Source organism: Camarhynchus parvulus, chromosome 1A (assembly GCF_901933205.1).
Source record: "Camarhynchus parvulus chromosome 1A, STF_HiC, whole genome shotgun sequence".
NCBI lineage: Eukaryota > Metazoa > Chordata > Aves > Passeriformes > Thraupidae > Camarhynchus > Camarhynchus parvulus.
In genome coordinates this window covers 59,776,118-60,064,475 of record NC_044586.1, presented here as the reverse complement: position 1 = coordinate 60,064,475, position 288,358 = coordinate 59,776,118, and the positions used below count along the sequence as shown (strand labels likewise).

Here is a 288,358-nt window from a genome sequence, read left to right as displayed (position 1 = left end):
ATAAGAAAAATGCAGACTCAAATATAGGTGTTAAGTAAAACAGGTTTGGGTTATTTTTTTTCTCATAAGAGAAACCTGGGCCCATTTCAGGTCCACGGTAATTTTCATTTTGACTTGACTTTACTGTAGCCAAGATTTTATCCAATACCTATAAAAGGAAACTGAAGAATGTAGCCTGGCTTTCAGCACTATGGATTGTCATCCAAGGATGGTGGCATGAGCAGCACCCATTTTGTTGAGGACTATTCTAAGGAATCCCAACATTCTAGACATGCACAAAATGTCACAGCTGTTGCATCTGTTTTATCCAAATATATTTTCACAATGCAGAATGCACACTGCATCGTGCAAATTGCCATCAAATTAGCAGTTGGAAAAGGCACTACAACTCATTCGTAACGCATTTCATTAAGTACAGATCTCACTAACACTTTTTTTTGTTTCTGTATCAAAATAGGGCATAGTTAGCTTCAGTAATACTGCAGATTAGAAAGCTGGAGCAAAGAACATTCACTTGGCTGGGATGTTTTCTTTGTATAGCAAATGCAGTAGAGGTTTTCCAAACACCAAATTGATTTGCTCCACTGTTTTAATGCATTTAATTACTGTAAAAATTTTTTTGTACTTGCTTCAAATTTTAAATAAGGTCCTGCAATGTGAAAATCAATTTTCTGAAAACACATTCTTAAAAGTTAGAACAGAAGGATCAAAAGCCATACTGATGTCTCAGAAGACAGTTTAACCTAAACTGATGAGATTTTTTCCTAATTATACAACCAGTGACTGAAATGCTGCTTTGTACTATGTATCATGGTTTTTCATTTGTCAGCTGGAAATCACTTTCGTGTTCCACACAATTCTGTCACTGGTTCTAAATTTGCAAATTGTCCAAACTTTGCTTCTGAAAAGAAATTACTTCCCTTGTTTGAATGTGAATAACAGCTATGCAGTATTTTCAGTTATGAAGAGCACTAACTTTTTCTTAGTGCAGAGCTTTTTCTTCACTTCACCTCTTACAAAGTCACTTTTCACAACATTTACAATTCAACACAGAGGTTGGGTGGCCTGATAAAAGGGATTTGTTGCCATTGAATACTGGAGAAAGGATAACAACCAGTAGTATTGGGGATTGGAATGTGTGATTTAATTCTCTCTTTTTATTTTTCCATTTTATTCAAGGATTATTGTCATGAGAAACCTCCTGATTACTGTGTTTTCTTATGAAAAATAAGTGATAGTAGGCATCTCTAACCTTCCTGTCACAGTCTGAGTTTGGAGATCCTGTTTCTATTTCTAGAGCATTCATTTGCCAAGGATAATCTCTCCTAGTCCAAACCTGCTTTGGTACAAGAAATTTTTCTTTTCTCTTATGTACAGAGCTGGTCTACATCATCTTTTTTATTTTGTTTCAGCAGTGAGATTACAAAAAATGTATTCAGTTTTTTTGGGAAAAAGCTATACTGTTTAGGAGAGCATGTGATTCAGCTCAAATTCATGCTGAAGGCCGTAATCATTGCAGCATTTTTATTTCTCTTTTATTTTCTTTAACAAAAATATCTTAATTTTCATTGCGAAATGTCATTTGAAGATCTCAGCATGCTAAGGAAGCATATAATCTCATTAAACTTTACAGATGAGACTGCCATTTCAAATATTTCTTTAGGACAGAAGTGGAGGAGGAGGAGGACAGTATGTCCCTGGGAGCCTATGAGGTGGAGAAGGCTTGAAACACATTGTTAACAGTGGTGCAGATGGCCATGCACTGCACGAGGTGTACCACTTCCACGAGGAAAATTCTTCTGAAACTCATTCTGAAGGAGCTCAGTGAGGCTCTGAGAGAGGCTGATGCAAAACAGGGTGAGACTGGGTCTGGGACATGAGGAAACCTGCAGATGCTGCAAAGAGAAGAAATAGAGATTAAGAACAAAACATGGGGTCCAGGGAGAAAAATTAATTGCCAAGTGGAAAACAGTGTTAGAGCGTGACCTGCCAAAGATTCAATGCAACACAGAATTTCTTCAACACCTTTCTTAATTTGCAGAAAGTTGGGTTCAGGTCATTGATCACATTGCCCTGTGGTTTCTTGTTTCAGCTTTGGCTGTCACACCAGCCAGTCAGATGTCTCCCACAAACTACATCACATGGGAGCCCAAAGCTCTCTCAGGTGCCTCAAGGAGCAGGAAGTATCAGTGTGTGGGCACCTGAGAAAGGTCTTCAAGGTCAGGTGCAAGGTCCAGGTCGAGACACATGAGGATGCCCTTATTACATGTGAGCTGGATGGGCGATGGTGGAGGTCAGAGCCCTGCTCTGCTCACAAACACTCTGGCACCTCACTGGCTGGAGGCTCCAGACCTGACTGACTGAACTGACAAAGGGTTTGGCTCTCCTGCCTGGGCCGGGGCAGGCAGTCACATTTTGCTCATTCTCACCACCCACACCAGCTGCACAGGAGGGACACACAGGAACTCTACAGCAGCAACGAGAGCAGGCACAGCCAGCCTGGCTTGGAGCATCTCTGCTGGCAGTAAACATCTGTGTGCTGGCAACTGAGTCATCCCATGGATATCCCCACTGTCTCTAATAAGAGAAGAGATGTCTAATTTCCATGCAAATATACATTGGCATTTAAATGTAGGCATTTTTCTTTGCATAGTGAATCCTGACCTTGGTGTTTGCTCTTCCTTATTTATTTGCACTGCAGTTGAAGCCACCACTGAGGTTGTTGTCATCCAAAGTGTAGCCACATCCCACCTCTCTTTATTCTCCTAAATGACTTTGTCAGGCTTGCATTGTGCTACCATCATTTCAGCTCCTCCTTAGAGGTAAAAACAAAGAGTTCCCCTCTTGCTGAGAACTGGATCTGACAGCAGCTCTGACACTGTGTACATTGGTGCCTGTTGGGTGTAGGAAGACAATGCAGCACATCACAGTGGTCATAACATCACAACAGGAAAAGCCAGCCCAGTGCTGATCCTGTGTGTTTGTTCTTTTGCATTGAGTACAGTGCTACGCTCCTTCAAAAACAATCAGTACCTTAATGTGAGCATCAATGGGCAAATGAATGCACAGAAATTTTTAAGAGCTTTACCTCCCATTTGATTCATTCTGCTCTGAACTCCCTACAGTTAGATTTGGATATGTAAGCTACAAAACAATCTTCAAAATCCTCAGATCTTCAGAAGTTGAACACTGTCATTGCTGCTTGGTTTTTTATATAATACTCATGAACATTTTCCATATAGAGCTTTTTCTACCTTTTGATATAAGAAAAATTGACTTGTGTTTTTTATAATGGAGTCATAATATTTGTGTGAAGAGGTAAATTGCTATGAAGAACTGACACTGATTATTTTGATTTAAATAGACTAAGTTAAAAGATTTTTAAATGTTTCTGTTTTGGTGAAGGGAGAACTAAAGTGACCGCTGACTTCTTTTTTTTTTTTCATAGCTATATCTTCTACTCACAACTGTTTGTTCAAAAAAAACCCAAAAAAGCACATCAAGGAGAATAAGCAATACCATGTGGCTTGGCTTGTCCTTTGCTGATGTCAAGCCAAATACTGAACTGTAGCAGTCTAAATAAATAGTTTGAAAACAACCATTCAGTTCTGAAGAACAAAACTCTTTGATATACTGTTAATTGTTTGAGGGTTGCATTTACAGTAAGAGTGAACATGCAGGAGTCTAGACTGGAACAGGGTACTGCATTCTGTGCCCTGTGGCACAGTTTTTGCTTGTTCCAGATTATCCTCTCAGATAGGACTTCTCCCAAAAGAAAGCGCACATGAGAGGGCTCTGTCTAGCAGAGGAAAAGAGTGCAGCAGTATGGACATGCTCTATGTAAATTTGGTGCCTGAGGGACAAATGACACCTAGGCTATTTAATGTTTAAATACAGATGAAGTTTAATGGGAAATCAAAGAGGATAGCTCAGACTGTAAGTAATAAAACTTTTACAAATAAACCCTCACATAATCAGTATTTGGGTCTTCGTGTCAACCGCAAGAATTGTTTGAGGGAAACTCATGCTCAGACTAAAAGCTGCATTTATCAGACAAAATGTTCTTCTTTGTAATTTAGCCAGTATTAAGTGTGGTTCTTAGCTTCATCAGGAATTAGGCTTGTTTATCTGAAGATAAAAATTTCTGAATGTTCCAAAGAACTTAGTGAGGGAGAATTATACTGCAGAAATGTTAAACGCAATATACTTCCATTATTATGACCAAAAAATGTTGTGTACAGTGGTAAAATTTACATTCAAAAAGGGATTCTAGGGCATAAAATTTATTTCCCCTATAAAACACAATATAAATTCATAAATTTTAATTACATTAAGTTCTAGATAATTTGAGTGTGATTTATTGGGCCATTTTCAAATATGCAAAATGCTTCAAGGACTAAAGGAAATAAGAAATGTGTTTAAAACCCAAAACTCTTCAGTGTAGTTAAAATATTCATGGGTGGCAGATTCACTTTGGGCTGTAATGATCCTAACAGCTGGTTACAGCAGCTTCCTCCAAAATAGAGCCCTTTTTTTTTTCAGTCAGATGAGTTTTCTTTCTCTTTCAGCTAAAGACAAAGTTTTTCCAGATTGGCACCTAAGTTTTAGATAAGTTGAGCCAGTGGAATTTAAAAACAAACAAAAAAGGTGTACATTTTATTCCTGCCTACTTCTGGACTGTTTAGCATGAAAGCTATGATTAATCTTCATTGAAAGACAACCATGTTTAAAAGGAAAGTCGAAGTTATGAATTTTTTTGAGTAGTTGCATGTTGACCCAGAAAAATTTTTTGCCCTTTTCCCAAAACCACGGTAGTGGGTGAAAAGAGTAAAATTATCAGCTGCCATAACATCTCTTTTAAAAGGCACTCTTAATAAGATAAGTAAATAAATCAATTAAATAATTGCTTTGGGATATCGTGAAGGTTAAAAGAATAGCAATCCCAGGAGGTATTAGACAGACTCATCCAGGAACAAGGGCTCTGGGGCTATAAAACATAAAAATTTCCTTTGAGGAAGTGACCAAACCAAGAGCTGCAAGAGGAAATGCCAGCCTGTGCTTTCACTGTGCTTTTATGCTTTCCATGAACATTGATAGCAGCACCATTAAACATAAGATACTGGAAGAGGTGGAATTTTCATTGAACAGAATAAAGTTGATTTATACCAGTGAGCATACTCATAATTTGCTCTTTTCCCACCATCTGTTATAGGTTAAAATGCATGTACAGATTCATTTTGAGCAGTGGGGAAATACATACAAAATATGGTACAGCAGACTCATAATTCCCCTTACTATGTCTCTGATTTTATACATAAAGGAATTTTGTAAATAAAAATTTAAAATTAAATTTTAAATTTATGTGAAAAAAACTTGTTTAGGAAAAGAATAACTGGTTAGAAAAAAGGAAAAAACTAAATAGGTCAAATATTTGTCTAATATAAAGATAATGTTGAAATTTACATCTGCCTGACCACCACTGGAAACTCCATAGCACAGGACAAATAAAAGATTGAAAGAAAAGTTGCAAAAATAAATAAACTTGAATACCATTAATAATTTACTTTTTCTATTTCCTCAAAATGAGGAAGCTAGCAATAGATTCTATGTAGCCAATCACATAAGGAAAGCAGCTGGGATCACAGTGGAGTGAATTAGTTAGAACAGAACATTTCATAGTAAGAGATCTCGCAGAGCATCTGCCTAAAATTTAACTGACCACAGAGTATGGGGTATATAAACAAAATCAAGGAGAAAATTCCAGACACAGAGCTTAGCAATTACCCAAGATTTCTATGGCCACCCTAAAGGATTAAATAGTTGAAATGTTAATAGTAGTGTGCAATCCCTTGTAAAAATTGCTGTGATATATGATGACAGGAAGTGGCAAAAACTTCCAGAAAGCCTTCAGGCAGTTCTGAAGGATACAGTCCTCCAAGTCTGATACTTTGTCCCAGCAAATTACTAGAAACTGTAATAAAGGAAATAATCTATGGGTACCTTTATATATAGCCTGTTTAAAAAGTGTCAGTAGTGCTTTTATAAAAAGATTTAATGTCTCTAAAACCCTACAGAATACTTTAAAATAACCAACAAAACGATGGGAACAAAGGTATGCTGCTGATAGAGTTTTGCTTGGATTTCCAGAGGCTCTTGGCAAAGCCTCTCAGCATTTGCATCTAAGGAGCAAAGCATAAAAAGAATGTCCTTGCTTAATAAATCATTTGCTAAAAGGATGGTAAACATAAGGCTGAAATATATGGCCAGACCTTGCAAGACAGGGACATTGGTACAGTTGTGCAGGGAGCTGTACTGAGATCTGCAGGTTTATCCTACAAATAACTGATCTGGGGGGCGTTCAGTAAGGTAAGAAAGTTTGCAAAGGTTGTTAAATTAATCACATGAATAGAGACGGGCAGTGGCTGTAAAGCCTTGCAAAAGAACTTTATGAGATTGAGCTGTAAAGTAATAAAATGGGAGAGGGAATTCAAAACAGATAAACATAAAAGAATGCGCTCAAAGAAAAAGAAATCCTGCGTCACATATAAGAGGATGGGCTCTGAGTTGATCATTACAACACCAGCTGTAAGAAGTTGTAGCGTCATAAAAATGGAAGTGCAAAGTTTAGTCAAAAGAAGAATCAAAATAACAAGCAATTAAGAATTACTGGGAAGGAAATAGAGAACGTAACAGAAAACACTGTACATTTATCTTGAAAACTGCATATCTAATCTACATATCTGCAAAATTATATCAATAAAACTGGAAAAACTGCACAAAAGTGCAACAAAGGTGTTTAGTGGACTGAAATGGTTACTAAGATCCTGTTTGTCTCAAAAAATTATTACTTGGATGTACAGAAGAAGTCATGGGTGTCAGAGAAAAGAAGATTAGGGACATTTGGTTCATTTTCTTCCAGGATAAAAATAAGACAATACAGGTGAAGTAAGGAGAGATCAAGTGTAAAACAAAAAAGGTAAAATTTCATGCAGAGAAGAGTGGATGTGTAGAACACCTCTCTAAAAGATGGTGTGCATGCCAAAAATTTACAGAATTACTTGGAAAATTCACAGGGAAAAAAAATATCACAGGGAACAACTAAACTTCATGTATCTTAGCAAAGTCACTGAGCTGAAATTAGCTAGGAGCTGGGAGAGAGTATGTGAAAGTTTCCTTTTTCTTACTGTTATCTTGGTTGGTTTCAGTTTGTGTCCCTTGCTGGAGACCAAATACTGGGTTAGGTGAATAGTCCTTCTAGGCTGATATTATAATTGTCATGTTTCTTTGTTCACACATATTTCAGAAGGGAATAATATGGACCAAAATCATGAAGATAATGAGATACTTTCATCAGCAGTGAGAATTCATATGGCAGCACTGAAAGATGTTCTTTTGGTAGGAGCTGCTTCATCTCCCACAGAATGGTCTGCAGATGAATGAACAGAAATTTGTGACTTCTGCAGTTTCCTGACATGTTTTTTTAACCATGTCTTCTTAGAAGCAAATTCTCCAACTGTCACTGTTGGTATGACAAATTTCACTGTAAGTCTCTTTAAAGTGTGTTTTGCATGCACTAATCAATGTAAAACAAAGGGTATCTTTCTTACTTCTTGTATACAGATCTTCATTGGCTTAATTGTATTATAATCCCAATCGCCACCATTATCACTTTTTGCTCTCTCATAAACAAACCATTTGATATCAGAGAACATAAAAAGAAAATTAATTGACTTGAACCTCAAAATGTTCCAAATGGTTTGTTCTCTTAATTTTTCTTTTCCTTCAGTTTAGGCAGTTCAGGCACACAAAATGCAGCGTAGCAAACAATGGATCAGACACAAAACACAGCTAGTGCTATGAGAAGTTCAGAAAGGTCAGGCATCTAAGGTCTTGAAAACTCCACTATTTAATAGTATTATTTAAATGTCTTTTGTTTCCATAGTTCTATTTTACAGAGTCATTTGGTTTTTGTCCCTTATAGTGGGGTAGGTAGTAAAAAAAAAAGGATTCAAAGGCAGGAAAATACATTTCTTATTTTTTCCACTATATATTTTAATAAAAGAACAGAAACATAAATTCTATTCTGGTCCTTGCTCATTCAGAATGCTACCATACTTATTTTTTAAAATGAGATGGTTATGTGCATGCACACACATAGGTGTCTGTTTCAAAAACTGTACGTGAGGCCATTTTCACCATTTTAATACCTCTGCAGAAGTAAATGGCAAATGTAGGAAAAGGTAGAATCAATAATTTGTTGTTAACAAGGCATACATTTGAGCTTTTCCTTTTTAACTTTACATCACCTTTCTGGATGCAAAGAACCCCAAGAGACAGTCTTACCAATACCTTTTCAGAGGCCATAAATATGTTTTTCATGGCAATTTTGATGTAAATGTGCTAGTAACATAAAGCTATACTTAGAACCAAAGTTAACTCTAAACATGATCCGAATTAACTATTTATTTATTCATTTTTAACTGTAGCAATTGTACCTCTTGTGTAAGAATCTCTGACTGTTTGATCCTTTTCTGGAGCACTTAGCACCTTCCCTGACCAAATGTTCAATGTCAGGAAGCAGCTATGAAAGCTGTGGACATAGATCTGTGTCTCTGCAGCATGAACCATCATGTCACATGAATGAGGAGAGAAAAATCAGCAACCTAGACATCTGCCTTGTTCCTTTCCTTGCCTCATCCATGAATTACAATCCAGACTGTAGCATCAACTCACTGAACAGCATTTTTAAACAGCACTGTGTAACTTATCCTACTTCCATGTGTGCAGCAAAAAAGTCTGGAGACATGTTTCTTTTTTTAATTTCATGATCCTTATGGGTCGCTTCCAGTTTGGGATATCCTATGATTCTATGACTCTACAGCAATATTTTTCATTTGAAAAAAAGTAATTTGAGACTGGATAGGTTTCAAAAAGATATAGAAAACACATATAAGTTTGACATAGAACTCACAGGGGAAGATTCTGCCGTCTGTAGCATGCAAGAGATGATATTGCAACTGTAAACACAGCACAAATAAAGCAGTCTCATTCTCCTGTCCTTGCTGCAATCACCTCTAGGCTCTAAGCTGCAGATAAATATATCAGGATTTGAAAATACTTCTTTTATGATGGTAACATATAATTATCTAATTTATGCTGTATCAGGTCCTCTTAGTAGGGCTGCCTTTAAAAAAAATCAGAATTAGATATAGCTGCCAGCAAGGTAGTCAATGTGCACAATTGTAAGGATCTACATGAATAGAACATTTCCAACAGTGTGCAAAGTAAACATAAGTTCTACACATGATAACCTTTTCTCCATTCTGCAGTCACACACATCTGAATGCAACGGGTTCAGGAAAATAATGACTAAACTCCCTTAAAAATTTCTTTATAAAAGGTAGGACATTTTTTCTATCAATTAACTCTTCTGTGGCAAATGAGTAGGGAGACAGCCCAGCTAATTGATAGAGACTAGAGGAAGAATACGCACAGAGAGCAGATGCATGCCAGAAAGGAAACCACCCTTCCTAAAGTAGGGAAATTGCCTTCTGGACACTCAGCTTTTGACTGAAGCAGGTGTACTTTGAAAATACTGAAATACATTGCTTTTTTTCCTTTTTAAATGTCTCACTGCTGCATTTTCCTGATTTTAATGATAATGCTGTGCACAAATTGCACCAATTAGTGTCCATTAATATCCACCTCTGCTGTCACTAGTATGTGCCTTATGCACAGCCTGTGTCAGTTCTCTGACTATTGATTGGCATAGGTTACCCTGAAAGACCCCACAAGCAGCTGAAATCAGAGTCTGTGTTCCTTCCCTGATTTTGAATCCTTTTACTAGCCACAGAGCATATGGCCACTTTTCCAACTTGCAGTTATGTAAATCTCAAGCATACACCAGTAATTTCTTTTGAATTTGTGTTCTCTGTTAAACAGATTAAGCTAATTCAGCAAACAGGGAGCAGTGAGTCTATAGTATAGAAACAGGCAGGTTTCTGGACCAAACTACCCATGCTTTGTGATTTTTTGTGATTGGAGCATGTCTTTCACTCTTGCTTAGCATGTTGGTTTATTTCCCTCCTTCAGCTCCCTCTCCCTGAAGCTGCTGCTTCCCATTCACCTTTTCAACAGTGACTCTTTTCGCCTCTTTTACCTGATCCACTTAATTCTTTAGACCTAGTGTGTGTTGTGCAGAACCATTGATAACTGCATCTTTACAAAGTGTTTATAATTGCATCTTTCCTTCTTTTGTACCATTTTTCTCTTTATATCTTAAAACATCTCAATGATTTAATAAAGGGGTTTTGGGTTGGCTTTTGGTTGTTTTTGTGTGTGTGTGTGTGTAATGATTATGTTTACTTTTTATTTACACTTGTGATCAATATAGAATATGAGATAAAGAAATAAAGGACGTATGTAATACTTGTATGCCCTCAGAGAGCTTTGCTTTCTCTCTTCTCCAGCGCCTTTACCAATCCCTTTCAAGTAGGCTTCCCTGAAGTGCCATAAAGAGAGTGGCTTTTTAAAGCTGGATAGATAAAACACATAAATCATAAATGCTTCTGAAACTTCCCTGCAGACATTCACCCAAGGAGCAAGGAGTTTTGCATGAGGAACTAATTGAAGTGGAGAGCTGGCCAGGTCAAGTAGAGAGATCCCTTCCCAGCCTCTGATGACATCATCACATTAATATAGGGGACCTTGGAGAGATCCTGGCTTGAGTCTAAAGTCTGGGGGTCTTGCAAGGTTTTGGGGCAGAAGACAATGATGAAGTCATCTGACAAGCTCTCATTTCAAAATTTTAGCTGGAAATCTGTTTTTAAGGGTCCAGCTTATTTCTCAAGATCTACCCCTGCTGTGCATGATGTTAGATCCCTCAAAACACAACAGCAACAAAAAAATTCACTTGAGAAATTATCCAGCCTTATTGGCAGGACAAGACATACCTATACCTTTGTCAGCTTTGAGCAAATTAGTTGGTTACCCAAGATTTCAGAAAAAGAGGAAAGGAAAACCTGTTCACAGCCCTCACTCTCTCCTGACACCATCTGACCCTTTCCAATCCCAAAGAAAGAGAAGAGATTTGCCTCTGTTGCTGAATGAGTTTCTAAGCATCCTTCTCTGTCCTCATCACCATCACAGTGTGTGCTGTGACCCTGCAGCTGGCCAGGCAGCTCTGATCTGGCTACAGCACATTTATGTCCTGCAGCTCCCTGAGAGAGGAGACTGATCCTAGCCTAGGGAGAAATGTAGGGTATAGGAACACACTTATATTTCCATATGTCTGCTGACAGCAAGAATTTTTGTTTCATTCTTGTGTGAAATCATCAAATTTATAAGCATGAAAATGAAATGCCAATATGTTTATAATTTTTAACTCTCTTCATGGTATTAGGCAATGTCTAGACACACAAAAAAACACAGCACAACCCCCCTCTTTTACAGTGGCTAGTTCTGAAAGTTTAGTAATAGCTTTAACAAAATATAAAATCTAATGGCTTTTTTGAGGGCAGCACTATTAAATTTCCACTAGCTGATGGTAAGTAAAGTTGTGCTACTGCAGCTTCTAGAGGCATTAATTTCTGAATCAATTTTAGTGATTTTCAGTCAGCAAGTTTAAAATTAGACACATAAATATATTGTTACAAATGCCATGTGTTTAGATCTGTAGGAGAGTTAAAAAAGAAGAGCAGCTGAGTGAAGCAATTACAAAGGATCTTCTAAATTGAGAGAGGGGGAATAGATGGGATAATAAAAAGGCATTTGAAATTTAATATTAGAGGGGAAATATATATATATATATGTGCATATATGTATAGATATAGATAGATATAGATGATATAGATATACACAGATATAGATGGCTCACATATTAATAATGCACACCTAACAGTGCTGGAAAAACAAAGCCTGAACTGAAAATGACTCTCTGATAAATAAGTACTCTCTGTTGCTGTTACGAGCTTGAGAAATTTGGGATTCAAAGATGATGTCAAATAAGGAAGCAAATCCAGTGCATACATCAACACATATTGGCTTAGAATTTACTAATATTTGACTAGTGATGAGTCCACTAAAAACAAATCTTGATTGCCAGATAACTCTTTGAGGAAAAGGAAAGTCTTTAACAGAACAAGAGCATTATTAAATTAGTCAGACTTCTTTTAATAGAAGGGTGCTTCCATCTGCAACCAGAACCTTTGTATCCATGTTATAGATCTCATGGTTTTACATTAAACCCAAAGTGATGTAACAGTTATTAAAAAAACAAGCAAACAAACAAACAAAAAAAAAAAAAAAAAAGGGAAATAAAGGAGGCATTTTTTGCTTTTCCTTCTGCAAAATTCAGTATCTGATGAAGCATCTGATGTATATACATGAGTGAAAGTATGTCAGAGAATGAACAAATGTTACATTCAAAATTTAAAATGTTTGCTCTTTTTTTCCCAAAAGCATCAAGATTTTTGAAAGAGTCTGGGATCAGGGGCTCCTTAAGGCCATCTGCTTTCCTGTAGCAGAGCCCAGAGGCTGCTGTAGTTCTACCCAGCCCTGTTCTCTGAGGGATCATGCATCAGCTGGGAGATGACAAACAGGCTCACGTACACTCTCATTTGTCTCAATATAAAGAATGAGGAACTGGCTGGCTGCCTAGAATATCTTCATAGAGAAAAGAACATGGAGAATTTTTGTTTGTAGATCTGACCATGGTGAATAAACACTCTGGAAGAAGACAGGAGCAGAAGACATCGTGTGACACTGAGGTTTAGACAAGACAGACTGCACAGTGTTCATCGGGATATCACAAGATAGCCATAAATATTGACTTTCAAAAACATATTAAATAATAAATAACAAACTAATTAATAAATAATAGAATAATGAAGCATTCATAGCCTACACCTTATTCAATATATCTCTTGCTTAGCATTTGCTGATATTTGCAAAGATTTAGAATAAAACTGGTAAAATGTAAAATCATCTACAAGTGGTTTTGAAAACACATTTGACTCATATACCAGTGACCACTGGAAAGTGTCATAGAGAGAGAAAATCTCATAGACTAGGGATGGCAGTGGTGTTCATCACTTCTTCAAACTAAAGATGATTCTGAAACATTTACTTCTACTCTTTAATTTTTCCCCAGAAATGGTCCCTTTGAGCAATGAGATTTCTTTAGCCTTTCCTGAGCACCATATTCTATATAGCCATGTATAATGCAGCACTGTTTGCCTAACCTCTCCTGGTCTGCTTCTGTTGCATTTTCATTGGAAATCTTCCAAAAATCTCTGTTAAAAACTGCCCAACGAGATCAAGAGAACACTTGAGCTTTGTTGGACTACTGGTTGGGAGGCATGCATGAATTGCATTCCCTGTATAAAAACATGTTAAATATGAAACTCAATAAAACAGAATTCATGATGACAGTACACAGTCACTCACCTGAAATCTCAAAGGTTACAAAATCACAGGAGCAGAGAAGCTGCCAATGCCCCAAGTACAAAAGAAAGCCCAGTGTGTTGTCGATGAGTAATTCTTGGTCCATGTTTATCTGAAGAACATTAAAGATTGATAGAAAGATAGAAAGTTAGAAAGATGAGAGAAAGATAGAAAGATAGAAATTGTGCATGGACAAACATAAAATAAATAAAAGTTAATGTTTTAGAAAAATAGGAAAAATTAAAATTGATTACTTAAATGTATGCTATAGATCCTGATGGATCATTCAATCAAATGCTAGAGAACAAGACATTAAAATAAACTTTGGGCTAGAATTATTGAATGTAATAATTTTCATCTTTCATCAAGCTCAATCTGTTATTAAAAATAAAAGATGATGGGTTATTAATCATTAATGAAATGTTCAGCGACTCTGAAAATATCCAAGTTTACCATTCCATGGACAGTCACCACAGTTCTTAGGCATCCTTGACAAATTACAAAGTATCCACCAGAAAAGGAGAGAGAGAGGATTCTTCTGATCTAATTCAGCTGTCTTAAAATTAAGCATCTATTCTAGTCTTGTTCAGGATCAGAGGTCCCTCAGTACACTGAAACAGGCTTCCTAAAAAGGCTGACAAGCATCTAGGATTATCCATATAAATAATTATCTGGAGCTACTCTTGGAGATGATATGGTTAATTTAGCTGGGACAGTTAACTTAAATACATCCAGAATAAAGGAATGAATGAAACCCAGCTGAATATTTGACCTCTCTGTCTCTATTGAGTCAGTGAATGCAGGGTGTCCTCATCTTTCATCAGAGTGCAATAAATAGGGTACTTCAGAGGCCAGTGCTGCAAGTTTGCCATTATCTATTGTAATCTTCAGCTTACAGAATCAGTCCCTGTTTTACCATATAATCACAATTCAAATATAAATACAGGATTGATTCCTCACCAGGGGTATAGTTTCCTAATATGATGAGGCAAGCAAACAAACCAATCATATTCTTGAGAGCTTAGAAAAGGAACAAACAAGCTATAGATTTTTTTACATTTCACTTTGAAACAACAATGGGTAAAAGTTGGAAATCTGTCCAAAAGACCAATATAGTAGTCTAGACAGGAAATATTTAGGGCATGAACCAATATTTTGGCCCTTGATAAAGTAAAAATCTGAATTGTTGCTTTACTAAGCTTATTTAATGTGAATGATTTGGCAACTGTACCAGTAAGGGTAGCAATATATAGCCTAATGTGAAATCACAGATTCTTAAAGATGAAACATGAATTAGGTGTGAAGAAATGAGGTTGAGAAACTGTCTTTGACATTGCTGGAGCCAGGATTTCCCCTGTGAGTGGAAGCAATACCACATTCTTACAGAAGCATTATACATCTGCTTACACTCATTTTACGCAGGTGTGAACTGATTAGAGCTGGATTCATAAGCATTTTGTAGGAAAAAATGTACACTCAGCATTGCAGAATTGCTTTGTAAATTTGGATTCATCTTGTTAAGAAATAAATTGTTGTTTCATTACTCTAAAATAAATCTCTTTGAAGCAGTTTTCTAACTGAGTTTCTTAGAAGTTTGAGATGCTTTTAAGAGCTAGAAGTTGAAACAAAACATTTGTTCTTCACAAAACAGAATGTCTTAACATATTTTAAACTAATCTTCCATTCTTCTGCTTTGTTAGAAATCTCAAACCACCTGGGTTTTTTTCCAGAAGAAGAAGTTTATAGAGTTTGAAATTGACTGTGAATCTCCTAAACAATTTTTTTTTCCCAAGAGTTATACCACTCATAAAGTATCAGAAATATCTGGCTTATAATAGAGACCTAAAATTTCCTCAACTTTATTTATTTATTTTTATTTTATGAACTGAATGAAGTTGCAGCTAGAAATATATAGATGTTTTTTTCTATCCATGGAACTGGAACAGAATGTGCAGAAAGTATTAAAAGAAACTTTTGAAAGTAGTTTAACTTAATATTATGAGTACCGTTATATATTACTCATTTAGCATTTAATGTATCCTACTTACATAGGACCAAAATACATTTTCTGAGGAAAGGTCACAGTGAAAGCAGTTTCTAAACAGAGGTTTTGTAGTTAAAGATTAATTGGATATTGGCCAGAAAGTTCTAAGAAAACCCTCCTGTGCATGTGCATACATCTGTGCAAATAACAGCCTTGCAACAGCTACTGACAGACCTTGCTTGACTAAAGGCCCAGAAGTGGGGTCTGCTCTCCAAGGGGGCAGATGTGTAACAGTGGCACAGATGAGCTGTCCCTGGGCTGAAGGACAGGATATCCCTGGTGACTGCTGAGGCAGCAACCCCCGTCACATCAGATAGGAGAGGAGGTCTCTCAGCATCTCCCACCCTTAAGCCCAATACTTTCTATTGATAGTGGAGTATTTCTCTTAAAAAACCAGGGCAGATAAGAGCAGCTCCATATTCACTGATACTCGATCTCACAGTAAAATGCAGCAGCAATTCGATCTCGCTGTGGTGCGAGCGTGTGGTCGAGCTTCAGCTGTGGCATGTGAGCTGTGCCAGGGCCCACCATATGGTGCTGGGGCTGCTTTTGTGGAGCTGCAGGAGAACAGATGATACTTGATCTGATCCTCTGTCTGCCAGGACAAAATTACCCTATCCAAATATTTTGAACAAATTTGAGGCAGCGCTAAGAACTTGTACGAGTTCTGCACTTGGTGTTGTGTGGTTTCAGCTCCTTCAGTTGATTACTGGAAGCAGCAAAACCATCTTAATATTCTTTGAGGGGATATTTAATTATTTGGAAAAGCTAACTCTCTGATGCTGAGTTTCATGTGTAAAAACACAGAATATGATGTTTTCATTGTAGAACTCTGAAATGAGAGAATACTCTTGATCTAAAATTTAGCTAAGCTAAATTTTGAAAAAAGAAAAAAATCAAATGAGGACTTCCCACTACTTATATATCCAAAGTGAGAAATTCAGATTTGAAACCTGGACCTAATTTCTTAAATTACATGACCTTCAAAACTGCATCAGTTCTCCCAGAGATTAAGGAGGAATTTACATTTGTTCTGAGGTTTATCTCCTTGTAGAGAGATTAGGAAATGAACTAAATTAATATTTTCTTTGCCTGCTGTTTCTTCTTTTCACTTTTATGCCTCAATAAGGACCACAGAATGAGAATGTGGAAGCATGGAACTATACCTGCGGCCCATGGATACAATCTCCTCCCTTGGGATTTCTAGACCAAAGAGAAATTTTGATTTCTTTTGTCTGACCCTCAAACCCATTGATCTTTGTTTAATTTCAAAACATTTCAATCAATGCTCAATGGAGAATGAGAAATCATGTTGGATTTCAGATCTGGCATTCCTAAGAAGCTCAGGGACAGATCACACCCAGGTAGAACAGGAAATTAGGGTAGGTGAAATATCTTCTTAACACACCTCTTTCAAAACAGCTCAAGTCATTAAAGGTTTTTTTATATTGTTTTCTAAACATACCTGCTAATTTCCTTCACTCAGTTCTTTTGCTGTTTGGCTGTTTTATAAGAAAGCCCTTTTTAAGAGTTGGAAATATCCATATAATCAATTTCTGAAAGGGACATAGCTGCCAAACCTGTTAGCTGCTGCTCATTTGTTTTCACTTCTTCCTCTTCTCCATTTTGTTTATTTAAATACTTAAATGAGCTTGATTTTAGCATCTACATATTTCCATGTGTGGCAGCAAGACAGAATTACTTCTCAGGTCATGCACTAAAGAGTCTGGTCCAGTGAGTATGGTAGTTAATGTCTCTGAAATCTAATCCCACTTTTGTTCTGTCAAGTCTTGCATGGCTGACAGCAACTCAGCAGTGACGAAAGGTCAACGTGGAAGTCAAAGACTTAAAAATCCTAAGTCTCATTTGTCTGGAAGCCATGGAAGTCTTATTCCTTTCCCAATATTTAAAAATGAGAAGGCCTACTAAAGAAACCTGCTTTACAAAAGATCCATATTCATTCCCCTGTAAAAATACAATTCTGGATTAAGATGGAAATAAATAAAAAGGCTCAAGAGATAAGTTAAAACTGACAGCCAAAAATTTTGTCACTGTGGGCAGACACGCTGCCTTCTAGGATAATGCTCAGTGGAATTCGGTCTGTGCTCAGCTGTCTATCCATGGTTTGAGGTAAAGTCCTTGGCTGTGGGTAATGTACACATTGTACTGCACTTCTGGTGGCCTCTGCATTTATTTTGCTCTAGAGAAATAAATGCGCTGTATCTTGCCTGTTCTGTACTGCACTGACAGGAAATTACAGCACTCTTAGTTGTTGGATCCACTTTGTCAGTGAGTGTCTTTTGCAGTGCAGTGGAAGCTTCTTTCATTCCCCTCTTTTTTGCCCTTTTGCTTGAGGAAAAATTGTGAGGTCAGAAAAATCTGAAAAAGAATATCCTGGGACAGCTATGTGCAAGAAACAGATGTAAGAGACCCATACCTGTGCACAGAATTCCCCTCCCTATGAAATTTAGGGCAATATTAGCTGTTTCAGGAGCAAACCTGAAACTAGACAATGTCCTAGTTTGCACCAGCAGGTATTCAGGGAATTTTGGTAGGGTTTGGACTTTGTTCTTTAATCCTGATGATTTGTGTAAGCTCTATGGAGATCCACAGAGTTGAGGAGATACAAAAAGGGATGCACATGTTCCATCTGCTGATTACCCTGGAAGCTGTGTACACACCCAAGGACAGGCACTGCACAGTGGTTGTTCCTGTAAGGTCTTTCATAACAGGTTTATTTTCTCTGCAGTATATGGAAGTTGGTTTGATTCCCAAGTTCTCTTACAAAAGGCTCTGTCTGTGTGCTCAGGCTTTTGGCAGAACGATACACTTCTAACTAACTGGAAATAAACAAATAGATGGCCTTGTATTTTCCTGCTACCCACAGAATAATTATTGCACAGAATACTCAGACAAAATACATCCTTTCCCATCTTATTTTCATTTCTATTTCTTTCACACTTTATTTTTGAACCATGATGAAGACAAATAATAGAATTTTGCGAAGTGTAACAGCTGCACAGGAATCAGGAGAATGTCACGGTGCATTTCAGTCACTTGTTCAGAAAAAATATTAATGTTTTTCCCTCCTTTTGTGGATGTTTAATTTGGAAGTTATTTAATTTAATTATTATAAATGATCCTGTTAAATAAAGAACATCACCATGGTCCAAACAAATCATGACAGTATTATAGCTTCTTAATTAGAACAAATCACTGGTCTCAATTCAAAATGAATGTGAGTATCAAGAATCACACAAGCTTTTATTCCTCACTCATCTTTACATTTTGGAACACATCTGGTCTAGTTTAAATGCATTTTCAGTGCTAAAAAGGGTGGAATCTTGTCAGTAAGGTCTTCACGTTCCCAGCCTGCCTTTTGCTATCAGGCTCTGAGCAAGCCATGATCCTGTAATGAACTTCATGTGAGAAAGGTCCTACAGAGGTACTGCTGAAGGAATCATCTGCAAGGGGCAGATATGCACAGGGGGGCACCAAGATATTGCCAAAACAAGAACATGCTGTGTCCACTGCTCTACTATGAGCTGCAATGAGACCCTGCAGCTCCGGCCCCTGTGCAGGGTCAAGAGTTGGACTCCATGATCCTGATGGAGTCTCAGGATTGGATTCCAACTCTGCATATTCCATGATTCTGACACTGATTCTCTTCCATAGCTTGCTAGATTGGGCCTCAGGTGCTACAAGACCACGTACAAAGCAATTTGCTTTCAAGCAGTTTAGTGGAGAGCCTTATGGACAGCCAGGAACACCCCTGAAGGAGATGGGATTTTAATTTCTTTTTTAATAGAGAACTGAGGCATGAGACTAGAAGGAAAATTAAGCCTCAGAAAGACTCTTTTAACGGGTAAGATTTTAAGGTGGTGAAGAGATGCAACACAATTGCATCAACAGAGATTTTCAGGCATCTGACAGGTGTGGAAAATTAAGTGTTTTCTGGAAAGGGCAAGACTAACGTGTAATGAAGAAAACATGAAAATGGCATAGAGTGAGATGTGTTTTCTAAGGAGAATAAGACAATTACTCTACAACTAAATACATAAAAAAGAAAGAATCAAAAGTGTCAAAAAACTGAGGTAAAAGAGGCAGTGGTGTTCTACCCGAGAACGAATAGCAACACAGGGTACATTTTCAGGAGAAACAAAACCTAGAAACAAAAAGAATAAACCAAAGTCAGATAGTGGAACCTGATTAAATGTAAAATAAAGACAAAAGAAATCAAAATCAAACCCGCCGCTTTTTTGGATGGGAAACTATCTGACACAAGGCTTGTGTGTAGGAACAGCAAGGCTTGAAAGTTTGAGGATAGAGAGATCAGTAGATAAATATGCTCTTACACAGACAGAGAGACAAGTAGGCAGATGGAAGGCCTCTATTCTTTTATTTTCAATCACTAGCAATACTGCTTCAATGGAGAGCTTGTGGAGTCACTTTTTCATGGGAAACTATATGCATGTGAAATGGAACAGATTAATTTAAATAAAAAGACATGCAAGATGTTTATTTAACTAAAATAGATGAAATGTGTCATTTTATTCCTTCTGCTGGTACTGAAACATATGGACTTTCCTGAATAAAATCTCCCTTGGGGTAATCAAGGTCAGCTATAAGTCCTCATATAAATACACAAATGTTTACCACAAATCATTTCCCTCAAATATTTCAAACTAAATGATTCTTCCACTAGAAACACCCATTCATCTATTCCTAGTTTGATCCTAAACTTCAGTAGTGAAGACTTTATGGATGAAAGCAAGGCTTGATTAGTTAAATAGGAAAGAGGTACTATATCTATATCATATTCAGAACAACCAGAAAAAAAATAATTCAGTAAAATATAAACAACAGGCAGGAAATATGCAAGACCACACGCATGAATAAAATTAACAGGATAATCCTTAATATTCTCCATGATACACTGTTGTTCTAGGCCACACAGCTTGATCACTTGACCTTTATAGGTGGTTCTGATCATCCAAAATAGCCAGCACTGACTACCTAGAGACCTTAGTGCAAGCAAGGAGGGGGGTGAAAACAAAACTACACAAAGAATGCTATCCTGCATTGCTGCATTACACATTTGGGGTTTGCATGTGCTCTTGCAGCCAAACCTAAATTGAGAGTCAAAGTTAAAAGCTCTACCCACTTCAGCATGTCTTTCAGTGTTTCATTACTTTCACAAACAAGTGAAAATTGGAAAATCATCAGACACTGAGGAGAAAAATTACCCAAAATCAAAATGAGAACTTAAAAAATTAAGGAAGGGTCTTACATTTTCCTGTATAGGAAATTCCAGTGAAAAATAGACTTTAAAAACTGTATTATAATTAACAAAAATTATATGCATCTATAATTGCTATTCTAATAATCAAAGTTTCTCTTTCGCAGAGGATAAGGAAGCTTTTAGGAAGCTTTGACAAGTACAGGACATTCAGTGGACCTCATTTGACTTAGCAAAGATTATGCATATATTTATAGCTCTATTTACATTTCATTGCAGAGCTCTACAGAGTCTATAAATTCCAAATACTCAGTAGCAAAGCAAAAAATTGTATGCACTACTTTCTTTATCCAGACAATTTCTATCAGTAGTTTTTAGGCAATTGAGGATAATATATATCAGATTTTATGACACTTTCTTTTCCTTGTGGACTGACATACACTGGAGGTTATAATTTGATCCAGAATAGGAAAATGCAAGCTCTAGTAGAATCTTTAATTAATTCTTTTCTTAATGGAATGCCTGGATCTTATTTTAAACAGTTTCCTTTCTGATCTAGTCTAACAAAAAAAAAAAAAGAAATTATCTCCTTTCAAATTACAGACTCAGTCTCTACCGTGAATAGGTTCATTTACCTTAAACACACAGTGAGCTCATGGCTGAGGAAGGAACCAATTACTTTCTGTGCTTTGCTTCTCCACTTGGAGTCTGGAAAGGCCACACTCTGATCTTTTACTAATTCTTAGTTAAAAATGGATGAGCCTTTGGCCAGAGCTTTCAGGTCCAAGGTCCTTGTAGCATGAAGGGCAGCTGAGTAGGCACTTGTACTTGGATGATGTAGTGTGTGCAGCCAAGCCTCCTCCATCTCCCCAGTCAGGCTCGGGAAACCTTTTGTAGCAGCTGGTCCTAATCTGAAACACTCTCATAGTCAGTGGCATTGCATGGGAATGTAATATTCAGAGATACTGAGCCCTACATTCACCTTTACAGCCTCTGCATGCTGCAACACAGAGATTATCCTGGCAAACACCTGAAGAACAGGTAAAAAACTGTAGGATAGGCATTCCTGAAGGCAGTACATCACATCCATTGGAGAAGTTAGACCAGGCTGCACTAAATAAGGAGAGATGGCAGAAAAGTCCATGCTCTGGTCTGAAAACTGCAGGAGTTTCTTTGCCCTTTGTTGACGCTCCACACTGTTCTTTGTCCTGGTAAGTAATGATACCTTATATGACAAATGCCACAGTCAATTGCCAAAACATCAAGCAGATCAATAGACTGTCACTCTCTGTATCTTGCACAGATATGCTCTCAACCATTTGCAGTACATTGCTTGAATTGCGTCACAGATAATAATCAGCTGTTAACTACTCATAAACAACATATGAAAATAATATAAAGCATGAGGGACTTTTAATAATAAACATAATACAAAACAGAACAAGCTCAAAATGCAACTGTAGAGACATGTTGGTTTTCCCATTCAGTGTACAGAGATATTTCTGAAGCTGTCACAATGCCAACCACCCTAAAATGAACCACCACCAGCAGCAATGTTTAAGCATCAATGGTTTTGAGGGTTGCTTTGATCCCATCAGTCTCTTATTTTGCTGTCCTAAAATTATCCCTCATCCTGAGCTTCATTTAAGTAGTTGGTTGAGTCTTATTGATTTCTTGATAGAAATGCTTTAACTTAGACACTGCTGATCCCAGCATATCACTTGTCAGACCCACTGAGATAAAACTCACACATCGTAGTGAGCTGTGGATTGAGTGCAGGCTGTGCTGTGGAGCAGAGGTTCAGAGTCAGTGCTGCCATGTACGTGGTGAACCACAAAGCTGAGCTGTGTTACTGTTCCCTTCTTTTCAGTGTGTGGTTCCACATGCAGGGCACATTGGGGCTGGTCTGTGTGAGGAAGATTGGCAATGTGGAAAGAATGAACAAACCCATCTTTACTCATGGTTTAGGATGCATTCTGAAACCATTCCTAGGCTTAACAGAGTCTAATCCAAAGGGGTATGGATATTATTGAGTTAAAAAGAAGGAGCATTTAAGAAGCAGTTAGAATCCTTAAATCCAGTGCTTTACATCCTCATCCCCAGTCATTTAGGTCGAGTTATGGGGACTTTTGCCCTTAGCCCAAGGGGTGAGGTTCCCAGAGCAGTGGCACAGCACAGAGTCCCTGCTGCCTCTGCAGCCCTGGAGCTCAGACTGCCTGCAAGGCAGCAGTTGAGTCTCATACAGTTCCAGCCTTTCCTCAGATTTCCTGGAGGTATAGCACTCCTTCATGGCAGGGTTAATCACTTCTCCATCACTCAAGTGTTAAATAAATTATTGGTCTAACAATCTCCCAGTCATTGGAAAAGAATCCCAGCATCACTGAGGTTGGAAAAGACCTATAAGATCAACAAGTCCACATTTAATCCAGCACTGACAAGTCCACCACTAGACTATATCTCTTAAGTACCACATCTAGAGGGTTTTTAAACATTTCAGAAAGAGTGAATCCCCTACTTCCCTTAGTTCCAGTGCCTGACCACCCTTCCAGCGAAGACATTTTTCCTGATATCCGATCTACATCACCTTGGAGCAACTTGAGGCCTTTTCCTCTTTTCTCATGATAAGATATGTGAGGTCAGGAGGTAAAACAGGGATGCAGCTTCCTCCAGCAAAGCCTGTGCCAAAGTCAGGCTCTGTATTCAGTTCCTGTGTGTGTACACCTCCCAGATGTATCCACCAAGAATCAAATCACAAGTGTTGCCCAAATTACGGCCTTTTGATCGGAAAGTAGATAACTGTGAAAGATACACGTTGTGCCTGAGCTGCTCCCAATTGCATCTGTCCTCTGGTGGCTGCACAGAGTAGGGGGGCACAGCTTAGGAGTGATGCCAGCGTGCCCCAGGACCAAATGCTCCCAAGCATCACGGGCAGCACTGCAGGGGAAGCTGTGCAGTTTGGAACAGCAGCCCGTGAAGGCATGCCCAGAGGCTGGCAGTGTTTGGAAGCACAGCTCTTAGGGAGAGCCCACAGTTTTGGGGCTGAAGTGTGGAACAAAAGTTTCCTTGAAGAAAAAGTTTCCTTGAAGCGAAATCTCATTCCGGTTCTGGAAAGCTGTGAATTCTCTTGGGGAGTTACAACTGTTTTGAGGAAGCAGGCAGAAAAAAAGACACTAACAATAAAAAATTATGAAGTAAGAAAAAAACAGATTATCAGTAGGGAAGAAATCCTTATGAAAGGTCATTTATTAGCAAGAGAGGAAAGAACTGAGATCAGAATCATGATCTTAACAAGATCCAGTCCAGGGTGGTACTTTTTAATGGAAAACTTCTGACAGATCACAAAGGGAAACAGCCTGAAAACTCAGCTTTCCAAAGGCCCTCATGTGATTTTGATTTTAGAGTATGAAAAGTGCTGAACCCAAATGGCAGGACATCTGCTCTGTAAAATCTATGTAAGTGTTTTCAATCTCCACTCATCTCTCATTTGCCATGAATTTCTTCATAGCTTGTAACATTTCTTCTAGTTTCTTCACCTCTATTCTCATATATTCATGTAAATGTAAAGTTCTAAAAAAAAATGCTTCTTTTACTAGTAGTGTTAATTATTTACTAGATAATTGCAAAGTCTCCACCATCTCATACCCAGGTCAGCAGTGTTCTGAAACAATGTCTACTGTTAACATAATTCACATTTCTGTGACAAAATTTGCTATGTCCTTAAATAACATACACATAACAATATCTGCTGACTGCTGACCAGGCAGTTAAATTTTCATTTTTTTATTGCAGATCCAAAAGTGATGAAATGAAGGAGGCTTTCACATTAATCTCAGCATCCATCTTGTGTCTGAGCCCAGTCATATGCATCTGCACTCGTTATATGCTGCTGGTTTTGATGCTGTAGATGAAATATGCATATGCCAAAATTTGTAACAAAATTGTAAAGCATGCTGCCCATATGTCCCAGCTGTATGTGGAAGTTACTAAATGCATTTTTTATCAGCAGCTTTCTGATGGGCTCAACAGTTTTTATTCCATTGCATGGTCGTAGTTGTGACTTTAATGAAAGAAACCCAGCATTAGCCTTCACATTTAGTATCTCCTGATGAGTTAACACTGAGTATTTGCAGCAGTCCCTGGGCAGATCTGAGACTTCTACCAACAGGTGGTTTTGCTCTGCAGACCCCTGGCACTGGTACAGACCCTCTCTTCTGTTCCTGTCCTCTTCCTCCCTGCTACTTACACCCCCTGCTTTAGTTACTTTGGGACCAGATACCTACAGAAATGACAATTAAAAAAGGTGTCACTTAACAGGACAAGCAACCAGTGTGTGCCTGTGAAGCCAACAGATATTATTTGACTATTTGCAGTGGTGTAAATCAGTGATATGCCACTGGGTGAGTGGAGAAAGTGGGAATATAGGAAGCAGGAGAAGAATCCAACCCAGTGCATCCGTGGCTGTGTTTGTGTAACAGCCAATGACTGCCAACTATAAGGGACTGTAAATTTTCTGAGACAATCTAATTAAGGCCAAGCCTGAATAAAGTCCATGAAAAAACAAAACAAAACAAAACAAAAAAAAAACCCACTCACTGCCTCTCAACCCTCCCCCAACTCCCCCAAACTGGGGGAGGGGAAAGGAGTGAAAAAGAACTGAGTGCTGCGACTGATTCTGAGCAATATCTTTCCAGAAGAGCAAAAGCAGCTTTTACAGCAGACATTGTGATTTTTTGGGGAAAAAATTGCAAGAGCATGTCTGCCTGGTAGTGAAATACACATAACACCTTGATAGGAAGGACTACGCCAGGACTTGCTTTGTACCTCAGGGAATTACTGTAAAATAAATGAAAAATGGCACTTTTGACACAGGGCTCTTGCAAACACCCATCAGAAATTGCACAGTAGCAATGATGGGATGGTGTAGTTCTGACAAATTTTTTGTGCAGTGCAGTTTAAGTTCATGGTTTTCATATGTTGTCAACTTACTTTTCCTATGTATAATAATATATTTTTGCTGCCTACAAATTTCAAGCAGAAAATTAAAGAAAACACAATGCTGTATTTATCAGATTTCTTGCATCAACCACAATCAAAGTTTTGGCCTAATTTATTCTAAACCATCAACATATAAGAAAGCATCTGTTTACCAGCTGGCTTGGTAGCTGCCCAAACTAATCAGAATGACCTCAGCTGGAACATGCTGACCTCCATCAGGTTGAAGAATCGATCTCTCCTGTGCATACATATTCTGCAGTGGTTTTGAACTATAGCCTAGAAACTGATCTTCTGCCTTCTGCATCTTATTAGTCCCATGCATTGTTTAGGAATGTTTTCTTTTTCTACTTTTCTTACTTTCTAAACCTACATTTTTAGGCATAAAATAAATGGTCAATTTTCTTATTAGGAAAGTAATGTTCCTATAATATGTTCTTCTGTGAAGAGGAAAAAAATAGCATCTAACTTGATCCTTTAGTTACTATTGCCACAGTATAGACATCTTTTGACTGTAGTAGTAAATGTGATTCTAGGCAAGGTAGAGAGAAGCTTTCACAGCATCTGACTTGGGATTTATAACAGTAGTGTTTTTTTCTGTCAAACTGTTCTTTCAGTAGGAGTAGAGGTTCACATTCCAGGTGTGTGTTATTTCCTCCTTGACACAGAAAAGAATGGAAATAAAAACAGGACAGTGCTCACCTTTGTACTAACATATAAATCCTTACTTACACAGCGATGATAAATGGGAAAACAGTGACTAGTAAATTTAGAGTTTTAAATATGTCTAAGACTCTAACATCAGCTCCTATTCAGGCACCTTTTGCATAGTGGCTGCTTCTAAATGCTGATCCAATTACTCATAGTTGTGAAAACTTTTAGTCTTAAGGACAAGTTAGCACAGGGTTCTTTATCCTGAAAACATTGACCAACTATATTATTAGGTTCTGGGGACTGATTCAGTTATGAGTAACCTCATACCTCCCCTCTCTCTCACCACTGCACATTTGATTGAGTGTTTTGCAATGGTAAATGACCTCAAAAGTTACAGTCACAATTTCCATCCATACATGTGAAACATACAGGGAGTTAGAAAATTTCAGATTTGCCTTTCAGTTCCTTTAAACACTCATCTCAGTGGAAAAAATTGCAAACCTGACTGCAAAAAAAAAAAAAAAAAGCTGAAATAGAATATTTTCAACCCAGTTTAGACAGGAAAGTCCTATTATACAAAGTGAAAAAGAGGGAAGAGGTCCAGATTGTGCTTGTTTCAGTAACCACCACCATGTGCTTATATTGCTGAAATAAGTAAGGCCATCATATACAAGCCACTTGGGTTTGGTTTGAGATATTGGTTTTGTTCTGTTGTTCTGGTTTGTTTTTTTTTTTTTTTAATTTTCATTTTGAATTTTGCAGTTTTGGTGGTTTTTTTCATGGAAGAGTTGAAAGAAAGAGGGGAGGAAAAGTACAGAGGAAGGAAGACGAGAGAATGAAGAGAAAATCAAGGGAAGGAGAAAGAGAAAAATATGGAAAGGGAAGACAAAACACTTTTAAAGGAATATGTCTTGTTTCAGGCAATGCCTACTTTTATTAACTGGAAAAACACTACAATAGTTAAAAGGATCCTGCAACAATGGAGATTCAAAAAAGATAACCAGCTCAAAATGCTGAAAATGAAAACCAGAAGAAAGTTCAGTATTAAAACCTTTGTTGGCTTTAGCTGGACATGAAGTGATCTCTTACATTTGTTCTTTCAGCTAATCCTGACTCCCTAAAGATTCCTTAGGCTTTGCTGGATAGAGGTTCAGCCACTCAGCGACTTAATGCTGAATCCTGCTCTATGTAGTCATGGTTAGAAAATCTCCACTGGTGGAAATTGCTTCTAAACAAGGGCAACTCCTTTTTTATTTATTGTTTAAATCTAATCATATGGTTTCCTGCCTTGCACATCTGGTCTTAGATAGATCTGGAAATGTTAGCTTTTTACATTGTTAACCCCACCCTGTAGTGCTGTAAGGACTTGATCCAAATCCCAGTCAGCATCTTTTCTCCTGACTGCAGTGGAACTGGATCAGTCCCCAACTGAATTGCTGCCTCCAGTGAATTGGAGGTTAAGAAAAAAAGATTTTAGGAAAAAAAATCTGTTTTCTTGTGCTGGTAAGAAACTAGGCATCCTAAATAAAAAAAATCTAGCATTACTTTTGTGTCACAGAAGTCTTCATTTATCCCTTGGTGTTCATTAACTTATCTCTGTCTCCTGAGGCTCTCAGTTGCTGCTAAAATATGATTAACTTAGGATATAAACAACAGACTTGATCCTTTTATTATGTGTCATTCTATGTTTGACTTGTTTGTCTCATACACAGATTTATCTTATCGATGTATTCCCCTTTATAAGACTCCTGAACTCCATCATAGTTGAGTAAAATGAGTTTATGAAAAGCAAAAAAAAAAGAATCATGTTTCCTGATGCTCTCAGTTGTATAACATGACCAAATTAATACATTATTAGTTCAGGATACATTTAGATTGAAAACCTAAGTCAGTTATGTTCACTCAGAAGAAGAGTGAGAGTTGTAGTGAGTGCCACAGTTATTTGTTCCCCTATCATGACACCACTTTTTAAAATTAGGGAGTAGACTGCTTTTAGGAACAAGCAGATCAGTATGAGCAGCATCCCATTGGATAAGGACCCAGGTTTGGTTGGTTTCTGGGTAGTTTCTGCTCCTAGGGCAAATATTCAAGGTTGAAAAAAGGAAGAGGGAGAGAAAGTGCTACATCCCTCTGGAATTTTTCCCATGAAAGAATGGATACATGCAACGTGCCTGAATGAATGAATATCAGCATAAAGTCAACAAGCATGAGATTAGCGCTGCTCCCAAGTCACCTGAATAGGAAAAATAAGGGAAAAAACCTGAAAAAACCAAATTTTTTTGGTGCAATAATTTGATCCTGTTCTAAAGTAAAATTCTATGTATTTACATTGAAGAGACCACATATGTCCCATTTGTAAGCCATTCAGCATGGTAGTATCTGGTACTATAGAACAAAAATTATTTTCATGTTTACCTGGGCTAGGGTTCAGAAAAACAAAAATTTTGTCTTTGAGGCTCTTTCTATCAGTTCCAAAACTCTGTGGTCACATGCCACAAAGAACTGATACAATCTAAACCCATTCTGCTGGTTCAGATTTGTTCAAAACATTTTGAAGGATTAACCAGGGAGCTGTCTGCTGGACCAGAGAGCATCTGCTCTCACACAGCCAGCAAAAATCTGCCACAGAAGTACAAAATGCTAGCTAATGCAGTTCTAGCTGGTTTGGTTTGCACATGTTCTGAGTTCCATTCCAGTGTGGAGTGCACTGGAATTGCCCCACAGTGCAATCAGGGATTGTGGGATTGCAGGGGTGAACAGGCTGTTCACTATCATGGCACAGCTATCTTTGAACAGTTTTGCTTCTCCAGCACCACCAGCAAGTTATTTCCTTTTTTTACTTGCCAGTAAACATTCCACACTGACAAAGTGTATCAGAAGTGTCACAGGCTGTTCACAAAGGCCTTTGACCAAAGAGATACAGTAAGGCCAATAACAGCCATTTCTGAGATATGTGACTTCATGAATTTGGTTATTTTCACTTTAAGACTGTCTGTACTTGACCTTGATAAAGGAACTGTACATATTTTACATAATTAATACAATTTTTGATCCCAGTCCATATTATAAAATATTTAGTTCATATCATTTGCCACATATTCATTCACCCTCATGTTATCTCTGGCTAGAACTAAGAGTTATGATTTTCTTCCACATAAAGAAGATCAGAAATATGGGATATTTTCCAAAACTCACTTAAATCATTGAACATCTTCCTACTGACATCAGTGAGCCTATAGACTCTGGGAACTAGAGAGCAGAGCAGAGGACACACCACCTTCCACACATAGATCTCAAATAGCAAGTGCAAGCTCAACCAGCTGTCTGTGAGGGTGAAATGAGTTTGGTTGCATGAGATTTATTTGTTTGTTTTCCTGAACTTTTTTCTTTTTTCTAAAAAATTTCAGCTTGAATCTCCTTCTCAGGTGCCAAGAAAGAACACTCAGCTGTTTTTATAATGGTACTCGAGACTTCACAGAAACTACTGACTCACATTCATACCAGTAAAATGTTTTTAAATATTGCACCAGGGACTAAGAAGGAAAAATGTGTTGTAGTTCTGGTGATTCAAGCAAAGATTTCATAGCTACACATCATTAACACTATAAAATGATCTGTTTCATTTCTTTTTTCATTTATATTTCTCTCATATCTCCTTTGTCAGATCTCTGGAGATTTTTCTTTCTATTCCCTGTACAGTTAAAGCTGGAAAAGAATAATTATGCAATCACTTATTCACCTGAATGCAAGCTTTAGCTCTTAAAGAAGTGAAAAAGCTTAAGTGAGATTTTTTTTTTTTTTGCTCAAGCTTATCTCAGTCTATCCTATGGCAAATTTTTCACAGACATTCCAAAAAAATGAATAAAAAATCCTGTGTTAAAATGATGACTACGTGAAGGAAATCTAAGCAATTTTGAAGAAACACAGTAATATTCTAAGAAATGTATAAAATATGTTGATTATTATATGGATTTTATTTCAGTTCTCAGGTCTTGGTGTTTTAGTGGATTTTCTTTATTCTTACTATCCATACATATATTTCTATCATGAAGTAATAGGGAAAAGTGTTACAGGGAAAGCAATGCAGAAATTATTACAGCAGCATTCAAATACAGAGTGATATACAGAAGACACTGTTTCTAAAATAATAATAGTCATCATTTGTTAATTCAGGAAGACCTTTGGTCTCATGTGATACTACTATTTTGGGACAAGCTGATACTGCTCTGGGATCCACAGTGTGGTGCCCTGTGGCTCCTGCCCTACTGACTGGATTTGCTTGGGCATCCACGGAACACTCTACATGTGTCCACAGCAGAAATTACAAGTTATATTTGCAGGCAACGTGAGGTTCTTCAATATGTTTTATCTAGGGAAAAAAAGCCAAAACCCACTTGTGGTACACAAAGCCCCATGTAAGAAATTGCCTTTATTCTCTATCAAGATAAAAAATTAGTTTTCCATGTTATTTTCAACGTTTAGGCCACACAGATTCTTATTTCCTTGACTGCTTTCATATTCTGTTACAGTTTTCTTTCTACCATTTCCTTTGTGTTCTTCTACAAGGAAATTCATGCAAACTGAATAATTCCGATTGATTTCTTTAGGTTCACAGCTGTACTGGTGATGTCTTAACCTGTACTCTGTTGTAGGCCTAAGACAATTTGTATTACACCACTGCCTTTGCAAAGCAAATTTTTTACCATTGGTATGTTAGCTACTATTTTATTCTCTTTGAATATTTGTCCATTTAAGCATTGATCTTAAGGCAGTAATCCCCTCTGTGTGTGGAAGGTGCACTGAACAGGAGTTACAGGATAATCCTTTAACAAATTCACCCAGTATGGTCACAGCAGATCAAGAGTAATTTTCAAAAGCCTGAGATATAATCCATTTTACAGTTTGGGAACTGAACACTTCCTTCCAAGAGACTATTGGAACTCTTGCTCACCTAGCTGGAATTTGCCTGTTTCTCTTGTTCATTTTAGGTAAGTAGAAATCCACTTAACAATCTCTGTTTATTGTTTTATGCTAGATTTGGAGGCTGAATCAATGCAAATCCCTTTCTTTCCTACCTCAAGATGCTTTTTCCAAATTTTATATCACACCCTTCCAGCTGATCCAACCAATGCAATTGTTTGTATGGCTGTGCTGGAAATTGGATTACTCAAATGATCCAGTTTAAAAACAACTTTAGCCTGAATTGTATAAAGATTTTTAGGTACTGAAGCCAAACTATTTTGAATAGAAGTCTTTTGTGAGCAATGGCTTGACCTTTGTGCTTTCCATGTGAAGTCCAGCATGTGTCTGAATGACTTTTCTGGTTAAAGAAATATATTAACAACTTACATTTTCAATACTCCAGACTTTAGTTTCTTCAGATGCTTGGAAAGAAGAACAAATACTTTGTGGAAGAATAATTTGGTTCATATTGCTCTCAATAATCACATCAAAGTCAGTAGAATCATGGTAAATAAATATCCGTCCATAGCCCTTCTTGAACGGGTTGTTCATTTTCTGCAAGCCCTCCATAAATCATAATCAGAAAAAGACCCATTAGTGAGTAGATTGCAAAACAAGTATGCAGGGTAGGATGCCTTTAAATGTATTGCCAGAGTGTTCATGTCCTTTGGGGAGCAAACAGTGCTGAAGCTTCAGTCACACGGGGCAGCGGGGCTGGTAGCCAGCCTGGCTGAGGCCGCACAGGCCAACCTAGGACATCAGAAGCATCATAATCATGGAGATGCTTTCAACCTGGCTTTTGAAAAGATTAAAGCTGAAAAATCAGAGCTAGAATTCTTTATGCCCTTCTCCCCTGGCTGACAAATGGAGAGCAACGGGTCCTGATTGCTGTGTTCCTCGAGTCTGCAATCTGCCGCCTGGCTCCTGCCATATGACTGATCTTGTGCATGTTACATGCAGCACCTGCTGCTCTCTGCAGTGCTTTGGGGAAAGCCAGGAAAACTGAACACACATTTTTTCCTCATGACTTCATATTAACTAAAAGCCTGTGACATACAAAACTTGATGTTGTTACAAGCTCTGCTTCTGAGTAATAACCTCTCCCTCTCTCAAGGGGAGATAAAAGTTTGAGCTCAAAACCAGGGCTCCAACTACATCCTAATCTGATTTTTTGTCACTGACCTATGCAAAAAATGATGCTTGTTTGCAATATAACATAATTGTCACATTAATGCATGGGCTTTTTTTTTTGTAACAGCAATTATAAGTTGCCCAACACTTATGTTAGGATCTAGAAATAGTGTCTGGAAATACTCCTTGGAAGAGCAAACATTTTGACAATCCTTAAGTGTCTTGCAGATAATAAGTATATTAAATTTTTATTTTGTTTATACTGACAAAAATTGATAGTAACAGGAAATAGATAATGTAATAAACTATGCCTTTGTTACATAGACAAGAAAGAATATTATAATTTTATTATCTGGCCTTTCAAAGACAAGACTAATACTGTTTGCAATCAGAAACGTGTCTCATCAGCATCTTTGTGGTCAAATTAGAAAAGCTGTGATGCCCAATTTGCAAGGCCACAAATCAGTATGGATAAGAGTTCTAGGGTAAAGAACAGCTACAGCAGTAAAGCCTAAGGGAAAAAGAAAAAAAAAACCAAAAAAACCCCATACTTTGGATTTACAGAGCTTGTGTGGTCTTTTATTTTTCTTCCTGTTTTTTCACACATACATAAAAAGCAGTTTTCATTAGCAGTGGTTAAACCAACAATCATCAGGATAAGCTGCTACGATCTCATGGATGAAGAGGCAGAAGATTTCATTCCACTTCTGTCCCTTGTTGGCCCAAGTTTATGCCTGATCCTGATATCTCTGCAGCTCTGTATGTAGAGTTTTGTATACATATTCCCAATCCTTGGAGTTATGAGATCCAAATGAGTGTATGAATATGATGGGGGAGAAATACAGATTTAATCATCACCTCTCTACAAGTTCAATGTGAGAACTGGATGTAAGATCGCACAATAAATCCACTAAGTTGGGAACTAGGAAAAAAATGGATTTGCCTTTTTGACAAAGATGCCACTCACCCAGCTATGGGTTGAGTTCATGAGAAGTTTCTGCTGTCAGTGAGGCCAAAGCATGGCTGGCTCAGGGGCACAATGGGGACCCTGTCTAGCTAACAGCAGCCTGTCCCCACCTCTCCTTTGGGCAGGAGCTGGAGCTCTTCCCCTCCAGAGTCTCAGTGATGCTGGAGCTGCTGGGTGTTTGCAGGGAGGCCACTTTGCTGCAGCAGGTAACCAGCACCACTGAAACGAGCCTCCACCCCTGGGGTCTGCACTGGTAAAAGTCTCCTCTTGCAGCAGAATTAGCAAAAAGTCTTGGAATTAACAGCATGGTCCACCTCATAAATTGCAGTCCTTGTAATTACACCGAAATGCATAAAAAATGCAAGAAAGGGGACAACAAATGTTCAGGCATAACTGTGCAGCTCCTCAGGGTAACAAATTCAGTGGCCAGGATATCCTGCCTATCAGCTTTTCCCCCTCTAACTCTGCAAAGCATTTCTAATTGTACTCTACTACATCTCTGTGTGCACCACAATCACCATTAAAAAGTCAGCATTTCTCAGCAATGCCACCCAAGAGTATCTGATGCATCATATTCCTTTCATAATTGCTGAATGGCTGCACTAAAGTTGTTTTGTTGAATTTTTTTATGGCAGCTACTATAATTTCTGTTCTACCCTTGATGTGTTTTAAAAGGCCTAGCAAAGACAGATATTTTGTGTGTTTAGCATATTTCTAATTTACCAAGCTAATATTAAATTTCATTTATATGAGAGATAAATGAATTATTGCATCCAAGAGACCAATAAAAATCTCTTCATTTGTTTTCTAAATTACAGCATTTGCTCCAAAATAAGTTTTGATGGAAACAGATGACGCCAGATTAAAACGTGTTTCTATGCATGCAGACACCCAGCACCTTCCTTTGGAGTGCTGCTCCTCACTGTGCTGGCCATGATGCAGATTCTCTGTGCCTTCCACAAAAATGCTTGTCTCTTGCAGAATTCGATGTGCAGTTTTATGCCCAGGCAGTTTCACTTTTGAAAAGACAGTTCTTCTAACACAGAGTTAATGATTTGGAGTGAATTATGACAATGAAAACTACATTCAAATATTATGTCCTCTGAAAGATATTGTCATCTGTTTCCATTAAAACTTATTTTGGAGCAAATTCTGGTAAGGAATTAAAGCACAAGCACAGTTTTCAATAAACTCTGTATTTTAACAATAAATTTGAACTTCAAAATGTTTAGGGAAACAAAGTCTGGTTAGAAAAAATTTTCTTTCTAGACTCTGCTGCCTTCATCTGGTTATACAGTTCATAGAATACATAACCAACCTTTTTTCAAAAAGTTTTTAAAATATAGGCTGTGGTTTTAGTTTGCAAGAATGAATTACTTTAAGGAAACAGAAGCTGAAATCTGCAAGACATTCTTTGTCCACCTCTGTGTATTATGAAAGACTTAGCCCTTAATGTGGTGTAAATACCAGGAGAAGAAAGAAACCCCATGAAAGGTCTGTGAAATCTACATAGAAATCCCTACACGTGCGTGAAAAGGCCTCACAAATTGATGCAGATGCCCCAGCACTAAATGATTAACTGCAGAATCACATTCAAAAATAAATTACAGGCAATAGATACAGGCCCAAAAAGGCCTGCTCCACAGGGAAATAATTTTCTCTGTTCATTGTCACTTCATATTACCCATCCATCACTTGGTCACCAGCTTCAGCTATTCACTTGCTGCCAAGTCTGTTTTCAAGTTTCCACATTCCTTCTGTGTCATTGCATCTTCCCTTTCTCCAGGAACGCTCTGGCGCTGCCTCTGCTGCCTCTCCTGCTCCAGGGTCAAATATAAAATGTGTCTCGGGTCTTGAGGGAGTGTGGTGCTTTCTTGGGGCTTTTTCAAGCCGTATTTTTTTGTCTTTTGTGCTTGCACAGCTGCCCTATTACTTCACTCAAGAAAAGCTGGTGTGCTGGAATCCTTGCCCTAAATCCCGGCCAGAAACGGGCAGCACACGTCCAGCAGTCCTGGGGGTGGCTAGCAGCAGCAGCAGGCGATAGCTCCGGCATGGAGTCGAGCCTGGCAGACCAGCCACCTGAGGTTGTGACCCCCCGCGTCAAGGCGGTAGGCTTCACACCTCGACCCTCGGACGAGGGATAAAGAAGGCCCCCAACGAAGCCAGCAAGTGGATAGAAAGAAGGCAGCAAGCCACCTCAGCAGAGCAGGGTTGGTTTATTGACCAACACAAGGGGGAACGAACTGGGGAGCGGCTGAGGAAGTTTGCCAACGAAGATACAGTGCAATGAGCTTAAATACAAAATAGGAGGACCCAGGCTAGGCAAAGGTGATTGGGCACACGAGGAGAGTGGCAGAGCATGGGGCAAATGGGACATGTCGAGAGGAGGTACAGAGGTGTGGCCGGGGATCAAGGACCAACCACGACCCAGCCAGAGAAGAACCCTCTGGAACATGGGCCGGGTTGGGGGGTGACAGACACATGTGGAGAAAGGTGGGCACACAAGATAGGCAAGGGAACTAAAGCGCAGATTGGAAGACATGGAGAGAGAGAGAGAGTGAGTGACAGGAGGCAGCTTGCTCAACCATGGGAGGGGCTGGCAGGGGATAGACCAACTTTGAAACAGTATAAAAAAGGGGGGGGGAGTGGGACAAACCATTAAACAGTACATGAAACAAAACCCGTACAATAATTAAAAACCAAGGAAAAACGCACGCACCGCAACACTGGTGTGTCAAACAAGAGTGTGAAGTATCTGTGCATCCCCTGTGGCCTTTGGAGGGGATGACACTAACTATTGTCACCTTCTTAGAGTGCTAATTAATCCCTTCATATTGGCTCAAAGTAGGATACAAGTGCTCTTTCTTTCATTCTTTTCTTTTTTTTTTTCTTTTTTTTTTTTTCCATAAGAAGGGAATATTTTCTGTCTTATGGCTTCTGAGAATTTCTGGCCAAAATGCTGTTCCAGCTTACTGTCATGTATCTGGAATTTTTCCACCATGTGGAAACAAAATGTAACTTTTTCCTCTGCTCTCTTCAGGAAGCTCCTTTGAAAAACCCTGTGCAATATTACTGTATTGGTTGGGACACCATTAAATGGTTGGGACAGCATTTTCTATGAGATTAATTTCTGTTGTGTTACCTGCAGTAGAAGCACAAAATAAAGGAAATATCAAGATATTTCCTATATCAAGATATCAATATTTTTAAAGGAAATGTCAAGAACTGAACTTACATCTACCACCCTGGCCATACCCACTTCACAAAGTTTTTCAAGATTTTTCTTCTTGTGAAATTTGAGAATAAACAGCACCCTTCCTTTTCACTGAGTGCTTCCTTGACTGTTCCTGTGCTCTTCATTCTGCTTTCTCACTATTTGGTATCCTCAGAAAATAGGTATAGCCCTGCTCCAAAATACTCCTTTTTCCATGCAGGGAAAAAAATTAATTTCAAACTTTTCCTTGTTTTCCAAGATACTCTTAGACAGATCTTCCAACACTTTTTTTTTCCTCTCTTCTGCAGCAGTTGGGTGGAGAGGGTTTTCTATTTTTTTTAATCACATTGCAATTTATTTCTGAGCCCACTTCCTGCTGCCTTTTTAAAAGATATATATTTTTCAATTTTGTTGTGACATTTTGCTATTATTAGCATTTGGGGGAAAAGAAACAAGATTCAGGTACATCCCTCAATGTACTTCAGCAATGATGGTGTTCCCATTAGTGTTTTTACTGACAGCAGTCACATAAATTTTTAACTGTAAGATGAAGTCCTGGCTGAGTGTTTCTCAGCAGCATCAGTAAAATGTACAACTGTCCCACAGGATTTTATTTTAATCCCTTTGATATTACCACTAACATTGTGGCTTGATGAAATTGATGCCTCAGGTTATAATTTTTATTTTTTTAGATTCTGCACTGCTTTAGTGTCTACACTGCTTTAGTCTGAGCTTTATATTAGAGGATGGTGAGTTCTCTTCACAGAGTAGGGAGACAAAACAATTCCTTCTCTAGCTGGGGATCAAGGACAAGTTGTCCAAATCTCAGGTCCAAGAGCATAAACAACAGTGGGCTGAAGAGAGAAAATTAAGAAGGATGGGACTTCATGGGCTAAAGCTGTAATTGCACAATTAACTCCAATATGCAAATGGATCAGAACTTATAAAAGTGAGAGCCCTCATGATTAGTTGTCCATTTTTCTGACCATTTTGGGTTCACCTGGGGTGAGGCACTGGCTGGGCTCTTGTGCTGCCCAAGGTGGATCCATTGAGGCCTCTTAATAAATCCCTACTTTATTCCTTAGCCCCATCTAGTCTCAGTTCTAGGTCAGCCTTCACAAGGCATCAAAATGACCCAGAGAAGGGGTTGGCTGCAGCAATAAACAGCCAAAGTGGAGTTCTTTGTGTGCCTGGCTAAGCTCAGTGCTTGCCTTTGCCTCTTCCCTTCCTGCCAGAGCTGAAGGGCCACAACCAAACCTCCTGTGATCACACAGCCATGGACAGACAACATCCCAGGTCAGCTGCAGTGCTCAGGACAAAGGTGCTGAAAGGAAAACAGCTTGCTTTGAAATTACCCCAAATTTTTCCTTATACCTGGGATATTCACAGACAGCCTCTTCACCCAGAAACCAGGGAAGCATAAAGCCTTGCTTTTCCCACCCCTACCTGCCTGAGTTCTCTCTGCTCTGCTTTCTGCCTGCCTGAAGGCTGGCTGGGAAATACACAGCTATTAGAACATGGATCCATAAAAACAAGCAAATAAAGAAAAGGCACACTTCTTCCTGTAACAGTGCTGTTGATTTTTTTTTTCCAGTGCCTATAAACAATTTGCCTTGATTTCCCTGTTACCAGCCCTCATACTTACCCTTTGGCTGTACAACTTGTCTCAATTTAGGCCACAGCTGTCCTAGTCTCTGGGCTAAACTCTAAACTAATGGATTTTAGTAAAAAACTCATTCTGTTTTCACCAGTAAATAATCAAAAGCAACAAAACAACAAATCTCATGGCTTGGCCTCATTCTCTCAGTTGTCCTTGCTACCATTGTCTGTCTGGTTCTTGGCTTCACTCTTCTGTCCTGTTTGTCTTTCTTCATGGACCACTTGTTTCCAGACTTTTTTTTTTTTTTTTTGGTCTTCCTCACTCATCACCTTTTCCCCACTACCTGCCACTACTTTTATGTTCAGAGCATTGCAACCATTTATTTCAATTTCTAACCATAATAAAACCTGTCAATTCAAATCAATCTGGATGCTTTTAAACACTTGCATCCCCACAGTGACAGATAACATTAATTAAGTCATTAAGCTATGCTAGAAATGTTATCCAAGGAAATTAAGCTTCTACCTCCCTAAATATCAAAGCTGCAATTCATTTTTTTTTGTTTTGGTTTTGGTTGTTTAAGTTGTTGGTCTTGTTATTGGTTTTTTGTTGGTTTTTTTTTTTTTTTTAATGGAGAGATTATTAAATATAAAGTACTCATTTATTTGTCATGCTCTGCTACTTGAGTCATTGCACAAAGGCACTTCAGCTGTTTGATATCTTCCATCCATCACTTGGACAGTGAGCAATAACCCCTCAACCCCTAAAGTGGTTGCTCCACGCAACTGGAATTCACAATGCAGGGAATGCTCATTGCATCAACTGGCCCTGATCTGGTTTACAATATGTCAACACTTTGTGCTGTGTTTATCAAGTGCATGTCAGAAGCAATTGAGGTTCAACAAAAGGGAAAAGGAATATGCAAGTTTTTACAGCTGATTTATTAAATCATACGATCCAGGAGGAAAAAAAATTAAAAAAATTAAAATCAGCCCAAACAGCTGAGTTTACATGAGCTGACTTCACCCTAACTGGCCTTAGAGGAGAGGAGAAAAAGTTTTATCTGTATGCCCTTCTCCCTAACTGCACTAAGTGTAACTATGTTCCTCAAGCACACTAATTGAGGTAAATGTGAAGCTTAATGTAGAGTTTTAGCAATCCTCTGTAGCTTGAATAAAAGTAATTTTTGTTCTGATTGGCAAATTAGGAAATTTCTGATTCAAGCAGTGAGTTCTCAAGGTCCATTCTTTCAAATGTAAAAAACCACTAATGTCAGGATAGGCTGAATTTGAAATTTGTGGCCTAAAAAAATTCAGACCTGATCTTACAGCACTTATTTTAATACCCAAATATAAGGGCAGTAATGAGAAAAGACATGATGAGTGTAAGCTTGAAAAAAATGGAGAAGTGACACAAAATTAATTTTAGAATTTACTTTCTAGCTTTAATTTTTGTCATAATTTTCTTTCTAAATTTCTTTGCATATGACCTGAATACCTCTATTATCCTGCTTTGATATCTATTTCTCTGTACAGATGAAGGAGCCACATAGAGTGATTTAAATGTGTCCTTTTCTTATTTTTGCCATGCTGGTTCAAAATTCATGATGCAACACAGGAATTCATGTTGAAATTTCACAATTATTCTTTATTGGTTTTTAACAAACTGTGAAAACAGTTTTTTTCTCTGTATTTCTGGTATAAATCCTGGAAATTATGTATGCAAATATGATTTTGCAAGACAATTTGTATTAGAACTATTTTTGAGGCATTCTGTAGAAAAATAACAGAGCAGAGGAGAGTATTTTTTTTGAAACATGGACCACTGAAATAGCACAGAGAAGGAAGAGTAAGGCAACAGTGAAAGCAGATAGAATGCAGTCTGCAGGCCAAGATCATGATTTGTTAGCCTATAACTCAGGAAGAAGACAAAGAAAGGAACTCTGGTTTATGACTAGCCATCAAGAGGTAACTGAGTATGTGCTTATGCAATAAATTCTGTATTAATTCTCTGTAGGTAGAAGACTTTTTTTTCTCCTTTATTTTCCCCTCCATCAGGAAAACTGGATAAGCACAAGCATATTAATATTGGTGAGCCTATTACTTCTTCTGTGTGTATATAAAGCTGCTGTTCTGATCCTCACAGTTGTATTTATTGTTTAATAGAAGAGGATCCATATGCAGAGAAATAACACTTTCTCATATGTCCATCACTGGCAAACCTCATCCACCTAAAGCTGTTTCCAATGTAAATAAGTAAAATATATTAGAGATACATTTGAGTTTAGTTTCTTTAAAAAGCACCTGAAGATTAACCTTCAAACCATGGTGTTTGATTTCTATGTGTTAGTTTATTACAAACAATATTTTCAAATACTTTTGCTATGCAAAAAAACACCCTGGAGATGAGAGGTCCTATAGGATCTGCCACAGCAGAAAGGATAATGAAATTAATCTCACCTGCAGGCTAAGGAGTGGAAAGTTAAAAGACAACATTTTTTTGAAAAGTGGGTTAAGATATCAAAATTAGATTGTAACAGTACACAAGTGTATCATATGAATTAGTTCCACTACCTGGGAAAATGTCCAAAGGCTTCTTATCAGGAAAGCAAATACTTTCCTGAACCAACCCACACTTCAGGGAAAATGTTACTCAAACAGAGATTATCTGCCTGAACACCATCCCTAGAGCTCCTTGAATCCTCTCTGTAAAAAGGTTTTTTTTTCCCCGTGGCATTTGTCCATCTCTGAAAAATCAATATTGCAACCTGATCATATACTAAAAAGAGTAAAAATAATGGCTTTTACCTAATTCCATGCCAGCCAAAAGGAGCATAAACTATTTTCTGATTAAATCAGAGAAACTTAGGCAGCTGGGGAGCAAGAATCAATAATCACCTTAACCACACCTCCCTGAAATGAGGCATTAAAAAAAGCACCAAAAAGAAGCTCCATGAAAAATATCTTTTTATCTGCAAAAAGAAATATATAATAAAATAACAATGAAGTAATTGCATTTTCACTGGAGACAGAGCAAAAATGTCAATGCCTTAATGTTAATAATTTACTATTTGAATGCTTACATTATAGCAATGACAACAGCCATTCTACGTTTAAGATAATTCAAGATATTTTTCTTGTATCTAAACTTTTTGAAACCACCCATTACATCAGAATGACATCTTCAGTTCCACTTCTTAGAAAAGTCTTCCTATTTTTCCTCACTGCAAAAAACAGAGAAATATAAAAATAAAGCTTAAAACTTATAAACCAATGGAAGCATTTCAGAAGGGTATTTTGGGCTTTTTGTTGTCTGGTTGGGATTTTTTTGTTGTTGTTGCTGTTGCTTTTAGCATGCATTTATTGATTAATGGGCCAATTTTATGATTTTAGAAGAGGAATATTTTTTCCATCAGCATGGAATTGGGTCAGTCTGTCTGAATCTCACTGCAGGATTATGGTCTAGGGTTTGTCTATGGAGAGAAGGCACAGCAGAGAGAGGCAGAGTAAAACTCCTACTCCTCATTAACCCCCTACTTAGGCACTTCCTGAATCTGGGATAAAGCTGTCATATTTTGGAGTAATTTACTACACTCAGATGACCATTACAAGGAAACCTTTTAACAGAGCTCTTTTCCAGGACTAGGAGATGGAGCCTTCTTGAATCTCTTGCCCTCACTCACAACCCAGTTTTCTGGGCATGATAATAAGCTAATAGAATTAATTTAGATTATCATCAGTTGTTTGAATAAGTTTTTTTTCTGGCCAGTAAGCAACCAAAAGAATTAACAATCATATTTTTCATTATTTTTACTCTTCACTACAGTCATATTTTATATGAAATCTTTTTATAATTCATGCTTAGGGATCTGGGAGACATACTGAATGGTGTTAAAGAAAATTATTTTTAAATAAAAATTTTCATTCTTTCAGGAAAATTCATTGTGATCATAGAAAAACAAACAAACCAATGCAGCAGGCAACCAAAATACTGCTGCTGAAGCTGTTTTCTTTGTTTTCAATTTGGGCTTTGTTGCCTTGAGAATTCTTTTTACAATATTATTGACTACATTTTCAATATTGTAAAAGAATAATATTAAATATTTGGATTTTAAATGCCTATATGGATATTGTACAGGCTTTTTTCACAGAAGGAAGCACATATCCACGGGCCAGGAGCATTACAGCAGAATCATTAAGGTGCCACAGAACCAAAACGTGTGAGTCACTCCAAATACTCTCCCAGCATTGCCCCTAAATATTAATGGGTCCCTGCCTGAGGAGTCAGAGGCAGCCAGACATGATGCCCTCCTCATCTTAGGAAATACCCCAACGCTGAAATTCAGTTTGAGCAGCTCCTGGCCCCTGCTTGGATGGGCTTGGATCAGAACAGAGATCAAACTGCTGCCATCCCATGGCTGCCTCACATCTTTCCACTCACAGAGCAAATTTAAGCGCCTTTTCCCAGGTCACAAGCAGAAATCCAGACTTGCTCTTGAAGAGAGTGTCAGTCAACCTGCTGCAAAATCAAGGAAGAGGGGTTTGACCTTAGTTCATTTAGGTGCTCCATGCTGAACTGTATCAGGCTGTGCTCCCTGTCCAGTGCTCATTTCAAGTGCATATTTTGCTTTCTGCAGGGTGTATTACGTTCTAGCTATTACAGCTGTTCAATATTTTCTTACTGGTTACTATAATGGAAGAAAATATTTTCATTAAAAATACATCTTTGCCTTTTAAAAACATTTTGGGCAAGCACAACAATGTGGTAGTTGAAGGATAAAAATACTTTTAATTTATGCTTCAGTTTCCTTCCTTCCTTCCTTCCTTCCTTCCTTCCTTCCTTCCTTCCTTCCTTCCTTCCTTCCTTCCTTCCTTCCTTCCTTCCTTCCTTCCTTCCTTCCTTCCTTCCTTCCTTCCTTCCTTCCCTTTAATAAGAATTTATTTTTATTTTGTTAAAACCTAACTATGATTACAGTCTGTGTAATTTTTGCTTTCCCTAATCAATTAACCTTTGAAGTCCCAATGGAGAGGCTATTACTGGTCCTTTCCCTACTGAACTGCCTACTTGCCTCTGCCTCCTGTGCACCTGCGATGCCATAAATTAGTCCCAGATGGCCTGCTAGGATATAATCACTGCCATTTGTCATGAAGTTGATAGCTGGATCACTTTCTCTTGCTCTGCAGAATCCACTTCTTGACAGGTCAAAACTTCTACCTCTGTGAGTTTGATTAGGAAAAGAAAGAGAAAGGTTCAAAGGCCAAGCCCTGCCAGGACTCCAACCTCTTGAAAAGGAGTAACAAATCTCATATTAAGATGCCCAGAATCTAATGTGTGCTGGGTGTGGACACTTTGATGCCATAACAGTGAACCCTGTGAGATTTCCAGCCTACCTCTGTTCTCTAGTTCCCAGGGCAAGGTAAATCACAAAAATGAATATATTTTAAATGCCATAGCCATAATGAGGAGTCTATTGCTACATTCCCCCTTCTGGTAGGTTTGATTTTTTTTTTATTTTCTCTGAAATACTGGCCTAGGACCACGTCAAGAGAAAAGGATTTCCTTGTCTTTGTAATAACGTATTACTTGTGATGTTTCCCCAAGAAGTCAGTAAGATAGGTGGTGTGTTCTCTTTTTTCTTCTCTTACAAACACACAGGAACCTCTTAGCTCTTCCAGGAACACTTATTTAATTTTCCAGGGAAGGGCTACAAGCAGCCACAACCCCTTATGGTGCTGATGGGTGCTGCCATGTGGGAAACAGCTCAAGACAAAGTGGTGAAGAGGCAGCGGGCATGTGACCCTGGCAGATCCAGCCCTTGGCATCCTTTTCTTTCCCTGCATTATCCCTCTGCTTTTAATGGCCTGGGGAGCAGGAAAGGAAGGAACTGAAACCTGAGAGTAGATCCTAAAAAGTCTTAGAGTGAAACAAGCTTTGTCTGTCTGTCCTGAGACACTGTAGGTTCTGTACAGACTTTCAAACAAGCTTCCTGGCTACAGCAATTCTTTGTTCTTAGACCTACTTGTTGTTTCTTTTCCACAGTAAGCTTATTTTTTATATCAGCCTAATTGCAATCAGGCTGCGCTCCATTTTAAAACTAGATAAATTCTTTATCTAGTTGTTGTAGTTTGCTTTTACATAAAATTTCTTACTAAAACAAACACTTTGTAAATAGCAATTATCTAAGGGTGTTCTGCCCAATTCAATAATTTTCATTGAAGAAGTAGCAAATGATCAGGTTTTCACAGTATGCTTTAATAGCACTCAGATGAAGCTTGGAACCCAAAACCAGAGACAAGTTTTTCAGGACTGTGACAATAAACATTTGGATGCTCCCCTTTAGAATATTTCCTAGGGAAGAATGTCTGAAAATCACAAAACCTTAAAATCTGAGCCTGTATTCTCTTTAACTGTTATATTGTGCTTCTGGTATCACTTTTGCCTCTCAATCTTGAATTTCAAACATTTTAGAAAAAAAGAGTAAGTTTCATTTTATGAGATCAGTCAAATATGCTGCACCCAAATAAACCAGTACTTAACCTAGAACTGGCACAAAACTGACATAAAAAGATTTTGGGACTTGATGATATCACACTTTGTGTTTTCAAAGTTTATAATAATGTAAAACAATAGATAGCAGCTGGTGCTTGTTTATAGGGCAGCCTGTCCTTGGGTGGTTCTGTGTGTTGTGTAGCTGAAGAACAGTCACTTCATTATTCTCCTACAGCAACCTCTACTGAAATATTTTTTGGGTTTTTTTCAGATAAACTTTCATTGATTGTAAATGTTTTACTTTGCTACAGTTATACTTTGTACAAATAAACCATTTCCCTAAACTAAAGGAAGGAAGCCAGATTCCTACACACTGCATGTGTCCAAACCACCAAAATCATTATGTTTCATATTTCTGTGTCCTACTGAGCATCTGAGTGCTCAATTAAAAAAAAAAAAAAAAAAGAACAAGAAAAGAAAAACAACAGAAACCAAAAAAAAAACCCCAAAACAAAACAAAAGACCCAAAAAGCCCCAAAATAAACACCCACCCCCAAACCTAATAAAAACCACCCCAAACAAACAAACAAACAAAAAAAAAACTCTGTCAGCTCCACTGCTATACACACTGTAACATGGTAAATAGAGACCTTCCTGAGAAAATAGAAGATATCCATGGAAGTATTTTCAGACAAATTTGTGACTATTGTGAATAGTCACAAATAATGTGACTATTTTGAAGTTTGACTTACGTAATAAAGAGGATTTTCATCTTTTCTTAGCCCTTTCCATTTCCTTCTTCTCTCCATCTTTTACTATACAAAGATATTTGAAAATGATGAAAATGTTAGATTGCGAATAGAAGTGAAAGAATTTTAATCATATTTTACAGCAATTAAGGTCAGGGTAACCAAATTCACACAGTTTAAAAATAGTCTTATTGCAATTCACATGGAATTATTAAGCTTAGAAAAGACATTTAAGATCATTTAGTCCAGCAGTTAATCCAGTACTACCAAGTCACCACTTAATCCTATCTCCTGAAGTGCCACATCTTCACATCTTTTAAATATCTCCAGGGCAGGTGACTCAACCACTATCCTGGGCAAGTTCCTATGCTTGACGAACCTTTTGGTGAAGAATTTTTTCCTAATATCCAATCTAAACCTCCCCTGGTGCAACTTGAAGCCATTTCCCCTTGTTGATTTCTTGTTACTTGGGAGACAGACCCCTACCTCACTGCAACTTCCTGTCGGGTACTTGTAGAGAGCCACAGTCTGTTGGTAATAAATAAAAATTCTGTTGCAGCACAGTGACACAGTATCAGCCCAGTCTTGTACTCCTCTTTAATTCTACCTTCTTTTTGCAGGTAGAAAAATTGTTGCCTATTACTTATGGTAGAGTTTTTTTCCTTAGGAGTTTACTGGCTTGTTCTGAGAGCCACAGCCTTAAAAAAATAGAGATGATTTATTTTGGTGAGGCTCCAAGTAGGTGAATTTAGTTGTCATATTTTTGGTCAACATAAACCAAAGCAGAACAGAGAGATATCTGAGTGTATTTAATCACAGAGTGCTGTCGTGCTGCTGAGGAAAGTCATAAACAGTTGACTCCAAGCTGGGAACATCATGCCAAACATTTGGATCTGGAACAGGACTGTACGTTCCACCAGTGTGCCGCAATAGGGAGAGCGTTAACACAGGGAGTTCAGTACATGTAAAAAATGTTTCAAAAATGAAAGAGGTCAGGACAGGGGGGATGGAATGGGCCTGGAGGGTGTTGTGCATCCAGAAGAGAAGAAAATATTATGTTTCCTAATGCAGGACAAAACTGAGTAAAATTATTTGCTATATAGTCAAAGAATTCCCAAGGGACATTTTTTTTTCCCCAGTCATACTGAAAATAAGTAATTTTGAGTGACAGACAACTGAATCCACTACAATTAGCATATTTCTTCCTTGCTGGCAACAAGATCAAACTGAGGACTGCACAAGCACTGTATGCCCATCAGGTTACTAAAACTTTTGCTAAGCACAGGAAGGAAACGATACTGCTTCAATGTTACTTTTGGCTTCCAGTCTCAGGATTTGGACAAAAAAAGACTGAAATAATATTTTAACCTGCTTATAGGGATTCAAACCCATCTCTCTCAGCAGAGTGCCCTAATCACTCTGTGGTTTAGGGAAGGAAGCACACTCCACATGCCTACTGCTGAAATTGCTCCAGGATTCACTGGTGGAGGCAGAAGAACTAGGAGAGGCAGATGGAAAACAGATTGTACTCCTGCGGTAAGGCATTAACCTTGGAGAAACACAGTCCCTCTGCTAATGTTTGTGCTATCAGGGTGTGGGTGGAATGCATGTCTCCTTCCAGGCTGCAGTCCCAACATCTGGGATCCCAGCCCAGGTCAGCTCAGAACCATAACTAGGAGAGTTTTGTGCGGAGTTAAACTACCAAGTTCCGCACCTTAAACACTGAGTCTCGCTTTCTCTCAAGCACTCTGGCTTTGGCTATGTTTTGACCTTTCACTTTCAGCAGGTAAGATGAAGTCTGTTCTAAACATCACCTTTCCCATATGAGCTGTCAGAGGATTTGTGCTGAGCAGACAGACAAGCCTGGATCTGGGTCTTCTGGGGATGAAGCGGGAGTGCAGCTGGAGTCCTGCACTAAATAATTTCTGTTTAAGAGCAAGTTCTGGGTCATCATCCTGATACCTCCAACTCTCCCTGTGCTGTGACTGGAGGGTCAGTGAGTTTAACTCAGGATTTTGGCTTGTTTGGGGGCCAGGCTGATACTCTTCAGGGCACCATGCTACCTTCCCCAGAGATGCCTGTATCTGCCCCATAAGCCTTGTGCTTTAATCCATCACTTATGCAGCACTTATGCATAATTCCTGATTAAACAGTTCCTGTGCCATGAATTTAATTTTTCTTAGCTTTAAGATCTTCATGAATTCATTTGTACTGCTAAATTTCACCTTATTTCTAGCTCTAAAACATGACTTTCCTTCTCTTTTGCTGCTTCTGCAGCTATTCTGGTCGTTGGCCAATTCTTAGTCAAATATGTTCAAATTAATGCAGGTGGCTTTAAATCTATTTAAATTAGTAAATGAATGAAATGTAAATCAAAATCAACAGACACTTCCCCTTAGCATACTGTGTGTTTTCTGTTATCAGACTGTTTAAATTATAGAATGTCTGGTCTATGTCTTCTTCTATTTCTTCAGCAGCACTTAGTACAAGTAAACAAGGGCATTCAGCAAAATCTAATCCAAACAGAGCACTCCTTGATTTACTCCAAAACTACATATTAGAATAAAGACAAGTCTATATTTTCTTAAATCTCTGTTTTGACTAGTAAGCAATGACTCTACAGGCCAAATTCCCCTTCCTTCCATTAGAGTTGCATATTGCTTTTTCATTCAAACGACCACACACAAATTGCTCTGGTCTAGTGCCTAGATAGTACACAGATTTCTTGTAGCAATTCATTTAAGAAAGCTGATTTCCGTGTTTTATATCTTGCTTGTTATTTGAGAAATTAGCTGTGCCTTTTTTCTATGCAAAATGGTTTTTTCCCAAGGGTATAATGTTGTTCTAAACTTTTACATTTAAAAAAATTAAAATTTCTTTTGCTTTTGTTCCCCCTAAGTGCTATTTCATATAATCTTATCCTTTCAACAATTTAGATTAAGTTTTTTGATTGTTTGATTATTTTTTCATCAATCTCTGTCCTCTTCTGAGACCAAACCTCTGGATAGATGAAAATCATCATTTATCAGCTTTAGCAGAAACAAAATCCATAAAATTAATGTCAAATCAGGTATATTCTGTGATCATTTCAAATGTGCTCAGTCAGAAAACTGCCTGTTGAATACCCGACAGTAGATGCAAAATCTCATTTATTTTAACTTCAGCCAGTCTGTTCTGTTTGAATTGAAAAGTCAAATAGTTTTACTTTGGAAAAATGGCACCACTTCATAGGAAATATATAGGTTGATGTACATTAGTGTAGTGTAGTTGATGTACATTAGTGTAGTCCTACAAACTGAAAGAAAACATAAAAGAAACTCAAAGAAAATTAGTTTCTTTCTTTGTTAACATCTGCATATGTTCTAGGACACAACACATTTAATCCCCAGCACTATTTCTGTTTTACCCCTACTCATGTGCATGATGCTGACTGACACCTCACAACTTTTAGCCACACTATTTCCATTCCCTCCTTAATTTGATTACTCCATAGTTAACCATAGCTAGTTCAGCAGACAACACAGAATCTCTATCCTACTTTAGTGCAAATGGTAATTTATCCATCCAAATAAATGACAGAAATAATCCTCACAATTTAGAAGTATGTGTTAGTATTACATGTCTTCCTGCTATTATTTGATTTACATCTTGTTTGTTCAGAGAAATCCTGTATCTCTCACATATAACTCTAAAAACTGGGGATGTTGCCTGGGGTTTGCAGAGTAAACAATTCTTAATCTAGACTGTTTTTCCCTGATGTACACACCCTGTAACTTAACTATATCCCAAACATGCTGCAATCATTTAAAGAATATGTGTCTCGGCTTTCATTCAAAAACTTTTTTGAGCTTGAAAACCATACATCTGTAAATCTGAGTCAGAACCATTGCAACCTATTTTACTGAGGCCAAAGGGAAGACAGAAAAGTCACAATTATCTAATGTTACCTTTCTTGACCCCAGCAGTTTGTGGGAGTTTTCCCACTGAGTTCATGGAGTCAAAATTTTGACCTGGTTAGTTCCAACCTTTGAGGAGCAGAGGGTGACCAGCACCTGCAATCTCCTTTATATGATTATTAGGACATGGGGAAAACAAGTATTCCTTCCCAAAATAAAAGCCCATCTCTGGCATCTTTTTCAGTCAGCCTTGTGACTCAGACGAAAAAAGAAATCTCCAAAGAGAATGAAAGGAATTGGATTCTGAAAAGGTGATGTAAGTCTAGTGTGTTTTACTTCATTTCATCTCATGTAAAACTCAACCACAGTGAGAAAGGTCTGTCAGCATCCCGCAAATTATGACTGCCCAAAACAAAGTGAGGCAGAGTACTTTTTCTCCAAGATTTTCTGTATCTTTCTTCTTCATTAAAAATTTGCCCTGATGTAGGCAACACAACGATGTAATTGTGCCAGTAAAGCCCATTGAAATTCATAGCTGTGGTATCAGTTCATGCCCACAGCATGAGAACATACTGCTATGAGCAAGAGAAAATTTTAGAGGATCAATTGCAAAATAAAATTCCACTGAATTTCTAAAAATACTTACTCCTCCCTTGCTCTTTCTCTCTTTCTGTACTACAAGGCAAATGTAATGGCTTTCTTATCTTTCCCTTCTGCTCCATAGGTACCAGCTGCCTTTATATCCCACTGGATGAAATAATTAAATAAATCTCAGAACAGTCATTCTGAACCTTTTTTCCTGCCAGTAACGAAATCTTCTCTCATAAAAAACCACCTCTGGCTGAACACCTTGCTGTGATTTGTAGCATGATTTCCATGTATTCAAAGGAAACATTTTGCACAAGTATTAGCACTTGACTTTGCGTTTGTAAATTAGGTAGGTGTTAAGTCTGCAAATATTTCTCCTGGTGTAAGTATTTTATTGCTGCTCTCTTTTCTTCTCTCCAATAAAACTCCAATAAAAATTATCTTATATCATTGCTGTATTCCAGCTACTGGAATTGTTTTCACCTTTTTTTACTGTGATATTGACCTTCACCCAAATATTCGCATAGCGGCAATGTAGTAAGTAAATCTATTTTAAAAAGTGAGAAATCTGTTTTCATTCCAACCTGAGGGAATTCAGAACCATCGTTATATTTTCTGAAAAGTGTTCTAGCAGACATACTGTTAAGAACATTTGAGCTTTGGTGCTAATAGAAAATGAAGATATGTAGAAATTTTGAGAATAAAACTTCTGACTCATTCAAGCTGGGGCTCTACACAACCAGTGATGCAGAACCTAGGGATCCAGAAGAATGACAGCATCCTGGCAATTGCCCTGCAGGGAAATAGATATGTGGACCCTTACCTGGTCATCAAACTATTTCTTTTCTTTTTCTCATAGCTTTTTAAAGAAAAATGCACTTAACATGTAAGACCTGATGTTTGAGCTAAAAAGGGAAGGGGAAATTAAAAAAAAATAAAAATCTGTTCTTAGTTTATCATGTTGGGTACATGAGGATAATGCCTTCAGAGATTCCTTAGTCTCAGCCACATTGAATATTCTTAATTTCCTTACTGGTTTATGACCTAGGTGCCTAGTTTCAAGAATTGTAGCTATTAGTTGTGTTATTTGAGTAATTACTCTAGACTATGATCTCAATGTTTACTGAAATTATTTTAAAAGCAGATCTTTCAAGATTGTGTGATATTTTATATTTACAGCTGTGGTAAATAGCAAGTGATTTCTATTGCCTGGCACTACTTTTAAAATAAAACAGCCTTTTCATTTTGCAGGAGATGAAGACAGATTGCCCCTCTCTAGTTCTTTTAAATGATGCATACGCCTCATTTTAATAATATGTTTATATCTCAGTGACTTTTAATAAATGATGGCATTGAAACCTTTGTGGACTGAGTTTTTCTGGGCCAGAGGTGGAAGATGGACAATAAGGATTTGCTGTTTTGAAGCTGTTGTGTATGGGACAGTCTCTAGATTTGCCAAGCTGCATATATTTAATAAAAATGCTACATATATTAGTTAATGTGACATGTGCTAGGTACCAGACTTATAAGGCATTAGGTCAGATATAAACACAGGAGTCAAACAGCAAGGCTTTGTTCAGAAATAAATTGAGCTGTCTGGCCCTCTTTGGGACAGAACACATTCCCTTAATAAAATACTCAGTACATTTTACAATTACTCCACAAGAAAATGAACAGCAAGAGAAGTAAGCCTTCTGCAAAAAGTTATCCTTCTGATGCAAACAGGAGTTTAACTAGCAATTCATGTGGACATGCACCACACATAATAATTAATACACAAATTAATAGAATTTCTGAAAAACTTCTTTGGAAAAAGACATTATCACTGAGAGTTAAGTTCAAAGGAATCTAATAGAACTGACTATGCACAAGGACCAAATTTTGGCAGCAATTATGTTTACTTGCCAATTTCTACAAATATTCTCCAGTTTAATTACAGCAGGAATAATGCTAATATAAGTAATAATGATAACATCACCAACAGAACAACAACAATAACATTAATTATAATAACAGTTACAATATTAATTTTCATGATGATAATAGTAATACAATTACTGTCTCAAATTCATAACATAAATATCAGCTGCCTAAAATGACAACTTAATTTCTATAAAAGTCTCTAACCTTTTATAATTTGCTACCTTTGGTCTGTATTATCCACTACAGGAAGAAAATATTGTCAAATAATGAAAATAAGGCTATTTTTTAATAATTTCCATGCTGGATTGAGGAACAGTCTTGAAAACCTTAAGAAAGCTTATTCTCACTGTATTTGCAGTTCAGATTTTTAATGAAAGCGATCTAAAAAATCATCAACACAAGCCACCAAAACCTTTGATTTCGTGACATCTCAGGTTGAGAATCACAGTGAAATCATAAATGTGTTAGCATTGGAATGTTATTATCAAAAGTATACTGGTGCTGGAAAAAATAAAAGCATTGGGGGCTGTCCAAATCAGTATAGTTATAATGCTTGAACTAAAAAGTCATAATTCTGAAGCCAAAATATAACAATCAAAACAATGTGTTTTCATTCTAATGCACTCTGGCAAATGTTGAACACATAAGAATTTAGCATCATCAATTTAGCACTAGCAAGTTCAGGCTCTAAATAGTTCAAATCAGTGGAATATACTATCTGTATGTAATTCTGAAGTCAACTGTGCTGATGAACAGTGTTCAGTTTTTAATAATGTGGGTGGATCTGTTTAGAAATTAAGTAAAGCCAAATAATCAAAAATTTATATTATACATCAGCTTATTTCAAAAAGGCAGTTTGTTCTGCTATATACAAGAACAAATCTGAAGAATATGCACCACAATAACAATAATTTACTGGATCATTTCTCTTTTATTGATTTTGACTGCTTTATTCTAACTAGAATATCTGTTTAGAACAGCTGTTCTTGCCTTCCATCTCAGTCTGAAGGCAGAAGTTTAAAGTATTCAACCAGTCCATTCTTTGTGATGCTCCAAAATTGGAGCTCACTGCAACTTTTCAAGACTTGAAACATTTGCATCTCTTTAAGTTTTAAAACATAGCCAACTGTTACAGTTAAACTGTGAGAAACAGACCAAGGACACCAAATCCAATCTACAATTTCCACTTAAAACCAAACCATATAATATCTTTAAAAATTTCACCCATCATGGTACTAAAATGCTTCAAGTACTAATTTTCCTAAAAATGCTTCAAGTACTAATTTTATGCTGGATGCACAAAACATCTTTACATGAATAGAAACACATTGCTTTTTAAATATTCATTTACAGTTTACAGACATTTATTTTTGCATCAAGTTTCTCCCTGTATTAGAGTAACTTTTATTTACTTAGAGCAGTCCAGTTGGTTTGGATTTATACATGTATAAAAATAAATATGTATAAATATGTGTGTGTGTGTGTATCCTCACACAGATATCCATGCATGTGTGTGTGTACACATCCACACCCACCATTCACACACACCCATCCAGGCTGGATGGGGCTCTGAGCCACCTGGTGTGGGGAATGGTGCCTCTGTCCATGGCATGGGGTTGGAACAAGATAATCTTCAAGGTCCCTTCCAACACAAACCATTCTGTGAATCTATGATATACATACATGCACATATATACATATGTCTATATATGCACATATAAATTTTAAACTATTTTTACATATATAGTGACTGTGTAGAATGGCTTAGGTTGGAAAAGTCCTCTAAGATCATTGAGTCCAAGATATTGTTTTATACAACAGTATTGGCACTTTGTGCACAAGCATGTGTATATGGTTTATCTTGATGGCCTTAGAGGTTTTTTCCAACCTAAATATTTCTGTGACTCTGTAATATATAAATACTGTGCTGTTGATCAAGAAAATGTGTTTTCTGTGAAGGAGAAAACAAAAGACATACATAGATTTGCTTTCTTCCATTAGCACACATTACAAACAAGCAAATCTTTTCACAAATACAAACTCTGGCTTGAGCTCTGAATGTCACTGAAGTTTTTAGGATGGAGATGGAGCACTGTTTTCTAAGAATACTTTAAAAAAACGAATACTTTAATTTTCCAATTTATTTAAATTCCCCTTTGCAGTGTTTATTCTTGTTAAATACCTGTACTCTGACCTAGGAAAATGTACCTTCTAGATGTGCAGTTTGAATGAAACAGAGAAGCTCCAGCAACAAACTTGAAATTTCAAATTCAAACACTCCAGGGTACAAAAAAGCTTCTTCCAAGAATATTGGCAAGAGTTTAGCTCTCCCTTACATTGCCAAAGACATGGTGTGCATGTCCATTCCCTAACACCTTTAAAAGGGGTCTGTACCAACTTGGTCCATATTCCAGCCACAGGAACCAACCACCTTTCTACACCTTGAACTTTAACAGCTCAAAAGCTGCAGAGAGTGTTTTGCCTTCATCTCTTCTCATTTGGAGTGTCCATCCCTGCTATTTTCCCACTTCTAAGCAAAAAAACCCCACAATATGTACTGTTTTTATTGGTACTCCAGAGTTGTTTCTCAAGCTGGCAATGAAACTCTGCTCCAAAGGTAGGGTTTACAATAATCCAGTAGGGATGTGAATGACAGAATTCTACCAATAAGAATTCTCACTGTGAAGCTGCAGTGTCCTTACACAGGAAGGCTGGAAGAGAGCTGCTGTTACACTAAAACATCCCATAAAATCTTGAAAACATTGAACCCTTGAAGTCTGTTCCAGTGAGGAAGTTCTCCAGCCTGAGGTCATGACTGAGAGTTTCAAATAAGTTTTCCATATCATATTGGTATGGATGAAAATATCGTTACTCTTTTTTGCATTGCAGAAAATATTTATTACTTCACATCCTGGCACTCATTTGGAGGAATTTGTCTTTCTAATGGTTTTATTGTTTCCTCTGCTCTGAGCATAACACAGGACTGGCATTGGTCTCCTCCTTCACTGCCAAGTCTATAGGCAGCTCCTACAATATTGCACAGATCAGTGTACAAAGTATTTGTACTGTAAAATGACCCTTTTCTTCCTGAAACAAATGAAATTTTTTTACTCCTCTCACCTTCTTAATCCCTGGTACATAGATACACATTTGAGGTCTGGAAATACCATATCTGTCTCAAACTCTAATAGCTCAGACAGAATTTGGAAGATCTTTCAGCTGGCATTCAGACTGTAGGTTTCCCAAATGCTTTCACATTCAGCTCAGCATGAATACACTTCTTCTTTAACATATTTTCATATGTCTTTCATTAGTTTTATTGGAAGACAAAAATCTAAGAATTTGGAATTGAGACTCAGTAAAAAAAAAAAATGGAGTCTGTATTACATTGGTTTCATATCCAGAATTCTCTGTATTTGAATCTAAACTGAAAATTATGATCTACCAATAACAGAAAAATTAGTTTCTCCATTCAAAAAAACTCCTATACTTAAGGGTAAAAAGAAAAATTAGGTTCTGTCTCTTGAACTTTTTGTGTAAATCAGATATTTTTTAATTCTAGTCAGATCAAGGAAACTGAAAAGCTGGAACTCAGACTTCAAGCTTATATTATTTATTCCAGTACTAAAAAAACTCTTGTAGTCCAGGAGATTATGGAGAGTGAGGCCACAAATTGTATTTCTAATTTTTAACTGTTTGAGAGATTTAAGAAGCCCCAGAAGGAAAATATTTTATAGTAGACTCTTTAAGATGAGTATGACACATGGCTTAGTTCAGATTTAATATCACAGTCCTGGGATACTGCTCATCACACTCCAGGGTTTTCAGGAGACAACCGCACGTTTCGATTCTTGATATTTTTGTACCAAGCAAAAATATTTTAGACTACTCTGATGTAGGACATCCAAGGTATGGATTAAAATTTGGAACTGAATTTGAAATATATGGAAATCATTGATATAAAGGAGTCCTCACATAGTCACTGGAAATCTCTCAGCATAATTAACAGATTAATGAGAATTTAATAATTTAAATTGACATTCATCTTCTTACTAGGCTAATCTAAACCAAAATGAAATAGTTAAAAATTAAATATTTTAAAAATCCCGTTTTCTTAGTGTATTTTTCATTGCTAGAAAAATAAATGAGTATATTTACCTCTTCTAAATCTTGGAAAGGACATGATATAGTCCTCTCTTGGGAAATTGCTAAGAGGTTTTTGCAGGCACAAAAGGCCCAGTGAGTCCTTAAAGTACTAAAAGCCATCCTAGCTTTGAGATAAAAATCCTAGCTTTTCTGAAAAATTAAAACACTTTGAAGTTTTTACTCCTATTAATCATACAGAAAACAACCTGTACCAACTACAAGGAAACACTGTTAACATTTCTTTTCTTTCAAAGAAGGAAAACACATCCAGAAATTAAATCCTTTCCATTTTGGTGTTGTGCTTCCTTTCTTGCATTCTCCCTTTTATTAAAATTAACGAAGGTTTGCAGTCTTGTGATTTCTAATAACATTTGTTGAGATGTGTATTGTGTCAGTCCTGAAATGACTCCCTGTCTGCACTCCAGCTCCTTCAGATTGGTGAAGCATCCAGGGAAAAAAATACGGGTCCATTTACCAACTATTCCCCTTCCTTGCCTATTTCCAAACCAAACCCACAACATTTTATAAGACCTTGGAATGTTTTTCATTTCATTTAAAACATGTGTAATTTTTCTTACTTTTTCCTCTGAAAGACCCATAAGAAAACAATTGGAAAAAGAGCCTGAAGAGAGATATGGTATTTCTTTGGCTCAGCTGTAAGCAGCAAAGAGCTAAAAATCTCCCAGATGCATTGGAAGGCAAGGTCAGGGACAAGGACAGTGACATGCATCTCACATATCTATGCAGGAATGACATAGTTTTCTAGAGAGAGTCACACTTTCTATACAGTCAATACCAATAAACAAGGTGGGTGCAGCCCAGATGAGCTTTCTCCTTTATGAAGATATTAAGTGTTCCCTAAGTTTCTACTCTTCAAAGACTACAAACAGACCTTGGTTAACTATCTCAGGTGTCAGTTAGGAGGCCACAGCTGTTAAGATAAATCCCATTCAGGCTATCTTCATTTCTTTGAACGTATGTATTGGTTTCTGTGGCCCTACAGCGAGGCTGAACTTATTAATGACAGCTTCAAAATCCCCACATTGCTCTGCAATGTGTAATATGTATAAACAATTTCCAGTAAAGCTGTATAGTTTAAATCAGCTTCAGTTTGGGTATTCTGTCTTTAAAGGATGGAACTGATTCACAATGATATATTTTCATTGACCTTAGTGAGGTGGGGATGCCACCCACAGCTCTCCTGAGTGATTTTTTAATATATTCCAATTGAGCAACATCTTGCAAGTGAAATAAAGAAAACTTTTCAGTAAGTTGCAGCTAACTGTGAGCAAGCAACAAAGTCAAACATTCCAGTTTTTAGGGGGGTTAAATCTAAAGAGGTCAATGTTTTTACTTCTACTCTCCCTCAACAAGGGCTTTCCTTTCAGATGGATTATGCAATTGTTGCTTTTTTTCTGTCAACTGACAAGTCAATCCTCTCCCTCCTTTAAAATTAAGTCTGAAACAGGATTACTTTTGTTTGTTTAAAGAGGGTGGGGATAGGGGTGGGGTGGGGGTGTGGGCATGGCAGAGTTTGGGCTGAAATAAATATTTCCCTTGGATCTCTGTTGCATTTACCAGGGTGTCTCAGACTCATTTTTTCTTCTGAGTGTTGAGCTACATTTCCTGCCTTCCAGAAAAGCGCCACAAATGCTAGATCATGGGTATTCTGTCACTCAGTATCATGAAATGTCTTCTCTGACACATTTTGTCTTGAAAAAATTATGAAATATTTAGAAAGAGAAACCATTCTGAGGGAATACAGTAACACTTTAGCTAACAACCAATTCCCCTTGGTTTTGCATTCTGTTCAAAACAGTTTAAACATGAGAGTCAGGGGAAGAATCAGCTCAAGCAAGCAAAAAGCATAAAGGATAAGGGATTATACTGAAAGGCTGCAAATCCCTGTTCAAATATCTGTAGGATACTGGAAATACCTGGGAGTCATGAATGAATGGCTTGTATAAAAGACAAAGCATGAAATGCACTGCCTTCAGCACCCCACTTCCAAATCTGGCCCTGATTTTATCCAGAAGAAAAATATTTGATAAACTCAGGGTCTGAATAGCTTTGGGACTAATGGCATTACATTTTTCAAGAAATAAAGTATTTACAGATGCACAGATGCATGTTCACACTTCTACATACTGTTTCCAGCTTTCGTTTGACATTCTGCTGCTGAAATGTGCTACTTAGGCAGATGCTTGACATCCAAAGCTTCCCTTGAGACCTCTATTTCATAGTACATCAGATTTTGGCTGGGCCAAATGAGATTTCTGCGATCCAGTACTTGTGAAGTTTAGAGTTCTCTTTCTAAATACAGGTAGCCAGAATGGAGTGACCTGAATTAAAGGTCTTTTCTACAACCCCATCTTAAATATGTTACTGCTGTGCTTAACTGTTCTGGAAGCTTCTGCCAGGCAGTGTTCTTTGGTTCCCCTAGCCAAGTAATGCAGTGTGGCTTGTGAGCAGGCTAATGCTTTCCCAAAGCACACTGGTGAAACCACACTGCAGAGCACTTGAGGGACATTCCTTTTTCTGACTCTGTTCTCTCTGTTCTCCCAACACACATTTACACTACGTGTGGGTTTTCCAGTGTAGAGTGTGTGAAATAATATTAGAGCTGTGTTGCTGAAAATGTGCAGGGTTGGAGGCTTGGTGGGGTAGTATGAAAAGACAGTGTGGCATAAAGGGAGTTGAATCTGGTGCAGCTTCATCTCTGTGGTTTATTGGAGCAGTCCTGGAGCATTTCTCTTCATAATAAAGCAGAAAAATTGACAGCCTTACAGACTTTCCTAACTTTTTTGTTCCAAATAATAAATTTGATGAAATTACTTTGGATTTGTCTGGTACTGCGGATCAAGTTAGCTCTTTCTTAACTTTATTTAGGGTAATAGATGGATGACACACAATCTTGGAGTTTTTCAAAGCAACTATATGACTTCACAAATCTTATACAAATTCACATTCTTCCCTATATATTACCCCTACACATCTTTGAAGACGATATCATCTGGCTGTTATCTGGCACTCTTAGGTGCTCTTGGTATCATTACAGTACAATTAGTTCCCCTTTCTAACAGTATGGTTTTGTCTGACATCTATTTCTTATAGGATTATAAACATCAGAAGGAGGTGAGCTTGATTACAGCATCAGGTACCACAGTGTAGTCCACAGCCCAGCACAGCTGGTGACACCTGTACCAAATACCTAAACTCCTGCACATAGCCAGGAGAGGCATCCTGAACAATCTAAAGGACCTTGAGTAAATTTGTCCATTGCAAATAATTACCAGTTAAAGACAAAATCAATGTCAAATGAAATCAAACACAGACAATTCTTGCACTGAGTGAATAAGTAGAAATAGTCCTTAACTTCTCTTACAGCTATTTTAGAATAGCTAAACCACTGCTGCTTGAAGTTAAAATAGCAAGTGTGCAAAAAGGCTTCCCTTCATTTCCATTTTTGCCTCCACCCTGCCCCCATCTTGTGCAAGAGTGGAATAAAGATGTAGACCCAGATTGGAAGAATATCCATACACACCCTGTGGAGATTTTGATCCGGCCAGACCTAACCCTTTCCCAATCTCTTGAACTACGAAGATGCAGGAGTTTGCCACTGCAGCTCAGTGATAACTGAGCAGAGAGGCTGAGCAGGTTTGGTGCAGAGCTGTGCTAGCACAGCTCTCTGACAGATTGGAGCTGGCTCCCATCCACCTACCCTGGAGTACAGACAAAACAAGTTCACATCTATCTGCACGTGTTCATAAAGCCAACGCACAGCTGCACAGCCCAAAAGAGGAAGGGAGTGGCTCAGGCTGGAGGCTCACCCTGCTTCCTACACATTCACTGCCTAAAAAAGGAAAGGCAGCTCAATATTCCGGAGGAAAAAAAAAAAGCTCTGGCTTGACTTGTTTGATGACACAACAGACAGAAAGTTGTGCAAGAAGTTTGCCTTTCAGAGGGGTATGGAGCTGCACTTCCCTGCGCAGAGAGCCAGGGCTAAACGGCACGGCTTATCCCTCAGGGTATGATTCCTACATCAGGCTTTGAGCCTCCATTAGGTCAGCCAGCTGTGAAAAGAAGGAGAAAATGCTTGGTGGGAAGGGAAAAGAAACGCAAAGCACTGTGCACATGTATTTGTCTCCATATTTCTCCCAAATGAACACTACAATTTTATTTCTTTCAGGTAGGAAGGAAAATCTGTTAACAATTTAGTTTTGTGTCTCTTGTCTTTGTGAATTCTATTTCATTCCCTGTAATGGTAGAATTTACAATAAACAGATCTTATATATAATTTTAATGAATTTCAGGTCACCTTCTTGGTCTCAGCTTTAAATTTTCCAGCCAATTTGAACTAAATTCAAAGGAAAACAATATTATTGCTATTAGTAAAAGGAACACAAACAAAATTGCACCTGTGGAACAAATATATACAAATTTATTCCTTCTTGGCTTGTTTAAAAGCTATTTGAGCTTTAAAAAGTGTGAATGGAGTGAAGTTTTTATTAACATCAGCTGCAGAAAGAGAGAAAATGACTGAAAGAGCCTAGTGTTCATGAGACTACAATTCTATGAAAGACTGGATCAGGGGACAAGGGAAGAGCTAATGATGGGCTCTACTTAGACTTTTGTTAGGCCTTTGATAAGGTCCCTCACAGTATTCTTACTCCCACATTGATTAATGGAATATCAGATTGATCAGGAATTGGGTGCAGGGGCAAATTCAAAGAGCTGCAGTCAATGGCTCCATGTCCAAATGGAGATCAGTGGTGTTCCTTACGGGTCAGTACTGTGTCCAGAATTGTTTAGTATGTTAATCAATGATCTACAGAGTGGGAAGAAGTGCACCCTCGGCAAGTTTGCAGATGACAGCAGGTTGAGTGGTGCAGTGGATACTCTGTCATCTGAAACCTCAACAGGCTCAAAAAGGGAGCCCGTGCAAACCTCATGAACTTCAACAAAGCCATGTACAAGGTGCTGCACCTGGTTCAGGGCAATCCCCAGTGACAACATTGCTGGGAGATGGATTTGAGGGTATTGATGGGTGAAAAAACTGGACGTGAGTCAGCAATGGGCACTTGCAGCCCAGAAAGCCAACCACATCCTGGTCTGCATTACAAAAAGATGCCCAGCAGGTCACAGGAGGTGATTCCTCTTCTCTATTCTGTTCTTCTGAGGTCCCATCTGAAGTAGTGTTCAGTTCTGGGGTCCCCAGTACAAGCAACACATGGATCTGTTAGAGCAGATCCAGATGAGAGCCATAAAAGTATCAGAGGACTGAAGCACCTCTGTGTTAAAGACAGGTTGAGAGAGTTGGGGTTGTTCAGACTGGAGAGTAGAAGGCTCTGGGGAGACCTTAGAGCAGCCTTTAGTATTATGAGGGCTCATAAGAAAGATGAAGAAAGACTTTTAACCAAGGTCTCTAGAGGCAGAATGAGGCAAAAAGGTATTTAATCTAAGGAGGGTATGTTGAGGCTGAGCATAAAGAAGAAATGCTTTACTGTGAGGGTGGTCAGATACAGGAATAGGTTGCCCAGAGAAGTTGTTTAAGGGCAAGTGTTAAGAACCCATCCCTGGAAGTGTTTAAGGGCAGGTTGGGTGGGGTTTTGAGCAGCCTGATCTAGTGAAAAGTGTCCCTGCCCATGGCAGGGGAGTTGGAACAAGGTTACCTGTAAGTCTCTTCCTACCCAAACTAGCCTGTGATTCTGGTAAAAATGCAGCTCATTAACTTAAGAAGGCAGCTTTTGTTCATCAGTGAAGATTTTGCTCAAGGAACAGGCAATTAAAGTCAGTGCAATATCTGAGTACAAAAAATTTACTGCAAGAATTGGTCATTTTTGTCTCTGAGTCCTTGAATCAATTAAAAAGGTTGTTGCAGGTTCAAAAGTTAGTCACTTGATTTCTTCACAAGATGATAAATCTGTTTAATATTGTGACTTGATGTCAAATAACAAGGGTTATATATTCTCATCAAGTTGAAGAGGTTTGAAGTTGTAATAATTTACAAATAACCTTTCCAAATTTTCTAGAAATTATATCAAGATTTATCACTTATAGTTCCAAGCAAAATGGAATTCCTTCCACTGCTGGACATAATTTATTATCCACAGAGGTCTGCAAATACTGAGGAAAAATCTTAAAAATAAAAAATGTGCTTGTACTTCTTGAGGTTTAAAACCTCAAGAATTACCAGAAGTAGGGTAAAAAGCAAAAATAACCAATGGAATTTAGAATGTTTGACTTTCTTTACCCATACTTTCTTAGATTTTTCCCTCCTAGTTTGTGTGAATGATTATTTTTAATTTCTTTATTTTATTTTGTCTTTAAATAAAAAAATATTTTGGATTCTTTTTTTATAAGTGTGTTGTCTTACTGATCTCACCAGCTTTGCAAGAATGCATCATTGGAACCATATATACTACTCATTGTATAAAGGAACGTTTATAAAAGAGAAATCAAAACTATTTCTCTTTTGCCACTCCTGGAGAAAAAAAGCTTAAATATCCACCAATGGCATAGCACATACCTGAAAGACTTCTTTGTCAGAACACTGACTCTTTCTAAAGGCAAGTTCTTAAGAAAAAGAAATTTGCAACTTAACATTGTTCAGAAGGGAAAAACAGACGCAGAAAAAAAATGTAAAAAGTAATTTTGAAAGGGACAGATTACACAAAGAGCTGTCTGTTATTTCTTGCTGTGTCTGTGATCATTGAGGCAGTTTTTGCTTCTTGTTTTTGGTCAAGATTTCAATCAGCTATTTTTTATTTTATATATCATACACCAATTATAATAAGCTCCAGATCTCTGACTTGGCAATAGTTTTCTAAAAAAAACCAACATAAACAAAAGACAATACCATTGCAAGATACTCAGTAAGTCTGGTGTGATTTAGATCCAGCTACTCTACTGTTGTCTGGAGAACAACCACTATGTTTTCTATTCTGAATTCTTTGTAATCAGGAAACCTTGCCTGAACACTTCTTTAAAATGTACTTTAACATTTACTTTAACATGCAGTTTTACATTAGCTGTTCTCTGCAACAGATTCTAACAATTCTCCATGATGATGGTCAAAGGCTTTGACTGAGGCCAACCTGTATTTAGCTTTAATTATATAGAAAATTAGCATATTGTTGATTAATCCCTGTTATGCTAATACTGAGAACAGAAGAGTGTTGGAGTGTGTTTACACTACTGCTAAAAGGTAAAAAACCAGCCAGGATTGAAATGAATCATCAGTCAAAAAGAAAAGACCTGGTCTTTTGTTTTTATGTTCAACCATAGGGTTTTTTCTTTCTGCCAGGGTGCATTACAGTTTACAGACATCTCAGTGCTGGTTTTTTTTTTACTCTTGTTGTAGCTCTCTTGACTTGAGTAATAACACACAAAGAAAACCAGACTGGTTTATGGATTAATCTTATGAGACACTGAGCTTGCTACAGAAGATGTTGGGAAGAGGACACAGCTTTTCTAGTGTTTATCAACATGAGCTGAGGGAGAACATTAGATATTAAAATACCTGTGAAAAAATGAGGGTTCTGGGCGCATCAGTAAAGATATGGAGAATAGTCAGTATTTGATCCTAAAATTGTATTATGAAAGGTCTTGTAACAAAAAATCAGTTGTAGTATAGGGCTTGTTTTTCCTTGCCTTTTTTTAGTTTCCTCTTCTATAGTGCATCAGTGCCACTAGGAAGCTCAAAGCAGCCTAGCAACAGTTAGTACACAATGTATGTGTGGCAGAAGCAACACATTCCAGTTGTTATGATTTCTGGGATGAGGCCATAAGAAAGAAAATATGCCCAGATCACTGCTGAGTGAGTATGAAGTGGCTATTCACAGCTTGGAATGTCAAAAGAGCCAGAATAACCTCTGCAGTCTTGTCAGCTGCTTTATAATAAGGTAAAAAATTCCATATCAGCACCTTTTCCTTGCCCTTAATCACCCTACCATTATCTCCTACTAAAGAAGCAGAACAGTAATTCAAGCAAACTTTTAGACTTTAGTATATATTTGCATATGATGAATTAGAAATTGTAAATATTAAGGATTAGCTTTGACTGAATCTATGGAAGCTATGAATCTGCAGATACTGTGAAGCACAGCATTCCTCCACAGGAGAAGAAGCCCTTGGACAGGCTTTGGAAGTGCAGTGATATTTGGAGTTTCTGAGCATAATTCTAACTAGCAGAACTGTAAAGAAGAGAGAGGAGAAAGTCGCTGCCTCTCTTTCAAAGAAGATTTTCTGTTTGGCAACCTGCTCAGAGGCAGACACAGCAGTGTGAAGTAGCTGGAGGGGGATGTGAGCAGAGAGGAAGGAAGACCCAACCTTTCAGTCACCTACACAACACAGGATCACCAGGTGTAGGTGCAATTCCCCAGATGCCTGAGAACTTCTTCACCTGGTCCTCTGAAAAATGCCCAGATGTGCTCTTCTGCTTACACCTTGATGAGGTTAAGGTGACTTAACAAGTCAGCTTTTGGTCTTGCCCTGCTGGAAGAATCATCAGGGGAATCATTCTCATCACCCCACCTTAATATGTACCTGGAAAGGGTGAGGCAAAAAGGCAATTAGAGTCAGAGAGAGAAAGAAGGTACTTTCATTGCATTGCCCTAGACCTGTTAGCAGGATTAGTAGTTAGTAATAATCCAAGAAAAGCACATGGAAGAAGAATACAGACATATGAAAAATAAATTAAAGAATAGCCTCCCAAGAGATATTAGATTCAAATTCCCTGTGCAATAGAATATAAATATACTGAGATTAAATACTTACAGTAGTAAGGATCAAACACCAACGTTTATAACACACTTTTGGCAGAGGAATGTGAAAACAAATCAATGCCTGGTAGCCTGCAGATGCCTAGCAGGATGGTCCTATCTTCCAATGAAATCAGGATAAGTCAAAAACCTCTGAAAATCCCATTAAGTGCTTTGGTAGTAACTCTGTGTGTATACATAGCATCTGAAAATCTCTCAGCTAAATCATCAATCAAAAACCACAAGATAGCAGACTAAAAATTATTACAGTTCTCACACAGTTTCTATTTCATCCAGGAAAAAGAAAAAAATCAGAAATATGAAAAATAAAACATTACCATTTTAAGAGTTTGTAATGACACAAAGAATTTCACATCTGTGTTTTAGGAAAAAAGGTGTACTGTATCCCCAAAAGCAAATACAATACAAAATATACAGAAACATTGAAGCATTTTCAATATTTTTACAAATCTGCTTAGGGTTCATTTAACTTAGCTAACATGGCAAAGTTCAACAGATCTTATTGTGACCCTAATTATTATTAGAGAAAGAGCATGGCCTTTTTTTCTGTTATGAGTGGCAAATATCAACACAGATGTCACTGGTCTTTCCTATCTGTGTCATAGCCAGCCTCCCCACACAGTTACTGGATACACTGTTTGATGCTGGGCTCAGCCATTTACCCTTCAAAATTCCCAGCCCCAAATAAAAGCACACCACTTGCATCATAGGATCAGTGACTCATGCCATAAAATCAGCTTCCTCTTTATTTGGACATTGAACAACTGGTTTGACCCAAGATGTAACAACTGTTGCAAAAGAAAAAAAAAAAAAAAAACAACCAGCCTTTCCCATCTTTCCCATTAAGCAAAAAGAGAGCTGATAATAACAGATGTCAGCTTAGGTGGGTTAACAGGGTCACAGAACCATTTACATTTTGTTTGGTGTGTGAGTTTTTGAAGTTCTGTGTAGCTTTTAAAGAAATGCAATTATTGTACTAGACAGGAGGACACACAATCCCATCAACATTCACACAAACAATGGGTCTGTTAGCTAAGAGAGTTCAAAAACCTCACTCCTTTATGTTGGAAACTGAATTCCTGACTACAAATAAATTTGCTGTCAAAAGCTCAGGAAGCAGCAATTTAGAATATGTCGCAGATGTAACAATCAATACTCATTTTAACCTGACTAGACACCAATGCTTCAGATATTCCAACAGATTTTGAATTACGTTTTGAATTACTTATTTTTAAATTCAATTTTATTTTAACTTGTGAAGGTTGTCATTGATGCCAAATCAAATATCCCAGCTATTTCTCCCACTCCTCTCCCCAGACTTAGGTAATGCCCTGCATGTTTTATCTCTGCTCTTCAGCATATCCATAAATATTCAGGAGACAAATTTCTCTTTTTCAGTTACCATTATGATTTTCCTTTGCTTACACCTTTACAATCCCATTACCTCCACACACATCCTCAAACACAGCTGTGCACTGTCACTGAGGATAATGACCATGACATGCCAACTTATATAAAAAAGCGTCTTATTTATGAAAAGGCAGAAATGTAAATCACACTCCTTTGGAAAACAAAAAGAAACCCAAAAAACCCTGAATTTATCATCTCAAAGAGGTAAGGATACACAAATCTAATCCCAATGAAAGATAATTATAGGGCTGGACCACCACTTCCACGAAGACAGGCTGAGAGTGTTGAGCTCATTCAGCCAGGAGAAGGCTCCAGGGAGACCTTGGAGCATCTTCCAGTATCTAAAGGGGGCCACAAGAGAGCTGAGGAGGGACTTTTCACAAGGGCATGTGGTGACAGGACAAGGGGGAAAGGCTTCAAACTGCAAGAGAACAGGTTCAGACTAAAACTAAGGAAGAAATTCTTCACTGTGAGAGTGGGAAGACAATTGAACAGGTTGCCCAGAGAAGTTGTGGATGCCCCATAGGCCAGGTTGGACAGGACTTTAAACAGACTGGTCTAGTTGCAGCTGTCCCTGCTCATTGCAGAGGTTTGGAACTAGGTCTTTAAGGTCCTTTCTAACCCAACCATTTTATGAATACATGATTCTAGGAATGTCAAGTATTATATAATTTATTCATATCAAGCCAATGCATTCAAACTATGCTCAGAAGCATACAATGCTGCAGAAGGATAGTATCAGGAGACAAAGTTTTGTTCTCTGTAAAAAGGAAATAAGCACAGTTACAGGTTTAGCAGAATTAATAACTATTTCTGGAAAAGAAGGGGGACTCAGTAAAAATTAAATCCTTTGCAAAATAAAACAGGAACTACTAATAACCTTTAAGCTTTAAGTTATTGTTGTAATTTTTCACAGTGAATCAAACAGAATCTCCAAGCAGAAATGGACTTTTAGCAATTGACAGACACCTTGCTGCCAAACATTTCAAAGAATGCACATGGTTGGGCATAGACGTGTATGATAAAACATCTTGAAATATTTTTACATCTCTACCAGACAGATAGGAATTGAGTGTGTAGAACTATAATTTTTCCACCCAAGGGCTGCCTGGTACAGAGAACTGTCTTTGTCAACAGAAAAATTCCAACTTGAAAGTTCAAACCCGTATCAGTGCTTGCTGCCAGCACTCAAAAGTGAGAAATGCAAGAGTTAGACAGAGCAGTGGAGTAAGGGGGTGTTGTCAAACTACTCCTTTTTGTTCACCCCCAGCATTCCCAGCATTGGAGCCCAGACTGCCATGGAAACCTGTGCTGAGTCAGGCACAGGTTCGCTCTGCTGCTCTGCTGGTCTGCTCTCACAGCCAGGGGACAGATCCCCTTTCCCCTGCACCATCAGAAATCTACATAATCCCTCTGTGATACAATTCTAAGGCCTGTACCTGGGCTTGCTGAGAAATTTTGGCCTGCAAGATCTTAGATGCTATTTTGGTAGTCACAAGGTTGCAGAGGTGGCTTGTACAAAAGGATACAATTTTTTAAAAAACTGTGGCCATCTTCTAATATTTTATTATATCATGGCAGTGTTTTACCCAGAAGATATATTTTAAATATTCAGATGTTATGCGAAATATGTCTGTTTCCACAGTCCCAACAGATCTCAAAGGCTCCAAAAATCATACCCAGACTTCATTAGGAGTAAACTGACATCATCCCACTGAACTTGCTGACTGTAATATCCACAGTCAAGATATTTAGAGCTGCCAATATGGGAGACACAACCCATAATCTGCAAATCTTAGACATCCTCTCACGAGCATAGAAAAAATCAGCCACTACATGGCAGTGGAAGTGATTTAATTCTTTTCCCCATACAATTATGGAAGAATTCCATAAATGACCTTCATTGTGATGTGAAGATTCCTACTTCTTTATAATAGATCTTTGTTCTGACATTCTCCTGCCAAAAGCTCATACAGTTTATAAGCTGTATGAAAAAAGTCCTTATTCTTTCATACTCAAAATACACAATGTCTGTTGTCACAGCCTATGATTCTAAGCCATTCAGTGGAACCTGTTTATCTGTCTGTATATCAGATATATGAGAAAAAAATCCCTGTATGTTTTGATTCCTTACACAAAGTCATGCATTACACTTAATAGTTATATAGCTCTCAGTTCTGTAGTTGTGCTTTCATTCTCAGGATTTCTGTTGTGATGGAATACAGCCACATACATGGCAGGAAACATAAATTTTTCTAACTAACTTAGCACACTATTTTTCTGGGAGGAGATTTGAAAAATATTGTATCCATACCAGACCAGAGGGAAAATGTAGGCACCACTATACACAGTACTTTCAATTAGTTGGAATTTGCCCAGGACCATAGGGCTAATTTCTCTGTTCTTGCTAATCACCAATTTGGCTAAGTGCTAAGCCCTGCAATTTTGCAAGTCTTCAGATGTTGCAGAAGTGTTTTCACTTCTCAAGATCAGACCTTAAATAAATTATATGGTACTTAATAATAGCACATGATCAACTTTATGTCTCATCCAGCTTTATGGATCATCACAAAACTACCAGAAGAGAGTATGATCAATTTAATTACTAAGTTTGAAGAAGGCTTACTTATTAATTCTCATTTTCAGAGCTCCCATATGTCTGCTTGCTCTGTGAGTTAATATCCCCAGGCATGTCATGCTAGCTTCTATAACTAAATCAGTCCTCTTAAGACAACAAAATTAAATTCTAGAAAAGTGATCCCTTTCCAAATGAAAAACTTTCTGGTCACACAAGTCAAGACACAAGATCTTATCCCCACTTTACACCTCTTATTTTTCTCTAAATTCCAGATAATTAGGAAATCCATATTCTTTCATGGCAGCATCATTGCAGGGATATACTTCCAGGACATATCATTTTCATCACATGTAAAATCAGCCACACTGCTCTGAGAGTCCATCTGCCCAATAATGTCTCCAGAAATGTCCACCTGTGCAAATAGCAGGAAAAAGACAATCAGACCAAGCTGCTGTGATATTTCACCCATAATATTCTGTTTGCCTCAATCTACTTTCAGATTTATTTATAAGTGCTCCTTCAATCTGTCTGTTAATCCATATAAATGTTTTGCAAACAAAGCATCTTTTGGCAAAGAACTACACAGCCATAAAACCTGCTGCCTGAAGAATTGCTGCTTTCTGTTTGTTTTGAAACTCTCTACTCTGAGATGGTACTAGACAGGGACCATCTGATGAAGCTGGTACTGGAAAAAACACGGATAGATCCCTATCTGCCTTCTCTATGGTGCTAATTATTTTGCTGATCTTTACTGTGGTCATAAACTTTCTCTTCTGTAGGCTGAGGAGGTCCAACCTGCTCAGCTGCTGCTTTTGTGAAAGTTACTTGACATCTTCATTCAACCTTATTGCCTTGCCTTGTTCCTTTTTTTTGGGGGATACCAAGGTAAACACATTATGAAACAAGGAATTATGCACTAGCTTAATCATGATTTTTTAGTTTATTTATTTTCCTAAAAACTCCTCATATTTTATTTACCTTCTTGACCACTGACAGACTGTGAGCTCTCGTTTCCCCAGAACTTTTGTATCAGTGAGGTTAAAAGAACTATAGAAGTACTTCAGTGTATTTTAAACCTGTGAGACTACTAGAAATCACAATATGCTAAGCCATCCTAAGAATAACTGTATGACTTTATAACAGAGATTTCATTGCTGAATTTATCTGTTGTGCTTCAGAGATGGGCGAGAGACATTCAGCTGACAAAGGAGTTATCACCTACAGCAGCTCAGGTACTGGAGTACTCATATCTGGCTCTATTCAAGTGTGGCCCTATGAAGAAGATAAGGTAGCATTAGACTTCCCTATAAATACTGTCTGGTAAAAGATATTTTTCTATTACATATTTGTACAGTTATATGGAATCCCCATTTACAACTGCCCTCGCTATTTTCTAAGAAAAGTACCAAGAGCTGGCTTCTAGCTCTTTGCCTCAAGACATCTGAGGAAAACAACAATGCTCTCAGCAGTTTGAAATTCTGGAATGTTCATTGTCTGTTGAAGCAAAAGCTCAGGCAAAAACTGGGAGAGAGGCTTAGGAACTCAATTGAAAATCTTCCACATTAACAAGACAAGGGATGTCTTGATGTGACTAATTTCATCAGTGCTGCAGGACTGTGCTGGTAGTTCCTATGTGCTACAAATACTGTTTTCTTTTTTAGCAGAAAAAGTTTTTACAGAAACTTTTTATACCTGAATTCAGAACTCCATTGAACCAAACTGTAGCCACAGTGCCAGAGTCTCCCATTCTATACTCCTATATCTTTTTCCTAGACAATGAAGGCATACATTTATGTCATTTCTCAGAGATGTTGGTCTTTTCCTTTCTTATATGAATTAGAATTGAGGAGAAAGAGTAGACACTTGCTCTTGCTGTAAGGGAGAATGGAGATGACTCCTGCACTATTTGAATATCTCATTACCCTGCTTTTAGTTCTTATAGATATAGCCCCTCCAAAGCTCCAAAAAGAGCTTTTGGCAGGAATTACTGTTCTTCCCATGCACAGGGTGTGCAATGTTATCACTCCTCGTTACGTTCTATTGATTCACTTTGGTTTAAAAGGAACTGAGGATAGATACTGATAACTTAAAAAGAGATCAGTGACATACTTTCTACTTTCATAGCTAATAGTGTAACTATTATAGTCAATAGTGTAAAGATTTTTATTCGGGGGCTGGGAATATAGTCCTGAGAAAATGAAATATGAACAGACAAAAATGTAGACTTTTTTTCCAAAGGAGGAAGAAGTTCTGAGTACTGTAAAAATAAAATAGCTGCATAGAGCAATTTACATTGGCTTAATAAAGCCAGCATTTAAATTGAGGGTGAATGCTTTTGAAGTACTGTAAGAAAGAGCAAGAATGCCAGTTGGATAACTAATTTTAGCTGGAAAACAGAATAAGGTGTAGTTTGAAGAGAAGATCAAAGAGAGAGACTTATAGAAATTGTATGGTGTACTGGCTACCAGCACAGGATGTTGCCATCAAGGCAACCAAAGCCAAAGACACAGTGCAATTACTTAAAAACACAAATGGATCCAGCATGTTCCTTCTTGGCATTCAGAGCTGTCTCTAACCCTGTAACTCAGGCTGGAAGTGAACTCCTATTAGCAGGAAAAGTAGAGAGAGAAAAACCATAGCAAGTTTTGCAGATCTGAATGTCTTTATCTTCATTAGTAAAACTTGTCAGCCTAGGAAATTTATTCCAGTGCATAAATGATTGAGCAAACCTTACAGTAAACAAAGTGGGAAGAGAAGCACACAATATTGCAGAAAGAGTGGTTGACTGCTTAAGAGAGATGGCTTTGTTCCCCTGTCACATAAAATGTCAGTGGAAAGGTCTCTTGCATTGAGGAATAATTATTTTTTCCACAATAACTTTTAGATCAGCATGATCATAGAACAAAAGGCCTGGAGGACTCACCCTGCCAAGCTACTCTAATGTCCTGTGTCTTCTATAGGACACAGGTCTTGGGATATTTATTTAATAACTATGTGCAGAGCCCTAACACCAGGACTACAATTTTAATCTCACAACATATTGAAACAAAACCAGATTCTGATTCTTTATAAGGTTTACGATTGATTTGATTGCATTTAGAGATAAACAAACATCAGAGAATGAGTCATACAATCTACAAGCAATGATACTATAATGATCAGCATATACATGATAATAAGAATAGAGGCTGCATCTTTACCTACTTTTTTCTGAAATTACAATAAGCCTTGGGATCCTGGTCCAGCAGTCATTCAAGCTGGCACACGTAGCACCAGCAAGTTTTGTCTGTGATAGTTTGTACCAAAAGACATTTGCCTGGTTAGATTGCTGTCAGCATTATCATTCATTTGCTGTTTATCCCAGATCTGTTTGCAAACACTGCTGAAAAAGTCAACCAGGTTTGAAACAACATGTATTCTTGTAATAAAATAAAATAAATCATCATGGTAAATATTTTTTTCATGTCTAATTGGCATGCCCTCAAGGACTTTAAGATCTTGCTAGTGCAGTTAAATAACTGAAGGTTTGGTCTTTAACAACTCTTTTTCTGCTCTGGGAAGCACTTAAATGTTGTGGGCCCTCCACTGATTTCAGGAAGATTGCTGGAGTTATTAACCACAAGTCAAATTTTTATTATGGCATCTGTCATTAGATAATGACAGTATCTGCAGGAAGGACCAAATTTTCTGCAATGGTTGTAAATAAATTGAACACAGACTTGAAGAAAAGTCAACTGGCCCTTGGTAAACTGGAGCATCCTCAGGATGCCAGTGCTGTAGGTGATGCAGTTACTCATGAGTATTTTGGCCGAAGGGAAGCATGCAATTTGTGAAGTTTCAGGTACACATATTATCCTGCCATATTCCCTTGTTTCAGGTTCTCCTTAGCCTCCCTTTCATTTCCTTTTTTTTTCTGCCTTGGAAGAGTTCTCGTACAGTAGGACATATGAACATTTGTTTTTTTCCAAAGGCTCAAAAAATGCCACATTCACTTCCAAACCTATGTCTCTTCTCAGACAGCAGAGCAGTGCAGTGCAGCCAAATCCAAACTTGTGGGCTGGTTTCCTTGTTTAACAAAGGTAACCTGAAACTCTGTAAATCTTGTATAAAGCTAACATCTGCATTTATTCAGCTGAAAATTATATGCACAAGGTTAGCTCCTAGCTGGTGTAAACAAGGACAGCTTCTCTGAAGTTGCTGAGGATTGCATCCACTTACACAATCTAAACATATGGTATATATTCATCAGTTCACCTCCCTAACATAAAGTTGGCCAGATTGCCAGTGAGGTATTCATTCATGGAGTACTCATACATACTCTTGTGCTATGAACAGCAGCCCTCAATCTTAAATTCAAAGACATATTTAAAAATTACTCAGAAAATTTAACTATCTGCTGCAGCTGCTTTTTTGTGTAGATTGTGCAACTCTGTTGGCTTTTTCTCTCCTGCTTCATGCCCACTTAGTCTTGGATTCAGAAATCCCCCATTGCTGTTTGTATATGAAAGAGAAAATCTTGTTTTCCCCTGCCCTGCACACTGTCCTAAGCTTTGCTTCACAGACAGTAGCCATGACCAGAATTGATCAAAGTTTGACACCTAGATCCTGACTTAAAGGCAAGGAAGAGCAAACAGGACTAGAAAATAGGACAGATAAAGGGGATTAAATGGCAGACTTGACTACATAAAAGGGAGTTGCAAAACCAGGGGCAGATAATTCTTTCAGAACACAGTGGAAGGACAAGGGGTGATCACAGAAAGGATGGACCAAAACTGCAATAAGGAAACTCCAGCTTAGACAAGAGGAAAAATCTTTGCTACAAGGGTGCCCATGAGCACCTCTCTGAGCAGGCTGCCAGGTGACTGAACATCACTCCTTGGAGATTTTCAAGAGCTGATGGGATAAGGTGCAAAGTGATCCTACCTTGAGGCTGGATTTAACTCTGGTGTTAGCTCCATGTTTAATGGGGATTGAATGAGATTAAATCGTTGCAAACCTAAATCACACCACAACTCTGCACTTTAGTTAAATTCACTTTTTATGTGACAAAAGTTGTCAACAAGATAATTCCAGTGACTGCAGGTGAGTAGTATTATACTAACATGAATAAAACTTACAAAGCAACCCATGCACTTCTTTATGACAGATTATATTATGCATGATATATTATAATTTAGTATGATACAATGATATAATATATAGTATAATTTTTTAATTTAAGCAATCCCCAGCAGATACAAATATTTACATGATGCTCTGATAAAACCTACAACTTAGGCAGACACGAAGAAAGAAAAAACACTTTCAGCTGTTTCCTTTAGAGTACAAGTTTACTAATGTAGAGCAACAGCTTTGATAGCTTTGGAGATTTTGTTTCACCCTCAGAGAGAAATTTCTAAAGAAAATGTTGACCTTAAAGAAAAGGGGCATGAAACAGTATTGAAAGAATTGAACATTTTAGTGTCTGGGATTCTCTGTATATTTTAAATACCAAAGGATTTGAAATTCTTTTGATTACAGATTAAAAAATGAAAGTTTTATTGGTCATTTGATCTTGATGTGCTTCTTAGATCTGCAAATGCTAATAAAACATACTTTAATTCTCTGGACCTTGTGATGATAACTAGATATTATGTTTGTGATTTTTTTCAGAAAGTGAACTTTAACTCTGAAATCCCTTTGATGCTGTTATTTACAGTGTATTTTTTACTAATAACAGCTAAGATGATATACCCTCTAAAGGGAATCTAAGTGATAAAAAAAAAACCCAAACCCAAATTTGTTTGATTCCCTCCTACTAAAACATCCCATATGAAAATGGCTTTTGTTTAGACTGTGTGCGGGTGGGGGGAGCTGCTCACTGAAAGCATCTGTATACAAATTCTCTGTTTCTGTGCCATAAAAATTACTAACTCCATTTGTGGAAATCACATGTATCTCATGTATTACAGTTGTATAAAGGGAACATAAAAACCCCCTTAAAAGTTAAATCACCCTCTTTTGATTGCGACTTACATCACCCTGCACCTGTGTAAACCACCAAACAAGGTGTGAAATAGCAGAGATTTCAAAATACCTCCTCATTAACAAAGATGCTTTAAAAGATTGTTGCCCAAAAGTAGTTTCTATGATAAGAATATAAAATTAGCATCTTTAAATATTTACAAAGTGACATGTATTTTAAAACCACCTAGGAAATCAACATCCTCCCTAAGATGCAAATAGCCTGACAAACTATTCAGAATGAAAAATGTATTCAACAACTTGAGCATAATTTTCTTTTCAAGCACCTTTTGTGAATAGACTTGATTTTTGACAATGGCTTCATTAGTCAAAAATATTTTAACCAGTCATCACCCAAAGATGAAGATAAGCATGAATGAGGCTGTTTGAGATGGCTCACAAATATCTATTTGCACTTTAAAAGATTTGGGGATTTTTGCATATCAGAATTGTTCTTTGAATGCTTGCAGACAGAGTTTGAAATACGATAGAAAATACTCTCGATAAATACTCTTTTTTTCCCTGCAGTGACCCCTTCCAAGTTTAGCCAGGTTGCTAACTTCATGCCTTCTCTGGATTTGAAAAGATGTCTCACACAAATACAGCAAATGTAGGACACTGACAAAGTAGATTTGTATGACATCAAAATCACAGGTATGCTCTGGTGGATGTTGCTGATGGCTTCTTAAAAGCTTTTCAGTTTTCCTTGAGTCATAATGGATTAGCTTTCAAAAAACACCTAAAGGCAATGTAGCATTAGGTAAAAAAGGCATTGAGAGACAGATCCTTTCTGTAAAGATTCCCATCTTTACAGAATAGAAAAGCTGGAGAAAACATGTAGTAAACATGTAGTGAGGGAGTCTCCATGTCTCCTTTTCTGTGGGAGGTAAACCCAAGGCACATGGGAAGGGAGGTGAAGTTGCAACGTGCAGGAATTAACCATCAGGATCACAGAAGAAACTTAAGAGTTGTAAATTTGTATCAGGTCTTTGCAGGGGTGTGGGCTGGGGAAAAGTTTGTTCATTTGTTTGTTTGCTTGCTTTTAGTCCAGAACCACAACAGTGAATAGAAGATATAGAAGATACTTCTTTATAGTTTGTTGTTTTTTTTTTCCCATCAGACCCAGACTGAATAAAACTAGTTCCATCAACCAGTTAGAAACTGGAGAATGGGGACACCTGAGTACCAGTCTGAAGCCTGTAAAAGGCTGCACCTTGCCTTTAGATCAATGGCACAGAAGAGACTGAAGGAAAGTGTATCTGTTGGCCTGTGGAAGCCAGCCACTCTGGAAGTGATGAAAAATATTTTCTTCTAAGAAAGTAGTTACAGCTCTTTCATACATGGAAGTTTCATACATGAAACTGCCAGTTTCCAAGACAATTTTAATAAAATGCCTAAAAGAACACTTCACAAAGCAGTTGAGGGTTTAAAGGTAGTAGGAAAAAACCTTGAAATGTGTACTGGAAAAACACTGAATCCTGTAGATAATTTGTGTTCCCAGGATGCACAATGTTTCTGATAGAGAAATTAAAACTACAGAATACATTTTATTGCAATTATTACCATTAAAAGATAATGTAAACCTGCTAGCAGTATAAAGGAGATTACCTGGCAGAAGGCTCCCTGCTCCCAAGCAGGTACAAACAATAGCGGACACCCATCTCCAGCTGAGTTCCATTTGCCATTTATTGCTTTTGATCTTCAGGTATGTAGGTAAAAATGAGAATTTCAGCAGTATCAACAAAGCTCAGAAAAAAAAAAATACAGGAAGAATTTTGGAGGAGCAGCTGCTGGTATGTATGACAAATAAAAATCATACAGTTTTGTTCAGGCATGTATGTAAATCCACACAAGCAGCTCCACTAGTCATTCCACATGTGGAGGAAGGACAGCACTCCCAAAATCAGCCAGTCATGGAGCTGTATGATTTCAACCTGTTCCAAATAAAGACACCAGCTCAAATGCTGGAATTTATCTGGGCTCTAGTCCATCATTCCAAGTATTTGTTATCTGATGATATTTACAAAACTTCTGTCATTTTCCCTAAAGCAGAAGGGAGAAAGAAGCTTAAAAATCTGAGGTTGCAGATGCAGAATTTAATTGATATGATTTTCATCTCTAACAGCAGGGATTCCATTATTGACACTGAGATATTACTGCCTTTGGGAGTATATTGAGTTCTCAAAAAAATATACAGGTGTTAACACAAATTATTTGTAAGTTCATAACTCAGTGAATTTACTGGCTTGATCAGAATAATATTTTTCAAGCCAGCTGCAGTTCTGGCTTTTCAACTCTTAATGTAATATCCATGCAGTGATGAAGTGGATTGAAATTCAAAGCACATAAATCTTTCCCTTACAGGATTTTTTTGATAGTAATTAATAGGTCTTCATAAAACTGCACAGATGACAAAATGACCAAATTCAGTTCTACATTTCAACTACCAGTTTCTGCAAATAACAGATTACTGCTGGATCTCTGCACATTTCTGGTATAAACCAATGGAAAAAAAAAGCATTGACAAGCTGGAGATTACCCAAAACATATCTGAAAGCAATTTGTATTCTGCTTGTTACATTGTTTTTCCTTATAGCTGTCAGTAAAAGGGATTTAAAGGTAGTGATCATGTGATATAGTACATTATTCCAGGAAACAGGACAATGAAACACATCCTTTGTGATGCTAAACAATATTAAATCAGAAAATTCTGTTCTGAGAGACTCAGAATTGAAAGGATGCATTGGTGATTGGGTGGATGAGGATGATACAAGAAAATCCTGGTCTAGAGACACTTTTAACACCTGACAGAAGACACACAGGGTGAGATGTTGACAATCCCTGCACAGGACACCCAGTGTGTGCAGTCCTGAGTCCATCTCTGTTCAAGAGCACAAATGCATCTTGCATGGTAACACTCTTAGAGGGTTCTGAAAACTCCACTTAGTGTGTATTTTTTGTTTGTCTCTTGTTACAGAATGAAGATTTTCTATTTTTCTGGGAAACAATCCAACACTCATCAACATTAGCAGAAGCCATTACATTATATTTTAGGATCTAACTTCTACTCTGAATTTTTTGGTGGGGAGTGGAGAAAAGACAATTCTTTTCCATGCCAAAGGTTTCTCAGACCCATTATTTGATAGGGCACGTCTCTGTATTCCTCCCATTCTCACAACTTACATCACTCATAAAAAATGTTAGAGGCTCAGGATTAAGTACTTTACCTTTTTTTTTTTTTTACTCACAGCAGGAACTTAGGGATTTGTGTCCTCAGTCTTACACATGTTCTAACTCTTTAACTTCCATTTTCCTGGAGGGCATGAACAAGTGCTTATTGCTAACCCTGCCTTGGCACACTTCCTGAACTGTGTCCATCGGTAGAAACACAGACTTTTGGCTTTCTTGTCTTAGGTGGTAATTTCCAAACTGCAAAAGCAGTACTTTGCCTCTTCTTTGGTCTCCTCTTGCATCTTCAGACTATCTAGGAAAAAGAGCACAGGACAGTGAACTATCCCTGTCCCAGTAACTTCTTTAAAGTATTCCTAAATAAAGAAGTGTTCATATTTTTTTTACTTCATTGGTTCATGAGTGTGGATAATTATTATTTCCTATAATGTATGTGTGTATATTGAGATGCATTTTCTAGTCTAAGTGCATGAATAATGCCCTCTTATGGCAAAATTTAGAGATTTACAAAAATTTATTTAGTCTAAGATCATTTACAGGCTAAATTGATGTCCAGGAAAAAAAAAAAGAAAAAACAAACAAAAAACCAACCAACCAACAAAAAAAACCCAAAACAACACTTATCCTGGAAAGAAAAAAATTATAACAAAAATTATGCTGCGCATAATACTACAGTCATAATGTGTTACACTAACTTTTCTATCTTTATGCTTCCTCCCATTCTCTAATATTTGAGAGGACAAGCCTGTCTTAAAAGCAGTTTTTAAACAATTAGGATAAGGAACCCATTTTTGGAACATTTTAATGAGTGGTATTTGGCAGCTGCTAAATTACATTGAATATACATAAAGCAAAGAGCAAGCATGTATTAAACATATATTTATTGATACTGGCAACAAAGGGTTTAACTGATTTCTGGAAGTGTTTTTAATATAAGTAAAGTGCAAGGAATAAATAGGCAAGAGTGCATTGAAGTATTACTGAAAATGTTTATCTCCAATTACACAATACTTTGGAAATACATTAAGATAAATTTGAAGTAGTACAAGTAAGTGTTTTAAATGTTAGCAATGGCAAAATGCCATATAATAAAGTTTTTAATAAATATTTTGTATCAATACAGTGTTTGTCTTTTGACTTTTTTTTACTCCTAATTGAATAATGGGCAATAAATAAATTGAATTTAAGCTAAAAAGGTGCTACTTTGGAGAAGATATTGTGTACTGGCTGCCATCTAGACTATATATTTTAATTTTTTTTAGTCTTTTTGGCTTAAAACAAACTACTGCTAATAGATTCAAATAAAGATTCAATTAACAGATGTTCTGGAGACATTCATATAAAAAAGATAAATATTTATTGGAATGTTTATGTGCTCAAGAAAAAAAAATATAAGCACAGACTCACTTTAAATTGTAGTTCTCTCAATAAAAAGCCAAGAACCAATTTAAAGCAATGGAAACTTTTCAGTATGATAGAAAATTCTGAGGCTTGGTTCATAATGTGAGATGTGATACTGTATTTTGGGTGCATTGAGTGCTTCTATCAATCCTGTGCTAACTTTGAGTAGGCAACTAATAAAACAATAGCAATAAAGTGTATTTCCAATCCATAACAGCCAATAAATACACAGGTCAGAGTCTATGACTGCTTTTAAGTACTTTTTTAACTAATAAAATTTGATTCTAAGCAGATGATTTAATGTTATTTTAAATTAACCCATATCCTGGTTGTCCTGAGGCCCAAAAGCCATACAAAGAATGGAACATACTCAGCAGACTCCCTTAAACCCCACTGAACACACATTTCCTGCAAGATTGATCAGGGTTGCCTTCATCATCTTATACCATCCAGCCAAGTGTTTGCTCAGACTTTTTAAGCAATACATTCTAATGAACAGTGTTCATACCATGGGGTAGCTTCAAGAAAGGTTTTGGTGACTGAAGTATGACAACTCAATATACTGCAAAGAGCGTTTTTTAGAGCCTCTCAAAACATCCATTGCACTGACAGTGAAAAAAGGAAAACAGAGCTCCTGTCCCCATGGAATCAGGAGCATCTGGAGGCACCTGTGACAAAGGTTTCTACCTTAGCACAGGCCATACTTCCTGAGACTTCACACAGTCAAGAACACAGCACAGAACACAATCAAAAGCACAGCTTCAATGTTATCTTTAGGAGCTTAGCAGTGCAGTGGTATCTGTGTAACAAAGGACAAAAATGTCAGCATTGCACCTAAAACATCAGCACAACCCCAGCTGTACCACGCTGATTCCAGAGCCAAACCTTGCCTTACAGCAGCCAATATGACAGTCTGTTTGAGAAATGGGGATCAGTCTGCTGGAAGCAAAAATACATTCCTTAGTGCTGTGGTAAAGAATTACAGCTTGAATTCTATAGCATCTCAATGCTTTCCACTTTGGGGAAGTTAGTGTATATTGGATTTACACTAAAACAGCCAATGCTTCTTTGGTTTCCTCAAGAAAATGGAAGACTGGTCACACTGGGTTACTTGAGAGATCTGGTTTAAAATCCCACCTCCACTGAGAGCTAGGGCATAAGGCAAAAGGATCAGGCTTGATCTGTAGAAGAGGCTGCTCTGAGGCTGCTTCCATCCCTCAGCATTCTCTGGTCCCATATGCACAGACCTTTGACATCTCCAGGGGACAGGAAGCATTATTCAGATTGCTTCAGTCAATGCTCTGCTTGGCATGTATGCTTCACATTACAAACTTTTAAAGTAGTTTTCCTCTTCTTTCATCTGGAGACACAAGCTCTTTTATGTCTTCTGCATGGCAAAACCTTCCTTAGGGAGAGTAAATGGGACAAGTGGCCAAGAGGACATGCTTAGGGAAAGACTAGGCATACACAGAATAGTCCTTCTGCTCCTCTTCAAATGAACAGCCTGCAGAATGCAAACAATATGTAGTCAGCAATTAGATGGTGAATACCATCAGTAAAGCTTAGTCTGTGCTTACAAGGAAAAAAACAAATTGATGACTGTAAGGTATGCAGTCATTATTCTTGATCTGAAGATGAAGGATGGTGGGAAATAGGACTGTGCTGGTATATTATCTGGGACCAGACTGATTTTCTATAATCAGGCTTGTAGAAGTGTAAAAATCATAAGCTTTCTTTTATTTTTTAATTTATTAAAAAAATAAAAAATCAGTAATTCATACAAGGCTCTACAAACACTGAAGTAGCTGAATCAATGACAAGACGATACCTTACCAAAACTTCCTTCCAATAGAGTGAGAGGACTCCCTTGAGTGCTTTGAGCCCTGTAGATGCAGCAATAGATCAAGTAGCAGGCTGTAGAGTGGCATGTGCTGGAAATGGCCATGACACTCAGGGCTATGTCACTGCCTCTTCTATCCTGCAGTAATCCCTTGCCTTCCCTCCCCTCCTATTTCTCTTTATCTGTTTGGATAAAAAGCTCCATAGCTGCTGCTGCTTTAGTTCCCTGTGTGTTTATAGAACTCCTTGCACCATATGACCTTTATTCCAAGTACTTCCAATGCACATATTGCAAACTGTTGCCTCCTCTATGCATTTGTGCTTTCTTCTGTTTGCAGCTTGCTTGGCCTGAAACAATCCTTGGTGCATCAACAATTCTTTCCTTTCTTTCATTCAAGTCTTCATTATAAATATTCTTACTCGTCTACTTGCAAAATAATGATTGCTTGTTTGATTTCTTAAAAACTCAAATGCAGCTTTGTGCAAGAGCAGTGACTGGTTCTATTACTGACCTCACTTAGTCATAGTGGCTAAAAAGTGGAAAATCTGACTACAACACAGTCTTTCTCCTACAAACAGCAATAATGTTGTTGCCATACTAAAAAGAGGAAGCATGAAAGCCTGGTAGCATACCAGGAACATGCTCACATCTTTTGTACAGGCACAGAAGGACTTATTTGATTATGACCTTGCCCAAATCTCAGTCTCTTAAAAGGCAGAGTTACTATCTGTGAAGTGTTGGCTCACTGACTCCCAGGGAAGTCACTCAGAGAAGGGTTTATTAAATGAGAAAACTGGACTTTTATCAAACTAAGAGCATAATGCTTTCCTCTGTTCCCATCCAGGTAGTAGTACTTCATTACATGGTTACACCAATCCTGAACCTAAGCACCTAATTTTTCTTAAGCTCTGAAAAGACAAATTATCTCCTTTAAATGGACTTTCACTGAACCTTAAGCATTAAGAAGCAAACTGATCAATTCAGTTTGACAGCTCATTGTTAGTTACATGCCAGCAGTTTTACAGGGCTGTGACCTTGGTGAAGAAGCTTCATTCTTCATGACCAGTCTGACACTGACCCACCTGCACAAGGCCAATGACAAGCTGGGGCACACTGTGTCCAAGGACCTTATGCCACCTCTGATCACACAGTGGTATCACCAGGAGCTTTATCCTTATTACCTCATGAATCCTTGAACTATTGGTTATGAAAAAGAATGTAAATTGCTGCTTGTATGAGCACACCATCAAAACAAACACCTAATAGATTTCCCACAACAAAGTGCTGATATATTTCACACTTTCCCTACTTCTTGTAACTGCAAGAAAGAAAATAAACAAGGATGAATTAATTGGATTACCTAATGACCCTGCATTTCTCTAAGGTGATTTGACACTCATAAATGAGGGCAGAGAAAATAGATGTTGATAGCATTTTCTCTCATCACTTGGAATCTGACATTTACTGTACACAGCATTCCTTTGATTTTTAAGGAAGGAAGGAATTAATTCCATTTGATGGTCACTTTATTATGCCTTTACTACGTTTTTCTTTATAATAGCTGGCACTTGATCTTGTCTTGATCTGTGCTTGTGCTCAAAGCAGAATCGACTTATTAAGCCTATTGATCTTCATATTGGCTAGTTGTTGCCAATCCAGTGGAATGATCTGATTCTATTCCACTATGCTGCCTTTAAACATCCAACTGCTTCTCAGAATGTTCCTTTCTTTCTCTTCTTTATACTTATTTTACTGCCTTCTTTTAAACCTGTGTTCCCTCCTGTCCTAATGTCTCCTACAATATGTTCACTTCTTCAGGAGCTTAAAATCTAAGGGAGGGGAAACAAACCAAACCAAACCAAATAAAAACAAAACAAAAAGGCCAGCCCCCAAGCCCACATGTTAATAAAAATCCAAATCCACTTTTGTCCTTTTTTATTACTGGCTACAGTTCATGTTTAGGTCTAAAGCTAGGCCTGGGTCCATTAAGAGGACTTTTTTGGGTAAGAAGCAAACACCATGCACAGATACAACAAAATCAGCTCTATTTGTTTTGGCCAGGGGGATTTGCTTGCTCAGATCACATTGCAAGCGCCAGAACTGCTCCAACTCCGAAGCCGACCGAGGGCCTGACTGTCCTCACATGTGTGATGTGACCCAGAATAACTGCCCTTGGTTATAAATCTCACATGCAAGAAATCAGAACCAGAAGCAAATTGTACAACAGATCATACTCTTTGTGTAATAGAGGAATGATTAAAAATCAGTTGCAAAGTACAGTCCAACTTGTCCTCGTCCCCGTGTTAGGCTGTAAAATACACAGCCTGGAAAGCAAGTGTCTTGCATACTTTTCATTGAACTCACAGGGCTGATTCATGCCAGTTAATGCTGAAACCCCACCTCATAACTGGGAGAAGTAATTTCCATTCCATGAGTTTTGCTTGAAGCTAATGCATGCTATTACAAAACACCCAAAGTAAAACTTTAACCATTTCTCTTAGCCCAGCTGTGAAGTTCAAACTGCTTTTTAAAGTTAATTATCATGCTCTGACCTGCACATATGCACATATTAAATACAAATAAATCAATATGGCAAGCTTGTTCTTGTTTCAATTTGCTTTTTAAAATTAGCATTCCCTGGCTTCGCCTATCAGATATGAGTGTGATGGTATCTCACAGATTAAAGTTTTGCATTTGTCTCTTTGTAGTTCATTTGCTATTTTATAAGCCCAAAGTCCATGAGGGAGTGTCGGAAAGCCCCATAATTTTCCTCAGTGTTCCATTTTACCTTTTCATCTCCAATGTAGCTAGCACACGTGAAGAAGCGCAGCTAGCCAGATGGCCCTGCAGTGTCCATACATACACAAAACCCCTGACAAACACAAGTGACTTGAACTAATACTCATGTTGATTCGTGCTCGAGCACATTTTGTTCTCTTTTTTCTTTATTTTGAGGAGTTTGTGTTTGTGCTCTTACCTAGAAAATCAGTACTATAAAAGAAAAAAAGTAGACTTTTTCTATTAAAGGAAGGACAGAATCATCATAAATTCTAATGTTGGTATTTCATGGTAACATTCTTTTTTTCCTCTGACTGGTATCACCACCTATTACACATCTCCCCAAAATCTCCTAAAAGAGAAAGATTTTCGTATTTGTTCTGTGGTTTTCTGTGTATTTTCCTTTGAATCACCCTGTGTAGATCACAGCAAGAAGGAGAACACTGGGTTGACTGATTCACTTCTGCTGCTTGGCATGACAACCTCTAATTGCACTTAGTTGTGGGGATTTTCCAAAGCACAAAAGTGACTTTCCTTTTGCCAGGGTGCTGCTGTCAGACTGAGGCATTTGAACATCACCACAATTCAAGGATGAGCAGCATCATGTTCACAACCACACTGCCTGCCCATGGACAGAACTGAGGGCTTAGTTTAAACCACTCTCTGGGACAGCAAGTGTTCACACATTTCTGTGGAGTTCATTTGTGTTAAGGAGGAGAATTGGAAGAGCACCAATGTTTTTAAGGACTAGTCATCTCAAGAGTTTTGTTCAACTAAAAGCATCAGTGAATTAATCTTCAAGGCGTGATCTGAAGTGGATGAAGCTTTCAAAAATTCTGGATCCATTAATTTTCTGGCATCAGCTGCAAATCTGACTTTTCCTTTCAGAGGACAGACCATCCCATACTCTTGTATCCTCTGGGATGGTAAGTGTCATACAACATTGAAATTTCTTGCTTGAAGAGAGCACTAACTTTGCTAGCCTGGCACTGAAGCCTGGGGGATACACCATCTTTGAAATACCTTTGACCCTCACTCATGCAAAAGAGCCTTTACATAAAGCAACCAACAGACACAGGCCATAAAGATATCCACATGTGTAGACAAAATTTGTTTAGTCAGGGTGCTGTATTCAGGCTGCTCCCTGATCTCTGGCTATAATACCACCACTATTAATGACTGCTTTGGTTAGTATGGCCAGAATGTGTAACAGCTGGAAACAAAACCCTAACTTGAGCATGTGCACATTCATTGTGGGTACTTGTTTACTGGTTAACATATTTCTGGCTGTAGGAGACGTCTCCCAGTGCACCACGAGATGTGCTCCCTCAAAGTCCCGCTATGACAGCACACCGTTGAGCGACCCACACTGCCTCGACTGGATCAGAGACCATTTCTCTCTGCAAAATTGAAAATCTTGATCCAAAAGAAGTTTGCACCCAGCAGGTCAGAGCAGCACAGAATATGCTTGCAAGACAGTTTAGGAAAACCTAAGCCAAGCCCCAAATGATGTTGCTTGGAAAATCTTCGGCTTTAACAGAGTCGACACCTTGGATAAAATTTTCAGTGCTGGCCCGCTGTTGTAGGAGCACAAATCTCACCAAACGGGAAAGACTGCTCAGGGTTATCTTGGGGAAAACTGAGCTTGAGCAAATACAGCTCCCAATCTCCGTAAAAAAAGCTTCTGAAAGCTGGGGTAAAATACCTGGATAAATCAGAGGGCTGAATCTAACCACGGTTCTAACGCTTCTCTTACTCTTCTTCGCTTTTAAAGTTTTCAATATAGGAAATAGTTCGAGGGGAGTGTAAGAGCCCCATCCGAGGGGTCCGTCTGTTACCCGGTTCCCCGTCACGGCCGCCCGCCCTCATTCCCTCTGCACAGCGACCCCTACCGGCCTCCGGCCTCTCCCGCATCCCTCCGCCCGCGGCCGCACCGGGGCCCGGCTCCGCTCCCGGCCCGGGGCCCCTCTGCCCTGGGCCCTCTGCCCTGGCCCCGCCGCCTCCCCCCGGCCCTGCCCCGGCCCCAGCGGCGCTCCGGCAACCCCGGCACGGCCCGCCCGGCGGGGCAGAAACTTTCCCGGAGAGTTTCGCTCCCCGCTCCGGGCGCGATGGGCCGGGGGCTGCAGCGGCCGAGCCCCGCGGGGGCCATGCGCGGGCGCTGCGCCCCTCAGGCCGCCCTGCGCGCCTCTTGCGCCCCTCAGGCCGCCCTGCGCGCCCCTCAGGCCACCCTGCGCGCTCCTTGCGCTCCCTGCGCGCCCCTCTGCCCACCCGGCGCCCCTCTGCCCGCGGCGCTGCCTGGGGCGGGCGGACGGGCCGGGCGGCAGCCGGTGGCGCGCAGGGCGGGGTGTGGCCTCGCCATTATTTATGAGCTCCAGCCCCTATTTGCTCAGCTAATGATGCACCGGCGGCCGCGGAGCCTCGCCTCGCCGGAGCGGCGGCCAGGGCAGGGCAGCGCCTGTAACTGGAAACCAGCGCCGGCACCGCGCCGCTGCTCCATTCACTCCTAGGTGCGTGGTTGCGCGCAGGGGAGAAGCGCTCCCTGAGCCTCAGGAGTCCACAGCCAGGATTATTGTGCAGAGGAGCCCGGAGTATCTTTGCAACCAAAGAGACTTTTCTCCTTTTTCCCCTTTTTTTTTTTTTTTTTTTTTTTTTTTATTTTATTTATTTTTTCTCTCTGCCGTGAGCCAGGTTTGGAATTAAAATGTTCTGGTAGCAGGAGTGGAGTCTATAAACTCATAGAAACCAGATAGAAATCGGTATTACTGCCGCTTCCAATAGCCGGGTAAGAATAACCTAAAGTTCTCTTTCTTTTCTGTAATAGATGTGAAATGTCTGTGATGGTTGGAATTTGCTGCTGTTCACAGATAGTTAAACCAATGTTTTCCAAATTGGCATAGTCCGTGTTTGGCAGGGTTTTTTGGTCTTTTTTTTTTTTTTTTTCTCCTTCATTTCTTTTCTTTCCTCTGCCAAATGATTTTCTTTACAGGATTTAGGGGTAGGACCCAGGCTGTAGCAGATGACACCTGCACAGCACTTCCTAGCAAAGCGATACTTTCCAGAAGCCATGCAACATGCTGCCAGCGACCTCCGTGGCAGGGAAACTTCACTACTTCACTTTCGTAGCGGTTTCTCTGTTTGTTTACAGTTAAGACTAGGATGTAAGAACAGAAATGCAATTAGACACTGCTTTTTGTCTGTCCTGTAGGATTCTTTTCAAGTACTTGCAAGGCTTTAGGTCTGTGTGTTGTCAGCAGAGATCATGTGCACTGGACGTGCTGAATATAGTATCATGACTTAGTGAGATAAATTCAGAGCTGGGATATAAGCCCAAAGCAAGAGTCAAACCTGCAATGAGCTGTCAGTTACCAGCTCTGTAAATCTCTGAAATTAAACCTATTTCCATTAGGTAACTCACATGTCAGACACCCTGAGGTACCTTTTTGTCCCTATATGCATTTATGATTTATGTGCTTAGCAGCTGGGTAGGAACCATGCTGCTCAGCACTTGAATCTTATATTTGCCTGTCACTTCTGTGTTAACGGTGAAGATATGCAATTTGAGCAATGAGATGTAGCAATGTTTCACTCCTCTAACTGATTACACTAGAATTGGCAGGAGGCACGAGAGTGGGAGGGAAAAGAGAGCTGAAAGGGTTTTTTTTTCTATTATTGTTTCCTACAGTATTATTTAAAGGAGGAAGGAAAGGCACGCACTTGTTCCTCTTTGACTTTTTATCTATATTGCAAAGAAAGCATAGTGTTACTACTGTAAAATACTTATCCCATTGCGTCTGTTAAATTACATGTTCTGTATGATTGGCTATTTATTTTGGCCTGACAAAGAAATTTTATTGAGATTTAATGCCATTTCTCTCTTAGAAGAGGAGTAAGTTAAAGGATATCCCATGGGCAAGTCACAAGGTTTTAAATTTAAAGCCCACAAAGCAACATTAGTACTAGAGTTCGTGCAGCCTGTTTAAAAATTATTCTTGGCAAAAACTCTGCAACTATCATTTTATTAGTTAACAGACCCTTAGAGATAATTTGGAACTGGGCCAGAATGGATATGTTTTTTCCTATAGACCCGATCTGTAGCTGGCAAATTTCTGACAAGGTTGTTTTTGTCAATTAGCAGAGTTGTAGAATTACTTGATCTCCGTGCATTTCTCAGTACTCAGAGCAGATAATGAAGGAGAGTTTAGAGTGTGGGCTGCAGAGCTCTGCGCTTTCATGCACGCTCTCCTTCCCACCCCCAGCCCGGTGTGAAGTCCTCATGCAAAGAGAAGCCTTTCCAAGCGATTTACAGTGAGTGGATGGGGAATGACAGGGGTGGTAACGAGATACGGGGCTTTTACCGCTAAATCAGTGGTGCAGATCCAGGCCAAGTTAGTGCTGACCTAAAGTCATCCCTGCCTGACAGCTCATTCCTGCCGTGCTGGGGTGGTTACAGCCGGTCCTTTAAGGACAGGTGTGAACCTCAGAGGGACAGCATGAACGAGGCTGTAGAAATATTGGCTGTAGAAATACTGGCTTCCACTGGAGGGACTGTAGTGCTGGAGCAGAGCTGAGCTGAAGATTGGCAAGCTGACTGCACAGGTAACAAGTCTCTTAATAAAAATAAATTTACAGTCTTTAAGGATATCTTCTAGCTGTAGGGGTTGTGGCTTTCAAAGTGCTTCCTGTTGCCATAAAATCAAATATATCACCTGAGTGATTAACTAATAAGTGGTGTCTAGTAGAAGGGCTATTTACATCAAAAAAGAAATATATGTATATATATAAGCAGTGAAGTAAAATGGGTCTAAAATGATGGTGTTATGTATTCTCACTTTTGCAACTGAGCTGACAAAGTTGTTACAATAGGCGAAATGAAGTTTGCACTTCACAGTTTTTGGAGAGATGCAGTTTAGTAGCAGATGTGATACAAATATGCACTGTTCAGCTTCTAATGGTGGCTGGGTTTTTTTGGATCTGGTCTAAAGTCCATTAGAAAAGCCACTTTCCTCCAGTGATTCCAGTAATCTCAAGTCCTTCTTGAACTAAGAAAAGATACAGAGTTCTGGAGGGTTTTCTGATTCTCTGAGATGCTCAAGCTTCTCAGCAGCTAACTGCTATAAATGAAGGTTCAGCAGATGTGCAGAAGTAGCAGATATATCGTGTGGTATCATTGTCCAACTCTGCCCTGTAAAAGTCAATGAGAGCAGGTGTGTATCCTGAAAGCAGCTAGCCCAAAAAGCAAACGTTGACTAACAGTTTCAAGTGTGTTGAAATACTTTTGGTTTCACAGTTTTGAAATTAATGACATACACAGTCAGAATTTTTTTAAAGAAAAACTTGAGGGTGATTAGAGAACTTGCTAAAACTTAAATCTTATTTCCAAGCACCTTTGATTTCAGATGTTTAAAGGAAAAAAAAACACCCCAAACAACCAATAACCCAAACCTCTCCTGCCCCCCTCCCTTAACATGAGAGAGAGATGTCTAAAAATATCAGCCAGATTTTTATTCGTGAAACTTTATCTCCTGTCCTTGCTTTGCTCTGCCTTGACATTTAGTATAATTATATTTCCAGCAGGTGGAATTGTCTTCATTTTAAATGAACTGAGTCTAGTGCTGTAGTCTGCCCTAGCCAAAAGCTGGGCTCTCTTGGTTCCTACTAACAGGCAGAGAGTTCCTCTTGTGCCAGCACAGAAGACTTGCTGGGGAAAACCACTTTCAGATGCACAAAGGAAAAACAGGAGTGCTGTACCTCCTTCACATCAGTAATTATGGCTTCAGCTGGAAGAGGCCTCCAACACAATCTTTCCATACTTTTGTTTTTGCTCCACAAGATTGTATGAGAAGAGTAATGTGATATATCTCTCTTTCAGGTTTCATTTCTTGGATATTAAGTTGCAAATCTGAAGAGATGGCACTTCTTGCAGTGAACGTGTTGATTGGGATATTTATTTACTTTAGCGGTGTAAAAGGATCTTCCCAGCCTCAAGCAAGGGTGTTCCTAACATTCAATGGTAAGAAAGAAGATAAACATTCTTAAGCAAATATTATGATTGAACATTTTCTTCTTAAATTCAATAACTGAGTAGAAACTGGCATTTTGATCTGTGTCCACAATTACAATTTTTGGTTTGTTGCTGAGGCACCTGTCAGCCTAAATTTGATTTTCTTACCAGAGTCTACATATTGCAGTAGATGCATATTTAATATATAATTAATAATTAGTAGACTTTTCTCTTTATTTTGGATTATTATGACTTACTAACAACTAAAGGCTTGTTTCCTATCTGTAATTTTGCTTGGAAAAAATATATCACATTACATGTGGTCGAGATTATTAATGATTTGAGTTGCTTTCCTTTTCAGTCAGCTGAAACACTTCATATTCTGAAAATGAGGCTGCCTGAAGTTTTACCAAAATAGTTAGCCAGGCACAGAGTCCTTTGGAAAAATTCCATTCCTTGTGCATTTTGTTCTCTGTGTAGGATGTACATAGCCTGTAGCAATCACTGATGCCTTTATACTGTAACCCAGCAATGGAAATTATAATTTTCAAAAGAAAGTTTCTTTTACTTCTGCAGTGCTGAGCAGTACCTCATTGCTGCAATTACACCAGTATTGGTTTTAATAGTAAACTAACTAATTCTTCTGGTCTTAAATGCTGATTTTAGCCACCACTTCAGACTGTGTGTGTTCTTCAGCTTACAGTGCCTGTTAAATGTGAGCTGAAACTTTCTGTCACTGATTATACAGGCATTGAGTTTCTCCAGCCCTCTGCCTTTTCTGTGATTTTCTTTGAGGCATGAGGGCTCGCTACTTCCTGCACCAATACTGCTTGCATTAGGATGGCTTCTGTGGTTCATTAGTGCAGGGATGCCCTGCCACTGCCTTGGGAATACTCTGTGTGCTCTGAACCATCTCTAAGAATTGCTTTAAAAATAGGCAGAGCTAGTAAGTATCTCAAACTTCTACTTGCTACAATGATCAATAACTATGTAAACATGAGACTGAGAGACATTCAGAAGGAGACTGTCAGGTTAGACCTTCAGCAAATACCAACCAGAGTTTGAATCATTAAATTATAGAACAAGGGGCCCTAAACTGATGAATGCAGTACTTAATAGGTGTAGAATAGCATGGCTCCAGTAAAAGCAATAGTAGGAATTGAGTTCCAAGAGAGAATTCCAATGAAGAAGTAGGGATAAGAATTTCTTTTCCTTGTTTATAGTCTGCACTGGTTTTGGTGGAGATGGAGCTGTTTTGGCACAATTCAAAACAGAAGCAAGTTTGGCTGTGGTTGTGTGTTACGTTGCAGGTTTGCCACAGTTATGCACAGCAGGCTGTTTTAGATTGCCACATCATCTCCTTGGTGGCCTTGAAAGTAATCTAAGCTTCCCTTGATCTCTGTTATGGCCATGAAGTAGGAAGTGTTCATGTTTTGTGGTATTCAACCTTGTGAATGGGAAAGAATTATAATGAGAGGCAAATGGTTTTAACAGAAGCTCAAGAGCTTTTGTCTCATCACAGGTATCCTGCAAGGCTGAAACAGTGTAGCAGCCATAGGGCAATTCCCAAACTTAGGAATTAAAAAAAGATACTGAATTAAAACTTTAGTTTCTGTGTTCCTGAAAGGAGGTTGTCCCTCCTTCCTTTAGAAGGGGCTATGACAGCTTCATGCTGCAGTGACCCCTTTGTCTGGTCAGGTTCTTGGGCCCCAAGAGCTCTGTCCCCTGTGCCAGCCCTGGGGACACAGCCTTGCCTCACTAGTTCCTGCTGGAACCCTCCTTGGCTGCCGTGGTTAGAGAGACTTGCAATGCTATCTGATTTTCTTAAAACTGACTTTTTACTCTCCCTAATACTTAACAGCCAACCTTTAAAAAAGAAATTACATTTTTAGGTCCTAAATTTTTACTGGGTCTTTTGAAGTCATAAAAGTAAAAAAATGAATTATGTGATTTTACAATATGAGAAGTATGTCCGAAATAAAAAGCCAAGCTTTTTGTGTAATATATAAACAGAACTTTTATTTTTAAACCTGATTTCCAGATGGTAAGAAACAACTTTCATTATGTGAAAAGAGTTTGCAGGTTGTTGTGTATACCAAGATAATGGCCCCACCTGTAGTATGAACTTCTGTTCTAGAAATCATTGTTTACTTACATGAGTAGAGATGTAATAGAAAAAGGTGAAACTTCGTATTGTTCTCTAGCTATTGTTCTCTAGTGTCATAACACATTTTTTCTTCATAAGCTGCTTCATAACTTCTTGTTTTTAAATCATGTAGAAATACCAAGTTATTTGGCAGTCTCCTTGCCCTGAGAAGCTGTCAGTTTTTATGGAGAATTGTCACTCTTTTAAAGTGCATCATTTGAAAATAAAACCATAATTAGGACTCCTTATGTTTTAAATGACATTAGACAATGAAGACAAGTCATTCAAGCTTAGGATACTTATGTGATATTTTTCAGGTTCTGAATTGGATTTGGCTCAGTGTCTACAATTACATTGCATAAGTTTTGGGGGTAGAGTGTATACAGGAGGAGAAAATGAGTGATGCTTTTCAAAGCTAACCTGCTCCTTCAGGATCAAGTCAATTGAGCTTATTCACATTGCAGCATTTCTCATGGGAAAATCCAGCAAGTATCTTGACCTATTCTGTTTTTCATCAGGAAAGATAAAAATGCGAATCATTTGAATCATGGGCTGCTTTTCTCTTTGCCATCTACTTCATTAAGAATCAAATGTAATTAAAAAGTGCGCCTGGGTAATACCTCAAGAGCCTGATAATAGGGATTTTGCAATTAACTTCAATGGATGAAGGACTGCAACCCTAACTTCTGTTTCTGAAATCAAAAGCCTGGCCCCTTGTCTAATTAAAATGTAGTTCATGCCTTAGCTGAGGTTGTTAACTGTGGGTATGACGTGAGTGTGGAACTTAGTGCTGTCTGCACCCTGAGTGCCTTGGAAATTGCTGTGCTGTACAGAACCCTGAGGCCTGATTCCTACTGCTTGCACCTTGTATAGCCATTTACTCAGCTGAAAGGAAAGGTCAGGCTGGAGCTGAGCTGCTGCTTTGCTCAGGTGAATGTGGTAAAGCAGGGGACTGTGGAGAATCAGCCAAAAGGGCTCTGGGTGTGCCTGGGGTGATTTTGTGACCTAATTGTCCTGTTCAAGGATGATGGCTCAAGCCACTGGTACCTGTACAATGTCTGCACTTGAAGAGCTGCTGCAGCTGAAGAAAAAAGGATGGCCCCAGGCTTTTCCTATTCTGCAATTGCAAAGATGTGAAGCCTGTGGTGCAGCAGGTGCAGCGGTGTTGGGAATCATCTGCTGTGTTCCTGTTGAGCCTGCAGGAATGAGGGAATCTGGGATGGGGGAAGCAAAGGACTCAACATGTCTCCCTGCACTATTAGTGCACTATTCCCCCTCCTGCCTCTTCTGGCTCCTTGTCCCTGGAATAGGTATTTTTTAATCTACTTAAATCACCTATCTTGATTTAAAGCGCCATAGTTTATTTTCTCTTCATAGCAAAAGACTTACCTTATCTGTTTATGAACAATCAAGTGTGGTGCCTGCTGTTTCTCAAGCTCCACGCATTCCTTCTTGTCACTGCATGTTCCTGAACAGATAATTGGGAGCTGTATCCTTCAGTCTTCACAGGGAAAAAGCCTTTCTGAAATCAGTGGGAGTATACCAGAATAAGGAAGGACGGACTAGACTTCAGGTTGGTGTCAGACTTTGTTTCATTCCAATTCCAAGAGAGTTGGAATGAAACAAACATTTTGGGGTTTGTTGCAGACCTAAAATGCTGAGCCATACCATTTTAACATCAAATTCTGAATTGATTGAAGCAGATAGAGTTTTTTTTTTTAATATTAAAGCAGATAGTGTATTTTTTAAAGTACACTCAAACGAACCTTCTTTGGGATTTAAATTTATATGGTGATACACAACAAAGTGATAATTTCACAATTCACTGGGAACATTTAATACATTCCTGCCTTAAATGTCTGGTCTAGCAGATATTTCCCATGCAGATTCTTCTATTGTCTGCAGTGAAAATTCCATATGAGAAGTGGATCAAGGCTAATTTGCAGACAGTTTTGTTCTTCTCTTTGTTATAAAATTACTAGAACACGTAAAGGAATTTTGAGAAAGTATCAGTCAGATTCATTAATGACAATTAAAGTGCATAAAATGTCACCAGAGCAACAGCAGCACTTATTCAACTGTCAACATATTTTAAAAGATTTAATGCAACCCCTGTGGTTACCCTCCAGGAAAAATAAAGGAACTGAGAACCATTTTCCTTGAGCTCTTGAGCAACAGCAGTACAACTTGTTTTTAAACAATCCCTCATTGTAATGTTAATGTTACCACAGTTAATAAAAAGTTCATTTATTATTTGGGGGACTTTGTGCTGATGACAGTCTCATAGGCTAAGGTTTACACTCATATAGTTGATTGGATCTTTTTTGGTGTATGTGGAATGAAAGCTATTTACGAAATGAAGTAGAAGTAAAGCCTTAAAAGAGAAAAAAGGGAAAAAAAAAGAAGAGATCCATGGTTTAATTTTGTTTACATGCAGAACTTACCTTGAATGTTCATATGGTTGCTTGATTTTCAGCAAATTGTGGGTAATATTTTCTCAAAATTAACTGATTTGGGGCTCTCACAGCTTTGTGGATCTTAAGTAATGTTAATTTATATAGTGTTGAGCACCAACAGTGTGAAAATTTTTCCAATTTAATTGTCTCTCACTGGAGATCTAAAAAACTTCATTTGAACATACCCAACTAAAAATAAAATTATTTTTTATCTTTAGTAGTGAAGATTGGTTTTTTTACAGATCATTATAGAATCACAGAATGTTAAGGGATTGGAATGGATCTTAATGGACCTGGTCCCTGACATGAGCAGGGATTCCTCCCATTAGACCAGGTTGCTTAAGGCTTTATCCAAGCTGCCCTTGAACACTGCTGGGGTTGGTACATCCACAATCTCCCTGGCAACCTGTTTCAGTGTCTAACCACTCTCCAAGTACAAAAATTCTTCCTGATACCTAAATTTGCTAGCCTAAATTTGCTCTTCTTTCAGTTTATGCCCATTTTTCCTTGTCCCATCACTCCTGTCAAAGAGCCCTTCTCTGGCTTCTCTGTAGCCCCTTCAGATACTGGAAGGTCTCTGGTGGCTGTGAGGTCTCCAAGCCTCCTCTTCTCCAGGCAGAGCAGCCCCAACTTTCTCAGCCTATCCTTGTGTGGGAGGTGCTCCAGTCCCCTTATCAACTTTGTGGCCAGCTTTTGTTTTGCTCCAACAGTTTTAAGTTCTTATTTTGAGGACAGCAGAGCTGTGGTCAGTATTGCAGGTGGGGTGTTGAATTGACAGCTGTGATTGTTACAAATTATAGTCTTTGGGGGTGATTTTTACACTTCTGCCTTCTCTTTTTTTTTTTTTCTGTGCCTTTTTTGTTTGTTTCTTTATTCTCTGTTATATAAACAGAGGCTTATTGCTATAAATCTTGTAATGAAATTGAATTGCTTGGTTATGAGTTAAATGTACCAAAAAAAATCAAACATATTAAAGGAAGCATTACTTAAAAACTTCTGAATTCTTTCAAGAGTTCCATGGTTAAAGGTTCTACATGCCAAATGACATTGAATCAGCTTATTTTCACATTCCTGTTCAGTGCCAGTGTCTTTGAGTTGGCTTCATTGTCATTATTGTTGACATGAGTTTACAGGAGAGGATAATTTATTGTTTTTGTATTTAGTTAAATTGTGTCATGTGATTTGACTTCAGTTGTGAAAATGGTCTTGCAATAAAGCTGAAGTCACAGGTGGTGTTTGGTCCAGTTCTGTGTTTGTGCTCTAAAATTACTGTAAGTGGTACCCTCATGGGAAAGCACAAAGAAGTATGTCTTCAAGGTGTTTAATTATCAGGCAACAGAGGTGTCTGATGATTAACCAAAGGTAGTTAATTACCAGGCAACAAATTACCAGCCTACAAATTTGATCCTGCTCTTGGATGAAGAGCTCATCTGAATTTGACAAAATTTGTGAAGACTTGTTTTTTTTTCTTGCACACTAATAAGTAGATCTGTTATCTAAGAGATGACTTAATTCCTTTAATCTCTTTTTGTTCCTGAACACAGTCAATTTGACCTGTATCTGAACCAGCTGTGGTTTTGTTTGTTTTTTTTAAATTTTGGTATGGAAAAATCAAACTTTATCTTAGAACAATTTGACAGATTCTTCACATCTTGGCACTCTCTGCTTGTCATAGAAGAAAGCAGCTTATCTTGGCCAATTCCACTGCTCTGTAATTACAATTCTTTCTTGCATTGCCTGTCCAAGGCAAATGCTGAAGTCCCTACGTAGGCAGTTATATTGCCGTTATTCTACAACACATCCTCTTTTTATGTTTAAAAAAATGTGATGAGAGAGAAATGGCATAGACATTTCCAATACCCTGTTTCTTTCCAGTGTTTGGGTACCAGTAACAAGAGCTCCTCTGTGAGCTCACAGAGCTCCTACTGGATGAGCTCACAGTGCACTTTGAAATGTGGAGCTGCGCAAGCCTTTGTGTGTCTCAGATGTAATTAGTGACGTGACTCACAATAATTACTCATTTTATTGAAGTGCGTTGACTGAGGTCCTGCCATGAATAAATACATAGACCAAGAACTTCTGCTGTTATTTGAACTGGCCGTTCCCACAACATGTGTGTTTTGTTCTTTTTGGTGCTGACTTTTCAGAGTTCTCAGTAACACTCCTTAATAAAAAGACCAGGCAGTGCCTCAGGGGAAGGTCTGTGTCTTAGGGACATGGTTTACTGATCCACAGTGCAGCTCCTCAGCTCATCTTACCTCATCTTATATTCAGACATCCCTGGCTCAGCAGACACCAGGTTAAAAGAAGGCTGTATGTTTTTCCCTGTTCAGTTGATTACAGAGGTGGGGTCTCAGGGATACAACTGAGTAAAAGTTCACTCATAACTGAGTAAATCAGGGTGATGATGTATCTCTCTTACTGGGAATCAAGATAAATATGTATTTCCAGGAATGAAGAGAATGATTGTGATTAACAGAGGCTTTACCTTTTTCAGTGCAAACTTGATACAATTGCATTTGCATTGTTACTTCATCTGCCACTGATACAGCTTCTTCCAGGAAGCAGAAATCCTGGTAGTGATTTACTGGAGCTAAGAGTCAGGTGTAACAATTGAAGGAAGATAGGGAGTGATTGCTCTGCCTCTCCCATGAAACCATTCTGGAGCTGGGAGCTCTCATCCCTTAAGAGAGTTTAGCTCTTCATCTTATCTTTGTGAATGTAAGGCAGACTATTCCTCCTTGAGAAGTTTCTTGATTCTTTTGTGTGTAAGGTTGGTTGGGGTTTTATTTCCTGCTCCTTTGTACAGTATTTGGCATATTTCCACCTACTACTCTAACCCAACTAATAAGTTATACAAAAGTGAGTGCTACAAAAGTTCCTCAATTACCACAACTAATACCCCAGATTATGTGGAGACTTTTTTTTTCAGAAACACAATATGCATAGTTTAATTTATAATCTTAGAAGGCTTTTATTCCAAGGCAGCATTTTGAAGATGTGTCTTGCTGCCATCTTACATCTTACTTGCAAGAAATTAGGCCATGGTATTTCATCATTATCATGAAAGAAAAAGAAAAAAAATCTATCACCTTGATAGAAAAAGTCTCTGGAAAGCATTTCACCAGTAAAAAACTCCAGTGAGTGCTGTCAGGGAGTTGCAAGAAATGCAGGATTTATTGGGAGCTCCGTGTGTTGTTGGGAGAAGTGAATCTCAGATCTGGTGTGTGAAGGCCTTCAAATCACCATGAGCTTAGAGACTGGTCTGTGAGCAACTTTCAGGGCTGAGCTCTTAATTTGTGATTTAGCCACCATCTCCCAAGTGCTATATGTAATTTTTAATGACATTGATAATGTCATTGGTTTTGTTTGGGTTTTTAAAATTTTTATTTGGAGGCTGTAAATAAACACTTCATATGAAATACATCCTATTTTTGTGAGAATGTTTTATTTCCAGTAAAAATTTCAAATGCCAATATGATCTTGTGAAATGCAATTTTTAGTGATACAATGGGATGAATACTCAGACTTCTGAACTGTTCTGCCTAATCTTACACTCTGCTCTGGAATAAATTATTACCTCACCAAAATTATCTTCTAGAATGTGGATGAGGAGACATCACAATCAGCTGGGACTGCCAAATTTCTTCATGGAAAAAATATGTGTATTGGCAGTTGCTTCTATTTAAAAAAAACAAACCATGAATCCAAATTCTTTTAATTACAGGCACTGCTTTCAGCCGTGAAGAAGGCCAGAATGGCATTCCAAAATTAAAAAAAAAAAGGTTTTAAGAATTACACAGTAAATGTGTGATGTATTAAAATTCACTTTCAATTATCGTCTCAACTGTTTTCTCCTTTTAGAATTGCCTTTGCAATTTCACAGTTCTGATATTGCTTTGAAATGGAACTGAAAAACACAAGGTCTAATAAATCCCTCCCTGACAGTAATAGGCTTTCTCAGTTACATGTTCTCCTGATCATTGGTTGTTGTTTCTGTTGCTTAACAATTCTTTTCTGGTGTTTAATAACATTTCTCTTTGCCATTCTTAATGAAAATATATTTATTTTCAAAAGCTTTGAGTTGTGCAGAGTAAATCAATTTACTTCAGCTCAGAATCCATTAAATTGGACAAACATTTGTCTTCTTTTAACATCTGTGTAAATTGGGCTAGATCACTCAGTCTCCCAGCTCAAAGGAGCTGCAGAGTTAGATTTACAAGCATAAGAGAAATATGCAAGGCAAGTGTCTGTTCCCTTATTTAGCTCAATTGGCTGAAAATGATGAGCTTCATTTTCTTTCCTTCTCACGATGCAAGGTTTTGAACAGCAGAAGGAGAAGTACCATGGTTGATATGCACACTACAATTGATAGTGCAACAGGAAACTGAGGGGAAGACAGTAACAGTAGATGTATTCATTAATATTGAAATAATGAAATACTTTCATTATTTTTAATGAAAAAAGGCGTATTTTTTTAGAACAGTGTTATAGATACATCAGTTTGAAGCCTTCATTTTCTGTTTGTTGATCCCAAGCATTTTACTTGGTTTGAACCTAACACTGATACAGAAACTCCTTGAGAACAGCTACTGCTCTCAGGAGAGTGGATTTTCCTTATCCTCTGAGATATCCTCTGAGCTATAGCCATCCAGAGAATGAAACACTCTTTTCCTTGGGTCCAGCACTGTCACACACCTCTTTGGCCTTTCTGGTGCATTACAATGGCACAGGGTACATATCATGACCTGTACTTTCTATAGCCCTTAGGAGCTCCTCCTTGTCTGGAGCAAGCAGCGTGCATGCCTCTCATTGCAGTTTTCTGAGACAGTCTCTGTGTGAGTATGTTGAGTGCTCTTACAAGATAAATATCAAATTAGAACACAAAAATGTGAGCACTTGAATTTTCAGAATGGCACTTTCTGGGGTTTTTTAATATCAGTCAATTAAGATGTTATTTTCAAGGAGAGGCTTGGCATTTTTTCAAAAATTTACTTCTTGAGGCCTGAAAAGGCTTTAGTTGGCATGGAGAAGTGATCCCAGGCTTAGAGTTTGTGATGGCTTCAGCGTGAACACAGCTGGAATTTTTTAAGCTGATTTGACTAAAAACCCACTTCCTGCCACTGTTGAAAATAATGCACCATATATATATATATATATATTTTTTTTTACCTAAAGCAGACAAACCTACAGCAAAGACAAAAGAGTTTAAAGCCCCCATAAAGTGTTTTATTGTGGTTTGCATTAAGAAACTAAAACAGTGCATACACAACTTTTAAATATAAAAATGAATATGCCTGTAAAGCCATTACCTCTTCTTTAATAACTTACCATCTTTGTAGCTTTGGTAAATCCCTTTAAAATGAGAAGAGTGTCAGCCATTCATTTCTCCAGCAGTAACACTGTTTTGCTTTTGTATCCATATACTTGCAAATTTTAGACTTTTTAGACAAAATTTGGAAAAGTAAAGTAGGTAAAGAATCATTTGTCAGTATTTTTATTCCATGTTTTTTCAAGCTCCTTCTCTACTATTTCCTGATCTCAGGTGAATATGTTCTTAATTTCACAGTAATAGCTGAAAGGCTAAGCTGCATAAAATTGCAAAAATAATTTGAAGCTTTCAGGTGCAGTCAGGTGTACCACTGTGCAAGAGCAGTGCCCAGAAAGTGGAGCTAGGAGAAGACTTAGGAACTTGGCTGGCATAGTTTGGCCCACCAGTCAGGTCCAACAAACCACAGACTGTTTTTTATCTGATCACAGCCTTTCATTTGAGACATGGGAGAATCTGCTTGCACAGTGTGTGCTTCTGTAGCTGATGAATTCATCCTCCCCAGCAGCCAGAGGGTGAGCAGTGGGTTCATGAAGCACCAGCATGGTGCTTACTTACTGAAGAGAAAGAACATGAGTCTCACTGCATTTTTGGGTATATATGCCCCTGGACTAGTTAGAGCAGGCTCTGGGGAAGAAGGGCAAGCACAGGAATTCAGCATCTCCCCAGCAGCTGGGGAGAGCAGAACGACCACCCTGGTGCAGGGGCTCGGAGGAGGGTTTTATAGAGCAAGGCTGTGCCAGCTGAATCAATACAGGGGCAGGGTTCATACCTACTGTGGTAATTTACAGAGATGTGTTGGGTGGGGGAGACAATCTCATAGAATTAATTATGAAAACCCAACCAGCCAATCTTTCTTGAGTTGGATTTTTTTTTTTCAGATACAGGAATCTGCCTGAAATGATGACTTAATTTCAATTGTCTATTAAAAAAAATAAAAAGGTATGTTTTATTCCAGATTCTCAGTGTCATTGCCAAAGAACATTCCTTCATAAAAACATTCCAGTAATATGCAGCACTGCCATCCAGTGATGAGACCCCTCACTACTTATTATTATTTATTATTATTATTATTATTATTATTTGTGCTTATATCCAGTGCATTTTATGGGTACTGGGATTTTGGTATTGGTACTGGGGTCAAGCATTGAATGCTGGTTATGAAGCAGCCTGTCCTTCTCCTTGTACGCTCACTTCCTCTCTTACCTTGTTCTTAAAGAGGTGGAAGAATTCTGCCTGGATTTTTCCAAGAGGCCAGCAGCTGAGTTTATTCTATTCACCCTGTGTGGTGACTGTGACAGACAGTTATTTTCTTTTGCACAAGGGGACAGTGGCATGGGAAGGGGTTTATGGCTTGCTTATGGCTATTGAAAGCTTCCCTAGCCAGCTGGAGATCACTTTCACGTTGGGTTGGATGTGAGAGAAAACATGCAACGTCTAAGATCAACTAAACTTGAGATTGTGTGTAACATCAATAAACCACAGCACTCTGAATAAACTAGGTGGCCACTCACTGTTTACTGTTCCCTTTGCTTATTTTTCCAGCACTGTGTCTGTGACAGCCCCAACCTGTTTGCTGAGCAGCTTAAAGTGGGTTTTGCTCAAAATAGGTCTAATTCTTAGCTGATAGGTTTAAGTTCTATGTGGAAATGTGGGAGACTGTGGGACAATCTTTCACTAAAAGGCCCTTTAAAGAAAGCAAATATTTATCAGTGGAGAGTGAGGGGGTGACACAGGAAGCACCAGGAGGTGAAAGGGGCATGTAGAGATTACTGACAGGCACACAATACCGCACCCCAGCTCATGTAGTATAAGAACATTCAGCCTTAATGTCTGCTCCAGAGGTAGTTTCCAGTTCCTTTGAGGCTGACTTCAAATCTGATATCAGATCTTGTGTTGAAGAAAGTACACGTATGTTCTCTTAAGGTTCATTTAGGAGGCAAAATATTATTTTTCACATAAGAATGGAGCATAATTTTGGGCTACTGTGTCATTTAGGTGTTAAAGTTTGCTGAAGTCATGCCAATTAATTTGTTTTCATTTGTGGAGATGAAAGATTGGGGAAAGAGGTTGTTCAGTTTTAGACCCTGCCAGCATAAGAGATTCTGGTGCAATAGGGGCCACGAGGCTGCTGTGGGTGCTGGAACACGTGGTGAGCAGAGATTCTTGTGGTGGCTGTCTGATGGGGAGAGTCAGACTCTTCTCAGGAGTACACAGTCCCATCTGTTTAGATGATAGGACTTTTTTCCTTTTTTTTACTTTGTTTTTCCTTTCTTTCTTTTTTGTTTGTTTTGTTGTATATTGTTTTTACTATAAGCATACTGAGACATTGACACAGGTTATACAAGGAGGCAACAGACCAGGCACTGCTCCAGGTATTTGAGGCTCAGCTAGGTGAGGTCCTGTGCAAACCCACCTCACCTCAGCAGGTATTCCTGTTTTGAGTAGGATTTTGGCTGACACAACCTTCAGATGTCTTTTCCAACCTGCATGTTTTATGCTTCTGTGATTTTATCAGAGATCAGCAGGTGTGAGGGTTAAGACATTGGTATCTATTTTGGCAGAGTTTCCAGTACAGCTTATCTATTAAAGTAGTTCTGAAGAGGAAAGTTAGCTTCTCTGAAAAAGGTCAGAAATTTGACCCAGCTGACCTGGCACCTTGTGTGCCTTTGTCCACAATGAAAGCCATAAACACTCAGCATCAGGAATTTTTATTTAGGATTTTTTTCCCCTGCAAATTATTGTGCCTGAAGTGCGTGTTTTCAAGACTGAAACAATTTGCATGTTGTGTAAATTGTTTTCTTTCAGTAAAAAATAGAACAGATTTCCTTGGTGTGGAGGGTTGGTCCGAGTTGGTTGAATGGTGAAATAGAACAATTCCTCTTCTAAGGAATGGCAAAAATCCTAGATATGCAGCATTACATGGAATTATATGAGGACAATATCATATGATTCTATGTGTATTTTCTGTACATAATCTCCTTTTTTCTCTTGTTTAAGAAAAAGAGATTGCCTTCTTTTTAAACTGAGTTCTTTCATAACACAATGATTAAATCAGTATGTTACAGTGGAGCATGAAGTATGTAGCTAAATTTACAGGTTTAAATAAATTCTGTAATTTTTTTTCATTTATTTATTTATTAAATTCTATTGAATTCCTTTCTTACCAAATCAGAATAAAGGTTAAATTATATACGTAACATTTCTGACCATATTTCATGGTATAATTTTGGTCTCAGAACAGATACTAGATCTTGTTCTGGTTCTAGTTTATTCTCCAAGATTGTGTCTGTGTGTGTAATGCTACATAGAACAGATAAAGCAGATTCCTACAGTGCACGCTGTGTTTGGTGAGGTACACGTGTCTGCTTCTGGGCAAATTTTAAGTTATCTGATGTATTGCAGGTGTATAGCAAAAAATGTTTGCTAAAATATGATAAAATGCAAGTCCAGTTAAAAAATTCTGAATTACCTGGCCACATCCTGTTTTGAATGTGTAGCATCCTAAATTTGTCCAAGCTATTGTATTTTCTTTCATTTGAGTGGCTGAATTTGCGTATTCAAGCTCTGCTCTTTAGTGGTGTGTGCACATACATATATACCCAACACAGAAAAAATTAGTAACATGATACATACTTCTGAGCTTAAACTTTTTCTGTCTGCAGTTTATACTGTAATATTTTGAATATTTGGCAAATTCATTAGAACTGTATTGATTATTAGTCTGTACAGACTTAGGGAAGATTTCTTTACCCTCTTTGCAAGCCTGTACTGGTCTCTGACTGGCATTATTTATCAAAGTCCCTCTATTGTTGCTGTCTGCCATAGAATCATGGAATCTTGTGGCTTGGAAGGGGCCTCCAGCCAACATCATGCTCAGAGCAGGTCTGATTAGATTAGGTTGCTTTGAGACAAGTCCACTTAAGTTTTGAATAACTACAGTGGTGGAAATGCCACCCTTTAACATCAGTCTTCCAGTAGCATCCCAGCAGGTCATTTTACACATAAGTAAGAAGAGTAATTCTCTATCCCTGAAGGTGTTTCAGGGCAGGCTGGATGAGGCTTGGAATGACCTAGTTTAGTGGAAGGTGTCCCTGCCTGTGGCAAGGGAGTTGAAATTAGATGATCTTTAAGGTCCTTTGCAATCCAAGCCAGTCCATGATTGATTCTAGGATTTCCTCTTTTCATTTGCTTTTTAAAGCTGAAGAAACTCAGTTCTCTCATCTCTCCATGGAAGCCATGTGGTCCAGAGACTTTTATCTTCTCTTTGGCTTATTTTTAGTCTTGGAAAGTTACCCTGTCATTCTAATGGTGAGTTGCTCACTTCAGTATCTGCTCACCATCTCTTCACCCCTCTCCAAGTTCATCTCTGCATATAAAATGAGCAGAGTCTGACTCTGTGTCTGTTACAATAATTCATGATTCAGCCACTTTAAAATTGTACAAATCACAAATCTTTGTATGTACTTACTGGCTATTAAGTTGTTTTGGTGTCCATTTGGGGAAGAAAAAAGGAGGATTTTGTTTGCCTTGGTGTTGTTACAGTCAATGGTTGAGGTTTTTTTTTCCAGAGATTGTGAACAAATGTGAGTGTTTTGAGTGCCCATGGCAGTTGTTGAATGTTTCTTGAAGCTGAGTTTGATGATATTATGAGGAAATCACCTGCCAGCCATTTGTAGAGGAACTTCTCTATAATTTTCTGAGGATGCCCTTTGATTCCTTCCCATAAATCAATTTCTATATACAGTTTAAAAGGAAAAGCCTGTTTATTAGTTCCCTATTAATTTACATTTTTGGGCATTTATTCTTGTCACTGGGGGAAGCCAAAGCATTGTATCAGTTGGCAATACCAAAATATCTTGTATATGAAGAATAAAATAGAATAGATCTCAGTTCACTTCTTTAGATTCTCAACAGATAAATTCATTCTCTGTGTGGTAAAGGATAGGTGGATTTTGTCTGAAAAGAGATATTCATTTCCATTTGATCTGCCTTAATCCTGAGGATATAGGTTTGGATCCCAGAGCTATTGAAAATATTAACTTGATGCTTCCATCAGCTTTCAAAAGCTCTGTGATTGAAGGTCTCAGCAGCTGTTATCTACTATAATAAATGCCAATGATAAAAAAGACTAGATAAGCTGAGGATTTTTTATTTTTCTAAGAGCAAATAAAGGTATTTTTTTTCAAAATTAAGTTAGGAAAAAAACCCCCTTTGATCATTTCTTTATTGATAGAAAGTACCAACAAGATTGTTCTTTTCTACAAATACTGCTTAGGATTTGGGGGTCACAGTTCATTGCAAAATATTCTGCCTCTGTTTGCCCAGCTGCCACACCTCCTCTGCCTTGTCTCCTCCTGTATGTGAAGAAAGAGGCTGAAAGCAAGGTAAAGGGAATAACAGGTTTAGTGCTGCTCTGCTTGTAGGCCATAATCAATGTAAATGATGTTAACAGGATTAAGACTTTTTGCATCCATGTGCATATCCCACCCTAGAGGAATGGTACCCTAGTATTTAAGCACAGGCAACATAGAACAATCTCCTGGTGTGGTTTTAGCTATATAGTGACACGTACTGGTGACCCAAAATACAGGAATAAGTCGTGCAAGCTTTTTTATTTCAATTTTTTCTTTGTGGCGGGTGGGAGAGGTGGTGCTGCTGCTTTTTTGTTCTTTTTACTGTCAAGTCAAGGTTGAAACAACTGGGAACTGCTTCTCCAGCATAACCTGGGTAGTCAAGGCAGAATGGGCCCTCAGACAGAAGCAAGCCAAAATGTCAAAACCAAAGGCAACTCTTAGGGAGAAAAAGGATATGGGAAGGATGTTTCTTTAATCTTTCATTCCAACTTCAATTTTATGGATGTTACACACAAATTAAAGTAAGATTATATTACAGAACTGTGTGTTACAAAACCTTATGGCACAAAACTTAAAGAAAAAAAATTCATATTCATGTCAGATGCATTTTAATTTCAAAATGGTCCACAGAGTTTATGCCCAGCATATCATTTGTATTGCAGCAGTCTTTCTCTGTTTTACATGTTTCCATTTGGTTTTGGCAAAACAAAAGGAAACAGTTAAAAAGACATTTCTCTGTGGAGACATAAAAAAACCCTTCTGAAGTCCAGTGATGTTACCGAAGTTTGGATCATAGTCATATTTTTCAGTGGTTGCAGTATTTCAATTAGAAATATGCATTTAATCACTCTCCACCCTAAAAGAGGGTGTGCAGTTATGAACACAGCAATATCTGATAGTGTTCAATGATGTCTTCTGTTGTAAGAGAGTATTCAATTTCCTAATGAATGTTAGAATGAAAACAGAGTAGATTAAAATCAGTTTCTATGTTTTTATATTTTTTTATATGTCCAAACTGCAGCATGAAGCGTTCATCCAGCTCAGAGCTTTCAGGGCTATGGATGTGGTTTTGCGTTAACAAGGTGGCATTTACATGTCTTGGGACAGACCTTGCTACTCCTCTTGGCAGTGATTAAAAGGACACACGTGTGCTACTGTCCCTTCCTCACTGCCCATACCAGTAATTGCCACCTTGTATTATTTATAGAGACTGAGTTGGTTTACAGTTTTTTTTTTCCTGCTTTTCTCTTTAGCCACTATCCAACACAACTGCACCCAAGCTTTTTTTGAGGTTTGTCTGATGGAAGCAAAATTAAAGATTTTTGTGTACTTTGCTGTCTTATGACAACTGGCAGCAACTGAAATGAGGCATGTCAAGTGACTACCACAAAAAGAAGTCAGTAATTTACAAGTTCAGACAAAGGTTGAAGAAACAAACCTTCTCTGTAGTTGTTCTGTCTTGCACAGTCTGCTAATATTTTCACATTTGAGACTATCTAATTTTCCTAATTGAGAGAATGTTACACTACAGTTGAGAAGAAAAGGCAAAATCAAAAGCAGAATACTCTCATTTTCTGCAGAGCAGTGCTAATGCTTATGTTAGTCAGTGAGAAAAACATGGGGGTGGATGAGGAACAATAATTCATTACTGTCTCTCCTGCAGTCGATTAAATATGTCTCGTACATTGCTGATTAAAGCTGCCTTTTCTTCCATAATAATAAGAAGAAGATTAATTGGAATTGGGATGAGACTAGGACCATTTTTCCCAGCATATCAAACCTTTAGTGGAAGGGAAAAAGTAAAACCCAAATGCCTGCCTTGCCAGGTTTAGTTGGATCATGCAGTCAATATCCAGAGCTTGCAGTAGGTGCAAAGTTCTTTCTACTCTGATTTTGATGCCTGTTCATAGCTTGACCTGCTGAATCTTAACCAGTGCACCACATCTGAGAAATTTCCTCACATGACAAAAGCATGGGTGAGAAAGCTGCTGATGTGATGTCTTCACACACAAGCGTAACATAAAGGTCACATGTGAAGTCATAGATGGCTTCGTGTAACAAGGGACCCTCCCCATCCTCAATTTGTCTGCTTTTAAAATAGAGTATAGAAGGATTTTGAAAAACCAATCTCTATAATGTCCTTTTCCTTCTGTAAAACCTATTGTTATTTATTTCCAAGCTCCTTAAGATACTACATACTATTTTGCTAGGCTAAAATATGCATCGCTCTTACAATTTTTCACACTTGCTGTCTCCTCTGATTTGATTCACGTTTTCTGCCTTCTGTATCTAGTTCCCTGTCCAAGTTAAAATGTAAAATAAAGTATAAGAGATGCTTGGGCCTCTGAACACATTGCTGAAAGGTTCGTTTTTCTGCACACAAGTGTTCAGAGTATTTCTCACAGAAGAATTGCATAAATTATGGAGATTCCAGTCACAGAACAGTGAATGGTATTGTCAGTTTGCTTAGGAAAAACTAATGAGGTTGTAAAGAAATACTGTCTGCTTTATAAGAGTAAAATTTGACAGCTGGAAAAACAAGGGCAATAGGCTGGTTTCCATTTTCCATTGATTTTAGCCCCCAACATTCAGGAGACTTCCTTTTCTGCAAAACCACATTCACACTGCCTACACATGAGCACACAATGCTCTTTTGCTTCAAGCCAGAGGCAGATTAAACTTCATTAGGAGAGTAAGGCTTGAGGAAAGTTCAAACTGTAACAGATAGTAATTTGACAAATAAAGAATTAGGGTTTGTTTTACTAAGCCAAAAATAAAGGCCAGAGCAAGGTTCCCATGGCTCTTTTGTGCCTTTAACCACTGGGTAGGAATCCCATCCCTTTTCATAGTCTGGTTTACATACTGTATAAGCCTAGCAGACACATACCATGGCTGTTTTAGTGCATTTAAGCACTCGCTGGGAGCACACATAACTCTCATTAAATTAAAAAAAAAAAGCCCATAAAGTATTTCCCTTAGAGCAAGAAATAAGAACAGTAACTAAAATATGTGTTCAGAGTATTCTTAGGTAGATGCAATTGTAGGTCAGCTTAAAATCAACAAGAATGAATGCATTCTATGTCTGAATGAATTTCATTAGCTTTCTGTAGCAACATTAAATTCTCAGCCAAGCATCCTCATATTTACATATTTACACCTTCCCAGGCCTTGTTGTTCTAGGAGAAAAGGATGGATCATTGCAGGTGAGTGGCAGATACCCATGGTAACTGATAGGCTGTGATTTGAGAATTTAAGTTCTTCTCACTCAGCAGCAAACTGTGTAGTGGCTGATGTGCAGTGGCACAATCCCATACAAAGGTCTCTGACATCATTATCTGAAAACCTTTGGCAAATATATATTGGATGAACTTCAACAGATAATCTACCTGCTAAATTTTGTACACTGGAATGCAGAATGTACTAGATAGTGACTGCATGCAAACAATACTACAGGGTGAGGGCTAATACAGAGTGATGTGCTGAAATGCCTGGCAAAACCACTATGAGACTGTCTCCTGGTCTGGAATGCAAAGGCATTCTTTGTGTCTTTGTGTCTGTGCTTGTTCTTGAGAGTTGGGCACCTCAGACTGGGAGCTGCAGTAACCTTGTCAAATAGACAAATGCTCCAGAAATCATCAGGCTTCTTTTAAAATTACCTGGAAGTATCTAGGAGAGAATCTTTGAGGACAGGAATAGGACACAAACCTTGGTATTTAGTTGTCTTATTCAGGTCTGCAGGGAGGTACAGCTTTTAGCCTGGAATCTGCACAGAGGATCATTGCCTGAAGAGAAATACTTGCATAGTTTACATTCAAAGAACTGAGCAGACACTACTTTATTTTCTGCATATAATAAAGAGAGAGAAATTTCCATATTAATTTGGAAGTAAAGAGTTGGAAGTTCCAATTCCAGCCCATGTTTCTTAAGTAATGTTGTAGGTAGGAGACATAAGCAAAGTTAATCAAGTTTCACTTTTCACCCCTCTCTTTAGCCTCTGCTATGATACACAAAAATGAGCTGAATTTGACTGAGAAGCTTAAGACTCAGTTTAGATCTGAGTCATAAGTGCAATGGCTTGTTTTCATAATTACTACTTTATTTTATAGTAACTGTTAGCTCTGTAAAACAGAGAAATTGTCCTTTAGGGGCATCTTCTGGATGGTGGAAGACTGGAGGTGTGGCCAACCACTGTTCTGTTCTTCACATCCACCAAATGATTCCTACAGCCTGCTGAAGAAGCGTTAGCCACCTGCCCCCAGAATCTTCTCTTTGATTGTCTTCTGCACAGACTGGGTCTCATAGATCCATTGTTCTCCATCTCCAAAGCTGAATGTTGGGAAACATATACTTTGGAAAGGTTGGTAACACTTTGTCCTGGCTTTAGACTGGCTTACAGATGCCTTAACCAAGTTAATTTTGTGTGTGTTGCCAGAAGTGCATAGATTTTAAGTTCTTGCTATTGTGAGTGAACAAATCTGTCAGTTGTGTTGCTAGTAATCCCCAAAAGCTGCACACAGACATACAGAGATGCCTGTGTCCTGGAATGGGTTTCAGCCCTGGTGAATAACTCCTTTAAAACTTTATAAGGTTAATGAAATTCTCCTTTGGTACTTTGTAAGAACAATTTACTTTACAACTTGAAGGAAGGTACTGCACTGAAAGTGACTATAAAATGATGAAAACAGTGAATTAAGTTTTCTAAATTATTTTTATGAAAGTTAAGGGGAAAAAGCAATAAAATGAGTCATAGTGAAAATGGTACATTTCTTCAAAATAAGGCCTACATTGTAGTCAATATATGTATCAGAACAATCTTGGTGATACTCATTTAAAACCCATGAAATGCAGGGCAATATGTACTTAGAACCCAATGCTGAAGTGTGTAATGAATAGAAATTGCCTTGTGTTGCAATTAGAATTTGTGCTGACAGTGAAAAATACAGTTGGAAACCACACATTTGGGCTGACTCCCTTTTCTCTCTTCGTCATTCAAGGAGACTTCTCAGCTGTGTATGTGGGGGCAGCTGCATTTACCTTTAATGAAATTGCAGCAGCAGAGAATTTGGCTTTGCTTCATTAACTTCACTTGGTTCTTGGAGCTTTTATGTCTCATTCCCTCAAGCAACAGGATAGATATCTATTCAAGATATTTGTGAATTCAGAATACTTTGTATTTTCTGCCTCGGGTAAGGAAGGTATCTAAATCTCTCTTTTCCTAATATACACATGTACACACAATATTCTACATGTGTAAACATACAGGCACAAAAGGTCACTCTGGGACCCCTGACTTAAGAAATAGAACAAATAAATATTTAAATCCAGTTGTAATGGAAAGATGTGTTTTAAATGTAGGAAATGTGAAAACCGGAAAGATTTGAAATCTTAACCCTCTGATCCACCTCATTTTATTGAAAAAGTGTTTGCTCCAGCACATTTTTGTAGTGCTTTCTCTTGTTCAGTAATGAGTGCTTTAAGCACAGAAACTTTTTTCTGAGCTTTTATTTCAGGAGGAAGAATTATTTTCTAACTGTGAGCCTTTGTTTTCTATTTTGTAACAGTGAATTCTACTTTTGTGCGCCATACTAATCCTATCCAGTTTGAGCACAGAGTACTCACACAGAAACTGTGACTGTCTTGCTTTTTAATATTTTTTTTTTACCTTGATGCCCATGCTTGGTTTGTTTGTTTGCTTGTTCATGATTTCTTTATGTTCCTTCACAATTCAGTCTCTTTAGTCTCTTGAATACTTACACTGATCTGAACCTGTGCCAGTTGTCCTTCACATTAGTAATACTGAAAAACTTGGAAAGAAAGTTAATTATTCCATGGATAAACTCAGGGTGGTAAAGGGCTGTTTTGTGGTGAGATCCTTCCAGGTAGTGTTCAAAGTGATGCTAAATACAAGTCAGAGCATTTTTAATTTATTTCTTGCAGGTGCATATGCTTCCATTGTTGTAATGGTAATTTAATGTGTGCAAATCCAGACTACCTCCCTTGAAGTTGGTGAATATGCATCACCTTCCTAATTGTGTATTAAGGGATTAGATTGGAAATGGCAGAAGTTCAGTGAGCCAAGTCCATAGGCTCACTCACATAACAGCAGTGAAACAGAACTAGTGAAGTAGTGGAGCCAAGACTTTGGACAGCTCTATTTACATGCTTATGTGGATGCTGTTTCCTGAAACTTGTCATTTTGTTGTTGACTCACCAGCTGCTCAAATGCAAAGGGCTGCACTCTCAACTTTTTAATTTATTCAGGCACAAGTCTATTCTTGTCTTCTAAAGGACATGTGTGCAGTAGAGTGGCAGCATGAATTAGAGAGTGTGTTTTTCCAGAGGTTTTCAGACTAATTCATCCTAGATTTTGCCAGTCAGCTTGTCTGGAGATGGAAATCCCAAGTTTTACCTGTGAAGGTAAATGATACCTGAAGGTCACTCAATTTCCTAACTGCTACCTGAGATAGGTTTGCCCCATCAGATGTTGGGGGAGGCCCATGTGGCGTTGGATTGCTGGTAAGAGCAGGTGGGGATGCTTCATTAGGCTCCTTATCTCAGGAATTTGTCTCCCCACTTCCCCCTGCAGCACTTAGGTGTCAGAGCAGTCTGCTGCTTACAGAGACATCCAGACATAATGCAGCAGTACTGGAATAGAAGCTTCACGATGAAGAAACTAGACCTGTTAGTCTTACTGTGTGACTGATATTGTCAGTATTTTGCTGGTGTTGGAATATTGCAGTGTAAGCAGATTTCACCACATTTGTTCAGAGGAAGTCTGGCTGCCAATGCTGAACCCTCTCTTTGTACATTCTTCAGGTGAATAGGTGCATCTCTTCTGCTGAAGGCTTCATTTGAAAATAGGATTTTGACTTGCATATAAAGTTGTGCTCTGAACAGCTTCACACTTAACAAAGAAAGATGTTTAGGTCTGGAGTTTTGTGTGAGCCTCAGGCTTGGTGTAGCATTGTTTACTCAGACAATTGTCACCAGTGCCAGCAGTCCTTATTGCACAACTTTGCAGTTTGCTGCCTCCTCGGCCCTCTCTCAGCATCAAGGCATACTCTGCAGAAAGCAGCCTCAACATGCCCTGAAAGGAGATGGAAATGTAGTTCAGCAGTGGAGGCTTTGCTGCTCTTGTGCAATATGCACATAAAATCATCTCCTTATGCCTGTTGTTTACTGTGTAACAGAAATTGAGGAATTTTCAGTTTAAGAAGAAAAAGTTTAACTGACCCAATTTCTTGGGATGGAGTATAAAAGGGATGTAGAGAAACAAGTGCTTAGGGGGCATGAGTGGGCTTTTGTTAAAGAACAATGGAAAGCAAGAAAGACTCACATGATGCTCTGGAAAAGCTTGCAATTTCTAAGATATTATTTTTATTACAATTTTGTCTATACAAAATAGCACCCAGGTAAATATAGAAAACAAAATAAGTTAGACTTGTTTGGGTTGGGTGATTTGTTGTTGTTGTGGTTTTTGGTTTGTTGTCTTTTTTTTTTTTTCAGGTGCATAAGATACCCGAAGGCAGTTTTAACTTGCATAGGCTTCAAAGGATTGTAATATATGATATATGAAAAATAAGAAGAAATTCTTGTTTGTTCTCTTGCTTTCTTTATGGATAAATGTCAGTGTGCCAGGCAGCAGACAGATCTAAAGTGCAGAACTATTTAGGTATGCAAGAGGGAAGGGTGTTCAATTAATGGTGTTTAAATAATTTGATGTTACTGTTCTTTAATTAGAGTAAATTAATGTAATGAATGTAGGCAGTACCTTTTGAGCGCATTAGCTTTATCACTTCCTTGAAGGTATGAAAAAATTTGAAAGCAGCATCATAAAAAATATGAAATAAAATTCAAAATGCTTATATTTTCACTGGGATCATTAGAATTTGTCCTTGGATTTTAAAGCATTTTTTCATTGCCTACTGTGAACAGGTTTTTCATACAAGCCAAAAAACCTGGATGAGAATGTTGTGCAATATTAACCATTTCAGGAGGCTCTGTGTAGGAGAGCCACTGAGTAAACTACAGAAATAGCATCAAAATCTATAAGTCTGGTAGAAAGATGAGACTCTAATATCACTTTTCCACATGTATTAGGCATCAGAACTGAAAATCAGAGAAAGCAGTTCTAATTTGCAGTTGTATTTTATGTTATTTTCTCTCCTGCTCATCTCTGTTACTACTTCACACAGTTAAATGCAGAGTTTTGTGTAGCAATGCTACAGCAACTCTAGTGATCATTCTTCCTGAGCCTGGTGTGATCCTGTGCTTCTCACACTTTATGCCTCACCCATGTCTGAGCAGGGAATTGGATTTGCCTGGGCTGGTGAGTGTGTGGGTAAATCTGGCCATCCCTGTCCAACCTCCCCATCTCCATGAGATGCGATCTCCATGAGAGCAGCACGGCTTCCCCCCAGCTGCCACGGCCAGACAGGATTCCCAGCTCTGCTCTGCAGGGCTGCTGCCCATGCCAGGGTTGATCTCTCTTGACTTTTTGCCCAGATGACAGAGCTGCCCTGCGAGCCTGGCCAGGGTCGTGGCCGTCCCCCCGTGCAGGGAGCAGAGCTGCCTTCCCCGGCGGAGATGCCTCTGCCAGCGGGCAGCTGTGGCTCAGCAGGGTATTTTTGGAAGTCTCTGAACTTTACAGTTAAAGATGTGCCAGAAGTATTTAGGAAAAGTTCAGGAGACGTGGAGTGCTTGCTTACTAACCCTCTGGCCTGACAGTGTTAATAAAACTTAGTTTGACAGTCCTCAAGTCAATTTAAGAGGATAAAGCTTTCAGCTGCAGGTTAGTTTGTTTCAGTTTCCTCATGGGCTGCAACATGCTCCCTAGAAACTCTCTGCATTTTTAAAAAATTATTAAAATATGTTTTCAGCTTCCTAATAAAGAAAAGCTTTTAAGAATATAGTTATTCCAGGAATTGATCCTGGAATAATGTGATCTGAGCAAGCTTTAGCACCACCAGGGCTGCAGTGGCAAGCTCTGATCAGCAGGAGAGGGAGATGGAGGTCGGAGAAGAAGAGTGGGGAGTGATGGCAGGGGGAAAACAGAAATGGACTCTGCTTCAGAATGAGCAGACCAGTCAAGAAAATACTGAGCTGAATTAAAGTTGGAAAGAACTATTTTATTTTATTTCTGTCCCCTAGAAAAGAAATAATGAAAAGCTTTGGTTATTCTGTCATGGAGTCTAATTTAGTTAACCTCAGTAGTCCATTTACCAGCTTCCATGAAAGGAAGAACTGTTAAATCATGTTAAAAACAAGTAAAATCATGTTAAAAACAAACAAATAAATGCAACTCTGTTGGATCAAGGGTTTCACCTTTTCTTTCTGTAATGCTCCTAAGTATTTCCCACGAGGGACTCATTGGCTTGTCAGGGGATTTAGCATTCATGTAACAGTCCAGAAACATAATTGTCTCATGATTTGTAATTGCAGCAGTATTTTGAAGAGATTTGTGAGGTGGGCAGGAACTTGAGGAACAGCACAGTGCCTGCTGTCTTCTCACAACAGGGTTTTGCCTCCTCTCTGTGACCACCCTCCCTCCTCCTATGCACTTTCAGGGTTACCTGCAAAGGGCTTTGGGTATGCTGCTCTTCTACTGTGCCTCTTCCTGCTCTGCACTTCTTTTATGGGCGCCTCAGCTGGAATGTATTTGAAATACTGGACTTTGCCACTTAATATAATTTGTAAGTCCAAACCAAAAAGTTTCAATAAATATGACTTTTTATACTGCTAAACATTGAAGTTTAGTACACTAAGAACTCATCTAATTCACACATGGAAGAATTTTGTGCGAGGAAAAGACGGAATCTCATTTGAAAAATAATTTCCATTATATTGTACCCTTGTAGCTATTTTGGGGTAGACACAGCACAGACTTTTGGTGTGAGCTAAACCAGCTTTCTTTTTGTTCTAACATAAAGGCCATTAGGCATTTCATTTCTTCTAGATTGCACGGCTGTCCAGCTGTCTGGCCAGGCTCTGTACAACAGGTGTTTGGTTATGATCTCACTTACATACGTACCAATAGTGTCTGGTGCTGCCTTTCAATACTTTGTTTTACCTCAGAATCTAATAGTTTCAACTTGATATCACTATTGATTGTAAGTCCAATGATCATGAATGAATGCCTGTCCATAATAAACACAGTGGAAGACCCTATTCTGAAGTTCATTTGGATTTTAAAAAAGAGGCAGTTACTAAGACTGAATTATCATTCTTATTTTAAGAATTAAAATCAGTAATTTAAAAAATTGCAATGACTAACACCTACTTTTTTCCATCCTTTTCCTTCTAGCCACCAGCATGTTTTACCCAGCAGGTCTAACAAACAGCCATATGCTCTCTAGTCTCAAGGGAACTAGTTCCAGCTTGAAAATCAATATGTCACTGCCAGGCTGTGGTAATAGATGCTTACAGCAGCAGGTTTATGTAGGCTAATGGTACTCTGTGCAACAGCAGCTCATTTAGATGAAAGGGTTGCCTAGTCTCATTCAAATGTTTGGGGCAGCAAAAGATGAATGTCTGTAAAAGCTGATCAAAATGGTAATTTGTTCACTGATGAGCAGCCTGCCTGTAGTTGCTACACTGGAGATCCTACCAAGGAGTAGAGTGTAGTACACTAGTCTGTGAGGTTATTTCTGCACAATGTTTCAAATTTGTAAAGACTGTCACTACTCTATCAGCTGGAATGAATCAATATAGTTTAAATTTTTTGGGATTTTTTTCATGCATGAACATCGACCCCTCTGGATTTGGATAAACTGGAAAAAATCTACAGAAAACCAAAATTTTAAATGTATTTGTGAAATTCAGATAGATTTTTACAAAACCACCTAAAAATCATCAAGGCCTGGATTTCATGTGTATTTTGGAAAGAGAAAGGCCTAAAATTGGGGGTTTTATAAAAGAACCCTACCTTCATTTTTTTTGGTAGTTTGTTATGGAGAACAATGGTGACAGGTCACGTGGATCAAAGTTTGTTGAAGCAACTATTTTTTCTGTTGTGTGTCATTGCAAAGCCGTTCACGGTGCTGTTGGTGATGTCCAGCTTGCTTCCACAGAAGGGTTATTTGCACCACTGCTGCTGACACGTGCTGCCTAGAGTCTTTCAGAGCAGTTAAAATAATGTTCCAGTGCAGTGTATCACTGACTTTTTCAGAGCAGTTGCAGGCAGTCTTCAGTGCCAAATACAGAGGAAACTGCAGACATGTACATTGTTGTAGATGTGCACAAGCTCCTTTTTCATGTGCTGTAAGGTAATGCTCAGTCTCATTTCTTTCACTTGCTTGGGATGGCCACAGCGTGGTTTTCCACCTAAAGCATGTGAGTTATCACAGACAGGAGCAGGGTTTTGGCTAGAAAATACAAGTTCATCGAGTCAGCCAAGACTTCTGTCCTCTCATTTCGGATGGTGACCAGCAAGATATCCAGAATTCCAGACTTTATCTTCTAGTACATAGCCCATTTTATGAAACCTACTTCTCATTTCTATCAATACCTTTTCAAGATAAGCTGCCTCTCTAGATTTGCTTCCATCTAATGCAGGAAGTCTTGAGGCAGTCCTTTCCGCTCCTTTTCTATTATTTAGGATAAAATGACTTGTCTGAATAATTCACATCCACAGCATTGCTTGAGTTCACCTCTAGAACTGAGTGAAATTTTGTGTAGGGGAAAGAAAAGTAAGTCCTAATTGTGTTTAATTTTTACATGCATGGTTTGTGGGGGCTTATTTAAAAAGAGTTGCAGCACATAAGGCTGTGTATGTCTTAATCTCATGTTCAGACATGGTGTTCCTAGCTTAAACAAGTAGTTAAAAAGAACTATTTAGCAACCCTTTGTAACTTGTGGGAGCAAGAGCTTTTCTTATTGAGCCTTTAAAATCTAACTAAGCTGTATTTTTGTGATGTACGGTTAATTCTTTCTATTTATTTATTTCAAACTCTTCCAAACTCTTCCAGCAGCTTGTTTTACATATATTTATAAGCGAAGTTTCATCGAAAGGACATGTGGCCTCTTGTTTGCAAATTTACAGTGTGCATCAAAGGACATTATAAGTACACTGAAAATTTCCTCTAGCAAGAAACAAAACCACCAGATCATTTGCGCACTATGCATGTTTATAGCCTACTTCAAAGATTTTAGTTACCTTAGCTCTGAGCCGTGGAATCTCTCTTGCAATACATGAGGAGGTCAAGAACTCCTGCAGACATACAGACGTCAGCCTGGCAGACTAAACCCGATGCAACAATTCAGTGTACACATTAGCATGTTTCCTTTTGTCTGAACAGTGGTCTGAAGCCCTCGAAAATACAGAGAAAACCTCACTTTTGGCATATTTTTAAAAATCTGATTCACTGTCTCTTAAAGTCAGTTGAAAGATTCCCATGACCTAAACAGAACTGTGGAGTCTCTTTCCTCAGAGGGAGCTTGTCTGCATTCCCTGATAGGATCCCAGGTTGGATAAAAAGTGAAAAACTGACAAACTGCATTATCAAATATCAGAAAGCATAAGAGCTTGTGAAATGTGAAGCCTTTCCATTTATCAGGTCAGCTATTCACAGAGCTCCCCCTTCCCATCAGCCTGGAAATAGAACTCATGGGTGAGCATGGGTGAGAATCAGACTCATTACAGAAGTCTTCAAAAAACCCAGCCATGTGAAGAGAACATTACTGAAGGATCAAGTCAATCGCTAAGACTATAAAATAGCCAGGCTAAATTTAACTCAGCTGCTTTGTGACCATGTATTGTGAAATTACCATTCCAGTTTTTTGTAGGCCTTTATCTTTAGAATTTATGAAGGTCTGAGAAAGTGCAAAGTGGAAGAGAAACATTTCAATTCAGCGTTTCTGAGGATGTTGGCTCTTCTCCTTGCCTGTTCCACAGTTTTCATTGACAATTCTGGAACAGTCAATTAATTAGTGTTTTTAGATGGCCACAAGTGCTTTTAGCAGGGCTGAGATTTCTGTTTGATTGTGTAGTGTCAAACACTTAAACTTTCCATTTTCCATCTATAAGTTACTAGACATGCTATAGTAGTAATTTAGTTAAGATTTCTGAAGACACTCAGATGCTAATTTGAGCAGCATTGAAAAACTCCATCAGAATTAAGAATATTCTTTTCAAGAGAGGTCAAATGATTCCTAGAACTGAGGAATGAAGATGGAAAAAAAAGAAAGAAATCGCTTCAAGGTTATTCAATGCACTGAAAGAGCTAATTGGAGTACTAAGGAAAAATGTACTGATATAATTATAGAAACATGTTACAATTAATAGTATTATAAATCACAGTAACACAGGGGTCAAATTAGATTTTATTCAGGCAGTTTGCATCTCCTGAATGCTGAAATTTGCAGCATTAGTTTTGTTTCAAAGTAAAGCTGAATGAGTTAATAAAAAACTTAATGACAGTGTTTTGAGAGCATTCTGAGTGTTTCGTTCCTCTTCTGCTGAAATTCTGCAATCATACTCATATGCATAAAAATCATGAACCATATATGATTTTTGAGGTTGTTCAGTCCTCTGCCACTGAAGTGGCAGCGGCACTGAGATGACCCTTGTTGGTGAAACCCAGAGGAGAAATCAAGAAATCACATTTTATCCCTACTGCAGTCTCCCTCCTGGTGTTACACATTATATTTGGTGGGTTTTCCCTCCATATTCTGCCTGACCTCTTATTGGAAGGGGTAAGGTAAAAGGTGCAAGATAATTTACTCTAAGCCTGATTCTGAATTGTGCAAGTAATACACTTTTTTTTTTTAATCGCAGGTCTTGAAATGAGTAAGAAATTTAGATGAAAGGTACAATATATGTATACATTCTGTAGCTGACTGAAAAGGGAGTAAATAAACATATTGTGGTTATAAGTTTAAAGTTTAGTGTGGAGGAAGAGAAGAGCACTGTTTGTAATTTAAGAAGAGTGAGTTAAAGGATATTTCTCCAAGCTAGATGATTTCAAATGTGTGGCTGATTATCCTAGACAAATTTAAGGGAAGTGTAAGTTCCTCAGTTCCAAGGCTATGGTTGTAATAACAAATACAACTTTCTAGGAACTTTCCTGGGTACTGATGCCACGGGGCATGAAACAGCCCAGGTCTCCACTAAAAATTACCTTTGTCTTCAAAACAGGGAATCTGCATCCAAACAATTTACTAGTAATCATACATCCTGGAAATTTCCATCCTTAACCTGGCCTCAGTATTTGGTTGGGAAAGTGCTACCAAGTCCCTGTTATCACTGTTCAACACTACAGACTTGTGTCTTCAGTGTTACTCACATAATAGGGACTTTCTCTGACTTGCTAAGTGCAGCATTAGTGATTCTTTTCAAGAGCCCTTCAAGGATGATAAGGTCCAAGTGGGTCAGAGCATGGTGGATCAGCAAATATGAGGCTGCTCTTTGCAAAGAGGTAAACAGAGGTAAATACTTTTAAAAAGTACTTACAAATCAATAATATGGGAACTGAAAAGCTTCCAAATTGACTAAAATGCTGTAGAATTCAGTTTAAATACATTGGAAGGATAGAGGTGTGGACTGAATTAAACAAAGTTGATTTATAAGGACTAAAGTAGATTTTAGTCTGATCCAAATTCCTTCTTTGATAGAATATTTGCTTTTATGGATGTGAGAAAGTGCATCTGTTACAACTTGACTTGACATTTCAAATTCATTAAAGTAAACTATGGAATTAAGGTGTAGATTAATTTAATGTATTCTTAGTGGGTGGAAAATAATTTAGGAATACTGTTTTGCTGTCGAACTGGAAAGACTTCTCTAGTGTACTTACAAAGTGTCTGTCTGGAATCTATTTCTATTACACATTTTTCAGCAGTAGTTTGGATGATGGAATAGAATTTCAACATTTGAACATGAGAGTAAGCTGAGAGGAATTTCAAGATTTTGGAGGATGAGGTCAGAGCTGAAAATAATTTCACTTAATTGAAAAGTGGTCTGAAATCAATACATTTAAATTCAACAAGGAGGACTGCAAAGTCTGTGCATGCAGTTAAGGAGAGAAAATTTAAATGGTTAAATAACCAAAGCAAGAAAATTGTGCAGCAACATCAGAGACTGGAGTTTGACTGGATTTAGTCTACCTTGCAGACAAAGAAAGGAACAGCATAAGTGTTGCAGATAAATTTGTGGAAATGTCCATGTCAGGAGCGGGAGACAATTACTTCACACTGATGAGTGCAGTTTTGGTCACTGCATTTAGCAAAGATGCAGACAAAGTGAAGGGAGTCTGGAGGACAGCAGCAGGGCTGATAAGAGGTATAAAAGATATGACCTGCAAGGAAAGCTTGAAATAACTGGGTTTGTTTAGTCTGGAAAGAAGAAGACTCATGGTGTGGGAGAAGGGAAATTGATAAGAGTCTTCTGAACCTTTACATCCACAGGGGTTATCAGTTGTTCCCCAGATCCATGGAGGACAAGACAGGCAGCTACTGACTCAATTTGTAGTTGGGATTCTAAAGAGAAACTCCACTGGGCAGACTTAAACAGAAGTTGTATTGGAAGAGTGGGAGTGATGGTCTGCAGAGAATTGCACATTTGTCACAAAAAAAAAAACCCAGTGAACCTGTCTTCATGTATTGATCCTTCTTCAGTTTAGTAGGATGGTATGATAGCATTGTGATCCTTACCAACTCTGCTTCTCCATTTTGATTTGGTCCATTACTTTAGCTTTCATGTCTATGGTATAATAAATAAAACATGCAATTCTTGCCTCTTCTAAAACATAAATTAGTCAAGTAATTTGCAGTAATCCACAACCTTTAACATTTTTTTAAATGAAAACTTATTTCTCCAGTAGTTTTTTATAAGGAAAAGATGTTGGTCTTTGGTGGTAATGAATTACATATTTTCCATATATCAGCATTTAATAACCTAATATTTGACATTACTGGTTTATTTCACACATTTCTGTATATTTCATATATTCTGTATATTTCCCTGAGGGTTATCTCATTTTCATGGTCTTTCCATCACAGTCTAGGAATTATAGACTGCTTATTAAAAAATGAAATGGCTGGGGGTCAGCATCCACCCAAAATGACAAATAAACCCTTTCCTCCAAAATGGTAGTAGTGGTCATAAATTTTGGCTCCAGTACAGATTTCATTTTTCAAAACAAAAATGAGCAAATCTAAATGTACTGTCTGGGATCCATAAAATCATGCAATATTTTGCCACCAGCTACAGTGGAAATAAGACTTATTTTTAATAGGCTAAAGGTTGCTTCAAAATCCACTTTTCAGTTGCCTTTGCAAAATTGCGTATTTCCTGATTTAGCTCTGGGATGGCTGCCATCTCTTGAGTGATGCCATCATTTGGGTTGTGGTACATAGTGTTACAAACCTGGCATTTCCCACACTTTTCATTCATGTTTCCTCTTTCATAATTTTTCAAGCTTTTTTTTTTTCCCCTCCTATATCATACTTTGCTAAGTTGAGTCTTCTGTACTGAAATTGTCTATTAATATTTCTGAAATCCTTTGTAGGGATACCCCATGTTCCTACCCTATCTTTGACTGAGTAAGAAATTTAAACAGAATGGTGTGGTATGCTCAAAGAAAATACAGCCCAAGCCATTGGAATGAGCCATATATCCAGAAAGGAAAAATGTAAATCAAAATGTATGACTCCATTGTTACTGCCAATAGGTTTTGACATGACAATTCTCTTGGTTTTGTGGGGTTTTACCTTGCTTTTGTACATTAGATTGTTCTTTGTGATCTCAAGCGTGTGCTCACCTTTAGTTGCTGCTTGCTGCTTCTGGAGTAACTCTTGTCATCAATATTAAATGAACTTTACTATTGAACTACCAGAGATGCATTTGTAAAAATGTGCCTGTCCACCTTCAGCCCTGGAAATGAGGTAAAGTAACCTGGGAGCTCTCTGGGCACATTCAGCAAAGGCAGCAGACAGCAGCACCCTGAGGGAGAAGGAAGGAAGCAGAGGCTGGTGAGGATGGAGCCACAGGGCTTTGGGAGTGAATAAAAATGAAGTGACAAAGGGCAGGAGAGGAAGAGAGTGCAGCATATAAAGGAAGAAATAGAAATTTTGCACCCTGGCTTCTTCTGAGGTTCATTAATTCCCGTGGGTTCTGCAGTCCTTCCTAAAATGAGTAACATTATCAGATTTTGGATCCTAGAAGTATATATTAGTATTCTGCAAATGAATAAACAAGCAGCCTCATTTTGCTATGTAGTGAATATGGTCTTCTGTAAAGTTTGCCATGAATTAAGTGGATGGATCTCATTTTCCATCTGGAAAGTGAAAAGAAAAATAGCTTAATTTTGTGTTATTTATCCCTGTTCACCCTTTACTGGGATAAATGCAATAACTGGAGTGGCATTTTGGTAGTATTTCAAAGCATTTCACTTTCACAAAAAAAAGTCAGCAATAGTTATAAATACTTTTGTTATACAACAGTTTGTGAAACTATACTACAAATTTGTATCAAACATATTAACGTGCCACAAAAAAATAGTTTTTTGGTTTAGTGAAGTTGTCTTGAAAGGCCATAGAAGTGTGGCTGGTATCTAGCAACTGGTTCCATTTGACTTCTTTGCACATGCAAATAGTGCCCAAGTGACCTCCCCCGCCAAGAGCTGAACTAACCTAGCCTAGGTCTGCCAAGACTTGAAGAGAAATGCTACAATACAAGAGGCATTAAGCCAACCTAACTCACATATATACAGAGTATATTTGTGTGAAAGTGTTACTGCACCCCTATGTTAAACTGAAAAATTAGAACTTTTTAATACAAGATTGGTTTGAATTACTGATATCCACACAGGATGCAGAGGAGTGAATAAACAGCTGATGAAGCTGATTTTGAAAGAGTGAGCCGAGGTGAGCCCCCATTCCTCATTGAGCACCAGTAGAAAGGAAGGACAGGAAGGATTTGAGAGCTTTGGGCTGGGGTCAGAACTTGATCTTTTGACAGTTTGTAGTTAGGGTTTGTTTGCTTTTTATTTGAGGTTCAGCATGAATATTTTGCTTGGACTGAGCTGTCCCTGCTGCCACACCTGAGGTAAGCACAGCAGAACTGAAAGCTAGATGTGTTTATCGTGTTGAATTGATGTGATTCTCTGTGTTGATAAAGAAAAAGAAAGGGCACAGGGAACTAATAATAATTATGTGGCTTTAGCCAGTAGAGGTGTAAGGTAAGTGCTGCATGTGCTTAAAACATTAGTGAGTTTAAAGCAGTGCTGGACTGGGAGGTATCCCCAGTGTAAGCTCTAACTGCATTTTTTTGATCTATCACATTTGTGAAGGTCAGCTTTACACGTATGACAAATCCACTTGCCTGTTAGCATTTCTTATCAACTATTCCCACAAGGAAAGATGAATATTTGATATGTTGAATGTATGCAGTATCTGCTTTATGGTGGGATTCCAGCTGTAAAATAATATTTCCATGATTAAATATTAGGAACCTAGGAGGAATGCATTTATTAAGCTGTTTGAACAGAAGCCCTAGATCTGATAACATTATGATGGTCCGGGATGCATCCCTGGAACTGAGAATTGAGTGCACTGCTGAAAAGTACTGAAATGTAGGGAAGCTCTGAAGCCTTGCAATTATGAGTGTAGGTGCCAGAATGAAGTTACCCATTATGAGTAAACAGGAGACTGTTTTCCAGAGGCTTCTATATTGAGAGTGTTCAAGCTCTATAAACCACCATAATTTTTTTGGTATCTCAGTCCTCTGCTGTGCTCCAGAAAAACTCAAGTTTTTCACATCAGTAGTGAAAGATTTCTAGATTATGTCAGAAATGATTGTTGCCCCAGAAACGCAGCAGGTTAAAGGCCTTGTACTTCCAGGTGGGTTGATGCTTTTAAAAACAGCATAAACATCATAATGTAGTGATACACTGCATACTATACTCTTAGGGATAGGATGAGTGATGATTTCTGTCTTCCTGACTTATAAGCATAGAGGTATGTACAAAAAGCTATCAACATGGAATTTAAGGTATGGACATAATGTTTTGGAAAGGAAAATTATTTGGCAGTAATGCAGAGGGCGTAAGGAGGTGGTACAGCAGGCATGTAAGGACATAACACTGATCATGTGGTTGTGCGAGTATTTGAAACTGATTTACTGGAAGGCAGCAATGCCCTTTAGGATTCATGATTGTTTTCATTACAGCAGGGTTGAATCAAATATGTCTTCAACATTTGTGGGCCTAACTGTTCTGTTCTCTAGCTATAAGGTGAAATCTTTCTAAAATGTACCTGTGACTGCAGGTGTGCTTTCTGCTCTGCCACACCAGCTTCTCTGCTGTCTAAATGACTTGAAACAGCTTTGTAAGTGTTCACTTTTCATACCATTTAACAAAAAAAAAAATGTTCCTTTAAATGACAGTGCCTCATTTGACTTGTAACTGAAATTGTAGGTAACTATGAGGTTACCACCTGCTGAGACAATAAAATCTTTGATGGCACAGTGTCTCAGTAGAGTGGGGAGGTGGGGAGAAATGTTTGCTGCACTTCAGAGACTATGGTTTTGTTCACAGCCTGCTGGTTTGGATTAGAGTCAGAGATGAGTTTCCAAGTCAGCATGAACAGCACCCTGCCAGAAAGTTGTTCTTGGAGCTGCTGCTTCTTTGTAAAATGTGGGAAAAAAAAAAAAAAAGAAAAAGGAAGGAAAGGAAAGGAGGAATGGCTACTGGCAGCTTTTCACTCGTACATTTAAGGATCTTGTAGAGACAACAACCAACACTGTCTGGACTTTGATGCATTAGGTCCTGGGTGGGCAGTGCATTTCCTCACTTCTGATTGATTTTGTTGTTAGTGCAGCAGTGTAGAAAAGAAAGGAGAGTTTTCACTGAGACTAGCAGTACAAGCAGTATGTTTTTAATATGTGAATGAAGCAGTAGTTCTAGCTTTTATATAAAACATAGTGGAAAGATTATTTTATGTTTTATGATTTTATAATTACCTTCAAAAGAAAAAAAAACCACTGGTTTGGAAATTATAAAATTTACTTTCCTGCAAGCAGATGAACATTTTTCCATTTTCTATAGAGAAGACTGTACAAAACCATTACACATACACTTAAAGGGATTTAGTCAGCCTACACAACAAAAGTATGTGAAGAATTTCAGCACAGTGATTGTGTGTAAGATACTTAGACTTGTTCTACTAACTCAAAAACTTGTATGGTAGAAACAGTAATAGTATTTAGCTAATAATATTGCTAATGATATTTAGTAATAATATTTTAATAATGCTTTTCAAGAAGAAACCATCAAAAGCTTTGCAAAGCACATGATCCAATAGGTAAACTGAAGGATAGAGAAGTTGTCTTGATTGTCCAAGTCCAAGAGGTCTACATCACTACTTTAGACACTCCTTTAGGCATGAGCAGGATACAGCATCCCCACTGCTTTTTTGAAAATGTTACATACCCTGATCAAGATTTTAATACTCAACCAAGCAAAATCACATTTCTGCCAATTTTGCCTAGATCTGTTTTGGCCGAAGGCTGACCAAGCAGCTGAGGTGCCTCCTGCAGATGGAAGTTCACCTTCCTTCTGCCTAACAAGCTTTGAGCAAGTACCTTGTCTTCTGTCTGTGATTTCCCATCAGCAGGTCAGCATCGGTGCCATGTCACAGGTACATTATGAGAATAAAGACACATAGAAATTTGACTTGTATTATGGTAACCATAGGCATGTAAGGCACAACAGGAGTATCATTTATTATTGTGTATGCCTGGACTTAGAGTCATTTCAGCAGGGATTCAGTAGTGCAAAGTCTGGGTCGGTGCAGTCCACAGAGAGTGCATAATCAAGACTTCATTTCCATTATTTACTTTCATCCTAAGGATGATGTGCTTATGCTATATATAACCACCTAAAGGGAATTCAGTTCTAAATTTCAGTTTGCTGATCTCTTATAAAGTGGGTTCTTATATACTCATGCACAACTTATTTAGAGCAACATGACATATATTGGAAGAGAGGGAACAGTTTACTGTTTATTTACTTAGTATTTCATATAGTCCTACCATATTTTTTAGAGAAAGAATTCTAGAAAATTACCAGTTGTAAAGCAACCATTTTGATACTGTCCCTATATCCTTTGTCATTTAAAAACTCTTCCCTAAGAAATGAAAAAGCATGGAAAGATGATATTACTCATCCAGCTCTTTTACTATTGTGCTTCTTATGAGTTCTGCATCCTCAGTTTACAACCTTAAATGGAATTACTGCGTTTGCTAATTGTAAACTAAGTACATAGTTAATCCAAAGTTCCTTTTCTGCGTTTAGCATGACTTCTTATCTTTTTAATTTTGTAAATTTTGGCAGAGACTTCAGGACCATACATTTTTGTGAAATGTGTACAGTATCCCCATATTTTGAAATTACTTTTTTTTTTTCTAAAAGTACTAGAGGGTGGAGCACTCAGAAGCAATTATGGCCTGACAGGACATATCTTACTGAAAGTATGTGGATTGCTAAACCTTTTAGACAGAAAATTCCTTTCATACTTTTCACATTACAACAGTGAAATCTGTGTAATTATTCCAATCAGCAGATGTGCAATGTAAATCACAAAGAAAACAAGATCAGAGTAATATAAAGCTATAAACATATTCAAAGGAGAACTTCAGCATCTTTTTGCTTACAGCAAACATTTCTTTTTCTTGGAAGCCGCAGAAAGAAAAGCAGTGGGGCTTGTTGATGTCAGCAGGTATGCTCTTTGAAGACTTTGGATGTGCAAAGCAATGAAAAAAATTAATTCCAATTCAATAGTGAGAAAGAGAAAGGTAAAGTTCAGAAAACAAAACCCTTTCCTTTCTCACCTGGGTGACAAAGCTACCTATAAAAATGTTCTCTCATGCATTTTGGGTGAGATCTCTCATAGAATTCAGTTTGCACCATGGGCTGGTGCTGGAGGTGCCCTCTGGCCAGAGGAACCCTGGTGTCCCTGCTTGGAGCTCTGTGATAAGCCTCTGCATCACAGGGGAGCCTTGGAGGAGGATAAACTTAGTGCACAGCCATGGTTTGTTTATAAAAACAAGTTGTCCTGGCAGAGAGTGTTAGCAGCCTTAGAACAGATGCTGTCAGATCTTTTGGTATCTTACTAGCTTTTATCTTCTGTCTGGGGGTTGCAGTGCCTTCTGCTGAGTCCTGGTGTGCGCAACACTTACTTCAGGCATTGTCATGGCTAGTGAAAGGCTTTTGCTATTGTAACATTGGATTTCTTGACTTGGTTAACTAACCTGGTAATGAAGCCTTTCATGCCATCTGCATCATGTCAGCGAAGTAATCTTCAGCTGAGACAGCAGCTGGGCATGGCTTTTCCTGACAGATGGCATCCTGTCATCTCTTTAGCAGCTGTTTGGACGTGGCTGTGTGTCAACGCCACCATGATATAATCATTGTATCCTGTGAAGCAAGCCCAATGTGACCCTTAAGGCACTTGGCATCATGCTGTTGGTGGCATATTTTGCAAGAATATTTTGAAGAAAGGGTACGGAAACAAGAAATCCGAGCACGTGTCACATATGTCCTTCCTTTGCACACTTTTATGGGAAGCGACAAATGTGTTCCAGCGCTTTAACTGTAAGTCTTTGCTGGTTGCAAACCTAAGTTTTGGATTTAGAAAGCTATATAGAGTTACTATGGAACCATGCCAATTTTACAGTAATGTTACATTGTTCTGGCTTTATTCCACTGATATCGAAGAGAGTATTTTACATTTAGCATTTAATTGAAGTTTTAGATGGTATCAACCAGCAAATTTTAAAATCAGTGAGAGAATATTTATGCAAGTGGTGGAAAGCTGTTCTAAGAACATACTTTCTCTCCCTTGATGTATGTGGTCATGGCAATTCTGAGTCAAGGAGGGGAAACAAGAGTTAACAGAATCAATGCTCTAAAGAAAAATAGCAACAGGATAAATTTTCATGTTGGAATTCAAATGCTTAACCTGGTGGCTATAAGGAGATTCTTTACATTTTTAGACTCCTGTATTGTAAATTACGAGCCTTAGCCGTGTATTTTACATCTGAAAGCTCAGTTCTCTTCACTGTTTAATGTGCTCTCAATGATCACGTGCTCTTTTTTTTCCCTTTTTTGTTTCCACATACGCATCTTCCACTTAATCACGTTACATGCTTTCACTCTGCCTGTGGTTGAAGTCCCAAGTGCAGCACTAACAGCTGTGACACAGTTCCTCCTATGGCTTGGTGGCTCTCCCTGCAGAAGCCTGGGTTGGCAGCCCGAGTGAGTCGTGTGTCTCTGTGCACACATACATAGAGCTGCGTCCAAGCCACTTTGGCCACTATCTCAGAGTTCAAAGAATCTCCAGCATGAGTGTTAGTTTTGTCCAGATGTAAGTTCTTTTGGTCAAACTGAGTCATACGAAGGACCTCATCACAGGAATCTCATTTCTGATGCTTCCTTCTTTGACCTTTTCTGTGCAGTTAGTTAGCAAGTATTGTGATTTATCCGTGAGGAGTGGCAGGTAACAATTAGGTTTTCTATTTCTGCAGGCCAGTTATATGTCATTTTACTGCCAGGCAATACAGCTTTGGTCAGCTACATGGAAGTGGCAGAAGAAAAATTAATGTAGTCATTAAATCATTCAGTGTTCCTCAGTGTTGATGAAGTATTAAAGAAGCTCAACAAATGAATGTAGCACATTTTCAATGTAGTCAAGTGCACAACAATAGATTTCCTAGCTTCTTTGTGCAGTTTTCTCTTTGTTTGTTTGTCTTTTTTGCTTACACTGAGAAATAATATTCCCAAGATTATTGTGGGCTCTCTGTGCTCAGTAGCTGGGGAGATTTAAGTTGTTATTTTCGGTCTAATTCTTTTCAAAGGAGAATTGAATAACAAATAAGTTACTTCTCTGTCATCATTGTTTCCAATAAATTGTTTAAAAAGGTTTTCAAGGACATGGTATTTTTCAAGACTGATGAGTATGCTTTGTTTTACTGAACTACAGCTTTAAAGGACAAAAAAAAAAGTTTTCTAAACATTCAGGTTTCTGACTTTGTGAGGATTCATCTTTTGATTTGAGCACACCTTGACACATCACTGCACCTAGGTTTTGCAGCTGCTCTGGTTTGCCTGGGATCCTGCCAGCTGTTGAGGCTGTGAAGTTAATGGGAGCTGGATTGGTACCCAGGCACACCCAGCTGCAGTTTGGCTGGTGGTTCAGTGACTGGCCATCAGTCCAGCCAGATTATTGTTGGATTCTTTGTGCTGTTGGAGGGGCTGTCCCTTAGGTGAAATGTCAAACAGAAAACAAGTTACTAAAGTTTGAAGACTCAGACATAAAATGTGAGCCCATATATAGCTGTGTAAAGTCTAAGCCTCTGACTTTTGTGTTTGACCAACCATCTTTTTTGATTTCAGTATCACTTTTATTCTTATCCTCAAGCTTGAGTGTTGTTTGCTGTGTGGTGTGAAAGAGCTGTTCCCTTTAACCTGGAGCTGGTTGTTGAGAGATGTGTTCTCTATACTGTGTTCACTCTTCTCTGGGCTGTGTTTTAAGGGTTAGATAAAGTGGTTTGAGATCCTTGGGGCAGTGTTACTGCATTTTTAGTCTTTTTCTACCTGCTGATACCTACTATCTTTTAAATTGCTTTGTATGCATGACCTAAATTTGTAAATCTAATACTCAGAATGATGTGTTAGAAGAGCACAAACCTGTTTATTTGGAGACATGGTTTATTATGGTCCAGTTTCTGACCTTCCACCAGATTTCCTCATGGAACTATACTAAAAATAAATTAATAGTATACAAATAAATAGTTCACATCCTAGTCTCCTCCTGAGAGTCAAAAGAAAGGATACAAAGTTTCATGCCAAAGCAGCTGACCTAGTCACAGAAAGGTCCTTCTGTCTGGTCAAGTGGGCCACTCCTACTCAAGATGAAAACCTCCAAAAAGTAAGCAATTTCAGTGCTTTTTCCCTAGGTGTGTGTAGCAAGCAGGATTAGAGCTCTTTCTGGGCAAGGAGTGTGAGGCTGTGTGCTTCCCTTGAGGGAGAAGGAAATAATTTTTTGAGAAAAGAAGTTTGTTTACCAAATGCAATAATACATGTATTTTTTATTTTTATATGCTATATTCTATCGCCTTTTTTCACTATGAAAACTTGCTTTATTATTCTAAACATATTACCTAATTGCTATGTGTACATTTTACAATTTGAATGCTTGCATTGTCTCATAGCTAGATTTGCTGTTAGGCAATTATTGGTATCCAGTCAGACTGGATGAATGGAATTGTTGTACTTAGAAAGCTGAATACTTTATATGGCTTAAGAAATTAATTAAAACTGCTATTATTTAGCCTGCAGGTATAGCTTATACAACTTAATCCTACTTGTAACAGATACAAATATATTATGAGTCCATAAGCACTGGTGTATTACTAACTAGGATTTATTATTTCCCTGTGTAGTGTTAGGCAACAAATGAAGCTTCTGTGAAACATTTGTGCTGGGAAACTTTTATCACATGTGGCTTGTTTTTACAGTTCAGTCAGTTACAGGGATGAGAAAAGTCAAGATATAATTTGCCAGTGATAAACACAAGAAGTTTGAAGGCCAACTCTCATGTTGTCTGTGCTCAGTCCTTTCTGACTGATTCCTTCTTCCTGGAAGTGTGCATCAGTTCACTGTCTTTATGACCTATTGAAAACAAAGTCTTCTATTGAATTGCATTTTTTTCTACAAAGTTCTTCTATTGCCACTAATACTATACCTGATAAGGCAGATGCTTTATACAGATGATCCATCCATGTGGTAATCCCCACATCAATTCCTTGGATGTCACACTTTTCTGAAGCAGTGTGTGCCAGGACACCCTGGCTGGCTGCTGCACTGGGAAAATGGGCTCTCAGGGCAGAGATCAGGCTAGGAGGAGCTCAGGAGTGCATTCTGGAAATGCTCCCTTGCAGAAGTCCTTGGCTGCAGCCCCAGCCGGCATGTCCTGCCTGCCCTCTGCGAGTGCCCTGACGTGGGGGATGCGCCCATTCACACGACCCCGCCTGTGGAGCCTGCAGTGTCCAGGAACAGAAACTTGGGAGGTCTCTAATGGGCTTGGACCAAGCCCTGTGTCAGACTCTGTGTTGATAATTGACTCTCTCTCTGTCTGACATCATGCTTAAGTTCATGTCAAAGAGAGAATCTGAAACTCTGAAATTTACTGGGCTTCAGGAAGTATCAAACCACTTCCACATAAACTGGAGGTGCTGCCACATTTCCCATGAGACTTCAGCTCTTCTTCTAGTAGAACAGTGGGAATCAACATTCAGTAAGATTTCGAGGAAGAAATTCAGTTTTCTTGGAATGTTAGTAACTGGCCTTATTTTAGAGGAATAGCAAAATTTTTATTGTTTTATTTTGTACAGAGTGGTCTTCTGTTGTTACAAGACAGAAATAGTTTGCTAATTTTCATGATTGCTTTATGATCTTCATATTACCAGTGACTTTGTTTTCTTAAATCTTCAACTCCTGAGCTCCTTTTGCAGAAATTGTCTTGAACCAGGTTTAGTTATACTCCTGCTGTGTAGGCCAGTGTTTGTCAAAAATGTTTGTCTCACTATTCAGATTGCTTCAAGCACTTTTCTGCCAACTGTATTTGTTTGTTTGTTTGTTAAAAAAATAATTTGTCTGAGCTTTCAATTTGTGTTATATTCCTCAAGGCAGTGATATTTATAAGAGCAATGAAAATTTGCACCTTCCTTTGTTGGTGTGGAAGAGGATGGCAGGGTTAAGTGGAGACCAGCAGATCCTGCTGCTTCCTTCTGATCACATGGCAGCAAACATACATTCCTTTTCATGCTCTGAATTTGCTTTGAAGCACATCTCTGCAATTGGATGTGTCAGTGGCTGTTTCAAAAATTCTTCTACTTATTGGACCAAAGCCCTTACATTTGGGATATTGGCTGGCCAAGATACTTGTACATGGCCAAAATATATATTTTTTTGGGAACTTTAGAACTTTTTCCTCTCTGGTTGTGCATCTGGGTTTTCTTTTTTCTTCATATTCTCCCTGTTTTTTTTTTGTTTTCAGGGTGGTGATGAGTTTATTCATTGTAATAGCATTCTAATGCAGTGACATAAATCCCTTGCTAGTAGGAAACAGAAATAACAAATAGCTTCATATACCTTCAGTGCAAAGCACAGGAAGTATAGAGTAACAAATGTCAAATAAGACAAGTTGGAAGAGTTGTCAGTGCACTTGAATGTTGGTGAAAAGGTGTGGAAGTAAAAAGCCTTTGTTGTTTCATATGCCCTCCTTGGAGGCTGTTGTGTGCTGAAAAGTCCATTGCTAGATTGCATGCTTATTTATCTCCAGAATATCTCTGTTTGGGAATCTTCTTTTCCTTTAAGTTTACAGGAGAAAAGATACTTCTTTTTGCCTACATAAAACTTTCTGTTGTTCCTCAGAAATTATCATTAGTAACAGTTAACTAACTGAAATACATAGCATTAAAACCCAAGGGAGGCATGTTTAGGAGGTAGGAGAGGCAGATGGGCTGAATGATCTCTTAACTCGATTTTCTGTAACGTGGGAGGCTAGGAGTGAAGTTTATTAGCGTGGGCTTTATAATAAAAACTTCCTTCTGACAAGTTTTCCAGGGATGAACAACCAACCCATCCTCCCAGGCCAGTAAAATGTGAACCTCATGGGACTCAATCTCATTAAATGTCTTGGTCACTGCACAGCATAATTTGAGCCCGTAAAGAAAAAAACAAATTCAGATTGTATTTGCAGGCATTGTTATTTTTAGTTAAGCCACAAACCATTAATGGCTGTTTAAAGTAGGGGGTTCTGCATTTTTCTCCTCACGCATGTGCTGCTTACTTCCTACCCATGCAAATACACAGCCAGGACACTTGGTCCCTCCAAGGCCACTGGAAAGGCTTCTGAGTAGTCAAAAGAGCACTAAAGCTCCAAGAAGGGATCCTGTCTCTGCCTCAAACAACCTCCTTAGGGGTGACTGTTCCCAAATGATTTGTTCCTCTGTGTAATGAAAGGCCACGGTGCTATCTTGGATCTAGCAGGACATGAAAGTGGGCTTTGGCAGTAAGTGCCCCGCTCAGTTATGGTCTTGGATGACTTTTGGTGAGTTCCTATCACTCTTCACATTTCTGATTTCTCTTTGAGTTGTTTACAAAGGTGCAACTGTTTCTGACAGATGCTTGTGCTCAGCCCTATGTTTCTACTGTGCAGAGTAGCAATTTTGCTTTCGATCTGAAGTAAATTGATGCTGACAAATAAGTTATCAGGTAGATACATTAGCATCTTTGCTTTATGGTAAGTATCTTCCTGCAATTCCTCTTTGTATCCCTAACCTAGAGGGATTCTTGAGGTTGACTGCTTTTAAACATGTCCAAGCATAGACATGTATTGAGGTAGGAAGAAGAAAACTGTGTGCAAACCAATTTTCAGCTGTATTGACAATCTTATTTCTAGAAAGGTATTTTCTTCTGGTTTTGCTCTTTTTCTGATTTGGTGTTTTTTGGGGTTTTTTTTTTCCCATAACTCTCTTATTTCTTGTTGATTATTTCCTCTGCTGGGATAGCAGTACATTATTGTGGCAGCCCAGTGTTTCCATACAACCAGATAAGATTTAGCTTCCTGTCTTCCAGTAAGACACTGTTGTGTATTTTGAAACATTGAAATAACTATTTTCATTTGTAATAAATAACCCAATATTATCATTTCCTTGCTTTCTCTTTTCCCTCGAAAGTGATTGTCTTTCTTCACTTTCTTCTTTACCTGAAATTAAAAATTGATCCAACTGAGCATTTAAAGATGCTTAGTTTGCGTTCCTGAGAACTCCTAGTGGAAATTCTTGTATGTTTTCAGTTGAACTCAAAGTGCTTAATATTTTCCCAGAGGTGACCATATTACAACTGTATCAGATTAAAACTTGCCCCTATTTTGTTCTTGCAGCTTTTTAAATTTTTTAGAAGTTCCTGCTTTATTTCAATCTTCCAGCCTTGCCCTATGGATAATATGGCCACCAGTCTTTCAGTGGAATCTTGTGAATTCCATTGATTGCCAAAGATGTGAGTGCAAAGGGAAAGATCTAGAGAGGAGGGATCATCCCTCAAAGTGATTATCTCTTTGAAAGGGCATAAAAGGAAGTTGGAAGTTTTATTAACTGAAGTTACAGTTGGTTGCCTTTATATTGTCAATGATTCCTGTAAGAGACATGGATGACCCTGCAGAATTTTTAAATACTTGCAAGAAAACATACATAACCACTGACCTATGGGCCTGATGTTTTGTTCAAGGAGTTACAGTTTCCACTGTTCTGATATTTCATTAAAATTGTCTCCATTAGGTATGACCTTAGGCTGATCAAGCAAACTGACATCTGTAAAGTGGAGTTATCTCTTTGGGTTCTGCTTCACCTCAATAAATCATGGCAGTTTCACATGGAGCTTTAGAGAATCTAAGCTACTCCCCCTCTCTCTTTAACAGTCTGATTTTTCCTCTCAGTGGGAATATACAGAGCTTCTACAAACTGATCTCCTAAATTCAGTACCTTGGATGCCTGCAGCAGAGCTGACTCTGCCCAGCCTGCCCAATCAGCTCATGTACAAACTCACACCTCTTTGGAGTTCAGCTTTTATTAGTGCAAACAAGAGACTAGTGCAAGCCACACCCCTGCCTTCAGATAACCTGGAATTCTTAACATAGAGCTCCTGAGCCACTCGAAATTGCTTTTGTTTCCCTGAGTCAGAAAGGGTAATGGAGCCATTTGTTTCGGGAAGAATACCCTTGTTTTCCTCCTCCTAGAATGTTTGCAGGTCTGTGGTTACTTAGTGGCAATCCTGACTTTGGGCCTGTGGTTTGTGCTGCCATAGAAGACATTTTTGACTTTCTACTGACCTTCCTTGCTTAATATTCAAAGCCAGTTGTTAATATATCACTTTCCTGTGTTTTCCTTGCCTGCTGATTTGGTCCAGAAGATGATGCTTAGATTACTTGCAATCCTAACAGCCAGAGAGGATTTGGCATTGGTTTGGGTTGTTACTAGGGTTGAGTGACTCAATGGCAATGATAACATGCTTACCCTGGACTTCTCAGCAGATGAAGCAGACAGGAGGCAACCAAAGTTTCCAATAAGAACAATGCTCAGGCAGTTCAAAATGCAAACTGGGGACATAAAATCTTTCTGCCAGAAGCACTTTTTAAAAAAACTAATTAAGAAGGAAGGGGTGCTTATAATACTTTCCAAAGTATTTAAGCCACTATAAAACTTTTTTTTTAATTGATATTGCAATGAACTGAAATTACGTAATATGCCACCCTTGTCCTTCTTCACAGGAATGCAGAAGCTGCTGTCTGTGGCCCCATCTTGAGAAGTTTATAAACCAAATAAACAAGACAGACCAAAGCCAGAAGGAGAAGTAGACAGATCTAATGATGCACCTGTGGTTCTGCATCTGGCCAGTAGCAGAGCTCAAATTAATCTAAGAGGTGTTTGTTACAAGAAATATGTTGTTTCAATAAGAAGAACCTGGTTGATGCCAGCTACAAGCTGAATCGATTGACTTTTATAAACTACTCACTATCATTTCAGAGGCAAGACATAGGAAAAATGTATTGATTTAATGAATTCACAAGCTGAGACAAAAGAAGTAAGAGCATCATCATCCGTGTCATGAAATGGAATCAGAAATAACATGGCCCTTATCACAGTGGGATATGCTGAAATACACACCCACAATAATTAAGTTCTCTTACCTTGACATAGTGTTGCCTTTTGCCCAACCTGGAAATGAAACTCGAGATAATTTTAGTGAGGAGGTAATATAAAAGGGGCTCTTTATTTGAAGGCCTTCAGGAGCAGTTATGGAAAGATGTCCATAAAAGCCCACCCCTGACCAGGGGTGAGTACATTTTTTATAAGTTTTAGGTAATTAGCATAATTGATAAAAAGCACCTATTAGGAAGACAAGGGGTGATGCAATTTCCCCCCAGGTCAAGCCCCTTCTCCGGAGCCCCCCTTCAGCACTAATTGTACTTTGTCCATGAGGATGTATCTGGGAGAGTTGGTCTCAGCCTTGGTTCCCAGGAAGAATCAAGATAGCACAAAGCCTTGTACCTCCCAGAGCTTGGAGCTCTGGAATTTGTTTTGTCTTTCTGCTTAAGAAAATCTCATGGAAAAATAGTGGGAAAACTAGTTCACTAATACAATAGACTACAGACCTACAAATATATGTGTGAAGAACACAGAGAACATGTAAAAAAGACAAAACCTAAACAGCATCAATATAGCAAAAGAGATTAGATTCTGGGAATATTTCAATATTTCCTCTATTCCAGACTGGTAATGCATGTTTTTATGTCTTCATATCTAATCATCAACAGTTGTTTTATGCCTTTTATATTCTTAGTTTTTCTTCAGTACGGAGGCAAGCTTGTTTAACTACTTACTCATTTCTGATTAGAATTTTTCCCCAAGGCCATTGACATAGTTTTCTTTGTTCAATTAAATCTAGCTAAGTACTAATATTTCCTGAGTAACAGTATCATTGCAGCAGAGAAAACAGTTCAAACAAATTGCACTCTCTACTCACTTGCTAGGCAGACATCCACACACTAACGTTATTATTTAATGTAATTGATAGGTCTTACTTTAATTACAGTAATACAGTAGTTATTAATAACTCTGCAAGATATTTAAAATGCCCTATGTGAACAACTGAAGGGATTTTTGGTATCAGCTACTTGAAGCAGAATTTCTGCAGTGTATGAATAAGTTGGGGGCCAAGACATGGAACAAAAACTGTCATTTAGCAGCAGCATTTGATAATTTTGAAAAAGAAATGTTATCACTTGGACCTGGGCTCTACCATATCACTTGGTATGCATAAGTTCATACTAGCTGAGAGAATAGTCCTTTACCTTATTAGAGAGCAGGAGAAAGGGAAGCAAAACTGAAGGAGAAAACCAGTATTGATCACATGATCTGGACAGTGATCATTTATCTGTGAGCAGCATCTAAATATGTGCAGCCTGACAGAACCTGCAAACATTTACTTGCATGATTATTTTTTGGCATCTATGAAAAGTCCCCTTCTGATTGCTTCTGTGAATAGTGTTTTCAGGACAAATAATGCAGGTTTGCTTTGGCTTAGTGTGCATAGGGCAGGGGGATAGACTACCTAATGTTATCAGGAAATTAATGCAAATATATTCAAATTGCAGATATTTTATTGCCCTCCCTTCCTTCCTCTCCTCATATGTCACTTACTTTCTAAGATGATCAATCCAAGAAGTTAATTTGTCATACTCCTGTCTGTGTGATTTTTGTCCTGCTTGGAGGATTTTGATACAATTACATTTGAGTTCACTACAGTTAAAGAGAATTAGATCGTTTTTTATTTCAGTGGCCCGAAGTCAGTCATTGAAACAAAGAAACCCTTTAGTTAACTGTTTTCAGATTTTTTACTTTTAACTTTTACACTTGTCCCTTGAGGTACCAGGTGAGGCAAAGTTGTATTTTAATCATATTGAGGAAGTTCAAATTTATCACATTCAGGAAATTCTTACGTAATCATGCAAATATTTGATATCTAGTCTGAGTTAATCATTCAGACTTCTTTTGTAGTCATTAGAGAAAAACAAAACAAAACAGGAACCTACAGAAGAAGGTTGAAATCAATAAGAAAGGAGAAAATTATGTTGGTTTGGATGACTTATGTTGTTGTGTTACTGTTCTTTCTCCCTCATTCACCAGAATGTTTCTCCCCAGAGTAGTAATTGATTGTTAAGGTTTCCCTTTTCTCATGCCCAAGGCTGAAGTACACTGCCCTCATCATCTTGTTGTGTTCATGCCTCAGGTTTAGGTATTATATTTTTCAGATTCTGCACTGCTTTAGTGTGTAGTTCTGAGCTTCATATTAGGTTATGGTAAGCTCACTTCACAGAGTAGGGAGACAAAACAATTCCTTCTCTAGCTGGGCACCAAGGACAAATGATCCGAATCTCAGGCCCAGGAGCATACTGAAGAAAGAAGAACAAGAAGGATGGGACTTCATGGGCTGGAGCTGTAATTGGACAATTAACTCCAATATGTAAATGGACCAAAACTTTTAAAAGTGTGAGACCCTGTGACTGGTCCTGCATTTTTGTGACCATTTTGGTTCACCTTGGGTGTAGCCCTGGCTGAGCTCTTGTGCTGCCCAAGGTGGATCTATTGAGGCCTCCTAATAAATGCCTACTTTATTCTTTAGCTCCATCTAGTCTCTGTTCTAGGTCAGCCTTCACAAGGCAGTGAAGGCTGTTCAGTATTTTAAGCCTGAAGAAGTTGATGCATTTTCTGGCAGTGCAGGATTTTTGACCATTTCGTTTGGTACAAGGAGCACTGAAGGATGGACTTCTCTGCGTGTACTTTATCTCAGAAGCTGTAAATCATTAATCATTTGCTCTGCATTGTTTTATTTCTAGACAAGCATGCACTGATTTGTCATGATAAAGGCGCAGGCCTTTGATAGGCAGTGCCAAGTCTGGGACAGCCCACTTTGCCTCAAGTAGACTCAGGAGTTAGACCTCTGAGCATAGCACTCTCATATCTGCATCATCTCTTTCTTGTAGCACGTGGGAAACAGAATAAAGTACTAAAGGGACAACATAGTTCCCCAGATTCCAGCATGTTTCCTTTGTTATGAAATGTGTTGAGAATTCTTTTGGAGGACCTATTTTGGTACATAAAGTGTCATTGCTGTACAGAATTTAACTGTAGAAGAGATGAAAGTAGTTGTGACATGACTAAAGCTAGAGTAAAGGAAGTGCAGTATGGCAAGGAAGTATAACCATGAATTTAATATGCCAGTTAGGCAACTAAGCTGGCATCTAGGTGGGGATGAAGAGCCTAAATTCAGAATATTAATTCAGGAAAATTCAGCCAAGCTCATATTCAGATATTTTCACAGATGTAAAGTGTACTATGTGGAAAACCCTGCACAGTTCTCTTAGTTTCTCTTTGCATCGGGTTGGCTGACTAAGGTGTATAGGCATGCCGAACAAAATCATTTCTCTGCCTAAGTTCTTTGGTGAGCCTGATGTGCGCTGTCAGGCCTTACCAACCTGCACCAAATTGTCTGTGATAGCTGTAAAAAAAAGACAGAAGGATTTCTGAAATATCCTCAAAAGTATCTGGGTATTTGTGCTTTCCTCAGTTCTGCGTTAGGGTTCGGGTACCAGGAGAGTCTGACTGGTGTTGCCAAACTGAAGATGACATTTCTGAAGATGGTTGTCCATGCTCTAAGTTAGTTTATAATATCAGGACTAGAACCCAAGCATCTGAACTTCTAGATCATTTCTCACCCTGAGCTAATATTTTAACTTTTTTTTAGATTTTACCTGCAGCCAACTGGTAAATACAATAAATGTGGAGACTTTATTTCTGATAGTTGTTTGGAAAGTTGAGAATTGATTCTTAATGCTTTAATACTGTATTTTATGCCAGTGGTTTTCTGTTTGTTTTATTGGTGTTGAGACTTGGACATTCAGAGTGATGCAGTGAAAAATCAGGTTAACAGACACTGGTCAGTGACAATAAAATCCAGTGTTTTTTACAGTGTTTTAATTCTTAGGCTAATGATACTCACATAGCAAGAGTAGATTTGATAACTTTAGTAGCACAAATGGAAAAGATCAGTATCATTAGATTGTCGTATCTTCAGTGTTAATACTTAGGCATTATAATAAATTGTCATCAAAAATACATAAAAATAAGTTTAAATTATTTATTCTACACTAAATATGCATCTGATGAAAGAGACCCCTTCTTCTATGAACTTTCAGTGCCAGTAAACCGCCCAGTAACCCAGCATGGAATAGCAAACAGAGCAAGAGAAGCAGCTATGAGAGATCATTTAACAAAGCTAGAAGTTATTAGAATAAATGTTAGTTTTTATAACTGATAAACAGTTTGTAAAAATATAAATATGAAAATATACTGTGGAATGCTATGAAGGTGAAGCTATTTAAGGGAACTAGTCAAAATATGTCTTGTATAATAGTGAAAGCCCTATTTAATAAACACCAGCTAAAGGACTTAAACCTGTTGAAAATATTTTCCATTCAGTGTGAGTTCAAAAGGTCACTATTTGGCATTCCTTCTCACAGCCAAATCTACTGAAGTTAGCATGCCTTTAGTAAACAAATTCTGATTAAAAGCTATTCAGAACTGTCTCTATTTGCTTTGTCACAATCACATTGTAGATATTTTCTTTCTTCAGCAGTCAAATGCATGACATCTATTTAATGGAGCTAAAATGGATTGTGCATTAGGCAGAATTGCTTTATACAAAAGAGAAGCACTAAAGCTTGTGTACCTGTAAAATAGAGTGATTTAAATGTATTATGCAATATGCCTAAATGGTTAGCAGGAGCTTGAATTAGAATACTACCTTGAACATTAAAATGCCTTTAACTTGATTTTTTTTAACAAACATACATTAACTGAACTTGATAGTAATTCTGAAAGACAGGTAAGTGTTGTTACAAACATATAGCAGATGGTTAAACTGACATAAATGGAGGGTGAGAGATTTGTTCAAGGTCAGAGAGCAAGTGCCCAGGAGTTCTGACATATAGTTAGCTCCCTGTTCTGATCATGAAACAAATCTCCTTTGTTCTACATATTTGCGCATTACACTTCAAATGAATAGCCATATTATTTTGCTTGTGCTTCGAAAATACAAGTACAGGGCATACAGAAGAGACACAATCTATGATTTTTGCCTTTAAATTAATGCAATTTTTGTTTAAGGATTAAGGGCACAGAGTTCTGTGCTGAGGGCACTTGCATCATCCTCTGCTACAGGGAGTAGTTTGCTGTAGAGATAAGTGGATGACTGTTGCTGATTTCTATCCTGTTGCCACTTCCTATCCTGTACCTACAGTGTGCCAATTTTAATCTCTCAGGAATCTAAATACCCTTCAGGTTTTGTTTGCTGATTGAGTCCTTCCTTTCTAGGACCTCCAGTTTCTATACTGGACCTATAGGAGGCTGACATAGTATTTTATAGAGTATGTTACTCATCTTCACTCCTCTGCCTTTTTACCTGGAAGCAAAGATTTGTCTTCTTTTTTTCTCTTTGTTGTTGTTCAGCATATCCAAATACATTAATTGCTCAGTTCTGTTAGAGCCTCCCATTATCTGAAAGAGATAGTGTTTTAATCATGAGATGTTTCATAACTGAAGGTTGAATATAAACAAGAAGGTTTTATCTTTTTTTTTTCATATCTGTGTGAATGCAAACAAGAGAATTCTTATACTTTTCCCCCACTTTTGGCCAAGTTCTAAATGGTGATCTTGATGAATAAATATGGCAGGTCTAGTTTAAACATGGAGTGAGTGACTGCAGAAGGTTTATTTATTTTAATGGTTTTCCATTCAGATTAAATATAAACAGAAAAGTATAAAAATTATCTCTTAAATCCAAACCAGAGTTTTGGCTGAGCTTATTAAGTCTGAAGCATCTGGACTTGAAACAAACAAACAAACAAAAAACATATCTTTTTGCATATGAAATACATTTGAAATAACTTCCTCCAGCTATTTCATTTTCATTTCAAAGGCTTTTTTGTACATTACAAAGTGCAATCCAAAAAACAACCTGGTCAAATAAGTACCAAACTGTTACCTTCACTTTACATATGTAAGTCAGAGAGTTTATGTGACATGTCTTAAGTCAAAAAGCAAAATACCACAGAACAGGATTTAGAGCTGAGAGGACTCTAATCCACCAGGCTGTGCTCAGCCCACTGAACATGACTTTTATTGTGCACCCAAATACCAGCTGGTGACCACTTGAAGATTGATGGTAGCATGCAGCTCTGGAATGTGCTCCTAAATTCACTCTTTGTGTCAGTCTTCATGGTGCAAAAAAGAGTGAAAAACGTTTGTGTTCTGTGTGTTTAAACAGCAATTGTGCTGCTGCCCACTGAGCATGGCTGCCTGCAGGCTTGGAGCACTCCTGCTCCCAGCAGCCAGCAGTGGGGACAGCCACATCCTAAAAATGACACCTAGCAATGACAGAGCCAAATCCATACAGAAAAAAAGCTAAGTTTAAATAAAATAATTTTTACTGCGCACATGCTTGGAAATATTTTGTTTTTATTTAAAGTTGACATTTAAACAAACTCACCGCGTCTTAATGAATTTATTACTGAAAAAAATATTGTATTTAATATGAAACTCATAACAGTCCATGATGTTCAGCAACATAAGCAGAAAACAGTGATGATGAAATTAATAATTTCCAGTTGTGTCCAACCACTGAAGTCCTCTGGGGGATGTGGCCAAGCCCCATATTCAGTGAAGCAGATTGGGTCATAATAGTAATTTAAAGAAAAAAAAAATACCTTAGTATGCAATCTGACAATCTGAGGAAACCACATGGCTGTTCCTCCAATGGAATTGAATGCATTTAATATACCAGAAAAATCTATTTCAAGAGAAAAAAAGAACCAACTGCTCAGACATTTAAAGATAGGCTTGACCTTTGCTTTTCTCCCAAACCAAACTTTCCTTGGCTTCAGAAAGCATCCCAAACACCCACGTCCAGAAAGCAGCTAGCTTCCTGTCAATGGAAAAGGTTGGGTGGCCTTGCAGCTGCAAAATAAAATTAAATCCAAGAGCTCAAATTAAGCTACAAGGGGTAGTACACTGGGTACTCTACTAAAGCATACAGAATAACAAATAAATAGAAGAAAAGGGATTAAGAATATTGTGGAAAAGTATTCTATTATTCTAAAATTTCTGTAAATAGAAATAACAATAGAAGATTTGGAGAAATGCAGTTGTGACATGACTGTGGAATTGAGTGTGGCAGTTGCTTTTGGTGAAATTTGTTATCTCCAATATAATGACCCTTCTGGCATCGTGTTGAACTAGGGGTTCATGGAAGGTTCACTGAGCAGGGGATGCCATTTGTTGACCTCCAGCTGCTTTGTTTTCTCACATAGTCGGGTGAAAATAAGTGTTTCTTTTATCCTTCCCAGATGTAAAGCAGAGCTTGCTAACTATCTTGACTTGATATACAGAGATGATTATCTGATATATAGACAAGAGTATGTAGACACCAGGTATATGCATCCCTTTGACATACTGATACTGAGGAAACAAGAAAACACACCAAAAAAGAAGCAGTGTTTTACCTATTTGTGTGTGATACCCACCATGCTATAAACTTCTTTGCTTGCTTTGCTATGGGCAACTTGGCTGTTTTTATGAGTATCCCACTAAATTCAAATGTTTTTAATGTGTAAAAATACTACCCTTTAGTTCAGCAGTCAACTGAAATAAATTTATTTCTGTAATTCTTTTGAATGAGAAATACTGCCTTCCAAAAATTCTTCAGTTCATAACTGGGTAAATTTTACATTATTTTAATGAAGAATGAATGGAAGCTAAGCAGTGGGATTTAGCTTGATCTCTTTATGCCTGATGTTTGCCTGATAGCTAATCCTAATTTGATTAAATTGATAATAATAATAATGAAACTGTAACCAAGCTTGCATATACTAAATTGTCCTGTTTTGTACAGAGTAGTGGTGAGAAGTGACTGGTGAAGATAGGAACAATATGTTTTAAGGAGATCTGTGGATAAAGTAGTATGGCTAAAGTTGCAGTACAGTTGGTAACATCAATAAAAGCAAGGATTATTGCAGCAAGGGCAATAATGCCAATTGTAGACATAGAGAGATTTGCTGAAATCTCTGGGGGGGTTGCTCTTTGAGGGAGAGAAAGGAATGTAATGGAAAGGCTTCCTCTGCCTTGCCAGAGTGAGGTGGGTTCTTACTTTATTAGAGAAGCCATAATGAAACTTTTCAGTGGATGAGCTGTGTTTTCTCAATGAGTTTTTATTATCTCTGGTAACAAATGATTCAGCAGCTTAGTGAAAATATGCTCAGAGGGAAAAAGAACTGCATGTGAGCTGGTGTTAAGAGCTTTTTCAGTCAGAAAAGAAGAGACTGCTGGGAGACTGCTGTCATACTTTCATTATTTCAAGTGTTGATTATTCTGAAACATTTGATAGATCTTCACTACAATTCGGCATCACAGTTGTTGGTACATCGGCAAGGATGTATTAACATCTCAAAACTGCACACTGCTACTCCCCAGTGCCTGTCAGTTTTGCAAAAGCCAAATTCTGTCTTCACTGTCTACAGATTACCTTGATACCTCTGCAAAGTACTCACTTAGATTGAACAGAAAGATAAATTTGCAAAGACGGACAATTCTAGCAATAAAACAACTTACCCTTGACCCACCCTTACTTACACTTGCCCTGTTCCTCTCTTTCCCTTCCCAACATTTAAAGATATCTCAGCTGACATCATTTGACCCATCTGTTTGTGGGGAATAAACAGTCAGGTACTTAAACCTAAGCCTTAAAAGGTTTGCTTTTATCACAAAAGAAATAGCCGGGATGAGATTCAAAACTAAAAAGAAGTCCGCTCAGACCTTGTTCTCCCAGTGGCAAATGGGATGAAGATGTATGATTTGGAAAAACAGTTCCCAGATCTCATGTTGTTGCCCAGTTCTCACTTGGACACTATCACAAGCTTCAAGCTTAATTAATTTTTTGAGCAGACAGCTACAATAATTCACATTCTTCCATTTCTCATATCTCTCTGTAAATTTGTATCAAAGAGTTTCAGTGTCTGCATACAGTCAGGGGTTTAGCTGTCCAGTTAGTCTGATCACTGCCTGGAACATTTCTCTGTGTGCCTGAGCATCACAGGAAGGAGAGCACCCATTCTTCCAGTGGTGTGATTGGTGGCCCACTAGAGAAAAAAAAAGAAGAGCGAAAACACAAGACTTTACAATGAAGAGATATAGTTCTCCCAGAAGAAGTAAAACTATGTGGAATCTGTCTGACTTCTCCAGGGGTGCGGCTTTTTTTCCTCACTCTGTCTCAAGAATAATGTCATACTTGGCAACCAAAAGCTTCTCACTCCTGCATCTGGAAAACAAAAACATCCCTAGTGCCAATGGCAAAGCAACTATGTGCACCCAGGCTGAGCTTCTGCAGCCTTTGGGCAGTGTGGCAAGGGCCCTCTCTCTCCATGGGTTTTGGAAAGCAACCAAAGGGTAAATTCTGTGTAACTGTGCAGACTTTGAAGTATGCAGCTCTTGGAGAGCAGCTTTCATGCTGCAGAGCTGTTGTACACAGGCTTGTTACACACAGGACTTGGAGGAGACTGGCTCCCATCTGACATGGATAACTCAGCTGCAGTAATCTTAAACCCAGTTGGCCTGTCTTTAAGGCTCTCCATGCTTGCCAAAGTTGTCCCTTTTGTTTTGGGACCAAAAATGAGAAGAAGGCCTAGACAGGATAATAATAAGCAGAAAAGAACAAGGTAATATTTGAAAAAGAGGATATCTTCTGGAAAGTTCTGTAGAATGGCAGTATTTGTAGCATTTTCTGAAATAAAGTGTGCAAATTACATTTCTATAAAATCATAACTGCACACTACTTGCTAAAAAAAGGAAGCCTGCTTTTCAGTGTTTTTATTGAAATGCCTATACAGACTTCAGAGGAGTTCTTCGAGCTTTACAGTGAGGTAAATGGAGAAATAACCTGAAGTTACTATGCCCAGAAGTGTCTACAGCCTAGTGAGACTAGATGGCTGGAGGGTGTGGGTGGTCTTGCATAATGCTCAATGAAGGAATCTCAGTACTGGAATATTTGGCAAGACTTAGGATAGCTGTGTAACTGCAGTTTGGAAAACATTGACACATTTTTCCTCTTTGTTTTGGAGTGGGTTTTCTGTTGTGGAATGTGGTATGATTTCACATGACAACATCTGTGAAAATGAAATCATATCTCTTCTTCATAATTTGAAGCTTTGCTAAAGAGGCATGGAACGTTGTGGGGTGTCTTGGGTTGATAAGTGTGCCACAAAGCCACGTTAATACATTTTGCCACACACGAGTAAGTGGCTTTCTCTTCTCATGTGTTTGCTTTTGCTTTGAAAGCACATTCTTTCTGCACAAAACTGGCAGCTGCCCACACCTCAGAGGATCTGCCCCTCCTTTTTCCTTCAAAGTACTAAATAAAAGATGAAAAATTCTGTTACAGATTTCAGTAATTTTAATAAAACAGCACTCTGTCATGAATTATTTCCCTTTTGGTACAACTTGTTAAAAGGCAGTTAATACTTGATTGCGATTTTTTTAAAGTCTGTGAGTTACCAGGATTTCAGGAGCTTTTTCTGTCTTGCAAATTGGGAAACAAAAAAAAGATCCGTCTACTGACATATGTGAACGCTCTGCTTAAGGTCAACTGTTAACTGGTATGTCTTTTCCTATCAACACATGGTCCCCTTCACAAAGAGCTATTGAGTGTTTTACTGCTCCTAATGTATATGTTGAGCTGCTCAAGGTGACAAATTGTTCTTCAGACAAGCTAGAGCCACCTCTGGGCCTGATTCTCTGAAGACTTCACCTTGGTGTTCTGATTTCCCTTTGTAAAAGACTTCACTATCTCAGTCCAGTAATGTTTAAATTTTACTCTCAACTCACGTAGCAAGTACACCCACAAGTATTCAAGCTGTATATTTAAACCAGATCATATTTAGATATCATTGACATTTCCTTGTTATTTACTCTCATTCCAAATGCAGCAATTAAGTTTCCTTCTAGCAGATTATACATTTTAGCCCTGGGCAAAAAGAGGGTTCTGTTTCAGCCTGTACTGTCTGAACTCCATTCTTCTCTCTTGTTCAAATAATCTTGTTAATTAGTTAGCATGTGATTTTATGAGCACTTGTAAATCTATTTTCTCCCCTTTCACTTGCTCTTTTTTTTAATAAAAATACAATTAAACCCCTTTCAGATGGATTCAGAAGCAAGCAAGTGTTCACATCTCAGATTTCTAGTTCTTATGAAGCTATTACCTCCTATATAAAAAGCCAGATTTCGTTGTAACAGCAGTAAAGAAAAGATAAAAACTCTCATGCATGAAGAAGAGATAAAGAGAAGGTCAGAGGTCCATCTGAGCCTTTTTGGACCCTGTGTGGTTAAGGCACACAAGGGACTGACCAGTAGCACATGTGGCTACTTGATGGCTCTTTGGTGAGATGACTGTGTCCCCATTCACAGTGGGATTGAGAATGGCTGAGGGATGGGTTTTGGTTTGAACACTGCATGAGCAGTGGCAAAATGCTTCAGCAGCTCCCTTACCTCAGCCCCTTAAGCAGAAGGAATCTATACATATTCTTCAAAGAAAAGGAATATTGACGGTGCAAAGGTGACTCATTCTGAAGTTTTGAAAAGAAATATTCTGGTTTTACTTGTTCTCTTTCCGTACATCAAATTGAAACAGTAGTCACTGGTGTTCTCAGACTTGCAGTATTATAGTAGACTATTTCCACAAGTACTGTATAAACTATAAAAAGGATGCATTTATTTCCTCCATGTCTTTACACTAAAAAAATTAGAATAAAGGCAAGAAAACAGTAATTAAAATTGATTCCTATGAAATCTGATATTGTTTAACTAAATCTTTTCCAGTCATTTCTGCTAAAATGTTACAAAACATAGAGATTTGTAAATACAAAGTAGAAAGAAAAAGATTTAAAATACTTAAAGCAGACCTTTTCTTCTGGCTGAAGTTTTTTTGGTTTTGGGGTTTTTTAAATGATTTTGGTAACTTTGCAAATACCTCAGATATCACTCACATTCTTAAAATACATAACCATTCCATTCAATGATAGCAACATTATGCATAGTATCTATATGTCCGTACATCCAAATTACTTTTTCACCTTTTTAAACATGACCTGGCAGAAGGGGATCATTTCCATCTGATGCTATAAGCAAAAACATTGTTCTACTTAAATACTTACTTGTATTAAAAAAAAAAAAAAAAAAAAAAAAAAAAAAAAAAGAAATTTGGTTTCATTCCAGTTCCTAGAAGGTGAGATTTTACATTGCAGTCTCACATTTGGCATGGGCTGGCATATTTGTTGGCACAAACTCAAGGCTTAATGAGGCTAAAGAGAGTTTTACAGCCTCCATAATCAGAGGCTAACATTGAGCTTGCTGCTTGATGTACACAAGGCGTGTGATTTGTGCGCCCCACACCCCAGGAGAATGTAAAATAAAACAGCATTGTATTGCTGACTTCCACATCACTAGATGGGGCTACATAAAATCCATGCCAATCTGGGCAGCAGAGGTTCCCTGGGGAGATGCAGCCCATGTTCCTGGAAAGCTGAGTTTGTGCCCATCCTCGTGGTGCTGTGTGTGAATGGATTGCTGTGCTTTACTCCCTGCTTGTTTCTGAAGCATAGACACCAAATCTCTGCTTTTGCTCTCAACTTCCCCATAAACAGCCTTCTGAGACTGAATCCTTATGCCAGCAGGAAAGAGGAGGAAAGCACATTATTTCTTGCACTTTCCCACAGGGGATCCTAAATTAAAAGCTTGACAGACCATCCTGGTCTTGCTGAAAGAAGCCCTGCTCGGCTGGAAATGCAGGGATGGTAGAGTCCAGGGATGGTAGAGTGCAGGCATGACTGCATGCAGTTTCTCACGTGTCATGGTGTATCCACAGTTTATCAGTGGATTAATTCAGCGCTTTGAATTTAGACTAGGGATGTTTGCATGCCAGGGCTGCAGTTTACCAAACCCTGCAACATAAAGATAATTCTTGATTATATTGAAATCATTCTTGATTATGTTGAATGTTTGGCATGAGTGATTATGTGAGTCTGCAAAAAGGAATTTATATTTTGGGACGGTCCTAATAAAAATTGCATTAATTTCAGTAACAAATGAATCAAAGATCCTTATAAGATGTCAGCCAAGGAAGTTGCTTAGAGTGTTGCATCTAGATATTAGAGATTATATTCCTTAGTCTTGGAGAGCCAGGCTGTTTTCAACATTGTGCTTCCAGTGAATTTGAATTAAGGAGTGATGAAAGTTTGAGGTTGAGTGATTAAATAAGACATTCAGTAGACTACCTGATGGATCTAGCTCATTTATCCTTATGCAGGCTGGACAGTTTGGCTGTGTGAGATAACTACACCTCCCTGGATACCCTGTTTCTAATAGCTGAAATTGTTTTGTTTTGGTGAGAATATTTTGGTTTGTTACAAAGGCTTTTGTGATGTCAGCAATAGATATTCCACAAATATTTTGTTATTTCTTCTGTGAGAACATGACTTTTTTTTTTTAAATTTTTGTGGTGCATTAGAAAGATAATTAAAGAGTAGGACTTAAACTGTCTAATTGTCAGTAAGCTGTGTACAGAGGAAACTCCCAGTCATTGGGATCTCCAAAATGTGCAGTTCAATAATAAGCATAATCTGGAAAGAGAGTTCACTGAAGCTTTTGTTTCTTTGTTAAAGCAACCTGTCCTCTAAGATCAGATTTCTTACAGTAGGGCTCAGGCTGGTATTGGTTTTATCCCTAAGGAAAGGCAAAATTCAAAAGTGATGGAGAAAAACTACGAGCAAAGATTTTTTTTGCATCATTAAGGATGAAAGTTACTTGTATATTGTTTTATTGTCAATTTTTTTTAATATTTAGAGAGCTGCCTGTAGCATCATTCTCTATATAGATTTTTCTGCTTTCAATGTTTAGTTAAATTCTCAAAGCATGGAATAGATTTGCTCTGAATGTCAGTAAATGTCTGCTTCATTTTTTGCCAAAAACTTCTGTTTGAGAGAGATGGAAGGGGATGTGGAAGACCATACAGTATCTTTGCAGCCACTGCTTTCTCCAAGCAACAACAACTAAATATTAAATCTTTTTAAAAAATCGAATTTTCTTGCATGATTGTATGGTAAATTTTGTTAAATGAAAATAAAATTTGATTAGTTATAAATTCCCTCCCTACTTGCTTGAGTAGCTCACAGAGTGTAATGATCTGTAAGCTTCAGCACTGAAAGAAATAAAACTAATAAATCAGTGTGAGAGTATTTGTTTCACAGCTTTCCTTCCTCTTACGGATGGTGTTGAGTTTCCATAGTCCAGTAACCTGGCATAAGGTGTTCTTTGCATCAGCAACTTGATGGAGGCAGATCATTTTTCAGGAGCCTTGGAAAGAATAATACCATTTCAAAGAGGTTAAAATTCCAAGAAAATAATGGACTTTGATGAATGGAACTTGTGGAAATCTGTTGCTGTCTTTATCTCTTGTTTGAAAGCAATCATCATGATCATGATGACCTTTTACATCAGCCAAGGTGTTCTCATTGTCAACACTGTCAGTCAGTGGGGCAGCCAGGAGGGACATTCTGTTGTGCAATCACTGTGCTCACATTTACCCTGTGGTATATCAAATGTACAGTTAGGAGAAGGTTCAGTTTCACCTTACAGCTGCCAGGTGTTATGGTACAGTTAATAATGCCCCAGGAAAAGGGATGAGCATGACTGCCTGAGACTGGCTGTGAGAATTTCAGAGGCCACTTTTCAAATGGCACTGTGCTGGGGAGTCTCCCAGGGGCCTGGGACAATCCTAGCTAAAAACTTACTGGGAGGAGCTTTTTAAAGGGAAGAAAAACTCTTGATTTCGCAAGCACTAAAAAAAGCCTTCTGAAAGTACTGTGAACAATTTTCATATATACTTAACAAGTTCTTTTTCGGTTTTTTAGGCACAGATTGTAAATCTTGATTGTATTTGGTTTTTTTTTTATATGACCATAAATAAGTGCATGTGGGAAACTCATCTGAAAGCTGTCTCACATCTAAATTAATCAGAACACAATTATCTTTTAGTAACTGGAGATATTTTTCATCTTCCTATGAACTAGTTAACAATGATAAAAAATTAATTGGAGTTATGTATCATATTTATCAATGCAAATTATATTCTAATAAATGTTCTTTCAATCATTAGTTCTCTACTAGACAGGTATGAATCCTAGGACTTCAACTTTTGCCTGCTATTAAAAATGACTCTCCAAGTAATTTTTAAAAATTACTTTCAGCTAAATATGTGTTTTGGAGAAGGTTCATACTTCACACTTCTTTTGGTGCTTTTTTTTTTTTAATAGAGCACATATACAGAAATTTTTCTGTTTTGAGAGTTTTACTTTATAAAATATCAATAGCATCAGAAAACTAATTTTGTATAAGACATTTACTGTTTTCCATAGGGAATGAGTGAGCAAAAAACTTTGATTTTAAAAAACCTTTAGCAACAGTGACAAGCCATATTGTCCCAGACAAAGTTTGCAACTGAGAACTGCAGGCTCAGATCTTACATTTATGAATATACATTGTAGCAGAGCTCATTTTCATAAGTACTGTGTATTTTGAATATAAATGCACAGTACACAGGGAACACAATTCAGTCCTAATATTCATGAAGAAAGAAAGCATAATTATATGTTAAATATTTAACAAAAACAAATTGATCATTAAGGTTTTATTTTTCCACTCTCAGCTCTTGAGAAATCTCCCTTCTGTAATTACTGAAAAGTAAAACAATCTGACTGGGGGCCAAAATATATTGGCCAAGCAAAGATGGGAAGAATGAGCTTTCTTGAAGGCAGCAAGTAGTACTTATTGCAGTTGCTTATGATATTCCTGTAACAGGCCTGATCCTGCACTGCTGGGATCAAAGGGTGTTTTCACTTCACTTTATTGAAAAAAATTTTATGTAGAAAAATAAGAGCTCCTTCTACAGTTCTGTTAGTTTGGACCAAACCTGTAAACAAACAACTGAATGAACAGACACATTTAGGCTTGACTGAATATTTTTTTCTTTTAAGTAAGCCACACATGATGATGAAGAACAAAGTAAAACTTGACCTTGAAAAGTATAAAAACCTTTTCTTAGTGAAGCCTCCTGTTAGGAAAAGGAGGTAAAATGTTCTTATGTAGTTCTCATTGATCTTGTGGGTTTTCTGCAGTCATAAACTTCAGAATGTATTGAACATATTGATTAATTTAATAAATTATGTTCCTTAAGAGCCAAAGCTGTAAATAATAATATCCATTAAAATAAGAATTAATTAGATGAATGAATAACAGCACTGCCTGATTTTTATGAGCTATGTCTATCTGCTTAATGTACAAAATAATTGTATTCAAACTGGGAAAAGCAACTTTGTTTTACCTCAGCCATTGTATTATTATCTAGTGTTCAATGAGTCTTTTTCTTCCCTCTCTGGCCCCATTTGTGCCCAAAGATGTCTTTATTTAGAAAGAATTGCAGCTGAGAAGCAAGAAACGTGAGTGAACTGCTTTACTATGCTACTGTTTTTACTATTTCAGAGCTGCAAGAAACCAAGACCTCTGAGTATCACAGGATATCCCACAGCCCCCTGGATTACAGGATATTATTGATGGATGAAGATCAGGATCGGATCTATGTGGGGAGTAAAGATCATATTCTGTCTCTGAATATTAACAACATAAGCCAAGACCCCCTCAGTGTAAGTTCAAGTTTTATTCTGAGAATCTGAGGTTGCTTTACTCCATGCCTTTCTTTTTAAGACAAAAAAAATAGCATTTGATTATTTTACGCAGAAGTCCATGCCCAGACCTTACTAAGTTTTTAGTCCTTGCTTTATGCATTACATGTTTTATCTGCATTACAATGCAGATGAAGCTATACACTCTTCCTCAAACACTGTTTAAAACTGACCTTTTTACTCATTTTCAAGCAATATTCTTCTTGGCCTGGCCTCACAAGGAAAATCTGTGTGGTTTGACACTTTCCACTTCTCTCCAAGATAAGATGGTTCAGAGATGCACTTTGAGAAGAATCCTCAAGGAAGAATAAGATCCACACTATCATTCTCAGGCCATGTGGAAAAAAAACAAGGACAGAGTTGTCCTTAATCTTACACATTTTTTATGTTTTGTGCTCTGACCCTAATCATTGAACTATTTTCCAGTCTCCTGTTATGTCTGTGTCAGCCTTTGCACTTCAGTTGGGTAGGTGAGACATTATTTGGGTTTGGTTATTTTATTTGGGTTCTTGGGCACTGTGACACCCCCTGTTTTCTGGCTTCTCTCACTTACTGAGACGGTATTTTCCAAGGACTTTGTGTTCCCTCACCAAACAGTAATAGGCAACCTCTGTGTGAAAATAATAATGTTATCAAGTGCTTACAGATTCCTCTCTTGTCTCCAAAGCCGGTTGAAATTCAGCCTCTCTGCTTTTGAAATGGGTGACCTGCAGAAGTTCTGTGTGCCCAGAAGCTTGGCTGTTGAGCTATTACCTGTCTACAGACTTAGTCTTGCCTGGTTTTAGACTATAACAGCTACTACCCTGCCTGAAGGTGTACCATAAAGGCCATGTTCCACAAAATCCATCCAGTCCTTTAATCTGTGGGCTTTATTACTGTACCTCAGAAGGGCTGAGGGGCAGCGATGCCCAGCATGCAGCTGGGAAGATAAATGCCTTCCTTAAGAGACAAGGCTTTTAATGTGTCAGGGGAGAGAGAGGGGCCCTGCCAGAGAGTGATTGAGCACAGTTAAATTAGGCTTTGCTCTGAATCACCCTCTGGACATGCCTGTCCACCTGAATTGATTGTTCAGGGAGCCCAGGGAGGCTCATTCTAATGCACACATTTAAATTAAATGCTCCTGGTTCTATGGTGTGAATGCATCCTTCCCTGCTCCAAATGGTACCCAAATCTCGTTCTGAAATGGGGCTGCCTTCTTGGGTCTGAAATACCTTCTGTGACCTTTTTTGCTAATTTCCATCTCACAGTGAGCCAGCCACCCTGGTCTGGCAGGAGCTGTGCCCCAGCATGGCACTCCCCCTCCTGTCCTTGGCAGGTTGGCTTTAATCCTGTGTGCTGAGTTTGATTAGATAGGAGGGCCTCTGTAACATGAAATACTTTCTGCAGTATAAAGCTCTGAGGCATTTCAACAGCTTATGTAGGCCTGGAGAATAAAGAATAAAAAAAAATCAACAGAAAGGAAGAGTACACAAAGCTCTCTGACAGTGAATGTGATCACCCAGTACTGGGCTCAGAATGAATCTCTGCAATTCCACACAGTCTTTCCATTTGTTTATTTAACAACAGATTCATTTTGCTGATCTTATAGATCTATAGAAATCCCATATACATATACATTGAAATCCACAATTCTATACACACACACACACACACACATATATATACATGTGTGTGTACATATATACACAGAGATCTTTTAATGATATTGTTTATGTTATCTTGAGGCTAAATGTTATCAGTCTCTGTCACGTACTAGATTTCTGGGGATAAATTTGTAATGGATGTCTTTCCTATTTCAAAATCAAAATAAATAATGGAAGAAGCTCAAAATATTTACAGTTTGAGATAAACAGATAAGCATTCAGACATTGAAGTATTTATTGAAAATCCTTCTGAAAGAAATCAATGTGAAATCTTGAGATTTCAGGTCGGTTTTGTCATAATCTAGCCAAAACTTTGATGATAAAATTGAAAAATTGTTATGAGAACCCTTCTTTCAATATTTTAGTCTTCTGGTTTCTAGTCTGAATAATTTCTACAAGTTCAGTAAAAGTAAAAAAGTAAAGATGGGCAGTAATTTAGAAAATAGTGGTGAAAAAGCTCTCTTATTTAGAAAAAAAACAAATCTAAATCAATTAATTTGCCTTAAAATTTTTTAATAAACTTAATATATATCAGCCAAAGACCTGGCCCTTGATTTTGTTTAGTCCATGCTAAGACAAAGATAGTTTTATTTATCAACAAAAATCCTTTTTTTCTTTATAATCAAAGCAGAAATTATATCTAAATATTAATCTATTAATATATGTTAGGCAGTGAAATTTATTTTTTTAATTATGTAATAAATATATTGCTTGAACAATACTTCTTTCCTTACAGATTTTCTGGCCAGCATCAGCAAACAAGGTTGAAGAGTGCAAAATGGCTGGCAAGGATCCTACAGTAAGTTGCAATCCACATGCACTCACACACAAATTAGGTACTTGGCAATAAAGTAAGAGCACCTTGAGTGCAGCCAAAGCAAAATGAAAGAAGTGTTTGGTTTTCTTTTGAAATGCTTTGCAAGCTAATCTATAAAGTGAAATTCTGGAAAATCAGGCGATGTAAACAGAATGCACCCCCAGACTCTGACAGATGGTAGAAGATACAGAGTGTCCATTTCCTCCCTTTTTTGGTTGTTACTAATCAAACTAGGTAACAGTACTTTTCCAGGTATGTTCTGGGGTGTTGCTGCACTGCGTGTTGAGCTGCTGTTTGCAGTGTGGAAGTTCTGTGGCTGGCTGCACCCCATATCAGCACACTCTGAGGGTGGGCGGTACCCACTGCCTGCAGTCTGAAAACGCCAGTTGTGCACCAGTTTTCAGACTATATTGTATGGTGCTGGCTCCTGCTGAACCAAAAATGTGAATGCCTTTAAAAGTAAATAAACCAGTGCAGTCTGCTAAACAAGGATTAACTCTACTGATTTTCATTAAGATGACTGATGGGACAGTTTCCAACCCTGTGCTCATAAAACATATGCAGTTCACAGTTTCTTGGGTGAGGTTTGGATGGTTGAATATGAAAGCAGTTCTGGGATCTGGGTAAGAAAATGTATTCATAAAAAAAAAATCTATTTTCAACCTAAAGTGCATTAACACTTGATCACAGTAAAAAATGAAAGAGTTATAAAAAAAGGGAAGGGGAAAAAATGTAAATCCAATACTGTGAACTGTGTGGCCTTTAACATTCTGGTTTAATTTTCATGCTGATTTGAAGATGTCACTGTAGGTCTTCCATACAAAGCAACAATTGACTGCAAACCTCAGTTTAAAGTTCTGGATATAAATTGTTTATACAAATAGCAAAATCTGATATTTGGACTTGCTTTCTTTTTAATTATCTCCATTTATGTTGAACAAATCAGGGAGAAAAAGAGGCTGTTTCAGAGGTGTCCTTAAGGAAATGTACTAAGGTTACGCCTTGGTTTCCTGTAGAGGTCCTGCTTCTTCTCACACGGGAGAAATATGTGAATGAAAATTAGATTGCTGTGTGGAAGTAGGAGAGCTATGTGGACTCCTCTGTAACTCATTTGTGGTGTTCAATCAGAGACAGCCCAGTTCCCAGAGCAGGCAAAATGACATGAAAAGAAACAGCTGTCCAGATCTAGAGACCAACAAACTCAGTAGCTGTTTTCGTGATGCTATTAAAATTCTATGTCATGTTCTCTAGAGTTCCCAACATCTCCTAACACTTGCCCCTGTGGAGTGACTGTTCTCTGTGTTTCCTGCAGCACGGCTGTGGAAACTTTGTGCGGGTGATCCAGTCGTACAACCGCACCCACCTGTACGTCTGCGGCAGCGGCGCCTTCAGCCCCGTCTGCGTCTACGTCAACAGGGGACGCAGGTCTGAGGTAACTCTCCTTTCTTTCTGGCCACTCACTTTGTGGTCCACCCTGCTGGCATGAAGCAAAATCTCAAAGTTTTGAAAGTGCAAGAGTCAGTGGTCCCAGTGGGTTCCTTCACCAATGTTAAATAGTGAAAGAGCAAAGGTCCATAGTTTTCTGACCTGATAGCAGCTAGAAGCAAAGCCATGATCAAAATCCATGCCTCAAATATCATGGTTGTCCAAAAAATGATATATTTGTGCAATATATCGACAATATTTGTCCTATTTTTATATATATATGTATATATGTCCAATAAATGTTGGTTGCCCACAGTCATACCAAATGCTGGGATACATTTGGTAGTACTTTTTATTTGACATTGTCTGGTTAATTCACTCCTACCATTTGGTGGAAAAATACCCAAGAAATATTTGAAAGGAAATAGCCAGTTAGATGAAAAGTAAAATACAAATTTCACTTTTTATAACTTCCATGTGTTACTGGTTCCTTGGAGAAACCCTTAATTTGGCTAAGTATTCAGATTAGGTTTGCTGGAATTCAGTTTAACATCATCTAGATGCAATCCCAGTATAGGATCTTTATCTACTGCACAAGTTTTGCCCCACTAAATGGTACCCAGATGAAGTTGGTAAGTTTCTCTTCACTGTAAGATCTTACTTTTTCTAGATTGGTTTCCAATTTTTGTATACTCAGTTTCACTGAGTGTATTTTCAGTATAAGTACCAGATGTTTCAGAAGTATATGGTCCAAGTTTCCTGATTTGAAAGTGAAATGTTTGTTTATCTGCAAATGTAATAGGTAATAAATTAAGCAACCAGAAAGAAAGAGAAAGGCACTCAAGCAGGAGGCAGCACCTCAGTAGCTTTTGGGTCAGATTCATGTCTGGAGGCACAGGGGTGTGCAGTATATTTTCCAGAACAATGTGGAAGCAGATGTGTTGGGTAGGAAGATCAGAGTGTGCTGCCTGGAGCTTTGCCATGTGAGGGCAACTTTAAAAGCTGGGCTGGCTTCTTGGGAAGACACTGAGAAATTCATCACTGATTTAATTGGGAGTGGGATGGGAATTCTGGCCAAGACCCAGAACTGCTGCAGAGGGTGCCAGGGAGGTGGTTAGTCAATGTTCCTCCAGGTCAGTTTGCATGGTATGATCTCAGTGACTTTTGGTAGATCCCTACCTGGCTCCAGCTTCCTTAGCATGCACTCGGAATCACTGCACTTTCAGTCCAACTAAATTATCAAAAAGTAGAGATTATAGGCCTGGATTTAAAAGCAGAAGCAAGCAGAACTAAGTAAGTAAATCCATCCTTCTGGTTAAAAAATTCTGCATTGACTTATTTTGATGTATTATGAAACAGGGATCACCTTTCCCCAGCATTATTCTATTTCTTGAAAAATCATTTAAAACATGAATGGTGATCTCATTTGTCTTTAATCATTGTAATACTCTTTATCATCTTAAGTACTGGTATTGCAGGCCAGAGAAGTTTGAATCTCATTATTTTAGACTGTTTGTAAATGAGATTGGGACAGAGGGGAGGGCAGGAAATGACATCTCCAGATGATGCAAGATGTTAAATTTCTTAAATGAAAAGTAAAGATACATGGCTTGGAAAAGCAGAAGCAGCTTCACTTAGCCTGTCTGTATAGCTGCATGCCTATGATCAATTGATTAAATAAACTGCTGTTTCAGACGTCTGGAGTCTGTGAGACACTTGACTGTAGGCACTTCGTGCTCAAAGCCATTACTGTGCAGGCCAACAATAGCATAACAGTCTAAACCCAAGAATTTCCTTCTGAACTCATTGCATATATCTGTGCATGACTAATTGATAGAGCAGTATGAGGAACTATGTAATGCTGATGGGACTAGTGAAAATTCATTTTTTCCTCTGCTTGTATCATTTCACCTTCAATATGGTACAGTTTTCAATGCACAAAAGGTTGTTTTTGCACGTGCAAAATGAATATTTTAGAAAGCACATCTGTTTTTCTTTAGTAGCTAAAAAGTCTGACAGAGTCATATCCAACAAACATAAGAACTGGGCCTGTTTTGCTCTTCCATCTCCAGGATTCCACATAAGCTCACAAAAAATGGGGGTTTCATTGATGAGGCAAAATTTTGCCCTTTTCCCTGAAACCGAGGTTATAAAACAATTAATTTTCTTCTTTGGCACACTTAATACTTTGGTCTTTGGTAATTACTCCCTTAGTCACCCAAATATATTCTAATGTCAAAGTAAATGCAAACAGAAGGAAGTGTAATCCCTAAGTGAAATAATTATAGACTAAACAGTAGTTTAATATATATGAAAATCAAGTGTAATCCTGGAGCTAGTTTAGTAGAGGAGTAATGGGCATTTTGAATTGGTAAATAGTGGTTAATATAGTAAACATGGATTAGAATCAAGATGCATATAATCTAGAAGTGAAAAAAAAACAACAAAGAAACCACCCAAGATCACATTAGAAACTTCATACTTATATTTTAACAATGTTTAGAGAGCTTATTACTGAAACAATAGATAAGATCTCTGAGATTAAATTAGGCAAAACAGAAGAGGGGGGAAAGAGGGGGAGCAGTCATGAAAACTTCCTGCTGCAGCTGTGCACTTGAACTTGGTGTAATCTTCAGTTCACTGGTGCCAAACGGCTGCTGAGGGACTTGTGTGGCATCCCCACTCCCCACTCCACATTAATGTAATGTGATTTACATTAGCTGTTAAAGGGAATATCAGGAGTTGCTGGCCTTTCTCAAATAACTAATTGTTGGCATCTACGTCACATAAGCCTTTCTTTGGAATTTTTGTCAGCTACATTTTTCTTTTGAAATGTTTAAGTTTGGTTATTTGTTGTTGTTGGGTTTTTTTTCTTGCAGTTGTGTCTTTTGGCCTTTTATTGAAGATTGGAAGTTTGTTGTAGGAGCTTAAGAACAAACTGTTTGGTATACAGTGTGAAGGAGTCAGTGTGTATTGGGTCAGCTTATATCTGCCATTATTGACTGCAGTTTTTAAGGAATGAGCTTGGGCCTGAGTCATTTCTTGCTGAGCACACTGTGCTGGTATTACCGGGAACCAAGAAGTGAAGAGTTGCACCAAAATGGGTGGATTTTCTAAAGATATTCAGATTGTTTGTACTTTAAGCTGTAGTCCAAATTGCTTCTAATTTGCTAAATGTATTTCCTGTTCATAAAGTACATAACACATAAAAAAATCCCTGTACCATGATTTCTTAAAAAAAAATAAAATCAGGAGATTTCAGGCTTTGGTAAGTGGCATAGATAAATCATCTGTCACTGTGGATTTGGAGCTCTACACGTAATCCAAGAGATAGTATTGAGGAAAATAAGTGTCATTTGGGAGGTTTTTGAGGTCTGATAACTCAGTAAGGACCAAATGATTTATGCTATAATCTAATGACAGTTGTCATAAGAGATTTTTATTTTACATGTGTTATTGTTCTAGTAGCTTTATTACAATGTCCTAGACAGTTATAAGTACACCAATCTATTCAGAAAATAAATGATAAATAACTTCAAAACCACAGAAGCAATCTCCACTGACATTATTGCAGAGATCAGTCAACCTATCCTTAACAGATATCCTTAACAAAGACAGAGGGAACGTTTTTTTGATTCAGTGTCTTGAATTTATAACAAGAGTCTTGATAATAACCGTGCGTCAGTGTTATCTAACAAGATGACGAATTCTGAATAGAAGAGTTAAACTACCAATAGCACAGTGAAAGTGCCCAGTAGAGCACTGTTAATAGAGCATTGCTAATGCTGTGAACAGGCATAAAAACCAGCTTAGATCTAATGATTTCTGACATGGGAAGTGACACACAAATCTGCTTTGCAGGAACAAATCTTCAAGATTGACTCCAAGTGTGAATCAGGAAAGGGACGCTGCTCTTTCAACCCTAACGTGAACACGGTGTCTGTTATGATCAGTAAGTAAAGATACCCCAGGCTGCTGGGGTCTGAACCCATGTGGTCATGTGGAGGGTGGCTTGATGGAATGCCCCAAGGGAGCTGGACACAGAGTTCAGCCCCCCAGGAGCAGTGCCTTTTGTCTGGCTGATAGGCACAAGGGGTGGCTCCATCCATGTTTCAAGGCCTGTGTGAAGCTTAAGGTGGGTGAACAAATGAAATGCAAGAATAAGTTATTGAAAGGGGGAGAGGGACACAGAAAACAAAAGGTTCTCCCTTCTCCAGATTACACATTTTTCCCCAGGAGTAGTTTCAGCTTTGCATTACTGTCTAGCATTTATATTTGAATGGTGTCTGACCTTGTTCATCCTAGACAGCACTTGTGTCTTATTTAATTACTTTTAAAATCTCAGAGTAGCCAGGGAAAGAAAGCCTGAAGACTTCAGATGCTTCATTTTTGTTGTCATCGTTGCTGTAGAGCCGACCAACTATTGTAAAGCTCTTCATTCTTCAATTTGCTTTATAGCCACCCAAATTTTGCCATTATCTTCCATCTGAAAGGCCAGAAAGTGAAACAATATGCTGTGCTTGTTGCACACCTATGAGAAAACTCAAAGGGGGAGTACACTTTGTGCAGCATAGGTCATCTGTAAAAGATACTTATTTTTTTTTCATCCAGGAAGAGCTGGAAATATATACTCAGTGTAACCTGACCTTTCACATTTGCTGTGTGTTCACACACTTCTAGTGCCAAAGCCCTGATTTTTCAACATGTATCTGCTCCTTGCTGTATTTATGGCTGTGAAGGGAGCAGCAGTTGCACAGATTTTTGAGACTTTCTTAGTAAATAAAACTTATTGTACACAGGTACTGTGTATTTCACCCAAGGTTTACCAGGGAACAATGTGTCATGTTTCTGCCATTCAGCTTCCTCTGAAGTCAATTACATCAATTTCATATTGTGTGAGATATTTCCTTTAAAGTCTTGTAGATCTCAAGGAAAGTGTGATACAGTCTGTCCTACATGGCCTGTTCAAAATATAAATTGCCTTTTTTTTTTATTACTACATATCTATTTAGTACAAAGGATAAGTATACCTATTCACAGAGATGTGAACTGAACACCTTTAGAGAACAGGTGAATGCTACCTAGACATCTCTCTGAACCTTGGCTGCTCTTACACCTTTATCTCAACAGTGATTTAGGGACAGTGTTTACAGACACTCACTGTGTAAAGAAAATGTTTGTTCAAAGTCAGTGTTAGATGAGTCCACTGCTACTAATTGCCATTCTGGTATTATTAAGTGAGGTGACTGTTTCCTTTCCTTGTTCCTTCTGGATTTTATATAGCAACATTTAAGAATATTGTCTCTGAATTATTGTTTGTATAGTAAGCTGATTTTTTTCTACAGTAGGTCTATGGCAGCTTTGTTCATCTTAACAGACTTTTTGTTATCTTCCTTGATCTCTGTTATGTGACTAAGGAGACTTTCCCTCCAGTTTGACTTATCGTTCATGGCATAGTTCATCTACAAAGTTTAAATTATTCCACAAAGGTCAAATTCCTTTTAAAAAGAGTCCCCAGATTGAGTTTTATACTTTGTGTTGCAAAGTCCAGTCACTTCAAAAGCCTTAAGCTCTAGTGAATTTGGCCTCAGTATCCATGCCAGAAACATGAACATTTTCTGTTTCTGCCCATGTTGTAATGAGGGCACTGAACCAATGCACTGGAGTCACCTTTGAGCTTTCTGCAGGAGAAATTCCCTCCCATTGCTTCAGAACATAGTAAATACCACCAGGCCAACTAACTTTTCCACAACAAAATGACCCTTTTTAAATATAGATGCAATTTCTTGACCATTTTGGGCATCACCTGCGTAGAATACAGCAGGAAATCTGATTCACCCTTCAGAAGAAAGTGGTGCTATAAAAATAAATTTGAACTTTGTACAGTTTGCCACTGTACAGAGATGCATTTGCATCAAAGCAATGAAACAGGTGCTTTGAAGCAGCTTGGCAATACTAGTGTGCAGGATGCATATCTTTCTCCCCACCATGAGATATTTATAAAAGCACACATACCTCATCAATTCAGTAATTTCCCCCAGTAACAAAGTGGAGTGAATTCATTGTGCTTTACAGACCAAATACTGTGTGGAATTTCAGGATTTTACCAGAAGGAAGTGGAACTGATGGATCTCTCCTGACACATGATTAGCAAACAGACATTAGGAATGCTTAAGACATAAGTAATACTGTTGATATATAATAGGATTAAAATTACATAGTGTAGTACTGTTCTGAAGTGTTTATGTATGTGTATATGCACAGGACTGTACATAACATTTAGCGAGAACCATAAACCTGATCTCTTTCAGCCAATTTGTTTCATAATAAGAATAAAGTTCTGATGGATTGAGGCAAGGAGGCAAATATACAAAATCACTTATAAATTTGTCCAGATCTGACATCATTCTGTCAATACCACCTCCAGAAGTAAATGCTTCAGCAACATGCAGCAAGTGCATTGCTTAAATCCCCTGTGTAGGAATCTTGTCATCATGGGGAGAGGTGAGAGCAGAAGAGTGGCTGCTGGATGCCCTGCCAGGGTTCAGTTAGCAGCAGAAAAGCGAAGTCTCCAGAGTTTTGATCCTCTCATGAGATTCTCAGTAGTCTTCCATGCTGATTATGAACACACACACACACACACAGAGCATGAAAATAGCCTCAAGTGTTTCTGAGCCTGTGACTCTTGCCAGCCTGACCACACTCTCTGGGTAGTCCAGGAGTACAGACAAAAACATCAATCAAGGGACCCAGCTGTACTGGAATGTATTCAGCCACCACTCCCACTCTGAGAGTTAGAGTTTATTTTAGCTACTGTTTTCTACTCTGGGGTTTCATTGTCATTAGTCCGTGGAAATTGCTTGGTTATTCACAGAGTAGAAAATGATAGTATATGTAATTATAATTGTAATTATATATACATATGTTTATGCACACACACAGACTGAAACAAACACAGATAGAGACCCTGACGGATGGGCTGAGTTTTGAGCCCTGCACAGGGAGCAGAAGCTCATACTTAGTGTAAGAGTTGCATGTCTCATTCTGCTGTTGGGGGACAACTGTTGCTCCATATTACTCTGAGTAAAGTTCAGTGATATGATTGTCTGACTTCTGCGATACTGAAGGCAGCTTGAGGCTGCCTGGGGCAGCCATAACAATGCTGCTGGTAAAAACTGGCACTGATCCACTGACTGCAATAGATGTTGTGCCAGTTTACAGCAGCAATAAATTCAACCCAGTCACTTCAGCTGCTTTCGTAACAAAAAAAAAAAAAATTCTTTGAAGTGCATACTTAAGATATTGAATATGATACTTTTTGATAACACTAGCCTTATTCTCCAGTGGTCTTTAGCAGTGCAAATAGGGCAACTAAACTTTCTATCAAGAATGGTTTCCCATGTATGCAGCTCTGCTGTGGCATTTAATGGTACAGTTCCATAAAGTCTCTAAGAAAAATCTGATTACTCTCATGCATTCTAGTTTGAGTCTTTGTAAATCAGAGAAAACCTCATTCCCATGACCCACTATTTATCTGTATAGAATCCTGTGTAAATAAAGAGCTGATGAATTTAAAATAAACTTTTCTTTTTTCCCAAAAGCCATAACAATTCTCCCTCCATTTCAATTCTTTACAGATGAAGAGCTTTTTTCAGGAATGTATATTGATTTCATGGGGACAGATGCAGCCATTTTTCGCAGTCTGACCAGGAGGAATGCAGTGAGGACTGACCAGCACAACTCCAAGTGGCTGAGTGGTGAGATGCCTTTAATTTATCAGAGTTTTAGTGGGTGTCACAGAGATTCTGCTTTCCTTTGCTTAAAACAAAGACTTTCTATTTTAAAGAGTTTGTCTCTGAATTTAATTTATGAACCTGAACCATGAAGAAATGTGTGTACATACAAACTGTAGACAATGCACAGATGTAGAGGGATCTCTGCATGAGCCAAACTCTGAGGCTGCCCCACCTGAGGGCCTTTTTTTGCATTAAGGCTGAACCAAGCTCTTTGAGGGCAACTGTATGAAGACCTTTCCAATAGCAATTGAAGGCAGTCTGATTTCTAGAAAAGTGCCTTCACCTCTTATGAATCAGATACTGCCTTAAATCAGTGTTTGTTTCTAAGCCACCAGCTTCAGTTAATTCAAGGTGATCCATCTGCACAGAAGATTCATTACCACTTGCATTCAAAATGCATGCAGAAGAGTGTCCCACTATCAGAGAAGTCAATGTGGATCATTACCACTTATTTCAGTGGTGATAAATTGGTTGATTAAACACAGTAGAAAAACTCATTTCTGAGTGGAATCAAATAACTCTTTGATTCACTGACATCACTGTGAAAATTCTCCCTGTCTTTACTGGTAAGAAGACTCCTTCCAATGAAACCAATTTAAATTAAAATGGTAGTCACCCCTCTGAGCAGAAGTAATTACATTTTTAAAAAGCCTTCAGGTATGTTGAAGTAAAGTTACTGTGGTTTTGTCTTGATTTTTTTTTTGGTGACTTACAACTCCTGTCTGGCTGTGACTACAATGAAATCACAAGATTTCATTCACAAAGTCATTTCATTATGAAAGGGAAACTACATCTGCTCTCTAATTTTTTTTTCTGTTTGTTACACATTCTTACCTGTGCACCCTAACATGTGCATCCTAAAATGACTTAGAGAAAAAGAAAATTTTAAAATGCCTAATTTCTGGAAAATCTATCTGTTCAAAACAGGTACTTGAAAGTACAATTTATCTCCATGTTCTTTTAGAGCCAGAGTCATGACATTTGTTATATTAATTGAGAATAGACTTATGTGAACAGAAAAATGGTGCAGTTCAAAATGAGTTTTATGTCAGACATTCAACCTTTGTATGAGATTGTTTTAAACTTTGTACTGCACTTCAATTGAACAAGAAATCTTGCATGATCATTGAAAAGACAAAGCCTTCATGCAGGGAGAAGGGTCCCTTCTTTCTTCAGTCAGAGGAGATATTCTGAGGGCTCCTGCACTGTCCATTATATGTTTGCTGTTAAGGTTATAAATTATTTTGTTCTCTCCCTAATTCTCTTTTGTAGTGTTTTACACATACATTTGATTATGTTTACCAGCCTCTGATACAAGGTCAAATGCTTCTCAAGCATTTGCCTCCCCTCCTTTCCTTTTCTGGGTTGCACAAATTGTTTTCCTCTCTTATTTGTGAGCCTTATTTGTTATATTCCTAAGCTCTTCCAGCTTACTTTTAAGTTTTGTCTCAATAAGACTTTCCTTAGGAGCCCCAGATAAAACACTGATTCTTCCTTCTTCCTCAAAGTCTTTGGGTCTCTGCAGTAATCCAATACCATTGCTTCTGGACTGCTCCTCCAAAAATTTGCTGTAAAATAAAGTCCGAGGATGCAAGCACATGTGGCTGCCAGCATGGAGCCATTTACCTGTTGATATTTGGTATATTCAGCACTTCCTTGAAGCAGTCAGTAAATGTCAAATCATTCGTTGCTTATACATCTTTTGGTTTCATCCTTTTGGTAAACTTTTTCATTTCAGAGCCTATTTTTGTGGATGCTCATGTTATCCCAGATGGCACTGACCCCAATGATGCCAAAATCTACTTCTTCTTCAAAGAAAGACTCACAGACAACAGCGGCAGCACAAAGCAAATTCATTCAATGATTGCAAGAGTGTGCCCAGTAAGAACTATTTTGTTTACCAGGTTTCTGGGATAAGCTGCTAGTGTGACATGATAATCTAAAAGACTAAATGTTTGAAAAGCTTTTAATTTGACAAAATTTCCCGTTTCTGTGTCCCCATTCATAATTAAGAAGAGCTGTTACTCACAGCTAGGGTCTGAACAGGTTATATATATCTAACAATACATGTAAGAATATGGAAACATAGAGGTTCAGGGATTTGTGTATTTTTCTGACTGAGTCAGAATAGTTACCAGTGTTAAGTTTTCAAACTTGCTGTCCTTAGCACAAAGAAGACACATTGTTTTCTTAATAAAAATGAACTTTAGGCAGTGAAGGCTTTCACACACACACACTCAAAATAGTTAAAGCACGTCAGAAATATCAAGCTTTTAAACTGGTGGATTTAACTTTCAAATGCTGTTTTCATTTTTATGACATCTGTTCTTTCATCTTGCTTGCATTGATGCATGTGTGGGCCTAACTTTAAAAATGTGCGCAGGAAATTTGAATTCAGGAGTTGTGGCTATTCCTGGACAATAATTAATTTTTTTTCACAGCATTCCTCATTGTCTCTATTTCATTTTTTTTTGTATCTCTAATCAACTGTAGATGAAAAATTATTGAAGCAGCTATTAATATCTCTGGTAAAATCATTTTTTTTTAATGAGAGAAAAATTATAAATGCACAGTTGCTGCTAGCCTATTCATTCCTTCTTTTGGAATGCTTCAGGAAGTTCATTGTGAGTGTTTATACATTCCCTGTCTTTAATTTGGCTTTTCTTTAGAATTTGATGCTTTGTGATTTTGTTGTACCTGGATGTGAAGGTGTTTGTTCTTCTCTGGCAATATGCTGAAGAATGTGATCTCTTTTATAATCTCCATTCTCTGTATTTTAAAGTGCCTAAAGGCCTTTTTGGGTGTTTTGCAAGAAGACATTTCACACAATTACAGCTGTATTAGGTTTTCTACTGTTATGATGAAGCCCAAATGATTTTTGAAAGGCCTGAGCCTTTTTAGACTTACACTGAAGCCAGTGGCAGAATCCCAAGGCAAATTAAAAGAAATCTGAGCCAGTCATATTTGTATACTTGTATACATGCAATATCACCGTATTCATGTGTTTACACCTTTAAGACTGGCAAAATATATTACCCAGTGAAAAGACTCTTTATGAGTCACCCAAAATGTTGGATTACAAACTCCAACAGCATCAGTGGAACATGTCCAGCACTTTATTGAAAGCCCATTTCAGTACTTCTACATTTTGGTTTTTTTCTTTCCTTGGGTGACATCATGTTATGCAGTTCAGAGGACACTGCTCTTACATAAGGCATTCCCCAGCACAGTTGGTCAGGATCTGTCACCTCAGGGCTGCATCACCTGGCTTGGCAGTTACAGTTCCCACCCTGAACCATGGAAAATTGGAAAGATCCGTGAGTGAGCTCTGAGCAAGCCATCTCTGGACCCAGCTAGCAGGACTTGCAACAGTGCATAACTAGCTTGACCCACACTAGCCATCATTTCTGATTACTGTTTAGAGCATCTACCTCATGTGCTAGTGTGTTTTACTAGGTCAGGTGCAGCTATGCTGCTGTCAGGACTAGAAGAAACATCCCTGCATAGAATCATGAGACCTTTTAGAGATAGCATGGACTTCATCCTGGGTTTCAATGAGTGATGCAGAGCTCCATAGTCACTTCCAGTCAACAGCATGGACAAAAATTTTTCGATTTTTTGATGCACAAAAATCTACTGCCCAACCCTCCAATCCTGCTAGCCCAGCAGAGAAAGTCCACTCAGAAAACTAGTTCTTGGTTTGTTCTGCATATAGAAAGCTTAGATGAGGGGATTTGGCTTAGTCCTATCTATTTTTAATATTAAATTTACCAGATAATTATCTAGATAATGGATTAACCTGGGAAAAATGTGGGAAAGCCCAGTAAAATGTTAGCTGTGTTTTATTTCTTCTTTTCTGAAAACAATATTTCTTTCCAGAATGACACAGGTGGTCAGCGCAGTCTCGTGAACAAGTGGACAACATTCTTGAAAGCAAGACTTGTGTGCTCAGTAATGGATGAAGATGGAACAGAAACATACTTTGATGAATTAGGTATCACAAAAAACATTCCTTAAAACTTCATCTAAATGCTGTGCCTTGTGCTTATTTAATGACTAATTTTCATTCAGTTTCTTAGTCAAATTGATAACAGTGAAATCATAGCACTTGAAGCCCATGACAAAATTCCCCTTGCAGTTTTATGACAGCAAAACCAAGAAATTCTTCATAAGTCTCTCTGTGTAATTATAAGGTAATTAAGGTAATTAATCTTGACTATGTAAAACAATGATATATGTAAAGAATTAATTCTTGTAAAGAAACATCTAAGTGATTCTCTTACTGTTTTGCTACTAGCTTGGATTACAATAGAGAGTTTTTAACATCCCCTTTGAAACTGTGTCTTATAGCACTGTGTGACATACAGCTTTTCCATAATGCATTTTTTCTATTTTTTGATCACACGGTAGAGTCCTCAGTTTGGTAATTCAAGATAATGCTAATAAATCCTGTTAGTGGCACCAGCAATAGCACTATCCATAAATACTATTTTTCAGGAATCATTTAGTCATACAAATGTTTGTTTCAACATATGAAATACTGTAAATATTCAATGCATACAGCAATCACAAGAGGTTTCTTTTCATGAAGGAATTAATAGATGCATAGCTTGATACCAACATGCCAAACAACAGTACCAGAAAGTTTCAAATTCTATGGTTTTTGTAGCTAAAATACACAAAATCATGGTTCTGAATTCATGTATTTGAAGATTTGGTATGTGCTTTACTATAAATATAAATATTATAAGCAGCTAATGTGCCCTGCACTGGGTCTGCATCTGGTTCTGATCTTCTCTCCATTGTATCCTCTATTCCTTTTCTTGGTTATTATTCCTGATTCCCACCATAGCAAATGGGGTTTGGAGTCTTTCTGAGTTTATATGTTTACAACTATTTGGTGTACTTGCTTTAGTTCAAGGTTTCAATGGAACCTGATTGGGCCTAGGAGCAGATCCTAACTTGCTCTAGCTCGGAATGTGCAAGGTGCTTGGAGGACTGATTTTGTGAGGTTTGCAGTGCCTCAGCACTGCCACAGCAGCTCATCTTTCAGAACTGTGATTTACCAACCCCCTCCTCTTCAACAAAGCAGTAGGATAACTGCTTTTAGTTTCTTGTATGACAATATGTAGGGCCATAGTGAATAGGAGACAATGCTCTCAGCATGGGCTCCCAGCACAATTCCCTAGCAAAGAGGAAGAATACAGTCACAGCTGGAAATTCAGAAAACGGGGAGAGAGCAAACACATGCTTCTGTGTTCATGTATAATTCACGAGAGTATAACACTTCCAGTTCTGCATGGTGAAATCTTTTGCTTTTGACACATTGAAAAGAATATTTAAAAAATTCAGCAGGTTAAATGAAAGAGCCACATGAATTAATGGAAAGCTAAAGAACATACTCTGTGATAAAAAGCTCACGCAGTTCAGTCTTTTTTGAGTTGTAAATTAAGTTTAAGAGGTAGCATGATTATAGTGATTAAAAACATTTGTAAGGAGAAACTGTCAGAGATTAAAGTAGTTTTCACTGAAGGGTAAAAAAAAATCAGCAGATCAAAGGTAATAGTGGGTAAATCCATTTCAGTGAGTAGGTACAGCATTGCACAGTGCAGTCAATAAATCCCTACACAACAGGAGGCAGGGAGTTTTACATCTCTCACAGTCTTTACTGCAAAGCTGTCTGACATTCATATCATGTTGAAAATGCTCTAGTGAGGGCACTCCAGTGCGTTCTGGACAATAAAACACCTAATTTCCCTGTTTTGGATTACATCCATCTACGGGAACTCTTTGTCTTAAACCTACTGCAACTTTAATGTTTTCCTACTGCTTAACAACCCGCTGAAACAAGATACAGCTGAGAAAAATGTGTGACATAGATCCTGAATGTATTTGAAAATCTTTGCCTTCTGTCTTCATAAGGCTAGAGGGCATGGAGTTAATTTCCAAATTTGTTTCTGAATGTTTAAATGCTAGATTTATGCATCTGTGATCTGTTCATGTGGTTAAGTCTCGTTTTTCCCATTCAAGTCTGAGATAAAACTACTGTTGAGTTTAGAAGGAATAAAATCATCAGTTAAACTGGAAAATATTCAAAATGTTTTTCTTTCTCTTTCTTACAGAGGATGTGTTTCTCCTAGAGACAGATAACCCCAGAACAACGCTTGTGTATGGAATTTTTACAACATCAAGGTAAACATGGAGATTTGAAAAAAATTAGCTGAACTGCCTGATTTTCTATATGAAAACTGAAACTGATGCTTTGTGGATGAGGCTGTGCTGGGCAATTTTGTGTGTCTGCTGTGGCTATGGTTTGCATGCAGATGTCTCAGTATCATTGCTGTTGGTATCTATGTCAGAGCTGTGCTTCTTGGAGCAAACTGCTTCCTGACATACTGTCAGCTGCCGCTGGCAAAACATTTCCATGGAGGGCCACTTGTCACTGCTCAGCAGTGGAAAGCTAGATGACTTCAATGCAGTGAACTCATGTGGCATCTGAGAGCACTTAACACCTCCTGAAGAACATCCAGCACCCTGAAGGATCAAACCAGGATATCTTACATGAATTCATGCAAATCATTTCCAGTCTCTCAGCTGGCTGATGATCACAGAGATGGCAAATAAACATATTGGCTTCAGCTGGCTACAAAAGGACAAGCTTACATGGCATTTGGTCACCTCCTTGCAGCTCCCTGTTTCCAGTCAGTTGTATTCACTTACTGTCTGGTTTAGAAAGCACTTACTGAGCTCCCAAGGGTGGTGGAAGCACCTAGATATGGCTCACTATGCTGAAACTCTCCACAAAGATAGACTGGCAGGTGGACCAACAGATTCTTCCACCTCTACCTTAATTTTTTTATTTTTCCTCTTGCCCTCACTGCATAGTGTTAACAAAGAGTAAAATTGGTTACTACCACCTGATTTCTGATATGCTACCCTTTATTATTTAGCTCTTATGTCTTACATTCAAAGAAGTCTTCTGGATTTTTTTTTAATTTTAAATTATTTTATCAAATTAGAAAATTATGTAATTTATTATTAATAATTCCTTTAATGGCAATTTTTAGAAAAAAATCCTTTCAGATTTTTTTTGCTCCAAGAGTTTTTTCACTGGGATATAGGGGTATACTTACTCAAATATATAGATATGATAAGAGAATATGATTCTATGATATTTAATTGGGGAAAAAACGCATTACATAAGTTGTAAACTTAGGTGCTATCTGTAATTCCTACATCACAAAAAGAGAAAAGGATGAGCTTATGTTTAGTAGTAAAACCACATGTTGGGGGTGCAACATGACTGAACTGGAAATACTTCTACCTGATTCTGGTATTTGTCAGTGGAAATAAGATTTGAATCACAGGAACATATAAGGTGACAAAAAAGAGAAACTTTCACTTTTTTCTCGTTCTCAAGCTATTTTCTCTCTGTACTGAATTTTTTATGTCTGCATTGGTGTATTCTTGCTTTATTTTTGTTCAACTATAGGTTGAATATCTTATCTAGTTAAATACAGAAACCATAAGGATTTTTACTCCCTAATAGTTCCTGTATCTTCATCTCTGTAAACTTTCAACTCATAACAGTAGCAAGAGAGAAACATCACAGGAAGTAATAACTACTAGTATTTTTATCTAAATCATACAGAAGGAAATAGATTAATAGTGAGCTAAATTTTTTTAGTGTCATAATATGCTGTAAATCTAATATGAAACATCTGGAAAGACTAAATGCATTTCTCAAAATCTATTAATACCTAGCAAAATTTCCACAAATACCATAATCCATCTGAAAGGCTCATTCTGCTAATCCATATATAGCTGAGAGCAATGTGGATTTCACTTCTATTGTTTAGACACCATGTGTAATGTTTTCAGGCTTTTTTCTGGAGTGTTTTTTCTTCTTCAGTTGAAAACAGTTACTTGGATTATCTTCATCCTACAGCTAACACTAGGCAGATTTTAGACTTGTCTGGAGTTTCCATTTTTTAAAAATAAATACCACAAACCTTGCATGCAGCAAGAGGAAAAATGAGGGAGTTTAATCACTGTAGTCAGCCTTAGTATCAATCTGGAAAATTTTCCCCTAGTGTCCTTCATCATCATGGGGTGATGGAGACCACTCAGGGCTTGTGCTACCTGGACCCATGGCTGAATCTAGAGCAGTGGGAAGAACATGCCCACTTTTTTCTTAGCTGAACCCCTGGGTTCCCCTCAAGAAGCTTCAACCTTGGATCTTCATAAGACCAGTTTTATGGGTGGATTTGAGGACTGTATGGGAGTAATTCCTTTACAGCCACATCTTGTCCCCATTTTTTTGCAAAAAAAAAGCTGGAAACTGATTATAATAATCCAAACAATTGTATTTGCTCTGGATGTTTTGATTAATATTTTAGCCATGTATTTTAAGAGGCTCATGGAGATCTTGTGGTTAATATACTGGTCGGAGTTCTGGAAACCTGTGCTAAGCTTGGCAGTACAAAGTTTATAAAACTCCTGCCTCACTGAAGTCAGCAATACTTTTGCCACTGATTTAAGTGGAGCCAGATTATATTTCTTCTATATTTACCATTAAGAAATCTTCCTTTTGTACCAGTAGGATAGTGCCTGCCTCTCTCTTTTTTTCAGTTCACTGTTCAGAAAGGTCCTAAGTCTTAAGAAGTAGTGGTGCATATTGGGCAGCTAGATGAGTTGATTTAAAATGTTTTAAATGCATATAAAAGTAATAAATTGTATACAATATTATATTAGAGGTATCTTTCATCATTGGACCGTGAAAAATTCTGGAAAAGCTGTAAAAAAGTTGGTAGATTGCAATGCTAACTTTCTCTTGTCTTCCAGCTCCATATTTAAAGGCTCAGCTGTGTGTGTGTATCATCTGTCGGACATCCAGACTGTGTTCAACGGACCATTTGCGCACAAGGAGGGCCCAAACCACCAGCTGATTCCATATCAGGGCAGAATTCCATACCCACGACCTGGCACCGTAAGTACAAAGATGTTTATTGAGTCTTGCCAATTGCTTGTCTTTGTTTAATGCATAAATAAATATTATTTACTCCAAGAGAAAAGTCTGTATCTGACTGTGGCAGTTACAATTCAGGACTATTTTATTTGCTTTTCAGTTGCCTGCAAATCCAACCGCAAATCATGTCGTGTCTGGAAGTCTTCTAGAAAGAATTAAAAGTCATGTAAAGTGTTAGTTGTTCTTTCTCTTTCTGCTTCATTAGGTGATAGTTCCCTTGTTTGAATGCACATTTCCATTTTGTGGGTTCATTTGTGCAAAACGTAGCTAAATAAAGAAGCATGCAAAGACAGCATTGTTAGTGTGTTCCACAGCCTGGATCCAAATGTCTGTAAGTCTGTTTTCTGTCTGTATGAATTTTCTTTAGTTCTCTAGAATCTTGCACCTCTACTCAGATGCTTAGGAGATATAGTAGAAAATTTAGAGAGCAAGGTTTCTGGGACTTGTCACTTGACTAAGTCATACCATGCCAGGTTCTGAATCTTGGAAGAGAGACCTAGAAATAAAAACATTTTCTTGCCATGCAGTTCACCATCATCTTCCTTGTTAGAATGCTTTTTGTTTGCCTTGCTTTCAGGACTTCCTTTCATTGTATCAGGGATATTTATAATCTTCCAAAAAATTCTGTACACAATTAGAGCTAGCTTTGTTTCCAAGTTGTGTAAAAGTATCTCATGAAATATTTAAACAAAACTATTGTTTCTTCTTACTTTTCAATTCATGACATATACAAATTGCTGTTAATGCACTTTTTTCTTCCTTTATTTACTTATATACAAATTGCTGTTAGTGCACTTTTTAAATTATTTACTTACATACAAGTTGCTGGTAATGCACTTTTTTCTTTATTTACTTACCTTTTTAACTATTCTTAATTTATATGTCGCAGAAATGTAACATCTGATACTTCAAGCTTTAATGAAGAATGTATGAACTTTCTCTAGAATCATGTCTGAATCCATATTTGCTAAATGAATTATGGTTGTGTGGGTGTGTGTTGACTCCTATGAAGTATTACAGTTTCTCAAGTATCAGAACAAAATAAATATGCAGAGAATCATCAATTATTTCTCAACAATACAGTTATATTTTTTTTAGATTAACACTTTGGTGCTTTTCCATTCATCACAGGAAATTAAATTTTACTTTAATTTTGCCAATCCCTGTGGGGACCTTTAACCATATCACTATTTCAGTCTGATTTGTCTTTATGCTGCAAAATCTTCTTCTTTTTCTATTTTTCTCTCTCATACATAGAATAGCTCAGATACATGGAATAGCTCTCCCTGTTCACACAATCCCTGTTCACAGCATTCTTCATGACATTTTTGTGCAGTTGCTGCTGGCTATAAGAGTTAGGACTTTACATTCCCAGATCTCTAGAATTAACTAATCAATACCTGACATTCCACTAAGGTCTAATGCTGGCATTAGTCTTTCCTTGCAATTAATTCATACAGTTCTAATCTCAAGAGTGCACTGAGGCTTTAGAAGAAAGACCCATTTAAACAGGAAGTTTTACACTCTTGTGGTTAGTCACATTTCAGTTTCTTCCTGCTTCAGAGTGTTTTGTTTGTATGTCTTTCCTCAACCACTGCCATGTTTTTTTTGGTTCACCTCATGGAGGCTTCTGAGGTATTCCAGATTGGCCTAAAGAAATTGGGCAACACAACAGAAAGGAGAAAAAAAATCAGATTTGGATTTAACATGGTGACAAAAATTATGTACACTTTCCAGATGTGCCGATGAGCTCTGAATTTGAAGATAAATTCTTAGATCATTGCTCATGGCTCACAGAGATTCCTTTAGATGACCATTGCTCATTTTTGGATCACTGGCTTTTGTGTTTCCTCATGATTCAGCCACAACAGAGTATCCCTAAGTCATATTTTCTAAGATGAAATTTCTTTGGCTTTGCTTTTATTTTACTGCCAAAAAATTTCCACTTTTCAATGTGTGCCACAAAGTTTATTTTTCACTTGTACCAAAGCATTTGTGAAAATTGGGACGTGGGGATTTTTCGCTGCTCAGAATTTGTGCTCAAAGAGTTAACAGGATTAGCCAAGTTTGCCGTCTGTGGGGCTTGATCTTCTTTTCTGTGGAATGTACTTTTTTTGTAACTTCTGGGATGCTGGACTAGACAGGGATGGCTTTTTATATGACATGGAAAATCCTACTTTGCAGTTGCCTAAAGAGATATTCATACTAAACCTCTGGGTAGAAGTGAAAGTTCATCATGTTGCAGTACACTGGATAAACAATGGAAAGGCTTCAGTGTAGCTTCAGTAGGATTAAATGAAGCAATACGTTCTTTTGGCCATGATCAACTCGGCAGTGTTTGGCTGGCCTTCACTAAATACCAGTGGTTTCTTATTTCTCCACAAGCAAAACTTACTTATGGAAAAAGAAATACATAATTGGCAGCTTGCTACTAAACTCAGTGATGTTTGAGGGTAGTTTCCATTCTTCAGAGTTTACAGAAATAGTTTTTGTACCTACAGCATATTGGAGAATATGTTGTAAATTAAAGAATTGTGATAATCAAGTGTGACAAGTTGTGTAGACAAGTTCTTGAATGAGCTGTGAAGGATGCCCATTCAATCCCTCCAGGAAAGGGAGAGCTTATGGGTTTCTTCAGTATCATCTTTTGCTTGTCACTGGTTTAGCAAAAGAATTAATTGATTAAACATGTTTGTTAAAGCTTTGCTTGGAACAATGATATAATGTAAGTTTTTAGGGTCATGCTGGTGTGAATCATAGCACAGACATTTTTGCAATAAGTCACAGACAAAAGTCTTATGACTCCAACTCAATAATGGAAGGGTTGAAAGTATCAGAGAAAGACTTCTAATTGAGCTATGTGAGACAGGAAAGTTTAAGTTGAGCTGTTTGTGAAACAGAATCCCTCTTGAAAGGAACTGAGGTCTGGCAGAACACTACCAAGTAGAATAATCTTGCTAATGATGAATGCAGTTCTTTTTTAAGCATTTATTGCTAATCTTAACAGATAGTTCCATACATTTTCTGGAATGTAGATGAATATGAAGAGGATAGAGCAAGCAAGATTATAAGAATTGAACTTTGTGAGCAGTCCTAGACCATTAACATAGAGCATGGTTTCTAATGAGAGCCAAAACAAAACCCTTAGGATAAATATGAGCCCAGAAAAACAAATCAACAAGGATGTCAGATGAGAGAAACAACCCATGTCTGATCTGAATTCTGGTTCTTCTTCCTGGAGGGTACTGATGCCAGAGCAATTTCTTTTGAAGAGCTCCTACCAGAGCTGTTCTACTTTGTATAAATAATTAACTTCTTATTGAGCCAGAAGATGACTCTAAAGCCTGTGATTAGGCTGAAGTCCCCTCTCTACTTGTTTCCTGGTATGCCCAATGAATAGTTTATTGGGTGCACAATATGGAACAGCCTTTAGAAGTGAGGGTAGAACAGGCACTCCTGCCTGTGGTTACGGGGATGCCCCGGGAGGTGAAAACCCAAATTCTGGCATTGCAGCTCATCAGGTAGGTTGGACACCTGACTCACATATCCCCAGAGAGAGTCCATGTCTCTCAGACTATGATTCATTTTGTGTAATTTTAGCCATCTAAAAGCAGGGTGTTCAGTCTGAATTACTGACTACAGAGGAAACCTAAGAATAAATGCCTGACTTTAAGAGAGTAGGAGTCAGGTGAGGTAAATCTCTCCCTAAGCTACTGGCTATTTTGTGTCTGTGGTTTTGACCAGAAATTCCATCCTAGATGTAAGAATGGCCCTCATCAAAATAAACAAATTTCCATCAAGTGCTTTTTATTGAACAAATCATTTTCCAATTGGAAAAATACTGTGTTGAAACACTTCTGAATATCTCCAGTACTCTGAGGAGAGTTTCACAGTTCAGAAATACAGTAAGGGGGAAAAAAGGAAAGCTCAGGAGCAGCAATAAGAAGTGAGGTACTGGTAGCTGAGAAAAAAACCCAAGTAAATTAACATAAGTACATGGAGAACTTTGTACCAATTACTGACATAGCTCTGATTTCTTCAGAGTTTCCTTTTAGTTTCAAACTCAGTAAAGAGTTGAGTTTTCTAAGATGGCTTTTATTTTCTCATGAGGCCCAGAATGCCTCAGGGATGATTATTTGGATGGTTCTTCTTGATGTTTAAAGAAACATCCAAAATATTCATGGACTTCAGTTACTTCTAAGGCATAGGGGAATGTACAGACAACCTTTTCAGATATAAAGAAGTTGTTATGGGACCCCCTCATTAACTCCATATTATTTCTCTTTCAAATGAAGATGAGTCGCGGGCCCTTTCATCATCTTGTAATCAAAAAAATGACAAGAGGAATATTGGCCAAATTGCAATTAAGTATCAGATTTTGTTTTCTGCCTTTGAACTAATTCTGTGAAAAAAAAACAGATGCAAAAGTCTGGTAACTTCCCGTACCAACCTCTTGGATTTTTTTTTTTTTGAACAGGCAGTTTAGAAGCATAAAACATGCAGAAGTAGGTTCAGCAGTGCAGATCTTTGTCATCAAGCTGGATTTTGAAAGTGTGAAAATACAGTTTGGTTTGTTTTGTCAGAAGTGATGAGAGTTCAAAGTGTAGCTATTCAACACTTCATTCCCTTTACTGGAATATAGTACGTTTTGGCCCAAGTCTGAAGTGCTTTTTTTGGGAATTTCCTTTGTGAGCTATCTGTCCATATTTGTAAATGATCTGGAGATGAAAACTCTCTGAAAGATGATAAGTACTGTTCATCATTACTGTGCCTGTTTCTTACAGTGCCCGGGAGGAGCCTTCACACCCAATGTGCGGACAACCAAAGAGTTTCCAGACGATGTTGTGACCTTCATTAGGAACCACCCTTTGATGTTTAATCCCATTTACCCCATACACAAGAGGCCATTAATCATCAGGATAGGAGCTGACTACAAGTACACAAAGATTGCTGTGGATCGAGTGAATGCTGCTGATGGGAGATACCACGTCTTGTTTCTTGGAACAGGTAAGACAAATTTGGCAGCATTCATTTTCCTCTGTTGCAGTGCTGCAATCAACTCTGATTTTTACAATTTATAGCTTTCAGAAATATTTGTTTAAATGTTTGCAATAGACAGAAATGTTATAGAAATCCATGAATTATGTTCTCTTTACTTTCTGTGTATTTTTCTTTTTACTATAGACATCATTATGTGCAAGAGGTACAATATATTGATCTTAATTTTGAGACAAAAAACAACATTGGTATATATTTTATTGGATCTCTCTTGAGTGTGGTTGTCTGCAATATGATTCAACATTAGATTTTGATAATCTGTAATACAAGAAAAATACCAAAATCTAGCTTTATCGTTTTTTATACTCTCATCATCATTTAATATATGCTGTGTAACCTACTTCTGAAAAAAAGCACAATCTGATCAAGTTGTTGCAAAGGCAGAAACAACTCCTCCAGAAAACAGTAGTAATATGGAAGTACTTAGCAGAGAAAAAGAAACAAATGGTTGGAGTCCTAGCAGTAGTGGACACAGAGAACTTGATCCAAATATTCTAAAATAATTTCTGTCTAATATAACCTATATTTTGCTTTTACTTACATCAAATTTGAATCTGGTGTTACGTGTCTGAAGTCTGCAGGGAACAGGTTAAGTGGTTCTTGTACTGATAAATTTAGATCTTTTAAAATATTCTGATATGAATCACACCCTTTAGATTGAAGCAGACAAGTAGAGTGGTACTCTGACTAGACCCTAGGACTCACTCACATCTGAAACTCCCACTGGTTTAGCAGGGCATTGGAGGTCAATAGGCACAAAGGCTAATCTTTTTTACTTTTTTTACTTTCAAGTAGAACAAAGGAAAGGAGCTCTAGGAGAACAAATATATGTCTGAACATCAGAAAATGATTACAGAGATGGCTTGCAATGCTTTTATGGTTCACATATTATTGGGGCCTTGATTGTTTTCTACTGGTAGAATGACTGTGTCTGCCAACAAACTCACATGGGGCTGGGAATAACCATATTATATTAGATTTAGGAAGCGGGTGTTAAAAAATCTCTTAAGAATTTCAGGCTTCTACAGGGAGAGGATTAAAAGTAACTCTCTTCACTCTACTTAAGAAAACCTCTTCAACTATCAAAATCAGCAGGGTGCCTATGTGCCAAAGGAGGCCAACTGCCCACTGTGCTCTGTGTGCAGAAGTGTATCCAGCAAACAGGTTGATGGAAAGGATTTTTTTCCTGTATTTGGCTCCTGTTTTAAATACTGTGCCCAGCTGAGGGCTCACCAGTACAAAGAAAACATTGACCTAATGGAGCAAGATCAGTTGAGGCATTGTATGATATGATGCATGAGAAAAATATAAGAAAATGGGTTTATTCAGGGAAAGCTAAGGAGAGACCTTAATGCTGTTGACAGCTATCAAATGGGTGGGTACAACTACCTAGTGGGAAAAAAACAGATGAGGACTCTTCTCAAGGTGCTCAGTGCCAAGGTGAGGGATTTCACACAAGTTGCAATGTGAAGCAATGCTAGTAGATATAAAGGGAAAAGTTTTTTGCCAATCACCATGATCAAACAGTGGAAAAAGGATCCAGAGAGATTATGAATTCTCCATCTTCAGAGACTCAAAAGGTTCAAAATCCAACAAACACAGCATTGAGCAGCCTGCTCTAATAGGATTTGCTTTGAGTGTGGGACTGCACCAGATGTCTTTTACAGGCTACAGGTTTCTGCAGTTCAGTGAAAGGAAAACAAAACCACTTAATTCATGTTTGGTTATGGATGGAGAAAATGAGAAAGGCTAAAGCCCAGCAAGAACTCAATCTGGTTACGGCTGTAAAAGGCAATAAAAATGTTTCTATAAATACATTAGCAGCAAAAAGTTAAGGAGAATTTCCATCCTTTACTGGAAACAGTGAAAAGGCTGAAGTACTTAATGCCTTCTTTGCCTCAGTCTTTAGCAGCAAGACCAGTTCTGCAGGCTCCCATCCCTTGAGGCAGGAATAAGAAGCAGAGTGAAGCTTCCATAATCCAAGGAGGACTGGTCAGTGACCTGCTACACCCCTTAGACACACACAAGTCCTTGGGGCTGGATGGGATCCCCCCAAGGATGCTAAGGGAGCTGGCAGAGTGCTCTCCAAGCCACTTTCCATCATTTAGCAGCAGTCCTGCCTAACTGGGGAGGAAGTTATGTGATGCCCATCCGCAAGGAGGGCCACAAGGAGGATGTGGGGAACTACAGACCTGTCATGCTGACCTCCTGGGAAGCTTATGGAGCAGATCATCTTGAGTGCCATCACATGGTGTGTGCAGGACAACCAGGGGGTCAGACCCAGCCAGCATGGGTTTGTGAAAGGCAGGTCCTGCCTGACCAGCCTCAGCTCCTTGTATGACCGAGTGACCCACACAGGGGGTGAGGGAAAGGCTCTGGGTGTTGTCTGCCTGGACTTTAGCAAAGCCTTTGACACCACTTCCCACAGCATTCTCCTGGAGAAACCAGCTGACCATGGCCTGGATGGGAGCACTGTTCACTGGGATAAAACTGGCTGGACAGCTGGGCCCAGAGAGTGGAGGAGAATGGAGTTACATCCAGCTGGTAGCTGGTCCCAAATGGTGTTCCTTCAGGTCTTTCCCAACCTAAAGAATTCTATGATTCCATATTTTTTCCCCAAACCTTTACCAAGTCTCCATCTGATGTAGAGAGAATGCTTAGTATATGATAAGGCATAGTCAGGGCAATTAATTATTCAGAGAATTTAGTAAGTTTTTGATCTGGGTATTTTTGTTTTCTTGACTGGAAATTGATAAATGGGTTTTAAGGTATTCTTGACTCTCTCCTATCTGCAGTTGTTGGAAAATATTAAATTAACCTAATTAGGACAGGGTTTTCTACAAGGTGGGTTCTTCCTCTCCTTTCCCTCTCCCCACCACTAACATAAACCCACATTTTCTCCTTAGTTTCATTAATGCAGATACAATCTTTGACTTAGTGAGCTGTTGGGATTTTTTTTTCCTTTCCTGCAGAAGTCTTCTTCTACTATAGAAATATCAGAAGTGTTGATAGAGAGCATCCTGCTCTTGTTACACAACTGCACAAGAAAACTTGATAAAAGAGAAGTTTTACTTTACTGTTAGTTTTCTTCCTTGACAAATCACTATATTTAGTCAAAGTAATAAATTGGTAGGCTAGTGCAGATCTTTCAAATTAACATTTTATTTCATTTTTTCCAATGTATTGTGGTGCCATTATTTTAAAATGCTCTGTAAGCACCTAATGTTATTTGGAGGCAAATTCTACTAAAACTTAGTGGAAAAGATTGAGACATAAGTTCCCAGACCATATAAATTGCTAATGTAGCAGTGATAGTTAAAGCTGGAAAACTACTGAAAAGCTGAAATGTCCTTGAAATCACAATTTGGTAGTAAGCATTTTAATAACTCTGCAAGAGGTAAACATAGGTAATTTCATTTTATCCTTTGATGACCATCTGACTGGTTTTAGGTGATCAATGTGGCCTCATACACTCACGTGAGCTGTTAAAAACTAAACATAACTCACGTTGTTCTTATGTTAATCTCCTCTGTGTAACAGTACAGGACCCATCATGGATCAGATACAGAAAGTGCAGCTTTTGATACTTTATATTCATTGCTTTATCTTCTTCATTACACTGGAGGCAAGGATCATTTTCTGCTTTCTAGTGAGATGGAGGGCAGGCATTATTCTTCCTGAGCAGGGCACAGGACATTAATACCTTCCAAGGTCTTCCTCCAAAGAAATCGTTGCAATGCAAGTTACTGCATTTCCCAGCCCTTTAAAATAAAAGTGATCAAGTTTCAGCCACTGAGAGGAGAAACTTGTTTTCTTTATTCTCTGCTTTCTGTGAGACTCAGGAGGATTTGATAGAGATATTAAGTGTCAAAAGGAATGCAGAGGGGATTTGCTTTGGTGTCAGTTCATCCCAGCAAATGCAAAAACCACATTGTATAGGAAAATTTCATGTGATAATTTCTTTGGGAGCCTGGAGCCCCACAGCCGGAGACAATGGGACTTGGCACCTGGTGACAATTACACTTGGTTCAAATGATGAGTTACTGCTGCTGAACTGAGATGTTTCCAGCCATGTCTGTCACTGTCAGTGACCTGTCTCATGCTTGAAATCAGAGTGTTTTATGTCTTGCCAGATGCAAAGCACACAAAATGTTTAGCTTTTCCTCTCTTCCTCCTCTATAGCCTTAGTAATAAATCAGTTCCTGAATGCAAGTGAAGAATAACAGAAGTACAGAGCTCCGACAACCCCAGTGGTTTTCATCATGTAGCCATGGCACAGGAGGGCATCGGCAGCTCTGTAATTTTTTCACCTTGGTGTGAACTAAATGTAATGTTCCCTTTGCTCCCCCAGACAGAAGTGCTGTGCTCACAGGGGCTGCTCCATACCCAGAGTTAATGCACTGTTTTTTATCCCTTGCTTACCTGCACAGCAAACAAAATAAATCCCAGGAGCAGACACTGTTCATGTGGCATTGCATGCTTTTCAAACGATTACAATCTCCCATTTTTCCTCTGCTTTTAAACACGAAGACTCACAAAGCACTGCCCAAAGCTTGCTAGATTTGTTTGGTCTCCCCTAAGGGATCTCTTCACCCCTGGCTGGCGTGAGCTGACTTGGAGTAAGGAGCAAGTCTGGACTGGTAGAGAGCAGTGCTGCAAGAGAAGAGTGTTGTCTACCTACCTTGTCTTCCCAAACAGAAACCCAAGAGATAATTTACTTGGAAAGAATATAATCACTCATTTGCATATTTGACTAGAGTAATTTTTATGGTATTTTTTTCCCTATTCAATGACAAATAACATATTCAATTCAAGAATTTGGGATTAGAGTTCTGTTTCAATTATTCCATTTCTGTGATGGGGCAGGACTCAGTCCTGAGTTTTTTTGATTCACCCTAGAGTTGTAATGTAATTTGTTTACTTATTGCAGTTATATCTAAAGAACCTGAGCTTTCAGTATTTTGTGTTCATCCTTTGGTAGATTGTTTTCTATCTGAGTTTTAAGACAGCAGTAAAACACCATGAGAACATATTTGTGAGATTAATATTCGTTTATTAAGCATGCCACCTACTGCTTGAGCATGAAAGCCTTTGGTCAAAGTACACACAGATTGCACAACCAAAAGATTATTCATGGGGTTTTTTTATTGCTTCTGGTGTTACAAAAATATTTAAATGTCTGGGTCAAACTTGGGTACATTAAACAGCTATGGACACCAATGAGATTTTTTTCAGCTTCTTGATATCAAGATATGATATGTTTTTCTGGAAAGAGATCTAAGTTACTGTCATAAAAAGACACTACAGACTTCAATGTGGCCTGTTGAGATGATTAATGTCAGCCACATGCATCTGATGTGGCATGAGGCTGATTGATGTTTCTCATTATCTTTTCTTCTCTGATGAAACATTTGTTTTCAAAGTCTAGATGCATTAAGTGTTTCCAGAGCATAAGTTTGTAATACTCATTTTCATGGTGTTGTATGATGGCTGTCTTTTTGGAAAACTAACACTTGCTGACAACAGTAGCCTCCAGTAATGCCATAGCCAAATGATCTACAGATTCTAACCAAGAGATAATCTGGCCAAAAGAGCAAGCTTGCTTCCCATGGTTTTCCTGGCTGCAGCTTTGTAACTGTGAGCTTGGGGAGGTGATGTTACACAACAGTGGCACAACAGACGTCAGACACAATTTCCTTCTTCCTCTTGGTCATAGTGCCTGAGTAATTCATAACCTCTTGTTGACCTGTTCATCCAAAGCTTTTTCACAGACTTTTAAGGTGATATGTAAGTTAAGAGGGCATGCCTCTACCTGATTCATTTCCCTTGTTCAGGTTTTATTCAAGCAAGCTCACACTGTGTCCCAAAAGAATGACTGAACTGGAGCTAAACTCCAAAAACTTCACTCTTGAGTGTGAGCATTTGTATCTGTCCTTTAGTTCTTTGATGCAGCTTGAATTTTATGAAGTTTCACAGAGATATTATGAGCTGGAAAAAAATTGCCCCCATTTGACAGATGAGTGAACTGAGCACAGAGAGGTTAGTGGCCGTGGTGGGAGCTCTGAGTGAGAGCAGACACAGCATGGGAACGTGGCTGTCAGCCCTGACTGCTAACCTGCCACCCTCTCAGGTGCTCTGCTGAGCCTCAAGGTTTTCTCAGACTGATTTCAAACATTCTATGAACTTTTTGCTTTCTTTTTTCTCTGTAAGGTTATTTGTATACATCAGGTTCAACTCAGATAAGAGACCAGAAATAATTAGCTGCCATTAGGCTGACAGGCAAAACATGGAGAAAAAGTTTTTAGAGGGTCTCCAGCAGTGTCATACACATCAGGGGTTGGGATTATTGAGGGAAGCCTCTCAAAACTCATATCAGAGTAGTAGGTGGTGCCTATTGCAGTCATTTTTTTATGATGTGGAAAATTTGGGAGTTTTATTTGTAGTTCAGTTTGTCCCTGTGATGTGGCCCAGGGGTAAATGGGTCCCAGCTCTCTTTGAGGCTCACATTACCGACAGCTGCAGTGTTCACTTAGAACTGGGGAAATACAAACTAGTCAAATTCAGAGAATGAGTTTTATACTCAGACCTTCTGATTCAGCCAAAAACCTCTGTATTTTTCGTGTATTTTCATTAAGCTTTGCTTTTTCCATTGCCCATGGTCAGACAGACCAGGAATTAATGTAATCAGGCACAGTCTAACTGGTATTGATGAAGCTTAGCTGATTAATACCAGTCCAGAATCATACCTTGCATTTCAATAAATAGTATTATAATTATGATGATGATGATTTCCCTCTTATGCTTTCATTCCATTTATGGGAATGCCTTCCTTCTTCATTTATTTCCCACTCTGAATACATTCTACACCTTTTTTTTTTTAGCCTGCACTTTCCTCCCTTGCCGTTCCCAGTTTCTCAGTCCTCTCAGAGGGAATGTGATCTCAGTACCATTGTCTTTAATGTCAAGCTGGGACACCTGCATTTGTGAAGCAGGTTTAAATGGAAAAGCATTTTAAGTCACTCTTGTCCTCTTGCTGTCAGCTTGAGGGAGATTCCCTTTTGTTTGTCCATCTCCCCTTGACTCACAGACTGCTGAGCTGATGCAAGGCTGCAAACAGCTCCCAGTGAAGAAAGTGGTGAGCAAAAATCAGCTCTTCATTTCTAGCGGCAGATTGATATTCTGAACACATAGTAGCTTTTTCATGACTGTCTAAAATCATAGCAATAGAGAACTGTTTTCAATTGGATTTCTGGAAGGAACATGTAAATGGCAAAGGAAACCATGTTGTTCAATTTTATGAATTTTAGAGCATTACCTTCTAATTTCATACAATGACCAAACTTGAAAAAATTTCACCTGCACTTATTTGATGATCTCTTATGCCTGATTTACAGCATAAAATATCATCTATTGTGAAATACACTCAGAAACACCTCAGGCACTGCTTTGCATAGATGTCCTGCAGTGCACAGTGCTTCATCCTTTCCTCTGACTCAGGGAATTTAGCTCACTTTTTTGCTATTAGCAGAAATAATCAAACATGATTTTTGACAAAACTCAAATATACCATAAGCTTTCTATGTGAACGCATGTAAGTGACTGGATTTGTCAGATACAAGTTTGTGTTTATAGTGGAGACTGGAGTGCTGCTGAGAAAGAAATAAAAATTCAGGTTTGGGGACAAATATTTGCTTTTCAATTATTAAGGAAAAGGCTGGACTACAGTAGCAAGACTATTTTAGAAGCAATGGGAGAACTATAGCCTATAAGCTGTGTATTTTTGGAAGTGTTTATATATAGGTGTATAGAGAGAGATATATATGTACAGACTAAGAGAATCCGTTGCTTTAAGAAATGTTATTTAATTAATAGCTTTCTATTGCCTACTTGAATATTTATTTTAAATGCTGTGTTAAGTCTCCTTCAAAACAATGGAACATTACCTTCTACAAGGATTTGTCCATCAGGGTACAATACTGAGTCAAAGCAAATGATAAAATCCCGAGTCAAATGGAATGAATAGGAAGGTAAACAGTCCTTCACTCTGTGTGTTCTTCTAGGGTGTGACAAAAAGGCAGATAGGAGCCTGCTCTACAAATAGGAGAGGTTATTAGGATGCAGGGACTTGGCGTCAGGCATTATCGGTATTTTCTGTGCCCATGCCCAGGATAAAATCTCCCTTCAAGTTCTGATTTCAGTTTGGGGCAATGTTTGAAGGACTCAAGACAATGTAGGAATTTTAAATGTGTGGCATGTGCTAATGGATCATTGACATAAACCGGTTCTTCAGTGGCTCAGCAGCCTTACATTCCTTTGCAGGTAAGGTCACTGTCAACATGCTTCGTGCCCTGTATGTCAGGGTCACAGGTACTTGACACTTTGCAGGCAGCTTCAAAAAAACACCACAAATAGCTGCCATTCCTTCCTGCACTTCTGATTATTTTATCAGGTAGAGTATAAGTTAGAGAGAGAGAATTGATAAAAGAATGCAAAGAAGCAGAGGTAGACTGGACTGAAGCCATATAGCTGTGTGAGTGGGTTATTCCCTTAAGTAGGAGAAGAAATACACACACGCCTTTCTCCTTTCCTCTGAGGGAGGCATCTGCAGCAGTTTAACACTTCTGTGGGTCCTGGCAGTTAGTAAATCTCTCTCAGGTTCTCATAGCTTAGCTAATACTGGCACCCAGGCTAGACCACAGCTGTGCTATCACAAGATTTGGTTTCAGTGAAGTTTCTTCAGAAGGAACTGTTTTATCATGCCATTGTGTAATGAGAATAAATGTCTCTGTGGAAAATTCTCATGAAAAATTCATACCTAACATGCCCTGAGCATGTACCATTGATAGCTCCAGATTTTTAAGTCTTGTCAGCTTTCAGTTTTTCTTTTCCTTCTTTTTTTTTTAAAGACAAAATACTGCAATGTTCTCTGTGTGTGGGCAAGTTATTAAATATCAATATTCTGGCTTTAAACCTTTTTTTGTAGTAATAATAATAGCAGCAACAACAACAAGTAGTAGTAGTAGTAGTAGTAGTGGTGGTGGTGGTGGTGGTGGTGGTGTCTGGCTTCCTTGAGTGAAATAAGGAGATGTAAATTACTTACAGTAATCATCTTACCCTGCAGCTCTAGCTATAGAATTTAGTCACTGAGCTTAAAGCAAAAATAAAATTGAACTTTTTCAGTTTACATTGTCTTCATTATAATTTGCCAAAGAGGAAACTAAAATTTCCGAATAAATGTAGATACTTGCCTGTTTTGTGCTGTGCTAATGTTCTATAAACTGTACAATTCTACATTGCTCTTAAAACTTTTGAAGGCTGAGCAGAACCTGTACCATGTGTTCTCATTCCTCAGATTCAGTATTGAGCAGATAGATTTATTCTACTCAGTCTAGTTTCTAGGTCTTTCAGGTGAGAGGAATTCTTTGTGCTTTTTCCAAGTTAAAATGCCCATTCTTATGATTATTCCACAGTCTGCCTTTTCTGCCATATCAGAAATACTTCAGTGGCTGTCTCAGCCTGTAAGAGCCTTCACAGATGGACCCCTTCATCACACATATTCTTTCCATAAAAGAAATTTGGAAAACTAATCACAAATTCCCCTTTGTTCTCACTCATCACATCTACCCTGCAAAAACACTGTCATTGCCACATATTTCTGCTTACTCCTTTGTTCTGAGTGGATTTGTGAGGCTTGGAGCTGTATTTTGAGAGGGAAACCATGATACAATAGCTAAAATATCTTCACCTTGCTTTTTCTTTTTATTTTACAGAGCAAAATATTAACTCCTACCAATAGATAATGTACTTGATTATTGGTTTAATTTCATTTTAAAAAGCTTTAATCTTAGTGTGTTTATGTCTAGATAGAGATATTCTTTGGAAGGTTTACCTTTCATGGCATCAGTTATCCTAGCATTTTATTATCAGATATGAATATATCACATCCTGCAGTAGCTCCCTTTTACCTGTTTAAATTGTGTTTTACTTTAAGATCATTAGGATAAAGTCTGCCTCTGTGTGTCTATACAGCAGCAGAATATACTGATTTTGATTATCTCTTTGTATAGAATGGTGACTGTAATGGTGATATTTTCAACCTTATCATGGCTTATGTTCATATATGAGAATAATACTGTGATAGTATTCCTGTATAAGAAATCATCTCATCATTCTTACTGACTCCAAACTGTAGAAATTACTGAACATTTCTTACCTTTCTCTGTGTCATAGTGCTTGCTTCGATGGTTTCCTTTTATAATTAATGAAAAAAAATTATATTTTTTTTTATTTCTGCCTCTCTGTGTTACATGGTCTCACTTGTTCTCACCTATTGCAGATCAAGGAACGGTACAAAAAGTTGTTGTTCTACCCACCAACTTCTCTGCAAGTGGAGAACTCATTTTGGAAGAGATGGAGGTTTTTCAGGTTTGGCTTTCTCCTTCTTTTGTTTTTCCAGTGTGTATGTTCACACAAACACTTTGTTCTAACAGACTTTGGCAAGGGCAACTGTGATTTGGTAAAAGATCAAGTAAATGTGCATGCTGTCAGTTTGATAACCACATAAAGATTACAAAATGTTGACTGTTATGAAGGTTAGAGCTAGCTGAAGGCCTTTTCTTCTCCTATATTTCAGTTGCCTATTTTTTATGTTGATATACTGGCTAGAAGGATTTTGATAATCAGTTTTTTAGGAGGTCATGTTCTAATGGCTTCCAGAAGGAGACTTCCATCATCGGCATCACTACAGAGGCTGTTGCTGTGTATGGTTGGAATTTCAGATTTCTGTACTTTGATTATCTGAAGATTGTCCTAGTTCTCAGTTGCAAAATGAAGTCAAATTAGTGTTGTTTTTGCTTAACTCCTGTTCTTCAAAGTCACATGCCTCTGGAGCCAAGAAAGCTACAAGTTTAAAAGAACATAAGCTGAAAAGAAACACAAAAATGACAGGGAGATAAAGGAATAGTCTCTGTCAATCACTCTGGCATGTAACAGTTGTAATAACTTAAAGAAAATGTTCACCCTCGTGTTGAAAAAGTCCTTCTCAAATATTTGGATGGGCTATTCATTAAACAGTAGTCTCAGGGCAAGTGGTATTATGTGTCTATAAACTTAGTTAAGGATTTTGTCATGGCCTTTTCTCTGTTTCATTGACAGAATACAAAAAGGAAAATTTAAGTTTCTTTATTGAGGCAGCATTAATGGTTTCCTTAAGAAAAGGAACACTCATAAAGGCATAGCTAGTCTTCCTAGGCTTTTGTTGAAGATCTCCTGCTAAAAAAGATATATATGAGTGATATTAATTAAAACACACTCTTCATTAAGATATTGCAGATTCCATTTACTGAAACATAAATTAATACAGCACAAAGATAGGTGGGCTGAGAGGAATCTCAGCCTAAACCTCGTTTCTGGGCCTCTGTGCACAGAGATCCTCTTCCAGAGTAAACAAGGAAAGGAAAATGTGGCATGAGGTCCAACGTTGCATTTGACCTGCAGACTCCAAACAGTTCATGAAGCAGCTTTAAACTTCTCCAAACCTTTGCCAATTCACATGACTCACAGCCAGATTTTCTGGTCCTGACCTCCCTGCTGTGTTGTGGTCATCTGCAATTAATCCTAGCCCACTGTTACAGCTTTCCTTTGTGACTGAGCAAATGCTGAGCCGTAAAATAATGCTGAACATTTTTATTACCATCAATTTTATCACTTGTTTGGATGAACATAATTACTTAAGGCAAGGAAAGTAACAATTCCTTTTCCAGCTCTTTAATATTTGATTTGGACACAGACATTAATAGACTGCTCTGATGACACACAGTAGTATACAGTACTGTCTCTGGGAAAGAAACATTCAAGAACGCTTATGCCATTTTAAAATAATCTGGTCATTGACAATCTGAATTTACATGCTGCATGGTAACCAAACTGTATGCACTGTAAATAATTTGTAAGAAAAGAACTTTGTATTCTTGTCTGGATCATGTGGTAAATATTAATGAGCTATTTTATGATTTTTCCTTATCATCATCATTAAAGAAAAAACATTTCCTATTACAAAGTTAAAGTAATGGCTCTTCTATTTCTGAGATAGTGCAGATGCAGGTTAATTATAAGTGTACAAAAACCTTTTAGATGCATGTAATAATAATGTGGTTGAGTTTCAGTGATATATTTTGTGAGACATTAATTGTTTATATGTCATTTGTTTAGTTCTGAAAATAGCAGTAGGAGTGAGTGCTCTCTTTTGAGGATATAAAAATGTATAGTTTTCTTAGATATGACTAAGGTTTTAGTGACTTTTAAATGTTAATTTTGGGACAGAGTTCTTGACAATGATTTGTAACTCTGTCTTTCAGAGTAATTCTCCTATAACATCAATGAAGATTTCATCTAAAAAGGTAAGGCAAAGTGGAATGCCTGCTTAGTGCTTATTAATTGAGAAGCAAATTGACTTAGATGTTAGAATATCAGTTCTTGTGGAGCACACTAAATATAGGAAAGTTTTCCATATTGAGTACAGAAACTTGACTGACGTTTGCACGAGCTGTTTACATGCCCTTGCACTAAGATAAAACAATTTCTATTCATTATGTATCATTTCTAATTAACTGAAAGTGTTAGATTTCTTGTTTTGATTCATAATTAAGGAATCAAAAAAAAAGTATTTGGAGAGGAAATTCATCCTCCCTGTTTTTTTCTCTAAAGTCTCAAATAGAAATTTTTCCTTGAAAGTCTGTCTGATCGGCGTAAAAAGGCAGTGTTGGGGCTGTTGGATCCATGGTGCTATTGCGCATGTTTGTTTAGCAGTAATAAAGAATGGCAGTAAGAATGGTGAAAACAGCTGAAAGGATTTCTGCTGAAATGCTTAACACAAAAGCTGAAAATGTGTATTCTATGATTTTGCAAGCAAGATGTTGCTCAATATTTTACAAAGCTACTACTAAGTAAATATTATTCACTAAGTTGAATTCAGTATGCTTTTTCATTTTTATGACAGGAAGATCAAAGGAATTTCAAGGGGTTTTTGTTCAATATTAATTTATATTTTTTAGAATGATTAATTGCTTTTTGAGTAAAACAGTCATTTTGGCGCGGGTTTTGGTAATGATCTATGCCCTTTGAACTTCTCTTGCAAAAGCTCTGATTTATTGTGAAAGTTCTCTTGGCTTATTTTTCCAGGTATATAAGGCTATCAGAATCTGGCCATAAGCCTCAACATAATCTCTAGGTTTTACATCTTGGAAATGTAGGCACTGGAAGATCCAGCTAGGAACTCTGCATAATATTTATTAAAGAGACTGTGTGCAGAGAAAATACTTAGTTCAAAGGCTTGAGCCAATAATCCTCACTGAATAAGAACCAAGTTCTCAAATCTGAGCAATATTAAGTCAGCCTGTCTGCCCCAGAACAGAACAATGACACTCAATGTCCAAAAAACCATTAACATTCCCCTGTGTTTCTAGGTGTTTTCTAGCAGGAAGGTGGAAATACTATTGGCCTGTTCACCTGGGAGATTTCTGTTGATCTTGACTTTAATGTATTTTGGCTCTGCTCTTGGCCTTGAGTTAATTCCAAAATTAATTGAAAGGTTTTTTGGGTGTGTTAGCCAGGTCTTGGGTGAAACTCCTCCACATCTGAACTAAATCCTCCCATTTCCTCCTGCAGCAACAGTTGTATGTGAGCTCAGATGAAGGGGTCACCCAGGTTTCCTTGCATCGCTGCCACATCTACGGGACCGCCTGTGCTGACTGCTGCCTAGCCCGAGATCCGTACTGCGCCTGGGATGGCAACTCCTGCTCCAGGTTTTATCCCACTGGAAAAAGGTGAGCAGTGTTCAGCAGCCCAGTGAAGTTTGCAAGGGAATATGTCTTTCATTCTGAGGGTTTTGATGTGATGGAGAAGTGGGATGTCATTCCTTTCATGAGCATGTACAAACAATACCCCCATAGCTGTTGTGCTTGGAGTTATTCATCACCTAGGACTGTATGCTGCAGGAGTGTATGGTAAAGAGCTTGGCTTTTCATATTTAAAGTAATGGGTGGAAAAAGAAAGAAAAGGAAAGAAATGATTCTTAATCATAAATATTAATCTTTCTGTCTCATGCACACAAAATCAGTGAGACATTTGTTCCCTTCATTTAAATTCAATTACTTACTATGGATGTAATTATGATAGCCCTAAATACAGCAAAAGATCTCTCAGGCTGTCTGAGGAATAAACTAATTTATATTTTTTTGTTCCTCATTTGCTCCTAAGTGAGAAGAATTATTTTCAGGAAAATTTTAGGCAAATGTGATTTCCATGTAATGCCTGTGGATTTGGGCTTTTTGACATGAGGTTTATTAAAGCAGACAGGGAAAGCAATTTTTGTTTAATTTGCAACAGAACTAATAGTCCATCTCATAATCTTATGCAAAACAGGAGTCTCTTTCCTCCTCCCAGGGGAAGTGTTTAATAGCAGAAGGCTGTAGTGAGCTCTTGTCTTAATAAGATTTCACTTCTTATACAAACAAAGCTACAGAATACACAATGAAGTGTTACTGCAGAGGGGACAAATCTTTCAGATGTATGCTCTCTACAACTACCTGGAAGGAGGTTGTAGCCTGCAGGGGTTGGACTCTTCTCCCAGGTGACAAGCAAAAGGACAAGAGGAAACAGGCTCAAGTTGTGCCAGAAGAGGTTTAGGTAGCATGTTCTAGAATCGTAGAATGATGAAATATGCTGAGATGGAAAGGACCATCAGGACCATTGAGTGCACCCCCTGCCCCTGCACAGGACCCTCCAGGAATCACACCATGTGCCTGAGTGGATTACCCAAACACTTTTTCAAGGCTTGTGCTGTGACCACTTCCCTGGGGAGCCTGTTCTAGTGCCCAGCCACCTTCTGGATGAAGAACTTTTCTTGATATTCAGCCTAAAGCTGTGACTGTGCTCAGTGTCTGTACCTGAGCTGCAGGTGCAGAGGACCACTTACAGTCACTGGGTTTTGTTCCTGTTCCTTCTTAGAGGGAGACAATTGACAGAAACAGGCAAAGTTTGGATCTGCTGATAATAATGTCATCCCCTAGACAATTGTTTTTGTTATTGCAAATTTTTCTTGACTCATTCCTTACCTGAGATTACAAGGTAAAGCCCAAACTGGCCACGTAGCAATTGGTAGAGTACATGGGGTTCTTAACTGCTTTCATTGAGAATATTCAGCCACCAGTCTGCAAACTCATTGTTTTCTTCCATGGAACAAAGGTCAGAATATGGGGGAAGAAAGAAAAGAAAAATCCCCAAGTCTCAGCCCACCTAACTTCTACAGTTACACAGCAGCCAAAAGGTACAAGGAGCAGTCAGGTACACCCAGCCTGTGCAGTTTCCAGTTTGCCATCCCCATTATATACACCCACCTAGGGTTATTTCCACTGGGGCTTGCTTTCATGCTGATATTTTGTTTGCAATTTGCCCTTTATGTCAAACCAAAATAAACACCTCTAACTGTATGGAAAAAAGTCTGGTTTTCATGTGTGAAGGAAATGAGTTGTCTCTTTATCTAACAAGGCAAATTATGAAGGAGAAAACATTAGTAACTAGAGCCAAATCCCATTGTCTAGACAGTAGTTTCTGCTGTATGAATTTGCTTATTTGCTTCTTTTGACACTTCTGTCTCCTGTGAATTACTGCAGTTCCTCATGCAATATCAATTTACCCCAAACCACCTTATGGATATTACCTTTATTTTCTAACTGCCACTTTTTTTTTTTAATTAATATCTAAGTGCTAAGTTCTCATTCACAGAACTGCTTAATGCAAGCAATGTGCCATCTCTGACAGTTTGGAGCAGCTCATGGTAGCACAAGAGCTCTGACATTCACTCAGAAATTCTTCATGACCTCCCTTGAACTATGTAAATAGTTCACAAGGGTTAAGACCCCAAGGCATAAAATGAAATCTTTTTGGTGGTAAACATAAAAACTTTACTTGGAATTTCAGTAATTACTCCTTTGAAACATCGCTGTTCAAATAGTTCCCTTTCAAACAATGCATGGGATCAGGTGACAGGGGATGATGAGCACTCTCTCTGTGTTTGTGCACTACCTGGTATAATGTGGCCATAGATGTGTCACCCTTCCCTCTGTAGTACTGGAGCTCCAGGGGCTTTTTATGGTTTCTGATCCTCAAGTCCTTAGCGCATGGCTCAGAATACAGTTATTTAATATCCCATTGCAACAACCAATATATTTTTTTCTTGAACTTGATAAATACTGTCCTACCTTACACAATATTTAGCAATGAAAATAATATATCTTAATAATAGTAAAAAAAAAATTGTGCACCAACTTTTCATGCACTGAATTCTATGAGCTATGACTTGCTAGCTGAGGAGGACTGAAATGCCAGTATTCCCAGTAAGCTCCCCAGAAAGTTTGCTACAGAATCGTGATTTTACATCTGTCATCCAGATTATATAAGAAATTCCCTATTTAGAAGTATCCTGATACTTGGTGAGTTTTATTATATTTTGGAAATAGTCACATCTCTTCAAGTAGAAATCAGAATAGAATCTTAGCTCTCCACCATTCTGGGTGAATACTTCAGTCACTCTGCTACAAAGGTGGCTACAGGCACCAAAAATAAAGTGCTTGGAGCTTCTGGTAAGCTTCACTTACCAGGTGAAATTGAGGTTGGGAACATGCCCTTTATCATAATTTTGTGCTGGTGTGCCAGATATGAGCAGTATGAATCTTGTGCATCTCATTGTTAGCTGCTTGCCTTTATGAAGAGTTTCAGCTGGAGGTTCTGGCTTTGAATGCTGGGTACTGTGAGTGAACAGAGGTCTCTTTCATTTATCACCTCTGATCCTTCCATCCCTAAACCTCCACTGCACAACTGCTGTACCTACAAAAACTGCACCTGTTTTATAAGCTTCAACAGATGCTGCTTCACCTAAACAGTATCTTCACACCAACAAGCCTGCCAAGAGTAAAGCATGCTCACAGTAGGTCATGAACTATCCCTAACACTTGATCTAGTAAAAAAAACAAAACACAGCAAATCCACAAATAAAAAGGTGGTTATTTTCAGTGTAGCTATCTTGGAATAATATTTTGTTTTTACAAAATATTGCAGGAGGAGCCGTAGACAAGACGTGAGACATGGAAACCCTCTGACTCAGTGCCGAGGTTTCAACCTGAAAGGTACTGTAATTTAGAGATCCTCGTGCTATATAAAGAACACATGGTTTTCCTTTATATGATTCATTGTAGCTGACATTATCAGTATGGTTTACTGGTAAAGCATAATTATTTTCCAAGTCTGAGTTTTGTTTTGATTTGGTTTTAGCACCTTTCCTTGCAAGTACATGAAACTTGAACATATATGATAAAATGATGAGATGTGCAATACATAGTTCAGCATACTTGAATTGAGAAGCTCTTGACTACAAAAAGGTGAAGTTAATTAGAGGACTTTTCTACCCCTGTTTCCCTCAGTCTTTATTAATGCCTTTTCATTCATTTAAGCTTTGGACCTCTGAATTTTTCTGAATGTTTGATCCCATACTGAGTTTTGGAGCACACCTTTGAGCAAACAGCAGGATCTAGGCTGGCCTGTCTTTTGATTTATGATTATTCCCTTATCCCTTTATATGGGGAAAAAAAACTATTCCAAATTTCTTTATGGAGTCTCTTATTTCCAGCTGTGCAACTGTTTAGTCAGCCTGACCAGGGGAGCCAAGATTTTGCCTTCCCAGCAAGCACTTTCTCTACTTTGATGGACACCAGTCAAATATGCCCAAAGTCATAGGAGTAAACACCTATATAAAGGCAATTCAATCCTCTTGAACCCCATGCATGTCTGAGCTAGGCAGTGGCAATGTGTGCCATCAGACCAAGGGCATGCAGAGAATTGTGCTCCTTTCACCTCTATTATGAGCCTGAATTTTGAAGTGTGTTCTCATCTGTACCACCTGGTGACCAAGTAATAGAGCTGATTGTAGATGTTTTTATTGATGTTTTTCTAATCAAAGAACAATGCTTTAAGAGTGACATGTGAAAGGTTCTGTTAATAATAATTCTACTGAAATAGTCTCCACTGGTTGTTGGAAGAATCTCCTGAATCAGAAAAGACCACTGCAGTCAGTTGGGTGTAGAACCCTCTGCTTAAATGAGTCAGTATTAGGTAATTTATATGAAGCTGAAGAGCTTGAGCAAGTAATTCCAAGAGATGTTAGAGTGTTGGAGAATACACCTGAACTCTGAGAGATCCATGTTGAAGCAACTTGAGCTGAGTTGCAGGCATGCTGAGTTCCCCTGCAGGCATGTGCTGAGACCTCCCGCCCATTGTCTGTCCCAAGGGTGGGTGTCTCCTCCTTCCATGTGGAAAATGTGAGAATGTCAACTGCCTGCATTCTAGCCTGAGGGGGGGATAATTGTTTCAACCTTGATAGTCTTGTGAAGCAAGTTTCTTGTTTTCCAGCCACTTTTGCAATGTCGATGTATTTATAGGTTTATGTATTTTAGCATCTTTGTAAAGGAAGTTTCAGTGGCAGCAGTGGGATATAGGGTAGGTAGATGGCAGTTGTTTCCCCAGGAAAAAAAAAAAAGATGAAAAGAAAGAGCAATTTAGACACTTGCAAAATATAATTTACAGCCATTTATAGCAAAATGACTGTGTTTGGGGAAAAAAGTGAAATCTACTTAAAGGACAAAAGAGCAGAGAGCCAAGCAAAGCCAAGGAATCTTCCATGCTCATAGAGAATCATAATGCTGAATCCAAGTCTTTAAACATGGAAGACCTCTAAGCACATATAAACTTAATATTTTTGGCACATTGTTATTTTTAAATAAATCATGAAGAACTAAACAATCTTGTATGTTTTTGTTTCATGTCTGTTGAATATTGTCATGTTTGTGCTAGCCCTTATAGCCATTACAGAAATGCATTTTGAATGTAAAGTATTTCCACATTATTCTCCTAAAAGTTAGAATTGGTTTTGGTACAGCTTCCTAAATGTGCTGAAGGACCAAAAACAGGCAAAGTCTTCTTCCTTCAGAAGAATGGATTTCAATTTCACATATCAGCTGATGAAAGAAACTGAAAAGAATGGGAGATAGAGTCTGAGAAAAGCCAGTCTTAGGACTGTGCAAGAACAGAATTTGATTTTAGACATGCAGACCTCTAGGTATTTGCAGTTCTCATATTATTTCAATAATTTCCATTGCTCCTTTCTCAAAAGTAAAAAGTTGTATTTCATATATGAGACAGGCTTTTAAATCTGGAGGTGCTTTGTTTTGAGGACCAAAGCAATAAGCATCCAGAAGTTCCTACTGGTGACTGCCAATTACTCATCTATGGAGACTATAAAGGGACACAAGAAGTCCAAGTGATGATATATGCACAGCACTTGCCCAGGTGTTGCTGGAGTGCTATAAATCTGTCTTTCTCTCTGTTGCTGGCCTGTCTACATATTCATCACATTTCAGGTTGAGAGCCAAGTCCCTTCCATGTGTTGGAAGAGAAGCAGAGGAGCAGGAGCCCAGCCTGCCCCCTCTCTCCTCCCTGGGATGCTGTATGCAGCTGGAGTAGATGGAGCCTTCTTTAGGGCATGATGCTTTATTTTGGTCATACAACCTTATTCTCCCAACTCATAAATGGTGAAGTGTGAAGAAATACATTAAATGCTTCATTCTCTTTTGGAGTAGTAGAGAATGAGATAATTTCACAGAAAAATATCCCTGAGCTCAGTTATCCCATCAGCAAAGTTTATCAGCCTATAGGTGTCCTAATTTCTCAGAACAGACCATGTCACTCTGAAAATTGATATTTGAAACTGAATGTGCTTCTTCACATTCCGTTTAATTTATTTGAAATTTTTTCCTAAAAAAAATTAATTTTTTGGCCACTATCAGAATCAGGCATACTTCATTTAATCTATATTGCAAAGAGTTATGTGTTTTCTTAATCAAATCACCATTCACAGTATCCTGACCTGTTTTCTTTTTCTTGCTTTCTTTTTTTTTTTTCTTTCTTTCTAGCATACAGAAACGCAGCAGAAATAGTGCAGTATGGAGTAAAAAACAACACCACCTTTCTGGAATGCACACCTAAATCTCCTCAGGCTTCTATTAAATGGCTGCTACAGAAAGACAATGACAGGAGGAAAGAGGTGAGTTATGTGAACAGGAGCTCTGGGAGGATCCTCAGTCAGCATGAGATTCCCTCCCCAGATAAAGGGAGGGAACAGTTTGTGTTTTTATCGGGCACTCTGGCTACAGTGAAGCTGGAGAATTTGTGTGGAGGCAGGACAGTGACCATCATTTATTCATATGAATAAGAGCAGACTCAGTACAGCTGAGACTTCATCCTCAGCCCCACAGATTTCTGTCAGATCAGAACAGCTACAGAAAATTAACGAATCTTTGCTTCACACTTTACTGATTGCAACCTGAAGGTTTGCAGCACTCAGAACTTCTTATTGATCTAAGGAAATAGGCATAAAAGCAAGAACTTGTATAAAGTTCAGGAAGAAGTCAGCATGCAGTAGGTCCTCTGTGCTATTGAAGAGATAAAAGGCAAAAGTGGGAGAAATGTGAAAGGTTTCTTTAGCAAGAAACTAGTCCAGGCTAAGAACACGTATTGACAAAAGCATTTCCTCACCATGGTGCAATCACATTTTCCATTACTGCACTCTCTAAGGCTCTCGAGTTTCAGCACTGTAATATACAGTATGATTGTTTATGAGGAATGTTCCTTCCTTAAGTAATATAAAAGGGGAAAAATCCATTGCAAATCCAAGTCACTTACTATATGAATAAAAAGAAACATCTTTCAAAAGGAACTTTTAAGTAATGTGGTGTCTGTTGATAGGTTATAAATACTGTAAAGTATTATTCTCCTATCAGACCATTTTGCAAAAACAGAGGGGAATTACAAATGTCTTGCTGAGTTTTCTAACTATTCAAAGCCATGTCCTGGCAATAGGTGCCATTCCTTAACCCATTGCTTCAGTAGAACATCTCCCTTTTTTTGTTCTTATGTTCAGTAAATATATTAGAATCAATGCAGTTTCATGGTACCACAGGCTGAATAAAGCAATCAAAGTGTTAATTAGTTTTCAAGCTCTCAGATGTCTGGAAATCTTCCACAATGTCTACAAAAGTTTACAATAGCAGAATACTATAATAAGTAAATTAGTTCCCAAGAGAACCAAGTATAATGCAAAGTACAGTAGCAAAATAGAAAAACCTTTCAGAAAAATACCAGCAGTGGTTTCCTTTCATAATGGATTGAACTAGCAATTTTTACTTCATACTGATATGCAAAGGGACATCTGCACATGCACTTATAATTGGATGATAACAAGCTCTGGTAACTTGCTTCTTTCAGATGATGTGACCATCTCCTGGGACAGTGCAGAGTCTAAGCCAGAAAGGAAATAGGAGAGTACCTGTGCTCTTAGTTAACATTGAGCCAAGTCCCACTTGAGACCACTGTGGTGATAATTTTTATAGGCTACAGACTCTGCAGAGCCGATAGAGTTCTTCAGCAGGAACCTGCTCAAAGTCAAGATATTTATTGAGAAGCCACCTTGCGTTCAATGCCAAATTAGCCTCTCTGGTCCTGCACCTTTTTTCCACTGAGTCTCAGCAGCATTCTCAGCATTCTCTTGATGCTGAAAGAGACATTCTCAGGAGTGCAACAGGGCAAATAAAAGTTCATTTCTTCAACTCTACTGTTCAAACATTATGAAAACTTCTATTTCATGTGGTTTCCAGATTTTCATCTTTGTCTACATCCTGATCAGATTTATTCTAACATAAGAAATAAAATTATTTAAGTAATTTTCTTTAGCAACACTTGCATTCTTTGAGGTATGCTCTCTTCTAAAGGTGGTCTCTTGAAGATAATTTTATAAAAATATAGTAACTTTAAGAAAGTGAAGTGAAGCTTACCAGAAACTCCAATACTCTGTTGTTCCATAACCTTCCCTTAAAGGCTCCTTCTGCCTTTTTGCCCTCCAGGTGAAGCTGAACGAGAGGATCATAGCTACTGAGCACGGGCTCCTGATTCGCTCTGTGCAGGACAGCGACCGCGGGCTCTACCACTGCATCGCAACAGAGAACAACTTCAAGCAGACCTTGGCAAAGATCAATTTCAAAGTGCTGGATTCAGAGATGGTGGCTGTCATGACTGACAAGTGGTCCCCTTGGACCTGGGCCAGCTCGGTGCGAGCGCTGCAGTTCCACCCCAAGGACTTTGTGGGGGCTTTCAGCCACTCCGAGATGCAGATGATCAACCAGTACTGCAAAGACAGCAGGCAGGCAGGGCAGCACAGGGAAGAATCCCAGAAGATGAGAGGGGACTACAGCAAACTAAAGGCCCTTATCAATAGCAGAAAAAGTAGAAACAGAAGGAATCAATTACCTGGATCCTAATTTTATTTTATAGTAATAGATATTTTTGTCCTCAATGTAGGGGGCTTATATTTGTCTATTGTGAACAAATTCGTGCAAATCTGATAAAAAATTAAATTAAAATCCAGCAAGACACGTAAAAGATCTGTCTCCCAATTAAATGCAGTGTAACGTAAGAAAATAACTCAGAGCATTTTCTTTCCTAGGTACTTAGTGATTCAAGCCTGGGCTTTGTCCTAGAGCAGCACTGGGTATTCATCTTAAACCAGATTCACCTTTAACATCTCAGTATTTAATTACAGCTGAATAGAATTTTTTACAAAATCAGTGCGTTGTCTTGCAACTGTGGACCTGCACCGAGACTGGTGGTGAAAGAATCTGGGTTAAGATGAATACTTAGAGTAGGATGGTACTAAGATTTCCTTGCACTGTGTTTAAGAACATGAGTTTCTTCTTGTTTACTGCTCAATATTGGGTTTACAGCTTTCACTCATCGATCAAATCATGTAAATGCATGCAGCTAGGAAGCAAGTAAAGTGTAGTAGAAATGTTTCATTTGCTCAGAGGTCAAATGAAGGAACAAACAGAAGAAAAACAAAGAATTTATACTTTATCAGAGTAAGCACTGATTATTGTGCATAGTATGAGTTGTAATAAATTAATGAGTTCTGGAATGTAACTTAAAATATCTCTGCTCATATTGATTTTTATTAAAATAGGGAGTCCTATAACGCTACATAGCTTTATAAGTGGCACAAAGGTAACATGAGAATGTTCATTATACATACAATTTTGAAAAACACCTAAGTGACTTAGGTATTTTAGCTACTTTTCAAAGGATTACACTCCAATTTCTTTTCAAAGGACAGAATGTAGATATACCACATAGTGCTTGTTCAGAAACAAAAAATACAGATTCTCTTTATTCTGTTCTATGATTAAATTGGAGCTGGTCTGCAATGTGGAAACAAGTCATAAGTGTCTTTAAAATTTTTAAAACACTATTTTTTCAACTGTTTTCTCAAAGTTGCAAGTATTTTAACTAGAATTTTCTAATTAAACCATTCCCATTTTCCAGTTTTTGTACCCTTATTCTCTTCCATGTTATTTTCCCAATTTGCTTCTATTTTCAGTTCTCTGCTAAAAAGCAGATCAGGAAAAGAGAAAAAAAAAGGAATGAGGGAAAAATAAAACTGAAAAATGGGTTTAGGTCAAAAACCAAAAACTATAACTTGAGAGGCATTTTCAAACAGAAGTCTTTTGTTTAAGAAGCAGCTGTCAGGTCTAATGAAGCAAGTTTTGTTGAAAATTGGGTGAGTGTACACCAAGTCATCCTAGGAAAAGCAATCACTTTTTTTTTTTGAGCAATTCAAATGCCATGAACAGGGACAGATCATCAATGCTTTTACTATGTAAGAGTGTTCTGGAAGCCACTGAGTCTGTTCAAAACAGTAACAGTGATTAAAAATGTATGGGTACCCTAGAAAAATCACAATTATTTACGTCATTATACAAAAATATAAACTGATGTTCAGCTCAAATCTGAGTTGTTAAGTTATAATTCTACTTCTATTAGGATACTCTGGGAGTAATTCTGCAGGGCATGGGGAAACACTTCTGGGTTTGTGCCTGTGTGAATTCAGTTTAATGCAATGGAGGTAATACTGCTGTTTATCTGCCATTAGCTGGATTGTCACTTTATCACCACCTCATGAAGGACAGCTGGGAAATGAGCCCTGATCACACCATTTAAACAGTCTCTAAATCCCTTTGATGCTGGTGGGATCTCTTTGAATTTAATTTGTGTGCTGACTGCTAGCATGGCAGTGCCAGCCTGCTCACATATTGCCATCTAGTTAAGTGCTCTCCTTACTCAAGGCCACAATGTGGATTTCTGCAATATTTAGACATTAATAACCAAGGTCCTTCTTATGGAAATCATCAGGAAACTTTCTCTGACCTCCATGAGATTGAATTTGGCCCCAAGAGCTAGCAAAGTAGGTTCTGGAAGAATCTGCGTTTTTTTGTTTTTTGGGGTTTTGTTTTTGGTAGGATGGTTTGTTTGTTTGGTTGGGGTTTTTTTTCTTTTTTTTTCCCTGAATATGACTGACTTCTGAGGTATGTAAGTGACAAACCAAAAATCAAGTGCCATGGTATAGAACTACCTCCTGGAATGACACTAGTGCCTATTCTCTGTGTGCTGCCATGCTCTTCCTATCTCCCCAGCACATTCACTGCAGAGTTAGTGTCATACTAATGTCTGTTGTGAGGATCAGAATTGCTTCCAGATGGAATACAGTGATTAATAGGTATTTCAGGGTATAAATTGCCCTTTAAGTGGTTAGGTACAGTGATATTTTAATAGGCTCCCATTAAATAGGCCCCCATTAGGCCTCAGAAATTACAGTTACACTGTTTTCTAATAGAATATTGGCAATGAGGGATTCCATTAACACAATCAGCATAGCTCAGAGTTTCATGTGATTCTAAAATAATATTTGTAAAGCTGCTTCATATACCATTATTATGGTATGACTGTTTAAGGGATTATACTTAAACTAACATTTTTCCTGCTGCATGAGAACTCCAGTATATAAATATAATAAGCTTCTGTCAGTGCATAACTGGTCCAAGCTTCCATGCTTTAGGAGCCTTCCTGCATGTATAGAGAAGTCAGGAACCAGATGCTCAGCTGCTGTAACTTCCCTGTTATCCTTACAGCTACTGGGGTTGATACCAGCTGAGTGTTTGGCCTTAAATGTACAGAATAGACAAACTGCAATTTTTGTTTAAAGTAGCCCCTCTACTGTAGGTAACACCAAAACTTAAGACTGTAATATTATTTGTGCTATTTAATACTTCCTATTTGGAGGATTTCTAAATAATGTATATAATTTTATTCCTTAAAAAAATGCAAAAGCAAAATGACTTCTAGGCATAACTTCACCAAATGTAAAGATATGTTCTCTGCCAAGAACTTCACTGTGTACTGGTATTTTTTTTGCCTTTTTATTTTGTGTAGTTTGTAAAGTTTGCTGAAATTTTGACCTAACAATGTGTTCTTTGCAATTGTTGTTACTGTAGATATGTGTGTTTTATTAAGAGAATCTTGGTTTTAAAATTGTAGGTATGTGTATAAGTTCCTAGCATGATGAAACTGTCATGACAGTGAATATGCATCATATAGTGTGTAAGAAAGAACAAAATGTAGTTTAACATAGTGCTATTTAATTGAATATCTAAAATGCCCAACAAAATAAAGTGTGTTGCAACATTTAAAAATTTGTTGGTTCCCCATTATGGATGTGGATTAAAAAAAGGAACTTCTTTTTTTATTATTATTAGGAACCTGAAAAGCAATTCCCTAGATTTTCCAAATAAGTTCAAGAAAATATTTGGAGCATCAGGTATTGTAGCTGATCAGTTCCCAGCCCTGCTCTGGACTGAAGCCCCAGTCGCAGAGATAACAAGGAATTCATGAGGAGTCAGAGTTTAATTATTTCAGAGATTATCCCATATAAGCACTTTGCATAAAAGCAGGTTACTTTTCTTTAATTCATTGTTTAAAAAGAGAAGAGAAAAAATTGTTTTCTCCTAGGACTATAAAGTAAATCAGAAATGTCTGACTAAAAGAGGGGAGTGAAGTGTAAATGTTTTTTCTTTTATTAAACTGAGGAGGGGAAAAAACCCATGCATTCTGTGAAATCCTGATTCTTTCAGCTGAGACTCCTGGCATTCTCCAGGCATCTCTGCAGGGAGGATAGACTACTGGGGCTGCACCACAAGAGTCACAGCCCTCTCCCAGTTTCCTAGCTTGTACTTGGAGTGAAATAACCTGCCTGACACCTACAGTATGCTCCTTTTTCCTGCAGTTACTATCTGAGCAGTGTTATTACTGCTCTTCTTACTGGCTGTTTATCCAGATGGGTTTTAACAAGGAAGCATAGGTCCTCATCAGTTCCTTAGGATAATAATTGAAAATTAAAAGTCACAAATACTGACCTTCACAACAAGGTTCTGGATTGTTAAACCTGAATTTTGATTTCCCAGATAGATAGGTTGCTGCAAGGGTTTATGAGGTGTGAGCAGATAAGATGACCTCACTCCAGGATTTCTGTACTGGCTGTTTCCTAGATGTTCTGATATTGGATAGTTACCTGTTCAGCACTCAGACCGTCTGGGTCAGAAGCTGAGTTTTCAAGCACTCCCAGATGCTGTAGGAACTGTTTGGATAAGTCTCTAAAACAGATGGACATTTACATAGTTTTACACTCTGAGAAGGCTTTCCCAGGTGTGATCTTCTGTCCATCCTGCTCAGTTGTCTTTTGCTGATCTTCTTCCCTGACTCTTTTTTGCCCTCTCCTGAAGGGTTCAGCACTTAAGCTTTTGATTCCTTGGCTCCAAGCCCTGGCAAAACAAGACCTGGGAGTTCTCTGGATTTCAGATGTGAGAACTCTAGAGGTCTAACACTTCTCCCTTGACTTTAAAATGTCTGTTAGATCACTTTTCCTCCTCCATTGGGAGCTACTGCTTTTTCTAATGTCTCTCTTCTGGTGGCAACAAGGTTTCCCTTTGAGTAAGCGCAGGATGCAGAACTCAAGCACTTTCTCACAAGACTGAGCAGTGTCAAGCACAGCCTCCTCCAGGCAGACACAGAAGCCCAGAGGTGACCAGTGAAAAATGTTGCCTGCACAGGAGGGGCTGCCAACATTGGTGTGGCTCCCAATGCTGCCAGATTATTGTTGCCTCTGGAATTAAGTGTAACCTCCAGAATGAAGTCAGCAGATGTAATTCTGTTGTGCAGGCCATAAAAAACCAGGTTGTGGCATTGTGGCTTTTGCCTGAAGCAATGGAATAGGTCTCAGGGAACCAGTGCTTCTTTATCCTTTGCCCTGAGCCCTTCTCATGCGCCCCCAGTGAGTTCCTGTGCTGTGAGCCCAAGTACAACCACACACAGACACTTAACCAGAGTAGGTCCCAGATATACATGCATGCACACACCTACCTGCATACAGAGGAGCTTTGCTTTCCGTGCAGTATTTACCTTTCTTTAACATTAATATGTGTCCTCTTCTGTTTCCACATGTGCAGAATCAGTCCTCACAGTCCCAAGACATCAACAGCTTGTAGGTATTGCCATTACCATCTCTGAGAGCATTTTAAAGACAAATAATTAGTCAACAAAAGCTCTTCTATTCACTCTCTTTTCCAACTTACCTTGTTCTGTACCATCTCAACAAAAACCTCCTTTTAGCATCAGGAGACTAGCACAGTGTAAGTAATAAAAAATATGCTGTCATTTAACATGTCTAATCTAAACTAAAGACTGAGATTTAGAGATGCTTTGGCATTCTGAACACACCAAGAAGCAAATTCAACACAGCTGGCTCAGCAGTCAACAAATAATTACTCTACAGTGATAGACTGTCCTATATCCCACGATTCATTATTGAATTCCATATACAGGTTGACAAAGCAAACAGCATTTGTGTATTCTTAGCACTCTATCAGCTTCATCATTCCTGATTTGAATGCCTGATAAACAAACAGCCTCATATGCTGGCCTTATAAATGAACCTGAATGTTTGCTGAGCTCCACATTCAAGACAGTTTAGGCAAAGGGATTTCAACATATCCAACATTTTATAGAGCCATATATTTTTTTCTAAAGGATTTTAGGAACAAAAAAGCCAAATTAAAAAATGGGCATTATTGTTGTCTGTGGTAAATGAGAGTTGATAAAAAGGATTGTTTTCTAGCTTGTACAGCAACATGCAGTGTGGGGAAGGAGTAAGAAAAATGTATTGCTTAACCTTGAGTTCACCACCCTTTGGATAGTTGCCGTTCCTTGGCTCTTTGCAGTAGTCCTTTTTCCAGTATCTGCTCTCCCTGTCTGCATTTCAAGGCCCCTAAGAGCCATGCAGTTTTTACTTTTTTTCAAGCTGACAACTTAGGACATGATGTCCAGGGCTTCCTTTCAGGCTTTTTGTACAATAAAACCTCAGTAAAAGCTGTATTATATACAGTTTGGCCTACGATATCTGCCTAAGAAATTTCATTATTTGATTCAATATTTGGAAAAAAAACTTGTAAGATTTGTAAGGCTTTGCTGAAAATGGCACAGAGAGAAGGAGAAGACCCCAGAAACAAACAGAGCAATGGAACATACCATGGTTCTTACAGGAACACTGTGAACTATTCCTCACGGCTGCATGCTGTTATATGATGGACAAATATTATTTTTACATTAGCCTTGAAAGCCCAATTTTCCCATAGGTTAAAGCTCACCAAGACTAAGGTTCTTTCACTGCTCACAATGAGATTCTGGTTGAGACCTTTGAAGAGCTTTTATGCCCCCCTTAATTTTGGTTAAAAATTAAGCCATTTCCTCCTTAAAAGCTCTTCTTCCTCAAGGGTTCTATTCCTCCTTCTCTCTATGGACTCTTCTTTTTTCCTTTTCCTTTCCTCAGCTAAACTCATGCTAATAGTCCCACTTTAATATAACTCTTTTTATTATAACCCTTTTTCACACCAATACTTTGAAATATATTACCTTTTATAATCTTCAAAAGATGCTGCACTTTATTTGTTTCATCAAGTTTTTTTGCTTTGTAATGTCAGCAAATAAAATATAAAAAGTATGAAACCCCTCCAAGGTGTTTGTAGCCTTTGAGCTTAAGAAGAAAGATTGGAACTAAACTACTAGCTACATGTATATGTTCACACTCAAGAAACATTAAAATAATATTTTGTTCTGTTATTTTCAGCACTACATTCAGATTGCAGAGTGTTCTTTATTCCATACTTGATACTAAAAGTATCCTAGCTAGGACTTTGTTTTGGGGAACTTGAGATATAGTTATAGATTTAAAATATCAATAGATTATATTATACAGATCTATTTGTCAGACTGTCAGTATTAAACACCTTCAGTTAAATTACCTGTAGGAGAAATTATCTTGTAATCAGGTTTATAATGAAAATAATTAGTCCAAGCTATCCAAACCAGTGAGCACAAAAAATTGTCCCTAAGACTGTGTTCTTTGGAGGAGTAAAAGCTTTTGCCACAGAAGAGGAAGATCACTTTTATTATTACAGCAACAAATCCAGGTGCCTCCTTCACATATATGGGACAATAAGGAGCTTACAAGTCTTCTTCCCTCTGCAAGTTTTTTAAAGATTAGAAAGATTAATGATATTTACCCATAAATGGGTTTTTCCTATGCATGGATCTATCCTGTGCTGTGCCTTCCAGCTAGAGATGTCTGAGCTATGAGGAAATGGTTAAAGCAGAGAATACCATGCATGCTGAGCTATCCAGGGCTCCAGAAGTAAGGAATAACGTTTGGTGCCATTTGGTAACCACCTGGCCCTCTGGAGAAAGCTGGCCATCCCCCTCCCTGCAGAGGTGTGGTGCAGTACACAGGCCAAATGGAGTTAGAGACAATTAATTTTCTAGTGTTGCTGGAGCCCAGCTAGGGATTAACAAAGAAAGAATTGCCTTGCCAGTTTATTCGTTCCTGTCAAGAAGGCAAGCTGTTATTTTGAAAGGAGCTAACGACACGATGGCGAAAACCATATAAGCTGAACAGAAACTTCCCCTGTATCCTCCAGCCAACTGTAAATTCAGCCAGCAGAAATCTTGGAAATGGTACAAGCTTTCCTGCTTTGAGAGCACTCAGGTTGAGGTGCCAAGAATAAATCTCCCTCTGAGGGAAACCTCTGAAGTAACTGCTGTTGACTGAGCTGTTCCTGGCTGTGAAGGCAGAGCTGAGTGTGGCAGACAGTGTCATGCCATGCCAGATGCTGCATCCCCCCGGCTCTATTTACACCAAATTTTGCCTTACTTGTCAGTGTGGGAAGAGAAGGAAATGCTGCAGTTCCCCTTCCTTTGCCTCAGACTGGCAGCTCTGGGCCTCTCCTTCCATTTATTCCAGCTACTCTGTGCTGTCCCAGAAAGCTGAGACAATCATAAACACCATTTAACTGGTTGATTAAGTCAATTCGCGGCTGCTTTTCATCACCAGAATTTTGCAAAGAAACCATTGGGCCCAGGCCATTATTTTGAGTCCCTCCATGAGGACAGAGCACCAAGTTGCACAAAGACAGAGTTGGGTCATGCCAGCATCCCAAAGAAGGGCACGTGCAGCAAGCAGGAACTCTGACTTGCAAGTAATTCTTGGCAGTGACCTTTTTTCAGATGTGAGATGGGAGAATAGTTTCTTAAATGTTTACAGCATGCTGCACACTTGTATTTCTCTAAAGGTGCAATATACTTTCAGCTTGAAATTTAGATACTGGAAAAAAAGCAGAAAATATATAATTCATGAAAGAACCAGAATATAAATCAAGGCAGTTCATGCTAAAATACCTGGAGTCTTAAGCAATGTCATAAACTCCTTGGCTAATGCATTCATAATCTAGCAATCCCTATCCACAGATCCTAGGAAAGATCCAGCAAATATTTCCTTGAAGACTTATTAAATTGCAGCCCAGCCCAGTGCAGGCCCTTTCTCAGTTCCTTAAGCCAGGCTCCTAGTGAAGACTCCTACTGACATTACTCAGCCTGGATGAGTGAGGGCTGAACAAGGCCTGTGGGATTTTGCTTTCTAAGAACCATGCTCACTCTCCTTTTCCTGTGTCCAGGGTCTTCTGAATTGGAAATCTTTCTCACCACCTGGTCAAGGGTGATCTATAAATTCTCTTCATAAATTCATTCCAAATCACTGAGAAGAACATTTATTTTCTATGTTATTTATTTTAGGTTACTATGGTCATAGTTACCATACACAAATTTAGATTATTGCAAACACGCAGTAATGAGAAAATGTTCAGTATACATGGGGGAAAAAAAGAGAAAAATGGTCTCAGTAACATTAAGAAAAAAATCAAACCCCCAAAATTAAAATTAAATTATCTCCTAAACATTCTGGCATTATATAGAAATTAAAATGCACTCTGATACTGATTTTATTTAACAAATCTGTCATAACTGCAATAACTTTAGTCCTCTCCATCATCTCCACACCCAAAGCCCTGGATTATTTCCTGTCCTCTGGGTGATTAGTAAGGTTGCTAAACAGTTTCTTCACGGGATGTTCTCCCTTCTAGGAAGAACCATGTTATTTCAGGAGTGAATTCAGTCCTAAACCAAATGGATTCATACGGATGAATTTGTAACCCCAGCTGTCCTGTGACTGTGCTGTTTAGTCCATCAGCTCCAGCAACACCATTACTGCCAGTCAGATGAATTGTGGCAGTTGGGACCTGTTTGCTGCCTTGAAGTTGCCTTTAAATCTGGCTAGATGGTGCTAGAACACGCTGCATTACATTAACGAGCATATGGCTCACATTCCTCTTACTGCTGATCAGAGACTGCTTAAAACTTGGGTTTACAATGTGCCTCCACACTTAAAAATTGTAAAACGAGCCAGTTCTACAGTTCAGTCCTGGACTAGAAACTATTAACAGTGCACTGCTAACTAAACAGTGTTTTGATTTTAAGGATGAAATTTTTTGAAACGTAAATTTAAAAATCCCTTCCATTGCCATAGGTAACAGCTGCTTGGCCACATAACAGGGCTTTGTACCTCTGAAGTTTGTCTTCCTAATAAAGGAATTTCTACCACTTGTGCAGCTTAATTTTTCTTTCTGCCACAAATCTTGACCCTTGATCTCTCTAACTGTCTTTGCAGGGTGGTTCTGTGTTTTTCTTTGCTTGTTTGCCTGTAACTCACTTGGGTCCATATGTAATTTAATTAATATGGCAAAGCTGCAGACACAGTTGAGCATAGCCTGAATTTATATTTTCATTTGGCTGGTCAGAAAATTGGTTGCAATTCAAAAGGAGTATGTCATTCCAGATCTCACACTCAGGTCTGTGGACAGCTACACACACATAGCAACAGCTAAAATGAAAATGCAAGTCTCAAAAGACATTTAACCTCCAATATTTTCAGCTTCTCTTATCACCACTGACCCCACATTGCATACTGGCCTTTCCACAAAGATAAAAAATGGGTTCAAGCTGATGAAAAAGGAGTTATAGCAAATAAACACAGTGTATATATCTATACAGTCCTCATATTCTGCTTGTAAGCAAACAACTGTTGCTACTTAATAACTGGCTTTGGCAGGATGATTTGGACTTGCTGGCGTGTGCTAGCTGAGTGCTGTAAAGCCTGCAGGAGCATCCTACCCCTGCCCAGTGATTTCCAGGCACATGAGCAAGCTGACCACAGCTCAGCCACTGCCCTGGATGTAGCTCCAGGTTTGTAAAACAGCAGCAGGTTCCTTTTCACCTCCAGTTTTAAATCTGAATTTGCAAGAGATCTTTTTTGCAACCCATGTACTGGAGAAAACACACGGAAAAAGAAGATAACTGACACAGAGAAAACACTTTTCTGTTAAGGTAATATTGATACAGCTGTTTATTGCCCAGCACACTGAGGGAAACAATACCTCAGTGAGGTCAAAGGGCTTTCAAATAAACATTAACACACTTTCTGCAGGAGTAAGTTTCAAATTATTGCAGAAGGATGTGTCACATGAATTCAGATCTCATTGATTCATTCATTCAGGATTTGCTGCTGTCAGTCCTCCTTCCTGAGCAAGAGGTGTTGAGCAAGTCTCAGGCCACAGCACTGGGCTGCTCTGTGCAGCATGAACCAGGAGAAAGCTCGGGGCTGGATTTCTGTGCAATCAGAACAAGAGGGAGGTTTAAATGTTCAAAGAAAACAGAGTGTTGGTTTGTCTGTCAGGTGACAGTCCTGAACAATTTTCTACTGAGGCTTGTGAGGTTTCTTTTTTCCTTTTTTTTCCATCCAAAGCCAAACAACAGCAGCATGAGATACTTAGATACCCCTCTCAAGATGCACCAGGAGAGCTAATCCCAAACTGGCTGAGAGAAGCAAATAAAATCTCTTCTGCCTGGGCAGCAATTGGCATTTGACTTAGGCCATGGCCTGTGATTGAAATGGGAGGAAGAGAAGATTCTTCCTCTGGATGTGTTCATCTGGGCTTGCTTGTACATAATCTGAGAACAGCTGGAGATTCATACTTTTTAATCAGAATAATACCTGCTGTGGAAAGCCTCAAAACTTCTAAGAACTTAGGTGACTGCTGTGTTCTCCTGTGGGCAGATGATACTAATCTGATTGTGGCCAGAAAGTAGGTCAAGTGGGAGCTTTGATTTAGGCACCCAGACAGAGAGATGCGACACGTTGAAGAGACAGCTCTCCTGAAGACAGGTCCCATGATCAACGCAAAAGATTAATTCCAAGATAAAACCCAAAACTTTCTCTCTAGTGCTGGGCAGCCCTAAACTCAGCAAATATTGTGAATGGAGCTACTTCTTTCATATTGCACTGTGACAGTGCCAGGCCAGGCCTCTGCTCTTGGCCCTGGTCAGATGACACAAGTGATGGGCTCCTTCTGGGTCAGCACGGCAGGCAAGCAGCAGCAGTCACAGGGCAGGACAGCTGAAAATCTGCAGCAATAACTGAGTTGCTTAGCAGATAACACCTGAATGCTCACTGACCTCTCTGTTGCTGGGGATCTGCTCCCAGTAGCTGCTTCCTCCACCTTATCCAGCTTCCAGACCACTGCAACAGAAGGGATACACAAACTTAATGTTCTTTCTGAAAAGAAACTCAGACTACCCAGCACACCTCTGTGACCACAGCACCTGATCAAACTTGATTTTAAATTACATAATTTAATTGTAGGAAGTGGCCTTTGGCCTTATGCCACTGCTTTTAAAAGAATTGCTTCAGCTCCAGTCATTATATTTATGCATGAACCACCCACTTTGATATGGAAATTGTTGCAGCCCAAGGGGATTTCATTAAGTAATTAGGGAGGAGAGCATATAATGTCATTTGCTGTAACTGGATCTACAGAGTCAATCAATAAGTGACCATATGTGCATGAGCCTGGAGCATTTCAATACCCTTAGCACCCTTGTGAAAAAGAAAAACAATGCAAGAGGGATCTCCTTTATCTGTGACACAATCTTGCAGTATAGGGCGTATTTTCATTGCTTAAAAGAATTGCACGAGCCATGCTGTCATATCAAACTGCACAAATCAGCCAGATTTATTGTCTGCCTGGAAATGCTCTGCAAGCAAAGAGCTTTGTGGTTCCAAGTCCAAGGCTTGACAAGCACTGTAAGAATAAAACCTGCTTTCTATCAGAGCTTTCAGAATCAGACCATGTTTTGCATTTATATTCCAAGTTTGCTACTCTTAAAGGTCAGTTTTGTTCTTGAGTCTGAAAGAAATTCATGTTATTAAGTGCTAATGCAGCTGTAAATACAGCTTTCTAGCTTTTTTTTTTTAATCATTATTTGTTCTCCTGTTCTGTTGGCTAAAACCTTAGACAGCTGGTGTTTGCTAGATCGCATTCTTAGGGTGAAGAGTTTGTCCTACACACACAGAATGTGTTCATTCCTCAGGAATCAAGTGACCACACCAGAGCTAAACAATGCATAAAGCTTACAATTTATTCTGGACTATGATTTCTCCAGATGCTTAAAGCTGGTACATTTATTAACTTTTAACTACAAACCACTGATTTTCAGTAGAAAAATACATAAAAGAAAGAGCAAAATCTTTTACTGGGAGTCATTACTTGGAACTTGGCCAAATTCTTGCTGTTTCTCATTTGCAGCAAAATCTCTGGACATAGAAACAAGACAGAGTGGATGAATTTTCATTTGCAAGAAACCTATCAGTAAGGCCCAATGTCTTGAACTGACACTGGCTGCACTGAAGGAAGAATTTCCATTGGATTTTTGGGACCTGGGGTGGGCCATCTGCTTGAAGGCAGAGTAGGTCAGTGTCCTGGGTTGACTATATGATGATTTTATCCCCAAATCGTCTCATTTGTTTATGCTGAATAATAATAAGTTTTGCACCTTTAAGACTTGTTGCAGAGAGTGAAAGGGGGAAGAGAAGAATCGCACAGGTTTTTTTCCTCAGACATTGCACTTCCTCCCCCACATTCCTGCTCCAGGACTGTGTTGTCTGGACAGACAACGGCAGGACAGAGAGCTCTCCTTTGCTTTTAGTTAGTTTTAGCTGGCTGAGGCAAAGAAGATCCCTGTGTTTTTTTTTTTCCTTTTCTTTGGACCTCTTGGAACCTGCTCTGGACTGAACACCCAGGAAGACCGGATAGGTTTAGGTTTTGAGGGGCCCCCCGGCCCCACATGTTCATGTCTGGCTTGCCATCAAAGCCTGTGCTGTTTAAATGGCATCCATTGCAGGCAGGTTTGGGTTCTGCTCCCCAGCAGCTCTTTGGGTTGGGTGGGTGTCTGTTGGCATCATGACCCATTGCCCTGGGCTCACATTTTCATGGCTCATTACCACCAGAGCAGCCTGAGCCTTGGGCACGAGGTCCAGGGGTAGCTGACTAACCGTTGTTTAAGGTGCACGGAAATTGTTAGGAGTCATAAATGTAAGCAGTGGTTGGATCTCTGGGAACATTTGGGTGTGAGCACCCTGCCCGTGGAGGTTTGAGCTGCAGAAGACAGAACTGCTGCCTGAGGGAGGTCCCTCTCTGAGTCCCAACTGCAGCCACCAAGGGCAGGGACCATGGCCTGGAAAAGGTGTAAAGGGTTTTTGTCCTTTGGTAGCACAGTTATAAAACGTCTCAGTCCTGCCAAGAAACCTGTGACTCTTTTCCAATCCTTTTCCTAATCCTGTAATGTTCAGAAATTGATGACACCAGGGAATGGCTGGGCTTTTTGCAGTCAGACTGCGAGCACAAGGCTGCCCATCTCAGACTCTGCAGCCCCTTGCTCTAGCTACACTGTTGGCACACACTGAATAAACCCCTAATACTCCATATGGAAAAGCCCTGGACACACATATTTTCACTGAAACCAAGGTTTCTTTAAGCAGAGGCACTGGTGGGAACTTAAAGACATTGTCAGTCTTGTGTCTGGGGCTGCATTATGCAGGGAAAATATAGATCATGTCCAAAAACAAGTTTGTGCATATTTTTCTATACTGAATTCAGTTTAATTTTGTTTATTTATGACAGTAAAATTGCTCAGGAGTGTGAGGCCACAGCTAACTAAAGGGACATAATACATTTTTTCTTTCCAAATATATTTCTGTTATCTCACTGCCATGTGATTTTGAATGTCCAGTCCTGATGAACTGGGGATTCCAGGTGAGGTTGTGCAGGAAGCTGGAGACATTATCAAAGCAATGGGTGGTTATCAATTCAAAAAAATGGGTTAGGAGAGTGCAATGTAGCCCAGGATGTCCTGGGTGTGTTTGCAGACGATGAAATGGAGAGTTCAGCCTCGTATAAGGTGAAGAAATTTTACTTTTTGGTTTTGTTTATGTGGGTGTGCAGTAGTGGTGCTGTGTATGCAGTGACTCCTGCTCCACAATATGTCTTTTTTTGCTGGTTGTCATTGCATGGCTGGAGGATCCCATAGCAGCCACTGCTGAGGGCTGGAGGAAGCAGAGTAAGGGACAGAAGCCCCAAAATTGTATTTTGTGCATCAGCAGCTCTGTGTGCTCCCTCGGGAGCCAGCAGCTGGAGATGCATCCACATGATGGCAGCTGCCCATGAAATCTCCTTTGGCAAAGCCAATAATGGAGAAAGTTTAATGCACATTGTATATCTGTCATTTTAAAACGCTTCCACCACCTCCTCAGACCTGGGAATGCTCTCCCTGCCCTCCAGGCACCCAGCATGGAGCTGAGTCTTCATCAGAGAGATAAACTACCATGTGCTGAGCTTCCATCAGGGAAGACTTGCTGCAAAGCTCATTTGTGGAGCTAATTTGGATAATGCATACAAGTTTCTAAATCATTTAATTCACAACAACACGAAAGCCTTCACTATGGTTGGTACCAGGTTCCCCACAGGATTATCTCTGTGCCAAGTTCTGCACGTATGGGTAAAGATATTTAAAATTCATTTATCTTCAGTGAAAAAACTAATTTTCTAAATAAAGGAGACTGGTATCCTATCTCTGTAACTCTGTGAAGTACATATATGTTAGGTTTTAAAAATACACAAAGAGGGATAGATAAATATATTATTTCCATAAAAAATGGACACAGATGAACAGTAGTCATAATTTCAACCAAACCTGCACAGCTTACTGAGGTGTTGCTTCTCAGCAGGGCTTTAACTGTTGCTTGGACAGCAAGGGTCAGAAATGGCTCATAGACTGCTTACTCTGAAAATCCTATAGAATATTCTGTAGACACATTTTTGAAGCCAGACTAAAAGTAAAGTTCGCAATTTACATGGGTTTTTTGGTTATTTTTAAATTCCAGTCATTCATACCTGTTATCATGGGCATCTTATTAACTGAATATTGTTATCATATGTTTCCCCAACCTATAACGATCTAGCCATTTATTTTTTTGCAAATATGTTTGTTCTTCCCACATACAAAAAATAGAAACACAACCTCCTTTCTCTGCAACCAAACACATCCTGCAGTAAAGGTAATATATCATTTAATGGTTAGAGCTTTGATTTACAACAGAATATCTGAGAGGGATATTGTTTCCATATTTAAGCAAACGTCTTAAATACAAAATTACATAAATCCATACAGAGCCATTTCTAGACACAACAGCATTTCTAGCAAAAAGATAAAATGCTTGTGATCATGGTCAGGTGTCCTTATAGCCCCAGGAAGCAGGGAAAATCAGAGCAGGTGAGTTTTTGGCTGGAGAAAAGAAGGAAAAGTGAGAGCTGATGCTCTGATGGTATGGTAAGGGCTCTCTAATATCCGTCTCCTGGAAGTGCTGCAACCATCCACAATGTGTGAGGCAGTGATGTGACGCATATTTTTTATGCTGTGGATTAATGTGAAATAAAAGGGTCCTCAGCTGAAGGCTCAGCATATCCAAGGGTATCCACCCAAAACCCGGTGCAGGGTGAGCTGTTCTGGACAGGATGTTCCAGGACATTTGGAGCATTTGGGGCTGCCTAAATATTGCATTGCCATCTAGTGAACATCGCTGAAACTGCATGGTGGAGCCGGGAAGTTGAGATTCTCAGCACTGAACAAATGAAAAAAGAAGCAGAGGCTTCAGAAATGCTCGGTTGGACAATCATTATGCAATGGCAGAAAGAAAGTCTTACTAGAACTCCCCAGGTTTCTTCCTTCTTTTTCTGAAGGAGGACGAATCAATTTGGGAGGGCACAGAAGGAGAAATTTGAAACTCTCAGCTCTTTCATTTTCCTTTCCTGGACGTAGAGAATTCAGGGAAGAGTCCTTTGTACTCCCTCCCTGTAAATACAGAAAGGACAAGCTGCAGGTGTTGCACACTTGCACAGTGTTTCCTCTTTCAGTTCAGTATTTCCTTGAAAATAGAATGCAAATATGGAACTCTCATTTCTCATTCAAAATTTTTCACTGTTTGCCTTTGGGAGTGCTTCACAGTTTGCACATTACTCCCAAACTGCAAACTGTTATGCAGAGAGTTGTAAAGCATTGGTCTCTGCCACTTTCTGCTGGCTCTGTGGCATTCCCAGGCTTTGCTGCATGGATGCACGTGGAGCATCCTGGCTGGACATCAGATGCCTACCAAAGCCAGTCTATCCCTACCCTGCCCAGCTGGGCAGGGGAGAGGAAATCAGGGAAATGAAAGGCTAGAGGGTCAAGGTAAGGGCAGGGAGAGATCAGTCACCAGTTACTGTCCTGTGCAAAACAAACCCAACTTGGGGAAACTTGTTTAATGTATTATCAATTAAATCAGAGTGGAGAAATGAGAAATAAACCCGAATCTTAAAAATCCTGTCCCTCACCCCTCCCCTCTTACTGACCATATCTTCATTCCCAACTCTCTATTACCATCCTGCCAGTGACACAGGGGGACAGGGAGTGGAGGTTGTGGTCGGTTCTTCACGCGTTGCCTCTGCTGTCTCCTCCTCCTTGGGGAAAGAACTCCAGAGTCTTCTCCTGCTCCAGGGTGGGCTCCATCCCATGGCACACAGCCCTTCATGAAGTTCTCCAATGTGGGTCCTTCCCCCAGGCTACAGTTCCTCATGAACTGCTCCAGCACGGGTCCCTCCATGGGCTGAATTCCTTCAGGAGCACAATGCTACAGTGTGGCACAGGGTCATGAACCGGCTCCACTGTGGACTGTCCACAGTGCCACAGCCTCCTTGGGGCATCCGGGTGCTCTGGCAGGGATTCTTCTACCCTGCAGGTGGATCTCTGCTCCCCCAAGGGGCCCTCCCTGGGCTCCACGGGCACAGCTGCCCCAGGGGCTGCAGGGGAATCTGCTCTGGCACCTGGAGCACCTCCTGCCCCTCCTTCTACACTGACCTGGGAGCCTGCAGGGCTGTTTCTCTCTGATATTTCACTCCTCTCTCCAGCTGCAATTTCTTCTGCACAGCAACTTTCCCCCCTTCTTTGCAATGTTAACCTAGAGGCACTAACACTGTCATTGATGGCATACAGCAGCGTGTGTGTCTTGTAACCACCTGTCCCTGTCCAGTATGGGGGACAAAAATACTCAATTTCAAAACAGTAAAATATGCCTTTTTTTATCTAACCATGACATTCAGGGTTTCAGGCTGCAAGAGAGCATTTCTTCCAAAACACTGTTTTGGAATATCCAAGAAGTGACTGTGAAAAATAAAACAAAAAACTTATAAGAGATTAGAAAGAGAAGTTAATAGAAAACTGCTCCTGAATTATTTAGTTGGGCATTCTTGCAATTCATTTCTCCTGCTTAGAAGGAGGTTTATGGTATCATAAAAGGACTAGGGTGTGAATAAAGATCAGGAAAGGTTTTAAGTTTTAAATACGTAGTCCCATACCAATGAATAAGGTAACTTAGCTGCTCATCGAGGGAGGACTGGGACAGTTTTCTCAGAGGGACTCTGCCAAAGCTAGACATAGCAGTGCCCAAGCTCCTGCATGACTTTTGTGGTCTCCTGCACTCATGACCTCTCTTTCTGCCTGGTTTTCAGCTCAATAACTGGGTTTAAAAGCCCAGTACTGAAAAACGCATGTATAGAAAAAGACCGTAAAATTACGTAGCAAGACTTCTCACAGGATATCCTCCAGGATATTTGAGGTATCCAGGAGTGACAAGTGGTATGATATGAACTCATGGGAGACCCATGACTTCCTAAACCAAATACCAATAAAAAATGATATGTCCTGAGATATATTGCATTTACACTGATAGGCAATTTAGACTGTTCTGAGCATTCCTGCTTTCCCTGGTTGGTTAGGCACACACCCACACTTGGGAGTTTATCAGTAGTGAGCAGTTTGGGGCTGCAAACTCACCAATGATACAAGGTTCATGGTGTCCCAACCAGTACAGTGCCCAAGGCTCTCTGTGATCAGCTTTCTAGTTTTTCTAGTGAAGATCTTCACCCTGCCTTTCACTTTACAGTTATCAGCCTACAGATCCCTACCTACATCTGCAGGTATTCTCCCTATCCTAGTCTTCCAGAGTGCTGCTATCCTCATTACTTTGCAAGGGGGTACTCAAGAATTGCTGATATGGCTGTGCAGTTGGGTTTTGTCAAAAGTCATTCCCATCACCATTTGAGATGCCCCTCATTCTTCCCTACCTCTGCATTTCATTCCTACTTTGCAGTTTTCACTTTGAAGCCATATATTAGGGAGAAGGTAGAGCACAGTAGATGAGTTGCTGAAATAGACAATTAGCATTTCCCAGTAACATACACACACAAGGCTCAGCCACCAATTAGAGCTGCAAAATCTGTTCCAGACTGAAGCACATCCCAGCCAGCTCTTATGGCACAATAGCAAGATAACATATAACAGCCGTTACTTGGAAAATAATATTTACAGGCAATGCTTTACTGGAAAAGATGTCTGAAAAGGATATTCATCTGAAGGGAGCTCTGTCATTTCTTGTAGTCCCACCACTTTGGGTTTTGTTTCAGAAGAGCTGCTGTTACACTTTCTGCATACCATGAGCTATGGACACCACAAATACATATGTCATGTAATACATGAAAATAAATACATATTGCCTGTAAACAAATTTCATTATCCTTTGTGCAATACTGAGAACTTCTGGTCTTCTAGGGTTGACAACCAAATAGGTGAATTTAACCCATGTCAAAAATGTGAGCACTCATAAAACTATGTAACAGGTCTCAGCCAGATCTGATTGATCAGCTGTAGTTGCCTAAATGATCTGCTCTGTGTGCTGAATTAGAGAGACTGAAACACAAAGTCAAATGTACTAGTTCAAGGTAGAACTGCTCATAAATGGTTTAAACTCCAATATCTGTTTGACTTATTCTGTCTCAATCCTTTGTGAAAATGTTAATAAGATTCAAATTTCAGCTTTTGTTGTCATCTTATTGAAAAAGTTCCCATACATTCTCAGTGATTGCTCATGGGCAGCTCCTCACAGCACAACCAACAGACTCCAGCTCTCTCCTCATCCAGCTCACCCACTCTTTTGTAGCACTCTTCTTCTTATTGGACACAGCTGTGGCCTATTAAGGGCAGGCCTGCTCCTAATCCTAGTACAGCTGCAACTCCTCAGGTGTGAGACTACCTTCTGCACTATTCTCTTACATTCTATCCCTCTGCAAGCTTCTAGTGAATGATGAGATATTAGACATTATGGAATAATGGCTTTCATTTCTATTTGGAAGGCTTTGGTGTGGTGTGATTTAGCCTCCACCAGCACAGCTAGGGCTGCTGACCATTCATGTTCCTGAAGCTGTGAAGGCTTGCAGGACTCTTACCAGATGAGTTTGAGTTAAATACACTCTTTAAAGTTTTCACAGCAGCATGAGGCATTGCCACGCTAAACCATCTGTGTATATTTGCCTTTCTTTATTTTTGTGTAAAATTTCAGGGGCCTCTTCACTCAGGAATTCCAGACAGAACATCCCCTTTGGGGTGAAAGCAGCCTTTAACAGAGGTACTTAAATGTTTGATAGTTGCTTCACCAATGCCTAGGAAGTGCTTAACTTCAGAAAGGAATTCAGGTGAAACACGGGGTCAAATATATAGGTTTTCATCTGGATTCATAAAATCTGGTGTTCTAAGAAATAGATCATGTAAACTCCAAAAACTGATCCATCTTTCTCCATCCTTGAGGAGAAGATGCATTTAGCACTTGTGTTAAGAGGTTCTTCACCAGGATAGAAAGTGAGATCAAGAGTTTCTGGCTCTAGGTTTTTGACTACTTCTGATTCTAACCCAGTAAAAATTAAAACTAGCAGAAAAAGTTCTCTATCTCTCAACCAGTATTCAAACAGAGCCAAAATCCCCTTCATCTTTGTGTATTAAACATAATTTTCCTCTAGGACTTTAGGTTCATATGAAGGAATAACCTCAATCATAGCATATTCTTCATCAAAGTTAGTGTAATCGAAATGGATTCACATCAGAATAGGAACTTTTGGAATGCACATATTCCACATTCTGGCTGATACCTCTGGCCATTAACTTATTCTTACTGGTAGAAAAATTGTGTAAGTCTGTTAGACTTGTTCAGGACTGTACCAAGATGACATGTATGTACATCCATTCAGCAAACAGGTGGATGCTCCTGGGTGCCAGGGAAGTCTTTGTCTGCTGCCTGGAAGATTAGATGTCTACTGGAATAGATTTCCTGAATTAAGCTCTTAACTGCACTGACTTGTCATAGAATTAAAGTCTATGCTTTGCCAGAAGTGCTTTCTTAATGCATTCCCACTACTCATAGGAAAGATGGAAATAATTAGTGGCTTCTGGTAACCTTTTTCTCCTTGTTTTCTGTCAGAGTGACTCTGTGAATGTCAATAGTGTTATTTTCTTCTGCTGAAGACAGCCAGGCTGAGCTTGTCAAGACTGCAGAATAAAATGTAGCTCCCACCACAACACAGTTTATGTTTGTGGAGGGGGTGCTTTCATTGTAGTGATAACTTCTGATTTCACAAAACAGACCCAGTGGTTGACCAGCATAAAGATAGTTACACCTGTGGAGTGAATGCATGGAAAAGGAAATGTTTCCACATTTCTAGTAAGAACACAGGAAATGTCTGTACCCAAGAGTACCTGCACCTCCAGCAGGCTTTCACCTTCTGCTGCTGGGTTTAGCACCTGTCATGAAAGTATCAATCAAGAAATTTAACTTCAGAAATATTCACACGGGGGCTTTTCCGTTGGAAAAATTATGAGGGCAAAGTAAGGGCAAAAATGTGACTTTCCCAGTCCTACACACAGATCTGGTAAAGTTAAAATTGCAAATCTAAGTCACATGAAGGAGCACACACAGAGCTCTGTGTAATTCCTGATTCATCCACACATCCTTGGTGCTACACAAAGAATGCTGGGCAAGAAGTCGAGTCCTGGAAACTTTGGGTGGGTTTACTTATATCAACCATGTATTTTGTAAAAACACCAATTTGTATAACTTAAAGGAAACCCTGGTCTTAGTAAAACACTACAGAATATTAATGGTCATTAAAATCTGTCTTAGAGCTGCATTCAACATTTTTTCATCCAGCAGACACTTATGATGGACTTTTTGTTTTACTGCTTTAAAAGTTTCGTGACTGTATCTGGCGGCGTTAACTTGCAAAGGTAGCAAAACTCCATTACAGCCCGGACAATTTTTGACTGCCTGTGCTGAGGTGAAGCAAGAGAACTCGTGAAAACCTGGATGTCCTTTGGGTGGCGCCTGCTGCAAAGCATTTGGTTTCTCTTCTCACAAAGTAGAAATAAAAGAAGGTCCCAGCCTGGTGTTGCCTGGGTAGGCTGCAAATCCCTTCCTGCTTCGGGTACTGCTGGGAGAGGCTGAAACCCCTGAGCGTCAGGGCCAACTGACAGGCAAGGAGGGAACAGAGAATGGAAAATGAATAGCATTTACTTGTAAATGCAGTTTGCATTTGCTATGTGCAAGTCATTTGTCTTTCTGGTTTCTATTTTTATATGGCTACTGAGGAAAAAAAAAAGAAGCTGTAAGCGTATTTTATTAGTTATTAAATTTATTGTTTTATTATGCTGATGTGTAGACCTGTGAATAAAACAAGCCCTTCCCTACTTTCACAGTTAAAAGAGCATAGAAGGCATTAATTGTTTTTCTTTTTCAGGGTATAGTAGCATGTTTGTATTACCTTAGCAGAGAGGGGTAGGTAAGGTGGGAAGAACAGGTTTTAACACGTGCTTTGAATGCATAATTACGATTAGAGATCAAGAGCCGGCACACCTGCTCTGGTGTAAGTGTGTGGGCTGTTAGATCTTTGTTCAAATCTGACTTTCACAAGCAATTATCACACTTAAGGACCTGAGGTGGGTGGGGAACATGAGGAATGGGCATAGCCAGTCCTGCCTGACACCCAGCCTGCTGGGCCAGCAGAGTCAGTAAATGGTGTTGTAATGTGCATGTGGATGTGCCAACACCATCCTGCCAACACATCTAGCTCAAGGGGCTTGGAAACAGGCCTCTCTCCCTGCTTGGGTTCCTGGGTTTGTTTTAGAATTGCTTCAGTTTAGATGTGCCAGTGCTTATCCTGTTCCACAAAGTCTTCTCTTTGTGATCCAGAACATAAATCATAGAATCAGGTGGAAGGGATCCACAAGGATCATTGAATCCAGCCCTTAAGTGAATTGCCCACACGGGGATCAAATGCACACCACTGGTGTTATTAGCACTGGGTTCTGACCAACAGAGACAATGAATGCTGTATGCCACTGATATTTCTAATGTATCATGCAGCAACATGCCCCTCTAGGAAGCTGCAGCGTGCCTGAGTAAAATGATTTAACAAGGTTAGCCATAGCCTAGAGTAAATGCAGGGTGCCCCTGACACAGGGAATGATTGGCATCTGACTCCATTGATTCAGAAGGCTGAACAATTGCTTTGTTAAACTATACTATATTACATTATACTACACTATATTAAAGAGATACTAGACTATACTAAATTACATAATAAAGAGAACTCGTGACTGTCTGCCCACAGCCAGGACACAGCTTTGACCCAATAGGCCAATTAATATAAACAGTCATTACCAGAGTCCAATTAAGAACTTACTTCAGGTAAACTATCTTCCCAACACATTCTCCATGTGCAAAACAACAGCAGCAGCAAGTAAAGTAAGATTTGTTTTCTCCTCTTCTGTCTGTGCTTCTCCAGTAAAAAAATGGAGAGAGAGAATTATCTGTCTCTGTTCAGAGAATGTGAACGCCACAATAGCCTCAGTTATTCATCAATTTCCGGAAGTGGTTTTCTAGAAAAAGAAAACATACCCCAAAATACCAAGAAAAGAGACACAAGAACTTCACTATTCAACACAGAAGGCTTTATTTACAATTAAACATAAGGATATCAGAAAAAAATATTTGAGCTTTATTTTATTTATATTTTCATTAATGTTTCTAATGAAAGTTTACCCTGCACTGTTTGAACAAATGTAAATACTTAACATTAGCCTTAGTATAATGAATTAACAATAACTGTAACTGTTGCTTTGGATGAAGTAACTAAAAATTACAATTCAAGTGCAGTCTAGGTGCTGGACATAGCTTAAAAGCCAAAACTTGCTTTGAGATCAATGAGATTATGCATATGGACAAACCATATAAAATTTGGCCCTGAGACATTTAAAATCATGGCCCAACTTGCTGGATCACTTCTGCTGGAGCACCACATAGCACTAAATAACCCTAGTAAAGCAAACACTAACATACTGACAAGGTACTTGAAGTCAAATAAAATGAAATTGAAATGTTAGCATATCAAGAACTACAGGAGCACTTCTGTTGTTCCTTTCATGTTAGATCCTGACACAAAAGGTGTTTTATTATAGAAAGTTGGTGTCAGATCTTGAACCACAGCAGAGCTGTGTTCATCTTAGAGGAGATGTGGCTTAATGACTTCAGCTGTCCCCAAACTTTTTGACGAGTCCATAGGACTCTAGGGATGGCTTCAGTTGTGTCAAATTGTCCCCAGGCTAATATGGGAACAGAGCATCATATGTGATCCCAGCAATAAGGGGGAAAATGGGAAAAAGGTGTTTTTCATTGACTAGCCAGCACCATGAGTAGTCAAATACACAGGCTGAGAGCAGCCCTTCCCTCCAGTGTCACAGCAGCTGCCCTGGTAGCTGGCAGCTCCAGCTCACAGCTGGAAGGAGAGTGCAGCCATGTACCTCACAGACCTCACCTGCAAGAATAATGTCTTGGGATTTCTGTGACTCATCAGCTCTACTGATAGCTACAAAACTTTGTCCACGAGGAACAATGCAATAAAACACCAGCATTATGGCCAGTTGGATTTTCCCTTTATTTCCAAAGGTAAGAACACCTTACTAAAGACACCCAGCCAAAGACATTGTAGTTTATTAGCAACTTTCTGGTTTAAAGTCCATTGTAGCTTTGTTTCCAAACAGCAGGATGTGAGAGGCTGGCCATGTTTGATTTCCCTTTTTCTTTGCAGCTCTTAAATAAGGGGATAAAAGATCAAAAAAGAAATCTTAGAAAATGCTGAACTTAGGCTCTTGTTCTGAGATGCAGCAACATTCTGTATTTGCCCCATTTACTGTCAGAATAAAATACAGCATTCAGAAAAATGAAAAAGTCAACTATTTATGGAGATGTCAGTGTTTGCTACCTGTCTACAAGCTGATGCACCTCATTAAACAAACAGTTGCACAAATTTCCTTGTGGCAGATGGTTTATCAGTAAGTAATTGGGGCTACCTGTTTTCATTTATATGCTTCTATAGCAAGTGGAACCGTCTGATGTTTGGTCAAAAATCATTATCTCGGTCTTTCCTGTCTCTGAAGCATTTTGGAATATTTTCTCTTGTCCTGTCAGGTGACATATCAGATCATTCTCCAAGGGAGGCCTTGGGCCAAGTGGGCTTAGGGCAGTGCAGAGGCTGTTCAAACAAGAGCCAGAAATAAAAGTTCACAGGAGATGACAGGAAGAGCAGTGGAGCAGGTTGGGAGTTAGGAAGTGGTTCAGATTAATAAACAGCTGAGGAGCCAAATGCTGATAAGCACCATCAGCATGTGGATGACTGTGGTGTATCTGTGAGCCATCTCAATATAAAATGTATGAACAATGTGTTTTAGTAAGTCTTTTATAAACTTCATGCATTACAGTTAGTGACTTTACATAATAAACTTCACATTCAATGCAATTCACATCCCTGAACAGAGGACAGAGAGCAGTACTATTGCAGCAGCTTCCATTCCTTGAAGGAACAGAGGGAAATATTGCAATGAGAGCAGCTAGAGCACAGCGTGAGCTCCAAATTGTTGTCATTCCCAGCCTGTGCTCGGAGACGGAACATCAGCAAGCGGCTTTCGTTTTCTTGCAAATCCAGAAGAAAATAAGTAGCAAGTTGCATACATGGCAGAAGGTGGACTAAAATCCAACTGCACCTCAACTTCAGTCTGCATGACTGCAATTTAAAATGTATAACAAGTTTCAAATAAAGTCTTTTGATAGTGTAGTTTCCACGGTGGCCTCTTTAATGATGTCAGAAGTGTGGACCTTCGAAAGCAGCTTATTTGGGTTAGTAAGCTGGTCTTCTCAAAATGGAAAAACATGTTGAATTCCACAGCACATGAGTTGACTGTGCCTTGAATCATAACTTTTGTCTCTGAATTTTAACAAGCTGCTTAGCTGAAATTTCAATTAAACGTTGACTGCCTCTGAAGTCTTTTCACCTGTTGTGAAATAAAATCAGAATTCAGCATATGGTGAGGCAAGACTTCAGCTTAAGAATATCTCTTTAATATAGCATACTTTCCACCATAATGTTCATGTCTCTGCAATTCTTTTGAAAAACTCCAAAAATGTGTTTGCTGCCCCAGGCATCAGCACATACACCCACCACTTGGTCAATCTGCCCTGATGGGAGTATATTTGCCTCTCTGGGCTGTGTCCAAGAGGTGCTCAGACTGACATTACAGTGCTGCATCGCTGAGAGAAAGAAGTGAGAAAACAGCACTAAGTTTAGTGCTGAAAGAATAGCAAGTGTCATTTACAGTGGGTTCTCTGAACCTCAGACAGGGGGATGTCCTGGGAGAGCACATCAATCTGCAGCAGTGTGGCCTCTGTCTCAGAAAGGTGCTGGAGGACACTTCTCAGCAGTTTAACAGTCTTGACCAAAATGTCAATCTTAAATAAATCACAACAAACAAAATCACAACAAACAAAAATGTTGCTCTTCTGATGAAGTTCCCAATGACTCTCCTGAATTAAGAGCATCCTGAAAGATTTAGGATGGGAAGAGAACTTGAAAATATCAGGCCAATTATCTGGATGATTTCCTACAGAACAACTACTGAATTTTCTAGCATGTAAAATAATAAGAATAGCAAAAGAGGTAACGATTCTGAATTTTTAAAACCCTGAGGACAAGTCACTGCTGAGGACTGAGCTGTTAAAGGTTACTTACTTATTTTAATTTCTTTGACCTGCATATGAAATAGGACCCCAGGAAGGCCAGGAAGAGCACAGAGCCTCCGATCATCAGTGCCATCTGCAGCGTGCTCAGCAGCTGGAGCTTACCGGAGATTTTAGCTCTGAACATTTCTGCTTTCTCATCCCCAATAACAGCAGACTGAAACAGTGCAAGAAAAAAAACATCACTGAAAGGTACATATGCAAGACCCCACTTGCTGAATATACTCTTGGTGTGGTGCAAGTCACAGTGTGAGTTTAATTACCCCGTTTCAGGGCAGCAAGACTGGAAAAGCTAGGTAGGTTTTTTTTGTTTATTTGTTTATTTCAAATCAGAGAGTATTAATAGACATAAAATATACTAACCTCATTTAGCCAAAGAATAGGGAACACATAGGGTTTTTTAACTTTTTTTAAAGGCCTGAAATGAGAAAAAAGTACAGCATGTTACTTTCTGTTTCCTACATAAGACCACTCTCTACTTAAACATTTTTTTTTCTCTAACTATATTTCTGTCTTTCAGATGTACCTGTTAAATATACTTTTGGTGTGAAAAAAAAACAAACCAAACCAAAACTACAATTAGTAGCAGCTATTTTATATATTGGGCAACCATAATTTCCTGTCTAATTTTCTGTATATGGGCAGTCACACACAGGGAGGGATAAAGATCTGTGTGGTGTTCATATGTACAAGATGCTTATTCATCATATGTACAAGATTTTTGTCCATGTGCATTTGGGCCAATGAAGAGGAGAAAAAAAATCAACTAGAGACACATTTACCCTCGTGACAAAACCATGTAGTGGCAGGGAATACATAAATCCTCCTTCTCATTGGATTTGTTACAGAAAATACAGTTTGTCTCTTTGTTCATCCTCATGGCCCCATTTGAGTTTTACAAGAATGTTATTTTCAAGAAAATTTTGCCTTGTAAGCTTCTGTAGGGAAATCAAATGTGTTTTAAAATACCTGGGCAGTGTCCTGCTCAGGAAGATTTACTCTGAACAAGCTTTGGGAAGTATTTTTATTCCTTCTTCTCCAAGACATTTCTACTGATGCTATCATAGACCAATCAGCCCAATTAAAAAATTCTTTAAAAATAAAATAAAGAAGTAGCACTTACTCAATTCTGCTTGAAGGCCTCACAAGGAAGTTTACTTGCAGCCTTTTTGCAAATCGTAGTGTAAAACCAGTCACCTAAAACCAATGAAAAACATGCAACAAGACATTAATTTAAATTTGTTAATTAGATGCCAAAATCTATATATGGACTGTGTCAAAAAGCACTTTGAGATTATTTTATCCTTATGTTTTGAAGGATTAATTTTTATGAAATTGTAATGTTTCTAAGGGTTTCTCATTTCTCACAGAAGTTCTAATTTTGTGGCTTTACCATAGTTACTTTTGTAATTTACATTTAAACCTGAAGACAAAGTTAAATCAACCATGTCATATTTCATATAAAGATATGTTTCAGGGTTTTTTTCCACCAAAAATCAGCTAAATTTTCTTTTTCAAAATGAAGGATATTTAACTTGCATAGGGCTGAAAACAAACCTTTCATATCAGGACAAACAGATCTGTACAAAAGTCAAATCTTTTCTTCATATCTTTCTTCTACTCTCTGTCTTTCACAAAAAAAGGCCGTGATTCTTGAAAATTTTGTGTAATATTTAGGAAAATCTGGTTGATGTCTCTATTTCAAATAAGGTGAAACAAAGATTTAACTTCATTTCTCCTCACTGAAGTTACATAGCTTAATTGCCTAATTTTAGTGAGAAATTATTAATTTTACTTTTTCATTCAAACTAAGAGCAAAATAGAATTTTGGAACCTTTCAGTTCATCATATAATTCAGAAAACTTTGGTAAGCACACTTAAAGATCTGAATCACTGAAATAGAAAGAGAGGTAAATTTTTAAGAAGTCAAAATAAATTCATTCTGTTTGGGAGATCTGCTGGACAATTCAAGTCGCAAAGACTTAAATTAGGTCTATTTAAATCAGACTCTTCAGAGTTCTAGTAATAGGAAATAAACCCATCTATGTTTATTTAGTTTCAATTGAGATAGTAATCATCCAAAAAATGGCTAGTTATAGATTTAAAAAGACAAAACTAAATGTAGAAGAAACAGAAGTTTTTTCATAGAATATCATTTTCTCAAAGCACCTGAAGATCATAGAAAAGCTACAACACACTTCACAGTTTGAAGAATCTATTCAATCCCACGTTCCCAATAAGTAAAAATCAAAACAGATTTTCCAAACTTTGAAGGCCAGAATGAGGTAAAGTTTTGCTCTAAGTTTCCCCTGCTGAAACCATATCACCTTGAGAGGAGACCTTAGAAAAGCAAACATGAAAATATTGCATCTTCTGCTTGTTCCCCCCGGTAAAAGGCACACTCTACTACCATTACATTTAAACATTGCAGGTTTCCCAAGGTACAAGTATTAAATACTTGGACTTACAGGCTCTATGTCTAGATATGTCTCATGCTCCTTTTCATCTGGGCTCAGGCCTTCCACGTTATTCAATACAGATTCACTTGCATGAAGAAAATGAGGAAGAGAGATGTATACTGGTCTTTCTATCAAAAAAACAAACAAACAAACAAACTCTCTTGAACCATTAAACCTTGCTTTGGCACTCATCTTCACGTGTCATTTTCTAAACATAGTCATGCTATATAGATGTACAATCCTGATAAAAATGTTAATAGTCTAGCCCCACCACCCCAAAAAAAAACCAAAAAGCCCCAACCCAAACCAAAAAAAACCCAAAATTCAAGCATTTTTGTGATTTATTTACTGTCATGAGGAAAATTTGCATTGTGAAATAAACTGCAGTTACAACTCCTACTTGTCTTTTGTCTACACTGTGGAGCTGGCAGTGCTCCCATTTTCATGCTGAGGTGAGGACATGACTGTCACTGTCCCTGCCCACCTTCATGATCTTGTTTTAGCCTGAAGGGACCTCTCACAGTTCCCTCTGCACAAAATGCAGACTCAGTATGTATTTATTTTACCAACACCACACTGAGCCAGTATTGTCTGTGTACATACATACAGCTGTGGGCATACCCACCCCTGCTGTGAGTGTGCATTGCCTCAGAGGCAAGGTGCTGAACTATCTCTGGCTTTTACACAGTGCCCCTCCTTTCCTTTCTCTACACACACTCCTGCAGTTTCAGTACACAATCCATGGCATCCCAACTATCCAAAATACAGAAAAATCATAGTCCTCATTTTGGACAACGAGGCTGCAGAGATGTGAGGGGTCTCACAAGCAACCTGTGGAAGAATTCACAGACAAACATCCTGGATATCAGAGTAACACCTCAGCTACAGGACAAGTGTCCTGTCCCCAGTTCAGTGGCTTGTGTGGCAGTAATGTGTCATCACCATACTTGCTTTGCAGGCACTGATGTCCAGGACTCCAGCTATGGTGCAGTTCTCTGATATTTCTTTATCTGTGCAGAAGCAATAATTGTCTGGGACTTCAGTTGGTGCTGCAAATGCTTCACGAGGAACCACGAAACGATTCAGTGTGATGCCCTTCACAACCTGCTCGCTGTGGAAAACTCCATAGATTGATCTGAACACAAAAGAGGAGAAATGTGTTTCAGCCTTTTGGATTAAAAGTCTAAATTCGTGGCAATGCTCTTGAAGGATCTCCCCAGCTGCCTCTCTCTTAAGAGAAAGAACCCCCCAGGGACCCAGTGTCCAGGCTCCTGCTGCGCTCTTCAGCAAATTGTGGGGGTGTTTCTCTGTAATGGAGAATATTCCACACCTTCACTAAAAGATGTATAAGCTCAGTGGTGAACATGACAATACACAAAACAACAGACAAAATTTCAAATACTAATGATAAACAATATAGACAGAACTAACAAATTAATTGAGATCTCTTTTCCCTACACACAGCTACATCCACAATCATTCTGAGGTTTACGAAAGTTTCTGGACTACAGTAGAGATGCTTATCCATATAAAGCATCTCTGATACAGTTGTTTGCTGACCTTAGGATAATCTAAGCTTTATGATGCAGATAACATCTTGCATATAACCTCATTCTGTTGCATATGAATCAGAATACTACTTAAGCTTCTTTTTGCTAATTCAGTATCAGCTGATGCAGAGGTATGGTTGCTACACAGTAATACAACCAGGACACCAACACTTTGTATTGCAGCCAAACAAAAGAAGGGTTTTGCAATGTGGACAGAACAATTTTTCCTGACCCTGATTCAGCAGGACCTTTGGACAGTTGTTATTGTCCTTTACTGTTTATGAATTGTGAGAATTAAATGGCCAGAGAGATCTCTCAAACTGTGAGTGCAATCAATCCAAAGAATTTTATCATTTCTCCCCTGCATAGAATTCTGTTTTCTACAAATTGGGGAATATTTTCCAGTTTGTGGATGAAGTTGCTTCACAAGAAAACTTCATGTAAAAACACTAATCTTAAAAAAAACCACTCAGCACAGCAAATGACCCACTTTAAACCTAGTAAAAAGGAAGCATCTGTTTCCAGTCAGCAAAATAAATAAAGAGTTTGAACTTCCCAAAGTAAATATACTGTGATGCACTTTAAATCTTTAATATTTCTTTCAGTGATCCCACTGGAGAACGTGGGGACGCTGGATAGCCCAGTAGAAGCAGCAGGCTTAAAAGTCATCAGCACAGGATGTATTAAGCAGGCTTATTTGTTTGTAAATCCATAAAAATAAAATATGTAAAAATATCCTGTGAGAAAACAATTTTGAGTATCTATTTTATGACAGTAAACACTGTTCTGCATAAATGATTTTTTCCAGACATGCCTAAGATGGACCTAACTGGACCCTGCTGTACCTGTTGCCTTCTCAGACCAAACAAGGCTGGGTCCTGACCTAAGAAGTTCATGACTTTGAACCCTGTGGCCCTCAGTGCCTTTTAAAGATGTCTAACAGCTCACAATGTCACATTTTCCTGAACATACATCTGTAACTGGCTGAAATAAAGTACATAGTATTAGCTTGCTACTTGACATAAGAGTGGTAGAATCAGGCTCTGAATCGTGAGCACAACTCACAACTTTACTTCTGTTTCAGATGAAAAGTTTATGTTGCACTGGTTGACCTGAGCCCAGGCACAGCCACTGCAACCACCCTCTGAAAACAAAGAGCACTCAGAGGCACATTTGGTGTGAGCACTCAGAGGCACACTTGGGTGTGAGCACTCAGAGGCACACTTGGTGTGAGCACAGAGGCACACTTGGTGTGAGCACACTGCTGGAAGGGAGCAGCCTACCTGCAAATGTCAGAGGAGAAGAAGCGCAGTACCTGATCCTTCTTAACAAACGGTGGGAAGGATGCTCCATCTGTGAGTAAAAGAAAACAAGAGCTTGAAAGAAATTCTGCTCAGAAGACACGGTTTAATTTCTAGCTCAATAGTCAAAGTTGTTACTTTCCTGTAAAGCTGTGATGAAAGTAAACAATATGAGTCATTTGTGGGAAAACGTTTATGTAAGTTATTGCACATTGACAGGCACTTCACAGATAACATGTAATTGTTTTGGAAAGTGAGCCAAGATATAGAAGCTTTTTTTTTTGCCCCCAGATTTGAAGCTATGTGATCAAGCCCATTTAAAACAGAGGATATTTTTTTAAAAAACCCAACAAAACTGCTTAATATGAAGCCAAAAACCTGTTGCCATTGCTTTGAGATTTATACACCTAGGTTTATAGACCTAAACCCTCCTGAAGATCCTTGAGTCACCTGCAATTATGACACTCAGTGCTTACAAGAAATACAGCTTTAGACTTCAACACTGTCTATTTAATAATCAGTGCTAAACCTTTTCCACTAAAGATTGCTCAAGCAGGTCTCTAAGCTGAGGTCCTTCTAGAACTAATGGAGAGGAGGAAGCCACTTCTAGAGCAAAATCCAGCTCATCCCATGGTAGAAATGCAAAATAAGTCAGAGGAGCAGCACTTTGGTGTTGTTTCTCTCCACTTGCTCTAAAAGAGTGCAGACATTCAGATTTGTATTTCTGCATTGCAAGCACCCAGAGTTATGTAAGAGGGAGCCTCTGGCATTTTCCCAGTTAAGGTGTTGTAACAAACCTTTAACCAGTACATTTGTTAGTGTTTGCAGCAATTTCTGTTTAGTTTCTTAGGCAGCAACCATAACCAAACAATTGCAAACATCTGTGATGTCTTTGAATCAGAGTTGGCAAGAGCACGAAGGCTAAATTGCATACTGCCACTTGCCCACTGCTGACAGAAGCACTTTTTTTTTCAAACACTCAAAATCATGCTAAGCACACACTCGCTTTCTAAATCTTGGCATTCTTGTAAGGTTGGCAAACATGGAGTCCTGTCAAGCCCCATACAAATATACTGTTTTATATTTTTATCTTTATTATCTTTATTTTTATATTTTCCTATACATGTTGAGTTTCGTGTGAAAGCTTACAAGATAAGGTAGAATTCTCACAAGATTTTTAAACCTGTTACGTCTCCAAATACAGCAATGTCACACTGAATGACCTTGTGAACTGTGCAGCAATCTTTGCTCACAAGTAAAAGCTCATTTTCACTGTAGTGGAGCACTTAATTGGTTAGTAGCATATGTTTATTCAATCAGTTACAGAAGAAAAATAAACAAAAAAGCTGACCCTGGCTAAAAAAAAAAATACCAGGCCCCATAAGAAAGAGGTAAAGTCCTAGAATGTAAGATAATATTGTTTCTTATAAAATTAATTACATGGTTTAAAAAGGAACTAATCCTTCGTGGCTCACAGAGTTGTGGAAAATCAGATTCTTGTGCTATATTTTAAATACTTCAAACACTTTGCTGCACAGTCTGGGTTAAAAAGGAAATTATATATGCCAGGTAAAGCAGAATGGAAAATAGAGGGGAAAAAATCCAAACAAAACACCCAACACAAAAGCCTTCATTTACTGAAGGTCTGGAGCTTTCTGCAAAAGCCTCCACCAAGACACCTGCCAGCCTCAGCTCTACAGATTGTGGTGTCCTCACAGCAATGCTTTCTCTAACCAAAAAGAAAAATATCACCTTGAACAAATGTATTTTAAACAACTCGGCTGTTTACCCATGCATTCCAAAAGAAAATTCAAAAATATTTGTCTATAGCCTATTCATCCCAGTCTAAACTACCTTTCTTCTTCATCCGTTTTCATTTTCTAGTGATCTACAAGCCATTCATCTGACAGCCTCCTCCTTTGTTGCCTTAATTTATTTTCATATATAAGGATATCCATTCTGGTGCATTTAATTAAATTTTCAACAGTGTAAATGAATGTGCATTATTAAAATGCCAAGATAATTTTCAACTACTATAGCAAAGAAACAGACTCTTAATTATATTGTGATATGAAAATAATTAGTAGAAACAAGAGAACTGGATATTTTTGTTTCTTTTCCACATTTACTCTAGATGTAGAGGCTGTGTGTATGCATAGATAAAATGATGTGCAGTAATAAATAATTCAACTATTTGAATAGATACACAAATATGCATATACCATAGTCGTAGTATGTCTGCATATATATAGATATTTAATACACAGAACACAAAACTGGCAAAGCCTGGGGTAGTTAATTTAAATATTGTATTTCATTATTCCCTTGAAATATCAAGAAAAGTGTTGAAATTTTAAAAAGCTTTAATAGGCTCACCTGTGCCATTAACCATATCACAGTGGCCTTTCCAGTATGAAAGAGTCCTGTAAGATAAAATAAAAGTCATGTTGCATGTAGTAGATTTTACCATGTAAGTACTTTGATTACCTGTATTACCAAATATAACTGTTCCTGAATACCCTGACCCATTAGCAAAGGAAAAGGATAGAGGTGTTCATTAATTCAGATAAATTCCAGGATCCATTAGAAGAGGTTAAAGGGAATCTATCTACTTAAGAACACAAAACAGAAGTAAATACTTGTATCAAAGAATCAATAATTGTAGTAAGTCCAGGCTCCAAATGATAGATGAAAGAAAGTGATGGTTTTGCTAAGCCCAAGGTTGATCCTGTTTCCTTTGAATCATTGTAGTTTTTTTCTATTTATCTATAGCTCTTAGTGAATCAAGTATTTAAAGCCATATCTTGAAAATGTATTCTTTTTTACTCTACAATGTAATGATACCTTTGATTTTTATAGCTTTCAATTATTGCTGTTTTTGTGATATCTTCTGTCCCAGTATACACACTGTAAGGTCCATCAGTTGTCTCATTATACTGTAACAGATGCAACAAGAAGGAATAACAGTTAGAAATATTGAACAAATCTACAGCATTTTCTTCCTCAGAGCAGCTTTCTAAAGTTTTATTCACAGAATGATAACTGAAGGCATTGCCTCCTCACTGGTTTCACTTACCGGGTAGAAGACTCCCACAAAAGACTTCACACCAGGGAAGGGGATGCTGTCTAGGAAGGGGTCTGTGTATCCCCACAGTATTTCTTTGACTGTTCTGTTCTGCAGGATGGCTGCATTGGATTTTTTAACCCAAGAGTTTAGGAATGATTGCATTAGACCGCTTGGGTACACAGAAGGTACAGCCTACAAGGGCAAAAAAATCAGTGTTTAGTATAAAATTCTGCATGTGCTTCGAAGTAAAATCACAGAGACTGACTCCAAGAAATGTCTGCCAAAGTCAGTTCCCAGATTTACAACTCCCTTGAAGTTAAGTTTCTACATAAAACTGACACTTAACAAAACAATTACTGGCCATAAGCTACACAAAAGCAGAGAATTTTTCTTGACTGATTACTTGAGTTCACTAGATCAGCTTTAATCACAGGATAACAGAACAGCCGAAGTTGGCAGGGAGCCCTGGGGACCCTTTGGTCCAACCCCTGCTCCAGCAGGACCATTGAGAGCTAGTTGCCCAGGACCATGGCCAGATGGGCTTCTGAATAGCTGCAAGCAATGATTTCCCAAAAGCTGTGATCAGATCTGTGATCAGATGATCCTCTGAAGTGCCTTCCAACATGGGCTCTTCTGTGATTCTGCGCCTGCTAGTATGGTTCTATTTTGTATTTGCACCAACAATCTTCATATTCTGCCCCTTGCAGACACCTCCTCACAGCAATCCCGAGCACTCATGCAAACACCAGAAAGTTGGTGCAACACAACCAGGGCTGAATATAAGTATGAAAACTGTAAATATTAGTCGAAGGCAAACATTCTCAGCCTGTGATAAGACAAAAACACTGGGACTAAAAAGGCTCTAGCACCATTCTAGGTGAAGATCCCTATGTTCTTTGAATAACTAATGCTCAGTAGGACAGGAGAGCTCCAGGACTGCACCATGGGGCCCAGGATTGGTGGTGGCAAGGTCATGCAGACACTGGGTGTGGGAATCAGTGCAGCCTCCCCTGCCAAGCAGACCTGAGGGTATTATGGAAAGAGCATGGCAAATCCACCCTGTACTGTTCATGCTGTACATGAACATGTTCATGCTCTCACACAAACCCATCCACAAACTCTTGATTTATTCCCATGTTAAAATTGACTAGGAGGACTTTTTTTTGAGCTTTGAACACACTGTGGTGAGAGGCGTCCCTGCCCATGACAGGAGGGCTGGAACTAGATGGTCTTTGAGGTCCCTTCCAACCCAAACCATTCTATGATTCTATGAACTTCTCCTCTATTCCCTCAACATTTGTATCTGGACACTACAGGGTTTTTTTTCTTTACTTACTACAACAGCGAGGTTGAGGATGGTCAAGGTGTCATTTTCTGTCCCAACAGACATATCAGGTTCAAAATTAGCAATATTAGGCAACATGTAGGTTATTGTGCCATTCTCACCTTCCGTGACATTTTCTTTGGGTAAATATCTCACCCTGGAAATAAAAAACACAAACAGAGAGTATTTTTTATCTTTGACTTTTGAGAAAACACATAAGTATGTCTGACTGAAGGTTTTTGAAAAGTTGATGAACATTTTAGTAAAATGAATGTTGAACATTTGATAAACACTAAGAGGTTTATAAACTTTTCATGTGATTACATGTAAAATTCAATTTTCTGCAAATATTCCTTATTGGCAAATGGAATAGTCTTTCTTGATACTAAAATAAAAAGCAAGTATTTCCTTTATATTTTTATGTCATTAATGGACCTTATAATTTTTTGTAATTTTTAAATGAATTATGATTTGTCACATTTCATAAGCTGGTTGCATGTAATTAGAAGGCGGTGCATGTAATTAAAAGGGAGTGACACAGACATAAAAACTCAGATATTTAATCTGATAGACGTGTCTTGCAATGAAACAGGTTAAACCCATAATGCTACTTTGATGATATTTAATATGATGTAGAGGTTTATAAGCAATCTTTCAGTCCCACTGAGGTTCTGCCAGTCATGCCCTGGCCGCAGATCTCTAAGGTACAATTTCTGCTGCTGTTCTAGCTTTAGCTTCACTCTTCCAGTCCCACCCTCATGCTGACCCCTCTGTGGGGACAGCAGCCAGCAGGGATCGAATAACAGCCTGTGCAGTAGGTCCAGAGAGCTTCTCACAGCTCCATCCCAGAAGGGATCTTCAAGATATTTCAGGATCTGATCTTCCAGCACGAGTGTAGGGGGGTGCAAAAAGTACAGAGAACATTTCCCCATGGTGCAGATGTAGCCAGTGCAGGTGGGTCTTACCTGAAGAGCATCTGGATCTTGGCTTCTCAGAGTTGGTTTGTGTACATGTAATTTTAATTACTGGCCTAATGTGTAGAGCACCCACCTAAACGGCTGGGAGAATTTTTTTTCCTAATTAATGTGTTTTATAATTGTTCTACACTGTAATAAATTATTAACTATTTAAAGGGAGATTGAGAGAGAGACTGAATGTCACAGTTACTCAGGTAGATCAAATATCCTAGGAAGGCATGAGTGCAGCAGTGAGAGGAGCCTTCATTTCATAGTCATCATTTCTTACTTAGTCTGATTTAGGCTTCTGACTGAGATCTGTCCCTGAGAAAAAAAGGCATCATCATCAGCACCAGAGTACAATGTTTCTGTTTGGTGGGAATTCACCTTCTGCAATATTTCTTAACCATACTTTTCCTCATTCCTATGTAACCCTTTCCTCTGTCTTCCCAGGTACTCTATGAAACAAAATTTATCTCTTTCCATTGAGAAATAAGTGTTTAGGCATAAAGGCACTTTGTCTGAAGATGCTGAAATGAAAAACTACTTTGTGAATATAATATACATCCCTAAAGTTATCAAAAAAGAAATATCTTATCATAGGAAAACAATTTCCTAACACGGGTGCCCGTGATAGCAAATATAAGCTTAATATAACCTTAAGATAATAATATAATTAGTTAATTCTATAATCATTAATATATTAATAATATATTTAATTATATATTACAATTGATTGTATAATTATTAATTATAATATATAATTAATATAATAATATAATTAATATAATATAAGCTTAATATAAGCTTATGAGCTTAATAACTCAGGAAGTATCAGCTAACATTAAACAACATTAAACAAATAATAAAACTTTCCTGCATCTATACTCTAGCTAGTCCACTCAGAAAAATGAATGCTTTTCCAAGCAAAATTTGAAAAAAAGAAAATTTATTGACTAAAAAAGTCATAACGGTGAAAAAACAAAACCAAACCACATTATTAAAATAAGTTATTAGTGATGAATGTATGATAAGATAATCTTTTGGTTTTGGGGCATCTGGCACCTTTTCTCATGTTATAAAGCTGGTGAAAATGGAGCAGGAAGGAACACAACCATCTCTGTGATATTGTGGCTAATGAATTATTGTTTTTCTCAAGAGCAAGCAGCTCCACATCCTGTTATCTATCTCCATTTTTGTTTTCATTATGTTAGACACAATCCAGAAAAAGTTTGGGACTGCTGTGTGTAGCTGCAATTTGGGCATTTTTGTCATGTCTAACTGAAGTATGATGCTGGAATTTCAAAAATAAATTTTATCTCAGCAGATATGATATCACATATTGAAGGGTCTTTTCTTACCTGTATGTGTAAGGTCCTCTTTGTTCAAGTTTTGGTTGACCCCCCTCCTCTATAACCTCTGAAGGATTTAACACATGGAAAATCCAAAATTCCCTGTAAACTGAGCTTCCTGGCACAAGCCAATTTTGAAAAGCAGTGGTACCATTGACAATGACAGCTTCCTGAAAGTACAAAAACCAAAGTTAAAATTATCCACAAAAGAAACAAGTGAGAAGTTGCATTTACTTTTTAGGTGATAGTTGAAGATTTCAAAGCAAACAGAATAAAAACACTATTTTAGCATCAGTAGGAGATGTAGAGCCCAGTTGGCCAACATCTGGAGGCAGCTTGACAGTCCTGCTCAGTGAGAGCAAAAGTGAGTCCCCCTAAAACAAATGAGCACAAAATCTGATACAATTGCTGATGCAGCCAGTGGCAAAGCTTCCCCATTGCTGTGGAGGGACATTCCCTCAGTTCTCAAACACTTGCCAAAACCACCGACCATTTATAAAGGGAAAATCTTTGGTGACTGCACGATACCCAGCAGGTTACAGAATCCATAAACTGCTTCTCATATATTGAAAATAGCCCAAGGGGGGAAATGAGAGTTTTGTCAGAGCACTTTTCAGGCTCTAGATAATTTTGTACCCAGAGAAATCACATAGTGCTCTCAAAGGTCTGTTTCTTTGACAGAAAATTTCTGTCACCAAAACTGAGACTTTCTAAGAAATCTCTCTAATTCTGATAACATTTTATTAGGAAATTTTCCCAGTTCTAAAGAAGAAAGGACAAAACAGTACATCTGGAGCCCCTCTAGAGGAATCAACAGCTCTAAGTCAGTGCCAATACGCCATATGGCAAATGGCAATTCAGGTGTCAGGACTGTACAGTGAGAGGGAGAGTTTTAAAGTATATAATCAGGGGAATGCCTGCTTTGCCTGGTCTGTATCAAGCTTCTTCTATGGGATTTTCCCAAACCTTGGGATAATGTAATTTTTTCCCCTTGGTGGTAAAGATTCATAACAGTGTTTTTCAATAAGAAGAAAAATCTAAACTGCATGTCTCCAACATAAAAGATGTTTTTCATTATTAGAGTGATTGAAGATGAATTAGCTAATTTGCACAACTCATGAAGTCCAGATATTAAAAGGCTCTAATTTCTCTAGAGAGCAAGGAAAGATTTTTTAAATCAAAAGTTGCTAAATTTTTTTTCTAGTTTAAGTTTGTGCCTCTAAAGTTCACTTGGCAATCACCAGGTAAACAAAATAGATCCTGCCAGTTACCACCTCCTGCAGCTAGAAACAAATATCTCATCTTGGAGAACTTGTAACACAGTCAGGGTTCTGTGTGTGAAAAGCCTTTGTATGGTGGAGTTGCAAACACCTTGCTGGTGGTGTAAAGCACTGGGCTTGCTGCCTGAATGCCTGCTATAATTTATGTGCATTTGTGTGAGAGGGGAAGGAAACCTTGCTGCAGCAAGTGTGATATCATCTTGAGGCCTCGCACTCAAACCTCACAAGGTCAAAGACTGTCCCAGCTGTGGCCCAGCGTGGGAGAGATCACCTCCTGGGTGAAGAGGGAAAAGCTTACATGGCACAGAAATCCCTTCCCAGTTTTCACAGAGAATTGCTCCAAGAATCTGGGAGAAACAGGATGATATAAAAAGTGCAACTCAGTCTGCCCAGGGTCTGCCTATGATCTGTACTCAGCAGGGTCCTGAGATGGGGACAGATGCCAGGATTTGACTTTCACTGTGTAACTGGAGTGGGCAAATTGTTAAATTTCTAGCACAAACATGGTCAAGAAGACAAACTAATCGCTCTAGAAGACAATACTCAGGAAGAATGAATAGAGAAGTTTCAACCTTGTGACAATAGATCTATTTAACAGGTCTTTAATTGATGTTATGTACATTTCAAAATTCTTCCCCTCCATCCATTCCCCTCCTCTTTTTAGCCCTCGGCCAGGGGTTGGAGTAGTGCAGATGATCTGCCAGCTCTGCCAGTGCACTCTGCCAGGTCACAAAGTGTGGATGTACACCCCAACATCCACTGTGACACTGATGTCACCAAGGACACCCTTGGGGAATGCTTCAAGGGTACAACTGATCTAATCTGGTAGTCAAAGGGGCAGCTGGCTCTGGCAGGTCCCAGCTCCTGATCCATCTATTGCACCAGCTCTTATGCCTCAGGGAGCTGTTTCTGCCTGCCAGACAGGAGGAACATAATTCCCTTATTTTTTGCTTTCTGTGTTACCTTTCCACCCGTTAGCCATTTGGCTCAGGAGTCTGTGCAGAGGGAATCAGCATTAGAACATGGGAAGCAGCAGGACAAAAGAAGGAGGGGGAAGGAAGATAACAACACCATTATTTTCCGTGGCATTTAGCCATTATTGTTCATTATATTTCTCCCACGAAGGAGGTGTGTGTGACTCTCTGTCACATACTTTGAGAGTGCAAATGGTGGGTTAAAGTGGAATAAAATCTGGAGCTCTTTTTCATGTCTTCAAACTAATACCCTCACACCAGCAAGCCCTTTATTTTTGCTGTTTGATCACTGTTGATCCATCCTAAATATTACCCCCCCTCTCTGGCTGAGCATTTACATATTTCCCTAATAACACTGCTGTGCTTTGGGATGTTATGAGAGGAGGAGCAATTTTGGAAGCTAATATGCAATTGATAGTAGAAAACACTTCTCAGCTCCCTAGTCCATCTGCACCAGCTCTAATATCTCAATATTTAATGCAATAGTTAATGCAATAGTTGACTACTGTCGGCAAAAGCAGCTGCACAAATGTCATTGCTACACAGCCAAGCTCATACCACGACCCAGCTGTGCAAGACTGAGTGAAACCAGTGGGAACTTTGACCCTTTTTCTTTCTGACAATTTCCCCCCACTAGAGGTGGGTCAAATAGCAATCCATAAATTCAAGAAATGCTGAGCAGTCAGCAATAGAAACTTGCTGTACTTCGTTGATTCAAGTAAATGAAGCCATCATGATTTCTGATGAAGAAACACAAAATTTAAGACAAAGTTTCTGTCTTGACAAAGAATCTGGCCAGATGGACAAAATATGCCATTTTCAGGGAACAGAGAAGTGTCACAAGTACTTTGGACTGTAACAAAATTGTGTATGTTGCCCTGCCAACATAAACTGGAGGAAACAAACAATACATTCTGTAAAACTGAAAAAGTAAAGCTCAAGAAAAGCTAATAATCTTTTCTCATTTTACAGCTGGAAGAATGACTCATTACTTGTTAAATTATAATTATTAGCTTATTGCTTGCTTTTCTTCTCAGGCTTTTTTGGATCATAACTTTTATTTCTTTTCAGTCCTTAGTAACAGAATTCTGGGACTCAATAAAGCTTAAAATTGATAATATGGGAATATGTGTGTTACATAATTTGTGTTCTGCTGAGAGCCAGCAGTTGCTTTAGCTTCATTAGTTTGTGTAAAGAAGGCAGATGAATGTCACAAAGACAGTTTTAAATTAGATATAATCTGGCCAATCACAGATCACAGATATGTAGAGACAAATGAATAAACATAATAATAGCTACAATTGAAGGACTTATTCCTAAAAATAACTGAGACTAAACCAGTACAGCACTGAGGCATTGTGACAAATCATTCAGCATTCTGTATTATCAATGCCTCAGGAGTTCAATATATTAGGTGTTATTACATGGCTTCTGTTCAGCTCCTGAGCATATGCACTCAGGTAGAAAGCAGAAGATCTTAGAGAAGTGGTGATAAAGGCTTTCTAGCAAGTGAATCCACTACCAATAGCTTTGAGTGGTTAAGCCTAGCTGGGAAAAAAACCCCATAAGGGAAGTGATGGGACGTTTGCCTAAAAAGATAATATTGTTTTAAGGAGGGAAAGGCAAAAAGTAGAAATTGAGCCATGTCAAAATATTTTTTCCAAAAATATCAGATAAAATCTTTCTGATTTGTTCTTTTGAATACTCCTTTCTTTTTTTTGAGACATGATTATATCTAGTATTAATGACAATGGACATGAGAATGTTCAACTGAAATGTGTAGAGTCAGTTAAAAAGGTGTATTTTATAATCTCAAGCAAAGTATTTCTTTGTAGAGAACTCTGAAACTTCCATGTTTCACTCATAAATCTACTAAGATCAATTTTCTAAACCCCTAAGACCTTAATGGAAAGTTTTCTCCCCTCTGGACAGATTCAGTGTTCGTAGAAATTAGGATAGGACTTTTGCCCTTTGGTCCTGAAATCAAAGGCACCTTTCCATGAATAGTATCAGAGCTGAAATAGTTTAGCACTAATCTCCTTTTGTGGATCCCTGCCAAGGTGCTGCTGCTGCTGGTGTCATTTTGAGTGTACTCTTCAAGTGACAGTTTCTTTAAAGAGCCTTAAAACAATTCAGAACATATATATATATACACACATACACATACACACACACACACATATATATACACATATATACAATTTTTTTAAACTCTGTCCTCTGCTGGAGGTTAGAGTTGAAAATTTTATCCAAATTTTTGTAGACACAGGTAAAGCATTCTGAGGCTAGAAAACATAGCCATGTGCTCTGATTTGAAGATGTCTGATAATAAATTGGAACAAATGAAGATGTGACATCTGGGTGTTTTATGTTACATGAACTTTGTTTGGTTTGTCCACTCATGGACTGCTCATGGGTGGAGCACAGCACCCACCCACCAGGAGATAACAGCTGATAGAGTGTCCAGTTCCTAAGGACACCTGAGATTTTCTGTACACTTGCAGATGCTTTCATTTTGCTTCAAAAACAGCTTGCAGCCGTTCAGCACAATATACCCTGCCGTGTTTACTCTGACTAATCTCTCAATGACTGCAATAAAGGAGAAATGAGGCTGCTAAAGTGTAAAGATGTGTGCTTAAGGGAAGCTTAAGAAAAACATGGTTGGATTTCTGCTGCTAGCAGAAAAAGACAAAAAAACCCTATTGATTGCATCGTTTTTTGAAATTAAAGTCCCTCCAATTCATTGGGAGATGCTAGAGAAGTTAATCTGGACTTGATTCATCTTGCTTTAGAGTAAATTGACAGCAATGTTCTTTGACTAAACCTTGATAACAAGTTAATTTAGGACAATTTGTCTTGCTATAGTATGGAGTGTCCTAAATCTATTCAACATTTGTTATTCTAATCCAGCAATAATATTTGATACCAGCTTACATTTACTCCAAAAATATAGAATTGGTCCTACTACCATGCAATAGACTAGAATTTTTTCTGAGATAGGATAACCAGAGGAAAAAATAGGAGTCTTTTTTCAAGCTTTGACTGTGAATAATTTAAGACAAGATTTTGTCTTTACTGTTTGCGTCCGAAACATTTTTTTACCTTCCATTAGAAATGTGGTATACTGAGTTTTGTTTTTACCCAGTGGGTGAGGACATCTTTTAGATTTTTCCTCATATGAGTACAAATGGAAATAACATCGATTCAATAAGGCTGGAAAAGACCTCCAAGATCATCCAGTCCAAACTTTGACTGCAGTGCTCACTAAATCACATCTTGATAGTGCCATATCTACTAATATTTGAACCCTTCCAGGGCTGGTGACTACAACACTTCCCTAGGCAATCTGCTCCACATAAATGCTTACAGGCCATATCTGAAAGAACATCTCACTCTTTGTTCTTTTCCTCTCCTACAGTCACTATTCTTAAGAAATTCCAAACAAATTTGTCATGGAAGCTGATCTGTTTCTACCAAAGATTTTCCATAAAAATTACATTTCCAAAAGTGAAATAGTTCAGAAAAAAAAAAAAAGTATTTTGAGCACTCTCTGCTTGGCAGATCTGTTTCCTTTGCAGTCAGCTCTATATTTATCTTAAATATAGCTGCAATGAAGAAGAAGTTTGTTTTTATTAACAGACCTTTCATCAACACGGCAAAATAAGAATTAATTAAATTCAAGTCCCTCCAGAGCATCTGCTGAACTGATCACATATTTCAGCTGTTGTACCTGGGCCCATCTTGTCTGAAATGGAATTGCTTTAAAGTCTTACGGTGTCTCTGAATAGTCAGCACATTAAACAGAAAGTCAATAGTCTGGTATGACTTGTGCTTAGGAAAAAACATATCCATTTACTTAAGTAAATAAAGCCTCTACAAATGTACTCTTTTATGTTTTATGTGATTACTGGTACATTTTATATATATACATCAAACAAGCTGCCTTGAAATAGGTACAAGCATCTGAAACATGATCACAATGAAGAAAATTAAAAAGTGGTCGAGGGGAAAATTACTCCCTCTAATGCCACCACTACAGACTCATGCAGGTATAATTGACTATGTAGACATTTGCAAACCATGCTGAATAACTGGTTCACCACGCTTAGTAAATGGATGAACACATAACACTGCCAATATTGTAATTTGCTTTCAAAATATTGAATGGTATGAGGCAACACTCAGGATTAATATAAGTAAGTATTAAGTATAAGGAGATATAAGTTTTTAAATTTACATGTTTTTTAGAAAACCCGTCATTTCCTCAATATGGCAAACAATCAATTGTTTGTGACTTTTTTGTAAAATGTTGTAAGGTGGTTGAGACATGATCTAGTGACATTTTTTTTATTCTCTATAGATCTTTAAATCTTTAAATTCCTCAAAAATACAATAACAATTTGAAAATCCTTCTACAGGTTGGTTTTCATTGGATTACCTGAAAAAATTAAGATGTTTCATAGGAGTTGGGGTTTTTTTTTGTTTTTGTGGTTTTTTTTGTTTTGTTTTGTTGGGGGTTTTTTTGTTTGTTTTTGTTTTGTTTGGGGTTTTTGTTTGTTTTTTTGGGTTTCTGGGGTTTTTTTTTGGGTTTTTTTGTTTTTTGTTTTTTTAATGATGCTATAATATATCCAGGGCCTCAACAGACAGTTCAGCATTTCCTGACAGTTCATGTATCCACCTCCTCAATTGACTATAGCAGCTCTTGGGCTATGGCTACTCTTCCAGAAGTGCTTTGGATAAGTGTCTCCAAGATGTCCACAGTCTTCAGCACCACAGCAGATAAATAGCAGGACTAAGCAATAGCCAAAAATCTTAAGATTTTCAGATTTTTGACCATCAGAGAACCAACTCTGGGGGCAGAGACTCTAAGATTTTATGTCACCATAATGGACATGCCAGGGCTTCTATTCCAGATTACTCCATGATTTAAACCCCCAGTTACGTACACTTTTCCCCAAAGATCTAACAAATTAATTTTTTTCTGTTTTCTTTGCATAAAAATCTAAATTTTAGGGACAGAAAATAATCTAAAAATCAGGAAAAAAATGGTGTCTGCCAGGTCTAAAACATCCTATTTCAATCAATCTTCACTCAAAATGGGGAGATGCATTTTATTAGATCCTCCAGTCACGGGGAGAACATCTACTTGGATCATACAATCACAGAATGTGAGGTGAATACATGAAGTGTAGGATTAGATTCTGCAGCAGAAGACTGTTTAGATTATTTGCAGTATATGAATACAACTGCATAGAGTGAGTACCAAAGTATGAAAATAAAATTAAAAAAAAAAAGAAAAAGAAACATGAGAAAATCATAAACACAATAAAATAAAACCCGCTTACTTCTAAATTGCATTCTGAAAGCACAGTATTTTTTAGCTTCTAATGTGAAGCACAAGAGAGAGCAAACAAGTGAATGTGAAAATATAAATAATATATTTTTTAAAATTTTGCTGTTACTTGTATTTCCAGGGAAATTTGGAGCATCTAATTTATAAAAACTATGTTTTACAAAGAAATTTTAAAAAAGGAAATAAACAGAAGCAGAAGATAAGATTCAAAAATAATGAGCATTCAATAACCACAAATTATATTTCCTGGGGAGGTAAAAAGAAATAAAGTACCTTTTTTACTGCTTTGCTTATAAGATTATCTCCAAGTGGTATTAGAACTCCTCCGAAGATTGCCAGGACACCACCGATGATGGCCCCAGAGAGGAGCCCACAGTTTCTGTTACAGCCCATTCCTCTCTTCTGTTAGGGCACAGGTAAACAGTGGGCAAAAATTCTTGCTGTAAGGCTTGATGGTTTTTCCTCTCTTCCTGGTCCAGACAAACTCACGGATCTTCCTCAGAGAAGCTGCTAATATAAGCAGAAAGTGAACAAAAATATCAAATTCCAAAGCTCAAAGTACAAAGTACATGACATGAAGCAGGTAGGAAGATAACAAGACAAAACCAGCCAGCCAGAGGCCAGCCACTGGCAAAAATAAACCAAAAAAAACCAAACCCAAACAAACTAAACAAACAAACAAAGTTGCAGGTACCTTTGGCTTATTGCCAATTTCTTATTACATATGGTTATCTTCATTCTGGGTGCTTAAACAAACTGGTAAGTTTTGTTTATCAGTCTATTTTTTTTTTTTTGGCTCTGTTGCATTAGGGCAAGCTGACATTGTTATTATTTATATGACATTCTTCCTGATGTAGACATCTCTACATCTCCCTCTGCCAAAGGAGGAGGCTATAGATAGCTCTGCTTTTATCGCAGCCTGCCATGCCCGTGGCTCCCACACCAGGCAGAAGCAGGAGTTACACTGCTGTGGAATGAGCTCTTTCTGCCTTGTGCCAGTAGGAAAGTCCTCAGTCAGAGTTTTTGGAGCAAGACTAGAGCATGATCCTTGAAAGAGGTAATACCTGTAATTTAAAGAGTATTCATTCTCAGAAGAAAAATATCTGTGATTAGTCATTGGAAAATAAGATTTGCTAGGCATACATGTTAATATGTCTCACAAACTGGCCCCCAGTGAAAGGGGTGGTAAAGAAAATCAGAATGACACTAATGCTGAAGTGGTAAAATATAAGCTCCCAGTGATATTTTTTCAGATTTTTTTATTGTTTATGAATAATTGAGACAAAGATCTGCCTAATTTACAATTTATTCTTTATGATTATGAATCAATCAAATACACAGAATTTGCAAGTTGGTTATTTTCTTTAGATCTCCAGTTAACAGAAAATCTGCCCTTTTCTGTTTTAGATGTCGCTGTCCATGTCCTTTTTATTCTTACTAATTTCTCTTTGCTGACATGTTGTGAACATCTCTAAATCAATTTTAAAGCAGGCAACAGTTAATTACAGTTTCAGTTTCAAGAGTTAATTACACATTCAGGGTCAAACATAGAGAGAAGGAAAACAGAAAAATGAAGTGGAAGAACAACTCAACCATTTTGCTCATGAGGACTAAAGTACTAGAAGGACTTCATGAATTTCTAAATAGTAAAGCAGCTATAGGAACAGTGTCTGCTCTGTTTCCTTTGTCAGTTACGTGATCCTTTTATCACATAAAGGATGTACAACAAGCCCTAACGGATTAGGTACCATGGTCAGCGGGCCACTGACCATGATGTATCCTCCCTTGTCATCTCAAACTCACAGTTATGTCACATCTCTACCTGGCACCAGAGCCCTCCCTTTAACTGCACAGAAAACCCACCTTCTGCCTGCTCTTGGCCAGGTTATGGCTCCCTTGCCTTTAACAATGTCTATTTCTGTACGCTTGAGGTCATTTGGCATGCTAAGAATTTCTCCTTGGATATTTTCAAGCAGAACGACCAAAAGACTCTTTGCAGTCTTGGGAAAATATCCCCATTCTCCTTACTGTAAAAGTCAGCCTGTCTGTCCACCTGCCACCGGGTCATTCCATGTGGTTCCCACTCCAAAGCATTAAAGGCTTTTGGATGTAGTGGATGTGTTTAACCACAAATTTCAAAGCATATTTAAGTTAGAAATTTATAAGACTTGAGGAACTTTGAAGTGAAAACCACTAGGACCAAATCTCTTATGGTTGTAGCTAGGCTGAGATCAGGATCTTCAGTTTGGCAAAGACAGAACAGTAAAGGCAACTAACTGGGTAGGTGGTATGGGCATTTGAAAATCTGATTGCTGTTATATACTGTAGCAAATCTGAGGAAAAGCAGACATCCTCAGTTAAATCAAATTCCCAAAAGTTCCTAACTCCATTTGATTTTTTCCCCAGTACAAGAAGATTTTTTTTCCAGCCTGGAAACACACATTTTAAAATTTAAAATCAAAATTAGTTCTTTTCAGATATATTTAAGGGGGCCTTTTAGATATCATCAGACATTTTTTCTTGACTTACATACTGAAGATTTTCAAATGCCACAGTAATACACATTTCACCAAAATACATTTCCACCTAAGTTTCTACAGGCTTTTTCAGTGATTTTCTTTTTTTTTTTGGGAGACTAGGCAAGTCTCATGAACACTAACAATAACCAGCTAGAAAGCAAGTGACTGCTAACAACTTGTGTCTATTCCAAGCTTCTGAAAATTAAAAAATATTCACCCTTCTCCCACCAAAAACAATGTAATAGCAGTCTAGACATCCCAATTTATGCAATTCAAATTATAAATTACACAATTGTGAGTGAAGAGCACTCACACCACAACACTCAATTCATATACAAGTCAACATACTATTCTCATCTATCAGAACTGAATTGCAAATGTGAAGATTAAGGTAGAAATTTCCAATAGGAATGCACTTTCTGGGAATTTATATTCAAGTGAAAATTACATACCTTAAGCAGAATAGAAAGTACCATAAAAATTAGCTATGGTCTGTGAGGCTGTTGTATCATTTAGACTCACATTTGACTGCAGGATTAATAAGATTATTCACTTCATTCTAGAGTGTTGGGTATGTACTTTTTAATATTGTTTCAAAGATCCTTAACAGAATATTAATTAATAACAATGAAAATGGTCCATTCAAATCTCTGAAAGACAGTTTATAAACAACTTTATTGAAGGAAAGATGAAAAATGTTATTAAATTCTTTCTTCACTATTTAACTTAGACTTCTGTACCTATAAACTTAAAGCAAGCCCTTATAAAATACAAATAATCTCATTATATATTTGATGTTCTTTGAAATTATAGTTTCAAGCTTTTTAACTGCAATAGTGAATGCTAGAAATTTTCTTTAAAATATGCATTTTTTAAAATAAATTCATATGACTCCAGAATAGTATTTTCAAGAATATTAAATATCAAAACACAGAATGTAATTGGGAAAGCCAACCATACTGAACATAAAACATCGCTGTTATCATAGTAACAAAGCATTCCACTAACCCATGTAAAATGTCACTTTTTCTTGCTAGCAGCTTTGTAAAATCCTTCCATTTCATTTTGCACTAAAAAGTAACATTTTCAAGATCTTCCACCCAACTGACCTTAAAAGTGTTCCTGAGGAAAACCCTCTGATTTTAAACGTTGTCTCATTTGACTCACCTTGAATAAGGGCGGCTGATTTTTCAGCTGAACACACAAGTACTCAGCACATGACTTGCATCAAGTTACCAACAGACAGACAAGCAGCTAAACCTCCCCACCAAGCACAGGCTGTGAACTGGGGGGAGTGTTTATATATTCCAAGAGACGTCAGTTCCCTCTTTAACTTTTTTTTTTTTCAGAAGAAAAAGTTAAGTTGCGCTGCTGCTGGGGGAAGGGGTTATTTTTGCAGCCTGACTAAAAGCCACTACCTACATCTCGTGGTAGGATACTTAGTGACTGCAATCTTTATCCAAGTTTGATCCAAGTGAGTCAAAGGTCAAGGAGACAAAAGGGTAACTTACTTACTTGGTTTTTGGTCACTTCTTCTTTCATATCTGCATATTTGTATTTTACTCATCATGATAGTGTATTTTCAAGGAAGAAAATCAGGAAATTTCAGAATATTTTGAATGGGATTTTTTATCAAATACAATGTTTCCTTGCCAAGTGTTAAGGCTTTTCCTATTTTACTGGAAGCTCAATGGACATAATCCCAACGACTTCTTTTTCTGAAGCTACCTAAAAATACATTTATTTTTACACTGACCTCTCTATCAACCAACGTATTACTCCATCATAATGTCCACTACTAAATAATAACAGTTTGACAAGCTTTTGCAGAAATATTTTATAAATACCTCTTTATCTCAGGTGAATTCAATGAATGGATTGTTTTAAAAGATTCTTCTGGCAGCAGCAAGAGAAAGTGACTTTTATTTGGCTTAATTGTGAGAGAGAAAAAATATTCCTAAAAATAGATTCTTAGGTCCAGACTGAATAGTTAGTACAGCACTGAATAGTTTGCAAGTCACAGGTTTAGTATTTTCTCTCTGTTGTGACTGACTGCTGTTCTGTTATTTTATGTTGCTCTACTTGGAATCTTAGCTTTTATGGGAAAATCTGCCTTTTTGTAATCTAATTTCTGCTAAGTAAATCTCAGGTGGATGAAAATTAATAAATTTGAGGTTTTTACCTCCTATTAGTGAAGGCAAGACTGAAAGTGATCCTGGTCATTTGAAAACAACTTTTTGTGCAATTTTCAGCACAAGGCTCACTGCCAGGGTAATCTTGTGACCCTGAATAACTCCAGCTTCTCATCCTTGAAAAGTGCAGAAATTTTGTTTTCCTCTCTTTTCTAATTAGAGAGGGATGTTTAACTGCTGAAAGTTAAGCAGTCCTCCACACTGTGCTTCCCATGAACTACTTTCATTGTTATTAATTGTTTCCATTGTACGTCCTCCTCGGATGGTCTCCTGAGCATGTTCTTGTTTGGGATCCTCCTTCACTGCTGCCTGTGGAGAGGTTCCCTACCATGCTCATTTTCTCTTTTTGCAGTGTGTGGGAATCAGTGTGCACCCTTAATGAGGAAAACATCTGGGTTTTTTTGTTGGAATCTGCTACTTTCAACATAATGATGTTCAGTTTTCAATATACGCATGCTGAGCTGTACCACCTAATGTTATGATTTACGATATCCTACGATCATCCTGCATAAGCAAAATCTCTCCCAGCAGCAGTGCTTGGCAGTGAAATGAGGACTGCCTGGCTCAACTGCAGAAACAAGTTAAAAGGACAGGAATCTGAGAGAAGCTGTAAACTTCTGGATGTCAGTAATTTCTGTTTCTTAAAAACAAACTAAAACAAACCATAAGTACTTAATGGTCCTGTGTCCTCTGACTTCATATCAGAGTTCAGAGGTTGCAGAAGAGAGTAGAGACATACAGCAACAGAAGGAGGACACAAAAACAAATAGTTGTGTACTTCATCAGAGTCCCCAGTGGTGCAGCAACAGACAAACTGTCCCACAAGGAAAAGTTGTCAAAAGGAGAAGCAGAGTAAATGACACTCACATGCCTCATGAAGACAGAGAAAACTGCAGGAAGCAGAAAATGGGAAGTGCTGTTGTTATTTCCAAATGAAGTCCACATACATTTTCTGGAGTAAACGTACTACTGACAAGAAAATGCTGAAGAGATGAGTGCTATTCATGGCTTTTATACGTATCTCATAGTGGGCCCGTTGGCAAACACGTTCTTTGGGGGCTTTCCTATACGCCTTCAGATTCCTAAAGAGGTTATGTCTCCCTTTTCTTTCTTTTTTTTTATATTTTTAATATTAAGATCCATTCTATCAGACATACCTTTATGGTACATACAATTTGAATTTTCAAGATGATTACATAAACATTCCCACATTCCTGTAAGCATTCTTTGTTGTACAGTATAGCACAGCATGAGTTTATATTCCTGTGTTTCCCAGTTATAACACTCAAAATTTTTCTTCAACTGCCTATCATGAAGCTTATAAAAACTAGTATTAAAATTAATTCTTTTTCAGATGTGGAAATATTAACATATCTTAGAAGATGTTGGGAAGCAAATTAGAAATCCCCAGGAAAGTTCTGTCTCTACTTTTGCACCCCCTGAACTTTTTAAGGACATAAACTGTTAAAAAACACTCAACAAAATCTACTTTATAGTTGTTAGGTAAAATGCCAACCCCTGGGGCAAAAGATTAGACTAATATTTTCAGTATCTAAAACATGATTATCTGTAAGTTTTTGGGTACTCTCCCTGCTTTTGAGACAAATTATATTAACCCACTTTCCATGGTAAATTAACACACAAATTTATTGTTTATCCAGGTTATTCTATTAGCATCATTTTACGTGGCTTCTATTGTCTCTACTAAAAATCCTATTGTCACCACTCAGTGGCTCTCTGGTTTCTTCACAGGAAGTGGAAATGTCCCACAGGAAGGGTTGTACCTTGCTCAGTAATGAAAGATTAAATCATTAAACCTTCCCCCCTCAAAAGAAAACAAAGCATACACACACACACCAAAAAAAAAAAAAAAAAACAAAAAAAACAAAAAAAAACCATGGCTTTTGTCCCCAAATAAGCTCTTTCTGATTCAACACACTCGTGTTCACCCTTAGTTCTACTTGAGAAGGAGAGTGATGGAAATGAATCATCTGGGGAAGAAAAAGGAAAATATGCAATACCCCACAGCTGGGTGAGACTTCTCCTTCTCTCTGTGTACTGGAGACACTATGAGGTATTACTTTATAGGGAGAGATATTGTGTAGTCATGAAAGGTTATTTGATTTCCTAAGGAAATTAAAGCCTTCTGGGTATCACATAGCACACAAGAAGCAGCACATGAGCTATCCACTCAGACCAGCTTCAACAATTCACTGCACTTCCACTTCACAAGAGCCATCCCAGAGTGAGCATGGCCTATCTTCAGGTATTGCACATGAAGAACATGAATATATAACACACAAATTATGAAATAATAATACAGAACTAATATCATTCCCAAATTCCATATTCACTATTTCTATCTCATCTGTTCTCACAGTGACTGCTATTTTGTATGACCTGGTCTTCCAAAAGCCACAGGATAGAACAGAGTTTTCTAAGTCAGGTCGCCTCACATAAAAGAAGAAAGAACAAAGATATCTTAGTTATATCAATTTTCCTTTTACTATCTTATCTATACAGCTCTAAAATAAAAGAAAGGCATAGTTTCATGCTATGTTTTTCCTTGTTTAAGTTAGTTACAAATATTTGTTACTCATAAACTTATCCAGCTAAAAGCAGGCGTCTAGAGATAAATTTATTTCTTTTCCTCTCACTAGAGATCAGTGAACATATCTCAAGTACTTGAAACCTTTTCTTAGACAAGACTATATAGAATCATAGAATCATGAAATCATTAGGGTTGGAAAAGATCTCCAACCTTTGACCAAGTACTACCATGTTCACTAAACCATATCACAAAGTGCTACAGCTACTTATTTTTGAACAGTTCCAGCGAGTGCATATCTTTTAGAGGTACTGATGTTTCCCCTTTAACTGCAAAGCCTCTAAATAACACACTTGTGTTAGGCATCTAATGATTAGAATGATAATGTTAGAACAATTCCAATCAAAGTCCCCAAAAAGGTCTTTCATCTCCTCTCCATATAAGTGCACCATACTGATGGTACAAAACAGTTGCCCAAGTTTCTGGTAAATACATACAGATTATGAAAAAGATAGAAAATTCAAGAAGAAAAGTTCAAAACATTTACCAGCTGGCATTAATGGAAAGTTTGGACAAAGATTGCAGACATGGTATTACAATTTTTTTGCTCGGCTCACATCACAGATTTTACTGCAGGTGTCTTGGCCTTCAAGGATTGCCAGTGCATGCCCTGACTCATACTCCAACCACTCATATCAAGCATTATTCAACCTCCTGAAAAAAAATCCTCCCCAACATGCATTAATACCTTATTTCTCCTCACAAGAGTTTGGAAGACTCTTATCAAACTGCTGTGTAGCTCCTTCATTACCCACCAGAGACTCCCAGCCGTAGCTTTCCCAGCTCTGTTAAGTGTTAGGTCCTAAGGTGCTGTCCCTTGTGGTTCCCAATGTGTCCTGACGATATGGAAAAACATCCTAAAATACCAGTGGGTCAAGCCAACTTGGCAGCAGTACAGTGGAAACAGTGTGATATATTTGGCTCCTGCCACTGATGAGTTCCTCTGTCAAACTGTAATGAAGCCCTTTAAGGGGAAAATGGGTGATAGAAAACCCAGCAATTGCTTCAGGCTTTTCCCCTAGATATATTGCTGTTGGGTTCTTCTTCACTGATTGTGGCATGCATAAGCTGCTGCTTTTCTCAGTCCTCAAAATCACTTTTAAAATTTGTTTTCAAGTGATTCTAGCAGGGGGATTAGGTGAAGAAATCCCAAAAGCATCAGGGGATCCTTTCATTCCTGTGGGCTCATATGAGAGTAACTCAGAATACAGATAGGAAGGAACTTAGCAAAACAGAATCCAATAGAGAAACTCATAATATTATAACATAGACTTCTTGTGAGTCTGGAACAGTAAAGGGCTATCAAAATCTCTTACTGAAAGGGTTGGGTTGGTCTATTAATGCTAGTGATATCTAAGTGTCGCCCCCAAAACAATAATTCATCACCCAATGTGCAGTGAGCCAATCACACACAGAGCCAAGGGCTTTATTATCTCATATTTGCACGAAGATGGGTATTTTGTGGTGAATCCATAAAGTAAATCCACTATAATCCTAAGTAAAAATGATAAGGACTCTTTATATGCTGTTAATTTTTATATGTTCTGCTTATCTAATATATTCAGTGTTTAGTATTTTATTATTTCTGAATTATGCTGAGCTGGCTTCTTATCTTGGATGACTTGGTGCTCATCAGTTGTAGAATTTACAGTTCTATTATTGTCAGGCTGGCTTTCTTAATTTTTTCTTATCTTGGGTGTCCTGCAATAGCAGATTCTTCCTCCCAATCTTTGTTACTCCCCTGGGCCTATGACATTTGAAGTGGGCGAGGCCCTGAAATGTAATAAGTTGATGGTACTGAGAAAAAAAATTGTCTTAGACATCATGGGGATGGCACAGAGAGGAGGTTCCAATGGCAGGAGACAAAAATTTTAAAGCAAACATCTTCTGAAAGTCAGGAGAAATTTAATAAGTCTTGTCCCTACTTGGATATATTCCACTTCTTGCAAAACTCTTCTCCTTAGAGAATAATGGAGTAATTCTGAAATCTTTCACTAGTGCAATACCTGTTGAGAAATACTCAACATAGTGAATCAGACCAGACAGTATCCGTGGTTTTGAAGAACGACTGGGTAGTCCTTATGTTAATTTTTGCCTACCAGCTACACTGTAATTTTGTCTCTGTAATAATTAGGAACAACATATGTACAGGAGATTTTTTTCCAGCTGTCAATCTCTAAGTTTAAGGTCAACTTCTTGGTGACTTCTCCAGTACTGGAGACCTGTCAAATGACTGACACCCTGATCTTTCATTTCACATGTTTCAGACACAGAAGCTCTTCCCTGGGCCTCAAACACCAAAACTCAAACACATCCAGCCTCAAACACTAAAGCCAAACCATCAGCCTACTGCTGGAGAAAGCCCTGCTCCTCATCAGACCAGCAGGAGAAGAAAGTTTTACTGAAGCTACCCCTGGGGAAGCTGCCAACTCCACTTAGGGAATCAGAATCAGTGGCTTGAATTGAGAAAAACTTTTTGTGATACAAAAAAGGATTTTTTTTCCCTTTTCTTCATATTTTTCTTGAGAAGATATTGAATTACCTCAATAAAAGAATCATATGTAATTCACGCACACAGACAAAAAAACAAAACTCCAACACTGAAAAATAAAATTATCCTTGCCACAGGAGATCCCTTGGCAGCAGCTGAAGATCTAAAGAGATTATGAAAAATTGTGCAATATCATGGTGTATTGAGAAATATTAACACTATGAAGAGCAGAGCAGTAGAGAAATTACTAGCAGTAATTTCTGTGCACTAGCAGTAAATTAATGAGGGAGCTAACAGATACCCTGAACTTCTCAGATCATGTAATTTTCAGTTCCAAGATGTGGCACTGTTCTTCCAGATGAAAACATGTTACAGAAATATGCATGTAACTATCAGTTACAGGAAAAAAAAGTAGTTGCAAAATACAGTAATTTAATCCAAACCCCTTACATTTCTGATCATTTTCCTGGTTGTGCCAATTATATACCTGCTTTTGAAGTCTCACTTGAGGACAGTAAAAAACCCCAAACAAACTAAGCAACTACAGACTACATATTTTTAATGAGTAGGATATTTCTGCCAAGTTAAAAAAATCGCTGGGTAATTATAGCTATTGTGTCAATTGTCAAGAAAATAAATCAGTGAAATAGCACATGATTATGCTATATTTATTGGGTTGATCTCAGTACTTCCATATATAAATTAACTCATATTGCTTCAGCATATTTATTATGTATTATTATATATTTTATATATGCACATAAATTATAGTTTTAAAACTACACAGAAAGGCATATATGTGCTTTTCCCCTCTAAGTAATAATGATAGCATTCCCATAATTAATAATTATTACATATAATAATTAATAATTAACTTTAATAATTATTACATGTAATAATTAATAATCTTTCATATATTCTTTTATATCACATTATTAAATGTATACAGCCCCAAACTTGATATCTCTGCTCATATTTTTTTATAACATATGTATTTAGTTTCTTATATAATAGACTTTCATATACAAGATAATGATTATCAGGCAAATTATTAATACATTTTTTGGGGTTAAAGTTTCATTATATTTCTTTCTGAAATGAAATATTAGCAATAAACGCAATATTATCAAGATATGCAAGCGAAATAATTTGATTACCAGTATATATAGTCTTTATAAATTTTAGTGAATTGACTTTTCTTGGATTTATAAAGAGTCAGGAAATAGAGGCTGAATAACATCTCTCTTTGCTTTCAATAACCAACAGTTAGGAGCACTTTGCAAGTTTTAGGATGCAACATTACACTTACAAGAAGTTTATACAATATCCAGCTGCGTGCTCAGAATCTGCCTCTAGCCCAGGAGCAGGGTCACATACCTGTATGGAGGGAGAGCTGCTCTCACAACTTTTGCCACAAGGAACTGCAGAGCTGCAGAAGAGCCTGCAAACTTACCTCCTGATTCACAGAAAATTAGAGTTGCTGCAGTGACCCTAAGCAACCCTGCTGCCCAGTGCCCCACCATCCAGCTGATCTTGTATCAGCCACAAACAAAAAGTTGCACAGACCTTTTAAACTCCCTTGTATGTAAGCTGTCTCAAGTGATAAGGAATTATGAAACCTCTAGCTCAAGATAATTCCCTCTCAACACTTATGCTACACAAGGAAGACCAGTTCTAAGAAATCCTTTCGGGACCAGCCTTTGCCTCTGGCCCCTTCAGCCTCTGCAATACTCCTGAATTTGGAGGCAGTGGATCAGGTCCTGTTGCCAATCCAGAACAAATTTCATTGACTGCAGTAACTCTTTGCAAACACAGCCTAATCCCATTTAATCCCCACAAAGTACTGGAAGCAGGATAATACATGTCATATTAGAGATAATTCTTCAGATTTGGGGTTATTATGTTTATTTACACCAAGCACAGAGACAGGTCAGGATGAGGGATGCCAGCTGTGAGTACAGCTGTTCAAATGCATAGGACTCTATAATTTATAATTTCCACAGGCTTTGCTTCAGAACTTGGTTGTCTAAATAAACATCTGAGCCAAGTGGCAGGGCTGTTGCCTCCTCTGCCTGTCTTTTTGGATCTTTGCTAAATTCTTTTATCATAGCAAGGGCTGATGTTTTTCTAAAATTATTAAATTATTAATAATTAAGCATAGCATTATTTTTTATTTGAACAGCCTATAGAGGACCTCCTTCCAGAAAGTTACAGCAAATAACAACAGTTATCAGCCTGTCTGCCAAGTTGTATTTAAGACAATAGCTGTCTCAGAGGATTATCAGGAACCTGGAGGTGAGTCATTGTGACAGGTGCTATAAAACTCCACATGTACTAACTCAAGGGACACTCCATGGCATAAAACCCTTAACTGATTCTTAATTTCTTCTTCTCTAAAGTTAGACAGAAAATCAAGTGACAAGGAAAAGTTAAGAATTAAAAAATATTCCTGAAATTTGCAATAATCTGGATATTTTCTGACCTATCCTCTTATGCTGTAAAGGCTGTTGTTCTACCTTTGATCTTCTTGGAGTCCTGTTGATTGCTTCCTGTGCGCCTTTCACAGCTGCAGCCTCCAGCTTGTTGCCAGACTTCTGCTCTCCTTCCTATATGTGCTCCTTTTACCCCTGCTTTCTTCTCTGAGAATCTCCTCCCACCTCCAGCTCTGTATCTCTCACCTTCCACCCTATCATCTCAGCAGTCACTCCTCCACCAAGCATCTCACCCACTTTGTCTCCTCCCTCCTTGGATTATGCCCTAGGTTTTTTTCCCCGCTCTTCCAGAATTTACTGCTTTCCATAAATTCTGTCCTTGTTTCTTGTCATTAACATTTCTATTTCCCCAATCTCCCTTGGTACTTTTTTCTTTCTTCTAGTTCTCTTCTTCCTCTGTATGAAGTTCAGGTATATAACCTTCTCACACCATCAGTTAATAAAAAAGCTGGTTGCAAATGAAAACTATATTTATCAGTGCTCTTTGGTACACAGAAAAGTCTTACCTGAAAAGGCTAATTATAAATAATAATTTAAGTTTGGTAACTTAACACTGTATTGTTTGTGTTCCTTCCTAAAGCCTCAGAAGAGCAAAGCCCACAGTATTTCTACCCATTATTTATTTTCTGCCCAGCTTCCATTCAACACTCTTTTTGAAGTCCTCCCACTTCTAAGAAAATGAATACTGAGCAGCTTCAGCCATACAGGAAGAAAAAGGGAAAAGAAAAAGAGAAGAGAAAAGAAAAAGAGAAGAGAGAAGGGATGAAAAAGAGAAAAGAAAAAGAGAAGAGAAAAGAAAAAGAGAAAAGAGAAAGAAAAAGAGAAAAGAAAAGAAAAGAAAAGAAAAGAAAAGAAAAGAAAAGAAAAGAAAAGAAAAGAAAAGAAAAGAAAAGAAAAGAAAAGAAAAGAAAAGAAAAGAAAAGAAAAGAAAAGAAAAGAAAAGAAAAGAAAAGAAAAGAAAAAAAGAAAAAGAAAAGAAAAGAAAAGAAAAGAAAAGAAAAGAAAAGAAAAGAGATTTTTCCCCTCTTACCTGCGCCAGAAGTGGGAGAGGATCTGAGATGAGGCTGGGAAAAGCTCAGAGTTTTCTGAATACAGTGCCAGGCAGGTTCAGTGGCAAAGTAGGCATACTGGGCTACCAAAACCAGTGCTGTGCTCTTCCTTCCAACCCACTACAGCTAGAGAGCAAATGGGATGGATCATTCATCTCTTACTTATGATTTGAGAAGTCAGAGCACTCGTTAGTGTTTAGCATTAAAAAAAAAAAATCCTTAAAATTATATAGGATAAAGATTACAGAATTGTAAACATGTCGTCACAACATGAAACACCCCAGGCATGTTTGTGGCAAAGCACACACCCTCTGTATAATTATACTCAGGCTTCTCTGTTTTAGGCAAAAAGTAACAATAGTCACTTATCAGATTCTCAAAATGGTATTGGAGAGGATTCAGCAGGACACTCCCAAGACTTTCTGGGTAGTAGCAGCCATAGGATTGCAGACAAATAAATGCTTGGTCCCTCTAGTTTCTGGAAACTATTTCATCCATGCTGCACTCTGCTCTATTAGTGTTTTTCTAGTTAGTTTTTTGCCAGTCTATCTCTCACAATTCATTTTCTCAATCTACAATTCTAGCTCAGAGTTCTCCTTCTTTCCCCAAATCTCACTACCAGGCTGTCTACTCACCTCTTCTCAGAGGATAAATCTTTTCCATATCAGAACAGTATCTCTAAAATTCTTGTGTGCTCATTTCAGCATTGAGCATTCATGAAGCGAGGAATTTTTTTTTCTGCTGTACTTCTGCATGTGAGGTTATTTTAACAGCAGTTACACATTCTAGGTCTTACTGAACATTGATTGTATTTTCTGAAGTCTGTGTGCCTAAGGGAGCATTCTGGTATCTTGGTATAACAAACACCACGGATGATATCTGTAAGGATATCTGTGATGCCTCTGACTACAGTTTAATGTGCCTTGGGTTCTAGTGCACACATGCCTAAATAATGTGTGCACATTCCAGTAACATGTATGGATCTCCTTAAAAGAGACAGAAACAGCTGCACTGGGGATGGTTTTTCACAGCTTCCCAACAGCATTCGTGGCAGACAGTTTCCATCCGTTGGTCTTATGAAAAACCTACTAAAAGACACTTAAACCCAGCAGATCCTGGTATTTTGATTCCTCATCTGCATGTAATAGGAAGAATTTTTTGTCTTGGCATGACAGGCATATGTTGACTCATGAGCTGGTGAGGCTTGTGAGAAGCTATTTTCTTGAATAGTAAACGTGAGGGCATATTTTCCTGTGGATAATTTACTTTCCTTTGACCTAGTAAAATGTGGAGGCCCTCCTCTGTGAGGTCAATAAATTCCATTTCTGACCAGCTAAGTACATTACACATGCTTTCATGTTCACATGAACATACATGCTGGTGCCTTGTTGCAATTCCAAAGAATCTACCTGAAGCTTAGTGGCAAGCTGAGCTTTTTTCACCTCTTGCAACCTTGCCTATTGCCATTTTCCACCATGCAAGCACCCTGCAAAATACCACCTTTTTCCTTGGAAAATTCCAAGTGTGCCTCACTGAAATGCATGTGGCTGGGAGGACTTGTGCCTACCTTTGAAAATTGTGTTGTGATTCCTTGCAGAGCCATACTTTTCATACCATCCAGGTTCCTCACCGGAAGAGCACGGCAGGAATACAGACCTAATTCTTTGGCATGCTGCCACGCTTGGTGTACTGACTAAAGTGAGGTGCTTTCTGAAGTGCTACAGATCTTTTTGATGTGGCTACTGCATTTCTATGTAATCTCTGTCTTAGGATCAAATTCATCCATGAACAGATTCCCAGTTTTACAGCTCTCCCTCCCCTAAACACCACTTCCATACTTCATGTTTAATTCACCAGGTATGTATTGAGTGAATCCAAAGCTTTTGACAGAATTTCATGATTTCAGAAATACCTCCTACTCAAACTCACGAAGCTTTAGAAGGGAGCAGAAACAAAATTTATTGTTTAAGCTTTGTCTGACTTGTTCTAATCCTCATTTTGTAATTCCGATTTATGTGATTAGGGGATTTATTTCTCTGAAAAGAGTTTAGTCCTGAAAAAGTGACTGTAGTTAGGGAGATTTGATGCAATGACTAGAATTTAAGCAGCCTATAAGCATTGTCCCTAGGTTTTACTCAAGGTGAATTTCATCACAGTTCAAAGAGCTCATATGACCCTTTATTAAATAATCACAGCATAAATTGCCATATTCTACCCAATTCATTAAGTTTTTAGTCTCATTTATTTTTATGTTCTTCATTCCACCATGTTGCAATTAGTAAAAATTAATTGAATACTCAATTGATTAAAAATTAGAACTTTTCAAACATTCTGTGCTTCCAATGCATGAAACCTAAGCTTCATGGAGTGCAGCACAGAGTGCAGATGGAATTCCAATCAGTGGTTTGTGTCAAGTGGTTTTAGAGACACATAATGGAGCCATCACATAAATTAAACATTTATGAGTCAAAATCAATTAGTGACTAAGATATAAATTAGTTCACTATTAAGGTTTAGAAAGGAGCATGCTAACCTAGGCAGACCATGCAATGATGAGTGATATTAATGGAGAAATATTACAGTAACAAATATTTGACATTTATATCAGTCATAACATATCTCTAATAAAATGAAAAAATGAGATATATTGGATATGTCACACTCCTTTCAGAACCCACAACAGCATTATGCTGCATGTTATGTGAATACTTTATACTTCAGGTAAAATGGTGGGATAGTAAGATAATTTTTCTAAGGGAAAAATCAAAATAGTTCATGAAAAGTTCAGTAGGTGAGTCTCTGACATGACAAATAGATTTTTATAGAGTTTATCAAGTTTGGAGCCCTTGGAAGTAGTGTTCTACCTGCTTAATGTCAACAGAGAGACTAACAAAGTAATGAATAAAAATGTAAAAAGAAATTTATGCACTGTTACACCTTTTATACATGTTCCAAAGTTAAAAGTTAGTTTGAGCTTAGAAACTCCCAAATGGGGTACTTCCTTGTTTAAAGACAGCCTGTCCCTGCTGGATTTACTTGGGTAATTAATTGAGTGTTTACCATCCCTGCAGAGCCTGGGCAAGCCAGTGCCAAGTCGAGGTGGTGAGGCTGGAAACTCCTGTGGCACAAAGCAAATGTCAGAGGAGGATTTTGAACTCATCCTGTTGCCTACCCTGCTGCCTACACACCTGGAGTCAGTGACAGCTGCTGTCCCTGTCTCTGACTGAGTCTGGATGTACTCAGAGCCATTCAGGTGTAGAAGCCAGACCAAGTGACAGGTCACAGGAATCCACAAATATTTACATTATTGAAGTAGTGAAGTTACATAAATCTAAGGCAGTGGAAGAGCAGAACCTCCATGTTTTGGGGTTTTTTTCTAATTTTCAGAGATAAAGCCTGCTTATTTCCATGCATTATTTTAATCTCAGCATGTGTGAAAACAGTGTTTCTGCTGTATTTCTGAAAACCAAACACTGCAATATGTTAATGTACATAAATCCTAAAATTGTTATTCTCAGAAGTCATAAATTGTACTGGATGCCTTGAAATTTATATTGTTGATTTAAGAAGATTGCTGTTTGTCCTTTGAAAAATCAGATACCTTGCAATTGAAATTTCCATGTTCCTCAAAACAGAGAAATTAGATTTGCCAAAAAACTTTTAAAATAAGAAATTGCTGGTTATTTAAATAATGAGAGTGTTGTGTTTGTTTATACAGTGTTCACACAGTGAAAAATAAAGTTGTTTTAGATTATTTTAGTCTTGCCAAGTAGCAATTGCTGTAGTCATTTAAAAAACCAAAACAAACAAAACCCCAAACCCCTTTGATCTAGATTGCTCAGGTGGATAGTTCTTTGCTATCTCTTAAAACATAAGAAAGAAAACTTTCTGTCTGGTTTTTAGCCACATAACTCAGATTTTTTTCCACCAGAATCAGCCAGATTTCTCCCAGGGAACGTTCACAGTGCCTAGCTCCTCTCCTACTGCAAAGATTCTTAAGATTTGTTTTTCATCTCAGGAGACTTTAATTAGCTTTCATTTCTTTGGCCTCTCACTTGTATATTTCAAACAAAATGCTATGTCTGCAGAACACCTTCTGATGAAAATGTAAGACTGAACATGCCTTATGTCTTTTGAACAAGCATTGTCTTCCAGTTTAGCCCAAGTTTCATTCAGCTTTTTTCTTAAAAATCAGGCCAGGTCTACCACCAGAGGATACTATTAATGTTAATACCTTAATTCATGAATTTACTTTTTAAAACTCTTAAGCTTTTATATAAAGGCTGTCAGCCTCACCAATCTGGTTGTTATGCTTCTGAAATAAAGGATCCTTTATTAAGGTACTTGAATTCCTGGACTGCTCTTGCTTCCTTTGAGGCAGTGTTCCCCTGTGAATTGAGCAGTGGTAAGAATCTTATCTATTTCTATCTTGAATAAACATTCCTTTTTTTCAGCATTTTTGAACTTATACAGATAATTGAACTATTTTTTCTATGCCATACGCAATCTTTTTAATTAATAAGTGAAATGATCCTAAATAAAAACTTGTGTTCAAAATCAACTGATATTTGTATTATTATCGAGATCAGAATGCAGAATATGGTGTGAAGACTGAAAATGTATCTTGTGCGCAAGGATCTCCTGAGCAGCAGTAACAAAAACTGATTGCTGTTAAGTTAGGAAGATACTGAACAAAATGTCACAAGAATTCTTCTTGCACTTTGTGAGGACTTGGAACCACACATGCACTTTGGGTCTCTAATGGCTCTGGCAGCAATTGTGGGAAGAATAGCAGCTATGCCAGAAAGAAAGAACACAAGAGCAAGAAACATATTGGGACTGAGACAGAACTTGACATTGCACAAGTCGTTTTCAGATGAGTGCCAAGAATGACTACTCAGAGGCCAGTAGCCCAAAGATACTTGGCTTCTCTTTTCTATTTTAATTGTTCTGTTCCAGACACGTATAAACAATACCTAATTGTAGGAAAGCTTGGAGACAATTTTTATATCCAAGGAGTAGGTAAAAGGGTAAAGGAAACTCTGATGTCAATAATGGAGAACAAGACTTAAGAAGTACTATCTGAACAGCCTCAAGGGACTTGACAGCAAATTGACTAACAACTCTCAAGCATGAGTGTTCTGTGGAGTGAAAGTAGGAGAAAAGTAAAGGTTCAAAAGAGATGCTTAAAATAACTAAGAAAAAAAAGGCTAGCAAAGTGTGGTAGGTTGACTCTAGCTGGATGCTGTGCCCACCAAGTTGCTCTATCACTCCCCTCCTCAAGTGGAGACAGAAAGAAAATGCATTGAAAAGCTCATGCTTTGAGATAAGGACAGGGAAAGATCATTCCCCAGTTACTGTCACAGTCAAAATAGATTCAACTTAGGGAAAGTAATTTGCTTTATTGCCAATTAGGCAGAGTAGGATAATGAAAAACAATTAACACATCTGAAACCAACTTCCTACACACACCTTTCTTCTGGACTCCGCTTCATTCCAAACTCTTCTACCCCCTCCTCCTCAGTAGCACAGGGGGATGGAATGGCATCAGTTCATCACATTCTGTCTCTCCACCTCCTTCCTCTGCAAGAGAAGAACTCCTCACACTCTTCCCCTGCTCCAGCATGGGATCCCTCCCATAGCAGACAGTCCTCCATGAACTTCTCCAACATCAAGAAGGAAATCCTGCCTCACCATGGTCTTCATCACAGGCTGCAGGCAAATCTCTTCTCCACCCTTTGGAGGACCTCCTCACCCTTCTTCTGCACTGACCTTGGTGCCTGCAGAGTTACTCTCACATATTCTCACTGCTGTCCCTCCCATCTGCTGCACTGATGTGATACCACCATCTCTGATGGGCTTGGCTTTGGCCAGGCGTGACAGGTCCCTCTTGGAGCTGCAGGTGGCTGTGCCAGACATGGGGACAACTGACAGCTTGTCAGAGAACCTACAGTTCAGCCTTTACCCCCTAGCTACCAAAACCTTGCCATATAATCCCAATATAGGAAGTAAAAAAACCAGTATTGTGGACTCATGAAATAATAAAGCATCAGAAATACTTCAGCTCTGACTCTTACAAAATCAGCATTACCCAACAGGCTCATCATTTCCCTGTTAAGCTTACAATATTTGGGATAGTTTGACTCTAAATTGTAGAGTCAAGCTTTAGCAAGAGTGCCTCAGATTTCATTTCTGAGGAAAGGTTTCTCACTAGTAGATCTGCAGAAAAAAAATGGAGAAAAAAAATTGCAGTGAATCCAGTCTCCTAATTCTTACAAGGTTAATTTATTATTTCCAAGGGCTGTGGTGGGATTGTGTGTGTTGAAATTTTCCAATTTTTGCCAAAATATATCATCATTTTGTGAGAATTCTAATGGCTGCATTTAAAATATTTGAATACATCATTACTACAAAATTCTTGAGGGCAAATAATATTTTTAAAAGATATTTTCTCTTTCCTTAATTCTGGCACATTGGTAATAATTTAAGAACTATATTCAGAAAGGAATCCAATCTTTACAGCTTTTTTGTAAAGAAATAAAAAAAGGAAATTACAAGAGTCACTGCTGTCTCGGGAGTTTTCAAATAAGGCATATATTTTTACTTAAAATACATTATTACAGACTTCCAAGGAGTGCCTGGAGAGTCAGATTTCCTCCTTTGGTTTTGTTAATGATCTGTTACATTTCAGTGGAGGGTTCTGTGTTTCAACTCTTTTTTTTTTTTAACTCAGAAGACATTTGGATACCACTTCTGAATGTTCTTGAATATGAATCCCTTTTCCTACAGTTTCTAAACACACAAATGCAGGAAATTGCTATAAGAAATGTCCTATAAACAGCATTGTTTTAATGGATTAAATGGATTTCTGATTCTTCTAACCCTGCACTGATTTTCAGGCAATAATCTAACAGAAAAAGTAAGGAAATATTCTGGAATATGCAGCCATACCAGTAGCATCTAAGGAACCAGTTATTCTTTTAAAAGAATCTGAATAAAATAGTAAGTGAATTAAGTGAAAAAACTGCCATTGCTTACAAGGAAAATGTTCTGTAGTGATCCCCCAGTGTCTCAGGGTATGTCTGCACAGAAAAGTATGTGAACAAAACCAGGAAGACAACCCTTAATCATGAATCTGACAGGTCTGACCTTGTACGCCTCGTTAGGATGAGGTCAAGTCCAAGAGAGGATTTCTCAATTGCTTTGTTTCATGCATTGCTATTTTGGTGTCTCATCATCCATCTAGCAATTACAATTTCTGTCACTTACAATGCAGCCTAAATCAGTAATTACTTCATACCACATAGGTGCTTTAATGCTGGCCTATTTAAAAAGAATAATTCAACAGTAGCTGAAGGCTTGATGGAAAAACAAATCTATGAATGCACCAGTTGCAGTTGAGCAGTATAGTGTAGTATATTAGCCCTTCTAATAGCAATAAAACCGCTTTCAACAAGTATTTAATTATACTTTATTGAGAAAGAGCATAGATGTATTACCACAAGGCAGTTCATAATAATTTTTCTGACAATGCAATGGATTGCAAGCTCTTGAAAAGGCGAGATTGCATTCATGTGTGATAAATAGATTCATGTCAGTTTTTATTGTAAATCCTGGATTTTTCTGCTAAGGAACAAGGCAATCAACAGTATTTTGAGGTTAAATTTTGCCATATCATGAGAGCTTCCAAGAGCATCTGTTTTCATGACATGCCACAGTCATCATCACTTTTTTCAGGCTTCCTATTGTGTTTGTTCAATTAAAATATGGCTTATCTGAATTGCTTAATGGTATTAAATATCTTACTCTGCTCCAAGGTTACCACATTGGTAATTTTCCCTCTTATCCCAAGTCATGCCTTCATTTAAACAGAAAAGTTGGGCGGAACTGACTGACTGATGACAGCAGAGCCTGACCTTCCTTCCTTGCCTCCCACTTCAGCACACCTGCTTTCAGAGATTGATTTCCTGATAGCTGCTGGGAAGAAACCACTGGAGTAAGTGAGGCTGAGCTGATGGGAATGAAAGCTGACTTAATAAGCTTGTTTTGCTATTCTGTGTACTTTATTAATGTTTGGAGAAAGCTGAAATCTCAGTTACATGACCTATGGTTGAAGAGTCTGTTCTGTGTTCAGATGTTATTGGTAAAGAGAAGCAGAGGTGGTTTTTTACTTCAGCAAGAACTTTGAGCAATTGCTGAAATTAAATTTTTTATCTGGGGTGTTTAAGTTGAAATTTCTATGCTAAATTATACAGAAAAATATCCAAACCCTGTTTATATAGATGAAACTAGTACAATAAATGCAATCATCTTTTGAGAAGTATATGTCTTTCTGTCTAAGAAATTATCTTATTTTTTAGCTGGGATAGAAGATTCAATCTACAAGAGTAAGTCCAGCACTCAGTGCAGCTGGTTGGGATTTTTCCAATTCAGTCAGCATAGCAAATGAATACACTTGCACACATCCTCATTTTATTTGCATAAATAATCAATTGTAAGACAAAGTCCTGAAATCCTCTCTGGCGCCAGGAATTTATCTGAGAGAGGATACAATAAAAAGTGTTCAAAGTCTGTCCGAATTGAAACATAGCCTGCAAAAACATAATCACAAATGATTAAATGAAAAATTCCTTTATCAGAGGCAGGATACATAGATGTCATCCTATAATATTCCATGTCATTGTGAAGAGCTTTTAGCTTATTCTGCTTTAGATGGAGTGTTAAAAATGCAGTGCAGAAAAGACCTTTTTGTTATATCTCTGGTCTTAGAAATAAATCAAAACAGTAGAGGGTTAATGCATTGCTTAGAATTCAGTCCAAATTATTCAGGTAGAGGATTAAGATGATATTGTCCTACTTTAAAAAGTGAGAAAAAATTATATAGTAATTTTATCAAGAACCGAAAGCAAATCATAACATTAGAGCTGCAGTTAGAATCATTGAGCAGATCTCTTCTAGCTGGTGCTGTCTGCTGGGTTCCCTGGTGGAGATGAGTAACAATCGAGGAAATTGCACGAGCAGCACTGACAATCTAGGACATATTTCAACAATAATTAAGTGCTGCTGGCTGCAGGTGGAAGGGAGGAAAAAAGAGAGGAATATGCAGAGGAGAGGCCCAGCTCCAAAGCAATAACAAATTCAATGGGAAACTACTGTACTTTGACACTATTAGAGAAATATGCACACACAAGCATGGATCTTTAAAGAACCTTCACTAAACAGAAAATAAAAGAATCCTCAAGTTTTACATAAAAGCTCAATGGTTTTTCAGTGAAAAAAAAAAACTGCTATTAGCAGAGATCTGGGAGGGCAGAGCTCCTGAAAAAAAAATTGAGAGGGTAGGAAGTTCACAGCAATGTGAAAGTGGAAAAGGATTGATAGGATGGTAAAAATAGTCAGTAATCTGTTAGTAACCACATCATCTTCTGCCAAGGTGAAGTTCTTCACAGCTATTCTAAAACCTTGGATTCTTGTCTTCAATCCAATTTGAGTTGGATATATGATGATTAAGTCCTGCCTTCCTCTCTGCTGTTCCTGTGTGTGGTGTTTTGAATAGCAAAGAGGTGAAATGAGGCTGGATGGGGGAGAATCTGAGCCCTGCTCTCCAGCCCCTAGCTCTGCATTTCTAACCACGGACTCCTGCACAAAATGAAAGTACTTTTGCCAAGGGTGCATCACCCATCACCTGTGCTTAGGTTCATCCTATCCACTAAATTTTATATGCCAGCATAATGAATCCCACTCCTACAGCCTGTTCTGGAGCCTGGAAATGTCAACACTTTTTTAAAATCTGGTCCTATGTGAGAATATGAGGAACTGCTTCTCAGACTACTTATGTTTCTTAATTTCTCACCTAAAATTTAAGTAGCTGAAGTAGAGAAGAACTGTATTTCCAGTGTTAAATAGTTTGAATTTTTTAGAAGGATGACCATGTTTTTGAATATCCGGTCTTCCAGCTCCACATGCAATTATTAACCCCGTAGTCTGAAATGAATCTTAGCACACTGAAAATGTCTTTATTAATTTGAAGCTGGGAAGTGATATGAACACTATTCTGACATAACTCAAGGAAATAGGTAAGTCTCGGGGAAAAAATAAAAAATGCCTCCCTTTTGTCAAGGAAAGTCATGCCTCAGTTTTCTTTGAAGGAGCAAGCAAGAGTGGGGATGGGAAACCTGCATGTCAGTCACTTAAATTTAAACAAATTGTTTAAATCAGCCATCCACCAAATACTGCTGAAGAAACTAAAGTGGAAAAGCACAAGAAGGAAAATCCTTAAATAACAAAGAACTGTACAAAAGATGGGCAACAGACCTCAAGTAGAAGTAAAGTAATCAGGGGGTGGGGTTTTTTTGTTTGTTTGATGTCATTCTTTAATTTTTAAGTCCTTATGAAAATTAGTCGTTTCACGTAATACCAAGAAATCTAACTGATTCTGGCCCCTAAAATTAAACTGAACAAAATGAGATTTCTGTTCCTAGTTATGTTCCTCTTCTGGCTATTTTGAGTGAAATGGCATGGTTCCGGGGAACAGGTGCTAGGGGTAGACAGGAGACAGTTAATTGCAAAAGATGACCTTTAGAAATGTTTTGTCCCTTTTGCTCACTTGTTCCAATGCAGACAATTTGTTTCTTCTTCAGGTATTTTTTTTTCTTTTGTTATTTCAACTCATTTCACTTTGGGGCAGTCTGAAGAGTAGGTTGACTAGCCAAAATCGTGAGATACAAATATTTGGCGGGATAGGTCTTGTAGGCAGATGTTCTTATTGCTGCTAACTGTTTGGCACTCCAATGCTGATTTGTTTTGTAGGTGTACATCTTTCCATGTGTGTAGTGAATAGGGAATCTCTATCCCCAGAGGTTGTGTCAGAGATATTCAAACTGAGTGGATTAATTAAAGGGAGTCACAAAGAGTTTCTTCATGAACACAGTTGAATGAAAGGTTGACTATCCTCCTTGTTTGAATATCTATTTGAATTTGAATTGCAAAACAAGATGCAGGAGTGGAATAGTTTTTTTCACTTGTACAGTTTGTTTTTTTTTAAAGGGACACACAATTATAATTCGTCAACTATCTTGAAGCTCTGAGAGTGTGGCTTTTTTGATGAATTTTACATTTCATTTCCTATTTAGATTTAGAAGGGGAAGAGAAAAATCATACAAAAAGAGTGAAGTATTCAGAAAATATTCTGGAAGCATTCCAACAACCATAAATTATAATAAATTAAGATCTATAAACAATTCCCAGTAATTTATTTTCCAATCTATTGTTCTATTTTCTATTATTTTACCCTTTAAGAGTAAAAATAGCTTTAATTTAAAATAGATGCCTTCTATGCATCAAATAATTCTCTTCCTGTACCCAACTATTAGTTTTCTCTCTTACTAATAACCATTCATATTGCCTTTTCTATCAGCCCTGAGATTTCAGATTTCTTTCTACAAATAAATATGTGTTTCCCCAAGGTAAATCTTATTTTCTGCTCAATTGCATGTTTTTTCTAACATTTTCCATATCCTCTTTTGCATTGCAGTACTTGTCCCCTTGTCCTCTTTGTCTCCTTGCTGGTATGGTATTTCGTTACTTGTTTACACTGACCTCAGCAAATAACTGAGTTCCCACAGTCATGCTTCCCTTAGTTTTAATTCCCCCTCCCCAAAAAGAAAAAGATTGCAGGATTTCTGACCAAGATAACTGACTGAGATATCAAGCCTTGGCATGAAGAGTGCAGATGATACCGAACTGATATTAAAAATGCAGTGTGGTGACAGGATCACCAGAAGCTCTTTTAGACCTTGGTTGTGTAAAAATCCTCTGGACCTTTCCCACTAGAACATCTCCCACCTGTCATCCTCTTGCCTTTGTGCTACCTGTTGCCCAATACTCTGATTCTTAATCTGATCCCAGAAGTGTCAAATAAGCATCAGAGGGATCAAGGAGGGGAAGAAGCACTAAAGAAGGGAGTGACAGTGTGAGGTACATAAGAAAGTACAAAATTGGCTCAGTTTTAGGAGAGGCTTCCCTAAGCTCCAGATTTCCACCGATTTCTCAATTGTCACTTTCAAGTTACTTAACTCCATACCTTCATAACTCCCCTAAGTGTTGCAAGACTTTGAAATAATTTTTAACATCTCACATAGTTCCTAGTGTGAACTATGTGTTCTTCATACAAAGCACAAACAAGGGAACAGCTGCAAAACTTACCAGAGAGGAAAAGGAAGGTAAGGGTCTATGTGTTAGATACATTCCTCATCCATCTCAGGATGTTTAGCTATGAACTCTCAGCTAAGGAGATGGACTCCTCCTAAGTGGGATTATTGGACAGATCACCCCCATTTCAGTGTTTGAATCAATTCACATCTCCCAACCTGCCTCTGAATGACAGATCTTTTGCCATAATGCTGCTCAGAGGACACTGAAAGGATCAAGGTGTTGATGTTTTTTTCCTACCTGATCCACCAAGCATGGCTCCACCTTATATCTCAGCAGCTTTCAGAACGTTCACTGGCATCCTGTGTGTTTATTTAGAGAACCAGGGGTAACCTGGGTTGCCATGAGTGTGAGCACTGACTGTCCATGTGTAACACTTCACAGTTCCTTGCCTACTTTGAACCACTCCAACCAACTCTAGCACGCTGGATATAGGAGCGTCAGTGCTGCTCAACCTCAACATTCCTCACTTGGTTATTGTACTTTTTTATTTTGCAGCATCAAGAGAGTCCTAGAATTAGGTGAATGCCATTTTTTTAGGATGCTTGTAATGCCTAAATACTGGTTAAAGGTACCTAAAGTATGTCTAGCTCAGCTAAATTTATCTTCCTCTTCGCTCTTTGAAAAAAGTCAGAAGAAACAATTCAGATCTTTGGAAATTAGTCCTCTTCTGCTTTCTATATAGTCCAGTGGGAAACTGAACTGGCTACCCTCCTAATCTTACTGAATCTACTTAAATAACTGGATTTGTTTCCCAAATCCTCTTGGGTGTAATTTTCTAGTTCACACTAGCTCTGAGGATAAATGTATATGTAGGTATAACACACAGAGTGACTGGGACCAGAGCAAAGAGCGAGTCCTGTGTGTGTAGGCAAGGATGAGGTATTCTAACTGCTGGCAGTGAGGCCAGGCTCTTACTCTGTGCCTTCACAAATGGGAAAAGCCATTGAGATCTTCTTGGGAGGGCCTCATCATAATATTTCTTTTTAGAGTCTTCCATTTCATTTACTTCAACGCTGAAACCATCTCTTTCCCTTCACAGAGCTGGAACACAAGATCCTCTTTTTTCTCTTAAAGCATGCATCACCTAAATGGTTCTTACAACATATAATAATAATAATAGTTAAAAGAAAAGAAAAAACAGTGTAATCCCAGTAATTAAAAATAAGTACTTACTATGATTATTCCTTAAGAAAAAACCCTTAAGTATTCCTAGTTTGCACAAATGTTGGTTGCACCGTGTTTGCACAAAATATTCTTTAATGAGCACAATGCTCCCTAATCCAGAATTGCTGGGTGTGGACCAAATATTCCACACTGCCCAGGCTGCATGTTCTGGACCTTCACTACCTTCAAAGCATTGTCTTGGCAAATGGTGCAGAATCTGCAATCCTGATTCAGCTCTTTGGAGGACTGTGGTGAAAATCCCCACTGTTTTGTTGAGGATTTTTGGTTTTGTTTTCATTTCTGAGATTTTTCCTTTGCCTGTTTTATAAACTGCACCAATGCCTACAGCTAAAGACACAAATGGCAACCTGCAAGATGGTCCTTTTTAAGGCAATGCTTAAGCCTTGGGAGTCTTGAAAGAACACAGTAATCATCTGTGTCACGATTTCTAGAGAGGTGGCATCCCTAAGACCTCTTGTATGGAATTACTTTTCTATAAAGTTTCTTGAATTTTGTCATTCAGACACAGCTTTAAAACAGAAAGTTGCATAAATCAAGGACCAACATTTAACCACTGAGGCTGAAAATCTTCTACCTCCAGAAACTGTGACAATGATTCTAATTTGTCTTGACTTTTGAGAGTCAAAAGTATTTTTGCGTAAAATTGACTGATATTTATAAACAAAACCATTATATTTTTAGGAGGGTCAGAAAAGTTCACTGGCTTGACATAGACACTATGTCAATTGTTCTGTTTCATAATTAGTTATCTGTTATTACCCATATACATAAACTATAATATTTTTGATCCCCCAAAAGACTTCGTCATAACCAATATATATTATTTTGCTCTGCCTGTTTTAAGATATACTTTGAGTGCTTATGGATCATCCCAGAGTTTCTGCTAGATTAAACAGATAAAACATTTAAATCCTGTGCACTGCTGGCATGACTGTTTCACCTGAGCTGTTAGCAAATTTGGGACTTAAGTTCCAAAGTTAAAAAAGAATTCTAATATTGAGAGTACAGCAAGCATACAGCATGGCTTAAGCTACATTCAAATCCTGTTTTCAGGACACATGGACTTTCTCCTAAGTCACCACCACAGCCCATGACTTTCCAAATTTGATTTACAGTATCACAAAGACTTGGAGCACAGAAGAGAAGCTGTACCAACCACATCATGGAGATCCTCAAGAAACAGATTTGAGGTTGATCTTTAGAAGCACATATAAGGAAAACTGGTTCAGTTAAACAGTCTCTAGTGTAAATGAACAAAGAACTATTTGCAAGAGGAAGTATCAGAAAAGACATAAAAATAGCTTGTTCCTTGTGAGTAGGAGTAATGACAGGAAAGCCACAAGTGCAAAGTCACATGAAAAATTTACTTACATACTCAGTCAAGGAAATCCTTCACCCAGAGATGATTAATTAGATCTCTTGGCTTAACCACTGAAAGAATATAAGCTTAAACCAAGCAAAAATTGCTTTTAGGGATCAAGGTATACCTAGTGTTGGTTTTCAGCCATGGCAGAAAATACCCAAATGGCCACAGTGAGAGTTAATAGTTGTATATCACATTTCTAAAACCAAAGAACAAACCCTGGTACTTGTGCATGCCAGCTAATTAAACCAAAGAGAGGACTCCTTCTCACTCCAGGAGTCCTTTAAGCGTTAGTAGGACCAGAAATCTTGTTCTACAGTACAGTCCTGACAGCAGAGAAGGTCAAAGTTTTCTAAACCCCTAAATTCACATTTGTAGATCACATTGCAGTCAGCATCTTCTCATGAGAAACTTGTTCTCTGTATATTGTTAAACTCACTCAAAACTCACTTGATGGAAGAACCACCCTAAATAGGATTTTCTTTTTTGACTTTGCATAATTCTACAGCTTTGTGCATTACACAGTTTGCAGCTGTCTGTACTCAAAGAGCAAGACTGTGGCCCTCAGAGAAAGACTCGAATGCATCTTTCCAATTCTTTATCTATTTTTCTGAAAAGTTATAGTCAAATTATGAAGTCAGCCCTACTATGTTTACTGAACTTGCCCAACTTAATTGATTTCTATTGATATGAGTACCAAATGATTAAGATATCTGTAGTCAACCAAAATTTGGTTTTGGACCTTAGACAAGGGATTTATTCTAAAAGCTTCATATTTTTAATTTGAAAAAAAAGTATATCTACATCTTCCCTCAGTCACAGTGATATTCTAAGGATTAATTTCTTAAAAGCTCCTGTAACCTTCTGTGAGATCTTTAGAAAAGGCATGCTTAATCAATTACTGTTATCATCACATATTGTCCCGAAGGCTCAGTGGCGAATTTGTGCTTTTCAAAACAACCAGTTTCTTTGAAGGGAATAAAATAAGAATGTTAACTTGTAATTATAAAGTCTGAGGGCTGATAGATGTAAGGAGGCCACAACACAAAGGATTGGTCTAAGCAGCCAGTGGTAATACGCATTACATAATTGTGTGTTACAAGCATTTAGATGGTGATGGCCACACATTTTTTAATTAAGTGGTGAGACAATTTACGTCAGATGGTCATCTTGGACACCATTCCTGCCTGATGAGAGCGTCCCTTCAGCAGATGTACAGCTTACAGACGGCTGCAAGTCAGAACTGAAAAATGAGCACCTGGGAAGGAAAGGGTTTCTGCACAGGAAGGAGAGCATTGAGCTGTCTCTTTCGTAACAGAAGATCTCCTAGAAAAGCAGTTCAGCACTACAAAAGACTTGAACATTCGTTTCTTCTTTTGCTGTGTTATTTTAATCATTCCTCATCAAACACCAGGTTGTTGATCTCAGCCCTTGATCTGTTCCTTCTTCTTGATCATTACAACCAAGCCCCTGTTTATTCCTTGATTAGTTTCCAGCTAGGTATTTTCCCTAATACAGCAGTCCTGAAGCAGTACAAACAGTGGGATTAAATAGAATGGTAAGAGCGTAGGGGTTGCATAATTATTTTAAATGCATATTTATGCCAAATATCTAAACATGGCATGTGGCAGCTGGAGGACATAATCCTCTCCTCACAGTTAAATTTGCAACATAATCCAAACATTAGTGGGGCTTCTTTAGTGTCAAACAGAATCAATAAGGAGTTCCTAGAAATCTCCTGGAAGGAAACCCATGTTCTAAAACTGCTCTTTTAATGGCTTCATCACTCACTGTTGATTCAAATGTAGTTTTTATCACAGCTCGTAAAAAAGGGCAGCATTTTATTGCTGTGCTAAGGATCAGATCTAGAAAGATATTTGATTCCGAAGTATTCCACCCAGGGAACAAAAAAACCCAAACATAAAAAACAAGCAAACAAACAAAAAAACCATGCCTCTATATGTTGTAGATGGTTGTCTGAAGGATCATTTTCACAAGGCCAAACTCCTGCTCGTGGTGCCATGGTTAATCTCCCAGCTCAAATTTCTCAGTCCAAGTGTGCTGGAATTCAGGATTCAACCGACTCAGCCATAATTAGTCAGGTGCAATACAGCTGCATTACGGACGCAAAGTTTGATTTAGTAAAAATGAGTCCCCGAGAGTCTTAAAACTCTTATCTAAAAGTAAGAGCATTTATAGGAAAGAAAAAAAAAAAAAAACCCAAATCCAAAGAGAAATAAGTAAGAATATATAAAAAAGCAATTAATAATGACTCAAATTCTTCCACACAAGCTTTAGGCATGTGACACTGTCTTAGGTTTGAGCAGGGAGAAGTTGCCACTGTGAATTTGTAGCACCTTCTCACTACTGTTGGAGCCTTACATTTGCATGTACAAGCGCCAGTGTGTTATTGGGTCACATTGCAAAGTGCATAAAACGGTGGCAAGCTGAAGTCAGATACAAGCCATAGGACAATCTCATAATACCTGAAGTGAATTCCTACTCCTTTTCTTTAGTGTAACATCTTTAGAATGAACCGAGTAAATAGACATTCATTTGAACTTGAGCTGAATGAATATTCACTAGAGAAACTATTTGCAGAAAATGGTACGTCCAGAGCTCTCAGATCCAACTTCCTGCTTAAACCAAGAGTTTCACCATCTGCAGCTCTCATTAGCTATGTTTTTAAAATATCAAAGGACAGATTCTCCATAGTCTTCCAATGCTACATTATCCTGCATCCAGTAAATCAAGAAGCTTTTTCTATTGCTCAAAACTGTTAAGCCTCTGGCTCTCTTCTCAAAGATCTGCTGCTATTGGGAAGATTTTGGTTTTCACTTTACAATTTCCTCTCAAGTAATTTTAGACTGCAGTTACATTTCCCTTAGTCTCTAAAAATACATTTACCAGGAGTTCTTTTGTGGTCAGAAAGTCAAAGCTAATAGTTTCATACTCCTAAGGAAATTCATGCAATTTTAAAGTGTAAAGACTAAGTGATTCTACATTTAAGGAATGAGATTTTCTTTATATCCAGACTAGTCTGGATTCTCTTTTTTTTTTTTATAGGAAACAGTGTACTGGAACTTTTTGGCCAACAGAATCTAAAGATTTCTTAGACTGTGCGCACAAACTAACTTCCCCTCCCACTAAAAACCTCCTATGCATGAGCAGGAGGTTACGATCAGGATTTCTGCACTAATTTTGATTCTGTTTGCCTGCATTTCACTTCAGACTTGAAGCTTATGAGGCTCTCACCTTAGGATCGTCTAATTTGGTCAGAATTGTGTTACAAAGGGCATAGATCATACAGACAGGCTAAAAACTTTCAGTTCGGTGCTGCTTCAACAGAAGCTCTTGCAGGGGAGCACCCAGCATACCAAGACTGTGCAGCTGTGCTATGACAGTGAGTGCAGGGCAGTCAGGAAAACCAGTCAGAGCTTTGTAGAACCAGATCGCCTGTTCCTAATCCTCTCCCTTTCTCATAGGGTTTTGAGAGAAGTTCCCATGTCTTACAGCACGTTTGCCACTTTGTGGGTAGTGAAGTGTGGCTACACTTTTATTTCAGTTCATGTGAGTGGCACTTAGCTGCTGGATAAATTTGTTGTCATAATCTCATCACCCCTCATTCCTTTCTCTTTCATGTATCACCTCAGCCCTCTGCTGTGAATTTGTCCTATCTTAGAGCAACTCTGCAAAAAGTGATTATCCTTCACCAGTGCCCTTGCACTGGATTGCTTCAAAACTGGCATCCAGCCTCCAAATGCCACTGGATTTTCCCTTCTCTGCTAATCCAGCCCCCATTTGAAGACACATTGTAATGAAAACCAGATATGATTTAGTGAAGCCCAAAATGTTGTTCTGTCCCCAAGAACTGTCGCATTGAATTCTGCATCTTGCAGCGTGCTGGGGGTCAGGGTGGTTGGTTGGTTAATCACAGCTCAGCCTCACTGGGGTGTTCACAGCTCCAACCAGGATTTCCTAGTCCAGAGCCCAAACTTCTGGTGCCAGAACTGACAGCAAATCTCCAAATTCCCTCCCTTTGCTTTGTGACCAGCGATCCCCCACCTTTTCAAGTGGGATAAACTAAATATATTATGACATGAAGTAAAAGGTGTTGTTAAATTTTACAGAGCCCAGAGAATATGCTGTCTGTACCTTTCTTTTATCTCAGGTCAGAAGAAACTAACCTAGCCAGGAGAATCTAAAACAAATATTTATTAATATTTAACTAAGCCTATCAAGAATAGTGGATCTGGTAAGATATAAGGTGCACATCTAATATTGCCTGTTTTTATTACATAATCCTTATTACTTTATCATATAAATGGCAAAGATAAATGGAAAATATAAAGATATATGTAAATATAAAATATATTTTGATTATGTAAAATAAAAATAAACACTAAAAGTGTATATAAATATAAAATATATTTTTATTACATAAATATGAGATAGAAATAAATATTAAATATAAGTAAAAATAATAAAAAATAATTGAAATATACAAGTGAGACCATTTATAAAGAAAAAAGCTATTTACTTTGTACTATTGAATATTTTCTGAAAATCTCATTGGTTGTGTATTTGCCATGTAGGGGATGTGAATTCTGGTTTATGTTCATCAAGAACCAAAAAGAAAGATAGTTTTTTGTTATTCTTGGTCAATAACTGCACATGTGGCATGGAACCCTGAGATTTTCTTGACAGACTACTATAAAAATATGTGTGCACAACTTTTGGTCAAAATAATGTATTTAGAAATACCTATAATACATTTTTCATCATTGAAGTGAATGATTAAATATATATAGAATTCAATTTTATATATATATATAATTCAACTATCTATATAGTAAAATTCTGAAAAATTTCATATTGCAAAAATGAGCACAAAGTGTTGCCAGAAAATGTCAGGCTGAGAGCAGGACACCAACAGGATGAGCAGCCTGGAGCTGTTCACCTACTTGATAGCAAACTGGAGAGATTTTCATTTTTTAGCATCAGCATTTTCCCAGTTTTCTGCTACAGCAAAAAATTATCAGCTCCTTTAACAGGTCCTTTAAATTATTAATCCAGCGTGCTGTTTTCTTTGCAGAGTGACACAGTTAGAGTACACAAAGGTTTGATTTTAGATACCTTGTTTGCCAGAGTGGAACATGGCCAGAAAGATCCCTTTGCATTAAGGAGGGCAGAGATGATTATGTTCTGCTGCATACACTGAAATACTCTAAACCAAAGTTTAATTAATATTAGATATGTGAGGATAAAGAACTCAATTTTCAGTTCCCCAAGCATGGTGAATTTCCTTCTGCCATTGGTGAAGGCTTTTCACAGATCCAGAGACATGTCCATGAATTTTTCAGAGGCTGTGGTGGGTCATTGCACTAAGCACAGTTTGCAGGGAACTGTGGGGATGTAACATGGGTTTACTGCTGAGTCAGACATTTTGAAATATGTAACACAGCAATTGTACAAGTAGCCCTTATTCTAAAATTAGTATTTTTTAAAGGAACGGTGACTGAAATTCTCAACAAAATGGAACTGTGGTTATTATTTTCAAGAAAACATGAGAGGTGACTGCTGTGGCCTTTAAAGCAGCAGGCTGTCTGTGAAGGGCTTGGTGGAAACAGGTTTTACTAAGTCTCTAGCTGTGCCTCTGGGAGTGGCACAGAGCTGCCAGTGACCAGCTGCATTTTGTGTAGTGCTGCTGAGAACAGCGTGTCAATATTTGTATAAACAGTTTGTCCTTGTTGTTTTACTGAGGGGAAAAAAATTGTGCAGTTTCCAACCGTGTCTAAATTTGAGCCTTCCTGCATCTTGAAGAGTAATCACATTTTTGAGTTAAGTAAGCAGGAAGTGGCTTCTAATCACTGAGCAATCAGGGGAAGGACCTGTGCTCTAGTAATGTGCCTGGGGTTTGCTGAGCCATAGCTGTGGGAAATGCAGGGATACCAGGATAACTGCTCCTCTGAAGCACTACCTGTGAGACCATGTGAGAGCAAGAATTAACTACAAAGAACTTAAACCCCCTTATATCCATCTATAGTGTAATAAATTTCTCAGATTCTTTGTTGCATATAGTTACAGAGAATGAGGGAGAAAAAAGAAACAGTCGAGTGTTCTGTGACTGTGTTCATTACATATACATGAGCATGTTAAGGATAATTAAATAGCTTCTGCTACTCCTGCTGCTCCATCATGGAAGCATCCCCACTGATATTCCTGTTCCTTAACAATTACGAGCACAGAAGGCTATTCCACACTGATACAGAGCAGATTTGGAGGAAATTCTCTGGAGTGAGTAGAATAATAAAGTGTAGCAGGGTCTCATTTTTTTTATTTTAGAAAAGCACTGATATGTTTTCCTTTTGTATCTTTTCAGACTTTGCTTTCCTGGCTTGGATTTTTTTTGTTTTCATTACAGGTCAGAGGAATTCTTCTTTTCTTTGTTGTTGTTGTTGTTGTTGTTGTTGTTGTTGTTGTTGTTGTTGGTTTTTGGTGGGTTTTATTTTTGTTGTTTGTTTTTTATGTTGTTGTTTTTGTTGATTTGTTTTGGGGTTTTTTTGGGTTTTTTTGTATAAGACTGCTTTCAAAGGTTACAATGAAATGGCAAAGCCTAAGAACAATGCAGCCTCTGTCTCAGTCTTGAGAAAGCATCTAAAAAACCCAAAACAATAATATATCCCCTTCCTCAGGCTTTGTGCTCCCCTGGAAAAGTTCCATATTCCCCCCTTCTAAAGAGAGAACCAGATCTTTCAATGTCTTTTTGACCCATTTGGTTTGGGTCTTTAGTAGGGAAGTTGTGCAAATGACAAAAAATCAGCGGCAGCAGAGAAGCTGCTGGTTGTGCTGGACAGAAGACTCTGGAGAGCAAAAGGCTGAGTCAGAGGGAGTGGAAGGAGGCATGACCACATGCATCTTGCCACATTTGCAGAGGGCAGCAGCTCCACTAAGCAGCATTCTGTAAACTGGAAGGTCAACATCCCATGCAGGTACCAGCAAACCAAACCTGGGAAGTCCCTTTACTGCTGGAAATGGGCTTGGGGGTTTGGTGTTTTGAAGTGGATTTTTTGGGCTTTCTTTTTTTTTCACCAAATAATAGCATCTACATTGCTGATACAATGCAGCAAAAGTAAAATTCACAGGCACAGTAATGAAAAGTCATTCAATTTAAGTTGGTCAACTTAAAGAATTTTAAAAGTATAACATTACGCTCTCCAATATCTGTTACTCCTAAAGAAGGTTTCAAAACTTCAGTCCAGCGAGAATTAAATTACTAAAGTCAGGAATTGTTGCCTGACACATGAAAATTAAAATGTTCCTAAACAATCTATTCAAAACAAGACAGTTTAACAAGACTGTCAATAGTTACGATATCATCCAAGTAACAGAATTATTTTGAAGACAAACACAAATATACATTTTTCATTCAAAAAAGCATATAGATAAGAAATTAAATTCTCACAGAAAGGATCTATGTTTTCCAGGACCTTCTTATTACTTCATTAGTTTTCATGGTACAAATCTATGCAAATAAATCAGAAGCAAGCTGACACTAAGTATTAGCCTGTATTAGTTTAAATCCAGTTTCTATACAATTAGAACATTGAAGCTTGCTAGAAATTATACATATACATAATTTAAACAGAGTTCATTAATTTATTTTGTCACTTTTATGGTGTTTGTAGCAACATAATGCAGCCATTCCTGAAAATAAAAACATCAGGGCAACTGTGTTTTTCTAAAAACTGTGTAGCCTCTCTCAAAAATACTTAAAGACTTAAACATGAAATTATATTGCTAGCAGAAGATGTAGCCATTCCTTAGGTGAAGCAATAGTATGAAAAATTAAGACAAGTAGCATTTGAAATTATGACTTTCACAAAGCATCTCAGGAAGTACATAAAAATATTGCCTATGTCAACAAGAAAATACTAATAAGAAAGAATAGCCAGAAATGCTGTTTAGTCTATTAAAAGAAATTCCTCCAATACATTCCTCTTTAGAGAGAAATCTCTAACAGTTGAGCATAACGGGCAAAAAAGTTTTATAAGCGGCGTTCACTGATAAAGAGAATCCCCACCAAGGCAACAGATAAACATCTGTGGGAAATGGAAGTCCTTGATTTTGTTTACAACCTCCAAGAATCAAGGTCCATATGTAAAGTGTTTTCAGCAATTATAAAGAATTTTAAGTATTTCTGAAAGTGTGGGTGGATGCCAGCCTTGAAAGAATGGCTATGGACACCAGCCGTGACAGTGGCCATGACTACATTACTCAGACTTGCTAAAATCCACTTATGTTTTAAAAGAGTGGGGTGGAAGTGTATCCTGACTGAAAAATATGCAGTGGTGTTTTATTTCAGTGACAGAATGAACCATCAGCACAGGGCATAAGTTTGTCTATGAAATGGGGCCCTTCTGACCATTCCTGGGTACCAACTTCTGCAGTCAGAGGCATGTGCTCAAGGGCAAACACCAATAAACTCTTTATCTTATCTCAGTTAATCCTTACACCCCTTTCTTCTAACATAAACAAATCTCAGGTACTCAGGTACTGGACCTTAAGGTCCAATAAGATAAGAGTAAAAAGTAAAAAAATATGGAGAAAAATGGAAAAAAAAAATTTAAAAATATAATTTGCACAGCCAAGAAAGGAGAAGGTGTCTTGACATTTTGGTAGCCAGTTGCTAAAAAGAGGTGCAGCAGGAACAAGTTCTAGGGAGTAGAACAAGTTCACAGTACAAAATGTTCCAAATGGAACAACACAATGATTTGCTGTTTTTATAGAAATACCTGATGAGTTTCCCAAAAGGAAACTCTCAACAGATTGGACTAATACCAATAAACCTTGACATAAAGAAGGCAAATCAGCTCAAATGGAGACTTGTCTTGCCAGACATATATTGTACTTGAGATAAATCAATGATAGCTTGAGAGGCTGCCCACAGTCATTCCTGTCAATGTTGCTCTGAAAAACCAGATTGCCTTGTTCTTCTCTCAAACAGGCAGAGTCAGAAATCACACTTCAGCTGTACAGGATATTAACTTGCTCCTATTGATGATTGATTTGCCCATGGGAAATGTGGGCATCTGCTTAGAAAAGCAGAGAAAAAACCCCAAACATCTGTACTTCTCCCCTGCCATGGTTTCTCATAACTGCAGCTTTACAAGGGTGTTTTGTCTCTCTCTGGTGAGTGGCTGGTGTGTAGTGCTGGGGAGAGGGGGAAGAGCAGCTCCCTCCAGCACCAGGCATCAGACACCATCCTTTATTTCCCTGTCTCCTGGGAGTGAGCAGCAGCACCGAGCCCAGCTTGATACATTTTCCCACCACCCTCCTCTTCCCTCCTTGTAGGGGGAGCTGCTCAGCCCCAGCCAACCTCTCCTCCCAGGTCCATTTCTTGAAGGAGCAAAATCCAGCATTTGTTCCAAGGCTTGCTCTGTCTTTGGTGCATATATTCGGGGGGGGGAATTGCTTTGCCAGGCAAGGCTAGAATCTAGGAAGGCATTGGGAGAACACATGAAGGAAAAATGTGACTCCAGAACAAATAAAGATTAATCCTTTGGTTCCATTTCATTTCCTGTGAAATGCTTTATAGAACATACAGAAGGGAAGATGCAGCACAGCATGAGATGAGGACAGTGTAATCTTATTTTCTCTGAAATCTCCCCTAGAGGATTGCATTACACTTACCTGTCTAAGGGTAGCTTTCAACTTTTCATTTAATTTCAGGTTTCTATTAGAGGACATAACTCTTTTCTTCTTTGGGAAACTACTTCACCCTAACATAAAACTTTGTTTATAAATGTATTTATTATAGAAGATACTTGTATATCTGTTTCAGTACTTTTCCAAACAAGGAAAAAACCTTGGCTTGGGGATTTCTCTAGTTCCTTCCCAGTCTGCATACGAAATTTGCTTTCCCATCTCTTTCCTGTTATTTTACTTTAACAGTATTTTTATTTTAGATCTTCAGTCATGTATGTTATAAAGTCCCGTAAAATTCTGATTTCAGCTATAAAAAATGCTAACAAAACACCTTTTTGGGTTTTGCTTCAAATCTCACATCTAAGGCAAAAAACCCTAAGAGGCAAAATGGGGAAAGAAAAAAGGGTTTGTAGGAGAAAGGGAGAGAGACAGAGTTGATCAGTTCAGGGATGGGGACAATGGGGACAATAATGGTGAGCTGTGGCTTGAGGTGTGGTTGTATATTCACGTCATACTTTTCAAACATAAACCCTGGAAGCCCTTAAGAGGACCTGAATGGTGTATCCTGAATTTAGCCACTTTTGTCCTCATCATTGTCCCTGACTGGGAGGGTCCCACACTGGGTACATCTGAACAAACCATTAGGGAGGATGTGGAGAAGCAGAATGATGATAGAATCCCAAATTCTGCTGCTGCTGCTGCGTTGGAGCTCTCTAGTGGAACACATGCCACAGAGCTGGCTTCTCCTATTTTGGCTGCCTAACAAACCACACCAAAATATTGGACTTGATTGTTATTCTGAGGTCCTGTGAAGTGGTGTACATAAAAAAAAGAAGTTAAGACATTTCCTAGCATTCTTTTTTCAATACCTAGTATGAATTTATTCTAAACTTCATGAATTCCTCAACAGCATCATCTGGCAGAGGAGTAATTCTTCTGTGATTGAAGGTAGGGTTTCTAGACTGCCAGCACATAATGTAATTGGACTTACATTTTTAGAATTTTCTCTATCAGAACACAGATAAACATCAAAACCACAAGGGTCAGACTGAGCTTGATTCTCTGTTAACCACATATTTTTGCTGTCTATTGAATGTTCAAACCGTTTGAATGGGTATGAATAATGGTCCAGCAGAAGTGGGGTGGGACTGCTGTGATTTGAGTAACTGAGACAAACAGGAGGTGGCCAGCACTCTCTGTTATCCATCCATGGACACTGTAATCTAAAACTCTTATCTTTCCTTGAGCTTCTTCTTAAGGGAAACTCACATAAGTGGGGCTGCTGAGGGAGTCACAGCCTGCAGAGAGTGGACTGACTCATTCTCTACCTTATTTCCTTTTGCATTACTCTTCAGCCTCATGTTATCTGAATGCTCATAAGCACCAGGTCCTCCATTTCAGAGCCAGTATCAGTACAGGGCTCCAATACACCCCTGTCCTGTCCTGTTTTATCTTTGGATCCCTCCACTTCCTGGTGTAACACCATGAAATTAAGGGAGAGAAGCTGAGGAAAATATATAGGAAAGGAAGTAATGCACACAAAATTAGAACAAAGCAGTGTGTGGATTTCTACTGCATCCAAATAACAAAGAAACAATACAGGAAAAGGTTCTGGTTGGTGTGAGCAGCATGTGGGGCTGAAGAGAAAGGATGTACAGAGACATACATTATAAACACTGCCAGTGGAATTACTGAAAGCTTTTCTCAAAGGAAGGCATGCATTTCTGCTTATAAATGTCTTGCTGATCAGTTCATTTCCATCAGTATAAGGAACCAGCTCCTACATTCCCTGAGTTATTAGGGACCCTGGCATACATCACTAACCATGCTTCTATGCCTGGTGTTACCATAGCACTTGAAGTGAGTATTGGGCCTTCTGTGCAGAGCTGAGCAGCAATGCAGCACAAGCCAGTCCATAACTGCAAAATTTTAGTTTTGTGGTATTATTATAATTTCTGACTAGATAACACAAGACATAAGACCTTCCTGAAATCTTGTTTAACACCTCCACTCTTTCTAAACTCCCTCTGCAGGATCTTTGTAATTATCAATCAGTGAAACAATAAGAGATGGAGGGGAAGGAAGATCACAAACAATAAAAATGAGCACATCTCCCTAAATATGGGGAGGTTTCAGCCCGACTTATGTTTTCTGTCACCATCTAAAACTGTTCTAGTTTCTTATTAAATGCTCAACAAAAGAAGGAAACAGGTAGTAGTTAAAGTAGCTCAAAGTAGTTAAACAATTTCCTTACCTTAATAGCTGTTTTCAAGTCTTGAATACATCCTTTAAAAAACAATATTCTAGGAATTTCTGAAGTAAAGATCCATTCATATCTCCTAAGGTAATAAGGCTCACACAAATTTATGTGCTCCTATTGTGAAAAACACAGAGGATAAATATTAGATCACTTACTCTGGTGCCAATGAGAAACCTGAAGAAAAACTAAGAATATTGGGATGAATTAAGAGAATCCCAGCATTCACTGTCCAGCATGATATAACCTTGAATGTGGTCAGATTCAGATTTTTGTTTTATGCCATGAAGTCCTTCAAATAATCTTGATCAGAGCAGCCATGGATATTTCCCCCGACTCTCATCCTCAATCAGACTTTGAAAGGTAAGTTTAACTCTCTAAAGAGACGGGAGAACATCTTTACTCTGGTTTTACCAGTTGTCAAGTACAAGATATGAATAAAAAAACATGCACATTCTTGATTGTCTATCTACTACAGAGAAGTGAACCACTAGCCTACAGAGCCATCTTACTTTATGATCTCCTTCTTAGCATTTTCTGTTGTTGGTCTAAGCTAAATTTCACACTCAACACCTCTTGGGAGAGTTCAGGCACTCTCCTGGGGTTGACCAGCTCCTAGCACTGATTGCACCAGGAACCTTGCTGTCCAGCTTGAGCACTCTGACTCACCTCACAGGTCCAGATCAGCTCTGCTGTGTGCTGGGGTGGCTGATCCAGATGGTCAGAGTAATTTTGAATGATCATTTTGAATCTGGGTGAAATCAGCAATTGTGTAGAGGGAACTAAGAACTCCTCAGTTAATCTGTTCTAATTTCATGTGCAGGTTTTTCTTTATTATCTTTTTTTGTAATACTGTTTTGCTTACTCTGGACTCCCTTTTGAGTCCTGGAATCCTGTCAAAAATCAATGAATGACCATGTATTTGGAGGCTCTAGAAAAAAATTCTCAGCCTAAACAAAGTTTCTTAAATCCTTGTAATTTTCTTTAAAGTAAGTAGAGTTATGTTCTAATCTAGACTTAAGCCATATGCTACAGTATTTCAGAGTATCATTCAGGAAGGAAAGAGAAACAATCATGAGGATCTTTGTAGACAGCCAAAAAAGACTATTTGAGGAAAAAGAAGTCACTGAGCTAGCTAAATTTTGTAAAGGCACACTAGGATTCAAGTGAATGAGAAGAGAAATTAAATGTAATAATACATGGGGCTTCAAAAGTTGCATTCTGTCTCTCTGCAGTAGATATGCTGGATTTAGTTTCCCATAATGCTGTCTGATACATGACTATTATGTTTATGATTTCCATAGCCTTCATATATAACATCTTACACTGCT

General features: G+C 38.2%; 2 protein-coding genes across 4 annotated transcripts; one reads left to right on the top strand and one right to left on the bottom strand.

The window, feature by feature from the left end:
- Positions 1-86,674: 86,674 nt before the first annotated feature.
- On the top strand, positions 86,675-204,551 carry SEMA3C (semaphorin 3C). Of its 2 annotated transcripts, none has more exons than XM_030961134.1 (18): positions 86,675-86,801; positions 89,889-90,029; positions 152,566-152,726; positions 155,145-155,207; positions 156,538-156,657; positions 160,512-160,602; positions 164,288-164,407; positions 166,185-166,327; positions 168,326-168,440; positions 170,569-170,638; positions 173,291-173,435; positions 178,259-178,481; positions 188,869-188,957; positions 190,889-190,930; positions 192,198-192,355; positions 195,648-195,715; positions 198,554-198,684; positions 200,540-204,551. In XM_030961134.1, the coding sequence occupies exons 2-18, from the start codon at positions 89,927-89,929 to the stop codon at positions 200,951-200,953; spliced, it is 2,256 nt and encodes a 751-aa protein (XP_030816994.1). In that variant the 5' UTR covers positions 86,675-86,801; positions 89,889-89,926; the 3' UTR covers positions 200,954-204,551. The 2 variants fall into 2 exon arrangements, with proteins under 2 accessions (XP_030816994.1, XP_030816995.1); XM_030961135.1 differs by lacking the exon at positions 86,675-86,801 and adding an exon at positions 88,132-88,615.
- Positions 204,552-224,321: 19,770 nt separating this feature from the next.
- CD36 (CD36 molecule) lies at positions 224,322-250,735 on the bottom strand. Of its 2 annotated transcripts, none has more exons than XM_030960151.1 (14): positions 250,637-250,735; positions 247,224-247,460; positions 239,353-239,513; positions 237,048-237,192; positions 235,721-235,903; positions 235,489-235,580; positions 235,021-235,067; positions 232,627-232,696; positions 230,741-230,928; positions 229,803-229,921; positions 228,458-228,531; positions 227,698-227,752; positions 227,327-227,491; positions 224,322-226,592 (listed from the first exon to the last, which is right to left on the bottom strand). In XM_030960151.1, exons 2-13 carry the CDS (start codon positions 247,341-247,343, stop codon positions 227,327-227,329), a joined length of 1,419 nt encoding a protein of 472 aa, XP_030816011.1. In that variant the 5' UTR covers positions 247,344-247,460; positions 250,637-250,735; the 3' UTR covers positions 224,322-226,592. The 2 variants fall into 2 exon arrangements, with proteins under 2 accessions (XP_030816011.1, XP_030816012.1); XM_030960152.1 differs by having other exon boundaries at positions 247,224-247,457.
- Between the last annotated feature and the right edge of the window lie 37,623 nt (positions 250,736-288,358).

Excerpts from the sequence above, each read along its gene's own strand:
- SEMA3C (XM_030961134.1), top strand. The coding sequence starts at position 89,927 with ATGGCACTTCTTGCAGTGAACGTGTTGATTGGGATATTTATTTACTTT. Across the intron at positions 170,639-173,290 it reads GGAATTTTTACAACATCAAG|CTCCATATTTAAAGGCTCAG; the intron begins GTAAACATGGAG and ends CTTGTCTTCCAG. Across the intron at positions 178,482-188,868 it reads CGTCTTGTTTCTTGGAACAG|ATCAAGGAACGGTACAAAAA; the intron begins GTAAGACAAATT and ends CACCTATTGCAG.
- CD36 (XM_030960151.1), bottom strand. The coding sequence starts at position 247,343 with ATGGGCTGTAACAGAAACTGTGGGCTCCTCTCTGGGGCCATCATCGGT. Across the intron at positions 239,514-247,223 it reads TAAGCAAAGCAGTAAAAAAG|GAAGCTGTCATTGTCAATGG; the intron begins GTACTTTATTTC and ends TTGTACTTTCAG. Across the intron at positions 227,492-227,697 it reads CTATTCTTTGGCTAAATGAG|TCTGCTGTTATTGGGGATGA; the intron begins GTTAGTATATTT and ends GCACTGTTTCAG.